Source organism: Neovison vison, chromosome 10, assembly GCF_020171115.1.
Source record: "Neovison vison isolate M4711 chromosome 10, ASM_NN_V1, whole genome shotgun sequence".
Lineage (NCBI taxonomy): Eukaryota > Metazoa > Chordata > Mammalia > Carnivora > Mustelidae > Neogale > Neogale vison.
Genome location: NC_058100.1, coordinates 69,155,980 through 69,444,337, shown reverse-complemented (window position 1 = coordinate 69,444,337; position 288,358 = coordinate 69,155,980). Strand labels below are relative to the sequence as shown.

Here is a 288,358-nt window from a genome sequence, read left to right as displayed (position 1 = left end):
GGGGCGACTAGAAAAATCAAACCAAGCTGGGAGATCTGCCTGCGAATGCTTGTGTCATACACCCACACACCTGCAAGAAGTAGTCTGCAAACTGAGCTCAGAGCTTCCTAGCGGTCTAAGAGAGAAAAGGGATCACTTCAAGGATTCATGGTGTGCATGAGATAAAAGCAAACTATTTCCTTAGAAGAAATACTTTACTCTGTCCTGGGAGTTGAGAAAAACATCATGGGGTCTGTGGTGGTTTTGTGCTGTATCATCTTGGCTAAGCTGGACCTTTGACTCCCAGCATCCCCTCCCCTAGATTCCCCAGCTTGGAACTGGCTGAAAGAAAGTGGGGCATGATTTACAAAGTAGAAATGAACCAACGGCTTTTACTCTCAATAGGTCAGCAGAGTCGGATGCAGTGAGGGAAAGATGGAGCTCATGCTTGTCCTCCTCCATTCCAAGCCTAGCTCCTGTGTCCTCCAGCCAGCTGTGAAGACAAGAGCAGGTCCAGGTCCACCACTGGGGCAGTGACAGTGGGCTTCTGGGATTCTCCACCGGCACCCCTTTACATCCGACTCTAGGAACTAGAGGTGTCTGGTTTTCTAGAGTGCCCTGTGAGCCCCGACTGCCCCCCTTCCGCCCCCGTCAGTGCCTCAGGAGGGCTGGTTAGTGAAATCTCCCTGGTCTTTCACTGCCCACCCCAGCGGCGTAATGTTTATGTCCTGTAATAAATCTCTCCCTCTATAACACTCACTGTGGTTCTGCTCCCTGATCAAACCCTGACCAAGAGAGTGTCTGCTGAGGAGACATTGTGTGGCTCTGTTGGAAGGGCATCCCCACAAATATCGCCCCCAGTGAACATGATCGCTGGGGATTTCTCTCACAGAGTAAAGGACATGAGCAACCCCGGGGGTGGCTGCCCCAGCCTTAAGGTGAAGGATAAGATTGATGTCGCCCACCGGCCTGCCCATCTATGATGGGTTCCTCTGGAACTGCTATGTTCAACGAGAACCTGCTAGTCACATGAGATCATGGGGCACTTGAAAAGTAGTTGTTGTGACTAGAAAATGGAATTTTAAGTTTTAATTAATGGATAAAGAAGATGTGATATATATACACACACAATGGAATATCACTCAACCATCAGAAAGGATGAAATCTTGCCATTTGCAGTGACATGGATGGAACTAGAGGGTATTATGCTAAACGAAATAAGTCAGTCAGAGAAAGACAAATATCATATGATTTCACGCATTTGTGGATTTTAAGAAACAAAACAGAGGAGCATAGGAAAAGAGAGGGAAAAATAAAACAAGATGAAATCAGAGAAGGAGACAAACCACAAGAGACTCAACTATAGGAAACAAACAGGGTTGCTGTGGGGGGGGTGGGGGGGAGGTGGGGGGGAGGAGGGGTAACTGGGTGATGGGCATTAAGGAGGCACGTGATGTAACCAGCGCTGGCTGTTACGCGCAACTGATGAGTCACTAATTTCTCTCCCTGAAACTAATAACACACTATATACTAATTAAATTGAATGTAAATAAAAGATTTTTAAAAGTTAATGTTAAAATTTACTTTCACGTATGGTTCAGAACAACTTGAGTATGTGAGTCTACATTTTCAACTTCAAGTTTTATGAAACCTAAATACATATTCATCATTTCTGATGAAAATTTATAGTTCAAATCAAGACAGGCTGTGAGTGTAAAACACACAACAGATTTTTAAGACTTAGGATAAAAAAACATAAAATATTTCATGAATAATTTTTAATATAAATCCCATGTTGAAATAATATTTTGGATCCAATAAAATACAGTGGTAAAATTTCATCTGTTTCTTTTGACTTTTTTTTTTAATGTGGCTATAAGAAAATTTAAAATTATGTACGTGGCTGGTATATTTCTGTTGGACAGTGTGACTCCAGAACTCAAGGCACCACCATGGATGAGATGACTTATCTGTTATTTGTACATCTGTCTGTTAGTGAGAAGGACTGAATTACTTATTGGAAATGTGGCTGGAATGTGTATGACATTTTGAGGAGGCCCGCTGATTCTGATTCTCCTGGGCCATCCAGTTTAAATCAGACATTGTCTTTAGGCTGTGAGGAATTTTTTAATCTATGACATGAATGAGAGACAAAAACCTAAGTTAAGAAATACATTTCACAGTGTAGGCAAAGATAGCTATCAGTTGATCTCACTGTTTTTTAGGAGACATTTTTGTTGGAGAATTTAGATCTCCATATTCATCGCTGTTTAGGACAGTTTGTATTTTGGGCAGTTTTTGTACTTGGGCCTGACTTTGATCAGAGCTCCAGGGAATCTCAAAGTTCTGGGTGTAAAAAGCCTTTCTTTGTTGAAAAGAAAAAGAGGCTCAGGACATTTTTATAAATGCTGACATTAAGTAAGCACAAATTATATGCAAGTAGAATTCCTCCGGGCATGTAATATTGACTAGAGTTAAAACAGCTTTGGTAATATCGCTACTTTAATTGGTACTTGCGAGGGTCAAACTGAGGTACTTATGAATAAGAACACAGCTGGTGTGAACTTCTAAAACTTTCTGCATTAATCCACAAAAATTCTTTCTTTGTCCCATCTGGCGCAGAGCCCTACATGGGGTGGAAACTGGAGGGGTGGGGGACGAGGGGTGAGGGGTGGAGGGTGGGTAGAGTCTGTTGTGTGCTTGGATTCTTAGTGTTGTCTCCGGGATGGCGATCATTGATGGGGAAAGCGCTGTCCTTAGGGTCCCAGTGGAAATGCGATAAGTATAAGCCAAAAGAAAAATTTAGAGAAAAGGAAATTATAACACTTAGGAGTTGGCTAGGTGTTCCCTGACATCACTAATCATTCATTTGGCCTCCTTATGGGTCTTCTCATTAAAAGAAACTGAGAAGAAGAGCGACCATCAGACTGAGGGCAGAACCATTTATGATGGATGGTAGCTCTTTGTGGAAAGTGCTTTATGTTACGATTTTAAACTTCCTTCACTGTGGATTTCAGGCACACAACACACATTCTTCCACGAGCTCCAGCCTTTTTTGCTCCTCAATTCACCTGGCCCCTTGGGGGTAACAGAGGTCACTCTGAGAAATAGATTATTGACTCGTACTAAAATATTGCTACCAAGAATGGTCAGACTGGGTCAGCTCCAGTGAAATAAGATTGGTGTGAATCCTAGTCCCTTGGAAGAGTTTTCACAAACACAAAATTTAAACAATGTTAATGCATTCCCTAATCACTAATAAGCAAATACCTTTGGCAAAGAAATGGTTTTCTTCCACTCACCGTGCTTCTGTGCACGTCGTGACCTCTTTTCTTTCTTCCTGAGAGTAAGTCAACCTACCTACAAAGACTCTGGTGTTCTTAAGGAGGCAGAGGACTGGAAGGGCTGGCTTGAGTGTTGGCTGGTAGCTGTAGACAATGCCATGTTTTGCATGTTCTACAGGCAGAGGAAGAACTATGCAACTCGTTCTGTAACCCAGTGTCCTGAAGCTAAGTCATTCTGCTTGGGTAGTTTTCAACTGTGCATGTAATTTGTAGCCTTACTCAACGACAGTGAGTCTGCTAGCATCTACTGGTCTCCAAAATGAACTGTGTGCAGCTGTGGGCCTACAAAAGACAACATGAGGTTCTTTTTCTATTTTTATCTCATCCTCCTTTTATCTATTTTTTTGGGCATATTTTATACTACGCCTAACATAGCATAGTATAAATACTATGTAGCAAAGTTTCACCATCCCTTCTCCACATCCCTGATGTCCAGAAGTTATTCTGTGATTAATTTGGTGACTCAGACTGAACTGAACCGAACTGAGATATGCTCTTTAGAGTTCTTATTTAGCACAATGAGCTCGAGTCATCAGAAAATCAGACATCTCTGCTGAAGTCTTGTGTTCCACCATTGGGGAGCTGCCCCAGACCCTCCACTGGGAATGTTGCACAATGTATGGTGTATGTACTTTATTACCTTGCCAAAATTAGAAAAATTCAGAAGCATATTTGGTTCTGAGAATTTTGGATGAGGACTTGGGACCTGCAGTTGTATATAATTTATAGATGAATAAATATACATAAGTTGAGGGCTTAGGTGCAAAAGTTTTTTCCTGACAAAAGCTTGTGAGCAGAGGACCTTGAAATCCCCCGCATCCGGCCATAGTGACTCTGACATTGGCCTTGTCAGGATACAGGCTTCCTAACTCATGAGGCAGGGCAGGGCCGGTTCCTCTTGGGGAGATTTTTACTGAGAAAACTTGATCACCACCTTAGGTTAAGGATAGGTCGGGGGAAGGACAAATGAGATGTACAAACCAAAGACAAAAAGAATAAAAGGTTCTGTATACCTTTGTAAGAAAAGTCTCTTGGCCTAGAGCTCAGTTAGGCATTTCTTAGGATGGGGAGCCCAAGGTGGAATTTTAGAAATTAATATTTGCTTTTTAGCCATGTAAAAAATATATTTTTAATAATTAAAATTTAAAAATCATGTTTTAGGGGTATCTGGCTGGCTCAGTCTGCAGAGTACGTGACTCTTGATCTTGGGGTCCTGAATTTGAGCCTAAACTGGGGGTATTTACTTTAAAAAAAGTTTTTTTTAATAAATAAAAATCACATTTTAAATAATATTGTTTGAAAATTAATGAAAGCAGTGAGTCATGTATTGAATACGAGAAAGAGGGAGACAGTGGGAGAGAAATGTAGGTCTGGAAACTACGGATTAAGTAAAGATTTCCAGTCTCTTAACAGACATGATGTAAAGATGAAATCACAACAAGAAGAATCCAGTGATTGAAGAAGAGCGTGAACACGTGGTACAGCATCCCCAAAACGTTTAAATGAGCTTCCCTCAGCTTTTTCATAAGTCATCACAGTATTTCATACTCAGCACCCTACGAAGTAAACTTGGTACCATTTTGAAGGATTTTGCCAGTCGACTTCTGCCTTTGCCATGATGCCCAAGGTGCAAGGGTACAGCATCCTTTCTGCTAAGAGTCTTGTACGTCTGTCTTGCTATTCATTCCACAGTAGCAGAATGGCCCGCACAGCGTTTCCCCCTGAGTTTTTCAGTCGACTCTGGGGACACGGAGTGTCACTCTGACTCCAGTAAGTAATGCCAGTGGCACAGGTAGATGGATCTGACAGGCCCCAGGACTAACAGCATCTCAGCCGCCTCTCTCCAATGAAGGCTATACATCAGCGCTCGGAATCTGCCGGAGCCGAAGAGGGTGACAAGGGAATAACATCCCTTTCTCTTCCATCGACAGGGGTAATAACTCCTCACTCCCTAGGGACAGATTGTAAAAGCCAATAGCCAGAAGCTGTGAAGCAGGGAGGGTAGAAGAATTGAAAATTAAAGAGGGAGTGGAAATTTTGTGTAAGGCTTTAGCAAGATGGAATAAAGCATCAGACGTCAGCCTTTTAATTGCCTCGTTGTTGACACGGGCGTTCGCAACTGTTTGTTTGAGGTGCTTAATTATTTGAAGGTGATTATTAAAATCATGTACATTACATACATGTGGGTTTATGCTTTATGTATATGTTTTACCAGCCAGGGCTCTAATAGGCTGATACTTAACATCGGGGGGTTTCGAAGTCATTGTTGAAAAGTCTATTGACGGCATCTGTTGAAAGCTCTATCGACGATATATTTTAAGATATTTCTGTGAAGAAGAACGCCTGGTGCATGAGGCTCAAAATGTTTAATCTGATGTCTTTATCTCCTCCCGCATACCTGTGCATTTACGAGTGGAACATGAGGATATTCAGTGGACGGGTATCACATACGCTATTTCTCAACGGTTGACAATTTCTGTTTTCCAGCAGCCTTGAAAATGACTCCCACGCCGCCTGGGCATGGCCCTCTAACGGCAGCCCACGGTCAACGGACCGTTCTTAAGGTCCGTAGCTTTAACGAGAGCTTTGCATTCACGGCCCCATACAAACAAATGAGTTCTGGGCACCCACATGTGGGGTTTGGATGAAATGTAGCACAAAGAAAGATTTAACTCCGTAGAAAATCATGCCCCTTGGAAACAGATGCCTTTGAATGCCTCCCGCTTTAGAGGAAACTCCCTTATTTAGTTTTTAAACTAGGACTGGTGTTTAGTTAAATCTCTTGCAGTCTCAGTTCACTGAAGGTGACAGAAGTACTCACTCGAGCTCAATGAGAACTAGAGGCGACAGTAAATTTTTCAGGCAGCGACAGGAGATCTTGTTATAGGAGTCAGAACGGGGGTCAGGGCAGAGCCTGTTGATGATTGAGGAAAAGAGAAGTAAATTCATTCTGCTTCAGGCACTTTGTCAAGTGCCAGTAGCTTCCCATTGAGAACTAGTCACCCGTTCTAGTCTTATGGCCCTAGAGGTCACTCATTTGATATAAATCATAGCACCACGTAGACGCAGCAACCTATTGCCACTTGGGATGAAATAAAAAAGAGGAATGCTGCTTTCGGAATGGAAATGACTGCGAATATCCCACCACATGTTGCTGTTTAATGCAATATGTGGTTAGATATTGATCCTCCGAATCAAGTCATTAAAATGTGCAGTTTTTGTTTATTGGAATGAAGCAATTAAATGGTTCAGTTATGCCAGACCTTACCTTTTCTGATGAAAACTATTGATTTCTTGCCACAGCTTTATAAGCGACAATGTTTTTGATTACTCTTGACAAACCTCCTTGGAGTGTTAATTAAAATTGTACCAGATGAGCAGGTGTGGGAGATCATTAGATCGCCCGGATCACACGTCTACACTTCATATTCTGCAGCCTTGCATAATGAATAGGGCACAAGAGGGGAAAAACAATATCTTCATCAGCAGAATTAGCATTTCACTTTTTAAAAAACTAGGTGACATTCCGTGTTACAGGACAGATGCTTTGGAATTACGGGCTCCCTCCTACCACTACATTTGATCAAAATTTGCTTCTTATGTTTTGCTTTGATTTTTTTTTTTTCAGTGTCTAATGAGTTGTTGTTTGTGTTTCCGAGGTAACAAATACTTAAACACATATTTACACGGGAAATTGAGGAATCAAATAAGGCTCTTCCAGTGCTTATGCAGATGAAGTCATGAATATTAATATGATTCCATTTAACACTTTAGAAATCCCCTTCAGTAAGATATCTTCAACAGGATTTTAAGAAATATTTTACTACTTGTTTTTGGGACCCCTATGAAATAAGGATATTTAGGGATGGGCTCTCTTGAAGACTACAGCCTGTTAATTTGTAATCGCTGTTATGGATTGTTATATTTTAAAAATTAAAAATACTCAATAATAATTTATAAAACTGAGGCAAATAATATTCATTTTTTTAGGAGCAATAATATTCATTTTTTTAGGAGCAGATGATCTCTGCATTACTGCTATTTGTTATAAAGTTTGATTTAATTATTATTATTTCATCAATACAAACATTGAGGTGGAGTTTGTTCATTTTTGTTGTAAGGCACAGAATTTAAGTCATTGAAATTAGATTCTAGATACTCTGTGATCTGGTGTCTATATATAGCACCGCAGCTTGTATTTCTCCGATTCATAGGCCCTGAAAAGAACTTTAAAAGGTCATCTAATCCAATCCCCTGCTGCCAAAGTAGCTGTTTAAAAATGCACTATTTTTCATTAGTCTGGAATTTTAAAAAGGATTAATGAATTTATAAATGTATTATTTAAAGTGTTCTGATCATGTATATCTAACTGGAGCTAACTGTTAGACTTTGAAATGATCTGGTTTTTTTTTCCCCCTTTTAAATCTCGACTGCTTGTTGTAGAATGTCTCAGGGTTTACAAAGTGCTTTTCTGTTTATATTTTCTCATTTGATCAACAACCAAGTTTTATATCTCAGGAAAATGTTTTATAATTTTTTTAATAAATCTTTGGCTCAGTTTACTCAACTGACTTAATAATATTTATATGCTCTAATTCTTTGAAGCTCTGTTGTTGTTTCATAGCCTCTGTTATGGATAGCTTCTGGAAAGCATAAATAAACCCTAAGCTATTCCTTGTATTTTGTAGGTGGAGGAAAGTCGAAGTTCATGTAAGAGCTTCAATATAGTTTGTTAGGACTAAAAAGAAACCCATTATTTCGATCAAGTCCTACAAATAGTAACTATATCCACCATTTCAGCAAAATATTACAAATAATAAACGTAGAATAGCTTCACAGGTCTTAGCATTCTAATGTTAGAAAATATATCTGTTTATTTCTGCATAATAAACCATCCCCAAACTCAGTGGTCTCAAACAAAGAAATTATTGATTTTGTTCATGAATCTTCAGTTTGGGAGGGGTGGGTTCATCTGCTGGGACAGCTGGCCTAGGAGCTAGAGGAACTGCTTTCAAAATGGCGGTTTGGGAGTTGGGACTAGCTGCCATCTAAGGAACTCAGCTGGGGCTGTGGGCCAAAGTTTTCTCCATGTGGGCCTTCCCATAGCCTACTGGGATTACCTTCCAGCAAGGTAGCTGGGTTCTAAAGGCAAATGTCCTGAGAGAATAAGGCAGACGTACACGGCATTTAAAGACTCTAGCCTTAGAAGTCATAAACCATGACTTACACTCTGCTCTTGGTTGAGGTGTCCTAAAGGTCTGCTTAAGTTCAAGGAGAGGTTTGCGTAGGTTCCCTTGAAAGGAAAAACACCAAGAGTGTCCAAAGAGCTTGTCGACTGAGAAATGTGGCCATCTTTGGGTGATACGGTTTGCCACAGAAACCACTTGTTCAGCCTCTTTTTATGACAGATATTATTTTGCATATGGTTTAATTTGAGAGACAAAAAGTGAATGGAAAATCCAATATGAGTCCAATAATTCATCTGCAGTTTCTCTTTAAACAATATGCTGTAAGTTGTGTTTTATTTCAGAGAAAAAGACATAAAGTAGGATAATTTTTTAGAAGATTTTACTTCTTTAATTATTTTAGAGAGAGAGAGAGTAAGGGGGAGGAGAGAGTGAGAGGGAGAGAGAGAAACTCAAGCAAACTCCACGCTGAGTGTGGAGTCCTACACGGGACTCAATGTCATGACCCCGAGATCATGACCTGAACGGAAATCCAGAGTCAGAAGCTCAACAGAAGAAGCCACCCAGGTATCTCAAGAAGGATGCTTTTTAATGAGATAATGAGTATGAAAGCACTTTGAAATCTACAGTCTACAAATCTACAATGTAAGACAATGAAAAATAGAAACCATGTATTAAAAAATAATAATAACAAATAATCACAATTGTTTAGTTAATATGTGCCTCACCATCCTTTGAGAATCAGCTAAGTTCTGATGAAAATGAGCCCCACTGTTTCAGAAAACTCTAGCTCTTTGGACAGTTCTCATTGTTGCTGTTGTATATTGTTTCCTTAGAAACTCATAGTGTCATTTGCTGTGGCAATCATATTTGATGTTTCTGAAAGTTGAGATTGCTGTATTGTAGAATGATGTATTTGGATCTTCAAGAGTTCTCTCCTTCATTCAGTGAGTACTTTCTGTGCTTTCATAATGTGCCAGGCACTTTTCTGGGCACTTTACATTTTTTTTTTTCCTCAGACTATTACTTGCGAAGTACACAATTATGTAAATTTTATTTTAATAAATTTTATTTTTAAATGTTAAATTTTATTTAACCGATGTAATACATTTCTCTGTGATTTTTTTCTTTTTCTTTTTTTTTTTTTTAAAGATTTTATTAATTTATTTGAGAGAGAGAGACAGTGAGAGAGAGCATGAGCGAGGAGAAGGTCAGAGAGCGAAGCAGACTCCCCATGGAGCTGGGAGCCTGATGCGGGACTCGATCCCAGGACTCCAGGATCACGCCCTGAGCCGAAGGCAGTCGTCCAACCGACTGAGCCACCCAGGCGTCCCTGTGATTTTTTTCTTTTGAACTATTGAAAAGGGTGCCTCTGTTTAATTTGTAATCATGAAAAGAATTAGGAGGTAAAGGCAATTTTTAGAAGCTATTGGAAGGTTTATCTTGCTCTTGGGTGCCTAATTAATCCATAAGTGGAACTTGGAATGCTTGGTATAGTTTGTTCAATGAAACACAGTGATATCTCTCCAAAAAAATAAAGTATTTAGCCATTTAATAATGCATTTTTAAAAACTCTGTTGTGGGTCCTTGTTAGCCAATATAACCACCTCATAGAATCAATTTTTTTTTTAATATTTTTATTTATATATTTGACAGAGAGAGATCACAAGTAGGCAGAGAGGCAGGCAGAGAGAGAGAGAGGGAAGCAGGCTCCCTGCTGAGCAAAGAGCCCGATGCGGGACTCGATCCCAGGACCCTGAGATCATGACCTGAGCCGAAGGCAGTGGCTTAACCACTGAGCCACCCAGGCACCCTAGAATCAATTTTTTAGATAGTAACCTTTTTAACTCATTTGAGAGAGAGAATGGGAGAGAGAGAGCATTGGGGTCGGGGGAGGGTCAGAGGGAGAAGCAGACTCTCCGCAAAGCAGGGAGCCCAATGCCAGACTCAATCCCAGGACTCCAGGATTATGACCTGAGCAGAAGGCAGTGGCTTAACCAACTGAACCACGCAGGCACGCCTTAATCAATTTTTAGAGTAGATTTTCAAATGATCATTTCCAACCACCATCTGTTGAAATACATTACCTGGTGGCAGGCATCTTTGTGTGCATCATGTTGATTAATCCTTAGATGAAACCTGTGCTGATCTGTCATCTCCCGATTTTAAAGGTCAGCCTATCTCTGCTCATCAGCTCTTCTTTTGCGGTAGGCTTTTTCCTACCTATGTTATCCCACCCCAGATAAGGAAGGAAAGTGCAACCTCTGTGAAACTGGCTAGAACCACAGGTTACCTAGATCATGTGTCCAGGATTCCATAAATCGTCAATATCACTTATGCATAAAATTTCTGCCCCTCGTTTTGACTGTTCATTGAGATCTGGCCGTACTCCGCACGAGAGAGGCCACGGTTACGTTTCTGACGCAAACATTAGGAGATGGAGTCATCACACCTACATTATCAAGTTTCTGTGTCATCGGCAGTGAAGTGAAAGTCCACTAATCAAACGGTTTTTAATCCACATAGTACAAATACCACCACCAGGGGTGAAGCAGAATCTTTATCTCTGGCCCTCCCGACTCCACTGGCCTGGCACCCTGCCCTTTCGCCCAGGCAGCAGTGACCGCCGTGCGTGCTGCGGGCCCCAGATGTGCAGATGTAGCATCTCCCAGATGTCCGGAGGCAGCCAGACCAGCTGGTAAGTGAGCCCTTTCATCGCCCGGCAGGGCACCAACTGCGCTGGCGTACATTTCATACAGAGTTGTGTTGACTCTCTTTCCAGGGTGGTCTCTCTCACTCGGGACTACCCGGGCTTCCCGCATCGTCAGGACGGCCGTGGGGAGGCCACGGTGCGCGAGAAGGTAGTCTGCGTGCGCACCTATGCGCTTGCCTGGCCGTCCGTGCAGGTGGAGAATAGCTTCTAAGGGAGTAATCTCTCCTTTTTCAGGACCCTGGCCGTCCTCTGTTTATCGGCCAGGTTTGCCTTGTTGGTGTTTTAATGGCTTGTTTGTCAGACATATTGCATATTAAACAAGCAAAGCCTGCCATCTCCTAGGAGCTGCGGTGTCCTTTATTCTCTCCTGCATGTTGAAATCATTGCTGTCAGCCCGTGGTCTCCAAGCTGCCCAGGAGAACTTTGGCATAGTTTCCCTAACCTTTCAAACAGTAAAAGCAAAACTCTCCTTTGATAAAAAAGCCGGAGGACTTTGGCACATAGCCATTAAGGATGCAGGCGACCCGGCTGCGATCTGACAGAATATTCCACAAAACACTCCAAAGTTCTCTCTAAGGTCCCCAGAGTGGGCCGAGGCACTCTGCTTGTACTTAACATATATCAACTGTCACCCGGCGGCAGTCAGTGTTGAACTGAACACAATGGAACATCCAGATGGCCTAAACAAAGCGAACAAATGTTCACTGCTATTAAAAGCTGTTTACATCAACTTCCAGGATTTCATGTAGTGAAGTTTATATCGTGTCACTGCGGCCGTGGCGGGGACCAGCCTTTTATAAACGCCTGTTGCTCGTGCTGTCCGCACCTAGTGGAAAGTGACGTTGGAGGGTGAGTTAGGAAATTGAACAATGTCAAGCGGTCATGCAATTTCAGACGTTTTCAGTGACTTGCCCCCTATTCTGTTTTATGGGTCGTCTGGTGCAGCCTCGGCCCCAGACCCAATAAACACGAAGCAGACCCTCTTCTCTGGCAGGAGTGTGTCATGGGTGGATGGATGGATGGGTGCCCGCTATCTGCCTCTGCAGACAGGGCCTCTGAACCTCGTTGGCTCCTCACTGGGGATGTTTACGCAGTCAATGGTTTTGTTTTCTTCCTCTGAGATGCTGTGATATCAGGTCCTGTCTTATTGGGGATTAATATACATGAGCGATAAACCTATGTTTTTCTGTCTTCTTCCTTTGACCTCTTCATGGCATCTCCTTCACAAATTCCAGACACACTGCCTGCATCCTTAAAAGATTTGTCGTGCTGCTATTAATAGTACTAATAAGAAGCATGTTCAGTTTATCTCTTGTTAAAGAAGAATCTAGAAAAACTGTCCCTGTATATTTAGGTTTGTTCATCACTACCAGTTTCTTCTGTCATGACATGCCTAAAAAATAAGTAAATACTAAAAACATACTGTTTATTAATTTGCCTTAAAATTCAAAGTGTAGAAAGAACAAAAAAAGACCTCATGTGTGCAAGTTCAACAATTAATTTTAGTGATCATTTTTATATAAGATTATTTTAGCATAATTTTATATCACATTTGGGTTCAATTTTATACATTTAAAAAGTAACTAAACATCATTTGTTGTATCATCTGTAAGGGTCCGTGCCTCAAATTTTCTGATGTATTTTTAAAGATGAGTGCGCTCATAAATGATTAAACTCAAGTGTTTAAGGAAATATGACTTGTTGGCCTATTTCCTTCAGAAATTAAGATCAAAATGAGTTTCAAATGATGTCATATGGCATGACACAGAACTGAATTTTACTGATGGCATGTAACATCCTCAAAGAAAGATTGATATGGGGCCATTATTACACAGCAAAGATGGGTTCACCTCTGCTGCTTGGAAACACTTTCTCTCCCTGATTGTCTTGGTAAATCAGATCATTTCAATCAATTTGATAAGTTTTGATCTCCTGCATTTTTATAGGGTTATAGACCTCCTTTGCACAATCACATGAAATTCAAAGTTTTTGCTCCCATGTCTAAGTGGAAAGGAGAATATATTGCCCGTAAAAAGTTAATGTGGAACAGTATATTTCGCGTACATGAGGACACAAGTACACAAGACACGTGAGGGCCCTCCCTTGCAACCTTTGAAGAGTTTGAAACTTTTCACCGACAATAGTTTTGCTAAAGGCTATGTCAAGAAGGCGGCATGAGAACAACAACAAAAAAATCATCTGTGCGTCTGTCATTTGGAGTTCGAAGATCATTTTATCCGTGTTGGCATGGATGGTGTTTTATGTGGCTGTCTGGGAGCAACTCAATAGGATTTTGAAAAACTATGGATCGTACAGACGTGAAAATAAAATGTAACCAAACCAGAGCTCAGCTTTGCCAAGGGTCAAGCTCGAGGCCCACTCTCAACCAGCCATTCCAGGCCTGCCTGTCGGTCCAGAGGCGAGCTGCTCCATTTCCTGTTTACGCCTGTGCCGAGTTCCACATCCGGAAGCTTGCCTCCAGCAGCAGGTTTTTCCGCACACCCCAGGAGATCTTTTCCTTAAAATGGCTCATTATTTATCATTTAAGTAAGCCATTGGAATTTCGTTAATTCCTGTTTTACTTAGCACATGCAAAATGCTATCATTATCCAAGAGAAGGTAATGTTAACTTATGACTGTTACCCAGGGTACTAATTAAGTGACCTCTGCAAAACAGAACTGGTCAGGGAGCCTATGAAATAGGAAAGATGGATGCCAAGTGGATTACCTTGCAGGCCTGAGGTTCACAACAATTAAAACCTGCCTAGTTATTTGAAGACATTCTGGCACTTCATCTTTACTAAACTGGTCAAAATTTAGAGATCTTGTTAGCTTCAGCCAAATACTGAAGAGGCTGAAGTCGAGCTCGCGTCCTCCTCATTGGTTTTGCTTCCTTCTACCTCCTCCTTGTCCAGAATCTTCACTATTTCTCCCCGTGCCTCATCAGCACTTCTAGTGTGACAGTAAGCTTGTTCACACTCCAGTATAAACGACCGTTTGCTTAATGGTCAGTCTTTCCTAGGGCTATTTGTACTTTAAAGTAAAATAAAACTCTAAGCTATGGAATTTTAGGCTTAAGGTAACTTGGTAGGAGAGATATTTCTGGGGCACCCAGAAACTTCCCAATGCCCCTGTAATCATGTCTACCGAAACATTGTTTCTCCACAGCCAGATCTAGACTGTATTTATTTATTTATTTATCAAATAGTGTGCTATACTTTTTTAAAAAATTCAACTTTAGATACAAAGTTTAGAGTTCTGTACGAAGAAGTCTATTTTTTCCTCTGTGAAGTCTATTTTTTCCTCTGTAAATCTGGAGACCTTATTTCTTAATTCTATTACGACAGAAAGGGCATCTTATTTTCATTTTCTTAATTTATTCCTCCTAAAACACACTATCATTTCCAACATTTTTTAATGTCACAATACCACTTTTATGAATTTATATTGTTCTAAATTTTATTGACTTTTGAAGAAGTCCCTGCTTTTAAGCAGAAAACTTAAATGCTCTCAAGTTTCCAAATTTCCTCCATTCATTTACACTTATCAGCAGTCCATGGGTGTCCTGGGCATCAAATGTCACCCAAGCATTTGGGGAATAAAAGTATAAAATGTGTAAAATAAATGGTGATAGCTTTTATTGAAAAGTTGATAAAAATGAACGTTCCGGCTGGAGGTTATTGTTTATGAAAACTTTTGAATTTATACCATTTGCAATTGTTATTTGTAGCTTCTGCCTTAATTATACACTAAGAGAAATAATTTTCTGTTATAGTAATTGATGGAGAAATCTTTCAGTACATTGCACTCTGATTTATAAAAGAGCACAAGATTAAAGTTGGGAAGATTGGATTAATCTGACACTAGGTTTCCCTATAACATACCTGATATATGGTGTGAGACCAGTAAACATGTAATAAAAAGTCAAGGGAGTATATCCCGGTGTAATTTAAAAAAAAAAAAAAACAAACCCAAGACTTCATGGTTTTGTAAAGAATTTAAAATACAGCACTTACTTATCTGATTAGGGCTGAAACACATCCAAATCTTAAATGTAAGATTTTATAGGATTGAAAAGCTTGTAGCTAGAATATTATTTCACGTAATTGTGGATTTTACTGGGCCCTGGGAACATAGCAATCAAAATCTTGAGATCTGTAAGGGGTCTTCTGGTTCTAGCATTGCACGGTTTAGTTACTTTCTCAAATTTCCTCTGCCTCATCTTTAGATATACAGTCTCATTCCACGTGTCCTTATTGGATGAAGTTTTTCCCATTAGCAACAGCTTGAAACTATTTATATTTACAGTACTGGACAATCCTGTCTACCCTATGCTGCCCCCCTTTTTTCTTAATGAAAATTTTCATGAATTGTTTCAGTTCCATGTTATATGGCTAATGGATGAAAAGGCAGTAACAATTCAGGATCCAAGCAAGTACCTCACAATCAGCTATATTTATAAACACAGCTTCATAAAAATACGGCATGATATTCCGTTGGCCATAGAATGACTAAACACTTAAATCCTTGGAGAATTGTGTTCGCATTGTGTGACGCATCAGCACACATGTTTTATCTATCACTGAAAGAACATCCCATTTAAGGCTTTTCCCCATGGTAATCAAGGTTGAAGTCAAAGAAAAATTATATTCCCTTCAGCGGGTACATCAAGATGAGCTGAATAGTTTTAGAAGAGTAAGTTACTGGATCAATTCCTTTCTATGATAATATCGCTTTAACTAAACTTGACTTCCCCGATTCACTGCCAAGATGTTTGTTGACTCTTGAGAAAATCTTGACTTCGGGTAACTTTTGCATGGAGGCAGGAGTTTACTACTGCTTTTGATATTATACTTCATCTTTTCTCACTTGCCTGTTTTAAAGACTGTTACAGGATTTAGTTGGTTCAGTCCTCACAGTTCCGACAGACTTCTGATAATTTACTGATGTGTTAGAAGCTATAAAGGGGTCAATTCTTAAGAATGGTCAGTTATCCTATTTTTTTTAAGATTTTATTTATTTATTTGACAGAGATCACAAGTAGGCAGAGAGAGAGAGTGGGGGAAGCAGACTCCCCACTGAGCAGAGAGCCTGATGCGGGGCTTGATCCCAGGAACCAGAGATCATGACCTGAGCCGAAGGCAGAGACTTAACCCACTAAGCCACCCAGGCACCTCAGTTCTCCATTTTTTTTTAAGATTTTATTTATTTATTTGACAGACAGAGATCACAAGTAGGCAGAGAGGCAGGCAGAGAGATAGAGGGGGAAGCAGGCTCCTTGCTGAGCAGAGACCCCAATGCAGGGCTTAATCCCAGGACGCCGGGATCATGACCTGAGCCGAAGGCAGAGGTTTTAACCCACTGAGCCACCCAGGCACCCCTAAGTTCTCCTATTCTTGGTGGTAACACTGGCACTCTTTGGCCTTTGGATAGCCACAAATATGACCAATTCATTCAGTCCTCAAGTGTTTATTTAGACCTACTCTGTGCCATTCACTAAGGATAGGTGGAGTAAGTCACAGTTTAGGGAGCCTAGTGTTTCATAAGGGAGGCAGCAAACATTCACATTATAGTGTGAAAAGCAAGATGATTTAGCAAGAAAGGGTGGCTTTTAATATCTGGAAAAGTCGGGGAGAAAGTGAAATTTGGCTGAGTGTTAGGGTGAATAGGAGTTGGTCATTTGGTTGTGCACAATATGGAACGAAATTTCCTGGTGGGGGGAACAGCCTATAAAATGTACGAAGGTAAGAGGGCAGTTTAAGGAACCAAGCACGGTGCATGGGGGAGAGGAGGAGAAAGGCGTCAACCAGCATGGCATGCCTTGGACAATGAAGACTAGTTAGGCAAAATGCATAGCTCCTATAGGGTTTTAGGTGATCACGTGACATGCTTAGAATGGTGTAGTTAAATAGTTAAGAACTAAATTCTGTGGATTTGAATTATTTCCTTGTCACCTTGAATGCCTCTGTTTTCCTGTCTGGGAATAACTGACTCAAAAGGTTGTCATAAGGATTAAAGGAGTTAATACATGTTAAGTGCTTTAATAGTTCCTTGCGCACGTGCTCAGTAAGGGCTCAGTAGTTGTCATTGTTAAAACTCTGGATTGGATGGTAACAGCCTGGGTCAGGGAAGCAAGCCTCTCGTTTATGTTAATCCAGGGGATAAATGATGGAAGTATGAATGGGGAAGGAAGAGGTTTCCGTTATGGGGATCTGGAAGGAACAAGCAACAGGATATTGTGACCCACTGGACAAGGTAGGAATAAGGCAAGGATCTCCTGGAAGAGAGGGAGGGGACAAGGATGGTCTCAGAGAGGGGGGGACAAGGATGGTCTCAGAATTCGGGCAAGTGTGTTTGGATTAATAGTGGTATTGAGCAACTTAAATCAACTGAGATAGAGAATATACAAGGGGAAACAGGTGTTTGAGGGAAGGCAGTGAGTTCGATTTACATTTGAAATGTTGGTGGTGTATCATTAAGTATCCAGACATATGGATCTAAGCTTAGGAAGAAGTTTCTTGCTAAAGATATCAATTTGAGAGGCACCTTGGCGGCTCAATCAGTTATGCGTCTACCTTCGGCTCAGGTCATGATCTCAGGGTCCTGGGATGGAGTCCTGGGTTGGGTTCCTTGCTCAGCAGGGAGTCTGCTTCTCTCTCTTCCTCTTCCTCTCCGCCTGGCTTGTGCTCTTCTCTATCTCTCAAAAAATAAATAAAATCTTAAAAAAAAGATATCAGTTTGAGCTCATCAGCTTATAGGTGGTAACTGAAGGCACACGGATAAATTCAAATACTTTGGGCTGCAAGTAACAGCAGAAATCCAACTCAAAATGACTCAGAAAATCAAAGGAGATTTATTAGCTGGGAGAAATAGAAAAGTCCAGAGGAAGGGTGTTGATGAGGTGTCACATGAGGCTCCGATCTAACTTCTCTGACATACTCTAGACTCTGCCTGTTTCCGCATAGTCTTCTCCCCCGGCTAATGGCCAATGGCTCCGTCAGCTCCAGGCCTCATTCATGGGCACATTCAACAATGTCGCTGAGCAGGGATCCCAACATGGGGCTCCATCCCAGAACCCTGGGACCATGATCCAAGCTGAAGGCAGTTGTTTACCTGACTGAGCCACCCAGGCATCCCAGACAAACCATTCTGAAGTGACTCTTTTAAAAGAAGAAGGCACAGAAGCCTTCCCCAGAACTCTGTAGTCCATTCACTTGAAGAGTTTGGGGCCATCTCTGGAGTTTGGTGTGGAGCCATTGTTCTAGAAGTATGTGAGGGAGAGATGGGTATTTGAACAAGAATCGGCATTCTGTTAGGAAAAGGATAAATTCTACACCCACCCCCCTCAAAAAAATTCTGACTACATGTTCTTCTCTAATAAAGTCCTTCTGGGACTCTATCAGTCACCTTCAGAATAAGGCCCAGTTACTCTACATGACAGAAGCTTAGCTTTCTCTTCAGTCACAGCTTTATTCAGCTGCCATTTTCTGAGCACTCTGTATGTGCAAAACCATGGGTTTTGTTTTTTTCCACATAAAGTGCCAGTCAAACATATGGATTCACAGACTTCTTACAAAAATATCTCCCTCAAAGAATTTGGTGTTTGGGACACCTGGGTGGCTCAGTTGGTTAAGCATCTGCCTTCTGCTCGGGTCATGGTCCCAGGGTCCTGAGATGGAGTCCCATCAGGCCCCCTACTCGGTAGGGTGTCTGCTTTCCCTCTCCTTCTGTTCCTCCCCCCAGCTTGTGCTCTCTCTCATACACTTTCATTCTCAAATAATTAAATAAAATCTTAAAAGCAAAAGGAAAAGAATTCTGGTATCAGGCAACTTGAGTTTGGTTTTTGTTATGATTGAAAATAACGTAGGGACGCCTGGGTGGCTCAGTTGGTTGGACGACTGCCTTCGGCTCAGAGCGTGATCCTGGAGTCCCGGGATCAAGTCCCACATCAGGCTCCCAGCTCCATGGGGAGTCTGCTTCGCTCTCTGACCTTCTCCTCGCTCATGCTCTCTCTCACTGTCTCTCTCTCTCAAATAAATAAATAAAATCTTAAAAAAAAAAAAAAAGAAAATAAGGTAACAAATGACAGACTCTGAAACCCACATGCCATCCTTCTTTTGGCAATGGTTTCTCTCTCCCCTTTGACTTTAAGGGCTGTCATCTGTCTGAGGAAGAAACAGTTGCACTGAAAAGAAAAATGCTTAACAAGCCCACCAACAGGTAATCATCACCCTAAGTAACCTCAAGTTGGCTGAAGGCAAAGTTTCTGAAGAAATCAGAGTCAATAAGATGCAAGAGATCCTAAGTAATGGGCCTCTTCCTACCTCAGGAGTGCTGAGGAGTAGTGTTTTGGAACAGGTCTTGGTGGCAGACATATTAGTGACAGACGGACAGGTTCAAGTCCTCCTGGGCCACTCGCTAAGTAAGCATGGAGGCTTGCTACATATTTAATCTCAGGGAGCCTTCGCCTCCTCACCTGTCCATGTGGTGCTCACCATCGCAGGGGTTACTGGGAAGTCTGCAGGAGAACCTGACACGGAACCCAGCACAGAGCAAAAGCTGAGCAAATGCTAATTATCATGAACATGCGACCTAACAAGACTTAGACAGCTGGCTAAGGTCGAGTTTGAACACACTGAGCTGGAAGAACCCACAGGGCAGCCAAGGGACAGTGTCTTGTAGGTGGCTGGATATACAGGTGCATAGGGCTTCCTAGACAGTGAATCAGAGTGGGATGAGGCGTTCTCTGACACTTGTTCCTGCTCAGTTCTCCAACTGGGCTTGAGGTTTTCATTCAAAAATTTCTGGAACCTTGGGGAGTAAGCAGAAGAAGAGAATGGATTGCGTTGTGGCTGGGCAACGTTGAGGAGAAACCATCTGGCATTTCTTTAAAAATGTGAATCGTGATGAAAGCCCTGCCTAGGAGGTGGTGGGTGAGGGGGTTAAGAACACGTGTGTCTGAACTCTAAGAGGGGGGCTTGTCACTCAGGCACCAGGACGGCACCTTCTCTTCCTGGCACAGCTGTGCGGCCCTGTCTCTTTCTCCGAGCTGCTTGGCGGCTTAGGCCGGTTGGTGTCCGGGGTTCTCTGGGGTCCAGAGATTGATGCCTCCTTCTAAGGCAAAGCCAATGAAAACAACAACAATAACAACAAGACAAATGATTAAAAACTCACCCTTTTTGGGTGTTCCTTCCAGGCTGCTTTTCAAAAGGTGGCAATTCTTGAAACGCCATATTTTAGAAAAATAGGAGAATTTCCTACTTATTGCACTTGGGCTTATAAAATGAGAACTTCTTGTGGTTCAAATCTCTCTCATCAGATTTGGGGATAAGCAGACTTCTCCACTCACCACTGACAACTGTGTGAGGAACGGCCCCATGATAGGATGAAACTCCATTGATTTTTCATAAAAGTTTAATAAGATGATACAGGTCAAAAGCTTTGCAAAGTTTGCTATAAATTTTAGTGAGGAACGGAGCAAGATGTAATTGGATAAGAAAATGGGAATGAAACTTGTATCGGGCAGCGGAGATAATGGGAGAATAATGAGAAGGAGTCCCCCCTTCACCATCGGGTGGCATTTTCCTAAATGGACAGCTGACCCTCTGGTCAACCCCTTATCCCTGAGGACTGAATATATTCTGTTAGCCATTAGTTATTTGAATGCCATTTAAGTTGATCAGATACATTTTAGGAAAGCAGATAAGATAGGACAATCAGGACACTTTGCCTCTGTCTCCCTTTCCAGGCTGTGTTTTGGATTATGTTTAATACCAAAATAAAGGATAGCGGAGATTATCTTTTTTTTGAAAATCAGCTGTTCAGTTTCCAGTAATTTATGTAATATTGATTTACTTTAAATTTTCTAAATGAATGCAAATTTATTTCATTTTTATGTGAGACGCTATCTCTGAAATGATGGCTCTGCCTTTTGACTTTCATAATATATCTTAATTTAGGATTTTCAGAGTCTATTTTCATACAGTAGCTTTGGAAATGATACCAACCCTAACATCATCACCATCATCATTATTATTAAAAAGCGATCATCTCTTTAAAGACCTTTGGATAGTATCTGCCATTGATTTAAATTTTCTTGTTCAACAGTGCACACTCCACTTCATCAATCTGTTTATAATCAATTGAACATCGCGGAATATCACGCACAAACTAATGATATTCCTCTCCACTATGTTTCTGAAGAGGTATGGAAAAGATAGATTTTAACATTAGAATTAATTCCAGGTGAGTTCATTTGCCTGATTATTTTCTCAATTGCCACATGAATTTTCTCTTTCCCTTGTTGATGAAATTTATAAAAGAATTAGATGGATGATGTTAGATTCTTTTCTCTGATATACACACAGCAGCTAGTTCCCATTCTGGTTTAAGATATCTGGACCTAAATGAGACCAAGAGGGAAAAATGATGGCAGGCAAAAACATTTTCAGAAAGCAGCCTTATAATTTAGGATACCAGTAAATTACTAGGAAGTTGTGCAACCACTATTTAATGGACATGAACTAATTATAGCCCAAGAGTGGTGAGTCTCATCCTGCGGATATACAATATAATTCCTTTTAGAGAAGCAATAACATGTTGTTAATACCATGCCATATTAGCTTATATACCTAAAATTTCAAAGAGATTTCTTAACAGGGGGCATGGCAAAGAACCAGCATGTAGCAATCTGAGCCTTGGACTTTGAACTATTCTTCGGTAACTCTTTTGTAAATGGATCCACATAACTAGAAATTCTGAGCCACGATTCTCTACTTGGTGACTTTTGTATCCTGTGACAACCACTTTTCTTATTAATGACAATGATAATGACAATAGCCTACAATTATCGAACCTCAGTGCTTTGTATGCCATAGCTCATTTAGCCCTGCCAATAATTCTGAGATGGTATTAGTTCATTATTTTATAACACACGGAAAAACGGTAGCTAACAGAGGTTAAAGAACTTGACCAAGGTCACACAATTAATAGTGGAGGAACCTGGATTCAAATCTGTGCAGTAGGTTGGCCTGTGCAGTATTCTCTTTCTTTGTCTGAGGTGGCTAATGTGCCGTTACTAGTCTGGGGCTCCGTGTGACTGTGATTTCCCCTGTACCTTGTAGCTCTCAGGGGTACTGCATGTTCCTGGAAGGATAAAGGCAGGATGCCTCCTAAGCTCTAAAAGGAGTGTGTTTTGTACCTTTGATCAAAGATTGTCCCGAAAGCGGGGGCTTTATACCAATGAGTCTGCTCAGGGCCTCTCCTGGGGCTTAGAACTCCCAGACAATCCTGGGGTTCCTCATGTCTCCCTAGTGGGAGGCATCTTTATGCAGGTTTCTGCCTCATTAGATCCAGGAAATGCCTAGGGCTGCCAATATCTGAACTTGCTTGTTAAAATTCAAGTCCCTTTGGGTCTTCTAAGAGCTCAGTTTTTGCCAAGAACTTCTTGCCTATTCTAGACACGGATCTTCTTTAGAAGTTGGAATTTCTTCATGCCAACTTGGACAGACTGTCAGGTCTTTATGGGTTCAGATACAAGATCCTCTCTCCGAGGAATGCTCCCCCCCCTCGTCAGGCCAGCTCCTGAACCATCACCTGTACACGTGCTGAGTATCACCTAGAATTTGTTTCTTCCTTTCAGAGCGTCATGCCCTGGTATATTTCAGGGTGACCCGGGGGTACAAAGAATACAGAGTGAATGATGTTAGTATCAATATTAGCATGTAAACCTAGTAGGTGGTTTTTTTTTTTTTAGTTCATTTTGAAGCATTTTCTGAATATTTTCATGATTTTTGACTTAGATCCAAGAACTTTTAGATCTTTTAAACATGTCTTCATTCACTAATTCATTCCTTCAGCATCTACTATGTGCCAGGGTGGTTTTAGGCTCTGAGGCTACAGCTGCAAATAAGACAGATAAGGTTTCCACTCTCACTAGGCTTACATTCTTTTTTTTTTTTTTTAATAATTTTTTAAATGTTATTTATTTATTTTTTGAAAGAGAGAGGAGGAGAGAGAACAAGCAGGGGTGGGAAGGTGGGGCCGAGGGAGAGGAGAGAGAGAGCCCAAAGCCGGCTGCACACTCAGCTCAGTGCAGAGCCTGGAGCCCAATGTGGGGCTCAATCTCATGACCCTGAAATCATGATCTGAGCTGAGGCTGACTGTCAGACACTTAAGTCACTGAGCCACTCGGGTGCCCCAATGGGCTTATGTTCTGATCGTGGGAAAGCAGTAAAATAAAAAATACAGCATTAAAATATCGGGTTAATGATATGAACTATGCAGACAAATGTAACAGGTAAGGTGATTCTAAGTGCTAGGGAATTCATTTAGCCTGAGTGGCTAGGTAGGCCACTCTGAAGAGATGACCTTTGGGCTGAGATATGAATGACAAGGAGCCTCTAACCACATGATCCGGAGGAGAGCGTTTTAGGCAGGAAAGAGCCAAGCCATGGGGAGAGGGCAGTGGACTGGAATGTAATGGACGAGAGGAAGCAAATTTTAATGAACATTCAGCTTTCTGTGTGGGAATATAGCCTCTTCCTTGTACATTCTAGAATCTGTAGACGTTTAGAGGTCCTATTCACCTACTCATTCCATAAACGCGTAGCGAGTACATCTACCGTGTGCCAAGCACTGTTGGGTGCTGGGTGTCTAGTGATGAAGAAGATGCAGTTCCTGTCTCGGTCTTGGGAAGGCGCTTGAGAGGAAAACAGACATTTACAATGCGGGGCAATACATGGTATGGTATGGGGAGGTGCAACAGGCTGCGGGAACACAGAGGAAACACATCTATGCTAATAAAGGGCAAGGCCACCAGAGGAGACTTCATGGATTCATGGAGCCTGATTTGAGATTCGAAGTACAAGTCGTCATTGGCCAGGCAAAGGATGGAAAGGGCGTCCTAGGTACAAGGATTCACGAAAGGGTCAGGAATCGCAGGAGAATGAGGCTTGTTTGGGAATTGCACATCACAGTCTGCCTAGAGCAAATATTGAGGAAGGGAGGGGTTTTGCAAGATGTGCCAAATGTACGTGATAAAGCAATGCATGAATATATATATATATATATATATATTTTTTTTTTTTTTAAGTGAGGGGGTGCCTGGGTGGCTCAGTCGGTTAAGCGTCTGCCTTCGGCTCAGGTCACAATCCTGGGGTGCTAGGATCAAGTCCTGCATCGGGCTCCTGGCTCAGCCTGCTTCTCCCTCTCCCTCTGCCCCTGCTCATATGCATTCTCTCTCTCTCCCACCCCTCTCTGTCAAATGAATAAATAAAATATTTTTTTAAAAAAGTGAGGTATTGGGGCGCTTGGGTGGCTCAGTGGGTTAAAGCCTCTGCCTTCGGCTCAGGTCATGATCCCAGGGTCCTGGGATCGAGCCCTGCATCAGGCTCTCTGCTCAGTAGGGAGCCTGCCTCCTCCTCTCTCTCTGCCTGCTTCTCTGTGATCTCCGTCTGTCAAATAAATAAATAAAATCTTAAGAAAAAAAAAAAAGTGAGGTATAACTGACATATAACATCAGCTTCAGGTATGCAACATAATGACTTGACATTTGTATGTATTGCAAAATGATCAATGTTCAAAGTCTTGTTACTACTCGTCACCATACTCGAATGCGGGAATACATTTTTAAATTTCAAGGAACAATGTAATGTTATGAAAGATTAAAGAATATATAATGGAAAGAAATTTAAAGTATCTGTAGTTTTAAGAGCAAAACTTTTATTCTGGGGGAATTCTTGTATCCAAATGACAATTTCATAAATTCGAATTCCCTTTATAGTGGAACTCAGAATTCAGAAAGGAGGGTCTGCTTTCGTTTCTTGCTCCGTCCTGGCATTTGCTTCTGCAGCACACCCCCAGGTAAAGTATGTTTCACTTGTTTTCAGTAACTGATAAAAGCTCTTTTATAAACAAGTTATCTTGGTAACAAAGGATATAACACCAGCAGGAAGGAAGGTCAAGAAGAGACTAGCATTACTGGGGGAAACGTATAACGCCTGACCACATTTTTTTTTTTCCTGGGGAGAAATGTTTTGCCTCAGAAAAGGGTCACGTGGCTATCACTTTGTTCCATTCAAGTTATGTGCCGAAGCTGGGATTTCGGAAGTACAGAGTTCTATTGTTTGTATCTGTTCAACACACGATCACTGGAAAGTGAGAAAGGAAGGGAATCTGTCCATTGTACGTGAAGCAAAAAGGCTACATCCTGACCCTGACGGGAAGCTTGTTGTTCTTGTTAAGCATTTGAGTGCATTTGGATACACCAAGGGAAGAAGGCACAAGTTCAGTGTGCTTGATGATGTTAGATTCAGGGAAAGCTCTTCGTGGTGAGGTCTTGCTAGACTGGTAAACCTGGGTGTTTAACCTCCTAGTAATGTGGGACATACTCTGGTTGAGTAGCTGGCACAATCTTTTCTGAGATGTCATCTCACAGGGACATGTTTCACACGTTTGAAAGATGAATGCTTTGCATCAAATGTGCCTTTTCTTGTATCATGAAAATTCAGTTGATTCTCAAGGGCTCTCTGGGTGGTTTGGGGAAAAGTTTGAAGAATTAATGAAGAGTCTTTTTTGAACGAGTGAGCAACTGTTGGTTACTTGAAGCAATTATTAGTTTGGGTATGTATACACAGGAGACTATATATTAATGTTTCTTAATACAAATTCTCATAGTCATTGATTTCTATAATTTTTTTTAAAAATTCAGAAAAAAAATATCAAGGATTTTGTAGTTGTTATTTGTGTGTGTTTCAACCTGTGTGTGATTTGGGGGTGCCTGGGTGGCTCAGTCAGTTAAGCGTCTGCCTTCAACTTGGGTCATGATCTCAGGGTCCTGGGATCAAGCCCTACGCCAGGCTCTGTGCTCAGTAGAGGAGTTCTGCCTCTCCCTCTCTCTCTGCCCCTCCTGCTGGTGCTCATCTCTCTCGAATAAATAAATAAAATCTTTAAAAAAATCAAATTGTATGCAGTTTCTCTTTATGGTAAGGAAATTACATATATCTTTCTACATGTAACTATAGCTTCATATATCTAACTATATAAAAAAAGAATACTGTTACGGTATCAATTCAGTTTAAAACTTTAGAAGAAATAATTATTGTATAATAGTGAAAAGAAAGGCACAGACGTTTTATTTTGTCCCCTGATTAAAGGACCTGCAGCAGAGCTCCCTTCCTCTCCGCAGATAACCAGTATAGGTTGTCTGTGAAGTTAACAAACAGGCAAACACCCAACATGGCATTGAGAATACTTCAATCTTTACAAAGGATTGAATAATATTTTATGTTCTCCACCCTTCTAGAACTCTGTATTAATCAGCTGCTTTGTGGAAATTTGTGCAAGAGAAGCCCCTAATAGCAGGTGGCAGGCCTGATCCTCTGACCCTAGAGCTCAGCTATTCCACTCTCCCCAACAGTCCCAACCCAGCCCAGACCAGAGTCAGATGGCCTCCAAGGGGGCTATTCCTGAAGTTCTGAAAGTTGAAGTTATTGGGCATCTCTTAGAAAGGGCGAGTGATAATACAAAGCAGCAAATGACAAAAGCGAATGGATAATCAGTTTCAGGGGAAAATCACAGCAGCTGCAGCTGCTGGAGGTCAGGAAGGCTTCCTGGAGGAGGTGGGACTTGGGCTTGGCTTTTAGAGGAGCAGAAGGACTTGGACCAACTGGACAAGATGAAGGGGTAGCCGTGGTGGGCAGCGGAGGACTTCCCGCTATCTGAGTGCCCCAGAATGTAATCACAAACCCCTCCCAGAGTGTTCTTGGAATTGCGGGCACTGCTGAGCCCCCCTTGTGTGCCTCATTTGCAAAAGCGAGGGCTCGGACTCTAACCTCTGAGGCTCCTGGAAGCTCTGTGGTTGATTGTGGCTTGTAAGCATCCAGGCTCCCTTTTTCTAGGGCAGACTACAACAACATTTGATCCAGTTTTTGTTCAGCATCATCTTATCACAAATCTCACATTTCTGAGTGGCGGATCTCTGTCATTCTTCTCTTTTCCGGTGTGAATCTTCTTGTCTCTTCTCCAGGCTTTTTCTTTCTCTATCTGCTGATTGAGACTAAACTGATCATTTAGCACATGGCAGGAAGCGGCGGCTGCTGAGTCATCGTTTCTGGCCTAATCTATTCTCACACAGCTGGCTCCCTCGCAGTCCTTCAACCTAGATGAAGAGAGAAAGAGGGAAAGAGCATTCAAACCCCAAGTCAGGCACTTGAAATGAGAGAATGCTTTCCTGTCCTGAGAGGTGTTCCGAGAGGTCTGACATGACAGATTTCAGCCCATGCTGGGTCAAGGACAAGAGCTCCCCTCTGCAGAAATCTTTGTGCTGCAGAGTCGGCGACTGGATGCTTCTAGATTTTACAGCACGCCAAACACTAAGGGTATAGAAGTGTATTTGAGAAATTTCAGAAACTTGTCCCCTGTCTGCCCAGAACTGTGTTACTCGTCTCTAAATGACATTGATTCTGGAATTTCTTTTTTTTTTTAAGAGTTTATTTATTTATTTGACAGACAGAGATCACAGGTAGGCAGAGAGGCAGGCAGAGAGAGAAACAGGAGGAAGCAGGCTCCCCGTGGAGCAGAGAGTCCGATATGGGGCTCGATCTCAGGACCCTGGGATCACGACCTGAGCCGAAGGCAGAGGCTTTAACCCACTGAGCCACCCAGGTGCCCCGATTCTGGAATTTCTTAAGAACTGAATTTTCAATGCTGAATTCAAGGGGCTGTGGTTATTAGAATATTAGGGTCTGCTTAAGAAGGTCTGCTTTGGGGTCCGCTCTTTGGCTCCAAGGTCTTATTCTCCCACGTTGAGTGTGTGTGTGTGTGTGTGTGTGTGTGTGAGTGTGTGTGTGTGTGTTCACATCCTAAGTGCACGTTTTCTCTTCAGAGTGAGTAGAACTCTTGTTAGATAGTTGAGATTTGCCCTGAGACCCTGGATTAAAGGATTTTTCTTGTTATTGATAGAGTGATTGTCACAACTGGCACACTTACGCTACTGTCACTTCTTTGCCAATCTCATTGTGCTAAAAATAGTGAAGACTGGTAAGGCTGCCAGGTGAGAGATTTGAGATTTGAATTTCAATCCCTCTGGTATGCTGGAACCCTCTCATGGAGAATCTACCGCTTATATACAACAACAATAATACACAAACAAACACACACGCACACACACACACAGGAGAAGGAGAAGGCAAAGATATAGGCCGTTCAGACATCATGTTCAATAAAGTGAACTTGACCATCAGTTTGCTGAAGGACAGCAGAGTACCAGGGCCAGTCTAGGATTCTTTGGAAAGTTGGATAGAAAATGCTTGAGTGACCATTAGGGGGGAAAAAAAAACCCCACTCTACAAGTGTGCATTGTAACATTAAACTGGAGATTCCTGGAAAACTTACAGAATTGTACATTCAGCAGTGACACTATTTTTTATGAGATTTGGATAAGACGTCTTAAAATTAACTTAGGAGCAGGGTATATAGTAAATAGTGGAAAAAGGACGACCAAGGAAACATCTTGAGGCTTATCAGAAGAACTTGCATCCTCCTATTTCCTCTAAACACATATTTTATTGTAGAAACTTAAAAAAAAACGTATTTACTGAGAATAAGTTAAAAAATACAAAACTTATCTTGATCTTTCTAGCTGTTGCTATGGTTTTGAGTCATACATCATTAAAGCCATGGCACTCCAATGATGTATTAAAGTAATATATCATAACAATGCCATGGCTTTGATGATATATTAATGTAATACATCGTTAAGGCGCCATTGGCCCCATGATGTATTACTCAAAACACTACCAATTGGTTAGATCAACACACAGGGACCTGTGTGTTAGGGACAGGAGAATGGCAAATGATTTTGGACCAAAACACAATTGAACTTCTCAGAGATGTCTCACCCACAAAAGCAGTTCTGTAAGATTGGATAGGCTTCAAAGGCTCACTCAAGAGTGGTGGGGTTGAAATGCAAGTGAAGGGCAACAAAGACATCTGCTCTGACTGCATTAGAAACCTGTGCCCGGGGCCAAGTTTTCACATGGGGAAAGAGGAACATGCCTATGTTTTGCCTAGCAACAAACCATGTGCTTTCGTAGCATAATCTCATTTAATCCCCACTGAAATGCTATAAGATATTATTAACTTGATTTTAGAGATCGGGAAACTGAGGTTAGAGAAGTAAACTGAGGTCACACAGGTAGAAGGTGGCTGAGCTGGGTGCCCTCAGTTTAGGAGATTTACTTTTTTCTGTATCTAAAGGAAAATTCGAGAATGAGCTCTCTTGCCATCTTCCCCTTTCATACTCTGTACCCTCCATCGCCCTGTCTATACAGTTTCGAGAGAAAGCATTTGGAAAGCAGATCTGGAAAGGCTTAGGTAAGGCTAGATATACATTCGGCAGCTGTCTTTTTTTCTCGGGGTCAAATGCCTGAGCCATGGTTGAGGGGAGAATGGCCCTAAAAGAGCGGCTCTGCTAGTGACCGAAAGCTTCGGTTCACCCCTTCATTCTACTCATCTGCCTCCTCCCCAGCTTCCATGCTTCCCCTCTTGCTCCCACTCCAAACCCACCCTTAACACAGCAGCCAGAATGATTATTGAAAAACGTAAAGACTATCGGGTCACCATTTTACTCAGTTCTCTTCAGAGGCTTCCCCCACTTTTAGAATAAAATCTGAACTCTTTGCCCTAGCCCCTGAAGCCCTGATTCTTGGGAGACTGCGCTGATCTTCTTTCTCTTCTTGGATGGGCTTGGTGTTGTCTTAGGGTTTTTATATGGATCAACGAGCTTAACCAGCTTGGAATGGCTGGTTCTTTCTTGTCACCTGCCACTTTTGATGCCACTTTCTCAGAGAAGCTGTCCCGGATCACTCTGTCACCCTTTACCACATTTCCCTACAGTTCATGTCGTATCACACCCCATTATTTGGGTGTTTACTTATCTGTTTATTGTCTCCCTCCTGGAGAAAGACTGGATCTTGTTTCTTGTGTTCTTGGCTATATCCCCAGAGCCTAGGGCAGAGCTTGGCATAGAAGAAGTGTTCATTAACAATGACTAGAGCCAAAGACTGTGTTATTGATGGATGGACCAACAGAGAAGTCAACTGTTGGGTGAGAGGGCTCAAAGATGAGGTGTTATGGAGCTAAAGGAAAAAGAAGTAGATCATAACAGTACATAAAGGGCCTGAGAAAGACCACTGAAACAGTCAAGGTAAACCAAGAAATGGGCCCATCAACAGGAGTTAGGAGAGCAAGAAGGATTAGTATTTGGTGAAGGCCAAGGCAGAGTTTCCACCAAAATGCAGTGCTTCTTCTGCATGACCTATCCCATACCTCTGGAGGGGTGAGTCACAGTGTCACATGGGATTACACCACATTGTGTGCAGAGGGTCATATATTTGTGCAGACTTTGGAAAAGTGAGAAATTTTAACTTCAAACACTCTCACACTTCTCACGTTGGGGGATGTTGGGGTAGCTGTAGATATTTCATATTCATAAGCACCACGGGGCATTTTGTATGTGTGTGTTTACATATTTCTTTTAAATAAGATCCCCTAAATTGTATTAGCTTCAGGCTCCTAAAACTAAGATCCACCTCTGGCTGAAAGTATGTGATTGAAAAGTTAGAATGGGGAAAAAGAGTATGGTTGGATCCTGGTATCTTGACAGTCCAGATGGTACAAGATGAATTAATGTCAAGTAATCCTTTCATTTTACAATGGAAAGGAATTGTTGCTTGTAATTTATTGTAACTATTTCTTGTTAGAGAAAGAGCTCAGAGCCTGTGAAAAAATGAGAAGTTTCTGGAACTTTCTTCCCCTTTACAAGTCCTCTGTTCCTTGTCCTGTTTTCTTGGGGCCTTGTAAAGCAACTGGCTTTTTAATCTCAGAAAAATTAATTCACACAAGTTGTTACTGATACAGTATATTCCCAAAGGTATTTGTGGTTCGAGCAATCCTCAAGGGATGACATATGAAGGGGAATGCAAAAAGCAGTCAGACAGTCCTCAAATTAAGGTAGGTCCTGACTGAACTGGCTCTTAATTAGTAAATTAAATAACTGAGCCAATATTTGTTGAGTGTCTTCCATGTGCTAACTGTTAGAGATTTAGTGGTGATCCACGTCTGAAGCCACATCTGTTCTCATGGAGCCTGTAGTGTAATTTACCACCCCCCTCTCTCCCACTGCAGATGAAGGACCAAAAGGTGCATAATGCAGACCTAGACACATCTTGGCAGGCAGAGCCCAGAGAAGATTTTATTTGCCAGGGGTCCTGGGGCATGTCCCTTTGTGCAGAACACAAACATGGTAGTGGTAGCTCTGTTCACAGCTACAAAAGACACATGAGTTAAACAACTATCTATGGAACCAAGGCTTAGAGGAAAAGGTAGAGGTTTCTACTAGCATATGGCTAAGAACCTTGCCTGGACCAGGGTGTCAGTAAGGGTTCCCTGAAGGGCTGACCCTGGCCCTGAGACTTGAAGGATGAGAAAGAGGGAGTCGAAGGGGAGAAGGGGACAGGTCCGGGGTAGCGTAGGACTTGAGAAGTATACAAGACAGAGGGAATAGAATGTGCCAAGACCCAGAGCTGGGAGCAGGCATGGCAAACTTGGAGACTTCAAGAGAGTCTGTGTAACTGGAAGACACGGAGAGCCTGGTGACTATTATGGATGGGGGTTGGAGGAGCAGACAGGGCCTGAGCGTTCTAGACTTGGGGATTCATCTTAGGAACAAAGGGATATTTTTGTGAAGAGTTTTAAAGCAATGATGATATAATGTGATTTGAATATTTAAAAGGTAGTTCCAGGTCCAGTCCAAACATACAGGGGGCAGAGATGTTATAGGGAGACTAGTTGGAAGCTCTTAGGTGAGAGACAACACTGGCTTGGAACAGAAAGGTGACACAGACAACCCCTTTCTCTTCCTTCTGTTACATGTCGCCATGTTGATATGCGTCTTTCCATAAATCTGAGAGTCATTAAGACCTAAAATAATGAGGACTTCAATACTGGTTAAGTTTTAAAGTGTTTCCTCCATATTTTGAAGTTTATTTATTTATCTCCCTAGAGGACACTTGGCTTTTCTCTACACAATACCCAGTCTTTTAATTTGTAATTAAAATAGCCTGGTTTGTCATAGAAACTCTCTTTCTATTGTTGATATGATGTAAAAATGTCCATGTTAAGATGTATTAGTTACACATGGTGACACATAACAAATCACCCCCAAACTTGGTTGTTTAAAATAATAGGGAACATTTGTTCCACAGTTTCTGTGGATCAGGAACATGGGAGACACTGAGGTCCTGGCTCAAATTCTCTCAAGGAATGAAAGTCAAGGTGTCAGTGGGGCTACAGTAGCTGAAGGCTTGACTGGGTCTGGAGAAGCGGCTCCCAAGGTGATGCATCCATTCAGTTGGCAAGTCAGTGCTGGTTGTTGTCAGGAGGATTCCATCCTTGGTTACACAGACCACTCTGAGGAGCAGCTGGAGTGTTTATACAAGATGGCGGCTGGCTTCCCCCAAAGTGAATGGCCCAAGAGAACAAGGGGTAGATGCAGTGTCTTTTATAATTTAGCCTTGGAAGCCACACATCTTCATTTCTACAATATATTCCTACAATAACCTACTGGTTGCACAGTCCACCCTGTCAGTGTGGGAGGAGACCAGAGTCTCTCTGGAGCTGGAAGGCCCAGGGGTAAGAATCACTGGGGGCCATCTTGGAAATTGGTAGCTCTGTGAGGTGAGAAACATAATGTAAACACACATACGCAGGCACGGAAAGTATGATTAGACAACTTACATGTTTTCCTTTTAAAAATTATGTTTTTAGAAGTCCCACTTCAATTTCCCAATGTAGTACTGGTCATGTTCAAATGGTCATGTTTTATGTGTCATTCACAATTGTTGCAAGATGTAGGGAAAGAGCTTGACTTCATTGTAAAATCAGGCAGGGTCGCAAAGCTCTAGTGTGCTCTGAAAAACCTAGCTGGCCTTAATTAACAAGAAATAGTGATTGTTTGTAACTAAACAATATTTACAAGTAGAATTCACTTTGGATAGTTATTTGTGCTTTTGGGGGGGACTATTTAGGAGCTCAGAGATTGTGGCAAGTAAGCACATTTCATGATTCCTGAAGAGGTAAAGTATAAACCCACAGAGAAAGAAGCAAGAGTATGAGAAAACTGGCAAAAAAAAAAAAAATATATTGTATCTCACGGCTGGTTGCTAAAAGAATTATGCAGATACTAGAGGCTAGAAGGGTTCATGGACGGAGAGGATTTCTGTAGGAGAGAAGGGAGACTACGGAAGTGACGAGTTTTGAGTCGTGTCTCACAGGACTGAAGAGGGGTAATCAATTCAAGGAGTTATTCACCACCTACTATTTTATACATTATATGTTTATATTTTATCTAGCATTGGGCAAGAATAATAGAAAATGTTTTCTGCCTTCAAGATGCTTTCAATCTAATAGTGATATAAATAGTAGAGGAAGCTTTCCAGAAAATGGAGTACTACAAACTACAGTACAAGGAAGGGGATGGCTAAGGGGTTTCTAGTCGTGTTTTGTGTTTTTTGTTTTTAATCCTGTAGACAATAAGGAATTATTAAAAAAATATGAATATATATGCTCTTTTTTGTGTTCTTGCACCTTTGCCCATCATGCTAAGCATGTATTTTATCTTTTGAGGAAAATTACATGATGGACTCCAGATCTGCCTGGTTCCAAATCCCATGGATTCAGGTGAGTGACTGTTCAGGAAGGAGGTGGTGCGGGTGGACTGAAAGAAGGACGAACCGGCCGCAGAGAGCGAGGGCAACCCCGCCAGTGAGGGGAGAGGGCAGTGGACTCGGAGCTGACGTGTAGAGAATCCAGGGAAACGGAACTTGGAACTCTGTGGCACTTTTCAGTAACCTGAACACAAGATCAAGACACAATTGCCAGCAGTTCCTCCTTGCAAACCACCCTTGATGGCAGTTCATCATTGCCCTGGGCTGCAAAGTTCTTCCAGTGATTTCTGGTCATAGACCACCAGAGCCCACTGGGCTGCCACCACGCCCAGCACTGGCCTTGCATAAACGTCATGGAGCAAGGCGAGCAGGAGTACAGTCAGCTAGTGGTATTTTTCTTTTGGGTTTTCCAGTTCCTTCATTTTGCACCTGCCTTTGAATTTATTCAGACCCAAAAGCCCAACTCTGAACCACAAAACCTGCAGCTTCTGCGGTCCCCAGGAGCCCTGCTCGTCTTGACAGTGAGACACGGTCGGGGCACTGCTAGAAGCCGTAACTGCTACGGGTCACAGCCAGCCTGTCACTGTGGGTGAAGGGACAGGGGGTGTGTTCAGAACTCACAGATGCTTCTTTGCCATTCTCTTTGATCTGTGCACACTGCCTGCAAGGTGTCTTGTTGTCACTGTCTCTTGCTGTGTCAGGTCTTGTTGATGGCTCCAAGTCTGTGGTAGGTGTGGCAAGGGAGACTGGTGTCTCCTCGGGGCGGGGGTGGGGGGGTGGTCCCAAGCAGAGCTTCCAAGTTTCCCAAGGTTGGTGAACGGTTGGGAGGAGGGGGCCAGCAGTGGAAGCATAGAGAGAGAGAGAGAGAGAGAGAGAGAAAGCGAAGATCTGGTTCGGGCCTGAGCCACGCTGGCCCTGGTGACTGAATGTGGTGGGCAGTGTGTCACTGAGCTGATCACTGAGCCTGTCACTGAGCAGCCAGTGTGTCATGAAGCTGGGCATGGGATCTGCCACCTGTAAGGAGACAAATGTGGCCATCATCCAATGATCTCTGACATTTCCTCCTCCAGACGCATTTCTGGGACAGCTGTGTTTGCAAATGGGTTAGAAATTCACATGGAAGGGGCTCCTGGGTGGCTCAGTGGGTTAAAGCCTCTGCCTTCGGCTTGGGTCGTGATCCCAGGGTCCTGGGATCCAGCCCCGCATCGGACTCTCTGCTCAGCAGGGAGCCTGCTTCCTCCCCTCTCTCTGCCTGCCTCTCTGCCTACTTGTGACCTCTGTCAAGTGAATAAATTAAATATTAAAAAAAAAAAAGGAAAGTAAAGAAATTCACAAGGAATGATGAGTAGTCCTAAATACGGTGTTTCAGGTGCAATGAGAGAGATGTGTGCCCAGTTACGGAATTTCCACATCCTGGATGGCAGACTCCTGTCTCATTAGACACTGGTTAGAGGGTGGTGACCACGAAATGGCATCTGGGTTTGTATACCTAGAAGCATATTTGCTTTGTGTCTGAGAGAAGATGTGGAGCAGCTCTTAGAACTAAGAACAGAAAAAGAAACCTTGAGAGGACAAGCCGTTTGCACTTGCTTAAATTTCTAAAACTCTTAAGCTGAAGTCATTCAAGAGTTTATTAACAAATTTTTTTAAAAAATGAAGAACAAGGGAAATAAAAGAAAAAAAATGGGGCTGATGACTTAGAAGATTTCTTTCATCCTTAGAATGCCTACCTTAGGGGTGCCTGGGTGGCTCAGATGGTTAAGCGTCTGCCTTCCGCTGGGGTCCTGATCTCCAGATTCTGGGATGGAGCCCATAGCAGGCTCCCAGCTCAGCAGGGAGTCTGCTTCTCCCGCTCCCTCTGCCTGTGGTCTCTCTGTCTCTCTCTCTCTCTAATGAATACATAAAATCTAAAAGAGGGGGAAAAAAAAAGAATGCCTGCCTTATTCTAGTAAATATTTAAAAAATCAAATGTTCGTTTTGATTTTTTTTTGGTATACATTTCTTTTTTTAAACATTTTACTTATTTATTTATTTGGAGGGGGTGGGAGGAGAACATGGGCAGGGGAAGGCTCAGAGGGAGAAGCAGACTCTCCGATGAGCCGGGAGCCCGACTCAGGGCTCCATCCCAGTTCCCCAGAATCATAACCAGGGAGGCAGATGCTCAACCAACTGAGACTCTCAGTAACCACAAAAAAACAAGTATTTGCATAACAGATTTTAGTAAGGGTCTATATGATTCCGAGGTAGAGTCTGACCTTGATCTTTTGTTTCTGGTTTTTTTTTTTTTTCAATTAAAAAAATTTTTTTTTAAAGATCTTTCCATTTATGAGAAAGAGAGAGAGCTGGAACACGTGGGAGCAGGGGCAGAGGGAGAGAGATAATCCTGAAGGAGACTCCACACTGAGCACTGAGAATGGGGCTCGATCCCGGGACCCTGAGATCATGACCTGAGCCAAAACCAAGAGTGGGCCACTTAGCCAATCATACACCCAGGCGCCCCAGTTTTCTGGGTTTTGCAACAGCTGCCATATCATGAAGAGTTGGGGCTAAGGAATCTGTGGTTTCAAGTCTTCCATCCCCAAGTCTTAACCATTGAAGAGACCCAAAATGCGAGAAAAAAATGGGCACAAAAATGTGCTTATGTTTTTCACAGAAGCACTCGAAATTAATTGAAAATTAGTGCAATTGCCTCATGCTGCAGAAACGTTACTGTACTTCTACTCCCTGCTCGGACAGAGGTCAGAGGATAAAGAAACCACAGGCAGGAGAATGGTAAAATATAGAAGTACTGCTCCTTGGACATCCTGCTGCTGGGCATAGGCTTGTGAAGTTGGTATGGGCATGGCCAGCTTGAAAGAGAGTCCCAAGGTGCTTCTAGCTGCCGGGACTTTGGGTGGAAACTGTTAGAAGCCCAACTCAAATTAGCACAAGGGGGAATGGAATGTATTAGCTCAATGGAAAGTGTAAGATATCAGAAATATATTAGAAAAGGCTTCTGCATGGCTGGTCCCGGTGCTCCCTGTCCATAGGAACTTGTCTCTCATCACATGAGTTCTGATTTCCACTGTTTTTGTTTCATTTTCAGGCAAATCTCTACCCAGGTGGTGACAGCAATGACCACAGCAGTTAGAGACATATATTCCAGCAGCTCTGCACGCGCTCATGGAAGGAGTCCCTCCCCAAGAATCCTAGCACAAGCTTGGGGGATGCTCTCATCGTGCATGCTTGGCCAGGGAAGCAATCATGACAGTTCTGTGTGCTTTGGCCAAGCCAAGGTCAGTGCCCACACTTGGAGGCGAAGGGCTGGTCCCCTTACCCCGAAGAATGAGTCCTGTAGCCAAAAGAAGGGGAAAGGGATACTGGGAAGGTGAAAATAACATTTGTGCCACAGAGTCCTCATGTCCACAAATCCTATCATCTCTACACCTACAGCCGAGGTATGGACTGGCCACGGGGCACCATCCCCCGGGCATCAGGCTACACACTTGTTCTGTGATGTTTCTTCGCTACGGTTTCTCAAGGCTGTTTCTTGCTTTAAGTAGGTTTTCTTTTTTTAAATTATAAATGTAAATGATCATGGTAAAAAAAAAATTATAAAATAGAAGAAAAGATCTCTCCTTCATCCCCTAACCACCAATCCCTTGTGCTTAAGATGACCCAAATTGTATGGCATCCTAGAAAATTTCTAAAAAATAAATAAACAAATATCCAATTTTTCTTTTCTTTATTTTTTTTAAAGATTTTATTTATTTATTTGACACAGAGAGAGAGAGAGAGAATGACAGCAAGAGAGGGAACACAAGCAGGGGAAGCGGGAGAGGAGGAAGCAGGCTACCAGAAGAGCAGGGAGCCTCAAGCAGGGCTGGATCCCAGGACCCTGGGATCATGACCTGAGCCAAAGGCAGAGGCTTAATGACTGAGCCACCCACCCAGGTGCCCCTATTTTCTTTATTTTTAAACAAGTTATATATTATGCATATTGCTCTCCAACTCGCTTTTTTTCACTTAATAATATTCTTAGCATCTTTCCATTACAGTACACAGATTTTTTTTTTTTTAGAGATGCATAGTATCCCATAACAGGCATGCATTGTGTATGATCTATTTAACCATTTTCCTGTTAATGGATATTTCTGTTAACATTCATGGTTGTATTTCAAACAGTTCTGTCATGAACATTCCTGTACACATAGTTGAGTGTGTACATATGTAAGCTACATCCTTAGAAGGGAAATTGTTTGCTCAATAAGTATATACACGTAACTTTGGACAGATATTAACAAAGTGACCTCTGAGAAGGCGTACCAGGGTTCATTCATACCAGCAGCATTAAGAGTGCCGTTTCCCTACACTTGGTCACACTGGGTATCAAAACATTTCATCTTTGCTAATCTGACTGGTGAAAACGGTATACTGTTTTTTTATTTGCATCTTAAAATTGGAAATGAAGTTGAGCATCTCTTAATCCGTTTAGCCACGTCTATTTAATTTCTGTGAACTTAAAATCTGTTCTTTCTACACACATGAAAATATTAGTGTTTAGATTACTTCTTAGTGTATTTTTCCCTTCATCGCTCACTTAATCCTGCTTCTGGAATACAATACTTGTAGATTCACTATTCATTGAATCCCAGAATGTCAGAGCTGGTGGGACTCCCGAGATCACTTCATGATACGGCCTCATTTCCAGATGAAGAAACTGAGGTCTACAGAAGCAAAATTCATTATCCAAGATTAGAGACCGGGTCAACACCAGAACACATTCTGTCTGAGGAATTGCTTGGGTTTTTATTCTGCTGCTGACAACATTGAGAGGTTGGTCGTAGAAATTTAAACCGCTCCTGGTAATCTATTAATGTCCTGAAGAGTTTCTTATGACTGTAACCACCAACCCAATGAGCCAGCGTCTCCATCCAATTTTTCACTTAATGGCGTATTTTGTCACCGTTCAGCAATCTGGAGACCGGTTGTTTGTGGAGTGCGCTAAACCTTTGTTGAAGCACGGCAGCGAACTTGCTACGTGTCGGTGACTGGCTCAGAGAAGGGGAGCTCCTGTCATTCAGTTGACACAAACTCAAGACACGTCAAGTGGGAAAAATCAATAGTCTTCCTCCTGCCTTCTCTTACAGTTTTCATGAATTGTTCAATACAGTGAAATCATCACAGGAACAGAACGTCCTAAAACACCATAATGTGTTCTTCTCTTCGTAGAGCTGTCCCAAATTCCTCATGACATTGTACCCACTTAATTCCCAGCGTAAATTCAGAAATTTATCTTTTTTTTATATTCCTTCTTAAGACTTTTAAATAATTACTAAAATCTGAGTTTATCATTAGGAGAATTTAAAGATGAGGATTGGTCTGGCATAGGCTTTAACCTAAAGAACCCTAAGTACATGGGTCTCAGCCTCCACTGGTCCCACTATATAGCCATGGGTTTTTACCCTGTACTGAAGAAATAAAACTTTCCGGTAGCCTTGTAGTTTAGATGCTTCTTGGTCTTCTCTACTTAATCTAACATTTTTAAATATAAAGGACTTATAATCTATCAACTGCAAAGCTATTGATATAATTTTCCAGTGGATGGAAAGGACCTAATTTTGAAGAAAAGAATGGGATAAGACAAAAACGACTGACAATTCGATACTTCAGCTACCCATAACCCAGTCGTCCATAGTAGGAAAGAAAAAAAAAAGTGAAATTCAAATATAAGAATAAGAAATAAAAAATAAGATATGTGTGTATTTTAAATATGTAATTAATAGAAAGTGCTTCGGTATGTAATTTATTTTTTTTCAGCCAAAATTGCAGCTCAACTGTGGTTCAGCTGGAAATGTGTACTGAGGGAACTAAGTGCACTATTTCTGTTTTTTGAAAGAGTAGGGTTTTTCTTTTCCTTTTTTTAATTTCCAGGTTATGTTCAGCTAATTATTGAAATGCTGAACATTCTGTCCTAATACTTGAAATTTCTTGACTTCTGTGTCGGCAAACTGGAGCATAATGGATACAAGGGAAGTTCTCCCCACGCTCCTTTATTGACCTCTCCAAGCACATTCATAAGAAATTGCATTTAAATAAATTGAATTGTACCTTTGGCTTCAGCTAAATGCAATTTGGAACTAGCTTTTTAAAATACTAATAAAAATGTTTTTGCTTTCAGAAGTTAACTTCCTATGAAAATGGTGGCAAATAGGGGATATTTTTAATACAGTATTCAGGAAAGCTGATTTCAAATGAAAAAGCTTAGGCTGAGGCTGTGTCTGAGCCTACTACCTTACGGATAGAGCAACAAAGACTAAGTTGCTGACCTGGGAATTGTGGTAAGGAAGAATGTTTCCACCTACCAAATTTAAGAAAAAGTTGTAGAAATATTTCTTTCAGTTACTCTCCCCCTCCAAAAATTCCCAATGGCCAGATTTATGAGGATCCTAACAATGGAGACCTATCACTGACTGAAGACAATGGGGAGACCCCAAATACTGATAGCTTTGAATACCAAACAATGAATAGGGGTAAAGCCAGAAGGGAATTATGTACTGTCAAGTGAGTCATGGCAAACAAGATGATAGGTAGGATTTCCAGGGGACCCTTACCAAGGGAAATGTATGCTCTTCTCTCTTTTGCAAGCTTTCTTTTCTTTCTTAAAGACTGGGGTACAGTGGCAGGGTACTAGAATTTAACTGGAAGTGTATACAGAAGTTTGTTCTTAAATGATTTTTTTGATCAATAACCATTCATTTAAAAAGAATACCATTGTAAAACTGAAAACCAGTGTGTCATGAGTGTTGCATATGGTGATGATGAGATCAATCAGGCTGAGAATGACCATTGGTGGTGTTGCAGTGTGGAATGGTGGAGTCAGGTATGGAGCACAATTGACAGTCAAAGGTGATTTGGGGGCACCTGCGTGCCTCAGTTGGTTAAGCATCTGCCCCTTGATCTCAGCTCAGGTATTGATCTCGGGGTTGTGAGTTCAGGCCCTGCCTTGGGTTCCATGCTGGGCATGGAACTTTCTTAACCTCCCCCCACACCAGAAAAAAGTGATTTTGCATTTTTTTTTCTGATATCAAAGCTTATGCTCTTTCTTAACCATAACTCTGTGTGTGTGCACAAAGCTACTTAGGAAGTTGAACCAAGAGGTTTTTATCTCTTTAATCATGGAGGAAAGTTTAGAAAAGAGGTTTGATGTGAGTAGAGCCTTGAAATATGGACAGGCCTTTTTTTTTTTTTTCAATTTAAATTGTAATTATTGTTTTAAAACTTAATAGTTTTTCTCATAAAAATAATACATGTCCTCTGCAGAAAAATGAAGAATTAAGAAAAAAAAAAAAAAACCACACCTAGAATTGTGGGACAGCCAAGAGAAATCTTTTAACAACAACTTGATGTATATCTTTTAAAACCTAATTTCCTGGAGCGCTGGGTGGTTCAGTCAGTTAAGTGTCTGCCTTTGGCCCAGATCATGATCCCAGGGTCCTGGGATTAAGCCCTACAATGGGCTCCCTGCTCAGCAGGGAAATTTTCTACAACTTTCCCCCTCTCCCTCTGCCTATTTGTGCACTCGCTCGCTCTCTCTCTCACTTTCTCTGTCAAATAAATAAATAAATAAATAAATAAATAGAACCTAACTTCCTTTTTCTAGATAAACTGATGGGTAGAGAAATGGAGAGAGAAAGAAGAATGAGCATGACTATATCAGCGTACCAGGGTATTGTTTTTGTTTGTTCACTTAACATGACATTACGGAGGGAGTTCACAGATTTTGGTGGGTGGGGAGGGCAGAGATGTTTTCAGCAGAGTCAAGGTTTAACAGGATCATGGATCCAGAAAGGATTGTAAGATCTGACTCATAAGTAGTTGTACACTTTGGGTTCACATTTAGGATGAGGACAGTGTTGGAGCCAGATCTGCAGAGCCTGAAAGTATCAGACTAAAGAGTATGAAATTTATTTGATAGAAAAGGTAAAACCATTAAACCTTTTTTTTTTTAAGATTTTATTTGTTTATTTGACAGAGAGAGAGGTCACAAGTAGGCAGAGAGGCAGGCAGAGAGAGAGGGGGAAGCAGGCTCCCTGCTGAGCAGAGAGCCCAATACGGGCCTCGATCCCAGGACCCTGAGATCATGATCTGAGCTGAAGGCAGAGGCTTAACCCACTGAGCCATCCAGGCGCCCCATTAAACCATTTTGAACATTCTAAAGCTCTGCTTTAGAAAGGTTAGTGTGGGGCTCATGTACAGAACTGACAGGAATATGAAGAGATTTGAAGGTTAAATCTTGTTAGAAGGCTCTACTCCAGGGGAGAGGAACTGGAAACAACAACCTCATGGTGACAGTAGGAAGACAAAAGAAGAGCCACGGAAGAGGAAGAATTAATGGGGTAGCAGGGCAACTGACTCATGCGTATGGTAAGGAAGGAAAAAAAGTCACAGATGGATGAGGGCTGCCAGTGGTGGGCTGTCCGTAGTCACGGAGACATGACAGGAAGAGTTGACCTTAGGAGCAAGATGATTACATGTCAACTTTGGGAGGTCAGTGGGACATCCAAGGTAGAGGTGTCTGTCAGACAATCACTTGCGTGAATGTGTGGTAAAATGGAACGTGTTTCTCAGCCATAAAAAGCTCCTCAAAGCCAAGGGTGGGTTTAAAACCATTAGTGGTATTCAAACCATTAGTTTGAGTCTCCCATTTTTGTGGAGCTTCCTAAAAAGCCATCTCTTGACAAGAGTCACTGCCAACCATACAATCCATTTAATGCTAGTGACCGTACAATATATTTAACTGGGCTCCGCAGGCGCACATGGTTTTGGACCACAACTGCTAGATCATAATTTCATTCTGAGATTCCTTTCTTGGAGTAAGTTGATTAATTTTGTTCTTTTGAAGATAGCAGAGTGGTTGAATCTCAATTGTATGACTAAATGAGAAGGAAATGACATCTTTTGAACAAAAAAGGGAGGATAAAGAATAACTTTGGTTTGAGAGCCAGATGGTCCACATTTGGGAATGATCATGTCCACTTCTCACTCTTCCTATTACAACACCCCTCAGCTGACTGTTTATGAAAATGACAAGAATCTTATTCCAAGTCATTAAAAAGATTTCATGCTATGAACCCAGTGTTCAATGAATCATTGTAAGAGTTGAGAATGTATTTGTGTCAACCGGGAAGATTACAGTAACAACTCTTTTAAGGCCTTCATATTTGAATTAGCTGATGACAAGCCATAAAATGCCTTCATGGTAACTTGGAAAGATGATTCTTCTTAAGGTTTTGTTTCTAGGGACATTGGCTATGTGTACTCCACTTAAAGACTGAACCACTGAATCTTGAGACCAGACTTAGACCTTCTGATGATTCTTCTTCCTTTTTTTTTTTTTTAAAGATTTTATTTATTTATTTGAAAGAGAGAGATCACAAGTAGATGCAGAGGTAGGCAGAGAGGGAGGGGGGAGCAGGCTCCCTGCTGAGCAGAGAGCCCATGTGGGACTCGATCTCAGGACCCTGAGATCATGACCTGAGCTGAAGGCAGTGACTTAACCCACTGAGCCACCCAGGTGTCCCCCTTCTGATGATTCTTAAGACCTAACCTTATATCCCAAAAGTTTCTTGATTCTGTCCATCTTCATATTTTCCAATTGCTATTAGTCTCTGGTTTAATTCAATCTCCTTGACGCATCTTGACCTAGACGATTCACTGGCTTCTCTGTCTCTAGTCTAATCTCCAATCCCTCCTCCTTGCTGGCATCATGATCTTTCTAAAATACAGCTCTGACACTTTCCTACTCAAAAACCTTTCAACATTATTTTTAATAGATAAAATAGGGAAACAACCTAAGTGTCCATTGATACATGAATGGATAAAAAAGATGTAATGTATATACACAATGGAATATTACTCGGCCATAAAAATGAATGAAATTTTGCCACTCATGACAACATGGATGAACATAGAGGGCATTATGATAAGTGAAAAAAGCCATACAGAGAAAGACAAGTACCATTACTTTATTTATATGTGGAATCTATGAGCAACTGGGTGGCTTAGTTGGTTAAATGTTTGACTCTTGATCTCAGCTCAAGTTTTGATCTCAGTGTCATGAGTTCAGGCCCTGAGTCAGTTTCCATGTAAACATAAATGAATGAATGAATGAATGACAAAACAAACAAACAAACAAACAAACAACAACAACAAATCAGACTTATAAGTACAGAGAGCAAACTGGTGGGTGCCGAAAGGAAGAAGGTGAATGATGGGTAAAAGACGCGAAGGGGATTCAGAGGTACAAACTTCTGCTTATGAAATAAGTGTGGTACAGACAGGAATGAAAAAGTACAGCACAGGAAATACAGTCAAAAGTATTGTAATAATTTTATATGGTCACGGATGGTAACTACACTTACTGTGATGGGCATGTTGTAAAGTATGTAATTGTTGAATCCCTGTTATAGATCTGAAATGAATGTAACTTTATTTCAACTAAAAAAAAAAAAAAAGCACCTCAAAAACCTTTTCAACATTTGCATTGTTTACAGAGGAGAATGCAAACACCTTAGCATACCAGAACAAAACCTGATACACCCTGTCTTTAATACCTCATTTGCAGTCATGCCCTCTAACATTGTCCACTTGTCTTATCTCCATGCCTTTGCATGCACAAATTCTGTATTGGTTAATATCTTCTGCTTGGAAAACTCCTATTCATCCCTCAAAGTCCAATTTGTATGCCAGTTCCTTGAATCTCTCTGTTTCTTCTTTCTCTCTTTATCTCTCCATGTTGGCTGAATATATCCCTCTCTCAACTCCAGTCACTTTATTATTATGCTTATTTTGTTGCAGTATATGGTTAGTTATTACATGTCTTTTTTCTCTGGTTAGGATGTGAACTTCCCAGGAGTAGGAACTATATTATACTTATCTCCTCACCTTTGCAGGGAACATAAAATAAGGCTTTTTTTTTTTTTAAACTATTCTGAGTCAATTTCAATCTCTAGTTTGGAGCTTGTTTTTTATAAGGAAAATTGAATAGAAAAAAGAGGAATTCTGTTTAACACTGAGCACACATATTTATAGCTCTTTTCCTTCTGTCATAAAAGTGATATTTTATAGAATTTTTAGAAAATGGAATGTAACAAAATTTTCTTTTTCTCAATTTACTGTTACCTCCAAAGCCTCCCCTCACCCAACATCCCTTTTAATTTTATTCTTCAAAATGTTATAAAATAGGGGCACCTGGTTGACTCAGTGGGTTAAGCCTCTGCCTTCAGCTCAGGTCATGATCTCAGGGTCCTGAAATTGAGCCCCAAGTCAGGCTCTCTGCTCAATGGGGAACTTGCTTCCCCCTCTCTCTGATTGCCTCTCTGCCTACTTCTGATCTCTCTCTCTCTGTCAAATAAGTAAATAAAATCTTTTTAAAAAGTGTTATAAAATATGTTGGTACAATTTCATATCTTATTAAACATAGCATAGTGAAAGTAATTTAGTCTTTTTGCAGTGACTGGGAATTGTGATGAGTCAAGAATCTTTAAAATGTTGATATATCCTGCTCTAATAATCTCTAGTAATCTAAGGAATCAACGTTAAGTACAGGAAAATATTTTTGCTGAAAAATGAGCAGAGTTTGCCCTGAGATCTGTGGTTGTCTTGGAGGCATGTTACGGAGCTCTCCCTTCAAGAGAGAGCTTGTTGTAAGAATTCTGAGCAGTTGGCTGATATCCTCTAGCGGCTGCGCCTTTGGGATCCAACATAATACTCGTGCCTAGGCCACGTTCTCCCCAGACTACTTATCCTCATGACTTTGGGATGGCTGAGACTTTCTCTACAAACAGAACTTTCCCTGGTAAATCTCCTCACTTCTGAATCCATCTGGGAACCTGCCTTCCCCAGGGTCTAAAGCGGCAGAACTATAGGACAGGAATAGGGGTTTCCGAACCCAAGCAGGAAGACAGAGGCGTTCAGGTAGAGTGGATAGCATGGCAAGTTCAAGGCGCTGGGAGATGCCAGTGTGTCTGGGGCAGAATGGAGGGGAATCATGGTGTGTGGGGTGACCCAGAAGAGGAGATAGGGCCTTTCCCTTTCAATAAAACCCACTAAAGGCTTTTAATCGGAGAGGATGATCAGATTTGCATTTTAAATATTATTCTGGCATCTTTGTAGCAAAGGACACAGTTTGGAATTGTCTACATGAGAGTTAATGGTAGTCCACATTGGGCTCAGGGTTGGGGGAGATGAAGATGTATGGGCATATTGGAGAACGATTTATGAAAATCTTGGTAATGAGGCAGAAATAAAGGAGATGAGAGGGAGGGGGTAGAAAGGTTTTTTTGTTTGTTTGTTTTTAAGTTTTGGTTGGCATGACTCGATGGAGGGATGTGCCATACTTGGTACTTGGGGACTCTTGATGAGAACTGAGCGTAGAGGGAGGGCTGTGTCCATTGGATTTGTACACACGAGTGTGAGACCCTCTAGAGCTAACCTCAGGAAGGGAGGAATACGTTGGCATGGCAGTGGCATAAGGCCCTATGCTGGGCTGCCCTTATCTCCCAATGTTCTAGTCATTTCCACTGGTCTATTCTCTTTATATTTCTGGATACTTATTTCCTAGCACAGACGGCTGTGTTTTTACAGAGACTCTCTAAATTGTTTGTTAACTGTTGCCAACTATGCTATGATTCAGAAAGGAAATGGCTTTCAGGAGTGTGGAAGCCAATAGGTCTAAGCAGGAACTGCCACCTGTGGGAAAACATAAGTAAAAATTGCCAGTATTCTTGGTGCTATGAATATGTTTATACTTTGAAAGCACAGATGTGTTTAGGAGTGGATGTTTGCCCTAAGACATGTCTAGAACTGCCAGACCCAGGAATAGGGAGTAAGAAAGTCCTAGCTTTGTGTGGTTTGGTACATGTGTCTTGCCTTTTGGACTTCAGTTTTCTTCTCTATAAACGGGATGGAAGATTACTGCTTCCTGAGTCATTCCAGATTATTCTGAGAAGCAGGTCAAATGAACAATAATCTGAATTTATTAGGAGAGGTGAGGATACCTGGCTAATGTAGACTGTTCTTATAACCTTGAGATTTTTTTATTATCATTCTCCTTATTTGCAGAGACTCTAACTGCAACTTGGAATTTTAATGTGGCCTCAACACAAGGGAAAACAGTACGCCAGGTGGGGGGTGGGCAGCGCTTGGGTCTTTCCATATTACATTTAATATTCAATATTTAATTAAATATTAAAAATAGCTTATCATCGACTTGCCTCTATCTGATTTCTTCATGAGTGCAATGTTTATTTAGACTTTCTTTCCACAGTCTCCACATCCCCTGTTGGATGAAAGCCCAGGGTGGCCAGGCTTCTTGATACAGGGGCCGCACAGTGGTTTCTGATGGAGCCTCTGGGCCTCCGCCTCCCACGGCTGCTCCTGTCCTGTAGCAGACAAATTACACGGCCTCAGGATATTGACCGCTCGCCTGCCGGTTCATTTTATTCTCTCCTCTGTGCACAAAGGCCGAATCTGTCTCTCTCTCTCACTTCTAATTTGGGAGGCAGATTTCAGTCTTGGAAATCGGAATTCTTTGCCCTCCTACACATGCATCGCACGGAAAATTCACAGGAATTCATATGGCGACTCAAGTGCGAATGGGGTTTCACCCAGGCCGGGTTTGCTGAATTGCGGGCCATTTTTAGAGGATGTGGCTGGTGCTCGCACAACCACAGGCTCCAAGGGGCCCCGCCCGCTGGAACCCCATCACCCACAGGGCCACTCCTGGCTACCCGGCGTTATGAAGAAGGCAGGCAGAAAGATACTGTTTTACACCAACTTGAATTTTTTTAAAGATTTTATTTATTTATAAATAAAGAGACAGAGGCAGTGAGAGGGAGAAGCAGACTCCCCGCTGAGCAGGGAGCCCGATGATGATGACGATGATGATGATGATGATGATGATGATGCGGGGCTCGATCCCAGGACCTTGGGATCATGACCTGAGCCCAAGGCAGACACTTAACAACTGAGCCACCCAGGCGCCCCCTCACCTTGAATTTTATTCATCCATTTGGAAGTTGTGATTTCTGAGGGCAGAGATGATTTTGAAATTTACCCTCAGTTTTACAGGGCAAATTACTTGTGTTCGCTTGAAAATATTGTCTTTGGAGATTAGACTTCTTTCAAGCACTAGGTAGATGACGATTTGCAGATCCCTGATATGCTAATTATATTCCAGAGCCTTCACTGTGTGAACTGTTCAGGCTATCAAGTTCACAGAAAGGGACTGTTTGCTTGGAAATGTGTACATTTTAAGTCCCAAGTTAGAAAGAACCTGTCTGGGCTTCAGTGGTCCTTAGAGCACCTGTGCCTGCTTCTTGTCCCCCCACTCCCCTCCCTGCCCCTCTTCCCTACCCTCCCAACAGCACTCCCCCCCCCCCCCCCCGCCCAATCCCAAGGCTTGAGGCTGGAACGGTCTCTTCAATAGGCAAACCTGATCCTCTTTGAATACCCTTCAACACCTTCAGGCTCCCCCAGCCTTCCGGTCCTCCTTGCTGCCCACCCTCTGCCTCATTTTCCACCCTCCCCCCACACGCACTTGAGTTCCAGTCACACCGAAGAATTTGCAATTACAGAGAGATTTATGAGCCATCAGGGCCATGTCTGTGCCCCTGCACTTTTTCCATCAGGGATGTCTTTCCCTTCTGTGTCCTATTCCTTCTGTGTATTTCAAGACGAAACTCACAAGTCTCCTCACCCCACCCCCTCGTGCCCCACCCTTCCTCTGGGTCCCCGAAGAGCCGATCTGTCACTGCACCCAGGCCTGCTGTAATTGTTTATTTATCTAGTTTCTCCTTATCAAACCAGAAGATTCCTTACCAGTAAGACTGGCTTCCATCTCTGAACCCCAGCACCTAATACACAGTGAGATCCTTTACAAGCACTCAATAAGTATTTCTTGAATAAATCATTCCTATTTCTACACTTGTTCTAAAGAGGACATCTTCTAGTTAATTTACTCTTAGCCTCGTTTCTTAGTTTATAGGTCTCCACTCCCTGAAGTGTGATCCCAGGACAGTAACATCTACAGCAGCTGGCAGCTTGCTGGAAATGCAGAGTGTCAGCCCCATCCCAGACCTGAGAATCGGAATCTGCATTTTATGAAGATCTCCAGGTGACTGTTTGCACCTTGAGGTTTGAAAAGCACTGCCAGAGACAACTGAAAACAATGGGGATTTTGTTTCTTTTAAAATACTCCTGGAATTTAGATTTTTAACCCTTTATCTGAAACAAGAGTATACTATTCTAAGCTATTTTGAAAAAAAATGTTTTTACTAAAACTGTCATATATTAAATGTAGGAGTAATTTTTAATGAAAAATATAAATTATCATTGACATTTGATACTATTGGAGATACAAGAAATTTCTCTCTGTAAAGAGGACATGAGACTACACGGATGAATGAAGTATGACTAATAAACTAAGTTTCCTCCTAGGAGGGGCATAAGGAAGACCACTGCTTGGAAAGGGAGGATAGGCAATTTGTCTTGAAATTTTATCTGCATGACAACACATTCTTTTGCGTAGATTATGTTACCAAGTTAACATGTAATATTTCTAAAGATACATTTATCCACATTTTATAAAGGATTGAGGAAATGCCATTTGTTCATAAGGAGGAGTGAGTTAACTTCCTTGCTGCTGCTTTTTTTTTTTTAAACTTCACATCCAGTCCCCCAGTAAATCCTCTAGATGTTACCTTTGGAAGGTATCCAGGCCCTGACCGCATCTCACCACTTTTCCCAATACTGCTCTTTTTTTTTTTTTTTCCTAAAGTAATGTGGGGCTTGAACTCATGACCCCTGAGATCAAGAGCCACATGTTTTACCGGCTGAACCAGCCAGGTCCCCCTTCCAGTAGTGTTCTAATCCAAGCCACCTTCAACTCTTGCCTGAATTATTACAAGAGCCTCCTAACATCTTAACTACCTCCACTCTACTCCCCAACAGTCTGCTCTCTACACCATTGTCAGATCATGCCATCCTCCTCCAATGGCTTCTAATCTCACTAGGAAGGACACTGACGTCTTCCTCAGGGCCTGAAAGACCCCTCTCCTCCCCCATCCTCTCCAACTTCATCCTTCTGGCATACTTGTCCCAGATCACTGCTGTGTTCCTGCATAGAGGCCTGGGCGGTTTCTCCAGCCCAGCCAGTGATGCTTCTGCCTCAGGGCCTTTGCCCCTATCATTCCCATTGTGGGCAGACTTCCCGGATGGCTTGATCCTGCTTTCTTTGGGTTTCTCGCCCATGGCAGAGTCCTTCCCTGACCACATACCTCCCACCTTTCCCACTGACTATCGTTTTCTATTGCCCCATTCTGCTTAGTTTTATCTTGGTCCTTTTCACCCCTCCTTGACGTAGAACATATTTATCATTTTTACCTATTTTTGTCTCTTCCCACTCAAATTCAAACTCCATGAAAGTAAAGGATTTGTTTTGTTCACTGCTATATTCCCGAGTCACCAGCACAGGTTAGCATATAGTAACTGCATAGTAAATCTTGGCTGAGTGTAGGAATGAATGACAGTACGAACAGGGGTATCAGTGATGAAGATTATTGGGGAACGGCTCAAGTCCATTGTCATTAAATCTGATGGTACCTGCACATGCTCAACTCGTTCTTTGTAAAACTGAATGCCAGAGTTGCTAATAAACTGCAACATTACATTACATTATATGTTAATTTAAAAAAATAAATAATAAAAATAAAATAAAAACAAAAACAAAAACAAAGGAAACCTGCAACGTTGTCAGCTTCATAGAGCGTTCCTTCCTTACCAATATTCATATAATACTCAGAATACACATGATAAAAGCATGAAGAAGAGAGAACAGAAAGTTCTTAATTAATCACTCCTGTTTGTTCTCTACTATGATTCTATCCTGTGTTTTTTTGCTTTGTCTCCCATTTTCTTTCTTTTTTAAAATATTTTATTTATTATTTTTTTAAAAGATTTTATTTATTTATTTGACAGATCACAAGTAGGCCAAGAGGCAGGCGGAGATCACAATTAGGCAGAGCAGCAGGCAGAGAGAGAGAGGGGGGAAGCAGGCTCCCCACTGAGCAAAAGCCCGATGTGTGGGGCTCCATCCCAGGACCCTGAGACCATGATCTGAGCCGAAGGCAGAGGCCCAACCCACTGAGCCACCCAGGCGCCCCTCCCATTTTCTTTCTTAGACTTGGAAGTCTGTGCCACTCTGAACTGATTGGATATTTGTTTCAAATGTGAAGACTTTTTTTAAAATGACAGAGGTATGGTACCAAACCATGAGCCTAAACCAGGGATCAGCAAACGCTTTCTAAAAGACAAGATGGTGGGGTGCCTGGGTGGCTCAGTGGGTTAAAGCCTCTGCCTTTTGCTCAGGTCATGGTCTCAGGGTCCTGGGATCGAGTCCCGCATCGGGCTCTCTGCTCAGCAGGGAGCCTGCTTCCCCTCACCCTCTCTGCCTACGTCTCTGCCTACTTGTGATCTCTGTCTGTCAAATAAATAAATAAAATCTTTAAAAGAAAAAGACAAGATGGCAAATATTTCAGGCCTTGCGTGCTTTGTTGCAAGTACCCAGCCATGACAGTGTGAGAGTGAGTGATACCTAAATTTGCGCGCTTGTGTTGCAGCAGAAGTTTACAAAAGCAGGTCTTGCTGTATTTGGCTCATAGTGAGCTGACCCCTGGCTTCACCTAAAGTCATAGATTTCTAGACTCTAAGTCCTTGAGGGCAGGAATGGTGTCTAACACATATATCAGGTACAAAGAAATGTCTGTTAAATAAATAAATAAGAAAATATATTAATAATCAATAATAAGAAATATGATAGTATATTAATATTATAAATATATAATTATGTATAAGAAATATATTATACATGATATATAATATGCATTTACATATAATATATAAAATATATTTATATATAGTAAGTATATATATATTTATATATAGTAAGAAATATATTATTATAAGAAATAAGTATAGAGGCCCTCAGACAAATCCATCGGTAATTTTATATTGAATGCAGCTAGTCACAGGTGGAGTGCTCAGTGCTGACTCTTTCATGGTCCAAGGATTTGGGCTTCTGGCACTTGAATGACAAACCTATAGCCAGGCTAGTGACTTCTAAGATATACCTCTTCACAACTGAACTTCTTTTGAGTCAGGATCTGTCTTTCAATGATATCAGAAGCATGTTTCCTTTTTAACGGAACATATAATAATGGCATGTCTCACAATTTATGTGTGATGAAGTGATACTAAATTTGAAAAAAATCACTTGGACCTCCAGGTCAAAGAGTGACCAAAGAACATACTCACTTACATAAGAACTATGTTGTTTACAAAGCTAATAGCATTTGTATCTTAAGTGCAAGGTTGTTGCTTGCTTTAATTTTCAAACAGTGTGAACATTCATGGTGAATTAATAGACAAGACAGAATCAAGTAGGTTTTCATCTTTGGGGAGGTAATGGCTTTCAGAATTGTTTTCGTTCTCTCTCTTTTTGTAAACATTTTATTTATTTATGTATTTATTTATTTATCAGAGAGAGACTGAGAGAGAGAGAGAAACCACAAGCAGAGGAAGCAGCAGACAGAGGGAGAAGCAGGCTCCCCACTGAGCAAGGAGACTGATGCAGGACTCGATCTCAGGACCCTGGGATCATGACCTGAGCTTAATGCAGATGCTTAAAAGACTGAGCCACCCAGGCATTCCCAGAATCATTTTCTAAGTCATAGTTTCTTTATCTTGGATAAGCAAGAATCTGTTGACACTGAAATTATCAGTGAAAGGACAATTTTTGACTGTTGGATTCTCTTTGAAAGCAGTTATAAGAGAAATGAAGAGATAGATTTTCATACAAATCAGGACGTGTATTCTTTTCTCAAGGGGAAAGATAGATCATTCATACTGCTTTTCAAGTTGTTTATGTTTTCAAAGATATGTTAAACCTAAGAAAAGCAATTAAATAGTTGACTCAGTCCAAGAAATGTTTACTGAGCACCTACTGCGAGTAGGTATTGAGTTGAAAGAAGCTAAAGGTGTGAGCAGGCTTGGGTCCCTGGTGGAGAGCTTGGCCACCCAAAACTCCATGTGGAAGAAACATGGGGCGTTCAGGAGATTTCTCATTCTTTTTCATGTGATTAGAGCATGTGATGGCACATTACACTCTGGGGACTGGATGTGTGTTTTGTTTATCCTGTGAGATTTGTGACTGATCTTTTGCAAGCTTTGTTTTCTCTCTGAGAGCACAGCCATTCACTAGGAAGGAAGGAAGGAGGGAGAAAGGAAAGATCTCTGCCTTTGGGCATCTGGGCGGGACCTGGATCTCTGCTCCCTTAAGCTCCTGACGAGGGTAGATAAATAGTTTACGTATTTATTCTCCTCTGCTCAAGAAAATACATGTCTGAAATCGTCCAAGCAAAAGATGGAGAGCAAGATTCACCAGCCTGGGGACAAAATCCTAGCTGGTTTGGAGAGCGTGGTAACTGGATTTAAGCGTAGTGGGCAATGGTGGGAAGTGAGGACGGGTCGTGGGGAGAAATGAGAGCCTTCCTTGCTGCCCTCTCCCTCCCATCACCCTCCGTATCTGGGAGCCTGAGGGTTTCTCTGGGATGTCCCCAGAAATACAAATGTGAGATGGGCTCCTCACCCCATATTTGCAAAGCCACTGCCGTTCCCTTCCCCCACATCCACACTCCCAATGGGGGGTGCTAAAGGAAGCCTGAAAACCCGTGCCCCTGAAGTCATAGACGCCCATGTTGGCACTGATGGGATGACAGGAGCTGGTGTCTGTCCCCAACCCCTTGAGAAGTCCCCGACGGAGAGACAGAAGGGAGACAATGCGCTGTTATTGGGCTGCGAGAGCTCAGAAGCAAACATACAGAATTAATAACCAGTATTTCATGAACCGATTACAAGACAAGCAGGCTTTGAGTTTCCCTATTCCCCTGTAATTATAATGAAGTGTGTTCAAACATAAAACTACGTGCAATCCCAATTTTTGCCGAAGTCCCTTCCTTAAGATTAAAACAGTGCTTACCCACCGTCTGCTTTGGAGCCTTCCCCGTATCTTCACATCTGTTAGGAGGCTTTGTTGCATATCAGATTATATTTGGGAAAGTTTTCCGCAGTGCTGCAAAAACAGGAAATTGGCATCTTTGTGGACCATAAATCAAAGTTGGATGGAAACCCCCTTCTTTTGACTCGCAGGGTGCCAGCTAAGCTCTTGCTGCTTCTCGTGAAAATAAACGCAGGAAGTTCTGAGGATGCTTCTGCAGAGCTAAAAAAAATCACATAGATATAAAATCACTCAGTATCAACTCCCAGCACACTGATACCTTATTTGGCCATGAGTTTTCCACAGAATGAGGTAATACAATAGCAGCTTTAATATTAGGAAAAAGAAGGACACTTCTTATTGTTACCTGGTTGATCTTGGAGAACATGTTTTTTCTTTCTTCAGTGTGATGGCCTCATCTCACCTCCTTTTTTTTTTCCCCCCACCACTTTTTTTCCCAAATTCCTCCATGTCTTGACCTCATACTTTTTTGTCCCTTCCAGGCCCTCATCTTCTGGTCTCTGATCTGCCCTGTGAATTGCCTTTGGCTCACGAATTCCCGCTTCTCAGGTGTCTGTGGTCCTCTATGGTTCAGCCTCTTACACCTTTATAAGGGGCATCCACATTTCAGTGTCACCCCGCCCATGAAATTCTCCTCCACTCGTAACATTTCAGGCAGCAATATGGCTGGACAAGGTGTCTGCATTGTATTCTTGAAAATAAACCAGATCCTCCTCTGACTTCCCTTTAAGTTAGAATGAGATGAAGTAAAAGTAAACGAAGAGAAAACAGGATGAGAAGCAGAAACCACTGAGCTACTTTCATTTGTCTGCTTTGTTATACCAAAGTGATTTATTTTATTTTATTTTATTTTATTTTAAAGTAGGTTCCACACCCAGTGCAGAGCCCAGCTGGGGCTTGAACTCACAACTGAGACATTGAGACTTGAGCTAAGATCAAGACTTGAGCCACCCAGGCGCCTCCCCAAAGTTATTATTTTTTATTTTTTATTTTTTAAAGATTTTATTTATTTATTTGACAGACAGAGATCTCAAGTAGGCAGAGAGGCAGAGAGAGAGAGGAAGCAGGCTCCCTGCTGAGCAGAGAGCCTGATGCAGGGCTTGATCCCAGGACCCTGGGATCATGACCCGAGCTGAAGGCAGAGGCTTTAACCCACTGAGCCACCCAGGCGCCCCAGGTGATTATTTTTAAAGATGTGAAATAATCACGTGGTCATGGTGTGTTACCTTGCTTTTTCTTTAGGTATCTATTTCATCTGAAGTTGAGAAAAAGGAGATTTTTTCCCAAAGACTCAAGCAGGCTGGTGATGAAATGAAGAAGTAGACACAAAGTTTGACGGTCCTTCTCTTCCATGTTTTGTTTCGTAGATTGTGTGTGAATCCAAAAGGAAATACACAGCCTGTGGTGAAATGCCTGGGCTTTGCGTTCAAGTGCAACTGGGTTGGCCTCCTGGCCCGGCCACTACGGGCTGTGTGACCTTGGGAAATGCACAGTATTTGTCCTACAATAGCCCTCCCATGCCCACGTTGTAGGGTTGTGGTGTGAATAAAACGGGACAATTTAACGAATAAGGGCTCAGCACTTGGAAGGGTGCCATCTCTGTTCATCATCCTTGTCCCTACTTTCATAACTGACACTGGGTGTTGGGTGGGTGGAAGAGTCCCCCATGTTCTGTGTGTCCGGCTGCCCACCTGTGTCAAGAGACGCGAGGACTCCTCTTCCTCCTGCAGCGGTCACAGCCCTTTCAGGCTCCTTTAAGGGAGCTCGGAGGATGAGCGAGCCCTGGCGGGCATTGCCCAGGGAGCTGGGCTTGAATCCAGGCCACACAATGGTCATAGGAACATTTGACACTCAGATAATACAAGGCCACAAGGCAAGAGCAGAGAGGGAATAAAGCCTATTAGAGCAACACTCAGGGGCTGCGGGACATGTGTTTCCACATTTATTTATAGCAGCTCAGTCCACCTCTGTGCAGAGAGCTTGGGCTAGTCCTAATTTGTTTCTGGGGAAAGTCCTTAGGACAAGATTTTTGTTGTTTTTGGTGGGGGGGGACAGGGAAGGGCAGACAGAGAGGGAGAGAGAGAACCTTAAGAAGGGTCCATGCATCGAACTAGAAAGTATTATGCTGAGGGAAATAAGTTAGCCAGAGAAAAACAATTATGGTATGATCTCACTCATGTGTGGAATTGAAGAAACAAAACAGGAGTACAGGGGAAGGGAGGGACAAATAAAACAAGACGAAATCAGAGAGGGAGACAAACCATAAGAGACTCTTTAAAAAAAAAAAAGATTTTATTTATTTATTTGACAGAGATAGAGAGGGATCACAAGGAGGCGAGAGGCAGGCAGAGAGAGAGGGGGAAGCAGGCTCCCCGCTGGGCAGAGAGCCTGATGCGGGGCTCGATCCCAGGACCTGAAACCATGACCTGAGCCAAAGGCAGAGGCTTAACCCACTGAGCCACCCAGGTGCCCCCGTAAGAGTCTCTCGATCATGGGAAACAAATGGAAGGTTGCCGGAGGGGAAGGGGGTGGGGGGATGGGTAACTGGGTGACAGGTATTAGGGAGGGCCCGTGATGTGATGAGCACTGGGTGTTCTGATGAAACTGATGAATCATTGAACTCTAACTCTGAAACTAATAATACATGGTATGTTAATTAATTGAAGTTAATTAAAAAATAATAATAATTTTTAAAAAATAATAAGTCTCCATGCTCAGCACGGAGCCTGTCACAGGACTCAGTCTCACGACCCTAAGATCATGAGCAGAACTGAAACCAAGAGTCAGACACTTAACTGACTGGGCTACCCAGGCACCCCAAGATATTTTTTCTTTGCAGTTTTTTTTTTTTTTTTTAAGATTTTGTTTATTTGTTTGACAGACAAAGATCACAAGCAGGCAGAGAGGCAGGCAGAGAGAGAGGAGAAAGCAGGTTCCCCTGGGAGGTCATGATCCCAGAGTCCTGGGATCAAGTCCCGCATGAGGCTCTCTGCTCGTCGGGGAACCTGCTTCCTTCCTCTCTCTCTGCCTGCCTCTCTGCCTACTTGTAATCTCTCTGTCAAATAAATAAATAAAATCTTTTAAAAAAAGGTTTGGACACTTAATTGAGTGAGACAACTAGGCGCCCCTAGTCTGTGTTCTTTAAATTCATTTCCTTAACTAGATCATTGCCTAGCACATAGTAGAGGCTCAACTAATATTTTTCAGGTGAGAAATACTGGATTAATAAACAAATTGTTGGGAGGAGGTGGGGAGATGGGGTAACTGGGTGATGGACATTAAGGAGGGCTTGTGATGTAATGAGCCCTGGTGTTATAGAAGACTGATGAATCACTGACTTCTACTTCTGAAACTAATAATACATTCTATGTTAAGTAATTGAATTTAAATAAAAAAATAATCAAACTTTTTTCCTTCAGTTAAGATATTTTTATGGATGTCCTGGTTTTTTCTGGTGTAACCTCTTTAATTGCTCTCTTTTGTCGGGTGGCAGGGAAAGCTGTAGGGATGGGAGGGGAAGCCAAGTACAGCAACTGCATGGGGATTACCTCACTGAGCCAAGGGGCATCTTGCCCCTCACAGCGGAGGGCTATCCGGGGGGCACCCAGGACATCCGCCACCTCGAGCTCCCCCGCCCCTGCAACACAGCAGATGGTGAAGGAGCAGTTCTGGATGCATGGCTAGAATTTTTCAGAAAGCAGACACTTTCTTTTTTGGAGCATTAACTACTGCCTGATGTAAAGATGAGCCGGTCTAACGTGTCTGGCGGGCTGTGACTTCTCTCTCGCCTCATGCATAAACACCGAAACGAGCTTTGTAAATTCATCTCTTTGACTCTGAGGTCTCTGGAGTTGGCTGGATCTTGGCTGTCAGTATCTCATGATGCCAGCAGACTTCAAAGACACAGCACATTTTATTCCGGGAGGGAAGAAGTGAGGAAAAAGATCTTTCTGGAAGGTTTGGACCCATCTGCTTGCATGGCCATGCTGGAATCTTAGACTGTCCGTTCTAGAGGGCCATTAACAGCCACCTGCTGGAGGAATCAGATCCCCAACACTAAGGTCAACCCCAGCTTCAGGTGGAACAGTTTCTGCGAAATCACCAGCCGCTAAGAAGTTGGTTTCATTTTTGGAAAGCTTTGACTGTAGACATTTCTTTCCTTCACAGTGTGCTGAGCTCTTTCTCTCTGTGACACCCACCTCTTTTACTACTCCCAGTTTTTGTTCCTGGTGCCGCAAAGCACCTTTCCTCTCCCTTCTGTAGCTCTTTCTTCGGATGGTGTGCAGAGATGCTGAGCACCTTGTACCAATAAAGTAACGCCATTGTCACTGTCTCGTTCTTTGGCTTAATCCCAGGCTCAGGATGGGCATCAGGATGTCATCACACATGTGAGCTGTCCCTGAAGGAAACAGGAAATTCATTTGGGATACTGAGTTTGGAGTGGATGAGCCTGCTGGTTGAGCACTAGATGATCTCAGCTTTGGCCCCACGAAAACATCCAAAGTCAAGGAGACTGGGGAAGCTCTGCCCTTATGCTTCCGTGCTGCACCTGTTCAGTTCACCAGCGCTGGGCCAGTGGCTGTTCCAGGCTCTGCCCTGTGCTCAGAGGGGCAACCCTGAGAGAAACACAATGAGACCAGAGTATCATTCACATCAGAGGCCGACGGTCTAGAAAATGGGATCGGTAGACTTTGGCGGGGGGACTTGTATGGGATGGGGGTAGCTAGGAAGATTTCTCCAAGTCTAGTCTCAGGTTGCCAAGCCACTGGGGAACATGCCTAGAAGCTCAGAGGCAGGAAAGAACGGGTTATGTTCCGGGTGGCAAGTAGCTCAGTGTGGTGGGTATGTTTTGAGGAGTAGAGTCTGGGAAGGCAGGCAGATGCTGTGTCCTGAAAGGTCGGAGGTGTGAGGTCTAGGAGGGCAGGTTGGAACTTTTTCCTACAGCTATTAAGCATCATAGGACTGGAATCGAAGGAGTGAGATGGTCAGCTCTGGGGTAGGAAGACACTGACCGCTCCAGGGAGAGAGGCTCGGAGTGGTCCGAGGCTGATGGCAGGAGACAGCCCAGAGGCTGTTGAATAGTTTTAGCTGAGAAATGCTAAGGGCCTGATCTGAAGCTGCAGAGGGAGGACTGCTTTTAGAAAGATACAGAAAGTAGGGAGTAGGACTTGGATACCAAGGTAATGTGGGGGTGGGAGGGTTGCGGGTACATGAAGAAAAGCAGGGGTGGCCCACGGTTGTGGGAAATCTGGAGGGGCTTTACTTCTTGTTGCGAAATTTCTGGAAGCTCTGGCACAATCAGAGCTCACTGGGATGGGCTTTTTCCTGAGAGTGGGGGCTGACAGAGCTGGTGGATCAGGTGAGACAGGAGCGTTGTGGTCTGCGGTCCATAAAGGTCAAGAGTTAGATGCAAATCAGGTATCAATGCACTGTCTCCTTTTGGTCCGTTCTGACGGACATGGTCTTGAGCACAGTCTCAGATCCAGTGTCCCAGGGAATCTGGCCCAGCATCTGTGATACGTCCTGGGCAGCCTGGGGTCTGATGGATGCTGGTCTCAGTGCAGGAATGGAGGGTGGAGGGTTCAGCATGCTTGAGTCTAGTGGGTTCTTGGTTATTTAGTGTCAGACTCATACTGGGGGGACGCCTGGGTGGCTCAGCCAGTTTAGTGGCTGCCTTCAGCTTGGGTCATGATCTTAGGGTCCTGGGATTGAGTCCCGCATTGAGCCTGCTTCTCCCTCTGCCTCTGCCTGCCACTCTGCATGCTTGTGCTCTCTGACAAATAAACAAACAAACGAAATCTTTAAAAAATAAAAAAACCCTCATACTGGGGACACTCAGTGATTAGTCTAATTGCACTTCTTTTTGCCTCTTTTTCTCTTTTCTAGCAACAATTACACATGCAATGTTTCAGAGATGGGTTCTCAAAGTTTTTCTGCAAACCAGCCAGTAACTGCCTGCTATCAGTCACCAAATTATTAATTCCTACCCTAACATAAAACAAATACCTCTGTGAAGCAGTTAAAGTATTCCAAGAATATTTATTTTGAGTGACTAAACTATACACTTCCTGTTCAGTGTTAAGGAAAATTGGTCTTTATTATTCCAGGGAAATGTCAAGATCACTAAGTATCGTAGCATTTTGACCTGTGTTATGTTGAGCAAATTCTCCACATGTTTCTCATAAAAATGTACATCAGAGATGGTTTCAAACTGAATGTCAAACTTCGTTAAAGGTACAGACCTCTTCAAAGTTACTGTGAATATCAAATGTAAGAATCAAACACACATCAGCGTGAGCCATTTTTTTTCTTAGAGGCTCTATCATGCTGACACATTTAGCAACTTTGTGTCATTCTAGGTGATGGGAGTGAAGCCTCTGGTCTCATCAGAATGACCTCTGCAGGTTGCTGGCTTGGGCTTTGGAGAAACTCCGTCTCCACCAAATATTTTAAAAAGTGTGTATAACCACTTAAAACATTTTACAAACTGGTGTTCTGGACGCTGCTGGACCTATGTGGTATTTACCTGGGTTATACATACATACGAACGTTATCTAGCTGCATACTTTTCTGTATGTAAGTTACAGTTCAATCAAATATGAATACATATTTCCATATTCCATGGAATGTCAAGGAATTTTTTGTCTTAGATTAATTTCTTCCTGGTAAGAGGTTGATGAGGGAGACGTCTTTTGTAGGCCACTCTTCAGTTGCTTAAAAATCTTAGTTTCGTGATCTACTAGAACCTAAATGAAGCATTTTGAATCTGATTCCTTGGTGTCTTTTTGAAGGATCCAAAGAAAAATCAGTGCCTTTTTGGCAAAGAGATTATGACTCCTGCTTATCCTGGGAAGGCAGAGGCAGGGCGAAAGGAGATGGCTTTCACCAGACCACAATGTTTCATAAGCATATTGTGTTATTTTGAAATAGAGGTCATTATTAATTTCCAAAATGATTTTGTACATATTTCCTTGCTTTAAACATCTCCAAAGTCTCAGTGGTACTGAAAAAGGTTAACTTCTAGGACATATACATTATTGTTTAGGGTTAAACTCCAGAAAACATAAAAAGGCTTTTATTTAGGGTTTTACATCATTGACATTTGTATACGTAGTAGTGATTTGATGTCTGATTTTATCTACTTTTTTTTTTTGAAGGTTTTTTATTTGAGAGAATCAGAGAGGGAGAGAGCACAAGCAGGCAGAACAGCAGGCAGAGTGAGCAGTAGCCGCCCCCCCCCCCAGCAGGGAGCCTGATGCAGGATTCCAGGATCATGACCTGAGCTGAAGGCAGTCGCCTGACCAATGGAGCCACCTAATATCTTCTCCTTTTCAAGCAAATCCTTAGTGTCAACCTGGTTTAGAGAGTGCAGAGCCAAACTGCCTGGGTTCAAATCCCTGCTCCTTCACTCACTGGTTTCTCACTCTAAGCAAGAAACTTTAAGAGGATCATAGTAATAGCAAATGGAGCTGTTCTGAGGATCACGTGAATCCACAAAGTACTTGGTAAGCGTATTAGGGGACAGGGTAGACAAAAGGTTAAGACACTTTTAAGATATTTCTGCTAATCTGTTATAACAGTAATATAAAATGCTTTTTTCATGTGGAGAGAGGACGCACAGATCGCTTAACGCTTCAGCTACCCAACCTTGGACAAGACTATTCTAGATAACATCTGGAGAGGGGAAAGTTATCTACTCGGGGTGGACTCCACTCCCAGTCAAGGATCTCAATTACTCAGAAGCTTCAGTATCTAATAGAATGAGGACAGCATAAAAACTTTTAAAAATTATCAGGCTGGGCATATCAATATTTATTGAAATACTGAAAAAAAAATCCATTTTGTCGAGAAATTCCTGGCAAGAACTGACATGACAATATGTTATTTCACTGATACAGTAAGAAAACGCCAACAAGTAACCGACTTCACACTTGAAACATTGCATGGATTCAGGTCCAAGGTAGCGGATCTGCAGTACAAATGTTCAGACATTACAGATTGTCTGTTTACAAACAGAGACCAACTCTAATAAACCACACTAAGCCAAAAAAACGTTTATATCTGAGTCTGCTTTTACTAATGAATCCTGTAACTGGTAAGGCAGTTGCTAAGGAAATGTCTCGCGGCAGACGGGTTAACAACGAGCACTAGAGAAATATCCCTGGCCAACTGTGGATGGACCACAGTGGTCTGGGGTACATTCTTGTTTATCAATTTCTGGTGTTTTGTTTTTTGTTTTTTGTTTTCAATTTCTATTCTTGATGTCACCAGGAATGTGGACCTAACTCTCCGTGTTGCCCGTCTTTCTTTCTAACTGCACTTAGGATGGAATTTGCCAGTTTAACAACTTACCAGTAATTGACATTTCCTAGGTTTTATTTTCAGCAGAGAGTACTACTGTGTTATTTAAAATAAGAGAACATGGACTTTCAGAATCAATGTACTTAGGTTTTTTTTTTTTTTAATTATTTTTTTGCAACGTTAAAGACCCTCCAAATAACTATCCCACCAATCTTGTAATTGCCGCCACCATGTTCCACACACAGGACACAACCATTTCAGTGTTGACAACACCCGTTCCTCTCCACAGGTCTTCTAGACAAGTTGTTTTTTAACGGGGGAGAGTAAGGATACTGCCAGTCCACTTAAAGCTTTGGACGTGGGACTCTGATCAGCTCTTTTTCCTTGTCCTTTGAGCTGCGATTACAGGTGACTGAGACTTTGCACTGAGGAGCTGTGAACACTCCGCTTAGCGAACGTGTACCCTTCATGTGGATGAATATTAGAGGCGATTAAAAAAATAATAAAATAATCCTTTTGTACACACAGAAGTAGTAACTCATATCTTTGGTATACAACTTACAATGCTTGTAGAGGAAACCAGGGAAGACTCCACCCTTGTTAAATTTACTTGAAAACAGAGGAAACTACAAGTCACATAATTTACAATAGATATTAAATAAACTACAGTGGTAATTATGTAGATTTACAGACATTGAATCAAGAGGATGATTTTAATTCATTAAGACCCTTCTCTGTCCCTGAACTATGTTCTGCTAACTTGAAGACATGCTACAGTAAACACATATATTTGGTTTCTTCAGTCTTGGCTATATCTTATACAAAGGTGAAACCAAGGAACAATAAATTAGCATCATCATTGTCTACAGTTGAAACTATGATATACAATATAAATAAACTATTCAAAAGCCTGAAACATTTATGAAAAAAATTAAGGGACTAGGAGATACTTTTCAGTTTTTACAGTTTTTACAAGTGATTGTGCCGCTGATAATCTCGAAAAAAAAAAAAAACCCAAAAACAAAAAAAAAAACAAAGTCTAAATGAGATTTCCGTTGTTGATTTTAGTGTCTCACGACATACAATAATTAAGTACTGTTAAAAATAATTACCAATCAGAAAAATAACATTAAGGAAATTACTGCTTTAGCTATTTTGTAATATCAGTTTTCCCTCCCTTCCCCCACAGGACCTAAAAGAATGTAAACACTATCTTTGACTTGAGAGTATTAATACTTTATTTTAAACAAATGTTGATCCACATCTGCACAGCTACCTCTCAGAATTGTGAAATAAGGCAAGACTTCCATACCTGTGGCATTACATGTCAATAATACTGCTGTCGTTGTTGGTAGAGTTTGTTTTGCAAGTCTTTGTCCTTCAATATTTGTTCTAGAGCAGACTTTGGTCTATGACTCAGAAAGGTCAGTATCATTCTCTTCCTTCACCTTTTGGGGAAGATTGGGATTGCTTTAGTATCTTTCCAGTCCATCTGTAGGCATCACTGTTGCCATTCTATGTTAAGGGGGTGTTCAACTGCAACAAGCAGGAGACTTGAGACAATTGATAAGCTCACCTTTTCCTTTCTTTTTGCATAGCTTAACATGCTTCGGTTTTATTTTAAACTACTTAGCACTGTGACTATTTGACATCCCAGATTAAAATATGTTTCAGGTTTTATTTTCAAACAAACTACAAACTTTGATGGTTCAAAAGATGGATGTACCCTAACAAGCCTTTTGGCAAGAAATTTTCATGAAATCTGACAACGCCAAAGCCACATTTCAGTAACAGAAGCAGAAATAAGGTCTAGCTTGCTGTAGCTATGGAGCATTTAAGTTTGTAGTCCTTTCCCTTAATATTAATTAATGCTTATATAAGGTCAGAAGAGGGATACTGCCCTTTTTTTTTTTAACATGAACACATGACAGAACCCAGAACATATTTAAAATGGCAAGCTAACATATTACAGACTGTTCTTATCAACTGTTTGCAGGTCTAAGACACAGACATTCAAAATTAGGCTTTTCATGATTTGGTGGAGCTACTAGTGGGTGTGGCTGAGCACAAGTCCATAAGGACAGATTCCGTGATCACAGGACAGAAGGTGCTGGGTCCTTGAAAGGAAGAGGGAAGGGCTATTACAGGCGCAGCCGATGGATTTTTTTTTTTTTTTTTTTTTTTGAGTCGTTTTAGTTCAGCTTTACCGTGGAGGCATTCCATAAGCTCAAATCCCCTGCTGTAGAAGTCTAATTAATAACACAGATCAGTTTCTAAATTTCTTCACAGCAGAGATCAGTTTAACTACACAAGAATTGTTCCGTCCGTTTTTATTCCAATATGGTGTTGGTATCCATCCAGGAGTTCAATCCACTCCGTTACCATGTCTTTTATATGGAATCCTTTGGGGATGTGAAGCCTTTGATTCACAGTTTGCAATACAAATACCCTGATACATCATTTATTTGCTAGTAAGTATTTGATTATTATGCCTTTTTAAACTCAATATCTTTAAACCAAGTTTTTAATTAGTGTTGCTTGGAGCAGTTCAGAGTATTTTTTTTTTCTTTCTTCCTGTCTTTCCCCCCACACCAATCTCTTTTTGTTTTGAAAGCAGGGGCTGGAACCTAAGCTCTTTTCGCATGCAACATTTCAATAAGGAGGTTATTGTAGGGCACATCCCCGTTCAGGTGCTTGTAGTAGAGATATTCCTCAGCCTGCATGCTGATGGCCCGGATTTCGGGTAGTCGAAGAAGTAGCTGCCCGAATTTCTCTGTTTGCTGTGGGTAGTTGCACATCGTATAGTCCAGCAGGGCGGCATTTACTTGTTCCTGGACACCTTCTACCAGCTGGAAGTTCTCAAGGTTTTTGACATCTGGATTTAAAAAAGAAAAAAAAAAGGCACGCTATTTTAATGGCATTTTAATTCCTGTTTACTATAGCCGTGTGTTCAATTAATGGATGTATTTTCCTCCTGACATAAAGCATACTTTATAAGCTGCTGAATATTCAGTGAGCTCCACTCGCCAAGCTTCCCAGGAAAAGGCTCACAAAAGAGCTTTAGAAGAATGTCTTGTTGAAATTCTGCATATACCTCAAATCAATTAGACACCAATGGATTTTGAGCAAGGTCAACTCTTTTCATATCTTACAAAAGGAAAGGTTTGAGGATTCCTAAAGTAGAGGGATCATAATATATTGCCGGCAAATGAGTCCCTAGAGAAAGACCTATCTTAACCCAGTATATTACACAATTCATATAATTCTGTATTAATTTTTCTGACCCAAGGTGAAATCTGTGTCCAGGGTATGATGTAGTTAATTCTAATAAAAAGTGACAGGGTTCTTGTTTCTGTTTGACATTTTCTAAATGATTCTGAAAGCCTTTGACTTGTCTAGCCTATGCTAATGAACCATCTGGTACACTCCAGTGACTGCCAACAGAACTATTCGCTACTTGGAGCTCTCTAAAATATATATCTCAGTGACTAATGATCTTTATCAAATGAAAGCCCTGTCCTTTAGGCAGAATACGCGCCGGGATGGCCGGTGCCCTTTAACCTGAATGTGGTTTGAAAGTCTGATACTTTCCTTTTCTTTCCCCCTGATCCTCGGTCACTCATACAGAGAAGATGGACACAGGCATTTCACGCAGCCTAACTCCTGATGATCATCCAGTTGTTTTAAGGCATCTGCCCTAGCGGTCTTTATAAATACTGAATAAGGGAGAAACACAGAATCAAAAAAAGACAGCATGACATACAGATGCATACATGCACAGACAGGGAACAAGGGAAAACGGTTTTGTTGGAATCCCTCTTCTGGAGTTTATTTACGTTAACTCCAACTTTAATATAATGTGTATATAGAAGTCTCTCGAAAAAAATATATAGATATGTGTATTTACATACATCCATGCTAAGAAAGTAAACAGATGCAGCACCCCTCCAGCCCTGTTTTATTTTCTAATTGGATAAAAATAAATAAGAATGATTCTGAAGAAAACCACAGAATCCTATGATTAAAAGGTTAAATGTACTAAACTCAGTTACTAGTTACCATAGTAACTCATACCCAATACTTCTGGCACTGAACTTGGCTGTCAAACTTAGCCTGTACTTATGTGCACGTCCATTCTGGTATCTCTAAATCCTCTTAAAATAAAATTACTCACTTGCCTCGGGGGGGGGTGGGAGATGGGCAGAATGGGGGAAGGGGTGTGGGAGATTCAGGCTGCCCCTTATGGCATGACTGAGTCAAGGAAATAAAGGGCACAATGTAGGAAATGTGGTCAGTGACCCTGTACTAGCGTTACGTGGTGAACAGATGACAGCTGCACGTGGGGTGGGCACAGCACAGCACACAGAGAAGCTGAATCACAATATTGCATCTCTGAGACCAATGAAACACTGTGTGTCAATTCTACTCAAATAAAAAAAGTAAGAACAAGCGAAAACAACACAAAACAAACCAAACAACAAAAAAAGGTTACCTTACATCTGCTGTTTAAATGTGTCTGGGATGATTTTCGTGTTTATATTTTGAGCCATAACTTTGCATTCAACATGCTTCCCCCTCCTCATCCCCCAAGTCTGTGCCCCAAATTAGAAACAGTGAGGAATTAGTACTGAAACAGGTACGCAGGGCGAGCACTGGATACCACCATCTATTTCAAAGTGAAATGGGAGAATAAAAAAATCTGATTATTAGTGAGATGTGCCAACAGACAAATGCTAACACTATCAGGATCCGTGTCTTCTAGTGATATTGAAACTGGCAGGCAAGTTGTTGCTCACTTGAAATACAGTTAATAAAGCATTTTCCATCTGATCTAAAATATTTTATTTTAAATATTATTATTTATTTATCTGAGAGAGAGAGAGAGTGAGCGAGAGAACAGCAGCATGGGGGGAGGGAGAGAGAGAGGGAGGGAGCAGACTCCCTGCTGAGAAGGGAACCAGATGTGGGGCGCAAACCCAGCACCCTGGGGTGACCTGAGCCAAAGGCAGATGCTTAAACGACTGAGCCGCCCAGGCGCTAATCTAAAATATTTAAAAACTATCTTAAGTCATTTGAAAATACCAATACATTGAGTTACATTTGGTTCAAAATTACAAAATGTCAACAAATGGAAATGCCATTGATACCCTCCAGCCCGTTATGGGACAGAAGGATTTCCATTCGTGTCCGTCTTGACCCTGTGGTGCACATTCTCCTTTCAAGGGCTCGCACTCTGGGATGTGTATGGGTCCTTCATAAAGGATCACTGCAAAGAGCTGACATCATTTCAAAACAGTTCCTCTGAATACTGGCAAATTTCTCGGTGTTTTTTCTTTCTACCCTTCATCCAACCTAAAGAAGACAGAATTCACCTTTCTCTTTTACATACGAGGAGGAAGTTGAAAAAGAAAACAAGCCACTTTAGGTGTTACAGTGAGCTAAACACAATTACAGCAAAACAACTGAAATGGTGCATTATTTTATGCTACAATGAAAGATATTCTCACAAGCAGGGAAAGGTAACAAGAGTCACAGAGATTAATAGGGAGGATGGAGGAATTTGCACAGTTTAAAAATGTAAGATAAATGAACAATAGTTTTTAGAAAAGTTGTTGAAACTTTTTTTGATAAATGTATTTTTTGGGACCTAGGTTCTACCTTCTGTGATAAATTATGCCACTCTGGTAAGAAAAAAAAATCTATTAAAAAACATAAAATGAAGGAGCATTAGTTCTGGTTTATGTGTTTACTAATATCACAGAATGATCATTTAAAGTCTCCTGATTAGCATGTGCTGGATAATTTCTATAAAAACTGACCCAAACTGGTACCTTTCTTCTGAAAGTTTAAAAATATATGCCATTTTTCTTCTGAAGGAAAAAAACACAGCTTTCCTGTACTTTGGCCTTATCTATAATTTTTCTCTGAAGTCCATCAGAGTTGGGATGCCTGGGTGGCTCAATAGCTTAAGCCTCTGCCTTCAGCTCAGGTCATGATCTTGGGGTCCTGGGATCAAGCCCCGCATCTGGCTCTCTGCTCAGCGGGGAGCCTGCTCCCCCCCCCCAACTTTCTCTGCCTGCCTCTCTGCTTGCTTGTGATCTCTGTGTTAAATAAATAAAATCCTAAATTGGAAAAAAAAATAAAATCCTAAAAATAAATAAGTATATATATAAAATCTATCACAGTTGAATTCACGTGACTAGATTTTCCCATTAAGCCAATTCTAAGAATTTCTCACAAAATCTAACAAAACTTACGCTGCTAATGACCCCAAAGGTACTTACTGATTGTATGTTTTGTTTGTGTCTACAGAGACAATCTGTAATTTGATGTCAATGATCCTGATATTTGAGCTATATAAAGTGGAAAAAAGAAAGAACAAGATTTTTATGGGATTACTATCATTTATTGACCACGTAGTTCCTGGATCACTGCTCTGTGGGTTGACTCTACTTTGGGCTATCAATTCCTCTAGCGGCATTTGCACTGCTTTAGTAACCGTCTGTTTCCCTAGTAGACTGTAAGCATCTTGGTGTGAGGACTCAGTATTAGTCAAAGCATCCCCAGACAATTCTCCAATTCATGTTTGCTTTATGTTACTGATGTATTTGTCCAAGACTGATACCACTGTGACATTACCTATTACACTCAACTGTTAACTCTTTTTTTTTTTTAAGGTTTTATTTACTTATTTGATAGAGATCACAAATAGTCAGGCAGAGAGAGAGGAGGAAAGCAGGCTCCCCGCTGAACAGAGAGCCCGATGTGGGGCTCGATCCCAGGACTCTGAGACCATAACCTGAGCTGAAGGCAGAGGCTTAACCCACTGAGCCACCCAGGCGCCCCCAACTGTTAACTATCTTATAAGCCAACTTCTTTTCTTTTTCTAATTTGAAACTGGCTTTCAAAAATTGATTGATACAACAGATTTCTTCCTGAAATTAAGTATTTAAAATGTGACAATACTTTCTGGCTCAAGAATCATGTGTGAATCCTGTGGTCTGAATAATCAAGTCTTAATTTACATGTTTTGCCAACGAGGATTTCCCTTGGACAGTTTTACGTTAAGGGAAATGCACCCACATCCTCATTTGGATTTGGAGTTAAGATCCCTGAGCGCCTACATTTCTTGCATGTCTAGCCTGAGAGGCAGACCACAGTTTCTCTGCTATGGTCGAGATGGTTCACAAAGACCTAAAAGCAACAGGGAAGATTAAGTACCAAAATACTCATAACACCACCTCTTGGAAGACTCCTATTTTTCTCTTTTATGTAGTTCATTGGTACTTACCTCTTAGGAAGAGTCCAGAAACTTAAGTGTGCTCTCACAATACTCACGGAATTTTTTTTTTTTTTTGGAAGATTTTATTATTTATTTATTGAGAGAGAGAGTTGGGGGAGACGCAGAAGAAGAGGGAGGGAGAGAATCCCGTACAGATTCTGATCTGAGCACGGATCCCAACGCGGGGCGTGATCTCACAACCCTAACATCATGACCTGAACAAAAATCAACTGCTGGATGCTTAACCGACTGAGTCACCCAGGCGTCCCCACGGAATTCATGACCTTTTGTGAAAATTCACACACGAAATGCAGATGAAATGTATTCCATATTAAGTAATGAACAGGAGCTGGCATACATGGTAGTCTCAATTAAGTAACAGGGCCCTGTAACACCAAAACCTCTGAATGAACTGATATTAAATTACATGAGAAAACAAAATCTGGAAAAATTATTACCTATTCTGGAGTCCTCAGAAATCTCATGTTTTCGAGATGTGTTCAGTTCCCATCTAAACACCACAGTATCGTATTCCGATTCTAGAAAAACCCTCAGCTGGAAGAGGAGGGACTGACAGGAGACCAGAATTCCCACCAGTTCTTCTGTGGTGTCTCACGCTGGATCTCAAAGTCTCTTGCATTTGGCCCTCCATGTTCCCCTTGGAAATTTATATAAGCTTCATTTTAATACAGTTTAAAAATACAAGTTAATGAACTCTAGCACTGCAAATTCGGAGTTGGAAATTGCATGTAAACAGACAGAGGCATCCCCTACCCTTTCTCTATAGCCTTTAAATTTTGATGACTGGCAAAAGCATTTTGTGCTTCTCCTCTAAGTATCAATCTCTTATCATCTATTCTACTTTATTCACTCAGGGACTAATTACCAACTTTTTATATGAAGCAGTATTACGATAAGCTCACAGTGGCATGCTCAGATTTTTTTCCATCCTTATTGGAAAGTAAACCCTTAGGTCTTCTTGAATATATTACAGCACTGGCTTCTCAGCCATACACAACACTCAGACTCTCTCTGAAGATACTGATTTCTGCCTCTCTGGTACCTGCCACATGGCACAGTCTGTAAATCTTCCTGTTCAGCACTTTTTTTCAGTGATGGGTCCTTGGCTGAGCAAGGGGGCTAGGAGCTGGGGGGCTAGGGGCTCCAATGGAGTGTGCTGTCTTTTGCTAAGAAGATAATTACCTTTGTTAATTTTCCGCATGTGGGAAAACGATTGCATCTTGCCCTTTGAAGGAGATAAAAGTGGGAAAAAGAGGTACTATTTCGCACCTAGAGAACACTTTCTTTTCCTTGTGGCTTTTGGAAGGCTGGCGATCTGTAAATAGGTACACAATCTGTCCTGTGCTTTAATATGCCAGAAAAGGAGAAAGGGAAGAATTTTCTGTAAGGAATTAATTAAAAAAAATTTTTTTAAGGGTTATAGTTAAATAATTTATATACATAATTTTGTAAGAACTTTGAGAGCGACTTGCTACTTCTTTTCATATGAAAAAAGTTCACTTACTCCCTCGGCTGTTTAGAGGTTGGACAAGGAGGACAAGATATTTTGGTGATGTTGAAGATTAAATTCTATCCTGTTTTCAGCAAAACTTCAAACTCAAGATTTTACATTCATCGCTGTTAAGTCCCCTACAAAAATGTGTTTGTGTGTATATATGCTTATTAACCCACGAGCTATTTTTAGCAACTAGAATACATAATTCGGTGTCTTCATATGCAAATTACTAACAAGAAAATGAAACTCTTTGGCAGGAGCTGTATGTAAAAACATGGACAAACAGCATATGCATTATTTATGTACATAGAAATAACAAGCCTTTACAACTACTGGCGGCTTTGTAACTTACCAGGCATTATAATATGCATTATTTATTATTTACACCTTTATGTATATGTGTATATGAACTCATCCATCCATCCATCCATCCATCTATCCACTCATTCATTCAGTCTGATAGCCCTGTGCCAGGTATTAAAGATACAGGAATAAAACACACAGTCTCTGTGTGAAGTAGTTTATTTAATGTTATTGAGATAAGCAGGGATGTCTTGGGCACACGCAGGATCAGCAGCTTCACTTTCACGCAGAAGGAGGGCAGAGGGCAAGAGGAGGATGGGCCATCGAGTTGAAGAGGGAAGGACACCACCGGTCAGATAGAGTCTGGATTTCAGTCTGAAAGCAATACAGGTGCACTGAGAGGTTTTAAGAAGGAAATAGTCAGCTCTCTAAGTTAGAAAGAGCACCAGAAGGGGAGCTCCAGAAGGGGAGCTCCAGTACCAGAAGTGAGGAGAAGGGACTGGTATTTGAAGGAGGGGAAGAAGGGAGCAGTCTCATGCGAGGACAGTCAGGAGGCTGTCGCAGGAACAGAGATGAGAAGTTCCGTGGACAGAGATGAGAAGTTCCGTGGACCACGGGGCTGAGATGAACTTGAAAGGCATCAAGATCGTTGGCTCAACAGGGCTTCTTGGCTCTGTGCTCGAAAGCAGGAGAGAGTGAAGATCCTGGATGACTTCAGGGTGTCTGTCAAGGGAGGAAGGTGGTGACTATCCTTTCAGCAAGAGGCGGAAGAGGATATTTGTGAGAGGGCAGGAGTTAGTAAGTCTAGCTATAGCCATGTTGAATTTAAAGAGCTTGTGGAACACTCAGTAGATATAGAGGAAATGGCAGGAAATGAAGGCCCAGACCTCAGCAGAGAGGCATGGATGGTGGTCAGAATTGGGATTCACCAATGGACTGTTGTTGGATGAAACCCCCAGGCTCAGTGAGAATGTTTAGACAGAAACGGGGCCTAGTGGTGGGATTCTGGAAAAGGCTAGCTTTTAAGGGATGCTTTCTTGAGAAGGTATTATAGGTATTTTGAAATTCAGACTCAGATTAAATAGCTTTTCTAAAATCTCAAAGTAAGCCAGACTGAGGGAGGGAGAAGCTAACATTTCCAAGCACTAGTCAATGTGCAAAGGATTTTTTTTTACACGTTTTCACATTTAATACTGTTAAGAATCTTATTGGGATTCTTACTGGGATAGAATAATATCTATATATAATATAATATCTTATTGGGATATTATCTTCATTCTCCAGATAAAGAAACAGATTTCCAGGGATCATGTAACTCTACCTCCTCAGCTACTAAGGCACGGACCCTGGATTTTAACAGGCTCTCCCAACTCTGGAGTTCTTGAATAATGCCTCCAAGACATCCTCGAGCTGAGCTGGGGACTGGACCTTGAAGGGCTCCTGACTTTTCAGGTCCTGGCGCTTGTTTCCCCTAGTGCCACAGCCTGCAAGTTTCTGCCACCTGCTGGGGTTGGAGAATGGGGTGTCCTCCTTAAAACAGTTCCTTTTCTAAGGGGTCTCAAAATACAGGAGTTTTCAGAGCATTTGAATGAAATAGTATACTACTGATATTTATACTGGTATGTCGCATACTTTTAATTCATCGTTGATGATTCTGAAGAACTTGAACATTTTAAATGCCACAGATCCTTATTATAAACAGCAGTCACAACTGAGACTGAGTACAAGTTAGTGTCATAAAGTCTTTTCTGAGCAATCCCCAACTATCCCTTTCCACTGGGACTATAAGGTGGCAGAACTAAGGAAAAAACAGTTTCTCTCTGCTTCATATTTGGACTTTAGGAAAAAGGGTTCCACTGACTTAAGAAGTTTGAAAAGCACTTGACTTTGTGGTTCTAATAATATCATTCAAAGGGAATTTGGTCTGATTTAATTTCATTGACCAGTCCCGTCAAGCAGATCTTTCCTTCCCTCTGTGCCTGTGGTTCTATCTGTAAAATATGGGAACTCACTCTCTTAGTCTTTTAGGGTCATGGAAAAGTAAAATATGGATTAAATATGAATAAACTTTTAAAAAGATGTCGCAGTTTTCCCAAATTAAAGCGCAGTGAATACTTGAAAGTTTATCCCATCCATGATCGCAAAGAATATTCCAGAAAATGGGACCAATTCTGAAGTTTCAGTCGAAGACTTTTCATGCTATTGTGTTAATTTCGAAGCCCAGTTCCCCCAACTACACGCAGCAGTCTGCAAAAACACTACCTCGAAGCCAGTGGCTAGCACAGTCTCCAGAGATGTGCAGCTCAGAAATATCATCTCATCAAGAATGTCACCTAGAGCAGTGCCTGCCCTTTTGTCAATTTCTGGTTCATAATGTCATCGCCAAGAGGCAATGGACATTTAATTCCTCACTAATTAAATATCTTTATTTTCAGTCTCAATTCTAACTTTGAGATCATGAGCACCTCACTATTTGGGGCCTCAAGTTTTCCTCACCTGGGAACTTCAAGGTTGGACTTGGTCTCTATCATCACCCACAGCCCTAATGGTCCATGACTGGATGCTTGTGAACTGAAGTATGGAAAGGAAGATACTAGGTTGTCAGTTGTTAAGCTTCTGCCTTCGACTGGGGTCATGATCCCAGGGTCCTGGGATCAAGCCCTGTGTCAGGCTCTCTGCTCAGAAGGAAGCTTGCTTCTCCCTCACCCACTCCCCCTGCTTGTGTTCCCTCTCTCGCTGACCAATACATAAACAAAATCTTAAAAACAAACCAAAAAAAGGGGGGTGGGGGAAGATCCTGGGTTGTCAACATACAGGTACAAGCAAAATTCTGCAATCATTCCATTGGACTATCACTGGCTTTTTTTGCTTAACTGTCTGGAAAGTGCTTCAATTCTCTAAGATGGCTTTTGGCCTGAATTACAAATCATTTCCAACTTTGTTTAGTACACAGCTATGATCTGACACACTGTGCCCCAGGAAAAGTGGCACTGAATTCATTTACGTTGAAGTAGCTCCCTCCTTGACAAGGAAAAACGGAGCCCTGGCGTGCACACACACAGGTTGCAGAAGTTTCAAAGCTCCTGTGTGGCCGAGGATGGGCAACTTCTCTGTTGAGTACACAAAATACAGAATTGAATACAAATGGTATCGCTTAAATACTTCCAATGAAACAGTATTCCAGGAGTTCACATACAGTGTCTTTTCGGAAGAAAATGGAAATCCTTTATCGTAGTCTACCTTCCCACTCCTCTCCAGACACACTGGTCTCCTTGCTATTCTTCAACATGGAAACTTCCTTCTGCCTTTGGACCTTTGCACTTGCTGCCCTCATTCAGCATGGTTCTTCCCCTTTTGTACAGATTCACTCCCTCACGTCACTTCAGCCTTAGCTCAAGTAACATCTACTCAAAGAAGCCTTTGCTGACTACTCTTTCTACAGGCTCGGCCTTGTTATCAAATCACTTTCTGTGCCCTCAGTCCGCCTTATTTTTCTTTAAAATACATGTCATGTATCACAGAGATATCTGTATGCCCGTATCTGTTCCTAGCAGCACTGCTCACAATAAGCCAAAAGGTAGAAGCAACCTAAAGTGCCGCTGATCACTGAACAGATAAACGAAATGTGGTCTATACATCCAATGGATTTTTTTTTGGGTAAAATTTATATTTATTTATTTGACAGAAAGACAGTGAGAGATCACAAGTAGGCAGAGGCAGACAGAGAGAGAGGGGGAAGCAGGATTCCCCACTGAGCAGAGAGCCTGATGCGGGGCTCGATCCAGGACCCTGAGATCATGACCTCAGCAGAAAGCAGAGGCTTAACCCACTGAGCCACCCAGGCGGCCCTATCCACTGGGATATTAAACAGCCTTAAAAAGGAGGGAAATCCTGACATAGGCTACAAGGACACTGTGCTAAATGCAATAAACCAGTCATCGAAAAAAAATCACTGTTATGAGGCACCCAGAGTAGGATATTCATGGACGAAAGTAGGATGGTGATTACCTGGGCCTGAAAGAAATGGGGGCTTATGTTGAGTAAGTATAGAGTCTGAGTTTTGCAAGATGCAACGAGTTCTGGAGATTGGCTGGACAAGAAGGTAAATGCATTCAATGTTCCTGAACTGAACACTTACAAGGAACATCAAACGGAACAACATCCCTTCAGGCTGCTTCCGTGGTCCTTCCATGAACGAACGCCTGATGCCTCAGAGTGACCACTGCCCCATTTGGTGTTCCTACATCCCTCAACTACACATTCTTACTGTTGCTTGTTGGACTGAGTGTACATTATATGTGTATTTGTCTAATTTTTGAAACTGCCTGCTACCCTCATCAGAGTGAAAGCTGTGAAGGAAGACTTGGTCTAATCTGCAGCTGTATCTTAGCATCTAGGAGGGCAGTCCTCGGCCTAGAGAAGATCCTCACTACACCTGACCCCCTTATTATCCACGGCGTGGCCTTCCATGGTTTCAGCCACAGGCAGTCAACGGTGGTCTGGAAGCCGATGACCTTCCCCCTGAAGTGTCATCAGAACGTCAGCAGAGCCTCACGCTACACCACAGCGTCCACACCATTCCCCTCTCTTCACCTCATCCTGTAGGCATTTTATCTCCTCACGTCATCACGAGAAGGGTAAGGTGTTTTGAGAGAGAGGAAAACCACATTCATGTAACTTTTATGAAAGTACATTGCTAGAATTGCTCCATTTTACTATTAGTTATTGTTGATTATCTCTTACTGTGCCTAATTTAGAAATGAAACATTATCACGGGTATGCATTTATAGAAAAAATGTAATATATATATAATATATAAAGATATATAAATTATAATATATGTATACAAATACATATATGTGGGTTCAGTATGATTCACAGTTTTAAGCATCCATGACTAGGGGTCTTGGAACATTTCCCCCATAGATCGGGGTGTTGGGACCACTATAACTATGTGAAGAAAGAACAAATAAATTTCTTGATTAAACACTGCTTTGCCCCAAAACAAAACCTTTTCTTTTTTTTTTTTTTTGGCCTCTGACATACTATTCTTCCGTATCAAATTCAGGGCAGACTTTATTTTTGTTTCATGCAGAATTATTTCATAACAGTAAGCAAGAAGCACGAAGTCCATTATGTATTGCATTTTCTTGGGGAAGATTCAAAAGGGAATTTTGGCTGGGTGCTCTGAATGTAGTGCCAAGCCTGCCAGTTTTTCTTGAATCATGTGGACTTTTTTATGTGTAGAACATTTTACTTGGCCACGTTTTACACATTTACCAGCTCACTCATTGACCCATATTGAAGGCTTGAGGTTCTGTAGCTACGGCTGCTTAATGGACAACTCTTTCCCAATGGCCTGCGGATATCTCAAACTCACATTAAAACTGAGATCACTCTGTTTTGTTTTGTTTTTCCTGAGTCTATTCCTTCTCTTGTTTTCCCTAGACCAGTTATTGGATTGGTATCTCTTAATACGTATAAACGTCACTGCCACCCGGGAGCCTCCCCGAGCCATCTCTATAGATCCTCTAGCACGTTCCATTTGCCCATCACATAGATGATTGGGTACTACGTGGTTATCTGACTGTCAACTGAGAACAGGGATAGACCTACCTTGATAATGGTTACCCTTCCCTCCCCAGGCTAGCGCAGTGCCTGGACAAAGCAGGAAACTATGTCATACTGGTCGAGTCAAAGAATGTACTTTCATAAGAATTCATACATCAATCTTCCCCTTGCTTGTGCCTGAAAGATCTTCCAAATTATTTCCAGTCCTATCTTCCCTGTCAAGTTTTCTTTCTTTCTTTCTTTCTTTTTAAAAAGATTTTATTTATTTATTTGACAGAGAAAGAGAGCACAAGTAGGCAGAGAGGCAGGCAGAGAGAGAAGGGGAAGCAGGCTCCCTGCTGAGCAGAGCCCGATGCGGGTCTTGACCAAGACCCCGAGATCATGCCCCGAGCTGAAAGCAGTGACTTAAAACCCACTGACCCACCCAGGTGCAGCCACACCACGCCCCTCTCCGCCTGCCCCCGCCCCCAAACTTTTCTTGATCTTCCAGTCATTGGTCTGTATCCTGCCTCCCCTACTAGACTGTGTTCTCTCAAAAGGCAGTGATCCTGTTTTAACTTCCACAAAGCCCAAACACAGCACCACACACACAAAAGACACCCAATACACATACTATCAAACTTGCTAATTTGAATTAAACTCCCATAAAGCATATGCAAATCAACTCCCTAAGAATATACTGAGCACCTTTTATATGCCAATAGTCCCAGTTTATTTTAAAATCCAAGTTTTAAACTCTTAAGCAGTTTTAAAGTTCACCTTGTTCAATTCATAACCAATTTCAAACATCACAGCAGAACATATTTCCCATAATTTATCTCTAAAAAAAGTATAATTGGATTCAAATCAGATTTAAAATGGAAGAAACCGAGTTCAGTGAATTAGGAGAAGGGAAAACATTGGGTTTCTCTGATGTTATGAACTGGTAATCTGTGTACAACGAGGAAACATCTATTTTGAAGCTGTACCGTGCGCTAAGGGACCACATCAATGGACACAGAACACTCACATTTTCCTTCTACGTGTAAATTTGCAGTTTGTTTTCCCAAAGTGTTGGGGGTAGAAATGAGGAAGGAAGGTTCTCCTAAAGAATTATTTTAAAAACAGGAATTAAAATAAATCCTGTTTCATCAACCTCTCCCATACCAGATGATAGCAAAAAACCACATTAAAATGCTTGGAGAATGAAAGGCAAAAATGAGGTCTCTGGCTGGGAACTGACAGACTATTTTGAGGCAGGGAAAGAAAATTTAAAGGGGCCCGGGATGAGGCCATTTTCTGGTTTTCCCCCTCAATTTCAAATAAAGCTGTGCGTCAGAACAGACCTAATAACTAAGGGCAAATACATACGATGCCTGATGACAGGTAACTTTTCACGTGTACATGACACTCCAAACTGCAGCTGCCCCGGCCGGCCAGCCTTGGAAGTCCGAGTCCTTGTCTTCTTTAAGACCATCTGTCCCCCTCAGAATACGAACTGTCCACATTCAGAAACAGCAGCCATTCCTGAGAGAAAAGCTCTTCACTCCATTCTTGTAGTCACGTCCCAAAACAGTTTTTGATTCATAACTTTGCATTTGATTTCCATTCAGGAACTTTTGTGGGTTTTGCAAAGTTTTCTTCTTCTTTTAGAATAAGATATGAGGTTTGGTTTGTTCAGGTGTAAGTCAAGACTATGAATAAACCAACGTTATCATATGAAAGAGAATTAAACAGGCAGATCCAAGTGGGGATATATTAAGCCAAATTTAAGCTCGAGTTGTTGAATTTAGCCTGTACTAGATGTCTGGTTTGCCTCGGGATAAATTCAGCTTTCCAGCTAATCGAAGGAGGAAAACTGCCTCAGGTATGATAAAATTTACAAGAGAACGCTGTCGAACACTTCTTGTTAAAAATATTAGCTTAAAGGCATTCTTATCGTCTTTGGGATGAAGACTGTATTTGCATTTAATTATCTGATTTCAAACTTTTATGAACTTGGATCAAATATTAGCTTAGCCAATTAAAATATTATTTTGTGTGAGTGTGTCTAAGAGCCCAGTTCAGTTCGACTTCCATAGCTTCGGTGGTGATCTACAACTTTCTCATTGACTTCGAGAGAGATGACTTCTAAGAGGTAAAAGGTTAACATTTAAGAATTTACATGCACATTTACTAACCAAGGTACTGTATTCAATGTAAGTAGTTGGAGCCTTTCTCCGCATTACAGCATTAGTCCAGAAGAAAAAAGATATAATCGTCCAGATATTTCCACTCATACAATCAATACTCCTTCATAATTCAGCATCTGAAATAAATCCTTTTCTTTAAAACTACTTCTGTTAGTCCACAGCCCACAGTGCGACTGCATTGCCAAGAGCAGCTTTCTGCTGGGCTTTGCTCCCCACAGAAGGCTGGGCAGAACCTGTTGTTCTATCCTCCAGGTCTCCGAGGGTCAGCAAGGGATACTGCTCAGGCAGAAAAGGAGCACGAATAAGAAGGGAAAGAGAGCGCCAGGGGGAAAAGGTTTGTGTGAAACAGAGGAACACTCTTTAACAAAATGCAATTGTTGGGAAAAGGCATTCCACAGTCTCTATACCAAGCCATCAGTTTGTTTTGATTAGCTCATATATTCCTCTTACCTTAATGCCTATTGTGGACTGGGCAGGGAAGGTCAGTACTATCTTTTGGTGAACTTAGTCTTTCTAGCTTCAAGGCTAGGGCATGGTAGGTCTCTCTGTGTCTGACACAGATGTGGTCATCACTGCCTTGCTGTGCTCCTTATCCCAAATCCCCTGGGTAATGTGGCCTTTTGCGGAGGTGCAGGTGGGGAGGGTGGTCAGGGTGGGGGTGGGGGGGTGCATCTTTGCAATGAGTTGCCTGCAATGCCTCCTATGGACCTGCATCAGGTATGATTAGATACGAATTAAGTCAAATGTCCAGAGAACCACTGCCTCCCTGGGTCTAATCCCACTCATTTCAACAGAACATTGAAACCAAGATGTGAATAGAATAAATATATATTATGTGAATATAACAGAAGAGAAGGAATATACTTGTCATTTTAAAGAGCAAGTATTGGGGGCGCCTGGGTGGCTCAGTGGGTTAAAGCCTCTGCCTCTGGCTCAGATCATGATCCCAGGGTCCTGGGATCGAGTCCTGCATCGGGCTCTCTGCTTGGTGGGGAGCCTGCTTCCCTCTCTCTCTGCCTGCCTCTCTGCCTACTTGTGATCTATTTCTGTCAAATAAACAAACAAAATCTTTAAAAAGAAATAAAGAGTAAGTATTGATTGTTTTAAAAGAATGAAACATGGTATAGTCAAGTCAATACAAGGACAGGGTATGAAGCTCTGCCTCCCACGCACAAGAAATACAGAATCTAGAAAACATGACCACACTGTTCTGTGGGGTTTATTGTTGGTTCACTAATTCGGACTCAGCAACTCAAACTCTGGTGCAAATTCAGACACTGTATTTAGGTGTTGTTTTTTGACAGGAAGTTTACAGATGTCTTTCTATTTCATACTCTGAGTATCTAACTCATGAGAAGATCTGTCTAAAACCAGCAGCAGAAGCAGAAATTCAGGAAATTGAGCGTATTATTGAAGTGTCGTTTATTTTAAAATCCAAGTTTTAAACGCTTTAAGACCTTTTATAAGGTCTATATAAATGGAGGCTTCTTGTATATTATAATTTCTGAGAATAAACTATTTGCTTGGTTCCTTCAACTTTTATCAAAACCCTGTCATCTATTTTATGTAATTTCTCCCAACACTCTGGCAGGTCTGGCATTAGCCTCCCTGTGAGAGACATACAATCAATTAGCGATAAAATTCGGAGCAAGATTAGTATTTTAAATGTTCCTCCTGATGTTCCCAACCTCCTTTTAGTTGCACCACACTGCATCAACTGCATTATTTTACAGAAACCATTGGTCATTAAAATTGCTTTTTTTAAAGATTTTATTTATTTATTTGACAGAGAGAAATCACAAGTAGATGGAGAGGCAGGCAGAGAGAGAGAGAGGGAAGCAGGCTCCCTGCCGAGCAGAGAGCCCGATGCGGGACTCGATCCCAGGACCCTGAGATCATGACCTGAGCTGAAGGCAGCGGCTTAACCCACTGAGCCACCCAGGCGCCCCAAAATTGCTTTTTTTAAAGTACAAGTTAAATTCAGCTTTTTGTCACCAAGGTGGATAGTTCCGAATTAGTGAGGTTTATTGTGTTCGGTTTCTACCTGCACTAAAAAAAGCAGAATCACAAGCACTAAAATTCTTGCAGCTTTCTGCCCATACGAGAACCGCTGTTTATATATACACCTCTTCTAAATATCCAAGACTACTCTTCAAGACCTGGATATACTTCTTACTTATTAATACATCATTTCCCTTGGCTTACCAACATCCTGCTGCTCAGTAACATCAGAAGTTGAAATGAAGGTAGGAAAAATCATTCAGATGACCAATACTTATTCTGTATTACTGGGACTATAAAAGGAAAGAGAGCTCTCTGGGGTGAAGAACTAGTAGACTTAAGGGAAACCGACGACCTAACAAAAATCATTAAAACCAAATACCAATTTGGGGAACATGAATTAGTAATTCATCCAATTGCTCAGGGATATATATTTGTATGTGAAAGACAGAAAATCCATATTACCAATTTGTTTTGTATTTGTTTGACCATGTGGCAGAGAAATAACAGGATAAAGATTAGTCTAAGAACTTTCAAGAGCTTCCAACATTTTGCAAAGGAAGCAATCATTATTTTTTGAAGTGCTAAAACAGATAGTAATGATACTAAAATATCTCACATCTGATCGTACTTGCTTTACCTTATTTTTTTAAGAGTTTATTTATTTATTTGTCAGAGGCAGAGAGAGAGGAAACACAAGTAAGGGGAGCAGAAGGCAGAGAAAGAACTAGGGCCCCGCAGAGCAAAGAGCCCGATTCGGGGCTCGATCCCAGGACCCTCTGGTCATGACCTAAGCTGAAGGCAGATGCTTAACCGACTGAACCACCCAAGGGTCCTTGATCATATTTGTTTTAGAAAATTCTATGCTCAAATTCTAAGCCCTATATAGGGAAGGAACTATGAATGTGAGCTCACCATGCCTTTTCACACCCAGATATCATTAATTTAGTAGTCAGAAAATGCTTATCCTCTGGCAGTTGCATTACAGTCAACTCTTGATCATTTAGGGAATTATTGATCCCTGCATTTCCACAGCTGGGAAAAATGAAATGAGGTGATTTTAGATCTGTGAATACTGTACTAGCCAACTGGCCTTGGAAAGAGGAAACTGCTGTTAAGTCTCAGTTTCCTCATCTTTTAAAATGTATTGAGGGAGGCAGGATCACGGTTATGTCTCCAAAGGCAAGGGAAGCAAGGGCAAAATGAACTACTGGGACTTCATTAGGATGAAAAGCTGCTGCACGGCAAAGGAAACAGTCAACATGATGAAAAGACAGCCTACAGAAGGGGAGAAGATACCTGCAAATGACTTATCTGATCAAGGGTTGGTATCCAAAATCTATAAAGAATTTATCAAATTCAACACTCAAAAAAACAAAAAAATCCAGGCAAGAATTGGGTAGAAGACATGAACAGACTTTTCTACAAACAAGACATACAAATGGCCAACAAACAAATGAAAAAATTGTCAACATCACTCGGCACCAGGGAAATACAAATCAAACCCATAATGAGATACCACCTCGCACTGGTCGGAATGGCTAAAACAGGTCAGGAAAGCAACAGATGATGACCAAGGATGCAGAGAAAGGGGAACCCTCCTACACTGTTGGTGGGAATGCAAACTGGAACAGCCACTCTGGAAAACACTACGAACTTCCTCAAAAAGTTAAAAACAAAACTATACTATGACCCAATAATTATACTACTAGGTATTTATCCAAGGATATAAACATCATCATTCAAAGGAACACATGCGCCCCAATGTTTCTAGTAGCAATGTCCATAATAGCTAAAATATGGAAAGAGCCCAGAAGTTCATCAACAGATGAATGGATAAAGATACAGTGTGTACGTACACACACACACACACACACACACACACAGTATGGAATATTATTCAGCCATCAAAAAGAACGAATCTTGCCCTTTGCAAAAACGTGGATGGAACTAGAGGGTATTATGCTAAGAGAAAATAAGTCAGTCAGAGAAAGACAAATACCAAATGATTTCACTTATCTGTGGAATTTAAGAAACAGAACTGATGGTCATAGAGGAAGGAAAAATAAGATGAAAACAGGAAGGCAAACCAATTAAGAGACTCTTAACTCTAGGAAACACACTGGGGGCTGCTGGGCAGGAGGGAAGTGGGGCAGATGGGGTAATTGGGTGATGGACATTAAGGAGGGCCTTTGATGTAGGGAGCACTGGGTGTTATATGCCACTGATGAATCACTAAATCCTATCCCTAAAATTATTAACACACTATATATTAATTAAATTGAATTTTAAAAATTTTTAATGGGGTTTTAAGCTTAAAAAAAAAAAAGGTATTTTAACAGTAATTGCCATGAAGCAGGCCAGTGTGCCTAGTTCACAGAGCAGCATTAGTCATTTCATCTTCCTACAGTGGTGAGTTTGCCGAACATGAAGTACTTCCACCCACTTAGTGCTGCTCTAAAGGAAAGCTCAGATATGGGTCCTTCCCGAGCCCAAGGCCTGTCTGTCAGCCTCTCCAGACAGCTGCTCTGGTCTATGACATCAGAAATAGTGTTAACACTCTAAGCTGCTCTGAGCAATTCACTGTGCCTTTCCTGAGAGGGCACTCAGGTCCACTGACATTCCCCTACCTCAGGGTGCCACTCCCATGCCTCCTAAGACGCCCCTCTCTGGAATGTGCCCTGGAGAACTGTTACTGCCTACTCTTCACCTGAGCCTCATGGTGGCTTAGTGAGTAGATCCACATCAGGCTCAAGAACAGTCCTGAACCTCTTACAACTTCTCCAAACTACAGCTGGTGTTTAATTAAACATCTGTCATCTTGTGAAGTAGAGCATTTAAAAAAAAAAATGTTGAAAACTTGATTTTTGTCTTACCTGTGGATTCAGTGATGTCCTTAAGCCTCCATTAACAGAGAAAACCAGGGATAATGGTTTAAGTCCCAATACAGGGAAATTAGCAAACTGGCAGTGATGACTTTAGAACCACCCATTTCTATGGGAGTTCTTCCTTGAGCAGACCATGGTGTAATTCCTTTTTAGTTGTAAAGAAACAAAGGGGCTTCCATTTCCCAAATTTAAAAATAAATATTTCTTCAAAGCATTAAATCTTTAAAAAAATGATCCCTGACATGCTTGGCTTTCTCCCAGTCTATTGCATAATTAATAATAAGTGAAAATAGTATCTTTTGAGGTTCATTTTAAAACTCTAAGAATATCTGGATAGAGAACTATTTCTTTTAAAGATGCATAAATATCAGATTGCATTAGGTGAACAGAGGAACTATTTATCTTTTCTAACACTATTTCAAAGCAAACAAATCCCTCATCATCCAACAGATATGTAATCAAGAACAGTTCTTACTTTTCTGATTAAATCAAAAGTCATGGTGGAAAGCAAGTCAGTTCGATGTGCAAAACTATGTATTATTTTTCAACTGCTTCTAAGCATTTTAAGTTTGTGAATTACGAGCCTTTTATATTTATTACTGATGGCCTACTAACTAGTAAGAATATCCCAGCAATGAACTTTGTTTTTAAGATAAACTATGCTGCCTGTGGGGCTTGAACTCATGACCTAGAGATCAGGAGTTGCAGGTCTACGGGCTCAGCCAGCCAGGTGCCCCAGCAATGAACATTTTTTAAGCATCTGCGTTAGTGCCACCTCATTCAATACATTAGACAACCCAGTGGGGGTGACACAATATTATTTTCAGTTCCGTGCCGGTTGGCGGCAGAACTGGAGACTGGATTAGAATCCAGGTCGACTGCATTCTGAAGTTGTGCCCTCCATGCCTTTATTACAACCTGCTTTTTGTTTTCTGGAGATTAGACTTCCGGTGGGAGTGGAGGTGAGGAAGAAAGCTCACGGGATACATCTCCTTCCACCCTCCCCAGCCTCTGCTGAGCCTTGGTTCCGGAGCTGTGAAGACACCTATTTCTCTCTAAAGCCCTGTCTACAAAGGATGCACAGAAGCATGGATGAGTCAGTAAAGTGAAGCATCTTTTTGAGCTTCTGAAAAAGCTTCCAACCTCTCAGGCAGATGCCTACCAAGTGAGAGTGTGAGTAAGATCAGAGACAACCCAAACTGGGCATCGGTGTATGAACAAGGCAACTTTCCCACAACATGTCCACGACTATTTCTAAGACCCTTCCTAAATGTTTTGATGGAATTCCTACAATGTCTTTAATGATCTACTTATCTGTTTCCAAGTGGTGGGGGTCCCTCTGGCTCTCGAGTGCCTCCCACTGTTCTGTGGAGACACGAGGGCCAATGTTTATTACCACTGTTGAAGCAATGCAAGGCCAGCAGGTTCCTTCTGGCCTGCAAAGCTTCACTTGTTGGGGACAAGAAGCAGTTAAGAGAGGGCCCATGGCCTCTGTCTGAGTCTAGACCTGTCCCTTTCCTGAGTATGTCAAGTGAGCCTACCAGCCACAAGTGAGTGGGAAGTCTGCACAGGAAATACCACCACCTGTGGGGCCGGTCACTGAACACTCCCACACTGATAAGGACTCTTAATCATGCTTCCACACGTAAAGCTTCAGGACTGCAGAGACCAATTTGAAGAGAACATCCACTGGGAAGCCGAAGGAGGCAAGAGCTGACAGGGAACCCCTGTGGATGCAAAGACATTTCTGGAATAATGCAGTGGAAGTTGTAATTATACTTGTGAAACATGCCAAAGTATCCACAATTATTTTTTCTTTAATAATTTGCATAAATAGGGCGCCTGGGCGGCTCAGTGGGTTAAGCCGCTGCCTTCGGCTCGGGTCGTGATCTCAGGGTCATGGGATCGAGTCCCGCATCGGGCTCTCTGCTCGGCAGGGAGCCTGCTTCCTCCTCTCTCTCTCTGCCTGCCTCTCTGCCTACTTGTAATCTCTCTCTGTCAAATAAATAAATAAAATCTTTAAAAAAAATAAATAATTTGCATAAATAACATACGCATTTAAAAATTCAAATGGATCACAGAATTCAACATGATCATATTTGTGCCAGTGCAATTCTAGAATAGTTCCTTTGACTCATGAACTACTTTTATTTTTTAATTAGGAAGAAAATTCAAATCTTATTATGAATATGATTACAGAATGAAATAACTATAATCACAATTGCTTTGCTTAGTGTGTGTAATTTTCTACTACTCTTTTTTTTCTTTCTTCCTCCCTCTCTCCCTTCATTTTTCTTTTCTTCTATTCTCTTTCTTTAATTTCCTCCTCCATCACTACCTCATTCTAAACTACATTCTCAACTCTTGATTAAAATGTATTCATTTGGACGCCTAGGTGGCTCAGTGGGTTAAAGCCTCTGCCTTTGGCTCAGGTCATGATCTCAGGGTCCTGGGATCGAGCCCCACATAGTGCTCTCTGCTCTGCAGGGAGCCTGCTTCCCGCTCCCTCTCTGCCTACCTGTGATCTCTCTCTGTGAAATAAAATAAAATCTTTTGAAAAAAATGTATTCATTTGCCACACATATTTAAAGAGCATATTAAATACCCAGGACATGTGTAGATAGATCTGAGTTGCGACCTCTTTGGTAGGGAGCCCTATGAGTTGATGGCAAATTTGCTGTCCTTCTGGATTTCCCCCATTAATTTGACCCTAGAGGGCTTAGGATCGCTGGGCTGGAAAGCCCCCTACTGTGCGTAATATCCTGCCCCAGGTTTTCCTGCTGGAGTTCCTACTCTCAGTCTGTGAAGCATCAAGGCAGTTCCGGGCCACAGCAATATTCAGAGCAAACGTTCTCCACGGCAGCTCAGGAAAAGCACCCGGGTTGTTTGGTATTAAGGTTCAGTGTGTCACGGAAGGATTTCTTTTTAACTATGCAAAACAAAGTATGTGGAAAGAATGCACTTTTGCGGCCAGATGACACAATTATTAAAGAGAACATGACTGAGACGCACAGGGAAGTGTTTGCTTAGTTCACAGAGATTCTGTAATCATGCCTGGCTGAAAACCGTTCAAATGATACTCCATTACTCTTAGACCTCCAATTCTAGTTAAGACAACCACATCCAAAGCAGGTGAAACAAAGAGAAGAGACACTGCACGTAAATAATACGCAACACAGCAACCAGGAAAGTGGAAAAGAATGAGAGCAAGAATGTAATTCGAGATTGGCATGATGGGAATTATCTTTACAGCTTTAATTATTGGGGATACTGGCAAATAAAAAAGGCTAACTCGTGGTTCTAACAGCTCACTGATTGGCCGGGGAAAGGGGAATCTTTCTGGGAGGGAGTGATACAGAAGGAGAGAGCGAGCCTGTTGCTAGTTTCTCAGGGTCCTCTGGCTATCTAATCTTTTCACAATCCTACAGGGCAAACCTTTCTGAACATTAAACTCTGAAGGGAGTGCCCTCTTGTCAGAATGGCAAGGGGAAATTAAAAATCCTTACATCATTTCTGGTTGTATGAAAACATGGAAGGAAAAACTTTTTTTTTTTTTAAATTGGGGAAAATAAATGGAGTATTTGAGAAGTTCATCATTAAAATATTCCTTTCTTTCCCCCCAAAAACAAATACACCCAAAGAAATCCAACTTGCTCAGATTTGTCAGTATTTTTAACTGGTTTGGGGAGGTGTGTCTGCTGTTCAAGGTTTGTTTCTTTGTTTAACACTGCTATGATATTTCCAAAATTTCTATAGTTTGTTAAGATTCTCCTATGACTGCAAAAATTATCAAGGCCCAAGTTTTCCACCTTCTTGCTAAATTTTTATAACTGGGGCTTGGAATTGGATTTTAAGAGCAAAATATGAAAAGCCTCTATGTAGATCATTACTATCAGTAAGTACATTACCTGTGTACCTGGATATGTTTCTCCATACATGTTATTTTGAGACGGGAGATTCAGCAGGATTTCTGATCTCACACGGTTCAGATTCAGACTTGTTAGGATCTGTGTTGGCAATCTCCGCTTGGTGTCACCCAAATTGATGCTGAAACGCTAGACAAGTCCCAAGGCCTTGACAGCCCCCAGACTATCCACTCAAAGTTTTATTTTTCAGCAGTCTTGATTTACATGCACTAATTGGGAGCTAATGTGCTCCCAAAGGCAGATAAACGTATTTGTTGCTTTAAAACCCTGGGTTTTTTTTTTTTCTTCCAACATGTGCTCTGAAAGAGAATTAAACTTTGTACATCTGTGTGTCTAGGACTCCTGAGTCTGATTAAGGCCTTGGCAAATTACTGTCCCATCACGTGGTTCTGAGTATCCTTGCTGCCTGGCCAGGTAGGGAGGGCCCGATGACAGTGTCATTCCCTTCTACCATGGTGACTCTCTGCGTACAGTTGATCTAGTAAATATTAAGCCGGAACTTACTCCCACTTCCCAATGACCCTAAGAAGGCCACAGCAAGACAGAACACATGGAACACATCTATAGATGCTCAGTGAGCTATGCTGCTTTCGTTCTGAAACATGACTGTGTCTCTTGTCCGTGCTCTGTGATGGCTGCCCTAGGCTCTGTGCTCTTCTGTTCCGCATGTAGTCATATTTTTTGAATTCCCTCCAGTTGATCTGTCGATTTCCACCATTTTTCATTTAGTCTGGAAAGAGCCAGTCACGTGTGTGCACCTTCCCTGCCGAGCATCTAACAAGGTGTGCTCCTGCAGCCTGGGCTCTTTACTTGATGTACACAGTAATGAAAGCTTGCTATTGATTTTTCTGTAGCTGCTTGTAACTATTATAGTTGATACATCAATAGAAAAGGAAAGCACAATGTTTCATGGGAGGCAGAAAATCAGAGAATACATGATGCTCTGACAGTAAATCATGGCATAATCTTAGGAGTTGATAGATGGTTACTGCTAACTTGAAACCCATGGCTTTCCTTAAAAAGACTGTCCTATAATCGCCCGATATGTCCTAACAGACTGACTGCTCAAAATAGTGCTAAAGGACACAAGACAATGTTTCATGTTCTAAAGAAGGCTCTTTTTTTTTTTTTAAACCGGGGCGGGGGGGGGCAGTGTGGGGGACATTTCAGCTAGATGGTTTGCAGTCAGGAAGACCATTTCCCCCTTTTCCTCCTCTTTCCACAGCTGAAATGTCATAGACTCTAAGAAAGCTCAGAGCATAGGTCATTTCTGAGAAGAGCAAACAAGATGGGGGGAAAATGAGCTACCATTAATACTTAACTCCCAAGGGCCTGGAATGAAACAGAGAACTGCAATAGAACGAGGGCATTGGTTGTAAGAGTATTTTAGTTATGGGGTCAGATGGGGGCTAGGAGGACTTGCATCTCAGCAGTTTCTGCCTCCTACAAAGTTAACAGAGTCTAGGACTCTAGGACTCTAGGGTGATGCTCTTATGTGATAAAGGTATGCTTGAAAAATGGGGTGTCAGGAATGCTTGCATTCTGCCTTTACAAAGCCTTTAAAAATATCTTAAATCAATAACTAAAATTGGGGGCGCCTGGGTGGCTCAGTGGGTTGGGCCGCTGCCTTCGGCTCGGGTCATGGTCTCGGGGTCCTGGGATCGAGTCTCACATTGGGCTCTCTGCTCAGCGGGTAGGCTGCTTCCTCCTCTCTCTCTCTCTGCTTGCCTCTCTGCCTACTTGTGATCTCTGTCAAATAAATAAAATCTTTAAAAAAAAAAATAACTAAAACTGGTATGATACCCTGTGGTCTCGCTCTCTCTTCTCCCACCCTCCGCCATCTTTACCAAGCATTTCCCCACATTTATATACACAGGGTTAACCCTGAAACCATTACACCTATGCCATACTTTTAGTGTTTAAGCCATTTTACAAGCATCTTATAATCCGTCCATTAATTACTGGAGCTTTCAGCACTGCTTGAAGCTTACCCCCATCAAATGTATTAATTATTTAACAAGGAGCCATATTTTTAAGTGGTGCTGATAATCATTTAGAGTTTCACTGCTATAAACATAGAGGCATTAAATATAAATGATACTTACTAGTGTCCAGGATTGTTTTTGTCTTTACACAAGACTGATGCTATAAAACAAGCTAGCAATGGATAAATTGTTTATCTATTAACTCTCTGTATAAACAGCACAACTTCTTGTATTTTCTCCACTAAGTATCTACCAAGCATGACAAAATATGGGCTGGTTCTTAGTTTTCCTCTTGATTCTGGCTCCCTTTTAGGTATCATTCTGGGAACTGAATGAATTGTAACAAAAAAGTGCGTGAGAGATTCCGTCTTCAAACTGCTTAACATCACTTCTAATCGATGACTATTCCTTCCATCCATCCATCCGACCATCCCGTGTTGCCTGATTCCTACTGTGAGCCACGTTTTGGGGTTATGGATTTTAAACCAATGGTGCAAACCCTAGGACAGATAATCACAACATGGCAATTACTGCATGGAGGTAAGCATGAACATGGCATAGGGAAGTCAAGCAGGCATCTTCAAAGAGGCAACATTTAGACAGGCCCTAAGTGATCAAGTGCGGTCCACAGATAGAAACAGGTTAAGTTACACAGGCAGGGGTAACTATCGCATGGTTAGTATTACGCTAAGTATAAGTGGGATGTAAAGTGACACGGAATGGACTTCCCACAAGTGAGAGGCTCACGGTAGGGCCACACACACTGCCAGCCCATGTGATTTTCTCAATCTACACCACTACCTTGCAGTGAATGGCCTCGGGGGAAGAGTCCCCTGAGCATGGGCCTCTCCCTAGCAGAAAGGTCCTTCCTCTGTAACCTCATACCCTCTATGGCTCTTGCCGGTGTGCTGAGGGAGGGGAGAGGCCTGGATGTGAACACACACAGTGACTGAGTGGCTGACAGACTGACTTAATGGGTCGTAATGAGAAATGAGGAGGCCCTTAGCTTTGGTACTGGTCACGTCATTCCAAGAGCCTGGAAGGTGAACCTAGACACACCGGCACCGGTGCTGAAGACACACAGTTAAGTCCGAGTCCTCACGGCCAACTAGAGTGAGAATTACCCTTGGTGACCTACTACTTACTGCAACCCACTCTCATTCCCACCACGGCTGCTTTTTTGCATATGAGGGTGCAAATGTTCACCACCTAGAAGGGCCAAGTAGACTCTATCAGCATGCGGTATACCAAGATCTGCGCCAGAAGCTACAGACAGAAAGATGAGGAAGAACCATCTCCATCTTTTTGAGTACAAAAGATGCAGAAAGGATCCCTTTCACTTTTTCTTATACCTGAAGATCAATTTTTATTTCATTTTTGCAGATTATTTATAGAGGTAATAAAATGTGTAAAAAAGGGGGAAATTGCTCATACAGAACAGGGATTTTATTTAAGTATTTTTTAAAGATTTCATTTTTTAGGGGCGCCTGGGTGCCCCTGGTTAAAGCCTCTGCCTTCGGCTCAGGTCATGATCTCAGGGTCCTGGGATCGAGTCCCACATCAGGCTCTCTGCTTGGCAGAGAGCCTGTTTCCTCCTCTCTCTCTCTCTCTCTGCCTGCCTCTCTGCCTACTTGTGATCTCTGTCAAATAAATAAATGAAATCTTTAAAGAAAAAAAGATTTCATTTTTTAGACAGAGAGAGAGAGAAGCAGACTCCCCACTGAGCAGGGAGCCTGATTCAAGGCTTGATCCCAGGACCCCAGGATCATGACCTGAGCCAAAGGCAGATGCCTGACAGACTGAGCCACCCAAGTGCCCCAGAAACTGTGATTTTCATAAACTTTATCAGGTTTTTATTTTTAAAAACTGTAGGGTTTCTTTTGCTCAACTTTACAGCTCGTGTATTTCCCCCCACCCACTCTTTTTTTTAAGATTCTATTTATTTATTTGACAGACAGAGATCACAGTAGGCAGAGAGGCAGACAGAGAGAAAGGAGGAAGCAGGCTCCCTGCTGAGCAGAGAGCACAGACTTGGGGCTCGATCCAGGACCCTGGGATCATGACCTGAGCCTAAGGCAGAGGCTTTAACCCACTGAGCCACCCAGGCGCCCCTATTTTCTCCATTTATGATTCAGACCTTTCCCCTTACAGATCAGATCCCAATGTTTTTTCAACTACATAGTACTGTTTTCTCTCCCTATTTTTGAAAGTTATTTTTAAACTAATGTGATTAATAACTAGTAATTAACCAACTTTCCACTTTTTCATATCCAATTAAAACATACATAACTGCCAATCAGACACTGATTCAGCATGAGAAAACTACTGGGAGGTGTACTGACATGTTAACAGTGAAGTAAAAACAAATTTTGTGTTACTTAGCATTTACCACCTTATTGTAGACACATGTGCAATTTTAAATGATTTTTTCAAAGTATTAATAATCCTTTGAGTAGTTTGTTCATTAATTTTAAGTTAAAAAAATGTTTTTGAGTTCCAGTCCCAATTTGGGAACCATGATTCTCAGAGATCTACTAGTGATTTGCATCTGGCAATCATTTAATAAATATTCCCAATTTGATTTTATTTGATACCTAAAAGCTATGAAGATCTTTTTTAATGATTAAAAAATTACATCTTAAATATACCATAAATTGCCTTAGAAAAGCTCTCAGACTCACCAGGATAGAGATAACGAATAGCAGGTGGTTTCAAATGATACCTACTGATCGCTATTTATACAGACTATTAAAATCACAGCTGTATCATGTTAAAGCAAAGAAACACACAAAATGGTCTTGTGCTTTTCCCCACAGAAATATTTCCTAAAGCAGTTTCAACTAAGCAATCCAGAGCAACAGTATGCACTACGGAGGGATTTCAGAAACCCAAACTATTCTTTTTCCTTATTTATATCTGTAGTACTGCAGATACCTCATATTGACTTTGAAGAATTCTCTGTATACCAGAGCAAACCTCACAGATGATTTCTGTAAGTAAATTAAGAACGCAAGAAATTTATTGTTAATATTCATCAACCCTCTCTGCTGAGCAGAGAGCCTGATATAGGGCTCGATCCCAGGACCCTGAGATCATGACCTGAGCCGAAGGCAGAGGCTTAAACCCACTGAGCCACCCAGGCGCCCCAGGAATACAACTCTTGATTTCAACTCTTGGATGTCAACTCAGGTCATGATCTCAGGGTTGTGAGATCGAGCCCCGAGTTAGACTCTATGCTAGGTGTGGAGCCTGCTTAAGATTCTCTCTCTGCCCCTGCACACCTCTTAAAAAAAAAAAAAATCAGAAACCTTATTAATATTTAGTAATCTAATATCTGAAATGGAGTGAATTTGTAATTTTATCTCATTCATATTTTTACTGCACTGTTTATTAAAGTGAGAGGTGATGTATGTGTGGTTACATTTCATATATTCGATGAATTACTAAAGAATAAAATTATATTTGATCATCGTCTTTATTCAAGTTTATAATCATTTATGCAGTATACGTATCCCATAAACTTATGTGTTTTGAAAGTTCAAACTTCTGAATGTAGGGTAGACATCCATATATGTACGGTAAACTATGTTCTTCTAGTACATAAATTCTTTTATGCTCAGGCCCTTCTTGAAGTCATTTCAATTACTTGGGGGCATCAAGTCACCCAGAAACCTGTAATGGGAAAACCTAGTGTGATAAGCCCTAAGTTCGCAGAGGGAACTGAAATTTGTATTTTATACTGCTTCTTATAATTTTAAAAGTTAGATCTTCTTAAAAAAAAAAAAAAAAGTCCAACATTTAGGAGCTACCATTTTAAGACATTTATCTAGGTTAGTATTTTTCAGACCAAGACTGGTGGAATACCTATTTTGGACTCACCTGAGAAGTTATTAAAATAGTGACACTACTCAGGAAATTCTGTGCATTACCTGCTCCCCCACCCCTAACCCAGACGATTTTAATGAGCAACCTAAGTTTAGGAATTACTTTTAAAAACGTGACAAGCTTGAGAATCACGTGAAGAGATGGTTAAAATGCAGATTCTTGGGTCCCTGGAATCTGCTTTTGCATAAGGACCCAGGTGATGCCATTGCACGTGGTCCGTGAACAGTGGCCAAAAGGGCTCTCATTATAGTAACAGAAACAGCATTTACATAAGTCCTAGCAATGGGAAATGTGTTTCGCAAAGTGGGATAATGGCTAGAGCCTGGACTATGGAGTGAGCCAGCCTGGACATACCATACACTAGCTGGTCCTAAGGAACCTACTCAAGTTCAATTTCCTCAGCTGTAAAATGGGCTGACTGTACCTCCTTTCATAATCACTGAAGGAATCACAAGTGATAGCAGTGTAACTCAAGTGTACATCCGGCAGCCTCTGGCACAGAGTAGTTTAAGAAAAATTACTTTAACGCTACTTTAAGTCTGGGTAAGATGTTTTATAATGATATTTTAGACTATGGCAAATGCTTAGTAGAGTTTGAAAAACGCCAAGGAGAGAAAAATATTTCCCAAACAGGGGGTTGGGAAAGTCTCCAAGCAAGAAAAGAAAGGGTTTCTCAGAGCTTGAAAGATTGGGAAAAGCTCTGAATAACATTTCTAGAAAATGGGAAGTGTAAGCTAGTAAGGAGCTACACAGGTTCTAGGAACATCAAAGTGTCCATTTTGCTGGGAAAAAACAGCATGCTGGGGAGGGAATCGAAGACAGTGGGACATGAGCTGGAAAGGCAGTCCAGGGTCTCACTGTATAGGGCTTCAATATGAGACCCTGGCTGATATGTCCTTCTTTATATATGTGTGCACGTGTGTGTGCTTGTGATTTCAATGGGGGTTGTAGTAGAAGACTGAGGGCTTGCCAGGATTTTTGGAAAGAAAGGAGATCTGCAGGACTTTAGTCAAGCTGTCTCAGTGAGTTCACATTCTGGCATATCCTTTCTGCTTTAAACATTTATCAATGACAGAAAAATAAGAGAAGAGAGAAAATGATGTAAGTGAGGCCCCCAAACAGTTTCAACATCTGGGTCAGAAACAAAAGAGAAATGCAGAGCAGTGGCCAGGGCTGAAATGGTGATCAGGAGCAGGAGTCCAGCTTCTGGAGGATGATGGGAAATAAAAGGTTATGCACCAGGCAACCAGAAGTAGGACTGGCATGAAGTCAGGGCACAGAACAGGGCCACTGCAGGAATTATATTCTTCTGCTCCTTTTGTAAAAGAAGGCTACAAAAGAACGGTGGGGGGAAAGCCAACAGAACAATTGAAACATCAAATTACACCAAAAGAAATTGTTTCAATAGAAGATTCAGATGCAAACTTCAAAATCAGTCTGCGCAAATTGTTTAAGAGATAAATAGGGGCACCTGGGTAGCTCAGTGAGCAGTGCATGTGACTGTGTATCTCCGGGTTTTAAGTTCAAGCCCCATGTTGGGTGTAGAGATTACTTAAAAATAAAATCTTAAGGGGAGCCTGGGAGGCTCAGTGGGTTAAAGCCTCTGCCTTTGGCTCAGGTCATGATCCCAGGATTCTGGGATCTAGCCCTGCATCAGGCTCTCTGCTCAGTGGGGAGCCTGCTTCCTTCTCTCTCTCTCTCTCTCTCTGTGTCTGCCTCTCTGCCTACCTTTGATCTCTGTCAAATAAATAAATAAAGTCTTTAAAAAAATAAAATAAAATCTTAAAAAAAATGTCCAAAGCATAAATAAAAGGACACTATTCATTAAAAAAGAAAAATAAATTATGTGCCAACACAGGCAAAAATTAAACACTAATAGGTACATATGGAAAATAACCAATGAGAAATCTTCAAAACAATAGTTATTCATATAAAAATGTTAACTGATGAGATATATACTAAGCTAGATGTCGCTAAAGAGTAAACTAGAAGTGTTTTTTTGTTTTTGTTTTTTTAAAGTAGGCTCCACACCCAGTGCGGGGTTTGAACTCACAACTCTGAGATCAAGAGTCACATGTAAGCTATACCAACTGAGTCAGCAAAGTGGCTCTAGAGATGGTATTAACATAAAGAAGAGCACAATAAGAGGAGGGTGTTAGGGTGGGAGGCATTTTTTTAAAAAGGCACCAAAAATTGAGGCTTCAGCAGGTCTAACAGGAGTTAGTTGAGCAATTTACACAGAATATATGAAAGGAGAATAACTGAGAATTTTCCAGTATCTTCCAATAAGATGTGTACTTCTGAAATAAATCTGTATTTACACAGCTTGTAGTGAAATTATAAGATACCAGCAATAAAGAGAAATCCTCAAAGTCATGGGAAGAATGGCAATAGACATCCAACAGATCTCAAGTGTTCAGAGAAGATACTGTCAACCTGAAGTTTTATATCCAACTAAACTATCATTCAAGATAAGGCGAATTGTAATCATTCTCATAAAAGTAAAGAATGGCTTAGCAGTAAACAGATCAACTCACCTCTTAAAAAAGGATTTATTTACATGCACTTGTCAAACAGCTAAATACAGACATTCTTGGGTACTGACCCCAAGAGAAATGAAAACTTACATTCATACAAAAACCTGTACATGATCTTCATAGAACCTTTATTCGTGACAGCCCCAAACTAGAAAAAAACCCACACAGTCTTCAATAGATGAAGATCTACCATGGAATACAAACAGCCATAAAAAGTAGCACACTACTTATATACTCATGGATGGATTTCAAGGGAATATGGCTGAGTGAAAAAAGTCAGTTCCAGAAGATTACAAGCTTCATAATCATAATCGTATCATGTTCTCAAAATATCAAAATTCCAGAGATGGAGGACAGATTTGTGAATGCCAGGGGTTAAGTTAGGACAAAAAACTGGTGTGGCTTAAAGATACCAAGAAGTCTTGTGAAAGAAAAACTCTGTATGCCAATTGTGTTGGTTAGCTATACAAATCGTAAAACCCAAAGAACCACACACAAACATGAACACACAAATGAGTGCACGTAAAACTGTGATACAAGCAAACTGAATAATGTGTAAGCTCTATGGACTATACCAATGTCATTTTCCTGGTTTCCATATTAACTATAGTTATCTAAGACATTACAACTGGGGAAACTGGATGAAAAGAATGTGTAACCTCCTTGTACAACTTTTCTTTTTTTGCCACTTGCTTTAAGTCTGTAATGATGTCAAAATTAGAAGTTAAAAAGAAATTATAGACTGGATTTAAAAAAAAAAAACCCATACAAAGCCTAGTCATATGCTGCTTATAAGAAACCCAAGAACCCAAGAAACTCTACTGGACCAAGTGAATACCTGAAAATAAAGAGATCAGGGGAAAAAATGCCAATATGCATTATAAAATTCTGTTAAAACTCTCAATTTCAGACAAAGCAGATTTTAAGATCAGAAAATTTTAAAAAAAAAAGGAAACATAAATTTAAGAAGAAGAAACATAATTTAAGAAATAATCCACCAAGAAGATAGTATATTATCAAGAATAATGTAAGTAAATAAAACTTGGCACCTAACAGAAATTCTATTTAGTACATACACCACATTTATAAAAATTAAATAAAGATAACATCACAAAGGAAGCTCTAACATGATTATTTCAAACAATCAATAATGTGCACAGCCTTAAAATGCTATTAACGTAGAACCCAAAAATGAAGACAGTCTAATTGCCCATTTGTTTAGAAATTTTAAAAACCTACTACTAAATGAGTCCTGGGTTAAAAAAACAGATCACAATAGAGATCACAGAATATTTAGAACTGAATATAGGCTCACGAGATAGCGATGTTCAGGTTGTGAACCACACACGTCTAGGGGATAACTGACCAGAGACTATGATGTTCATGATGTCCCCTAGAGTTTTGTAGAGTGATTTGCACAATGTTGCAGCAGCACTGCCATGTCACAGAAAGTTTCCCGCATCAAAACTTCTGCAGACAGAACTATGGCTGTGCCATGTGGCAACAGTCTAACACTAAATGTTTTCATGAAAAATAACTGAAATGTGTGACTGAAAATAGACTAACAGAATTTAACGCAAGAAGCTAGAATGAGAACAGCCAAGTAATAAAGAGCAGCATTTACTGACATCAAAGGCAAAGAAAAAATAAAGGATTCCCAAGGTTAATACCTTTTTATTTAAAAAGCTACCTAATAAAATAAACAAAATATTTCAGAGTAAATTTTGAGTATTTAGAAGAATTCCCATTAAAGATTGGAGTACGGCAAGAGTGCTTGTTATCATGGCTTCAAGTCAATATTGTCTAGTTAATAAAATAAAACAGGGAAAGGAAATTAGAAATAAAGACAAAAAGACTATGACTGTCTGGGTAACCTAGTTTAAATGAGAGAATTCAGCAAGTTTGTTAAAAAGAAATTCAACGGGGCGCCTGGGTGGCTCAGTGGGTTAAGCCGCTGCCTTCGGCTCAGGTCATGATCTCGGGGTCCTGGGATCGAGTCCCGCATCGGGCTCTCTGCTCGGCAGGGAGCCTGCTTCCCTCTCTCTCTCTCTCTGCCTGCCTCTCCATCTACTTGTGATTTCTCTCTGTCAGATAAATAAATAAAATCTTTAAAAAAAAAAAAAAGAAAAGAAAAGAAATTCAACGTATGTATTTAGGAACTCCCCAGGAGGGTCAGTCAGTTACACACCTGCCATTCGCTCGGGTCATGACCCCAGGATTGTGGGATCTAGTCCTGTATCTGGCTCCCTGCTCAGTGGGGAACCTGCTTCTCCCTCTCCCTGTTTGCCTCTCCCCACTGCTTGTAGTTTCTTCCTCATGCTCCCTCTCCAAAATAAATAAAATATTTAAAATATCTATGTATATATATATTAAAATGTATATATTAAAAATCAGTTCTATGTTTATTAACCAATCAGGGAATGTAATAGAAAAAGTTTACACTCACAATAACCAATTCTATAACCAGAATAAATCAGTAGCAAATGGTATCTCTGGGAGAAAATGACAAGACATTACTGAAGGAAATACACCAAAGTACACGACTGAAGGAAAGACAAACTATGTTCATGGACGGGAAGAACTCTATCAAGATAATCATGTTCTCCAAACTAATCTCAGTACAATGCAATTCTATTCAAATTTCATTTAGGGTCTTTCTAGAATTACAGCAAGCCAATCCTATGCTTCATATGGAAAAGCAAAACCACAAAAATATTTTAGACTTATTTTGAAGTACCAGGTGGAGCAAACTGCTCAACGAGATACCAAGATTTATTATAAGAATACTTAAAACAAGTGTAACTAGCACAGTGATAATCAAATAGCAAAATGGAACAAAACAGAGTGCAAGAAGAGACCCACACATAGAGATCTTGAGTATACAAGAAACATGGCATTAAAAACAGTGGGAAAGACAAGCTGTTTAGAGACGACTGACTACATACAAGGAAAAAAATGACAAGTTTAAGGACAACTGACTACCTATGAGGAAAATAAAATAAAAACCAGATCTCTTATACACAAAAATAAATTCTGGGCACGGTAAAGAGCTAAATTGGAAAAGGAAGGTTATAATATATTTGAAAAAATTCTACAGGAGGACCTATTTTATGATCTCGAAGATGAAGATTCCTTAAAGAAATAAGTCCTGGAGATACAATACGCAGCGTAACTACAGTTAATAATGCTGTACTGTATATTTGAAAACTGCTGAGAGCAGAACTTAAAAATAAGCTCTTTTTAAAGACCTTATTTTTAAAGACCTTATTTTAAAAATAAGGTTACTTTTTTTGTGAGGAAAAAAATGGTAACTATGTACGGTGATGGATGTTAACTGGACTTAACTGTGATCATTCTGCAATATATAACATATATCAAATCATTACGTTGTGCATCTGAAACTAATACAATTATCTCTGTTTTTAGAAAGGCTACAAAAAGCAACAAATAGGAAAATATTGATAGATGTAGCTATTTCTGTGATAGAAAAGATATATAAATAAAATGTTAAGTGTCTGCATATAGCATATATGCATATAGCATATAATCCTAGGGTCCTAGACTCAAGCTCCACATTCAGCAGGGAGTCTGCTTCGCCCTCCGTCCCTCCCCCGCCACCTTGTGCACACACATGTACACACGTTCTCTCTCTCCCTCTCAAATAAATAAATAAAAACTTTTAAACACATTGAAAAAAAAGAAGAAATGAAAAGCCAGTTATCTTTTCTTTTTATCTAACTCCCTCCCTCCCTCTCTACTGAAAAGTTCCCATCAAATCAATAAGGAAAGACATATGTATCTCAATGGGCGACAGACATGAATAGATACTTCAGAGAAACAAACGAAAAAACCTTAATTTCACTGGTAATCAGAATGCAAATTAAGACAGAATAATGACAAATTCAATTATAGTTTTGATGATGATATTGGGAACCCTTAGTTACCATGGACAGGAATGTGTAATTTGGTACAGCCCCTTTGAAAACAATCTGCCTATTTCTAGAATTGAAAAGGGATTGGCCAGAAATGTTTGTACAGGAAGACATGTAGAAAAATGTTCCCTTGGCGTTGTTTATAATAAATATCCATCAACTCAAGAATGAATCAATAAATTGTAGTGTTCATCATATAATGAAATACTCTAGATTTCTTAAGGATTTCAGAGCTACATGAATCAAAATAGAAATCTGGAAAACATAACATGGAGCAAAAAAGGTAAATTAAGATGTCTTTCAATCCTAAAAAGCCTTATTCTTATGTAAGATAAGTTTCTGCAGCTACCTCTTTGAAAGAGGAAGTTCCTTGAAGTTATAATTAGAAGTGATACTGTTACAGTATTCATGGACCCCGATCCCTTTTGGTACGGGTCATCCTGGAGAAATGCCAGCACATGTGGTTATCCAATTTGTCCTACAATTTCTTGTGGCAAGGACTAATAATAACTTGTTAAGTAATTTTCAAAGAAACGGCTAATCCTAAAACTCTACTCTGACCACTGAGTTTCCATGTTGTACTAAAGAGGACATGCTGAAGCTTTTATTTTGGTATTCTTAGAATACTTAAAAACATGCACCGATTCATTTTTCAATCTGTTCTGTTTCCTGTTCTTTCACTACTCTAAGCCTAGTCCTTTGAATTTAAAGCTAGAAGTATTATAAAATAGAGAATCTGTTAATAATCCAGGCTAAGAATCTCTGATGAATTATCAGATTCTGTTCACAATAAAGATTTGCAAGAAGATGGGGAATTTGGACACCAGATGCTTCTTCACATTAAAAGGAAAATCTGAACAGAGTCAGCATGAAAACTAAATACCCTATAATTTCAACAGTTCTTCTGAATTCAGTGATAAACCTTGCAATCCCATTCTTAAAACTGGCAAAGAGAAAGGGGCCCTGGATAAAACCACACTTGGCGGTCTTGAGTGGGATGTTGTGAGGGGGCACTGTGAACCATTAAGAGACTTTCAAGATCTAGAAGGATCAGATTTCCTCTAGATTCCTAACAGGTCTACTTAAATGAGTTGTCTTCATCATAAATGCCAAGCATTTGTACAGTGCTTTATGGTGTACAGACTTCTATTTCATCAAAAAAGCAGCAGTGATTCCTGGAGAATATCTAGAATTCAGAGGCTGAAGTGTGTAAGTCTCTGTTCTACTCCTTTCTAGCTGGGGGATTTAGTGTAGGTGTTTGACTTCTCTGTTCTCAGCAAAAGGGAGTAAAATAGGAATGGCTAACTGCTTATCCAAGGTTGGCGCTGTGAGGATGAGAAACAACCCGTATTAGGTGCTCTGTTCCTAGAAGACAGTAAGAGGTGGCTATTAAAATGGAACACACAATGGGCACCTGGGTGGCTCAGTGGGTTAAAGCCTCTAAAGTGCAGGGAGCCTGCTTCCCCCTTTCTCTCTGCATACTTCTCTGATTACTTGTGCTCTCTGTCAAATAAATAAATAAAATCTTAAAAAAAAAAAAAAAGGCACACTGGGACGCCTTGGTGGCTCAGTTGGTTAAGCATCTGCCTTTGGCTTAGGTTATAATCCTTGGGTCTTGGGATCAAGTCCTGCATCAGGCTCCTTGGTCAGCGGGGAGTCTGCTTCTCCCTCTGCCTCCCCTGCTCCAACCCCAACCCCGGCAAATAAATAAATAAATGAATAAATAAAATCTAGGAATACAGAATGAAAACAGACCAGGCATTCTGGCTGTGGGACATACAAAACAATTACAAAAAAAAACGTTAAGTGGAGATCTGTATTAAGAAGCAACAGGAATTCAGAGAAAGAAGTGTGAGTCTGTCTCTGAAGACTTCTCAGAGAAGACGGTTTTGAACTAAGACATGAAGGACACACCTCACAGAACAGCCTGCAAGACAGATTTTCCAGCCAGGGCAGCTGGAGCTCGTGGTACACTTGCATGTTGTTATGATCTAGGGAGGCTGCTGTCATCGGTCAAGCCCTCCCCATGAGTCTTATTCTGTTTCTAGGTGGCAGAGCCCAGAACCCTGGATGTCCAAGTTCCACATTTTTTTTTAAGATTTTATTTGTTTATTTGACAGAGATCAAAAGTAGGCAGAGAAGCAGGCAGAGAGAGAGGAGGAAGCAGGCTCCCTGCTGAGCAGAGAGCCCGATGCGAGGCTTGATCCCAGAACCCTGGGATCATGACCTGAGCTGGAAGCAGAGGCTTTAACCCAATGAGCCACCCAGGCACCCCAAGTTCCACATCTTTGAACTGTGAAAATGTTTTACACCACGCACAAGTTCACATTTCAGTCTTTACTTCCTCTCCCACCTCCCAAGTCCCTTGAGTTTCAAGACAGTAATAGGAAGGAGGGGGAGAATATTATTATTATATAATAATAATAAATATATAAAATCTATAATATAATTATTATTACTACACAATAACAATTACTAGTCATTAATAAGGCATCTGTTATTTTGCTAAAAGTGTGTTAAATGAAGTATAAAGTTAATTTCTCTAAAAGTTTTCAGTTCTCAAATTACAACAATTTCCTTAGAAAGATCAAGTTACCCAGGATGTTAGTTCCAAAAGAAATAGTCGGCTCCTCTAAGTGAAATCTTCTGTTTTGTATGTTTGAATCTATTTAGCCATTAGATTTATAGCCTACGTATTAGTCTGAAATAAAAATTTCAACTTTTTTAGGTCAAGTTAACTACAGAACATTTACGATTCCAGAGAATTAGAGGGGGAAAGTTGAGGCATTTCCTGGCGTAAGCATTCTCCACCTGGTCACTCCCCTTTGCCAGATCATCCCTATCTAGGGCCTCCCCAGGCCAGAAAGAAGACTAATTACTTACTAATTATTTGACTCTGGTTTGATCTTGGTTGAGATTTGCGATAGAGGAAACAAAGGAAGTGGCTTGAGTTTACTTCCTCTGACATATTTCAAGGTAGCAAAGGTAATAATGGCTCCTTTGGATAGTAGATCAAAGATTTTAAACAATGGCTTGGTACTGAACGAATCTAGCAGTTACTGCTGACATGAGGAAGACCTTTCTTCATTCTGTACATGGAAGATTGTAACTGAGAAAAGGCATTTTCCAATATGGAACCCTCACTTATAGGACATCAGCTGACATAAATAGAGATGCTCTGAATGATAATAATTTACTGATACCATGTCTCTGGTGTGGTGCTAAGTTCTTCACAGTAATTACTGCATTTAACCTCTCCCAACAATCTTTAAGTAAACCATTATTTCAATGCTACCTATGGGAAAACTAAGGTGATCTAAGTTGCCCAAGAGTGCAAACAAACAAACAAACAAAAAACCTAAGTTCAAGCCTATAGTCTGTATCACTAAGCCATACCACCTCAGTAGGAAACTAGTTCTGAATGCCTCCCCTTCCTCTCTTGCTACTTTATGTATTACTCTTCCAGACACAAATCCTAAGGCCGTCTTTCCTGTGTGGTACAGATTGACAAGTCTGGAACCAGAAAACCTGACTTGGAGCATGGGCTCTGACTCCTACCCATGCCTTGGGCGCCACAGCCAAATTCTGAATCTGGTCACTGAGTTCCACAAAATTACTGTAACGTTTAATATTATATTAATACTACTATTATATGTAAAAAGTGCTTTCTTTTTTTTTTTTTTAAAGATTTTATTTATTTATTTGTCAGAGAGAGATTACAAGTAGGCAGAGAGGCAGGTAGAGAGAAGAGGAGGAGGAAGCAGGCTCCCTGCCGAGGAGAGAGCCCGATGCGGGACTCGATCCCAGGACCCCGAGATCATGACCTGAGCCGAAGGCAGCGGCTTAACCCACTGAGCCACCCAGGCGCCCTAAAAAGTGTTTTCTAAATAAACTTTGGCTCATAAATCAGGGACTGGCAGTTGTGGGGGCAGGGATGGAGAGTCCTTGTTTAATGGATGCCATTTCAATGCTGAAGACGAGAGAAATGCTGGGGATGGAGGACTGCAAAACAATGTGAATGTACTTAATGCCACTGAAGTGTACACTTAAAAATGGTTAAAATGGTAAATTTTGTGTTATATATATTCTACTACAATTTTAAAAATTAATGAAAAAAATCTGCACCTTAGAAAAGAAGTCCAACAGGGGCGCCTGGGTAGCTCAGTGGGTTAAAGCCTCTGCCTTCAGCTCAGGTCATGATCCCAGACTCCTGGGATCGAGCCCCCGCATCGGGCTCTCTGCTCAGCGGGGAGTCGGCTTCCTCCTCTCTCTGCCTGCCTCTCTGCCTACTTGTGATCTCTGTCTGTCAAATAAATAAATGAAATATTAAAAAAAAAAAAAAGAAAAGAAGTCCAACACAGATCGTGATACTGGTAAAATAATCATTTTTTTCTCTTAGGACAAACGGTAGAAAGAAATGATTATTTCAGGGTTGCTACCAATTCTTATTTTTTATTCTTATTTATTCCAAGGCAGGAATACACAACCAGAATGTGGCCACACCCCACAGGGATCAGGCGGAACTGTCCAGGTTGGGGACAGCATGGTCATCCAGGTCACTCCGACCTTTGTGAATGGCACAGAGCTCCACGTTCCCCCAACAAAGCTGGGAGAATCAGAGAGTGAGCAACTGTGGGCCAGACGTCTTCCTCCAAAGTTCAAAGCTCCCTGACACGGCACGCGCAACAGCTCTGATGTGGTAAAATGTATCGCACATGCCTTGCTCTTCTGGGAAATTATTTTTATGCATCACAATGGTAACATGTTTAAGATGCCATTAAAAAGGACGCCCCCTCCCGCAACTCTATCTAATTTTGAAAATAATGCACAAGTGGGATTTCAGTAATTACCGAGCTCCATCCATGCCTGTGCTCTTTTCCTGGGCATCGAGTCTAAAACCTTCAGCACAACCTGACTCTCTAGGATTGTGCACGACTCACACTGTCTGTTAGTCTCAATCTCCTTATTCAGAAGGTACAGTTCTAGGATTTTTTTCTTTGCTATGGTACAGTTCTAGGATTTGGGGTCTGTTCAGGGCTGACGCCAAACCTTCTCTCAAAAACCTGGGCAGCCCAGAGTGTGGGGTTTAGGAATGGTATCCCCTACTGAGGCTCCAGGTGACCCCATGTACAGAGCCCCAACTCTTTTCATGCCCCTGATCACTGTCAGATTCGTGTAACATGAGAACCAAGAAGGGAATTTTGTGTTTCTTTGTTTTTTTTTCCCCCCTGGGGGTTTTCTTTACATGTAAGTAATCTCTACACCCAACGATGGACTCGACTTACATCCCAGAGATCATGAGTCCCATGCTCTACTGACTGAGCAAGCCAGGTGCCTTAAGAAAAGCTTTCCCACTGACAACATGGGACGGGTGAGACTAATGTGTGTGGGGGGCATGTGCTGGTACACTGGAAAGGAGAGCGAACAGAAAGGAAACAAAGAGAAGTCACGTAGTGTTGCAACTGTGTGTTGTGTTTTAGACTCTCCACCTAAGGCCTTACACCTTTCTCACAAGTGTCCCCGGGGTCCGAAGTGTGGCTTTGCACCACACTGAGGAGTTCCCCTCCCTTTGTAAAGACTGTATGTTGCCCTTTCATACAATGATCAGTACAATGGCTTTGCCCCTAGTAGACACTTGATATATTTTGTGGAGTTCACTATTACAAACCGATGAAAGGTCTCTCTAAACTTCCAATTTATTCTTGGTTCCTGTCCTGAATCATTCGACTTGGAATCTAAACTTTTTTTTTTAAGGTTTTATTCATTTATTTGACAGAGCGAGAGATCATAAGTAGGCAGAGAGGCAGGCAGAGAAAGGAAGAAGCAGGCTCCCTGATGAGCACAAAGCCCGATGCAGGGCTCGATCCTAGGACCCTGGGATCAACACCTGAGCTAAAGGCAGAGGCTTAACCCACTGAGCCACCCAGCGCCCAGAATCTAAACTTTTTTTTTAATATTTTATTTTTTTATTTGACAGAGAGCTAGAGAGAGAGCACAAGTAAGCAGAGAGGCAGGGAGAGGGGGAGAGAGAGAAGCAGGCTCTCTGCTGAGCAGGGAGCCCGATGCGGGGCTTGGTCCCAGGACCCTGGAATCATGACCGGAGCCAAAGGCAGCCGCTTAACCAACTGAGCCACCCGGGTGCCCCCCGGAATCTAAACTTCTTAACCAAACACGGCCAGAGCTCAAGACTGGACTGACTGGACTAAAGCAGTAAGGGATTCCATTCCAGAAAAATACCCCAAGGGCCTACGGTATCCAGTGCACTGGTGTGTAGACTGCGTGGACCATGTCAGCCCACGAGCCTCTTCGGAGTGTGGCCTGGTACAGCCACTTCGTTCTGCCACTGCAACAGGGCAGCTGGCACTGCCCAAGCAGGGAGAGGCGCCCACCCGAGCAGTCAAGCGTTTGTGTCGCTTTCCTTATTGGCTAGTCCCAGTTCGCCGGGCCAGTACATCTCTGAAAAATCATCTCACTAAAGAGCAGTAGTTAGCAAAACGACAGTATTAGCATTAACAACAAAAAAATAATAAATGTTTTTAAGCATAAGCTATTCAGAAATATGCCTAAATAAATGCTATTTGGGCAATTATATCCTTGTGCCAGCAGATAACAAATGATAATCACTTCTTCCACGGCCGTAAATACGTATTGATTAAGTTCAAACTTAGAACTCCAAAATGAATTATATCTGGTCATGGCTAAACTGCTTTGCTCACTGAAAGAAAAAAAAAAAATCCACACAACACCTATTATACTGCATTTAATTAAGACAAGCATCAACTTTATGTGCCATTATTTGCTTCTGCCAAATCTCTATGGTGTAAATATTGAACGGTGGCATCCCTTGAATGCTAATCAATCTTTTCTGAATTTCAAATGATTACATAAATTTTAGGACACGCTTATTTGCCGGCATCACCATCAGCTGCGTCCGTATCAGCGAGGCATTAGTATGAAGATATGCATAGTTATCTGGCAAGTGTCTAGTGAGTGTTTTTCTAAATTAGAATATCATATATGAAAAGGTAAAAGCTGAATGCTAATTTTCAGAACAACCCTGGGATACCTCTTTTGCTTATCTGACTTCATGAAGAACAATTTAACCAATGCACTTGGGTGAAGATGTGAGAGGAATGCACTGCACCACTAGGCAGGCCAGTTGGCGTGTGCGTGTGCGTCTGCGCGCGCGCAAAAGCACACGTGTAGGAAAAGGAGCGTCTGCAGTATGTGATGTGGGTGTTTGATCGTATTTAAAGATTTTATTTATTTATTTGACAGAGAGAGACCACAAGCAGACAGAGAGGCAGGCAGAGAGAGAGAGGGAAGCAGGCTCCCCGCTGAGCAAAGAGCCCGACGCGGAACTCGATCCCAGGACCCCGAGACCATGACCCGAGCCGAACGCAGCGGCTTAACCCACTGAGCCACCCAGGCGCCCCGGTGTTTGATCGTATTTAGAGGGAGGCTGTCATAAAACAAATCCTGGGACCAACCTCAGCAAAGACGATGACCCCGTAACAGGAAGACTGGTTTTTGCTGGTTGAAGACCATCTGTTATGCAGATACCAGGTAAAGAGAATCCCGGGATATGCAGACTACTGAGCTTTTTTCACAACAGAATTAATATCCAGACACACATTGTGATTGCACACAAATAGAAACTTGTGTGGGTTTTCCGTCCTCTGGAAGTTTTGCTGATGCTTATGGAGGGAGGCAGTCAACTAAGGGATGGGAGCAGGTGCTCCTGTTTCCCTCTCCTAGGTTAGCCGTAGGTTTGCTTTATAGCAAACCATACCTGTGCCCTCATTCTCTTGATTTATAGGAGGACTAGTCCATTTTGCTTTAGGCACTGCAAACAGAGTTTAATCAACGTGGTGAGATTTCTCTGCTGGATTTGGAAACCTTTTTCATTAACTAGATTTAATGTGGCAAAAAAGCAAAAGGCAAATTCCTATTTCTCTTTGCTCCTGTTGCTTTGCTTAGAGCGGGGCTTTCTTCTGCCACCCTCACCCCTAACACAAACAGGGACACAGTCTGAGAGTAAAAAACAAACAAACCAAAAACCCTCAGACCCAACACGTTGCTGGGTCTCTGGAGAACTGGGCAAAAAAAATGTACCCTCTTTCTTTTTGTGACACCTTACATTCCCTTCTCCTGCAGTGTGTTGTAGAACATCTCCAGGCTACTCTGGAAGCACTGAGCAGAGGAAGCACCTGGACACCCACCGTGCCCCCTCCATCCATGCACACTCCCGCTAGGGGTCTGCAGCTCAGGTAGGGTGGGTGCAGGAGTCCAGAGCACAGATGACTTTTCTTTCTCAGGATCACCTCCTAACCGGTAAATTTATCAGGTGTTTCTGCACAGGAGCTGGGATTTTGAGAAACATGGTTGTAATTTACATCACAAAGCCATGCTCATGGTCAGGACCTGGGTCAGGACCTGGGTTCGAGGGTGGAACTGTACTTTATGCAACCAGTTGTGGTCCTTCTCTGCATGACTTCGATATCCTTCCCAGGGGCAGCTAACAACCACGCAGATGGGATGAGGAGGGTATGCACAGGTGGGATTTGCTCAGCACAGGACAGGACACACCAGCCCTGGTGGCAGCTTCATTATGGTCTTTCTCACGGAGCAAAATAGCAGAGTCTTCCCTCCAGGGCTCCAGACTGAACTGCCGGGCTTTCTGGGTGGTGCTAACACAGAAACTTCTAAATGCCACCCTTCCTGACTGCAGTGGAATGTTCCTGCAGGTCCCAGTTGGCTCTTATTAAGTGAGATGTAAGATCAGTAGCCACTCTACAATGCTTTGCCCATGTATAAAGCCTTCATTTTCCAAACGAAGTGTCTATGTGTGCCAGTGCTCCCAGAGATGAGAGTTCCCACATGGGATTGTTTGTGATCAACTATTAAGCTCTCACAGAGGTGCTGACTTGGGCTTGGGTCACAGGAAGCCCATTTCCCTGTTAGCATTTTGCCTAACCAACTGCTCTGCAGGGGAGCTTGAAGAATTTATTTTTCTATTTGAAAGCGGGAGTGGAGGACTAAGAGAGCGGGGGACAGAGAGTGTCTTAAGCAGACCTCACGATGAACACAAAACCCAACACTGGCTCGACCTCGAGACACCAAGATCGTGACTTGGCCAGGTTGACAGTGGAAGCCAGGAGAAGAAATTATATGCTTAGGAAAGGGGATAGATCTTTATTTAAACAGCAAAGCAGAATTACAGTAAAAGTTAAAAAAAGAAAAGAATACCTATTATATCGAAAACTAAGCCTACAGGGCACCTGGGTGACTCAGTGGGTTAAGCCTTTGCCTTGGGCTCAGGTCATGATCTCAGGATCCTGGGATCGAGGCACACATTGGCCTCCCTGCTCAGCGGGGAGACTGCTTCCCCCCTTTCTCTCTGCTTGCTGCTCTGCCTATTTGTGATCGGTCTCTCGGTGTCCAGTAGATAAATAAATAAATAAATCTTAAAAAAAAACAAAAAACAAAAAAACAAAAAACCAGCCTACTGGAAAGCCAACCGCTGAGAATAAATTTCCTCACCTAGAGACTAAACTCATCCACATTTTCCAGCTAGTAAACATGGTGCAAATTTTATTTACTACTAACAATGTCAATACCATTATGCATGAGCCGAGTGAAGGCGGAGCCCTTCCGCAGGGTGGAAAATTCTACCTAAAGGCAGAATTTCCCAATTCTCCCCACCAAGAAGCTTATCTCCTAAACCCTCCCAAATGATGATTTCAAAGGTCTTTTAAAGGCCTGAAAATGTTACTCATCCAGTTTTTTTAAAAGATTTTATTTATTTATTTGACAGAGATCACAAATAGGCAGAGAGGCAGGCAGAGAGAGAGGAGGAAGCAGGCTCCCCGCTGAGCAGAGAGCCCGATGGGGGACTCGATCCCAGGACCCTGAGATCATGACCTGAGCCAAAGGCAGCAGCTTACCCCACTGAGACACCCAGGCGCCCCTTCCTCATCCATTTTTGAAAGATCTTCCATTCTGTGGGTCAAGTCACAGAGACACTGGTTCTTCCTGGGACATTTCACCCATTGTTTAGATGGTAATCTGCATTAGAGGTCACAGTTGTAAAACTCTCTTAAAATTAAGGTCTGACACTAAAGGATGCCTAAACCGAACCTGGAGATGAATCAAACAGCTCTGCAGCCAGCTTTGCTCTTGACCTGTGCCCACTGCACCCTTAGTGCTTTCCTACCGAGAAGGCTCAGGTGGCAGCCTGGGTGACGGCACCTGAAGGGTCCCCAAGGCAACCACAACTCGTGTTCCCTGGGTCTGCCGCCATGAGGACGAATCTCGTGTGGGATGTGTGATGGTACAGTCAATGTCTCATTCCAAATTTGGAAATCTGGTGTGACACAAAGAGCTACCACAATGAGCAAAGGTATGACTTTGTTCAGCCAAGTTAGCGTAGACAGGCTCCCATCAGTATCAAGAAGGAGCTGTACGACATTCCTCAACTACTGTTACTTACCATGGGCTGACAGCCTACAATCCTGCATTTGCTTGGAAGAGACATGCCTTTATCACCTAGTTCTAGCCATGAATATTCTTTCTCGTCTTTCTGCAAGTTGTCCTTCCCCAGGAGCTAATAAATAAATATCTCCCCTTATACACTGGGAGAATGCAAACTGTTATTGAAATAATTTAACTCTGAGGAGGTACAGTAGAGTTCTCTGGAAAAACTATACTCAGAAAACTATCCTGCCCTTGAGACATGACAACCTCCTATGACATGTCACCAAACCCTCTGGTGGTTTTGCTTTGATTTGATTTAAAATTAAATCAATCCATGTATGGACCTTTTTCATCAGTAGTATTATGGTAAGCCTCTACCATGTACCAGGAAATGTGCCAGACACCTGGAATACAGAGAAAAGTGAAGGACAATTTCTAACCCCAACTGAGCCTCAGTCTAGATAGAGCACGGTCTGCACAGAAGCAGCGCAGAATCATTCACCCTTCCAGTGCACACAGACAGCCTATACCAGGGGCAATCTTAGCTGCTTTGGGGGCTGGGAAAATCCGCTCAAAGAGAAAAACAATCTCTTTAACACAGCTGAATATAAAACAGTGCCTTGAGAAACACCGCCTGGGCAAAGAAGAGAATAATTTACAACAAATCAAGGGCCTTCATTAGGGGAAATAATATGCAGTATGCCTCTAGTACTTTCTCTTGCCACCCAGGATATAACAAGAGTCCAGCAGCATCCAGCCATTAAGTCTTGAGGCTAAGAAAATCCAAAGGCTAGAGTAACATCTCAGTTGGCACATTCTGATTACCCGGTCGCTTTGAGCACTGAAGCCAGATACTCCTGATGGACTTGACCATGTAAGGACACTATTCAGGATATGCTGAAATCAGGTGACTGTTTCCCAGTTCTGCATTTGTCTTCACATGCCTGTGGGAATTCTACTCATCTCTGGAACCCATGCAATAACGACATTATCTGAGGGTCGTGATTCCACATACTACTTCTACGAGTTTTGTTTCTGCACTGTTGGTGACAGACAGCAAATTTCATCAGTCATATGGGTTCCTTTTTAGAAGGCGGAAGTACACACCAACAGATCAAAATCAAAAATTTTATTTTATCTTCTCTTGGATCATCAGTTTTAAATACCCCATGTAGAGTATCTCCTCTTTTGCCAAATTATCAACGGGCTCAAGTTATGCTATCTCAGTGTTAAGGAAACTTTTTAAAAAATCATATATATATATATATATATATATATATATATATATATATATATAAATTTAACGGGATTTTAAGAAAACATTACTAGCAGACTGGGCCCCCAGAGCCTACATTATATACAGAAATACTCTGAGAGAGGGGACATTTTTTACTTTAACTTCTTTTTTCAACAGCTTAACTAACTGATGTCTGTTCCTAGAATGATACAACTTGCACAAGAAAAAAAAAAATCAGGCAGTGGAATGGAAAATCTCTAGTTAACGATACATTTACGTTAGTCATGTCATTAGGTTTTCATGGAATCAGGGCTCCGCTTTAGTGAAGAATGACATTCAGGAGGAGGACGGTTTCTACCAGAGTTTGATTTGACTCCACTAATAGGCTACTGCTCCTCTAGAGTCTTCTATTCTGGTTCAAGCACCCAGAAACCTAAGACTCATGTGGCCCTTCTTCCTCCTAACTGTGTCACACGATTTGCATCCTGTTATCTTGTTCACGTAAGCACATTCCTATCCCCACGGAGTGTGTTAAAACCACCTCTGAACAGAGTTTCCAGCCTTGTTCATCTCTAGACCACATTCCACATCACTACCAGCAACACAAATCACCTTACATTACCCACACCTCAGCCCCTTTTTAAGAATCTAGTCGTACTTCCTAACTGCCTACAGGATGAAGATCATGGTACCTACTTTGGTTTGCCACCATATCCCGGCGCCCAGCTCATCACCTGACAGACACAGAGAAGTGCTCAGTAAACACTTGTTGAATGCCTTAAGGTCCTCCATGACCAGGCTCTCGCCCACCCCTCTATCCATAACTGAGGCTTCCCTCAAGCCATACTGATCTCCTACTGGCTCCCAAACTCATCTTGCTCTCCCTTGCCTCCATGCTTTAGCACCAGCCAATCTGACTTCGATTGTTATACCTGTTAGGGCTCACATCCTACTTTCGCTCACTAGCTCCATCTGGTAAACATGGTTTCATCATCCACCAAGAGAATACTGCTACAGTCCAATCTCAACACAGCCCCGAACCTATGATCAGTTCACACAGTCCTCACTTTGACTTTGAGTTCACTTTGAGCCTCACAGAGAGGCTCAAGGCTGGCCTGGGATCAGAACGCATGGGTTTTCAGACTTGGACGGAAAGGGGTACGCAAGGTTCATGAGGGTTTGACACAGCAGGTACCGATTCTGCACTTGGACTCAGCTTTCAAGGGGGGCTCTGCTAGGATTTCATTCCCATTACCGGTGAAACAGGTGTTCCAGGACTGGCCTGGGTACCTAAAAGTTGATTATCCACATACCACAATAAAGCTGCACAAAAAAGATAATTTATTGTTTCTCCAGGGGGAAATACTTTCCATCTGCAAATTGGAAACTACCAGAATGTTACTGCCAGTTACCATCTTCTTGCTTCTTTAAAAATAAACCCTTGAAAAATAAATAAATAAATGAACTTGATCAAAACTCGTATTTACCTCTGATATGAAAGCTAAGCTTTCTTTTTTCCCTTAAACAACAAACAAGGCAGTTTAAGGGACAGTGAGTTAGACATTCAGTGGTCCCCAAATTCCAGACACAATCAACACACTCAAATAGGAGTGTGTGTGGCTGAGGTTCTGGGACATAGATGGCCCAATAGTTCAGGAGGATAATTTGTCAGGTTCAAGGACTGAAAGCACTTCAGAACCACCACCCCCAGCCCCTACTTCCTTAGTGTTGGCAGAAAACACAGTAATTTTGAAAAAAGATGACGGTAAGATAAAAGTGAGGAAAACAAAACATGGCCCATCGTTAATGTCTACATCTTCCAATGAAATGCAGTTATTCAACTAATTTAAAATACCACCGAAGTGGGGCACCTGGGTGGCTCAATGGGTTAAGCGACTGCCTTCGGCTCAGGTCATGATCCTGGAGTCCTGGGATCGAGTCGCCCCGATCAGGCTCTCTGCGTGGCAGGGAGTCTGCTTCTCCCTCTGACACTCCCCCTTCTCATGCGTGCCCTCTCTCTCAAATAAACTTAAAAAAATCTTTAAATAAATAAAAATACTACTGAAGTGAGATGACTCTCTTTAAATATTTTATCACTAAGATGCTCTAAGATTCCTTACACAAATATTGCCACTTTTTCCATTTAATTACTAATCAAATGTTGCCAGCTGAAAAGACAAAGATCTTGCCATACACCAGAACGGCCTGTGAGATTAGAGCAAGCACGCCTATGCTATCTTTATCTTCCTCTTGATTTTCTAAAAACTGTTCATGGGTAAAAGATGTCGACTTACTTGAATGGAACTTTCCTACTTAGAACGGTTAATGCAGAAACCACACGCATCCAGTCCTGGCATTGTAAACCTTTGAACACTACATCTATGAAATTCTGTTGTCTTTTTAAATTTTCAGTAACATTTCTTTTTGCTATATTTATCACATTTTCCAAAATATGAAAACGTTCTTTTTATTTTAAATGTTGACTACATGTGAAAAATTAACTCTGGTTCTATTACTTCAAACTATCCCTTTATTAGCAACAGTTGTGCAGTGCTGTCAAGAGGAATTTTAAAGAGAAAGTACCAAATTTGGAGAGTAGACACATCTGTTTTACTTTGCAGTTTGTTTTATTGTTTTATTTCTTAGGCTATGAATTCACAACTATCTTATAACCGAAGACTAAAGAAAAAACACATGTTGGTAAATCTGATTTCTGCATTTTTTTCATTCAGGGGAAGTTGCCTCCCTCAGCTGTCTGCCAATAAGTAATAAATGGACTTGGCAAAACGTTTATTTAAGTTGGCTTTATTAAGCCAACAAAATACAGAAATCAAGTATGGGACAGGCAGAAAAATCTGTTCCTTTGAAGTCAATAAAAATCCATCTCCTTAATCCTTTTTTTATTCCAAGCAGTGGTGATTTTTCTCAACTGACTCACTGAGAACCTTGATTTAGCCAATCTGTCTTGCTTAGTTATCTTTCTTCCCCAAAGCTTTCCTAAAGAAGCATCCTTTCCCCTTGACAACCATCATCTTTTATACTTGCATAGTGATGCATCTAGTTATAAACCTTCTCTGGTTAATCCTGATCGAGATTTAAGAAAGAGGTTTTTAATTACGACCCATATTTTACAATAAAAATAGTAGTCCGCAAGCTCTAACGAAAGGCACATAGAAACGATCAACAGAAGGTGCCTACACTTTGATCCCATACGTCTTTCCTAAGCCATCTCCATTCAGCCTTCTGACACAGCCTTCTACGGCTGCTGCCTACTCGTTATGTCCGCTTTGGGAGAAACTTCAGGATTCCAGCCTAAGAACGCCTTTCCCATGCCCCAACCCATCTACTCACAGGCGATGAGTCATGCAGAGACATACACGTAATATACTCACATTTGACAATTCCATCATTTAAAAAGGAGGGCAGTATCTTGGTAGAAAAAAGCATGTACTGACTTCAACACACGCAGAGTCTGGCACCATCGAATCACATCTGGTTGTACAGAGTATGAGAAAAGGATGCCTTACCTAAACTAAAGAGCACCAAGAATTTCAGACACACAAACTCTCGTTGATCAAACTGCAGAGAGCGTAGCTTTGCCACCAAGTCCTGTGCGTGACTCATGAGATTGTTGAGGGTGGCCCCGGCCTGGGATGCGATTATGGAATAGTCCACCTGTAACGCAGAACTGTGTGTCAGAATCAGAAACACAAGAACAAACAAAAATCGAGACAAATATTTTACTGAAACTTTTAGGAATCGTGGGTAAAATCAGATGGCATTACAGATTTATAACAGCGGGGACATTCCCCCAAAAAACAGTTTGACACATACTAGGACTCTGAGATGGATCCTAATTATTCTGATATATCTAATCATTTTGATAAACTTTGTAGGGAACAGATCTTGGCTACCTAAAATGTCTACCTTCATCTTTTTTCTATTGTGAAATTACATTTTCATGTAAGGTTAACATTTTTAACTGGGTCTCAAGTAAGTTTAAGAGAAACTATACTACCCCTAAAAAGTGAACCCAGAATAGCTTTCTAAGAGCACAAGATGAATTCACCGGTGCATGAGAAAGTGAAGGCACAAAGAGGTAGGTTTCCATTTTTATTTTATTAAAAGACTATGTTTGGAAGCAGTCGTTATCCAAGAATGCAGGCTTGGGAAGGAGGAAAGAATCACATTCAGGCTTCAGGTTGCTTCCTAAAAAGCAAGAACCACTATTTTCATTCATATGATTATTAATATATTTCTCTCTAAAGACAGCAATCATCTTAAGAGGAATTATTTCTGGATATGGAAAACATAAAAAAAAAGCTTATTTTCTTCTCCATTAAAAAATTTAAAAAGGTGCTGCAATGCACCAATCTTAGATTATTCATGGGGACATAAAAAGTTCAGCTTATAATAATAAGTTAAGATGTTGGGATGGCTGTCAATGAGGGTACTGGCTTTGCGGCTGCAATTACAGCATAATGGGAAAACCCAGTTGGTATCTGATGCTCCCATCCTTTTTGTACTGGAGAGCTCTCAGGCAACCAGATACTCTTTTAGGTGCATTTAATATTTGCAGCAGCAGCAAATTTGTCTGGGAGGCAAGTCCTCATCTGCCACTCACCCGGAGCAGACTGTATTAAATTTTTATATTTATTGACATTTCATTACCATAATTGACTGCACTTGCTTCTCTACGAGAAGACACAGGGCTGCCTCCTAAGCAGGAGAACTAGTCCCCGGAGTAGAATTTGCAATTAAAAACAAGGCAGAATGGATTTTTTTTTTATTGTGTAAATATGATGAGTTGAATTTTCAGCTTTAACTAGAGAATACTGGGTGTACAGAAACCTTTTTTTAAGAGTGAGAAAAATTAAGAGCCAGTGGAAAGACGACCCCCAAAGGTGTCAATCAGTTTATATAAAGTCAACTATGCATGAAAAAGGCGCAGTTAATGTGTGTTCTAGGTCTGTTGTATCAAGCACAGCACTGTCCTTCCTGCTTTTTGTCCATGTGCTGGCATCTGTCCACTAAATTTAAACATCAAGTGTTTCTAAGAACTCCTTTGGTTTCCGTTTCAGAGTATGTGAAAGGGTCAGGACCCAGGCAGCCCGAAACCTGAGCCAGACGCAGAGAGGACAAGCAGCTGGGACATTGGAATACGTGATGACGGTCAGTGTGGCCCCCAAAGGGATGTCTGAACTACCATTCTGCCAGTTCTGTGACATCTTTCTGGTCCGGGAAATTCTTCTTTTTTCAGATTTTTTTAAAGATTTTATTTATTTATTTGACAGAGATCACAAGCAGGCAGAGAGGGAGGAGGAAGGAGGCTCCCTGCCGAGCAGAGAGCCTGACGCGGGGCTCGATCCCAGAACCCTGGGATCATGACCTGAGCCCAAGGCAGCGGCTTAACCCACTGAGCCACCCGGCGCCCCCCCTCCCCGGGAAATTCTTCTTCAAGTGGTGCCTGAGCTCTCAATTCTTTAGCAACTATCCATGCTCTCCCTATCCCCCAGGTCGTGAAAGAAATCCTACCGAGACAAATAGGATCAGTGCGTGAATGACAGCAGGAAGGCCCTGTGGGGTCACAGAGTGGAAGAAAACGGACAGGACAGGAGACCTGGGTCAACACGACCACTTACAGCTGAAGCATCTTGGACAAGTCCTAAGGAGTCCCCATCCCTTGGTGCCCTCATCTTTACATAAAGCAGTTAAGCTAGAGGACAGTAAAGGTGCCTCCCATTTCTGTGATTATCAGGAAATGAGCATACTTGGAATAATACTACCAATTTAAGCCGAGAGTCGGTGGTTGAATGCACTGCAGCTGCAGCATAGAATGTACATAGCACATTTGGTCAAGATCTCGAGTGAAGCCTTCAACCAGGAAAATGCACGAAAATAAACTGCAAATATGCTGGTATTAATATTCTGTAGCATGAAGTTAATGGAGTTTTTTAAGTGCATAGTTCTAACAAGTCTGCAAGAAGTTCAAATGCTAGAAACATCACGCTTGAAAATGTAGTACATTATTCACCAGAACCTCGTTTTTGAAAAAAGACTGGTTCAGTAAAATTTGGTATGTGTGCAGTTCTAACAGGTGTGTAATACTAAGTTCAAGTCCCAGAACTTTATACTTGAAAATACAGTGCACTATACCGGAAATGAACTGCAATTGTTTCATAAGATTCTATTCAGCTAGAGACCTTTAGTGAGATGAACTTCGGGAAATCAATTGGCATTCCAACAACTTTATAGCTATACATTTATTTACATGCTAATTTGAAAGCTCAAACATGCTTATTAAATGGGAGCTCCAATAACATTTCCTTCAAGGATAATTTATCAAATTGCAGGGCTCCGAAGGAGGATGGGTGATTTATTCCTGAAACAGCACACCGATCTGCAACTTCCTTACATTTTATTACAAACGTAATTATATTTTCCTTGTTGAATGCAGAGTTTGTGCTCATTTCAGGAGCAGCTGGCCTTGTCTTTTATGTACTTAGTAAAATTAATTTATTGCTCTCTTACATGTAATCTTTGTGCCATTAAATTCAAGGCAGATATTAAATACTATAAGCTGCTGTCCCCTTTGGATAAGTTTCACTCATCATGAAGGAAGAAACCATTTTAGCTAAATTGCTTTTAGTTCTAATAACTGAAATTTTTGATGACTTGTACATTGTAAGATGCCTGTCATTTTAATATGATACACAATAATAGAAGATAATGAATAAGTTGCCAGTAGACCTTTCCCTTAGGATGATGTTACAGTGGCTGTTAATTAGCTACAATATGCAAATACTAAAAGCAATCCCACTTCAAAGTACTCCATTGTTATTTTATATGTGTATGTAAGTATATATATACAGATAGGTTTTATGTGAGGCGAACGTGATAACCACTACACTACGGAAACTGGATAGGTTTTATGTACATGTATTTTTAAAATACTGGATAGAAACAAATTCTTCTCTTAATTCTAAGATGTTAACGATATAGAATTCATTTTATAATCCAGATGTTATGATAATATTAACACTAATTATTAATGTAAGTTACTAAAATTATTAATAATATTACCAATAATTATTACTCCCTTTTTGCTTAACAAGATTTAACATATGCTTATATAGATGATTATATATCTATGATATACAGATTAAAAAAACATAATGATTTAAAAAACATAATGAATGCATGATAGCTGACCTCAGGTTTAAGTAAGAAATTTGGTGTGAATCACCAAATCCTCATTTCAACACTAGGTTGTGGTGCCCTGGGCTGTTCTTTGCAGTGGGATTCTTTATTATTATTATTATTATTACTATTATTGTTTTAAAGATTTTATTTATTCATTTGAGAAACCTATAGAGACAGAGACGGAGGAAGACAGAGACAGAGAGAGCACAAGCAGGGAGTGGTAGACGGAGAGGGGAAAGCAGCAGAGGGAGACGGAGAAGCAGCCTCCCCACTGAGCAGGGAACTGGACACGGGGCTTGATCCCAGGACCCCAGGATCATGACCTGAGCTGAAGGCAGACACTGAACCTTCACGAAGTGCCCTGCAGTCGAATTCTTTCAATTGCTCTAATTCTCGGTGAACTACAAAGGCACTCAATTCTGCAGACATTTATTTAGTGAACATAATGTGCTAGGTAACTTGTTAGCCATGGGACTTTTGAAAAAGTTGTGCTATTTTATCCAACTTTTTCCTTTCCCTCTTCAAGCTCAAAGCACCGGTTCCCTGGAGATCTCCTTCATTTAAAACCAGTCTAGTCTTTTTCTTCCTTCTCTACTGTTACAAATGTATTTACCGTGAGCTGCGTTCAGGAGGAAAATGCCAGAATATTAGAACAAGGAGCAGGTGGGGCCTTGCATTCTTTAGCCTGTCTAGCAGAGATGCTATAAAGCACTGTGTAGACGCCATATGCATGCTCAGGCTGACACAGAATTGCTACCTGGGTCGCTTGTGTGTGAGGACTACAATCCTGGTGGTACAGATTGAAGCGTATTGAGTATTACTATTTATTAGTCTTAAAATACTCATCATAAACATTTTCATTTGTTCTAGAAGAACTCATCATGGAGCAGCTGAGAAAATTCTGTAAGCAAAGCAGGAAATTTTTTTTTGAATTTTACTTATCTGAGAGAGAGAGAGAGAGAGACCATGCACAAGCAGGGGAGCAGCAGGCAGAGGCAGGGGGAGAAGCAGGCTCCCCAGCGAGGAGCCCCATGCTGTGGGGCTCGATCCCAGGGCCCCTGGATCATGACGTGAACTGAAGGCAGGCACCAAACTGACTGAGCCACCAAGGCGCTCCAAACCTGGAACTTTCTACCGAGTAATTTGGGAGTACCGTATTTCTTCTAGTTGAGGCTGAAAAAGGTGATGGATTTTAGCTAGTTAAAGTTTAGTTAGTTTAGTTCAAGTTTTATCCAGAAATTCCTTGTCACTGCTCCTCTAACCCTGGGAGGATTTGCAGGTGTCTGTCTCAACCTGTGAAGGAGTTTGGTCAAATACAGTCACTTGAAAAATAAGGCACTTCCTTCTAGAAGTGGAATCTGGACAGCTTCACATGCCCATCTGACTCCCTTTGCACTTCCTCCTCTGAACCTTCCTCCCATCTTATCTGAACCCATGTCACACGGCTTACCTGTGAAAGTGCACAGTGCAAAGCCCTCTGCGAAGCTTAGTCATCAGTGTCATTAGACGATAAATTACACCTCTTATCACCAGCGAGGGCTGGACGTTGTCTAATTCCACCCCCCCATTTTTGATTTTCCTTCAATTATCAGGTCTTCGTGAATATTTTTAAATTAAGTGAATCAAGCTGTTTTTCTCCTGTAGGTGAGTGTTAAGCTGCCCATAGGGTTATTTTACACACTTCCTCGGAAGAATGCGGTTTATTTTTTTTTGACCATGATATCAACATCATGACTTGAGGCATCTATCGCTGTTTCAAAGTTCACATTTCTGCACAAATCTGTGGTAGTAGGTCAATGTGTTTTGGTGGCAGAGGAACTCTTTCCTTTAGAAAATTAAGAAAACGCCACATTTAGGAAGAAGTGGGTTAAGCCGCTGCCTTCGGCTCAGGTCATGATCTCAGGGTCCTGGGATCGAGTCCCACATCGGGCTTTCTGCTCAGCAGGGAGCCTGCTTCCCTCTCTCTCTCTCTGCCTGCCTCTCTGTCTACTTGTAATCTCTGTCAAATAAACAAATAAAATCTTTAAAAAAAAAAAAAAAGAAAATTCAATAAAAGCAGTTGATTTAGGGTGGTAACATTATGAGTGATCCCTTTTCTTCTTTCTAGCATTTTCTTAATGCTGAAATAATTTTATATGGTAAATAATAATCACATTAAAATGCTTCTGATGACCTAAATTTATTTTTACAATGTGATAATGCCACACCAAGAAATTTGTAAGTAAAACAAAGACATTTATATATTTAGGCTCCTAAAGAAGGAATGAGTGTCTTGCTTGGAAGTTTCACAGAAGCTGTCATGCACAGAAATTATACACGAAGACTTTGTAGCATCTGTGAGATATACAGAAAAGCAGTATGGTATGTTGGTTAAGAACACAAACTCTTGGGGCGTGGGGGGTTGGGTGAGGCTGGGGGTGGGTATTATGAGGGCACGTATTGCGTGGAGCACTGGTATGGGTGTGGTTTATAAACAATTAATTCTGGAATTCTGGAACACAGAAAAGGGGAAAAAAAAAAAGGAGCACACTCTGGGGCGCCTGGGTGGCTCAGCTGACTGATCATCAACTTCTGATTTCTGCTCAGATCATAATCTCAGGGTCGTGAGATGGAGCCCTGTGTCAGGCTCTGTGCTCAGCAGGGAGTCTGCTGGTCCCTCTCCCTCTGCTCTCCCCTCACTCTTTCTCTGTCTCCTAAATACATAAATAAAATCTTAAAAGAAAAAAAGAAGGGGAAAAAAAAAAAAAAGAACACGAACTTTGGCACCAGACTGCCTAGATCAGAACATTCTACTGCTTTTATTAGTTGTATTTTGACTTTGCATCAACTACTTTACCTCTCTCTGTCTCAGTTACTCATCTGTAAAATGGGGATGCTCTTAATAATGAGGAGTACTTTCTTCACAGGGCTGTTGACCCCCTATCAGCCTCCCGTTCACAGTTTTGATACCCTGAAATTTTCATGTTTGTACTTTACAGAACTATTTCTTGTAATTCCTACTGCAATTTTCTGACACAGATTCCCCTACAATCCCCCCCTGGATAAGTGAAGAAACTGAAACCTGAATGGTAAGGGGAGTTCCCCAAGATGGTATAGCTAGTAAATTTTGGAACAGGAACTCAAACACCAGTCAGTTCAATTCTCAACTAGACTAATGTTTGTTAACACACACACACACACACACACACACACTCAACATTTTCATACCAGACAGCAAACAGCCATGTACTAGTAATAAAAATATACTCTGCCAGGAGCTTGACTGTTATTAGATCATATACTAAAAAAGGGTTAAGTTCCTCTTTTTGCTTTCAACTACCTCCATACATTTTCCTTTTAAAATCATGCTATTAAAAAAAAAAAAAGTGTTCACCCTGGGGGTGCCTGGGTGGCTCAGTCTGTTGGGCGTCCGACTCCTGGTTTCAGCTCAGGTCATGATCTTGGGGTCCTGAGATCAAGTCTCATGCTGGGCTCCACACTCAGCGTGGTCTGCTTGTCCCTCTCCCTCTGCTCCTCTTCCTGCTCTTTTGCTCTTTTATTTATTCAAATAAATAAAATCTTAAAAGAAAAATCAGAATATTGCTCTACTCTTATGCTTCCTATAGTCCTTCCTTTCATCATTATTGTAACAATCGTCCTAAAATTAGCGTACACCAAATAATCTATTATTGTTTTAACAAAAACGTCTAGGTTTTCCCACACTTGCCGTCAGGGAGGTATTTACTGTTCTAAGGAAATTATACACCACATTTTCACCCATCTCTCTGCATCTCAGGGTGGGAAGCAGTACATGCCCACTGCCGTAGAAAGCAACTTCTTAATGCCAGACCAGTACTGGGGTCTCAGCCCCACGACCGGAAATGGGAAGGTGTTAAGAAGACAGAGATGAGATGGTGGGGAAGCGTACTCTGGGTGTTGAGTCCAAGTTAACTTGTTTTAATTCAGCTTGTAGGTCACAATAGGGCAATTCTACTCTGGACCATCAGCTGATACTTTTCAGGCACCTAACATCTTCAGCACTAAATAGGCGCTATATAGATGTAAAAATCTGTCTATGACTCCACGTTAAAATATCTTCCTCATTCTGTTGCAAAGGTCACACGCTTTCCAAGGGTCTTCCTTCATAGCACTTCTTTTGCTTTAAGAAATTGCAGGCTGGGGCACCTGGGTGACTATCGGGGTCGGGGGAGGTTAAGCTTTCCAACTGTTGACAGAGGCTCAGGTCTTGATCTCAGGGTCAGAAGACCTAGCCTGCTTACCATTCCCTCCCTCCCACCCCTCCCCCCCAAGAAAGAACGAAAGAAACTGCCAGAGCATCTCTCTACTTCCTAACTGAATGCTACCCAATTCATGAACCACTTAATAAAGCCAATAAAATCTTTAAGAAAAATATATAAGAAATTGCAGGAAGCCCAGAGATAGATTCAAAATGTTTAGCCTATTCCACAATAGAAAATACAAGCTTTGTTCCATAATTTTCACAAATTAAGAGCATTTGGTTATAATGAATCATTACAAAGGTCTGCATTGATTGGATGCAAAGGGGTAGGGGAGGTCTTTGACAGAAAGGGGACTCACTTCAGGAGGGCAGAGGAGGGAGCTAGAAGACTCTGGGGGGCAGGAAAGGTGAGAGGGGAAGAACTAGCTCTTCGCCAGGGAGTTCTGTATTCTGTTTTGAGGGCAAAACATGAAGCAGCAGTAATTGATCCTTAAGATGATAAATACCATCTATTTCTGACTGTTCTTGGTTTTGAAAATCAGAGACAAGAAATGCACTTTCTCTACTTTTTAAATGGTAATTACCTTTACCCAGGGGCAGCACTTAAGGCAAAATGAAATGTGAAATAAGGAGTATTTCTAAAGAGCAAGAATGGCAATGCTTTGAGAAAGAACAGTACAAACCCATTTGATTTCTGAAACTCAGAAGGAAATGAAATCAAATTAATTTGTGGGCTGAGGTTCCTTCTAATGCAGTTCCTCGTTGGGTAGGGATGGGAGGGGGAAACGGGGAAGGGGGTGGAGAGAGGGCTGGAGGCCTACCCAGTGATTAAACTCTAGAAATGGGTACATTTCCTCCAAAACCTTGGGTCCCCGGACAAAAATGTTAAACACAAATTTAAAAGTCCAGAAAGTCAAGCCCATGAGACTTTATCTGCTCGCCTAGAAGGCTTTTCTCACGAGATGTACAGAAAGCAAGGACCAGATAGTGATGGAGATGGTTGAATTGATCCAATTTGCAAAAACTCTGAAATAGTGCTTGCCTTTAATTTGATTGGGAAAAGGTGATTTATTAATAATACAGCAAATGGCGTGGAGACAGCCTTTCATTTTCAAATATGCACTGCTGTGGTTTCACAGCACATAAACATTTATGGCTGCATGTAAAAGATCACGGGGCCTGGGCAACGAAGTCCGGAAGCACTGCGGAACGCTGCAGCGAGGCCTGAATAGGAATGACCCAATGGACTTAGGGAATCACTGTGTTCCATGCATTTATTTTAATAACACATCAGTTACTGAAGGAAGGCTAAGCAGACTGGGAGGGACATGCCAAAATCCTATAAAGTTGGACTTAGTCCATTAAGTACTTTCTGTTCCCCAGATATCGGTGAAGCCAACAATCTCGCCTCCTTTGAGTCTTTGCTGAACATCACCTTCTCATTAAAGACCAAACCCAACCACTCGTACTGAACACAGCAATCCTTGGGTCGGGATGCCACGTACCCCCTGGATACGTGTGCATTCCCCTTTGCGTAGCACGTCCTCTTCTCTCCTTTCTTCTTTTATTCAAACAGCACGTTGACCTCTAATACATCATACGTTTCTTCTCATATACATAAATGTTACATGAAGATTCATTATGGTCAGCTTCTCCCTGCTACAATGTCAAGCGTCATGAGGACAGGGTCTCTAATGCATGCCACTGTCCTCCACTAGTGGCTGGGACGCTGTCGGATGTCCAATAAATATCTGTTGACCCACCGAGTATCTATTCAGAAAGGAGTAGGGACGAACAGTAATTTTTTCCATCTTCCTTTGGAATGACGGTAGCTCCTAAAAACTGAACTCCTGTCCCTTTTCCCTTGCATGCCTTTATGCCAATATTTATGTATGATGTCTGAATCAGTCTCTTCCACCACTATGATGCCAAAACAGTAAGGATTCTGCAAGGTATAAGCTTTTTTTTAATAACTGACAAAACAAGTGTGTAGATGAATGCAGAAATCCGAGGAAAGATGGCTGGGTACTCATCATTAATTCTGATTTAGCAGTTGTTTTGAGCCTTCAAAGCACAACTTCCAATCCCAGCAGAGTGAAAGCAGCAGAATGTCTGTGATTATGTTTGCTTTTACAAGTTTAACCGTAATCATCAGTGTAGGGACAGAGTGCACCAAGTCAGCTTTTCTAAATTATTTGCAGCCAATCTTTTCCTTTCAAAGCACCAGAGTGCTTCTGACCTAGTTAAATTCCTGCCATTCTGAACATGCTTAATAAAAAGACATTTTTGGGGGGGTGGGGGGTCTCTATACTCACTTGTTGCCCAGTAACCAGGAAGATGGATCCTTCCTTTCCGTGTACCACTTGTCGGTAAATGTGGTCGAGAATTAAGAGCTCACTCCAGCAATTCTGAAGCAGCTTCATTTGGTCATCAACCTGTAAAATAGAAAAAAAAAATTGACACTGTTAGTCTCTACATTTTTTATTTTCATTTAATTTTCTACATAAGAGAACTCACTATAAGCTAGAGGTCTCCCTCCACCAATGGCCGCCATGGTGCAAATGCTCAGAACTTACATCGCTGCTCCTAAAAATCATTATTTTCATCTGGACAAATACTTTTTATGGCCACATATGAATACTTAAGAGTAGTATTTATAATCAATGAGCTGCTAGGAAAAGGCCCTCCATTAGATCGTTCTGTCTAATGCTCACAGAGCTATTAGAGTTTGCTCGTGGGAGGTCCAGGTGCCTCACACTGCCCTCAGCAGACCCCATTAGAATGACCCCAAATAGCCTGTGTTTATGTATCTAGAGTTTACTACATTGACACAAAGCTAAAATAGTACACTGATAGTAGCAAGCTGCCAAACTGAGAAGATTTCTTTAAAAGATAATTAGCATGGGGAAACTGGGTGGCTCACTGGGTTGAACCTCTGCCTTCAGCTCAGGTCATGATCTCAGGGTCCTGGGATCGAGCCCCGCATCGGGCTCTCTGCTCAGCGGGGAGACTGCTTCCCCCCACCCCCGCCTGCCTCTCTGCCTACTTGTGATCTCTCTGTCAAACAAATTTAAAAAAAAAAAAAAAAAAAGACAATTAGCATGCCAGCACAAAGGACTTTGGAAGAGAGAGAGACACTGCCATTATCTGGGATCCGGATTAACTGGAAGTCCAAACTGTGCCCGAGTTTGAACAGAACAATGACCAATCATGGTCTTGAGACTCATTTACATTTGCTTTATGATCTGGACAATTTTCCTAGAAACTCTCTGAACTTCGGCTTCTGTAATTGGAAAATGAACCAAGAACATTGCCTCCCTCATAGGACTGCCACGTGGATTAAAATGAAAGATGCTGAATCCCAGTGGGCATTTTATTCTTCTTTCATCTTGTCCTCCAGGAGACAGCATTCTTCAGTGACAAAACCATCCTTATTTCACGTACAGTTCACAAACCCACCTACGGTCTGCAGTCAAATGCTCTACCACTGAGCTATATCCCCTCTCCCACCTACGGTCTGAATGCGAAGACCATACTGATCCACTGCAATGGCTACCTGTAACAGCAGGATCTTCCTTTTGTAATATCTACCAGCCAAAGATCCAATTTTTCCGAATGTGGTGGCCATATTTAGACTATACACTATGTATTTATAAAAGTAACACCTGACATTGATATGTTCCGTAGTAGTTTTGCAGAGTTTTTGTGTATTGCTTTGGATTTAGTTGATAGAATATGCCTTTGAAGCTACCCAAACTGGTATCATTATATTCAATTTAGAAATGAGATAATAGGGCTCAGAGAGGTTAAATGATATTCCTGAACAATTTTCTCTCTGTCAAGCTCTAGGCTGTCTCCAAATTACATCAAGAGGTGCTAGAATCTTCTAACTGAAGATAATTTGACTTACTTTTAACAAAGTCATTTTTAAGTAGCCATTCAAAGGAACTGCAGATAGCTGGCTGATTCTTAGGAAGTGTCCACTCACACATTCATTAGTACTGATGTGAGCTTGTGCTGAACTTTATTTGCATGAGTCTAGGATACAGTGAACACAGTCAAGGGCACACTGAACCCAAGGTACAGAGTCGGACTGAAGACTCAGTTCTATACTTTCCAGCGTTGAAAGCTTAGTCAAACTACTTTATTCTCTAAGACTTACTTTCTCACCTAAAAATATAGGAGATTCTTTTTGTGAGGATGAAACATGACACAAATGAAGAAATGACAGACAGAGAGCTCACACCTGATGGACCTCATGATTCTGTGGAGGAGAAAAGTTACAGTGTGTAGCACTGTAACTACACAAAACTATAACCAGGCTCTGGTCAGGGAAACCTATCCCCAAGCATCTCCACCACAAGTATGTGGAACCACTTAGTCTGTTCTGACCAAGAATTTCATTCCTGGGTGCCTGGGTGGCTCAGCTGGGTCAGGGGCCGACTCTTGGTTTTTGCTCAGTTCGTCATCTCATGCGTTGTGGGATCAATCCCTGAGTCAGGCTCTGCGCTCGGTGCAAGTCTGCTTGAAGATTCTCTCCCTCTTCTCCCTCACCCCCGCTCCTACTCTCTGTCTCTGTAAAATAAATGAAGGGCCCCTGGGCGGCTCTGATGAAGTCTCTGCCTTCGGCTCAAGTCATGATCCCAGGGTCCTGGGGCTGAGGCCAGTGTTGGGCTCCCTGCTCAGCAGGGAGTCTGCTTCTCCTCCTCCCTCTGCTTCTCCCCCATGCTCCTGCTCTCTATTTCTCTCAAGTAAGTAAATAAATAAAATCTTCCTTTAAAATAAGAAAATAAATGAATAAGTCTTAAAAAAAAAAGAAAGAACTTCCTTCATCCTAGTGAATAGGTATTATTAAGAGCTGATTATTTGGCAGGTTATGAGTACCAGACCTGGGATATAATGGTGAGTAGGACAAACGCAGTGCCTACCTTGTGAAAATGAGTCTCAGGGTGGACAATATCCACCCAAACATGACGTCATGGTTTAGTGACAGGAGGAGGTCACATTCTTCTCTACCTGAGCATCTCCAGTGTTGTGTGCTATGGCAAGTCAGCTTCTGGGCGGCGGCTGATGCAGACCCCTCCCTAACTGTTCTTCACAAACTATTGTCACAAGGATCTGTGGCCAAATGTCCCAGAACTATACATGTTGTAGCATCCAGGGGACATTCCAGGAACTGTCTCTCCAGATGCTTCTGGAGATTTCAAAATAAGGTGTACTATGCTCTCCTGGGTTTTGTTATACTCTCATTTCCACAAAATCATGCTCAGCATCTTATTTCAAATTTATCAGTCTGTGATGACAATTTGGTTCCATCCACGGCATGTTTTATGGTTTTGGGGGCTGTGTGTGTATGTGAGAGACAGCGAGCGAGCTATGAAGCTTTAGTTATTTATCACTCTTTTCAGGGGAACCTAAAATACTCCCCCCTGAGATTGTCTCCCCAGAACAACTGTTACACATGCTAATGTTGCACATTAATTTCAAAATGGGTGGGGGAACAGAGATCCCTCAAAGTGCATATATTGCTCCCATTTTTGGAAAGATGAAAAGAGCCAAGGGGTTATCTGCTGGCCACACAGAAAGAGAGAAAAGGGAGTGAAGATGAAAAGAAGCAGAAGTTTGGGAACTTTCTCTTCAAGGGCTTTTTCCTCTTCATCTGCAGATGATGGTCCCTTACTTTCATACGTAACAGGACCGAAATACTATAGTCAACAGTTCTCTAGCATCAAACCGTGTTCCAGTTGTAAGACAATCTGACTTCTCCAGGCCTTCTTTTCTTTGGGGATATTGAAGACACACTTCCAGGTGTCTCATGTTCAGAAAAAGAATGAGGTATATCGTTTTCAGATCTTATGCCTAACTCTGTGTGTGTGTGTAGATGTGTGTGTGTGTGTGTGTGTGTGTGTGAGAGAGAGAGAGAGAGAGAGAGAGAGAAAGAGAGCGCATGCCAGCCAATGGCCAAGGAAGAAATGAAAGTTTTGCTCTGATGCATCCTCTGTAAGTTTCTTACTAAGGGGCTGGATATTTTTTCATCCCCACTTCCGACCACTGCTGCCTACGTCCAGAGGCAGTAAGAAATCAGGTTTTTAAAACCTGCGATTTCCTGAACTCTGCTGTTTCAGAAATTACAAGAACAGGTGAACATGTCTATTTCCCATAATGAGCACTTCACTTTTGCTTTTCTTTTTTGTACTGTTCAAGTCATCATGTCTTCCTTTGTGTCTAACATAGGATCTTTGCTCTGCCTGTTTTCCCCAAGTACCATAACTGCTTGTTCATCTGTCCGCCCTCCTTGAGGATAGGGGCGAAACCTGCGGCTGGAGCTCCCACGGTGCCGCCCAGAGCACCCAGCCAAAAAAAAAAAAAAAAGATGCATTTTATAAATGCTTGTTCAGAGAAAAAACAAATGACTGAATTAGCTTCTGCAAGGTTTCTGCTTGGCACCTACATATCTTTGGTACCTAGCCCACAAGATAAGCTTGCTTGCTTGTCCTTCCATGTTTGTGGAATTAAACAACCAACTTTACCCCACAATAAACACCCCGAGAATCTGCCTCGGACCCTTCCTACGTGCGCTGGCAGGTCCGGACCCAAGGCTGCCCCTTCGTAAGGACTTCTTGACTGATTGTAATTTTAACACTCCTCCTGAGCCATTGATTTCCTTGTTTTAACACTCTCTGAGGGGGCTTCCCATACCAACATTCCATTTCATTATTTTCCATAATTGATTATGTAGTATTTCATGTTATCTGGAAATTGGTGAGTATGCAGCTTCACGATGCTTCGGGTGACAGAGTTTTTATGCAGCTCTGTGAATAAAAGCACGGGGTAAATTTGATGACCAACATGATCCTTATCTCTAGATAAGAAAACCTGCCAGTTTGAAGGTATTTTTCCTTTGGAAAACAGTTATAGGTGAATTGGGGGGTGGAGAAGAGGGGAAAAATAATCCACTGCTTCTGAGTAAATTCTCCAGGCACCAATATTTCAATAAACAACTTAGGGTGGCATCTGGGGAGCCCAAAAGGGGGACTGAATGAGTGTAATAACTCCCATTATATATCAAAACCTCTGGCTAGTTAGCCTACCACCTCATATAATCCTGTTATCAGCTGCAATAAAAGGAAGGACTTATCTCAGAAACCGAGTTACTCATCACAGAAACTATTTACACGGACTTACCGAGGAGTGTGTAAAGGAGTACAGGACACACATTGTTAATGAACCACACTTCCCACAACCCAGAACGTTAATCATTAGAGACACATGCTTTCTCATAAAAACAGTGAATTCGGGCACATGATGAGAGAAAGAAAAATGGGTAGAACCTCCTCGAGCCGGTCCTTAACTTTTCGGAGCCGTTTTGGTGTCCCCTCCCCTTGACCTTTTAAGAGTCTGGCAACCACGCCGTGATTCCACTTTCCCTCTGGCAGGCGGATGTGATAGCTGACATCACGGATCATTGTGGTTACACTTTAAGAAAGATATTTTAAGGAACACATTCTGCTGACACGGACTGGCAACTTAGAAGTGGACAGGAGCCCATTTCTTACTTCTGATCATTCAATCTGGGTGTTCTAGGCCTCCTTAGAAACTGGGTGGAGGGAGAACGGAAGTGACTAGGACACAGTCCCTCCCTTGGAGGAACTCACAGTCCGCGGAGGAGACAGAAGTCTGCTGTTGTAATTCCCCGCGCAGCAGAGGCTGGAGACCACTCTACCCGGCTTCACCTCCCGGGGGGGTCATAGAAACTTCTGAGAAGACGGTACTTAAATGCAGAACTCAACCTTGTAGGATCACTCACGGAACTCAGTAGCATCTATGAGAACTCTTGGAACCAAGTATTTAAAAATGATGTGAGGATTCTTCACAATCATGACAAATAAAATCCACCTTTTCTCCCCCCCCACCACTTTCTAGCAAAAAGAAAAAAAAAAAAAAACAACCCATGAAATGGACGTCCATTTTTTTGAGGCTTCCTTTTGGGACCAAGGTGGCATTTATAAAGAGGTCTTCGGAAGCAGGGAGAGAAAAATCAAAATCAAGACAAATCTAAGTCAACTTTACACATCTGAGTGAGAACCTGCTCTGGGCAAGGCAGACACACGATGACTCGCATCCTGCACTGTTTTTGTCAAGAACGCTGCAGATACCTGCGGCCGCTGTCATAAAGTGCTACAAAGTCCAAGAAAAAAAATGATTTCACATTAACAACGATTAAACAAGCACGAAAAACAATACTGTACAAGAGAAATAACAGCCAGTAAAACTCCCCTGTCAATTGTGGCAATGGCCCAGAGATTTATGACCAGGGGTTCTTCCCTGGTCGGAGGTACTGAAGGCCAGGGAACTGAACTCGTCTGGCCCTGCTCTATGTTTCTCCAGACGGGCAACAAAGAATTGTTTCCCCCCGCCTGCAACCTAACTCCTCAGGTGACGGACGCTGGAGGCAGAGGGCATTCACTGTAGGCTATCTGCCCCTTGTTTCCAAATGTGTATGTATGTATGACTGTGTATATGGTGTCTGCTGATCCTTCAGCCTGGGGAGGCCTGGGGTGGCCACAGAAAGAGGAATTAAATTGAGGTCAATCAACGGCTGCCATACAGCTGATACCCTTAATCTCCAGGAACCGGGGTCACCTCCGTCCTGCCCCAAACTTCCACATCACTGCTGGTGAGCGAAAGAGTGGATTGTGGTTGTGAATTGAGTAAGATCGCTGTCAGCACAGGGAGAGGACAGAGAATACAGAAAATACAGAAAATTCAACACTGAATCCAGAGTCACTCAGCAGGGCAGCCAGACGCCCCAAACCAAGGAACCTCAAAGGCAACCTGTCTGTAACCCAGGATCCAGCACCAGCCACTCACAGCCATGATGAGTCGCCAGGAACAGGCTCAACAAATCTGCTAGTTAAGAAGTCGGAGAACGGTGTGGTTTGGATCAGCGGTCTTCTACCAAAAATGTTTTAATTTCTTGGGACACCTGGGTGGCTCCGTTGGTTAAGCATCTGCATTTGCCTCAGGTCATGATCCCACATCCTGGGATCGAGACCCATGCTGGGCTCCCTGCTCAGCAAGGAGTCTGCTTCTTCCTTTCACTCATTCCCCCACACTCTCTTGGTCTCAAATAAATAAAATCTTTAAAAAGGCGGGGGTGGGGGGGAAGGAAGGGATAGACTGAAAGAGAGCAGGAGACACAGGAAGGCGGAAGAGGAGGGCCCAGCAGACTCCCTACTGAGCAGGGAGAAATCTGGATGCAGGGCTCCATCCCAGGACTCTGGGATCATGACCTGAGCTGAAGGCAGATACTTTACTGACTGAGCCACCCTTGGAGCCCACATGTAGTAATATTTTATACAAAGGTGTGCTAGTATCAATGTGAGTTTTTTCATTTATATAAATGTGAGGTGATTACATATGTGGGAGACCTCATTGAGGTTTGGAGGGAACACTGCACACTGTAGGTACATGTTACATGTCACTTGGATTATATTATCAAAGACAACACAATGGAATTTGGCCCATTTCTTCTGCATGAAACAGTAGCTACAGTCTCAGAATTTGTCAAACCAAAGGACAAAGTTTCCCAGCTTTTATCTCTCCTGCTTTTTAAATTTTATTTATTTCTTTGAGAGTCAGCGAGAGAGAGAGCATGAGCAGGGGAAAGGGCAAAGGGGGAGGGAGAGGGAGGGAATTCCAAGCAGACTCCCCAATGACCATGGAACCCACTTGGGACTCAATTCCATGACCCAAAGATCAGGACCTGAGCTGAAAACAAGAGTCGGAGGTTCAACCAACTGAGCCACCCAGGGGCCCCTTTCACCCCTCTTATCCACACTTCAAAAAGCTTCTTGTTGAAATATCAATCCCTTCTAAGCTAGTAAGTTCATCATACTGGGGGGTTGAACAGGAATGTGTACACAGCAATGTGAGTAGCCTTCCGTGTTTAAGTTTTCATATGCATCGGGGGCACCTGGGTGGCTCAGTGGTTAAGCCGCTGCCTTCGGCTCAGGTCATGATCTCAGGGTCCTGGGATCGAGTCCCGCATCGGGCTCTCTGCTCAGCAGGGAGCCTGCTTCCCTCTCTCTCTCTGCCTGCCTCTCTGCCTGCTTGTGATCTCTCTCTGTCAAATAAATAAATAAAATCTTTGTCATTTTTAATGGTCTCTTTTCAAAGGTCTTTCACATATATTAAGAAATAAAATTTGTTTTTTTTTTAAAAGTTAAGTAAATAAATAAATAAATAAAATCTTTAAAAAAAAAAAAGTTTTCATATGCGTCCACATAGAATTGATGTGGTCTGATGAAGGTGGACACAAAATGGTAATGACTATTTTCCCTTTTGCTTTACAGAATATAATCACACTCCGTTGCTTTGAAGTCAAAGCATGTACATATCTAAAGAGAGATGGGGGAAAGGGAGTTTCCGTCAGTCACAGAAACGGTGCCTCTGTCGATACTTCCCCTAAGAGTTGCTTGGACATGACAAGTCAGCATGACGGGCTGATGATGCTTCCACGCGGCCGTTGCCCTTTCTAGTCCCCCTTTGCCCTTTCTAGTTCTGTCTCCTTCACTTTTGCGAAGTGAAGGAGACAGAACTAGAATAGCTATGAACGTCATGGCCAACCCAGCCCCAGGTTGTGTGTGACCAGTATTACAAAGGATGGTCTGGATGAGGGCAGGGTTAAGAGAGGAGTCACTTTTCTTGTCGGATTATGGACCTGTCCCCCTCAACAATAAATTAAACAACATATGGTCGGGTGTTACTGAGACCTGACTGAACATAAGCCCTTATCCTCAAGAAACTTACAGATGAACTGAGCAAATAAGATGTATCCATGCCAAGTACTGAGTGTATAAGGTAGCATATAAAGTGTTCAACTCGGTGGAACCAGTAAGTTGAAAATGAGTATCTATATATAGAAATACTTATCTAGGGGCACCTGGGTGGCTCAGTGAGTTAAAGCCTCTGCCTTCAGCTCAGGTCATGATCCCAGGGTCCTGGGATGGAGCCCCACATCCGGCTCTCTGCTCAGCAGGGAGCCTGCTTCCGCCTCTCTCTCTGCCTGTCTCTCTGCCTACTTGAGATCTCTGTCAAATAAATAAATAAAATCATAAGGAAAAAAGAAAGAAAGACTTTTCTCTCTATATATTTATATATATAAATACTGTGTGTATATCTTAGATATAGAGCTAAGTTATACATTATATTTAATAAATATATTTATAATTCATTATAAATATAGTAACTCATAATATATTTAATAAACATGATATATTTATTTATTATAACTGAGTTATTTTATAGGCATAAGTCTAAAATGCCATATCCTTAAAATATTTGAAGCAGTTTATATGTACACATATTCATGCGTACATATGAGATACAAGGGAAAAAAAGGTAGAATAACAAGCTGAAGCCAAGACTAGGCTCAGTCCCTAAAATCAGTTGCATAAGGATTGGTTTAGTTACCGGAAATGGACCACAGTCTGGTTCCTTGAGGCAGAGCACCATTATTAACACGACTGCTAGTATGCATGCGATAAAATCAGTTACTCGCAAAATACCCTATCTTTGTACTGGACTCCTGAGAGAAATTTCTCTGTGAGTTTTCCAAGGAGAATTCTAGAAGATGCAGTAAGTGAGGCTCCGGCCATATCCTCCAGTACACAGAGTATTTACCTCCACAGAGGGTGTTCCTTTTAAAGCTCCATTTGAAGTTCCTTTTTTTTTTAAAGATTTTATTTATTTATTTGACAGAGAAATCACAAGTAGATGGAGAGGCAGGCAGAGAGAGAGAGGGAAGCAGGCTCCCTGCTGAGCAGAGAGCCCGATGCGGGCCTTGATCCCAGGACCCTGAGATCATGACCTGAGCTGAAGGCAGCGGCTTAACCCACTGAGCCACCCAGGCACCCCTGAAGTTCCTTTTAAATGGCAATGTTAGGAGGCCACAAGATAATGTGGTCCTGGAGCTCAAATTTCTGATGGTCTGTTTTCCAAATATAAACTGCAATAATACAGAAAGGGAGAAAATGTACATATTTTAGGTCCTTTCATTAACAGCAGAGTTCAGGACCATCAGACACTGTAACGGAAATGTATGGGGCTGTGCAGCTCAGAAACGTGGGTTCCTATCTTGGCGCTCCAGCCATGTAACTTTGGGCAAAGAATTCAAACTCCTTAAACCTCAGCTGCTGTCACAGCTGTTCTTCTTGTTAAATGATACAAATGTAAGTGTGCCCACCTCAGGGGTACCAAGATGGTTCAGTGGGTTGAGCCTCCGCCTTTAGTTCAGGTCCTGATCTCAGGGTCCTGGGATTGAGCCCCATATGGGGCTCTCTGCGCAGCAGGGAGCCTGCTTCCCCCTCTCTGCCTACTTGTGACCTCTCCTTCTGTCAAATAAATAAATAAAATATTTTTTAAAAAAAAAGGTGTGCCCAGCTCAGTGACTGGCACATGGCAGACATCCAGATAAGGGTAGTTAAACCTGATTCTTTCTTTTTTTTTTTTTTAAAGATTTTATTTATTTATTTGACAGAGAGAGATCACAAGTAGGCAGAGAGGCAGGCAGAGAGAGAGAGAGATGAGGAAGCAGGCTCCCTGCTGAGCAGAGAGCCCGATGCGGGACTCGATCCCAGGACTCTGAGATCATGACCTGAGCTGAAGGCAGCGGCTTAACCCACTGAGCCACCCAGGCGCCCTAAACCTGTTTCTTAATACAAAAAAGTTGGAGGCTTGGGTGGCTAAGTTGGTTGGGCAACTTCCTTTGGCTCAGGTCCTAATCCTGGAGTCCCACAGGCTCCCTGCTCAGCAAGGGATCTGCTTCTCCCTCTGACCACCCTGCTCATGCTCGCATTCTCTCTTTCTCTCTCTCTCTCTCAAATAAATAAATAAATAAAATCTTTAAGAAAACACAAAAAAGGCAAAATAAAGGAGATGCAAACTGAAGTACAAAGAACAAATTTCAGGTGATGGAAAAGGCTGATGAAGGAGCAAAGAAAAAGATTTTAAGGCAGATTAATGTGAAATGTTTTCCAGTGCTTTCTCTTGCTGGGTCTTGTTTCATTTATGACCATTACCTGTTTCCTGTTCTCTAGCTTAGAAATCTCCTCTGTATAATTAAGGCAATGTTCCTCCCATGTCCGACCCGGCAGATGTATTTCAAGCAATGAAGACAAAACCCTTGAAGGATGAATATATTTTCTGTTAGTTTGGCTGGAATGTCCAGAAAGCACTTGTGAATATGATTATCATTTTCAGAATATTCGCGTTCTTCATTTTCCAGACATTGCCTTAAAGGCAACAATACCAGCAGCCACAGGACTCCAGGTGGGCAGTGGGCCCGTTACCTGGACATCAGTGACTAAAACATAAATTAAGGATCGTTTTGGTTGCCTTGCAACTTGGGAACTGGGCACAGAGTGGAAGTCCTTGGAATACCAGTGTGGAGAAGAAAGGGAGATGAGGATATTCTAATGAACATGCTCCATGACCCTTAAGGTCTTAATGTGACTTCTTCTGTTTGTAGACTGCATTTCGAAGCCAGAAAAGGAGTTGTCAGAGGCTAAAATGTCCTTGGGTCCTTTTTGGCTGGCTGTTTCAATCAGGCAGTTGGCCAAAGAAAGGAGGAAAGAACCCAAGTGGCCTAAACCTCACTCACCAAAAATACAACTGAAATTAGGGCAGAGGCCAAGGAGAGGTCCCTAAGGTCCATCCAGTGATGGGAATTCACTGGGCACAAAGGCTCCTGGGAGAATTCCTCTGCCCAGCTCCCCAGAGACATATGGACAAGGTACTCTGTGCATGCAATTTACATTCTCCCTTCAGGTCACAGAGCTAAGTGTGAGGGCAATCCACGCCTTCAGAGATACCCAGAAATGGATTCACAGGAAATGGTAACAATTGAGGAAAGAACTCCCAGAGTCAAAGGGTCAGTCCCAAGGGTGGGATGGTTATTTCTAGGTAGCCCAAATAATTTCTGATTTGTGAAAAATCCCTCAATAGGGTATACTGGGAAATATTCATTCCAGTGCTCATAATTCTTATCTAATTTCCTGTCTGGGGCACTGTGAACGGCATCCGCTTGCACTGTCCGAATTGAGGGTACCCCCATACTGGTACTTCCTGCATCACACCCTGGTCCTGGGAGGACAGTAGGTGTTTAGTTAATAGTTGCTTGATCAGGGATGAAAGGACCTAGCAACCACTTGTAGTTCAACTACCTTGTTTTATAGAAGAGAAAACCCAGGCTGGGAGTGGGGGGGCTGTGATTTATATAAGGGTTACTTGGGTGCCAGAAATAGAGTGGGAACCCAGGTATCCTGAATCCTAGCCCAGTGCACTACGACTATGCCTTCTTCTATGGGAATAAAAAACCTTATTTTTTTCCTCTGGATTCTTTTTTTTTTAAATATAACCCTGTCTCAGTTTCTTTCTTGCAAGGAGAGAAATTAATGGTGATTTAGTTCCTTTATTTCAAAGGTAAAGAAGTTTGTGATTTGAAAAATAAAGGCTTCCAAAAACACAAAAGACACAGATAACAAATGACAGAACCTTGGAATTATTTCAGACATAAAATCTAGACAGATTTGGGGGCAAGACTATGAAGGTGACTTGGATGGGAGATGAACTAAGACCGGGCATTTACTTAATTCCAAAGAGGTCTGTTTTCTGCCCCAACTTAAAGAAGAACGAGGTTGGGCGCCTGGGTGGCTCAGTGGTTAAGCCCCTGCCTTCGGCTCAGGTCATGATCTCAGGGTCCTGGGATCGAGTCCCGCATCGGGCTCTCTGCTCAGCAGGGAGCCTGCTTCCCTCTCTCTCTCTGCCTGCCTCTCCATCTACTTGTGATTTCTGTCAAATAAATAAATAAAATCTTTAAAAAAAAAAAATAAATAAAAAAAATAAAAAAAATAAAGAAGAACGAGGTTCCTCTGGGTAAACTAGAATCAAGATGGAGAAGGAACCGAGAGAAACAAGATTACATGCTCTTCATTATTTTTGAAACTCCACAAAGTATTTTACGATATGATAGATTAGATTTTTCTCTCAAAGTATTTAGGCAAATATTAACTTAATTTGATCCTGAGGCCTTTTCCTAGTGGCCCACAAATAACTTTATCAGGATGTGTCCATTTGGTCACAATAGAATGAGTGGCGATCTGCCAGCCATTTGTGGAAACTACCTTCCCCCAGCTGTGCCTGCTGGAGCCACATTTGGGACCACCTCTCCTCAAAAACCTTTGGCCCTATACCTCTGCACAGTGGTACACCTGGCTTCTCAGTGTCGGTGTGCGTCAGTGAAAAGGCTGGGTGGCCCTTTTTGGCCTAGCTCCAGTCCCAGGAGACCCAAAGGTCATCACGTAGCTCCTGGTTGCCTGTGCCCTTTTCTACAACTGCCTGAAGCTTGGCAGCGTGCAGTACAGGACTTCTGAGTCTCCCTGAAGAGCACATACCTAAAAACAAGGAACATTACTATCATAGAAACACTACTCGCCAATACTGTACAGCACAAATTTTGACCAATTTTTTGGTTCTCCAGATCAGGCCATGTAAAACGGGTAAACATCTGGGGCACCTGGATGTGGCTCATTTGGTTGAGTACCTGACTCTTGGTTTTAACTCAGGTCATGGTCTCATGGATCGCGGGATCAATCCTCACATGGGATTCAGGACACTCAATGGGCAGTCTGCTTGGGGAGTCTCTCTCTCTCTGCCCCTCCCCAAACTATCTCACACCTGTGTGGGTCCCCTCTCTCTCTCAAATAAATGGATAAATCTTCAAAAAATAAACAAAAGGGGTAAATATCCTACACAAGCTGCCAAGGAAATTATTCTGGAATCAAAATCATGTAACCTAGATTTTTAGCAGTAACATATCTAGCTCTATTGCATTGGTGTATGAAGTGGGTGTACCTTTTACTGCTACTTTCATATTCTTTCTATTCCAGGTTCACAGAGAAAAACAGGTGGGCTATGATGCTGCACTGCCCTCTTCCCACCCACCCAACAGACACCCCCCCACCAAACATCCCTAAGACAGATGGACTGCGCTTTTACATCTGTCCTCACGAGGCCAGGACTCTCTAGATCAGTCCCAAGCCAATCCTTTATGTCTTCAATATTTCTAGGTAGTGTTTCCTTAATTCACTCTTAGTAAACTCTGTAATTCTGGGATTTTTATCTGAATATAATGATGAAAGTTAGCAAATTGAGATCTGAGAGAAATTTATACCTAGCACAGCTATCCTGACCAATGGATTGGGAAGTTCCTGCCAAGATGACTGAGCTGTGAAATCAAGGGACCAAATTCCATGGTGCTCATTATTCTCATTGTAAAATGGGAGGAAAACCTTTTGGACTAAAGAACTGCTTCTCTAATGGAGGTTCCAAAGTGAGGATGGAGATGCATGCACCCTCAAAAGAGAGAGAATGAGAGAACCCTATTCATCTCCATTGTCTCTGGGATTCACACAGTAGAAGTTAAACTGCAACGCAAGCAAAATTAATTTACTAAATTGAGTACCAAGTACGGATCACACAGCAAGGGGACATCATTATTTATTGATATCTATAGCAAGAAATGATTTACATTTTCCGCATACAACACTGTTCTCTGAGAGAGTATTCTTTGGAGAAAGAAGAACTGTTATCTGCTCGTACAGAGCATTCTTGCCCAGTCAAGGACATGCTGTGTCTATGGAGTGAGCCTGTTGACTATTCTGTTGTAGGAAGCTGGTTGATTCGTATCAAACAAGTATCTCAGCAACTCATGAAGTCAATTTTTTAACTGAACAGGGCAACAGTTTCCAGATTGTATGGACAGACAAAGGCCTAGACATGGGTTATTACAAGACATCAATCACACAACAGTTCTATCCTCACATAGCTGATCATACAGTTAGTGCTGTATCACATTTAGTATTAAGACAGCCGTATTATGGTGTGGGTAGAGCCCTGATAATGGGAATAATAAAAATGTAGCAAGAGGAGCGTAAGTTTTCTCAATTAGTTCATCACGTGTCCTTCTCTTAATGATGTTGGCCATTACACACAAGTGAGAAAGCAAAGGGTTTCCAGGTCCAACGTGCACTGTTTTCCTATAATTTCTTTATGACCAATTAGGACCTTTCCCTAACCAAAAAATATTTTAAAAATCTTTCTTGACTATAATTCAGAACCTAGGGGCACCTGGGTGGCTCAGTCATTAAGCATCTGCCTTCAGCTCAGGTCATGATTCCAGGGTCCTGGGATCGAGTCCCTCATTTGGCTCCGTGCTCAGCAGGGAGTCTGCTTCTCACCCCCCCCCCCGCTTGTGTTCCCTCTTTCACTGTGTCTCTGTCAAATAAATAAATAAAATCTTAAAATAAATAAGCCTTTAAATAAATAAATAAGTAAAAGAACTTGGAAGATACGAAATAATCAACGTAACTCCTTCATAGGATATTCCTAAACTATCCCACCCATGGGGATCTAGCCAGGTGCTCAAGGTTAGCTGAATATTTGCAGTACTAAGTTCTCTAAGGCCCCATTCACCTTTGTCTATACGGCCTGCTCATTTCTCACTCGCAGCCTGAACATGGCATGTCCAGAGGCCCATCGATGTCCCATTGCTATTTCACTGCTCAAAAGGGGGGTAAAACTGCAGCCTCTCCCTTACTGGGACCACCTGTCTTCAGAAAGGTGGGGGGACACAGAGGTAGAGCCTGAGATGGGTCATCTTATCAAGATCTAAAGAGGTTATTTTTCATGTGAAAATGGTTGTATTTTCACATTCAAAGTGGTACTTCATTGGTATAAATTTTGGAGATACCCATCCAAAGAAGGCAATCTAATTCCATTTCGCAAAAGTCTGGCCTAAATGTTCTTGCCTCAGACTCAAGCTTCACTCTTTCAAGGCAAAAACATGGTTTGAAAATAAGGAAAATAGGGGTGCCCGGATGGCTCAGTGGGTTGGGGCCTCTGCCTTCGGCTCAGGTCATGATCCCAGGGTCCTAGGATCGAGCCCTGCATCAGGCTCTCTGCTCAACAGGGAGCCTGCTTCCTCCTCCTCTCTCTCTCTGCCTGCCTCTCTGCCTACGTATGTGATCTCTGTCTCTGTCAAATAAATAAAATCTTTAAAAAAAGGAAGAAGAAGAAGAAAAATGAAGTCTAGTGGAAGTCCACAGAGTGCAAAGCCAACTCTCATTGCTGCACAGGAGCCCTGTGCTGGGGGCTGGAAGGGATTCAAGGATGAAAGGGAAAACACTTCTCAAGGAGCTTATAAACAAGTGTAATGAATACCATGAGGCCGGGAGCCACGGAGGCCGTGGTTTTCCCCATGCCCACCCCCATGGTTTCTCTTGGAAACCATGGCTAGGCACTGGAGGACTCTGAGCGTGCCTCTGTCCAGTCTCGATCTGGAATCTGTAGATTTTTTTTTTTAATCTACACATTTAAAAAAATTCTTAAAAATGCGAATGTTGCCTGTTGGCCTACTTGTACCTCACTTCTAGAATTCACATGGCCCATTACATGAAGGAGGAAGCATGCCAAGGTCACATAAACGTTTGACGAGCTGGATTCACCGAATCACTACTTTCTCGGGGTTTCTGCAATGAAGGAATCCCATATATAAAGCAATGGAAGAGAGTCTGACAAGAAGGGACACAGGGTGATTTCCAGATTCCAGATCCTAAGACCACACTGAGTAGGTGCCTTTTTTTTTTTTTTTTTTTGAAGATTTTATTTATTTAATGGACAGAGAGGGAAGCAGGCTCCCTGCTGAGTAGAAAGCCTGATTCGGGGCTTAATCCTAGGACCCTGAGACCATGACCTGAGCCGAAGGCAGAGGCTTAACCCGCTGAGCCACCCAAGTACCCCGAGTAGGTGCCTTTTAATTCAGTAATAAACTTGGTAACATCACTGTTACACGTTAAAGCAAGCCATCTGCCTACATTCACAAACACTGAATTCCTACACCAATCACACATGATTTATAAAAAGTACGGAAGGAAAACACCACTTCTCATAGCAGAAAAGCAATCCGTTTCTTTTAAACCCTTTGCTCAGAGTAACGACACACGCGTAGAAGATCCTAGCACGAGAAACCAACAGGACTGCCTAAATGAGGGTGTTCGAGCCTCCACCTTGTGCCCTCCCTGCTAGAAACCTCCAGCTCAGAAAGCTATCCATCTCCATCCACACATGAGCTAATCAGTTCAAGGAGGAAGCGCCAATGAGCTCTCAGATCAATATGGTGAAGTATGGAGATTGATCTCCTCCCAGAGTGAGTGCATTAACGAGCTCCTCTGTGTGACCTTTGCCCAGTGGTACAAATTAGACTCCACCACAAACCACATTCTTGAATGGGGCCCTTCAGTCTTGGCTTGCTTTTAATAAAGCACACTGCAGGCAGACCTCAAAGAACACTATCGAAAATTACAGTGCATTTGTCTATGGAGGAGGAGGTCTTGCAGAATTAGTGTATTATATTCGAAATTATGGAGTGAGACAGCATAAATGCATGCTTTTAAAAACAAAGTGTATACTTTTAAAAAGCATGTTCTCTCCCTCTTTTTTTTTTTTTTTTTTTTTTTTTTAAAAACGAACAGCACTGGTTATCTTTCCAAGCAGGACTCCTGCTAATGTAACGGCTTCACTTCATCCTCTCTTAAGAATTTAGGGAGATACAACTGTACTCAAGATCTATGCTTCTCGAACTTGAAGACACCTCCAGTTCACCTGGGAACCTTGTTAAAATGAAGGTTCTGATTCAGCAGGTCTGGGACTGAGATACTACTTGTCTAACAAGCTGAACAGTGAGGCTCATGGAATATACACCCTCTGAATAAAAAGCTTGAGAAAATTCCAGTAAATTGAGATCTCACCCCCTTCCCTGCTACATGTGTATGTGTGCACACATATTATCTCACTCACGCACCAATGTTTTTAGGCATAGGAGTTGGTATGAAAATAATCACTCTAAAGGCAAAGAGTAAGAGCTTTGGAATCAGATTTGAGGCAAACCCAGGCCCCATCTGTGGCCAATAGACAGAATGTAACTTTGAGCCAATGACTTAAATGCTTGAGCCTTACTTTATTCCAGCTTCAATCAAATTCTAATTAATACTAGGGCCCCTGGGTGACTCAAGTCCATTAAGCATCCGACTCTTGATTTTAGCTCAGGTCTTGATCTCTGGGTCATGGGATGGAGCCCCATGGCGGGCTCTGTGCTGGGCTCTGCTCTCAGCGGGGAGTCTGCTTGAGATTCTCTCTCTTGCCCACTCCCCACCCCCATCCCTACCTGTCTCTCTCTAAAATAAATAAATCTTTCTTTTTTTTAATTTTAATTACCACTGACACCTCCTCTTCTCACACCTTGTTGTAAGGGTTAATTGAGCTAAGGCACACAAAGAACTTAAAACAAGACTTGAGTTTAGTAAGTAATAGCTGTTATTAGAGTACACCACTGTTCTTCGATAAAAAGTCAGATTAAGTGTTATGAAACAAAGAACAGTTCAACAACAAGGGGTGCCTGGGTGGCTTAATCTGTTAAGCATCTGCCTTTGGCTCAGGTCATGGGTTGGAGCCCTACATCAGGCTCTCTGCTCAGCGGGGAGTCTGTTTAATCCCTCTCCCTCTGTCCCTCTTCCCCTGCCCCACCCCCAGCTCACACGTGTGCGCACTCTTTCTCTCTCAGATGAATAGAAATCTTGGGGTGGGGGGGTGGGTTGGGTAGAGTTCAATCCCAAATGATAATCAGAGCAACAGCTCTAAGCTTTTGTTTGGACATGGCCTCCCTGCCCATTGTCTTACCTGTCCTGGGGACTGACCAGACTGAAACTAGCTGCTGGAGGCCCAGAGAACTTGACCTCTGAAAGATGAGCGCAATGATCCAGCTGCCCTTTCATGGCTTTCATGGTCAAGGTCCAGTATGGCATCAGTATGAGTGTGAATGTATGTCGGTGAAGGGGGTAATTGTCACACATGGGGAAATGTGTGCTTGTTTGTCAGTGACCTATGTACACACCCATCTGTGCTACCCCCAGCGCCGCGGACTCCTCAGCCCTGCCCGGGGAAGTGACTTCACAAACACTGGTAGTCAGAGAAGGGTTTCTGTCCCGCGCATCTGTCTCAACACTCCATTACTTGCTGACTTGAAAATTCCACTTTGGGAACCGCATTTGGGTGGCATCCAAGCTTTAATCCCTATGAAAGACTAAATACCCATGAAGGTATCAATTTTTAAATCAGTCGTTTTACAAGTGTGGCCAGAGGCTCCAAGAGGCTAAAAATATCATCCCAATTATACTAAGCTGCAATTTGCCCTTTTGACCCTCTTCCTCTCAAAACCATACAGAAACTACAGGATGTAATGACATCATCCCTGTGGCATTAAATGAACCGCGTGTTTGTGAACTCTTGTGTTCTACCCATTTCTCCTTTTTAACTCCTATTACATTACGCTGCACATAAACCAAAGGTCTTCAGAATCCTCAATCATTTTCAAGTGGGCAAAGAGTCCTGAGATCAAAGTTTGAGAACCACTGCTTTAAAATCAATTATCAATTATTTCATATTGACATAAATGAATTTCTTACAAGTTAACAATTTTATGGAGTGACTACTGAGTTCAAGACTCTGTGCTAGGGTTTACGGAAGAACATAGTGCTAAGTAAGGGCGGGGGATGAATTGGGGAACAGGCATATAAACAAGCAACATGGGGGAAATGGGGTAAAAACATCAGTGTATGTCCCAGATTTTTTTGGACACTCCTAATTTCAAGACTACTTTTAGACTTCCAAATCAATAGACTTTTTGAGTTTGGTGGTGGACTGGATCTCTCATGAAAAATATACACACACATATATATATGTTAAAATGGAATAATGAAGAAAATACTATAGTAATATAGGAAAGAGAGTGATTAATTCCTGCTCAAGCAACGAGGAAGGTTCTTGGAATTGGTATTTGAGCTCAGCCATGTATGATAAATGTTGGGAGGGGTATCTAAGCAAAGATAACAAGGTGAGCCAAAGTGCAGAGGTATAAAGACCGAAGAAGTAAGGGCAAAGAAGAGTAGTTTGCTGTCAAGGAGCAGGAGATGAAAAGGTAATGGTGATGGGGTTACCGTCTGAAGGGTTTTAACTTCTTCTGCAGATGCAGTGAAAAGCTGAGTGCCTCGATCAAACCAGAAAGCCTAGGATAACAACAGGAAGGAGTGTGTTCTAGGAGGATACAGGAAAGGAAAGGAGGCCTCTTGGAGGTACTGTTGGTAATGCTTGTGATGAACATTCATGTGTTCAGCAAGCCATTTAGAATGCTACTGTGGAGTCTAGAGAAGGCAGGGCATTAACAGTGTATGTGGATGAAATCACAAAGAAGAATGGGTAGCCTGAGAAGAGAAGGAAACCAACAGCTCCTGAACTAGACACAAGCACCACTTAAAAGTTGGGTAGAGGGTGCCTAAATGGCTCAGTCGGTTGAGCGTCCTACTCTTGATTTTGGCTCAGGCAATGATCTCAGCGTGGAGAGATTGAGCCCCACATCAGGCTCCTTGCTGGGCACGGAGCCTGCTTAGGATTCTCCCACTCTCTCTCTCTAAAGAAAAAATTAAAAAATGGAAGTTGGGCAGAGGGAGAGGGGTCAATGAGGGAGCCTTGCATAGAATAATCAGAAACACAGTAGTGACCAAAATTCTGTTTCAGAAGGAATGTCAGGGATGCTGAATGGAGAGAGAAGGTATGGATGAGGTCATTGGTAAGGTCTGAGAATTGAGAGAGCCGTTTCCCATGGAAAGTGGGAGTGAGGGTTTCCTGCTGGTCCAGCTCGAGAGCCCCCCCCCCACTCCCCACACCCCCTCCCACACACAAGGTTGGCTGCAGAGACACCAAGAGGAGGAGGCAGAACAGAAGGCATGGGCACCATGTTGGAAACAGCAGTATGGTGAAGACGGGGAGACCCAGTTACAGAGGTGGTTTGTTCTGAACCTTTTATGAGGGGAGACTTTCACATTTCTGTGACTGATGGCCCCCACTGGCAAGGGAAGATTAAAATGCTAGCGTGGCATGGAAACACTGGTAGAATTGAGAGAAAGTGAGAGAAATAGTTCAGGTGGGAAAGTCAGAAGAGAAGGAAACCCTCAGGCTCCTAAAAGGAAGGGGCATTCTTTCTTTCTTTCTTTCTTTTTTTTTTTAAAGATTTTATTTATTTATTTGTCAGAGAGAGAGGGAGAGAGAGTGAGCACAGGCAGGCAGAGAGGCAGGCAGAGAGAGAAGCAGGCTCCCTGCCGAGCAAGGAGCCCAATGTGGGACTCGATCCCAGGACGCTGGGATCATGACCTGAGCCGAAGGCAGCTGCTTAACCAACTGAGCCACCCAGGCGTCCCGAAGGGGCATTCTTTCTTAAAAGTAGGTTCTACACCCAACGTGGGGCTTGAACTCAATGACCCAGAGATCAAAGGTTATCGGCCCTTGCGAAGGAGCCAAGCAGGCCCCTCCAAAGAGGCAGTGAACTCAGCACAAATCTGAAACTTTCTTGCAAATAGGTCTTGAGAGGGGTGTGTGCCTGCATGTTGCTACAGGAGGGAGTGTGTGCTCCTGGAGGGTGTGTGTGTGTGTGTGCACGTGTGTATGTGCGTGCACATATATGATGGTGCAAGAGGGAGTGCGTGTTGATGGAGGGGAGGTGTGTGTGTGTGTGTGTTGCTGCAGGAGGGAGTGTGTTGATGGAGGAGTGATGCGTGTGTTATGTCTTGGTGCAAGACGGAATGTGTGTTGAGATGGGTGTGTATGGGTGTGCGTGTTGGTAGACAAAGGGTATGCATGTGGCAAAAACAGGGCAAACAGAGTCAGAGCTCAAAGGAAGAAATCACCTGACTAACCCTTCAGCTCTTTCAGAAACTCAACAAGTAAAATTGTTGAGTAAAATCTCAGCAGTGGGAGTCCCCTTTTCTCTCTCTAACTCTGACCTGGGCTAAAATTTGCCTACAATTTGTCTCTTTGTCCCGAATTTCAGCCCAGGTCAAAGTTACAGAGAGAGAAGGGGACTCACACTGTGGAGATTTTACTCTCCTTTTGGGACTTCTATTATTGCAGTCCTCATACTGTAATGTAATTATCTGAGGGTTTTTTGGTTTTTTTTTCCTCCCTAAAGAAGTTTCTGGAAGTCATTCTCTCTCCATCCTCATACCTTCCCATTAATAAAAGATATTATTATTTGGTGTAAATAATCCTTGGTCGACAAACTAGTAGAAGGAAGACAAAGTCACTGAACAACAGTGAAGAATCATACTGGACTCCTAGTTCTTTCCTCTCCACCCTGACTCCAACCAGCATGTCAGGACCCTTACTGCTGAGCAGACAGGCTGATCATCTCACAGACTAATCTCTTCCCTCCATCTTTCCGCGGTGATGAGGGACAAAGCAGGCCTTACATCAGACCCAAGAGAAATGGTAGCGTTATAAAGACTTAGGAAAACTGTCTCCTAGGGGCGCCTGGCTGACTCAGTTGATGGAGCACAGGATTCTAGATCTGAGTTGTCAGTTCGAGCCCCATGTTGGGTGTGGAGATACTTAAAAATAAAATCTTTAAAAAGAAAAAAGGGGGAAGAAGAAAACTCTCATAAAATCCTATTTAACTATAAAGCTAATATCAAATGCACATGAATAAACCTATTTGTTAAACAATAAATCCTGTTGGTCTTTAGCAGGTGTTTCTTTCAAGTAGAAATTCCAAAATATAATTCTTGCTTTGGTCATGTTGAAATCCAAGTTCAGGAACAGCATTGTAGCTCTTCCCCCAAACAGCATATTCACACACATCTTCCAAACACACGTATCCTCCTCTTTGAGGGTAGTGATCGTTACCTTCTTCTTATTTTTTACTTGAGAGACAGAGACAGAAAGAGTGAGCACATGTGAGACATCAGGATGAGAAGGGGGCCGGAGGCAGAGGGAAAGAATCCCGAGCAGGTTCCATGCCCAGTGCGAAGCCCTACGTGGGACTCCATCTCACAACCCCAAAAGATCATGATCTGTGCCGAAATCAAGAGTCAGACACTCAAGTGACTGAACTACCTGATGCCCCAGGTAGAAACCACTTCTAATTCATCTCTGACTACATCCTAAGACCATGCACTCTGCAACTATTACTTAATTTTAAAAATATCATATACGCTGCACATTATCCCTATTTTACAGATGAGGACACTAGAGTTAAGGCACTTTCCTGAGTGCACCTGGCCAGCAAGTGGCAAAGCTAGGATTTGAGGCCAAGTTTGCTTGACTTCAAATCCCATCTAATGTATCAGAAGGCTTCTGTTTTGTTTTGTTTTAAAGACTTATTTGAGAGACAGACAGAGAGCATTGAGTGGGAGAGGCAGAGGGCAAGGGAATCGACCTCAAGCAGACTCCACGCTGAGGGCAGAGCCTGACACGGGGCTCGACTTCATGAGACCCTGAGATCAGGACCTGAGCGGAAACCCAAGAGCCAGCCGCTTCGCAGACCTGCGCCACCCAGGCACCCAGGAGTCCGTTTTGGAAGAGGGAGGAACTACCCTTGCACCATGCCGGAAGTTATTTGCCAAATGAATCTAATTTAGCATTGGAAAATTTCAAACTCCAATTAAGAAAAAAGGAAACTGGTATTTACTGAACATACACTCCCAGAAACTTGATTTGTGTTCAATCTTATGATCTCCCATAAAACCTCCGAAAGAAGTAACATTATGTTTTACAGATGAGGAGACTGAGGCTTCCCGAAGCAAAGTAAATAACCTGCAGCTGGGAGGGATGGATGAGGGACCTGCTGGCCCTGGCCCTCCTTCCCCCAACCCCAGAAGGCAGGACTGTTCCTCCCAGATCAGCAGTAACTCAAAAGAGGCAGGAGCATGGGATGCCTCGGTGGCTCAGTCAGTTAAGTATCTGCCTTCGGCTCAGGTCATGATCTCGGGGTCCTGCCATCAAACCCCACACCAGGATCCTTGTTCAGCAGGGAGCCAGCTTCTCCCTCCGCCTCGGCTGTTCCCCCTGCTTGTACTCTCCCTCTCTCTCATAATAAATAAAAATCATTTTTAGAAGACGCAGGGGGCATCTGGGTGGCTCCGTGGCTTAAGCCCCTGCCTTCGGCTCTGGTCATGATCCCAGGGTCCTGGGATCGAGCCCCACATCAGGCTCTCTAGTCAACAGGGTGCCTGCTTCTTCCTCTCTCTCTCTCTCTCTCTCTCTCCCTCCCTCTCTCTCTCTCTCTCTCTGTGTGTCTGTTGCTCTGCCTACTTGTGGTCTCTGTCAAATGAATAAATAAAATATTAAAAAAAAAAAAAGAGGCAGGAGCAGTAACTCACACTAGAGCCTCCTCTGGGGCAGAACCTGGATACCTCTGTCTGCTCATCATCCTCAAGTGATCCGACCTGGTGTAAAACCACTCAACTACATGGCCCTGTGACAGAATTCTTAACACACCAGATTTTAGCCATGTTAAACCACAGCATTATTTTGTGGGTAGAAAACTGGATCCCCTTTTGGTTAAGTTGCTTTCCTGTTACATTTTGTACTTAGGGGTATAGGACACTATGATACTTGATTGTGTTATGCCATATATGTTTGTTATTACTATTGCAGAATCGATCAATGAATGAGAAGTTACCAGAAGAGGATTCATGCATTTTTTTCTAATGAAACTGCACAATATAACTCATGATTCTCTAAGATTAATGGCAGATCTATGAAATCTACACAAATAAGAGCTTTGAGTAAATATTCCTAGAGATTCTATCGAGGTTTTTTTTTTCCCTCGGAGTGAGAGAGAGAGACAGAGCACAAGCAGAAGAAGCAGACGTCCCCTCCCCACCCCCGCTGAGCAAGGAGCCTGATGCGGGACTGGGTCCTAGGACTCCAGGACCATGACCTGACTTGAAGGCAAGAAGCCTGATGGACTGAGGCACCCAGGAGTCCCATCTACTGAGCTTTAAAAATCACTCTTTATCCCTATGATTCCCACCTCTTCTCCATGATTAATTTACCTAAAGTCACTAACTGCAAGTTTATGAAAAAATTATTATTCTCCTTAATCACTTCGGTTTTTTTTTCTTTGACTCGGAGCTTCAGAAAGGAACACTAACTATTAAAGTAATAACCCTTGACTATATCCAGGGGCTGTCCTTGAACTCATGACAGACACAGGGTCGGAGAACTGGTGACATTTCCTGGAGGCTCCAACACAGGACGGACAGAAACATTCCATTCCCTGCACGTTTCATTCTTGATGAGGCTAGTTTGCTAAATTACAGACGCTTTGTGTATGTTAGTGTGATTATTCTAAAAACATTGAAATCACTAAAATATATCTAACAAAGAACACTCCTTGAGAGAAGGGATTTTGTCTAGCCTCTTTGTGTGCAATCTCCAAGTCTTAAAATGTTAACTGGTCCATAACTACCACTTGATAAATTTTATTGGACGATGAAGTCACCTTAAAATTACCTGACCAGGGGCATCTGGGTGGCTCAGTCTGTTAAGCTTCCTACTGTTGATTTTGGCTCACGTCATGATCTGAGGGTTGTGAGATCAAGGCCCCTATTGGGCTCTTTGATGGGCAAGGCGTTTGCTTGAGATTCTCTCTCTGCCTCTCCTCATGCTCTCTCTATCTCAGAGAAAGAAATACATCTTAAAAAAAAAATAAATAAAAATACCTGACCAAGCCTATGGTCATTAAATTGTACATTTATCACTTCAATTCTATAAATATAAGGAAATCTAGAGGTCATGCTGCTTCCATGGATATTTGTCTCATTATCCAGGGAAAATCAGACTGTATGGGAAGCCCCAGAATACATAAAAATCCTTATCATCTCATCATCTGAATCCATTTAAAAACCAAGTATGCTCACCTATTTAAAAATTACGTACAAGTGACAAGAAAACCTAAAAGAAATGTCATAGGAGAATCACACCGAGACTTACCAGGCTAACAAATGAGAACATTCGTTACTTAAGAAGAGACGGCTGGTGGGATGTCTGGGTGGCTCAGTCAGTTAATAGTCCAACTCTTGATTCTGGCTCAGGTCATGATCTCAGGGTTCTGAGATCAAGCCCTTCTTGGGCTCTGTGCTGGGCATGGAGCCTGCTTGGGATTCTCTCTCTCCCTCTCTCCTCTCCCTTTCTTAAGGGGTGGGGACGGGGGAGGAAGAGAGCTGGAATGAATGCTTTAGGATGAACTGAATTGATTTGAATTTCAGAAATATAGTAAGTTGAACTATTATATACATTTCTCTTAAAATTCCTCTGACTCAGTGCACCTGGGTGGCTCAGTGGGTTAACCCTTTGCCTCCAACTCAGGTCATGATCTCAGGGTTCTGGAATCAAGTCCCATTTGGAGTCTGCTTCCCCCTCTCTCTGCCTGCCTGTCTGCCTACTTGTGATCTCTCTCTCTCTCTGCCAAATAAGTAAATAAAATCTTTACCAAAAAATAAATAAATGAAACTTCTCTGACACTGGCCTACCGTATTTGTAGGTAAACCAGTAAAAATTAAATTGTTCATGTAATGACAGAATAAAATAAGGTCACAACACATGATATTCTGATATCTGTAACTTACTGTGTCATTTAAAGTTACCATTAGAAATCTGGGTTCTGAAAAACATCTTAACTGATAGAAAAACTGTGACTTTTCACCTTTAAATGAAAATAAGTTATTATTTTTAAAATGAGGATTTCAGAGTCCAAAACTTTCTAGACTGAAAAACTCAGAGACGTAAAGTCTGAGTTGAGTTTCTTAGGGCTCAAGAAAAAAAAATGCTTTTCAGGTAGCTTGAATATATTTTTAAATTAAAAACTGATTAATAAATGTGAGAGTTTTGGATTCACCGCAGGTGTTTTGAGAGCTTATGTTGAAAAGCTGACAACTAATTATAAAAGCCTTACTGGACTAATCAATTACTCAGATCAACATTAGGTACCTATTATGTACATAAACATGGGAATTATACCTCCCTTAAGTAAATGCTAAAATCATGAGTCTAAAACATTCTAATATGAAATGTGAATGTATAGCAGTCTTAATATATTGTTAAAACTCCTTCGAAATAATGAACTGACTTTTCTGTGTACATTAGACACATAAAAGACAGCCTGATTTCCTAATTTTGTAATTTGTTTTCTATTTTTACAGTGACAAATGTGAGCCAAATCATTAACTAATACAAGGTACCCTGGTACCTAGAAAACATCTTATGTTATATTCTCATAACAAAACCACCATTTGTTGGTCCTTAAGAAACTTTCAGAATTATATACACTCGTATCATAATTTCTAGAAGTGTAAACATGCTCATTTTTTAAAAAGTGCATCTGTTGTACCCAAATCTGTTTCTGACATCTTTCCCCTAATCAGGAGATTTTCCTGAACTAATAACGAACATGTCCTCTTACAAACAAGCTTTGGAGAACAGTTGCCCGTCATGTATCTGGTATTCCTTCCCTCCAATGAGAATGCTCCTTCTCGGGCATTTAGGAGAAAATCGAGCTCTTAAATAGATTGAAACCATAGGAAAACCAGAAATAGATGCAACCAGACACCTGCTGACGAACAGTGACAAATCCCACTGACACTGCAGTGACCCCCAGTTAGTCAAGATTTAATTAAGGGCATAATTAAGTCAGTGGAACAGAACACTAATGAGTGTTTTTTTTTAATACGGGTAATTACACGTAAAAATACAAAGTGTGATGGAGACCTAAATATATCATTAACACGAACAGTATAGAATAGCAAACAGAAGTACGCCTTTTTCTATTGCCCTTTAAAAAAGGGAAAAGTTGAATAAGTCTCAGGTTGAATAATACTCAGGCAAGTTTATGTTGGCTTCATGCTGGGAACATTTGTTATTCTAATTTTGCAACAATAAGCGACTATGTGTATTGAGATCCTGTTTCCAATGCAGATTCCATTGGCTTTGAAGTCTTTCTGCGTTTAGCATTTTGTCCAACTGCAAATGAGCAATTAAGAGACTGTTTGCAAGTATTTGGCTTCCTATGGATCAGCTTATGGAGGTGTCCATCTGAGCTGGGGGCCTCTGACAGATGCAGAAGACCGCCCGTTATTTACTAATTCAGAATGAGCTGCCATGATGTCAGATCCTTTGATCTGATCTTTGCTTGAGGCACTGACATAACCCACAGGATTGTGGTCTACAGACTGGGAAATACCACAGAAGAAGGGTAAGTAGGACTGAAATGAAGTTGGTAACTTTTCAAACATGAAAAACAGGGTGTTTAGGTCACAGGCAAAAAGGACTAAAACAACCCCATTACGTTCTGTGATGGAAAAGCATGCCTGTGTGATTTGGGACCTGCCCTTCTGCCAGGATTATGTTATCTATGGTACCCCCAACCAGGGAGCCTGAGGTTCTTGGCTGCCTTTTATCCATTTACCCAAGCAACAAGTGGAAAAGCAGATTCTCTTGACTGCTAACACTCATCATTCAACGCTCTGTAGAATTAGTGATTCTGAAGCCTTCCTTTAAAAAAAAAAAAAAAAAAAAGGCTTTTCTGTTTCTTTCCTGCAGGTACTAATAAATGCCTCTCTCTCCAGTCTCCCCACTCCTGGTCTAAGTCATGCTTTAGACTATTCCAGAGAAAAAGAAGAACAGAACATCTTTAAAGGCCCACTTTAACAGAGCCAATAGCCCACCTTTCTATACCTTTCTACTAAGGGCTAGGCTTTTGTCTGAAAAGAACTGTGGTAAAGGTACCTTGTAAAATATAGATGAATGTATCTATAATCGGTTGCCATCAGTATCCCACATTCAAAAATCAAATTCCTACTGGTATTCATATATTATCAGACTGGTTGCCTAGTATTAACTTATTATAAAAACCAACGCATCTATAATGATAATGGAAAAGTTTCTCCAAGGGGAGAATTTGCTTTTGACAAAGCTATTCAGGATAAAAATGTCCATAAATAGAATTTTGACACTTTAATTCAGTGGTGTGGGTATTCACCAAATATAAAGGCAGTGGAACACGAAAGAACTGGAAAGAAAACTCACCTTTTGTTTACCAGAAATTATAAAGCCAAGTACTTCACAAAAACATACCCAAAACCATAGTTAATAATTGATTTTAGAATACTTATAAATTAAGGCATTTTAGAATTCCTAGTATTTTAAGGACTATTAAATCTATGGATATTTGGAGGCAGGGGCTAAGTGACTTTTGCAGTCTTAGACTCCGTAGGACAACTTTTTAAAAAGGCCACACAAGGTTTATTCAAGAGACTGGTTCCATTCATCAGGTGATCAATTCAATGCATTTGTAGCATCTGAGCCATTAGACAGATTTTTGGTCGTGTTGCCTACCGGTTCTTGTAGGGCCAATCAAACATCAGTCTCTATGAAGCATCTTTTTTCCAGCGCTTGGCTCACCCCCTTACCCCAGATCACTTCAAACTTTCTGAACACAGTCGTAAAACAGAGTAACCCATTTATTAAAAGCTTAAGGAAGGAGAGGGCAAAAAAAGAGTTACAAACTCAAGAGCTGTTCGGTGGTTTCTATCTTTTATGGAAGCCACTTCTGAAACCCAAATGACTGACTATTGTACTGAGTTTATCTTAGCAAACTGACACACGTCTGATTCCCAAGATCCCTTTCACGCCCCCCCCCCTCTTTTGGGGCAAGGCCACTCTTATCAAGTTATGTATGAATGAACAGAAGTGTCTTTCATCCCGCACTTGCCTCATGGTTCAAAAGGAACTACTAAAATAGCAGCAACAAAAATCCAACAGCCTGCCAACGGGCTTGCACACGTCCCATTCTTAAAGGCATGTGAAAGGTTGGAGAGCTCAGCAAAATTTTTATGTACGGGAGCAGGCCCAAGGAAAACTCACACGCCATAACCAATTGTGGACAGAGGATCATCTATCAGCAGACAAATGCGGGAACTCCAGAATGTCTCTCCTCAAATGAAATAATATATCTTTGAAAGCCAATGCCCGTTTTAGGCCCGAGGCCCATATATCAAGCCTGAGAGGCTTGTGGAATCGCTCCAGGGCCATTAACCTTCCACCTGTTTCCCCCTGTCCTTCAGGATGAGCCCCTGCCCTTGATTTTACTCCCTTCCCCTGTTCATCTTCCGACAGAGTGTAAATGTAAAGCAGCGGGCCTGTGAAATAATTCAAAGGCAATGGACCAGGGGCATGGTTACAAATCTCTGCCACTGGCACAGTGACTTATGCAAGCAGTTTGTCACACATGAGCCAGGTGACCTCTGTGACATAACAGAGAAAAATATCGCCAGAGATCAAAGATGGGATTCAGAGCGCTCTAAGTAACTCTGCTCCACGGCGTGAGTGGGTTATCTGGTATCCAAGGATTTCCCCTTATACCAATAACATTTGTTCTCGTGCAACAGAAAAAGTAGGCCAGGGACTCCCTAATTGAAATCATTTCTGTCAAGTAGAATTGGGGGCCTTCCTAACATCGGGATAAGAATTTCTGTTTTCTGGCTCATGCCTGATAGGTGCTGTGAGTACCAGAGACAGGTGACATAAATCTATCGAATTTGACCTTAACCTAGAGAAATTAATAAATTCGAACAATGTAAAAGAGAGCCCACGAAGAAGTTTCCGTTTGAGAGTTTAAAAGCTCTAGTTATGAAGGCAGAAAGAAATTTTATTTAAGCATCCGCATTTTTCTAGGTGAAATGAGTGGTTTAGTAAATTTTTGAGGCAACACGAGTTATTAAAAGGATTCACACATGTTTAGTTATGTACTAAGCATTAAAAAAAAAAAGATAGTAACTAAAGGATCAAATGAGATCCTATGTATGAAAGTACTTTTAAAAGTCCAAAGCTTTCTTCGAATGATAACTTAGGGAAAGGGTAGAACTGCCCATGAATGGTTTAAAAAGAGAGAGAGGTATACTGGAAGGAATTTAGCAGTTTACATATTCCTAAATCTGAATTAGAACTAATTTCTGGTTTCTATTTATTTACTTAAATGATGACTTTCTCCAGTCACTTTGAGTATTCCAGTATTCCCTAAGGCCATCATCTCTTTGCTAGGAGTACTTAATTTTGCATTTTTCACCAATTAAAAACAACAACAATCACAACAATAACCAGTCTGGGTTTGCTGATGGGGAGATGTAACCATACCTCGCTCGGTTCGTTCACTTCCTGTTCTAAAGCAAAGACTCTAGCCAGGGTTTAGGGTCATCCTTTGTAACCCTCTACTTAAGTGGTGCACACATAGTATTTCTTTCAAGTACTATACAGCTCTTTAGTTGGCCAACTAACGTGTGTTTTCGTTCTTCAAGCATGCTGATACCAACATTAAATTTCTAACTTAGAAATGTTAGAAGGGAAAAACCATCAACCTTAAAAAACAACTGAAGTCCAGATGCTGAAGTCTGGAACAATTTTAAAATGCCTCTTAAGTCTTCACAGAAACACAAGGACACCAACCCTCCTTTAGGGAGCCACAGGGTTCTAAACCTGGGACCACCCCTAGCCTCTGAGGGGTTCTATGAAGTCCTAGGCCTGCATGCAAAATTTTGCTTATGCATTTTTCAGGAGAGACTAATAATAGCTTTCATCAGATACTCGTAGGTGTTTGTAGTCTAAAGAAATCCCTAACAGTGACTGCTAAAAAGTAAAATTTGAGGTCTCAAAAGGTTTTACTACCAACTAGACTCAAAAACCGTTGAGAGCCTGAAAAAATCCTAGAGGTCATCAGCCTGATCCACCGTCTTGCAGGTGAGACAAAGAAGGGCCAGCAAGAGAGGGGCACACAGCCACAACTTATTAAAGTGATGGTTAGAGAACTAGAACTCCAGACTCTTGCTTCCTAGTCTAGGACCCTTCCAGGACATGTGATGCCAATCTTTCCTTTGGCTGTTGTTTAAAAGTCAGATTTTGTTTCATGTCTCTTAAAATAATTTTTCTGTGATGTAGAAACCTAATTATAAGAGATACCTATTATTTAAAGGAACATAAAACATTTTATAATTATGGCCTTAGGCATCTGTTGTTATGAATAAACATGAAAAGACTTTCATTTGTGGATTAGAATTTGTTTTTATAAAAACGGCACCAGAATGATAGATATTATGCTTTGAATTCTTGTTAGGTTTTTTTTTTCCAAGAAGATGGCTTATGTGTGTGTCGTATGACATGGTGGGCCTCATTTTTAAGTAGCTTTGTTGTGCCTATTTCATTGTGAGCACCTTTTAAGTCTCTCTATAAATTAATATTTAATTGGCACACATAAATCCATTGCCTCTTATTGTAACTACAAGTTAGTGGATACGCCTTTGTAATATTCATGAAAATTTCAAACCAATACAATGCCAACTGTCAACAATAAATTTTTTTTTAACCAATAAATGTTTCTACTTAATGTTTGATTATTTTGAATTCTCTATGCTTCCAAATCATGAATAAAAATACTAATCAAGGCATGTCATTCATTTATCTTGAATTCTCTGACAAAAGTAAGGCATTTAGTATTTTCAATAAACCACCTAAATTACTGACTCCTTTTAAAAGGAAATGCTGGACCAAAAAATGGAAAAGATAGTCTAATAGTAAGTTATCCTAAAACTTTTAATCCACTAATGTTCTATGATTTAAAGCAAATAAAATATGGTTAGCCTGCAGCCCAAAAAAAAAAAAAAAAAAAAAAAAAAAAATTCCTGGGCATGAATCACTGCTTACATTCTTTTCCATCCACAAACAATTTCGTTTGGGAAAGTTGCCACATAGTATCGACAGTGACAACAAATGGCATTGTCCCGTGAACATCTGTTTCCGACTCCCACACTGATACTGCAGGCTGAGTACTTAAGAGCTAGTTGGTCTTCACAAGTTGCTGAGCCACAAAGGAACTGGAAATCACTGGTACGTTGAGGTTTTATTATTGGAACACAGGAAAACTTTATCATCATGCTGGGAAGTTCTGTATCTTTTGAAATATTGGAACCGGGGTTATGTTAGCACATTAAACCATGCGGAAGACTACTTCTGAAGAAAAGGGAGGGAAAAAAATTGTTTCTTGTCTATTATGTCCTTGGGTTGAGGTTCCCACTCAATCTTCATATAACTTCCTCACCCACCCTTCACGGCAAACTACTTTGTTTCTTAAAGATGTTATTGAGTTTGGTTTCTTTTTAAAATTAAAAGAATGGAATACCAACGAAATTCTAAGCCAAACATGATAAATAAACACTATTGTTTCTTAACCAAAAAAAAAAAGGAAAGAAAATCCAATGAAACCAGAGGAGCTTTTATATACACTTGTACTTGTTCTAAATTTGAACTACGATGCTTATGTTTTCTGAACACCTGCCTAGAGGACTCAGAAAGACTCCTGACTAGTATATCCTCTCCCTGGTCCAAAATGATAAAAGGAGGAAAGCAAAGAGTATCCAGAGAGAAGCTAGTATGAATGGGATAAATGAAGAGGTGGACACCGGACACAGACATGGGACTTTTGCCTTTGCAGTTCAATGTATAAGGGTAATGGTTTATGATAGCCCATCAATAACATTCAAGTGCACTGGACAGATTGCTCTTATTTTACACTTTATCTCTGATTGACATTTAGTTTTAACAAAAGCAATCATCAAAGTGGAAATTATTCACAACAGTAAATTCTAAATCAATGCCTGCTCAAATTATTTGCATACTCAAAATTAATTTGCATATTGCTGAAGCAAAGAGGCTTCCCTCTATTTCCTGGTTAAAAATGGGGTCACATATCTTTTTTTTTTTTTTTGAAGATTTTATTTATTTATTTGATAGACAGAGATCACAAGTAGTCAGAGAGGCAGGCAGAGGATGGGGGTGGGGGAAGCGGGGTCCCTACTGAGCCGAGAGCCTGATGCGGAACTCGATCCCAGGACCCCAAGATCATGACCTGAGCCAAAGGCAGAGGCTTTAACCCACTAAGCTACCCAGGGGGCCCTCACGTATCTTTTTAAATGTTTCATTCTAAAAAGACATTGGAACATATAATTCTATAAGATATTATTTATCTTGTTTGACACTGCACATAGCAGGCCCACAAAAATATCCATTGGAAAAAATGCTAAATAAAATAATCACAGAGCTGTCTTGCTGATCATAGGAAAATAAAAAGTTTCTACCGGATAGATGCAATTCTAATACTTATTTTGCTTAGAAGATGATCACTTTCATCAAAATATACCTATTGTTTGTCTTTAAGTAACTGATTTTTTTTTAAAAAATCCTAAATTACTAAATACCACTTCTTTGTAATTATATATCCTACAAACCACCAAAAACAGGACTATTTAAAAAACAGTATCATTACTACTTATGGGAAAATATATTCAAATTTGAAAAAATAAATCTTCATTTAATTCTGGTCTATACCGATTAAAAACAAGACAAAAAGTACTTGAAATTTTCAGAGTTTCTCTCACTCTGAACTAGTTTTCTAATTGGCTCTCAAATAATTTTACTCATAATTTAATAGTCAAAAAGAAACAAATTAATAACCAGACCATCAGAAATTACATCTGTCCTATTCATGCATGTGAGTTCCTCTGTTATATAAAGTAAAATAAAATAGAAATGTTTCCCCAGTGCCCCTTTCATAGATAGAGGTCCTCTGCCCTGTGTTCTCACACCTATCAACTCTATGATACATTCTTTGTAAATTCTGATTATGTGTTCACAAGTCCGTCCCTTCAGCCACGGGTGGCTTGTGAGCAGGGACAAGATATTTTTATTTACCTTGTAACCCTACTGCTTAGCACGATGCCTGGATTATTGGAGATCAATATGTTTGCCACATTAGTCAATCAGGAAACTGTGGTTCAAAGTTATATATAAATGCTTTGACCAAAGCCACAGAGCTCACTGGTGGCCCTGATGAAACTGAGACCTGGCTTCTTTCCAGGGCTGCCCACTAGGTACTCCCCCTGCCCGCCTTCCAACGTCAGCTGCACTGACTGATCGTTCATAGAGGTAATCTGATAATAACCAAATAAGTTCACAAAAAAGCGAGCAATCAGTGCTGATTTTAGTAAGGAAGTAAAGATAAAATTCTTCATCACACCTTGTGTCACCCAGAGGAAACATCAGCCTGCCAATTTTACAAACATGCCAGTTAAAGAATTTCCTTGGCAGAGAGACAGCATGGAAATGTCCTTTTTAAAAATCAATTAACCCCCTAAATTCATGAGCTTGCTAGAAACATTTCCTACCCTGTGGAATACAAGGCTCACCGAGATGCTCTTCCCCTTTCTATTTCGGGCATCTTCTTTTGTTCATACGTGCTAATAATAGTGGCAGAGTTGGGGGGTTATTTATAGCCCAGAAAGCAGCATGACTCTGTGAACACTTTATTCATTTATATTTCCTGTGTTTATTGTTACCTTACCTTTTTGGTAATTTAAAGTGTTCCTCCAAGATTTTATTTAGTAACAAATTACCTGTAAATAGCTTTTCTTTTAATATATTTTCTTTTAATATAATAAAGCCTATATTTAGACTCAATAAAATATTTTACTCCCATTTCCGGATTAACTAAAAACAGATTTCGGGGGGGGAGGGGGGGATAAAACATTTTTTCCCCAAGATTTTATATGAAAACTTTGAAAACTTATTCTTTGACCTTTCAGTGTTTTGATGAGAAGATTTTCCCATGTGTCCTAGATCACACATTCTTAAATCACTCCAATTTTGTCCTGCTATTAAGCAAAATTGCTAGTATAGGTAACCCACCACTGACTTATTAATCAACAGACTATAATTTTCAAAGGTATCTGATTACGACATAATGTGGTTAGAAAATATAATACTGAAAAAATGCATCCTTCCATTCCCCTTATCCCCAAATTGCTTTCTGGAATACAGGGTCTCTAGAAGTGGTCCCACCTAGGAATCTGCTTTGAAGCCGATGGGTTTTCTGGTATAAGAAGTATCCGAAAGTGGACGGATTAATTTTGCCAGATTTACTTCTGCTACTCCTGCTCCTTGATTTTTGATTAGTGAGTGACAGCCTATCCCTCTCTAAGTACTTCCTTATCAAGACAGTTCTAGGGGCGCCTGGGTGGCTCAGATGTGGAGTGTCTGCCTTCGGCTCAGGTCATGATCTTGGGGTCCTGGGATCCAGGCCCACATCGGGCTCCCTGCTCAGAGGGAAGCCTGTCTCTCCCTCTGCCCCTCCCCCTGCTTGTGTTCCCTCTTTCATTGTCTGTCAAATAAATAAATAAAATCGTAAAAAAAAAAAAAAAAAGACAGTTCTAAGAGACACGGATCAAATCTCTCCCCCATCTAGGATGAAAAAAACAATATCGTCACCCTCAACCAGCATCTTCTATCCACAGACTCTTTTATTACACAGCACAGACTGTTTTAATCACAAATTCAAACTGAAGAGGATTTGTGTACCTCTATTTCTAAACTGATCAACTTTTAAGATCCTCAGAAATGAAAAATCTGCTGAACATTGTAATTGGCTCTCCCTCAGCACAGTGAGATGCTGAGGAACACAGGTGGTACAGGCTCTTGTGGTCTCACTGAATATCATCTCCGCTTTTCATCACAACCTTAAAAACCTCCTAGAATGGAGATAATTAGGGTTTTTTTAAACTGAAATAGTCTATTTAGAAAAACAATCAGCATTTAATTATAGCATTCAATCTCAAAAGCTCTCACTGAATAAAAATATTTTTTTACTCTTCTGCTATAAAACTGATTGAACTAAGAGGGTCAGGTAAAGTGGGGGCAATTATGTAGATGTTTACTCACCAACTGTCAATATGGGATAATTTAACAAGTGGATGTGCCCTACCCTTAAATGTAATAGAACAATAGAGTTTGGGCACCATTGTTGGTTTAAGTGCCCTTTCACTGTGTTTTTACCTAATGTTTTGTTTTGGTAAAGTTAAAGCTAAATGAATACTCCTTCCTTCAGAAACCCTTGTAAAATATTACATCTGTGCAGCAAAGTGCTTTCAGGTCTAAGGTAATTATTGGTACGTTAAGGTTTTTTTCTCCCTCATCAAGTGAAGAGGGATAGGGCTCAAAGCTGTAGAAACACCAAAACTTCAAAAGCAGTTGAAATAGTATTTTGTGGATATGAGTTCCTCTCTCTGAGAGTGATCTGTATGGTATATTTAATTTAGAAATCAAAGAACCTTAATCAAACTGTTCTACCTATGAGGTGACTGATCTCTATAAATTCTCACCAGTTAGCCATCTGGGTAATTCCTCACCAAAGAAAAAAACTCAAAAAGTCCACTGCATAAAAGGGTATCTATCTAGGAAAGATAGGGTATCTATCTAAGAAAAGTTGGGAGTTTTGATCTTATCTCAAAAGGTAAGTTTATTTTCACTCTCTTACAAAGTACACCAACATCTTTCGATTATTCCCTACAAATTCTTCGGGAATTCTCCCACTTGCTTGCTGGCCGACACACGAAGACGGACACCCCGCTAACGCCGTTTCTGCTCATGTTCATACAGGTGTGGTGCAGTGTCAGAGCCAAAGCCAGACACGTAAATCAGCTCTAATTCAGACTGCTTTAGACATCTGAGTTTTAGAACAGACTTTCTATTAAATGTTATTATGCAGAACCGTCTATGAAATCTCCCGACTAATCACTTTATTGAAAGGATATTCTTGATTCGTGGACTATTTAGAAATAAAAACCATAAGACGCTCCAAGATCTGTCTTGGCACATAGAAGTCACCAGACTGCCTTCTTGCTCTCATTGCTTTTCAAACCGGAAGTCCACAAAGGGACCCTGCTGTCCACTCATTTAATTAACATATATTCCTTTGGTTCCAGCTACCACTTATTTATTGCTTTATTGAGGTGTAACTGACACTGAATTATAAAATACTTAAAGCATATATTGTGGTGAGTTCACATACACATACGGTGCAGAAGTACATGTATATGTGGGCAAATCAGAAGTCTTTTACCTGCAACTGAAGAACTTAAGCTTCCGAAACCTTCCCAAGTACCAGCACTTTCTAGGCTCTCTATGGATCCAAGCAACTGTACACACAAGGTCTGTTTTATCAATATGTGCAAAGGATATTTATACCTTCGCTTTCATCAAGACCTTCCTAAACTGTCAGCTCCAGGATCCACAAAGCTGGGACCTATCTTTGCTCCAAGTGACCACTGACTCAGGTTGGTAAGTGACCTGGTAGGAAGTTTTTGCAACTGCAAAGATATCGACAAAATAATAGCCACTTTTTTCAATGCCTAGACGTAAAGTAAGTAAGGTAGGCGCTATGTATTGGGAAACAAAGACCTTTAGGAATATCAGGAAATGGAAGAATTCTAATAGATGAAACACTCACTACTACAAACAGGGTTACTAATTCTGGTATGACATACCCATGCTCATCTATAATTTAAGATGAGTCCCTGGATTTGTTTTAGAATCCAACACCGCCCACTGCTCTGCGCAATGAGAAGCCCTGGAAAGACTAGAGCTTGGACACTTTGCATTACTATAGAAAGAAAGTGAAAAAACTTAAAAGAAAAACAATGATAACTAAAGGATTTGAGCTAATGCTTAGAAAGAGTTTTATCCTCATTAAAAAGGAGTATGGAAGAAAACGAACTGAGCCTTCTGTCCAGACACTGTCTCAACCTCTGGGTCAAATTCTTCTACAGAATCCATACTGAAGTATGAAAAATACTTTTAAAGGAAGCATTCTATAACTTTTAAAACAAGTGGTCCAAAGTTCCCCTCTTGCTTCAAGTCAGAGCCCATCTTAGAACAAAAAAGTCATGTGGGGCTAACACTAAATGGTCTCATCCCTTAATTTCCCTGCATGCCATTCAGACTGAATTTGCAAATTTGAATTTCGAAAGCACAGGAATCCTTTTTTTTTTTTTTTACGGTTTTATTTATTTGAGAGACAGCAAGAGAGTGAGCCAGCAAGAGCGAGAGCAGGAGGAGGGGCAGAAGGAGGGAGGAGCAGACTCTTCGAGGAGCAGGGAGCCCAATGTGGGGCTGGATCCCAGGACCCTGGGACCATGACCTGAGTAGAAGGCAGACGTTTAACTGATGGAGCCACCCAGGTGACCCTACGTTTAACAAGACTCTTCTACCCCTGGGTGGCTCAGTCGGTTAGGTGTCCGACTCTTGGTTTTGGCTCAGGTCATGATCTTAGGCTTGTTGAGACCGAGCCCTCCATCGGGCTCTGCACTAAGCATGGAGCCTGCATAAGATTCTCTCTCCCTCTGCCCTCCCCACCCCGCCCCCAACACCTTGGCCACCACTCCCACCACGAGCTCACTCACTCACTCTAAAACAAAACAAAACAAACAGAACAAGACTCGTCTGTCTGAATTACTGGAACAAGTTTGGATCTCTTAATGATAGAATATTTTTAGGTTTTCATGAGCCAGCTACTCAACAAGTAATTAAGTAAAAAGTTAAGACGTTAAGATCAAGTGAAGAGTGACCTCCTGCTTCAGCTGTATTGACAGACCCAGAGGGAGTAACATATACCCCAGAAGAAAGGGTTTAAGTTGCATACAAAACAATGTCTTGACTTCTGTTAAACTCTGAAATGGACTGCTGGGGATGGCAGAAAATCCCTCCCTTTCAGAAGCGCTTGAATTCTGATATGCATAGGTTAGTTTAGCGGTGTTTTCTGGAATAAGAAGAGGGATCACAATAAACCAGTCATTCCCAAAGAGGACATCCAAGGACCAACTCTGGCACCTGAAGCTATGTATTCAGGGAGCTTTCTGGAAAATCTGCAGTCCTTGCTACTAGAGATTCTGGTCCCCCTTATCAATAAATGGCTCTCAATGGCTTAAGCTAAAAACCTATGTCTTCTTGTCTCACCCTTTTCTCTCAAAGCCCTTTCTGGCACATTCTGTCAGCTTTAGTTCAACATGTATCCTGAATCTATCCGCCTCTCCCTATCTCCACTGTCATGCCCTCATCTAAGCCACCATGGTATCTCTCCTAGCTGGCTGGATCTCCTACTTTCTTTCAACCTGTTTCCTCCCTGTAGCCTGAGCAACACTTTTATAATGAGGATTGATGGAGTCACTCCATTGTTTAAGATCCTCCTCTAATTTCCTGCTCCAAACAGAATAAAACCTAAGCCCTACATAAGCTGGACCATGTGAAATTTTTCTACTCATCAAGACCCACTTTCCTCCCTCAATCACGAATCTCTATGCTCACTGGCTTTCCTCATTGTTTCCTGAAAACGTCAAGCTAATTTCTACCTCAGGGCTGTTGCACTTGCTCTTCCTGTATCTGCAGATTTAGTGAGCCTACTTCTATACTGATATCGAGATTTTACCTTGAGTATCAGCTCTTCATATCACTTCTCTGATTAAGAGCTCCCTCCCTCCCCATATCCTACTTATTCTTTTATGCTATCAGTTCTCATTATTTTTATTGGCTTGTTTATCATCTGCTTCCATGAGAGTGTGAACACTAATAAAAAAGCAGTGCCCTTGTTGATCTGGCTCACTATAGTATCCCCTGGTCTAGAATAGGACTGGGCACATACTGGGCATTTAATGAACATATGCTTAATGAAGGAAGGAATAATTCATCAGGTTGGAGCTAGGGCCTAGAACAAGTAATTTTAAAAGCTCATGTGTGATCACTTTAGGTACATTGGGCTAGACATAGACAGCTCCCCTTCAATACAGATATAAATTAGAAGGCTGACTTGATGCCATTAAATCAATGAATACGACATGAACAGCAATAGATCAGTCTGAGGTTAAACTGTCATTTAAAAAACATCATTAAAAAAAAGTATGTTACACTGCAGAAATATTAAAATATCATGATTATTTAAACTAAATACTAAACAAGGACCAAGACCTCAAATACATACATGTCACCAGTAACTGAAATTTACCTAGAGGCAAAAGGAGGGCCCTACTTGAAAGACAAACGAAGGTAAGTATGTGAAAGATACCAACCATACGCCTTCTTTGCAACAACAGTGACAAAATTTAAGCACCTAAAGAGACAATACTGGAATGCACTACCGGCTAAATGCTGGGAAACAATGGAACTTCTATACCAAAACCGAAATCATGAAATAATACAGTATACATAGGTCCATCAGTCACTACGGTCTACACTGGGTTTAAGTCCTCCAAAGAGCTTGCACTACGTTCTGGGCAAAGCTCTCGCCATGTGTCATTACTGGACTAAGGCCATGTTTCTCAAGGGTCCTGTCGTCTGTGAGCATTAACTTGTACTTTTCAGTTCAGAAAGAATCTTAAATATCAGTGTGAGCACAGTCAGGATCCTTTGCATGCCCATCTCAAGTACTTGCACAAGATTCCCAGGGTAGGGTTTGCCCCTGTATTTTAGTGCTGCATTAATGCCAGTGAGTTCTACTTTAACTGAGAAAAGTGCCCTGGAGGGCTTGATGTGTAAACACGTGAGGACTGCTTTCATTCTTATCTCTAGCAATTCAGCACTGAGATGGACACACAGGTGAGGCTCACTGAACGACGAATGAATGAGCCAGCGAACCAGTGAATGAACAAATGTATAAAAACCGAATCTGACCTAATCCTAAATCACGACAAATTATTCATGCCAGAAGTGTTTGAGGGGCAGCCCCAGCGTGTGATTCAACCATAAAGAGAAATGCTACATCCTGGTGGAAATGCATAGTGTGTTTTGGTGCTTTTCAACAAGCCACCACCTCACTTGCACCCATCCAAATAGACGACTGCACTGAAGTTATGTTTCCAAGATTCCAACATTTCATTGACAAAACCATTGTAGTCCTCAATGCTCCAATAAGACGCCTTCAAAAACACTCATCACCATGAATCCCGAGGCATGAGTGCAAAATATGAATGCTTTTAAAGCAAGTTATTCCCCAGGAAAGTGAACCAGAGCTATTGTTTTCACTGTAAATATGACAAGATTTGAACCCCATGTAAACAACATTATTGTGCCCAAGCACACCCCCACCCCAGCCTTGCACTTTAATTTACTTACCAAACAAATCTAGAATTTTTCCTCCAAAGCTGGAGCAAGAATCAATTAAAATATATAATAACGTGTTAACTAGCTAATACAGCAGTTAGCATTAAGGGGCATTTCAGGCTTCTGAGTTTTTAGCAGCAGACCTGTTCTTTCATTCACTCTCTAAGATCTATAATTGAAAGAATACCATGAGAGACGCCTTTCATCAGCTCCCTGAGTTACATTTCCCACTTTGATAACTGTACAAGGAAAAGCTAAGGCACTTCAAGCTACCCAATTACATTTGATTAGCTGGTGAAAATAATCTAACAGCTTTTCATCACCCAAAGGAAAACTTTTGAAGAATTCTATTGCCAACACTTCTGCACAAACACTAAGTCTATATCATTATTTTACAAGGGGAAATGTAGTATTTAGTGTGTGGTTTTTTTTAATTAGCCAACAAGCAAAGCCTCTTATTCATCGTAACTTTACATCAAAATAGCACAACTGCCATGATCAGATGTATTGCGGTAAAGCAGCATTTATAGTGATTTCAGAGTAGGTAGGATACAGCAGTCCAAGTAAAACGGGCCTTTGAATGAGCCAACATTTCAGAGAACATGTCTAAAGACAGGATATGCCCTCAAAACTCTGGGATACATACACACAAGATCTGCTAAGGAGAATCACTTGGGTACATATTATTTTCTAACAAATGAATGTGGATATGCCTGTATAAAATCAGTAACGCGAATTAAAAATCATTTAAATCACTACAAGGACTGTCATCTTACCAAAAATATATTATTTAATGTTGCTTCACAGACAAGATGTATGTGTGTTGCCTTTCCGACTGAAGAGTCTGTCTCCCTCTCAGTCTTGCGTGCATTAATCCGGCACGTATCCTGTGTTGTTACTGCATCTCCCTCCCATAAAAATATGTTTTTAATTTAAATGAAATAATTATACTGCTCTATCAAGTAAAATATTCTGTAAACAGGGTTATTTAGAAATGTGATAGTCAATTCACAGGAGGTGGTCTTGCTGTAGACTTTAAAAACCAACACTATGAACCACTGATGAAAGGCCAGTTACATCCACGCTCCCAAAATGAAAGACAGAGGCCAGTGCCATTACAGGCACCGGTGTGAGGTTACATTCTGCCTTGCAATGCCCTTATTGCACAATGAAGGACAGACTTTGGACCTATTGGCCAACTCTTCTGTCATGTAAAGAAAAAGCATTCTTACAGAATTAGAAGCTGGATCAAGTCCGGTTGTAAAGTTAATCCTGAAGGTTGTGTAAGCCTAGTGACATTTCTAAAAATTCAAGATCGTGTGGTTTTTCTTTAGTCTTCGGAGAGACACCAACAGCAGCAGGACCCCATCATCCCGCAGACTTCAGATCCCACAGTCTCTGGCTATTCCTTCGGAGCACACCACATACGAAAAATTCTCAGGCTTGCGGTCATGCCAGGTCAAGAGCATATGACATTTGAAGCTCATTTCCAAGGAGGAAGTTAAAAGTGAGGGAAAACACTGGGAACCACCTGTGGGACCGGGTGGAGATTTGGCTAACTAAAACAACCTTGCCAGGCACAGAAACCCTCACTACTACTTGACAACACGTAGTATTTTCTAGGTGTCTCTGTAGGAGAATTACAGGGGATTCATGCACAGTTCCTCTGCTGAGCCTGCAGCCACAGTATTCTCTTCCGATCGAGAAGGCCGACCTGCTACTCCTAGCAGAAGACGCTACTGTATGGCAGTCACCTTGCACCGTGGAAGGACCGGACAGAAGTTCCACCCCCCTATCCCTGATTACACCGCATTCCTAGAACCCATCTATCCAACCACTTCTCTTGCTTTCTCTATCCATCCTTGGAGAGTTCAGACTGTCCCCCTTGCTCCACATTTCACTTGAAGGGAAAAAAGAGATACAACCCAGGACAGGGGGTTAGTAACCATGCGGTCTCTGAGCCACAATGCTGTACCACATACAGTAGTTCCCTCCCAACCACGGTTTCGCCCTCCCCAGTGTCGACCACGTCACGATGCCTACGCCATTCCCCTCACTACATCTCATCACCTAGGCCTCTTTTATCCTCTCCATCACAGTAAGAATGGTGGGTACAATACAGTAAGAGATCACAATCAGAGACCACAGTCACAAAACTTATGACAGTATCTTGATAGCATTGTTCTTTTACTATTAGCTGTTGTCAATCTCTTACTGTGCCTAATTTACAAATTATCTTTTATCATAGGTATGTGTATGTTGGAAAAAATAGTAATGCTTAGGGTTCAGTCCTATCTGGAGTTATAGGCACCCACTGGGTGTCTTGAAACGAATCCCCTGCAGATAAGGGGTGGGGGGCATTACTGTGATGCCTACAGGCACATTTGAGCAGCCAGAGGCATGAGAAGAGAAGGAAGAAAAGTTAAGTTGAGTAAGAGAGAGGTCACCCCATCATGATCCTGAATTCCTGGGATCAAGTCCCGACTGAAGCTCCCAGCTCACTGGAGCGCCTGCTTCTTTGTCCCTCTCCCTCTGACCCTCCCCATTTTGCGCTCTCTCTCTTGTTCTCTCTCTCTCAAATAAATGAATAAAATCTTTAAAAAGGAAAAGAGGAAGGGAGTCTGGACAGAAAGAAAAAGGAGGTGGAAGTGGAGGGGAATGGAGAACAAAGACATGGACACAGAAGGTCAGGGAGTCTGCAGAGAGGCCGGCCAGGACCCCCCACGCCACCGGCAGCCTGAGCTCAGCCTGGTGCCTGGATGACACAGAAATGCAGACGGAATTTGGGTTTTGGTGCCAGTCATTCAGGAAAGACCCAACGGCTGGATTAGCTGAGGCATTGCACGTTGTCGTTCCTGAGCGTGGGTGGTGTTCTTGGGTTAGAGATTAATGTCTTTAAAGTGAAGAATAGCTTAAATGCCCCATTTCTATGCAGCCATTCTGCAAATGGATGTTGAGCCCTCCAAGATTTGTATGATCTAATTCCACGCCGTAGAAGAATAAGTCAGAGCGAAGTCATTCTTCACTTACCTTGGAAAATAAAAAGACCTATTTTACCTCCTAGGTTCAGAGGGCAAAGTCCTTCAAAAGTGTGTTAAGGGGCGTCACACATGAGTCATGTTTTCAGAGGTTTTTTTTACCCATTACCTGACTTTGCCTGGCAGTGGATGCCACATGAGAGAGGGACCCAGCAGGCTCAGGGGCTGGGGGAGCTCCAGCTCCCCAACAATGAGGAACACTAGCAGACTTACCATAAGACCCCTGAGCGATCTGTGCACCCCGCTGGGTGAGTGCAGGTGATGCAGTGAGCAGGGACCCTCGGGACCCCCTGAGAGCAGGCACGCAGCTGCTTCTGAGCAGGCAGACGAATGAACGGGCTTCTAGCAAGTATGCAGTCAGAGTTCCTGCTGGACACGGGAGGGGCGGGAGCGCGGTGGAGAAGGCCTACCCAGGTATTCCCCCATTGGGAGCACCACACTGCTACCCACCTGGACACATCATTCTACACACCCTCCAGTTACAGTCAGGGGTCACAAATGAAGACTCAGGGGAAGGCCTCTGAAGCCAGTGGCACCCCTGACCCCCTTCTGATACTATGGTACCAAAGTGTTCAGTACTTTCATTCCTACGACGTCCTCCTCTTTAAGAAAAAAAAAAAAAAAGGTGGGGGGTAGGGAAGGGGGAGGGGAGGGGAAGAAAGAAGGGAAGAGAGGGGAAGGCCTGGGTGGCCTCCTTGGAGCATGAGACTTGATCTTGGGGTTTTGAGTTCAAGCCCCTTGCCGGAGAAGGGATTATACATATCCTTGGGCCAATTTAAGGTAAACTGCTCCATGTGGCTTAAGGGTAACAGAGGTCCTTTAAGCCTGTTGTAAAGTAGTATTCAGATATGGGCACAGTGAAAATGGCAACAATCAAATACCCTACAGTTTACCAAAGACTTCCATAAACTTTTTTTTTTGAGAAAGAAAGAGCATGCAAGTGGGGGGCAGAGGGAGAGACAATCCCAAGCAGACTCAGTGCTGAGCATTAAGCCCAACGGGGGGCTCAATTCCGCAACCCTGACATCATCACCTGAGCAGAAATCAAAAGTCAGACATTTAACTGACTGAGCCACCCCTACGTTTTCTGTTTCAATGATAGCATTACTATCATGAGCTATGCGGCCTGGGGCAGGTCTCTAGGTCTTGGTATCCTCATCTGCATACACAGAATAATCATGTCTACCTCACAGGGAGGGGATCAGGTGAGTGTTAAGTAAGAGAACACAACTGTCTGACTCACAGTAAAGCTCAATAAATGGCAACTATTATTATCCTCCATTGTCCACACTCTGTAGACAAGGAAAATGGAAGTGCTTTCTGTGACCTTGAGTCTTCCTTAAACTCTCACCCGTTAATGTTACCCCAAGCTTTGGATGTAAATTACCTCCCCCAGGTTTTTCCCATATCTTTGCCCTCCACCTTTTATCCCTTCTTCTTGGAAACCAAACTGATTCAAGTACCCTCATGAATTTTGCTGGTAATAGCAGATTAACTGACTGAAGGGACTGTTTGATTAAAAAAGGAGGTGGCGGGGTGTCTGGTAGGGGGGCACGCTCCGCTGGTTAAGCATCTGACTCTTGATTTAGGCTTAGGTCATGATCTCTGGGTTGTAAGATCAGCCCCATACTGGGCTCCAGAATGGGCATGGAACCTTCTTAAGATTCTCTTTCTCCCTCTCCCCCATCTCCCCACCCCCAAAATAAAGGAAAATAAAATGGCGGCAAACTTTTACTAATCAAGTAACTCTGTGTTTCTGTGGGCCACTGCGCCCCCAAGCATGACGAAGATCGGACGGACATACCCTCCGTAAAAAACATACTCTGTGACAGCAATAGTCCAAGCCTTTACTCAAGCTCTTGCACCTAAGGGAGACCTTTATACTACACTCACTCCACAGGGCTGTCCTGATCAAACCAGAAAATGGCCTGAAAGCCCTCAGTACTACAGCACGCAAATAGGGAGCACCCAAGGGACTTCTCCCTTCACCATCTGACCTTGAGCACAGCAGGGAAAGTGTCGATTTTCTTCCTATTCTCATTGCTCACAAACACCTGATGATGGCCAAGCCAATTAAACATGGATTTCGTGGGTGTGGTTGGCTATTCTCATGCTCTCCCCGTGATTCTAGGAGATAACGAACAGATGAATAGGAACAGGAAGCTTATCGGTGTATGAACAAGCAAAGCCAGTATGAAGCTATAATCGTGGCTACTAACACTCCGACCAGATATCCCGGCTTCCCATGGAGGCTGTGTTTGCGTGGAAGCGACCGGTACCCCACCACACTGAAACCAGGCTTCAGGAAGTCAGAGTCTAAACTGAGTCTGCGGCTTATATAGATGTATACTCACAGAATAAAGAGAAGTTAATCTTTTAAAAAGTAACTACATACTGGGGCACCTGGCTGGTTCAGTCAATAGAGAATGTGACTCTTGATCTCAGGGTCGTAAGTTCGAGCCCCATGTTGAGTGTAGAGCTGACTTGAAAAAAAAAAGGAACCACAATCTACAAGGACAAAAACAAAGATTGACAGAAGCTAAGCAGGGAGAGGCTTGGACCATCCAGGAGCACAGGAGAATTTGAGGAAGCGATAGATTGTTCTATATTCGACAGTACACTACAGAGTGAGTTTAGATAGAAATTATACCTTAATAAAAAGAAGTAGCCCAGAGCAGTTTTAAGGTGCCTGGTGTACTTTCATGACATCCCTGTAAAAAATAGGGAAGGTAGGGGCACCTGGGTGGCTCAGTGGTTTAAGCCTCTGCCTTCGGCTCCGGTCATGATCCCAGGGTCCTGGGATGGAGCCCCACATCGGCTCTCTGCTCAGCGGGGAGCCTGCTTCCCCCTCTCCCTGCTCCCCTGTTCCCCGCCCCCCCCACCCGCTGCTCTGCTTACTTGTGATCTCGGTCAAATAAATAAATAAAATCTTTAAAAAAAAAAAAAAAAACAGGGACGGTAAAGAACGCATGTTTCTGCAGTGAGATGGACACTGTCAGCGACAGAGCCAGCCACAGCAGTCAGGGCACTGACTGAGAAGAGTGGATTCATCCACTGGAGCGTGAAACAAGAAGGTGAAGATAATGGGTTCCTTCACTGGTAACAGGCACACACGCAGCCTACACGCTGCACACGTATAAACAAGGAAAGCTGGAATAACAGAAATCTCAACACCATCAACACCATCAACCAGACCAGGTCTGCCTGAAGAATCTCGGAAGCAGATGCCTGACACCTGAGGAGACCTGAGAGCCCATCACGTCAAACTTGCCAATTCTCTCCCAGTTCCTAAGATCAGAAGAAAAGTTCTCTGCCCACCTCCGGTGGAAGAAAGAAAGGCTGAATTTCTCATTTCCTTGCAAACCTGTGTAGGGCCGATTTACTTTATTCTGATACCTTGTGAAGTAACTGAATTGGTAATAAATGTTTTGATTCACCCTCAGAAAAAAACTCTCTCTTCTGGAATGGAAATCACGCTGAAGTTTGTGTCCTGCATACAGTCTCCTTTCAGAGGGACCACTCTGCATCCAGGGTACATGACACGGCTGGCTGTAACTCTGGGAAGCCACGGGAGCATGTGGAGGGGATGCTGGGGCTGGACAGCAGCGGAATGTGGGGAAGACACTGCTTTCTCTACCGCCCCCCTCACTCCCCGCCAACACACACACACGCACGCGCGCGCACACACACACACACACAGAGAAAAGGACTAAGTAAGCTTCCTGAAGACTATAGCTTGAAAATGGGGCAGATCCAGCTTAATCTCAGACTAGAAACCTGTATTGGTTAGGAGAGGTGAACAAAGGCTTGGGGAAAAGGATCTAGAATGTTCAAAACAAATAAATAAAACTCTGCTCAGAAAGCTTCTATGAGGGCGCCTGGGTGGCTCAGTGGGTTAAGGCCTCTGCCTTTGGCTCAGGTCATGATCTGGACTGAGCCCCGCATTGGGCTCTCTGCTCAGCAGGGAGCCTGCTTCCCACCGGCTCTGCCTACTATGATCTCTGTCAAATAAATAAATACAACCTTTAAAAAAAAAAAAGACAGAAAGAAAGAAAGAAAGAAAAGAAAGCTTCTATGATGGAGAAGGAAGAGAAAAAGGAATCCTACCCCAGCCTCCACGCTTTAGTCGAAACCATGCTTAGAAACTAGCTTCGGCATGGCTGAATTCCTTTGGCACAAACTCCCTGAGTCTCTGAGACCTATTTTCCACAGAAATGCTAGTTATGTGTTTCAGTCAGGATTAATTTAGATTTTTTTTTTATTCCTACATGTATCAGAATCATTCATCGAGGGCGAGTTCTTATATATCCATTCCCAGAATCCTCTTAAGACATCTGGTCTCATTAGAAGATCAAATAGATCCTCCAGATTCATTAGTCGTTCAACAAAGTGGGAATTAGTTTCTTACTGCTCTTGTGTTTGTGAGATATTTAAGACCCAGATGAGAGAAAAATAACAAAGAAAACATACAATCTTCTTGACTCACAAAGACAGGTCTTTCAGCAGCGAGAGGAGGTCTTGAATTTGCTCTTAGCTTCAAAAAAACAAGAGGAAAAAAGTCAGAGTATTGGCCGTCATACGACAGATTGGGTTTGAAGATTAGAAGGTGTGTTGGATTTAGGACATTACCTCAGAAAACACTTCTAATCCTTTTATAATTAGTGGCTCATCTATCACCTGACTGCAATCTTGTATTCTCTGTCTTTTCACAAATGTACATAAAACGGAACCCAGGCTCAACATGCCGGGCATCAAGTAGAACCCAGGATGTAACTGTATTTAGCCATTTTAACTGCTGAGCACAGCCCATGTGTTGTTGCTGAACCAGATTCTCCCAGCAGAGTCCACTCTCTGTGAAGGGTAAGTATGAACGAAGGTTCTGGACATGCTTTCATGGCTCAGAAGTGCTAGCTGGTAGATCCACTCTACTGAATGAGATCCCAGAGGCCTGGAAGAATTACTGTAGCTTTCTAACGTGACTCATTCACTCCCCAGGGGTCTTCTGGGCTCAGAGAAAATCTGTCTCACTGATTATTAGTGATTTGGTAATTGGATGGTAGTGATGGACTTCTGATAACCTAGAGATTTGCTTTAGCTTCACTGGCAAAGACCTGTGTTTTCAGAGTCAAAGGTTACACTGCCTATTTGTGTGTGTGTCTTGGGGGTGGGGAGGGGTCTGTACAAAGTACTGCTTTTCTGAACCTGAGTCTGCCAGTCCCAATTCTGACATCTGCTAGCTCTATCATCCCTAGCAAGTCTCAAGTCCACTCCTGCCTCCGTCTCTTCTTCTGCCAAAGTGAGAGGTGGGTCAAATGATCTCCACCATGTCTTCAAACTCTGGAAAATCTGGTTTCTAGGCCTGGAATATCTTTTGATGCACCTGTGCGGTTTTGAAAGGTACTGGTTTCACAGTATTAATTTCATCGTTCTCATGCCAGTATTGTGGATTGGAATTAGAACTGTCCCTTACAGGTGTATAGAAAAACCAACCAGCTCATTTAGGAGTCCCACATCCCTTCTTCCCCAATCCTCTTCCAACTCTGAAACTGCACAGTTTCTATAAGTATATGGTCTTTTTTTTTTTTTTTAAAGATTTTATTTATTTGACATAGAGAAATCACAAGTAGGCATAGAGGCAGGCAGAGAGAGAGAGGAGAAAGCAGGTTCCCTGCGGAGCAGAGAGCCCGACGCGGGGCTCGATCCCAGAACCCTAGGATCATGACCTGAGCCGAAGGCAGAGGCTTTAATCCACTGAGCCACCCAGGCGCCCCAAGTATATGGTTTTTTTTCTTCTTTTGCCATTTATGAGATATTACATGAACTGTGAGGTTGGGAGTTGTTAATTTCCCCTTCCTCATTATAGTATTTTGAACAGGAACAAGAATATCTTTTTTGCATCTTGTGGCCCTGTAGAAAAACAAAACAACCCACCGAATTCCCTCTGGCTCTTCTGTTCCCTTTAACAGTAAACAAATGAAATCTGTATTCTCTCCTTTTATACATGGTAGAGGATGTAACTTGTCCTGGGATTGTGAGCAAGGGGTCATTTGCAAAACTGCCTTATTATCCTATTACTCTCCAGGAACAAACATGTGAGTTTTCATCTTGGGGTCACAGAGATATAAGCAATCTGCCCCACTTGATGGGTAATTTGTTGTGAACTTAACAAGAAAAAGACAAAGGTTTAAGGGGGGGATTGGGGGCTCCTGGGTGGCTCAGTGGGTTAAGCCTCTGCCTTTGGCTCGGGTCGTGATCCCAGGTTCCTGGGATCGAGCCCCGCATCAGGCTCTCTGCTCAGCAGGGAGCCTGCTTCCTCCTCTCTCTCTCTGCCTGCCTCTCTGCCTACTTGTGATCTCTGTCAAATAAATAAGTAAGATCTTTTAAAAAAATTATATATAAATATATAAAGGGGGGGATTGATCTTCCCAAAGGACTATTTAAAAATTACAACTTTTGCAGGAAGATAGGGTGAGGACTGGGCTGTTGGCTTTGGGGATGTGTTGGAGGCCATGCCAGAGGCAAGAGGACTTTTCAGGACTTGCACTTAACAATGCCAGGTAGGCAAGACCCAATGGATGGCTTACAGAACCTTCCCCTGAGCGACATTTCTTGAACTGCAGGTTACGCCTCATCAGTGGGTCATGTAATCAATTCAGTGGGTGATGACCAGAAATTTTTAAAAACATGAAGTAAATCAGATTAAAGCAAAACAGAGTAGAAAATATCAGAGTGCACAGCATGGAGAAGGTCATGTAATGTCCAGTCAAACTCTGGTTTGTTTCGTGTGTGTGAGAGAGAGCGAGCTTTGGTACACCAAGTTCCAATGTAAAATAAAATTTTTCTGCAGGTCATAGTTTAAAAACTTGAAAGCCACTGTCCTGGAGAAATAACATGGTGATGCCCATGTTTCAATGTTGGCTTCCAACATCCTGCTCTATTTTGTGACAAATTTATAAACAAAAGGAAAAGGAATTCTTCCAAGTGTGACTAGTCCCCTTCTAGCTCTGTATTTAAACTGCCCAAGTTATTCTAAATTCCACTTTTTCTTCTCTGAAAAATGCTTACATTGAATTACTCTTTTCAATGCAAGCCCACACCCCCAATGTTTGTACTTTCTTTCCTTTTCCTTTTTTCAAATCATCTTCTTATGAAAGACTGATAAATACATTAAACAACAGTATAGATGACTGATAATGCTTTAATATGCCCCATGCCCAAAGGATTTGTATTTCAGGCAAATATGAAACCACACACCCTATAAAAGAATCTTGTAGAATTTAGTGGCAGGGGTAGGAAAAGAGAAATCTGGAGAGGAAGAGTGCTTTCTCAGCACTCTTAAAATCCTACCTGTGGCTGTCTATATTCCCTTCATAATGTTTCCTTTTTTGACAAGTAAATGATATACATGATTTCTTCCCCTGTGGATTTGTGAAATGCAACTTCAGCTGTCTTTTTTAAATAGGTATTTATGAAACTGTCTTCTTTTTTTTTTTTTTTTGAAGATTTTATTTATTCATTTGACAGAGAGAGATCACAAGTAGGCAGAGAGAGAGGGAAGCAGGCTCCCTCCCAAGCAGAGAGCCTGATGCGGGGCTCCAGCTCAGGACCCTGACATCATAACCTGAGCCAAAGGCAGAGGCTTAACCCACTGAGCCACCCAGGTGCCCCTGTGAAACTGTCTTATAAAATCTTTGAGAGGAAGTATTTTTCGTCTTACTCAACTTCGTATTCATCGTACACCCAACTTACTGTCTGGCAAATTTTATGTCCTCAATTAGTCATAGTTAGGACTGTTTATTATAGAATTGTACTACTGTCTACTCTGTAACATACATGGTAATATTGTTTCCCAACGTCAAACTAGGAAGCAGAACTTCTTGCTTTTATGCTGAGTATCAGATAGTATTATGCAATGCCTCCATACGCTTGTCATAAAACCACAGTAATCGTAATTTTAAAAGAACACTAATTTACTGAGTATAAAATATATGTCAGACTCCCTGTCCTAGATATATATTCCCCACGTAGTCTCATTTCCTCCTTGCAAAACCTCTTCAGTGAAAGTACTATTATGCCCTCCATACTACCCCTGCACATAAACACCACAGGGACAATTTAACAAATGGGGAAACTAAGCCTAGAGATTAATATCTTGCCTACGAAGACAGTTACTAAGTCATAGCAAACAAAGCTCTAACTCCAAGAAAGTCCATCTGCCTGCAAAGGTCGGTCGTGCTTTCCTCATTGTTACATTTCTTAATGTTGTATCTAAAATTATCATTTTGGGGGTGCCCGGGTGGCTCAGTGGGTTGAACCTCTGCCTCTGGCTCAGGTCATGATCTCAGGGTCCTGGGATCAAGCCCCGCAGGGCTCTCTGCTCGGCAGGGAGCCTGCTTCCCCCCACCCCCCACCTCTGCCTGCCTCTGCCTACTTGTGATCTCTGTGTCGAATAAATAAATAAAGTCTTTAAAAAAATAATCATTTTCATTTTCATTTCAGATACCTTACCAGACATCTGAAGAACAAAGCTGTGACTTTAAGAACACCAGGAAGTTTCCTTTGTTTTTGTTTTTCATGAAAAACACTTTGATTATCACAGAGTGGTTGTTACATACCCAGAAAATACCTGGCCAGACTGTGCTAACTCAATGCATTCTGCTTGTCCTCTGCACTTAGGATCTATCTCCACTTTCTGGCCTCTTTAAATGGAGAGATAAAGGACAAGAGAGTCAGAGAGTTGGATACATCAACAGTGCTTACAGCCTGGTGGTGGTGTTCTGTCAACTTCTTCGGATCTGCTCAGGTCATTTTTTTATTTCCCTGTAGAAATCCCAGTGCTTAGTAAAGACTGCTATGAAGAGCACTATTTCCCATTCGCACACAGCTTTCATATTCCCTGCTCCATCTAAAAAGACAGTTTTTAACAGCCACCCTTTACACTAAAAGTCTGCTTGGTACTGTCCTTCTCTCAAAGAGTTTTCAATCTCCTCCTAAAGTCCTAGGTGTTCAGAAACCACAGTCCTTCAGCAGCCATGTCTACCCCCATGACAGTAAAAGGAAGAAACTGATTTTGCAGCAGACAGACTGGGAAGTCAAATTCCAGGATTCACCTTTGCTCTTAAAACAGAGAATGAAACCAATGACTCCCAAAAGTGCTTTGGTAGCTACTTTTGGATTCCGAACTTCGGTATCACTCTCCCATATTAATTCAGTCTTAAGTCTCAGGAAATAAAATAATTATGTAGTTAAACAGAGATCCTTACACAAACAAGTACTGTGTTTACAATGTACCAATCCATTAAAATCAACGACAGACACTGATTATGAGAACTAAACCCGAGCCAAGTGGACTAGCACTCACCATTTGCCCAATCCCCATCCGATGACAGTAAACATCCTATTGGAATCTGCTCCGAAAACAAAGGCTTTACCAACCTAATGTCAAGGTAAACAGGTAGTAAATACCTATTTGACACTAGTAGCCAGTGGTATCATTTCAAATATAAGATAAAAGCCTTATATTTGGTATTTTTAAGAAGTTCACAAGATGCCAGTTCACACTGACTTAAGTTTTCTAGCCATAAACCAACTGAGTTAAAGGAAGTAAGTAAAGACCTTCTGTTATTCAGAAAAACAAAAACAAAAACAAATGTCCTACCCTTTCCATGAAATGCCAACCCCCCCCCCCAAAATTAAGAGCTACACAGAATAAAGGCCCATCACATTAAGCGGCGAAAGTCCTGAAGTCAAGGTCGTAAGATTCTTCTACTCTGTAAACCATACGAAGAAGGAAGGAAAACCTATTTTCAACACCAAGAATATATAGTCATCAGGAACAGAGTGAGGTCTCTCTCAAAAGGAGGATTTTAAGTTGTAATAGCTCTGACATACCTTAAGTTCTCTGAAGAAGATACTACTCCTGGCCCACTCAACGATGGAGAAAAGGGTCTGATCAGCCATTTTGCACATAAGCCCAAACGTGCTCAGCTTTTCATGTTTGCTTCGGTTAGCTTGTTCTTGCTGCAAATAGGCCATGATTTTGGCCTGGACTTGAGGCTCATCTGGCTCGCACTTCAGAAGTTCCACTATCAGATGTGGGATGCTTGCCGGGGAGCTGGTCTGGTAACTATCCATGTAGGAATAGCCCAAGATCGACTCTGGTGAGCTGGTGTAGGGGTCTGGGTACTCGGACTTGATGGCCCGGCTGGGAAAGTGACCATAGGTTTGGTAACCTTGCAGGCTGCCGTGAGGGGGCATTGTCATGCTGATGGGGGATGTTACGAAGGGACTTCGGTCATAGTCGGTAGGAGGCAAGGCAGCGTGGTTCAGAGGTAGGCCTTTAGAGGCAGAATGCATGTTCTGAATTGCAGAAGAGATGGTGAGCTCAGAGGGCATTCCTTGGATCACCTGAGACATGGCTTCTAGCTTAAGTCCATTGGCTCGGATGAGGGCTTTCTTCTGTTGCTTTAGGGCCCTGTCTCTCTTGTACATTGGCCCAAATTTATTCCTTCCTCCGCGCATTCGGTCAGCCCTTACCGCTGTGGGGAAATTAAAAGAAATAAATAAAAATGGAGTAAGGGTATAAATAAGATGCAAATTATTAGCATTCTCTGTATCTCCAGTTATCCAGTGTTTAGGTGGGTGGCTCCCGCCCCCTCCACCACCAAAAAAAGCCATTTTTAAAATTCTTTCCTCCTTAAGTGTTTGTCATCAAAAAAATATTTTGGATGCATAGGGACACAGTAATCCTTTGATAGACGGTGAGGGTTTTGTCATTTTTGCTACCTACAGGGCATACTACAGATTGCTAAGAAAGAGTATCAGTTTCTATTACACCAGTTATGTCGGAATTCTCTTTGCAGAAACCCAAACTGCTAAGAGGAAAAAATAAAAAAATCAACCCTTTTCTCGATTAAATTGTTGTATCTTCCCCTACAGTGTCTTCCTCCCTCCAAGTCCTTTTGACTAATTTGCTGCAAAGGACAGGGTACACACTCGTCCTGAAAATTATTTTCACCTGGACTTGATGAACACACATCAGATAACCACTCATTATTGTTTTTAATTTAAGCAGAACTGGACATAATTAAGCAAATTCATTTCAGAAGCTGTCAAGACAGTCTACCATCACAGTGCTGGGTGGAATCTGGGACCACGTGGAATAAGTGAGTTACAAGTTGTCTCCAAGCCCACAGTGGCCAATGGCCATTAGACAGAAACCAGCGACCCCTGATAGCTTCTGACATGTTGAAATTGCTGGAGGTTAAGTTTTTGAACTTTTTATCTTAGGATTAGTATAGCATTAAACATTCATTGTGAATGCTAGGTTATCTAGAATATTGCACAAATTTTCCATCTGGATGATAATTTATTGAATATTCCACTCTCTCATATCACTGCTAAATAAGTATGGTTACGCCCCACCAGTGACTTACAGTTAGTAATATTTTTTGAGGTAAAGAAATGCAACCTTCTCCTTTCATTAAAAAAAAAAAAAGAAATAAAATGACATCATATGAAACCACAACATTTACTTGTGTGTGTTATGTTTGTTTTTTTTTTTAAGCAGGCTCCATGACCAACCTGAGGCTTGAACTCCCGACCCCCAACATCAAGACTCGTGTGTTCTACCAACTGAGCCAGCCGAGCATCCCACAACGTTTACTTACTGACATTTTATCTTTCGAGTCTCATACTACAGTATGCATCTCCCACAATATTTTGCTGTTTGAAAAATAATAAAGTGATTGATAATAAAGAAATCAGTGAGCATTTCTTTCTTCATCTCTTAATCTCTTCTTAACAGCAATACAGAGGGGTGCTTGGGTGGCTCAGTCAATTAAGCATCTGCCTTTACCTACGTCATAACCCATGGTCCTGAGATTGAGCTCCAGGGTGGGCTTTCTGCTCAGCAAGGAAATCTGCTTCTCCCACCCCCGGCCCATGCTTGCTCTCTCTCTCTCTTTGTAATAAATAAAATCTTAAAAAATAAGTAAAATAAAAGCAATACAGAGTTAAACAGTTCTAATGATAACCAAAGTGGCTACTTCTATTGGAAAAGAATCTATTAGCAACTCAGCAGGTTTATTTGAAATCTTTGGAGCATTTTTATCAAGTATGAGGGCCCCATCACAAGGAAGCTTCACACATAACTAGCCTGTGCCTCGTTGATCATTAAAATGCACTCCTGTATCTGGCATGTTAACAGTGACACATAACCTTTATTATTACTTTATTTTCACCAGCGTTAATCTGTGGGGCTAAGAAACAGAAACCCCATGAACTACACACTATCTCCAGCGGCTACATATTAACTTTCTTCCCTGCCAATCTGGACATTGTGTTAAGTAGCAGCTCTCCTCTCACAACATAAACTCTAACCTGGTTTCTGGGGAGGCACGATCTTACTCCTGTCAAACCAATGCTACTGATTGAACAGTTCATTATTTTTCACATTTCCTACTTTTCAACTTCATTTCATAGCCTTCGTCATTATCTTAAAAAAAAAAAAAGAAAAGAAAGAAATGTGCTTTCCCACACTATCAAAATGATACTCTCTACATGAGTAACCCCATTGCACAATTAAAACTTTAACTCTTGCTCAGGAGTCACAAAACTAATCGTAACAATTGTGACAAGTCAATAATTTAAAAGATTAAAATCAGACGTTTACTAGAGCATTCTGATTTGAAAACGTAAAGAGTATTTTTTTTTAATTGTTACAAATTTTTAAACCTTGCTCTCAGTTGAATCACTGTAGTCTTGTGTTCATATAACCTGGCCTGTTCAGCATCATATCCATCTGCTCCCCAAACTTAAAAAAAAAGTAGGAGGAGGGAAACTCTGATTATTTAAATTTTTTTCCTCGTAGATTTCACCAGTGTTTAAATGACACTCAGGCTTCTCTGCTGACAAAACATAAAGAAGATCTTACATTACTGTCCACGGTGTTACGTCTAGGAAAATAATGTTACCATATTTTAAGTACAGTGTTATTTTAAACCCTATGTCCTTGGAGAGTTTTAACAGGCAGTAGTCTTTAGAAGAAACTTACCTTCTAGCTTCATTCCAACACTTAGACATTTTTGAAATCGACAGTAAGGACAACGCTTTCTTTGTGTTTTATCAATTTGGCAGTTCTGGTTTTCTATGCATGTGTACCTTTTATTATTTTGGACTGTTCGCTTAAAAAATCCCTACAAGACAGAGAAAATAGTGAGGCATATTAAAAAATCTAACACCCGTCTCTTCCATTGTTTCATTTTAAGGAAATCACCAATAAATCTTTTTGTTGAACCAATGAGCCCTTCCGTGGTTCTGTGGTTTGTTTCACATTTTAACAAGATCAACCCTCCAAAACAGCACCCGGCCAAAGTGGAGATTTTTCTAGCAAATCTCTCAGGGAGATTTGGATACACATCATTTCATCTCAACAGTTAGAGAAAAACACGTTCTATATGGACCAGTATTTAAAAATAATAATAATAAAATAAAGAAAGAAAGAAAAAGCAGATCTGTTTTCTTATTAACCCCGTATTCCAGATAAGGTACTCATGGAGATCTGCATTGTTTGTAAGCAGTCTGATAAAATTTTAGTGGCAAACTATGGTAAAGTAACAGTGGAAAAACAGAATAGCAAAACACCCCACATTTTCTACAAACGTCAGCACTAGATAGTTAAGAGCAAAAGGATTTAAAGAGTAAAATGGGGAAGTGTTCATAATTCCACTGGAATACATTCAAGTTGGGGAACTCTGTTTAAAAAAAGGTGAAACTAATGGAAAAGAAAAGCATGTGTAATAGAGAGCTGAACTTCAGCACAGTGTGTTTTTCTTATACCGCACCCAAAAGAATTCATCAAAAACAAATTTTGTAGCTTCATAGTACAGTACCAGCTTTACCAAGATGGTACATACTTTATGTTTATTCTACTAGCCATAAAGTGAAACAATCTTACTTTGTTATAGAGAATGAAAGGGCTTTCCTGGCAGTGGTTTAAGTATTTGCAACTGAGCTTTCTACTCTAAAAAATATTGAAAAATAGCAAGTATCAAGTTGACGGGGAATATATTAAAAAAGTCTGAGATAAATTCTTGATGTATGGTTGAGATTATTAGGAACAATAGAGTACATTTTATGTATTAAAATTTCTTGCATTTAAATAGGTCATATAATTTATTTACAAAAGCCACACTTACTATAAACTGAGATGTGGTTTCTGATTCTTTATGATATAAATTTCAAAAAATCTTAAAAATTGTTTTTGGAATAAATCAGGGTTAAATCACGCAGTTGAGAATTTAGACTTTTATCTGTGGATAAAAAATGCTTAGACTCGCAGCACAGAATACTCTGAAGTTAAAATATATTTGGGAAATACTTTGTCATGTTCTCTCTCAAGAACAACGATGCTTTAAATATATATAAGTCAAGCAAAATCAATATTTAGGACTGTTAGAAATAGAAGTCTTTCTACAGATACATCACTTTACTACAATAAAATATTTTAAAGCCATGAGACTGGCAAAGTTTTCTAAACAGCATAAATTTTTTTGCCTTTGGAATTAAATCAAACACATATTTCAAAGAATCATCTCCCTAAGACTAACTCTCTCATTTTTAATTGAGTCCAAAAAAGACAGCCTTAATTTAGCTTTAAAAAGGATTCCAATGGTTTATTTTGGTTCTGAACCTTATATTTGTCAGGTAGCAATGCGTAAGCAAACCTTGCAGCTTTCACAGGTGAGGAGCCCGTAATGGTATCCAGACACTTTATCCCCACACACTGGACAGAGTTCTTCAAGATCTTCATCATAGGAGTAATTCACCATTTTAAACTGAGACACTGAAACAAAAGAAATGTATATACATAACTAATTAATTCACTCGGTAGGTTTTTAATCCTGCAGTGAAAAGCATTTTGGTAACTGGTGGGCAAATATCGCAGGTAAAATATAAAATAAAAGTATTTTTTCTTCCAGATGTACTGAAAAACTATTTTTAAACAATGAAAGTAAAAGATCTTCTGGATTCCACAAACGTGCACTTCCTATTTTTTAACTTAAAAAGAGTTAAGCTTAAAAAGAATTCCAACTTCTTTTGTTAAGAATTTTAAACAGACCACTGCTGAACACAGCTCATAACTGCAAAGCAGCCCGTCAGAACAGAAACACGAACTGCAGAAAGTAACAATTTAGAACTTTTTAAAGTTCCTGAAGTTAAGATCCAAAAATGTCACCTTTGCCCAGGAGAGAGGAACACGTACACATTCTCCCACCCCTGAACTAAGTTTGCTGTAAGGACACGTCGCTCAGCAGGAGAGCAACAGCGATTTGCAAACACTTGACGGAGAACGTGAAGCCCCAGAAACCTGCTTTCCAGAAGCAGCCCCACTTGAACCACAGCCTGCTGCTCCCTACGTGCAAATCTGTTAGATTAATAGAAACATTCAGCTCGGTATTAACAGGGCTCCTGCTCTGGATACTTTCATCTCTTCGCACTCGGAAATCTCCTGTAAAAAAAGAGAAGCAAAAGAGGGAGGACGCCGGGCAGAGAGAGAAAAAGGAAAAGATACCCACGAGGGTTTGGTTTCGTCGCAAAGTATTAAAGTCCTGTGATAAACTTCACATGTTTTCGATAATCAGTGCAAAATACAAACACCTCGGGGTCGCCCTGTTAAAGTTAAACAGAAATCAGGCCGTGGGTCCGCGCGGCTCACTGCGGGGATCGAGTAACCGCCTTCCGCCGGACGCAGCCCAGCGAAAGCGCCTTTGCAGCCAAAAGATGGATAAACCATGCACAGGAAGGACAGCGGCCAGGAGACCCCAGATAATACCTGATCATCTGGTCCCTTCCTGATACTCACGTGGGGCCAGGTCTCGGAGGGCGGACGCAGCGGGTACCTGCGATAAGGGTCAGGTCCGCGCAGCCAGGCACCCTAACCCTCCCGGGGCACCTTCCCGTGAAACCCCGGGGTGCACTCGCCTCTCGCCCCTTGCTCGGCTACACACAGGCGCACTAAAGCAGAGTCGAAGTTAATCAGTGGCATTTGCAGGGGGCGGGGCGGGGGGGGATGGGGGAACCGACGGCCGGACAGAAGTTTCCTCTGATTTGTTTACCAAAAAGGAAAGAGAGAAAAGAGCCCCCACCGCATCCCCAAAGTTCCCGGCCACTCCATCACCATACTGTGGCCTCTTCGACAATGACTCGTTCTTTTTCTTTATTCTTTTTAAAAATAATGTTCTTTTTCTCTTTATGGATTCTGCAGGCCCCCGGAAAGGGCCGTGGGGAGGTGAGGTCACTTGCACCACTTGGAGGCTGAGGGCCGAGCACCGACCGGCTGAGTTTGAGACCTCTTCTCCCGAACCACAGAGCCGAGGTCTGGGGCTTAAACCCGAGTGAGTTAGCCAGAGTTTGGGGATGGGGGTGGGGTCCCGGTAAATGATGTTCCCGTAGAGGCTACTGTCTGGGCTCGGTAAAATAGAAGTAAAGAGATGCTGAGCGCAGTCCTCCCAGCGGTGCCAGCCGCCCTCGGGTTTTGGGAAGCTGAGGTTGTGGGGGAACTGAAGGTTCGAGAAGTTCGTTTATAGCCCATCTCTCCCCCAAACCTGTAACTATTGCTCTGTGGCGTGTTTTGGGGAAAACTGTACTTGACTGTTTTTACTCTCCCAACAAAGTCAAGTCTAAACTTCGCACCCAAGAGGCACTGCGAGGCAAACGTCTGCAGGAGGATTCGGTGCCCACCTCGGGATTCCAACCACTAAAAGACCGGGGCTGGGCGTGGAGACCCTCTTGGACAAAGACAGGGTCCGTGTGGGGAAACAGTCGCCGCTGTGCAAGACAGGGCACGTTTCAGAGTTTCCCAGGTGCTGTACTCAAGTAGGCGTTTGAAGAACGGAATCCGTTAGGGCAGAAAAGCCCCAGTCTTAAGAAAGTGAAGAGGACGGCGGGGCCTTGTAAAGCTAGGGTCGCAGAGGCACGCGGAAAAAGTCCCCCTAAGTTGCAAGCGCTATGCTGTCCCGAAACCCAGTGGCGGGTCCTCTTTCTGATCAGACTAGGGCGACTAGGGCGCGTCCACCGCTGAGACCAGAGCAAGCGTGGTAATGGGGTCCAATCCCCAAGGGCTCCCCTCGGGGTGTAGACCGCATGGCCTAAGAGGAAGTAGTGCCCTGGCCCTTCCCACGCTGTCTTCGAACCCGGAGCTGATCGAGGAGCCGGCGGCTTGTCCTGAGCCCTGGCCACAACGGAAAGCTAACTTTCTGCTTTGGGGCAGCAGATCGTGTCAAAAACGCCCCCCCCCCCGAACTTTACAGGGAAAATATTACAGTGGCATTTCCTTCCCATGTCCCCCGCCCCCTGAACCCTTATTCTTGCCTCCCCTACTTCTTGATCCAGCGTTTCTCTGAGTGTCTTTTCCCGAGTCTCAGAAACGCGCGCGCCGGAACGAGCAGCAGAAACTTTCCTTTTGCACCCAAGATCGCGCTGGCCTCACGGGCGCCCAAAGTGTAGACCCCCTCGGCAGCTGGAGGCGGAGGGTTCCGAGATCCGGCTCCCGGCGCGGGTGTCCCCCACGTCCTGCCTTCACGGGAATCCCAGGCGCCGGCGAGAATGCCTCTTTGGGCCAACCGGGTTCCTCCAGCAGCCAACCCTCAAGTTAGTCTCAGGGGCCACAGCCCCCAGGGTACTTCCACAGCCCTTCCTGGAGGCTTGGAGGGACCCCAGGATCATGGAGGGTAAGCGACCCCACAGGTACAACGCACGTTTTGCCGCCACCCCCTTTCCCCCAGCCCAGCCGGGCGACGTCAGGGCCCCCGGGGCCGAGTGCTGCAGGCGCGCCGCCTGTCCCGCACCGCGGCGTGCACCAACCCCAAACTCTGCTCGTACTCTGCTCTCAACACCTCCCCGGCCCTTTCAAGTTCGCTCAAGGGGATGGCAGGAAGCGTCCCGGGATCACAGGCCCGCCTGCCCGCACATCCTGCGCGCTGGAAGGGGCGAGGATGGAAGAGCACCGGTGACTTTTCCTAGCATTGTTCCCTCCCCGGCCCAGAGCAACTGCGATAAACTTCTGAAGGGCTCATAGAGCCAAATGTAGAGTCGAAGTTTTGGAACGCGGCAAAAAAAAAAAAAAAAAAAAAAAAGCCAGCAGGGGTTTTTTTTGGGGTGTTTTGTTGTTGTTGTTGTTGTTGTTGTCAGCAATCAAGAGCTGGGAAAACAAACAGGACTCCCATACTCCCAGCTCCCGGACTGAAGCGGAGTCATTAAGCTACACCGCTGCCCCTTCCCTCAACTAACTCTGCAATATCCGCGCGGAAGATGGGATTGGGCTAACTTTGGATGTCTTCAGTTCTGCCTGCAGTTCTGAAGCTGTCCCAACTACAGCCGGCTCCAAGGGTCCGCATGGGCTTTTCTGGGGGTGCCCACATGCATTCTAACGGCGCTAAGACGAGCTTTTCCGGGGTCATCTTCTCTTTCTGTAGTTGGCTTTGCTAGGCAGGGTGTTTTTCCTCCACACAAGAGCACTGATTAAAGTTCCCACCGATTCAATGACCGAGAACCTGCTCCCGTTTCCAGTGAGGCATTCCATATCTGAGAATGATCATACTATTCTTAAGTATCTTTAGCCTGAAGCTGTGCCCCCTCCTCGGGTTGCCATAGAGCTCGAAGCCTCTCTTTTCTTAATTAGAAGCGGCCAATTAGGCATCGCTTGGAAAACCTCCGCCCCGCATTGTTCAAGAACCATAAACTTTTATGCCCGTCCCTGGGGTGGGGGCCTGTCGCCCGCGCGCTGCCCCATAGCCCAGCGGCCGCGAGGGGGTGGACAGCTGAAGCCCGCAGGGCGAGCCCGGGGGTGGCGTGGCCGCGGGAGCCGGAGCGCCGCGCAGCGCCTCCTTACCTTGCATGTTTTCCGGCATCTGCCCCTGTTCCCCATGCGATCGAGCCAGTCCCAGGGCTTCGGTCTCCACTTTGGGCAGCATGACAGGGCGGCCGCGGACGGGGATAGGGGGTCCGTGTCCGTCTGGAAGCCCAGCACCTGGACACGGGCAGCACAGATTCAACTCCGGCGGCAAAAAGGGAGGGGCGACTGGGGTGCTTCTCACCCACGCGCTCGCAGGAGCGCGCCTCCTCCTCCTCCTCCCGGGGCCGCCGGTAAGGACCCCTGAGCCCCGTCCAGTCTCGCAACTCCGGAGCCGCCCCCAAGCCGCTGGGAGGAGATGGCGGGCTAGAGATGCGGTGAAGAGTGCGCCCCGGCGCCTTGGTTCGGCTCGGCGAGGGCGGAGGCGGCGGCGGTGGCGAGGGCGCAGCTGCCCGGGGCGCGGATCCGTGTGCGGCCGAGCTCCGGGAGGGCAGCGGAGGCGGCCGCGGAGCTGCTGCTGCTGCCGCCGCGGCGGTGCCGCTGCAGCCGCTGCTCCCGGACGGCTCGGGAGACTTCTACCCCTCCCTCCACCCGCCCTCTGGCTCAGAATCGCCAGGGGTCGGTCTCTCTCTCTCTCTCGCCTCACTTCTCCTCTCCGCCCCTTCCCCAGTCTCTGCTTCCCTCGCGCTCACTATCAGAAGTGCGGAGTTGTGAAGTTCCAACCTCCCTCTCCTGCCTCGTTTACTCCTCCCGTGTGTCCGAGAGCGGCCCTTCCAGCCCCGAGGGTGACTGTACTGGCACGGAAAGGGGGAACACGGGGAGGAAAGGGGAGGTAAGTACGACGGGGGTAAGGGGGAGGCTGGGATGAGAGGTGATGACAGTGAATGGGAACGCGGGTTCCGGAATCTGTCGGACACCAACCGCCAGCCAATGAGGATGAGGCGCATGCTCCAGTCCCCAGGCCTGCCCCAACCTCCCCACCCCGCCTTAACCCCCTCCCACCCCACCCTGACCTGGGGCGGGGGATGTGAATGCTGCCGGGTCCTCCAGCTAGTGAGAGGCGACCTCTGTCTGAGCGCGGCGGCGGCGGCGGACGCGAGGCTAGGGCGGCGATTTATTTCTGCGAGCTGGGAGGAAGCCAGAAGGGACGCGGGAGTGTGTGGGTGTGCGTGGGTGTGCATGGGTGTGCATGCGTGTCTCCGCGAGGGTGTCGGGTCAGGGGCTGGATGGGGGGGGGGTGCTGTTAAACAACCACTTAAACAATCCGAAGGAGAAAAGAGATGTTGAATTCAGTTGACCGCTCTTCTCCAAAGAGCTGGCCTGCTCTCAAGGGGCTCCCGGCTTCCTTTACTCCCTCGGCATTCAGCCCGAAAAGGTCCCATGATGGGCCCGGGGAGTGCGGGACTGGCCGAGCGTCCCAACCCACCCAAGGGACAGCCATAACGCCGCAAGTGCACTCACTTGGGGGAAATCTGAGAAACAGCGATCACCGTTTCCCCTCTCTACCAGTTCTTTCACTCGGTTATAAACACCCCACCCCCTCCAACCCAAGATTATATTGGTGGCAGGCTTCCTAAATTTTAGTGAACTGCGTCTGCAAGTAGAATGCAAAGAGGGTACTAGGCTTTCCTCTTTCATTCTGGTGTCTCTGGTGGGACAATCCGCATGAGGCCCGGAGGCCCAGCACTTCAGTGTAAAGTTTTAAAGAACCATCTGTTATGTAAGCTCTTCGGCCACCAGCCCAGCCACATCTTCAAAGTTTTCAGATCTCATCCCAACAAGATGAAAAACATTTTTTCCAGCCTCATGACTGCATATGAAATGCCTCATATTCAGTGTCTGCTGTGAGACTGGGTAATTATCAGAGTCCCCCCACAAGGGGGTGAATTTGAATCTCAAAAGATCTGAATTTATTCTATTTGAATGGCATGGAGATCACACACTTAAACCACCCAGTCCAGTATCTGATGAATTGAAAAACACTCCAATCATCGCCATGATTAATCTATACTTTTACAGGGTTGTTCATCGCCTACCCATGTCTGGCAATTCAGAGGCTGCTGGCTCTCTAAACTGTTCTTTTTTGTCATTTTGCTCTTCAATATATATTCAGAATCTAAGTTATTTAAATCTCAGTTTTGTAGCATCATCAGATTTCATAGAAATGTTTAAACTTGAGGGGAGAGGGACTGTCCATTAGTTTGGAAAGTGCAGGAGGCTGTGGTTACCCAAATTAGTGACTCTAAAGATGCTCAGATTTCGGTACACCTTGGTGGCTCAGATGGTTAAGTTAATCGGTTAATCATATCCCTTCAGCTCAAGATCATGATCCCAGCATCCTGGGATTGAGCCCCATATTGGGCACCTTGCTTGGGCTGGTGCAGGGAGCCTGCTTCTCCCTCTGTGCATGCTCTGTCTCTCTCTCTCTCTCTGACAAATAAATAAATAAAACCTTTAAAAAAAAAAGATGCTCAGATTTCTGATAGTATCATGCAACACTGTCAATCCATTTTCAATACTACTAGTTGTTTTAAATACCATCGTGAATAAGTGCATGCATATATATTGCATATATATATACACATATATATATTTACATAGTTCAGAAAATGAAAGGAATTAAATCTCAAATCAGTCTTGCAGTGCTCTGTGGATTCAGATGAACTTTGAAAATCAGTTTATTACAAAGTGTTAATTTAGAAGTGTCCTTCCACTACAATCAAAGGGCTCGTGGGGGCAATTCTGTGGCACCTTTACAAACACCAGGCTGGCTGCTATGGAGAATTCCAGACTCTTGGACCTCAGAGGGAGCTTCCAGCTCTCAGATCCAGAGGGAAGGTCCTCTGGTTGGTAGAGCTTTAGGAAGAGGTTAGGAGAATTGAAAGAAGTAGAGAGAGGGTCTGACAGATCATATACTTCGTAGCACAGAGAAATCCTTGCTCCTTGCCTGGACCTGAGGCGAGCCTAACATGGCCAAGGCAAACTTTGTGATCACATTCATAACCCAGCTTCAACCCCAAAAGGGCTTGTTTCCACCACACTAGCATCTTTTCATTCCAAGCTAGTCTGCCTTCACCTCACACAACCTAAACCAGTAGTGATGGTGACAGAGGGCCAGCTGACATTCATTTATCTCCTCCCCAAACCAGAGGAGATGGTGAGGGGAAAACAGGAGCTGGAGACAAGGTTTCAAAAAAAAAAAAACAAAAACAAAAACAAAAACAAAAAAACACCCTTTAAAAAAAAAGAGAGAGAGAGAGAAGAAAAGAATGAACCACGGATGTATCACAGAAAGGCCGCAGGCGTTTTGCCCTTTCAGGCTCTAGTCCAGGCTGGCCGCAGGGAATGGAAGGGTCACTGCAAACACAGGCGGTCTCAAGCAGAGAGAAAACTGGTGCTCCAGGGAGAGACGAGTGCCCCAGGGTCAACCCTACCCCAGATCCCCTCCGGGACTCCCGAGACCCCTACTAGTCATGGACAAGGTGGGAAATCTTCCACTGGAATTGGTTCTATTCAGAGACCGGATGACAGACTCACCTTTCCCCCTTTTTCTCCTCAAGGAGTTTAGGGGGAGCAGCAGGGGTTCCCAACCCTGGGGCAGTCGCAGAGGGAGGGGCGGCGGCACCAAGGCTTTCTATGCGCTACACTCATTTGCACCCCGTAAGTGCATCCATTCCCCACCCTATGTGTTCCCTCCTTCGGAATGTTCTGGTGCCTTGATCCTTCAATTCTGCTGGGCCAGGGCCCTCCTTGAATCCACCAACCCGCTTGCAGCGTGACCTGGGATCGGCCTGGGCGTCTCCCAGAACACCGGATCGGAAAGAGAGCTGCGGGAGGAGGAGCCTGTGCCACCCACGGTGACTCGGGGCGGTTACCTGAGGGTGGTCGCAGGTTACAGAGGCAGCAGTGAGGAAGGAAAGACAAGTGGACGCGGGAAGGGGGAGGCAACTGAGATGGGAGTAGGGAAACTGGACCTGTGTGGTCTAAACGTTGATGCCCGTGGTCGTCTGACAGATACACGGATTGTCGTGGAACGACAAAGCCCCCGCAGGCGGGCAGACGCATCCCATCCTCCGCCAGGGACATCTTAACCTATTGCCACTCCGCCTCTTAGGGGATGCACACTTAGGAATCCACCCCGTCTGCGGAAAACTTAACTAGCGGCAAAGACCACAGACCACAAGTCGGGAGGCAGAGGGAGGCTGTTCAGGCATTAGCTACCGTGCTCATTCTCAATTTCTTCCCTGCATTCCTCCGCCAACTTCTGGCAAACTTCTCTCCCCTTTCCCCTCACTTCCCCCACGCCTCCACCTTCTTTCCGAAGAGACTGGTCTCCAGGGCTCGTCCTTCCCGGTTCTGACTTTGTCTTAAAGCATTGATTGACGGTTGCAATTATAAAGGATGATGGCTCGGGGAGGCTCCCGCAGCCTTGATGAGCCCGAGGAGCGCAGTCCTGGCATATTTTATCCAGGCTCAGCGTTACGGGGCCGTGCGCCCCACTCACCCGGCGGGCTGCAGCTGAGGAGGTCTCGCACTCCCCACCCGCGAGGACGTAACTGCCTCCCTCTCCTCCCCCGCCTCCACTTCTCCGCTGCTCCGCGCCGCATTTCAGAGCGCGCGCCGGGAACAGCCTGCCCTTGACCTGACCTGAGAATTGTTGGCCAGCCCCGCGCGCTTAACGCGTGCAGGCTGCAAAGGGAGTGAAAATGTCAAGATTTTTAGAACTGGATCAAGTTTCCTGGGCTCGGAAACCCAGGTACTGGTGGGTAGAAGTGGTAGAAGAAGTGGTAGAAGACCCACCACTCCCGCGCGCCTGGGTGGGAGAAGCCTTACACGACCCACCCAACCTCTCAAGAAACTTGCAAATCTACATTCTTGGAAACAATTCCTAACGCCTCCTCTATTTCTACTCTTTGGTGTTTTTTTTTTTAAAGATTTTATTTATTTATTTGACAGAGAGAAATCACAAGTAGATGGAGAGGCAGGCAGAGAGAGAGAGGGAAGCAGGCTCCCTGCTGAGCAGAGAGCCCGATGCGGGACTCGATCCCAGGACCCTGAGATCATGACCTGAGCCGAAGGCAGCGGCTTAACCACTGAGCCACCCAGGCGCCCTACTCTTTGGTGTTTTTTAAGAAAACAGAATCTTTACTTTTCTCGTAGCACGTGTCTAGTTCCCAGCCTCAGAAGAAATCTAGATTTTTTTTTTTTTCCCGGCAAGTCACCACCAAGTGGCCGCGATAGCCCGAGGGGAGAGGGAAGCAAGTTTATCAGCCTAGGCTCTGCCTAACTTTTCAGCCCCTCCCACTCAAAAAGCCCATCAGAAGCCCCGTTTGCCTTTCTCTGAAAATTAAGTTTAGCAAGAATTCCAGAGTTCCCGCTCCGGAGCTCGAAGGGCTGAGCCTATATGCCCCACCTCCAGGCTCCCCCAGCCGGCTTCCAGACCACTTTGTTTTAAGATGAGAAGGGTTAAATTTTAGTACAGACATACGAACTACCAAGGAGCACCGTATTGGCCGAAGCTTTGAAAGAATAAACTTGAAAAGGTGAGAAGGCGTGCCTCGTTTAAAAAAAAAAAAAAAATCCCCGTTACTTGTGTAAATAACTACTCAAGACATCATCGGCCACAGCCTGTAGAGCAGGAGGGAAAACTGCTATCAATTTAGACAGTCTACCCCGAAAGTCTTGTGTGTCGGGGTGGCCACAAGTCGGGGTTGATTCACAATCACTACAAGAAGATCTTCAGAGATCACGGCCCCGTCTATACTAAAGGAGAAAAATACAGGATGAAGTAATTATCCAGGTAATCCAGGCTCCTCCAGCCCCTCCCCCAACCACCTCCCACCCTTGCCCTAAGGAAAGGTGAGGTTTTCCGAGAGTTTGGCCTGGATTATCGGAATCTGCATCTCTGTAAAAAGGCTCCTCAGTAGAACTTTCTGGATTCATTTTCTTTGGAGACTGCTGCCCCAACCCAGGGGTCCAGGCGCGTCCGGCCTCGGTAGAGCCGGTGCCCTCCTCGAAGTGGGCGGAGAGATCCGGTCTGGAGAAAGGAGCGGGCTGGGGAAATAATCTTGGGTGGGTGGTCCAATCTAATCTATCTCTTCCTCTGTAATTGAAATGGAGATGTGAGTCAGCTCCAACTCCAAACAGGGAGACCGAGACTCCATTCTCGGAACCACCCCTGCCCATCCTCGGGACAGACCAGAGCAGCGAGTGACGTTCTCGAGGACGATCGTGGCGCCAGCAGGCCACCAAGAGCTTAGTGGAACCAGCTGAGCGCTTGAGTTGCAATTCCACTCCCCGTATCCCCTCCCCCCTCCTCAACCCAGACTCGAGCTAAATCCTCAGCACTAGATGACTCTGGGCCGCCTTTCACGAGAATCCGGCCAGACTGGAAGTGTCCTGAGGGAAGAAGGGGTTCCGCGCCGCCTCTCTTCGAATCCCTCTGTTCTTGGAGCGCGGGGGTGGGTGGTCGGGAGGCTCTTGTTTTAGGAAAGCCCCCGCACTAGAGGTTTCTGTTCTTAAGATCAAGAGTGCCGGGCCGCGCAGAGCTGTGTTTGTCAGCCGATTTGGGCCCCTTTGGGACAGAAAAGAAAGTGGGGGCGCCAGCGGGCCTTGGCAATAATACCGTCACCTTCCGGCTTGCGGTGCAAAAAGTATGGAAAGTGTTAGGGTCTGGGAGGTTACGCGGTTCGCTAGTTTGGCAGGGTGTCGGCTCCTCCTCCCACCTAAAGGCAACTTTTACGATTAAGAGGTGGTGGCCAGCCAGCGCAACGGACGTGGAGCAAATTCTTTGCTTTTCCCCCAAGGTTTCCTTTCTGGAAACTGGGGAGATGCTTCGGGGACCTGGTGGAGGGTCCCGACCGATTTTCTTTTCAATCCAATATATAGACCGTTGGTGGAAGAGGTGGAGCTTGATGGGGCTGAGGCTGGGGACGTCCAGATCACAGGGAAGAAATCCGCATTTACTGTCAAAAATGTCAGCGCTGGGCGTGGGACCAGCATCTCACTAGAAACACACCAGGGTTTGTCAACAGGACTTGTTAAAAAAGAGTGCTTGCGCTAAAACTATCTCGTTCTCTGTCTCTTCCCTTTATAAGACAACAAATGTTTGTTCCTCAAGGTAAAAAGGGCCCTTTTCTCTCTAAACTCCATCACTCAGGGGCTCTTGGGTGGCTCAGTCGGTTAAGCCTCTGCTTTGGCTGGGATCAAGCCCCATGTGAGGCTCCCTGCTCAGTGGGGAGCCTGCTTCTCCCTCTCCTCTGCCAGCTGCTCCCCTTGCTTGTGCTCTCTCTCTCTTTCTGTCAAACAAATAAAATCTTTTAAAAAAATAAATTCAGCTACTCAATTTGGGTGATTTCTCTACCCTCCTCATACTCACCAACCCCACATAACAAACACATGCTCTGAATTTTCTCTCAATTCTTGTCAGTAGTCCTGCCAGTTGCAGCATACACCCCATAACTGCAATCGAAAACCCTCCAAACTCCAGAGATCCTTTCAAGGAAACCAGGGCAGAAGACCCAAAGTGCTTTCCTACCTGCTTTGCTCTGCCTCCAAGGCTCCTGGGTGCTGTCCCCACCTGGCCCCTACACCTCTCCCCATCCCACCCTCCTGAATTCTACTGGGATCTAAATCTGATTCCACTGTGGAATGAAAAGAAAGATAAAGAGCCATTTACAAATGTCTTCTTAATCCCAAAATGCCTTTCGGAAGAATGTCAGTAAATCAACACTGTTTTTAATCATAGTTCCTTTATATCAACAAAGGCAAATAATCGCTACTTTAAGGAAAGATCACGGATTTCAGAATCACAGAACAGGGGTTCTGTTTACAGTTCACTCTCTTGACAAGGGGAGTGATCTTGGGATAATCACTTGACCTTTCTGATTCAATTTTGTCATCAGTAAAATATGGTGAACAAAGTCAACTTTATAGTTGCATGAGATAGTACTAGTAAGGCAATACATCACATTGTTAATATCAGTTCTTCTTTGTATCTCTTTTCCCATAACTTCACCCACACGCATTCTGTAAAGAAAACAACTAGGAAGGGAATCACTAACCATTCTAGAACCACTAAAAATAAGATCCTTCCAGTGGGAGGGACTTGCTAACTTGACTATCTCACAGTGCTTGACATAGTCCTCAGGGAGTTAATTATACCCCCAGGTAAAAACTGCTCACCAAAATGCTTATGTTCATCTGTACTCAGATTATTTGGAGTTTAAAAGTTAAGTGTGTCTTTTGTTACTTATTACACAAAAACACCTATCAGAGCTTCCCAAAAAACTAAAAAGAGGGAGCCTTTATTAATTTGTCTGGTCAAGTTCAGTCCACATGGTTCTTCCAGGCTTAAACTCTAAAGTTCACACTGGTCATATTTCAAGTCTTCCCTGGGGTTTCCCCTGACCAAGGCCCCCATATTCCTAAATTTCCTTGAGGCCAACAGTATTTCTCAGGGAAATTTTTGTTCCAATAAGGTGAAGAGTGAAGAAGTGCAACTCCAAAAAATAGCTTTATCCTGAGGTAGGTTCTAGTCTTGGGGAACAAGATGTCTGACTCCCACCTTTCATAAAATATCTCTAGTTGTGCTTGGGAAAAGCTGGGCCTCCAGGTGGGAGTCTGTCCCAGAGCCCTTCTCTAGCTCATCCCAAGTTCAAGGCTGAATCTAAGATAACTCTACACATTGTGTCTGGGTGGAGGCCTTAAGGGGAAAAACAAAACAACAACAACAACAAAACCACCACTACGAAGCCTCTGTTCTCCCTTCCTCCATAAATATCTCCTGGCTTATTAAAAGAGGCATTAAAGAATTCCTCTAGCTCCAGTCAGAACTTGAAGATCAAGACCAGTAAAGAAAGTCTGAGAAGCACTCTTTCGGAGTTGGGCTGAGGCAGGGAAGAAGAAGAGGCATCAGAGCTTAGCTTCCTGGAGGGATCTGGCTGCCTAAGCCCAGCAGCCAAGAATCAGAATATGGATTTGGGTGACTGGCATTCGAAACTGCACTGCCAATAAAGCTGGCCAGAGTTTAGGGGGACATAAGGGGCTATCTCATTTTCCACGGCATTATGTCTACTTTCGGAGATCCTTATGGGCACAGAGCTTACTGGAGGTTATTGCTGGAATAAAATCAGACTCCAAGAGTGCTAAGGAGACTAGATAACAAACTATATATAGTGTCTCAAGAATGTTTGCATTGTATATTATGCACCCTAACTATGCAGACATAACTTCCTGTGGGTAACAGACAAAACTTCCTATGGGTAATAGACAATAATATATCGAATGTGTATAATGTGTATAATGTATTCCATAAATGCACTTAATTTAAGGAATTCCATAAATTTCATAGTAATCAAAGCAGTGATGTCGGGCACATTGCAGAAGAGTTAATGAATACTTGTTATAGGACATACTTCCCAGCATACAGATTTGGCTATTTTGTAGATACAGACATAATAATTCCTTCTTTTTCTATTTTCTCTTTCTCTCTTACTTACTACTGTGTATCATCAGTAGAATTGCCTCATTTGGGAGAAAGAAAACAAAACAAAACAAAAACCTAAGCCAGAAACCAAGAATTAGGACAGCGTCCCAGAACTAGTTAACTTGAAGGGAGCAATCTGGTTTTAACCCCAAGTCTCCCGCTCTTACACCACAGTGTGATTATCTTGTAGGTAGGCAGAAGGAACAATGTCATCTTATTTCCACTTTTCTATGTGAGTACAGACACTTCTACACAATTTTCATGTAACTCCCATTGTGCACAGAAGAAAAATGTCATGCCCACCTAGGACCCATAGGAACAAGTTTCGAAATAAATAGAGGCACATTTCTTAGTACAAGACAATTGAATTAATGTGAAGTTGGAAACTCTGACCCATCTCTACATGTCTTGGCCTCAGTTTTGTGAACCACTCCCCATTCCTATCCTAACTTGCAATTTGCTCCCTCAAAGCCACACCAGGACCTAACACTCTCCACTCCACCTGTGGGTTCTCTCGGTGGGCGTGCCCTGGGCAGTCAGAAGCCAATCCAAGAGGAAACTCACCTTCAGGGTTAGGGTCAGCCCTAACTGTTCAGACTGAAGGCTCACAATGTCCCCTTTTCCTCTGTCAGCCCTTTGGGTGACTTGTCTAGCCAAGAACCCCCCAGGAATGGCTCTCCAGGCTTCTTGGAGGCTACCCCATGAACAGATGGAACTCTCAGCGCCAGTAGTGGCCTCTGGGTGCCTAAGATGTTGCAAACACGGACATCTCCCAGCCACCTGGCAGTATCAGGAAATGGAATTAGGAGAGTGCAAGGGCTAGGAAAGGGCGGGAGGCCTCGAACGAGATCCGGAAAGGTTTCTTTTGCCGGAAAATTGACTGGAATTTTGTCATCCCGGAATCTGACGCCCGGAAGTGCCTGGAGAGGTTTAGGGTGTTGGGGTAGACTCGCTGAGCGCCTCCTTCCGTACCTTTTTTTTTTTTTTTTTTTTTGAGGCTCAGTCTTCAACAGTCCTTCCCAGGCTAGACAGACGTTCCGCAGGTTCAGGCTCTCTGGAACCTGACTGATCCCAGACCTGAGGGTGTCAGATCTCCATTTATGCTCAGGGTGGAACCAACCCCCCTCGCCCCACCATGGGTAAAACGTAGCAGAGAGAAATGCAAAAGTGTCTCCTTCTACCACCTTACCCTCTTTAATTCACTCCCAAGGGTCTCAGGGACGCCGTGGAGGCGGTGGGGGGTGGAGGCGGCGTGTGCGCTCTTGGGACCCCACGCCCTCTTAATTCGCAGCCTCCCAGTCCCCGCTGCGCGCGACGCGAGGTGAGGCGGGAGCGCGGGCTTATGCCGCGCGCGCGCGCGCCGCCCCTGTCCCCGGCTGAGCGCGCTCTCGCCGGGAGCCCAGGGGATGCCCAGCAGGTCGCTGCCTGGAAGGACTCCCGAGCGCGCCGCTGCGGTTTTGCCAGGCGAAAAAGATTAGAAATCGTTTGTGCTTCTCTTTCACCTTCTTTCCTGTGCTCATATTTTTATCTGCAGAGCAACTGATTCTCTGTTGCACTCTGATTGCCTTCCTCATGTTTTCTTTTCCTAAGTCCAGATTTTGGGGGTGGGGGGGTGAGGTCATCATTTCCTCAATTGATATACCAGAGGGTGTAGTTGGCCCAATAAAACAGCAATCACTGCCCTCAGTGGAGTCAGCTGGTTATCTAGGGAGAAAGAGGAAAAGCCCAAGCCTTGATTTTCCTTCTTGCTCCAGCGAAGCTAGAACTCAGAGCTCATGACACGCCTCTGCGAATTCTCAAGGAAATTCCAGTTCGAAAGCCTAAGAAAGTGCTTACAAGGAAAGGCACAGGTCCTTCAAGTACTACGGGAACGGAAAAAAATGACTGCCAACAGACTAATGATTACAGACCACTGGAAATCACTTCCCTTTAGTCCTTTACTTTTAGGAATAACTGCATGTATTCTTGCTGTAACGCTAACATTTTTTTGTTGTTGTTCTTTTTAGAAGTGAAAATTAGCTTTATTTACTTCTGTTTATAAAAATAAGCCATGCTCAGTATTTTGGAAAACAGACAGTAACCCTTAAATTGTAATCCTTAACCATCGATGGTGTGTGTGTGTGTGTGTGTGTGTATACATACATACAAATATTTATTAAATATATTAGTATATATTATTATATATGTAATATATATATTAAACCCAAAATATATGGTTTTTTTGCATGGCTTTTATTCATCAGAGAAACAAAAGAGACTCTACAGTATCTGCAATGAATGAGAGACACCATCCTGTGGTGTGGCTTACAAATATTTGAAGCTATTTGTTCAAGTTTGATCAATGATGACTCCATATGGTTAACTTGTTTCAAGCTGGTCAAACGTTAGCTTATTATATCTGATTAGAAATTATCAGAAAATATTAGTGATGAAATATATACATTATACATTTTTTATTCTATTTTAGACTAAGGCATGGGCATCCAAAAACAGTGGATAACTGAATAATACTGAAATATCCATTTGCTTTTTGTTAACTTCAAGAAAGATAAATGTGTGATTCATACATGGGCTTCTGTACTTTTAATAGGCAATAGGAGAAGCAATGACTTACAATTCAAAAGACATCAATGAGATTAAATTATACGACTTAATCTACTATCAGAATAATAAATGGATGATAAATAGAGCAACTCCTACTTACCAATAGGCGTAAGTCCGTGCTTTAGAGAATCTTGTAAATTTCCAGTATCCGAATTAGAAAACATTCTTAGTAAAACTGTAGGTGGTCCTTTGGTTTAAAGCAGAAATCATTGAGCACAAGAAAAAGTACAGCTTGTCAAATTTTGTGGCCCTTGGGAGGACACATGAGACTACAGTAATCCTCAGTGAAAGTTAAAAAAATAGCAAAAAAAAAAAAAATCCAAGAATGCAGAAAGTTACAAGTTAAGTCTTTCCCTGAACTCTGTACTTTTTCCAGCATTAGTGCCTGCTGTAAACCATGTATCCAGTTACATGATGGTTTCTAATCAGAAGAATGGAAACTTTTGATAGGTTTAGACAGATCACATGACTCTATGCAAGTTGATAAGAGGACCCTGTTATAAAGTGACAGCAAAAGAGATAAGAACTCCTGGCAGATAATGGCAAAGAAATGATTAACTTAGAAGTGGAGAGGTGCTATGCAGCCAAGAGAGTGGAAAGTTGTAAAACTGAGGGGTCAGAAGATCATACTTAGTGGATAAAACTCCAAACCAACTTAAATCTACTAACTAAACTTAGGCTTGTGACATACCCCCTTGATGTCATCACCTCTTTGCATAGAGGAGAACAGACGTAGCTCTTCTGACCTCTGTAAACATATTTTAGATGATAACATTAGCACACATTAATTCTTTAAATTATGATGGGAGATTTGATTGACACTTTAAAATACTATGGTAGCATTTCCAACCTTATGGTCATTTATTTATTCATGTGTTGTCAACCAATTTTTTAATCATGCCTATTCATTAGTTGCAAAGTTAATCTTAACTTGTTCATTCATTAGTTGGTTAAAAGGGCACCGTATCTCTTTACCCCCAATAAAGTAAAACTTATGCTTTGAGGTCAGTACTGGTAAAATGATGAATGTATAATACATTTTCCATAATTTTAAGTTATTATTTCTCGCTTGAATCCGTGGGAAAAATCTGGATCACTCTTCACCATGAAAGAACCATTACTAAAATGACCCAACAGTAGTTTTAGGTTCTTTTTAAGTATCTCTGTTGTTCTTTAAAGTAATAAACTATGGATTCTTACAATAATGTATATCTTTTCCCATCTTGTGAGTTAGTTGTTTTTTTGATTTCTGTAATGGAGCAAACTTTCCCCCCCGAGATTCTATTTAGAAAACTCGAAATGTTTAATATATAGCATTTACCCATCAAAATTATATTTTCTTGGATTAGATTTCACTATATAATAGAAAAGTCAAAATAACAGTGGTTTAAATAAAACCTTTATTTTTCTCTTAGAAGTTCAGATGTAGACAATCCAGGGATGGTACAATAGGTCTACAAAGTTAAGCAGAAGCTGGTTGCTTCCATTTTCCTATCCTTTATCTCTTGCCTGCGTATTTCAGAACGGCCGCTAGAATTCCAGCCATCCTTCGATACCAGGAAGCAGTATGGAAGAAGGGCAGAGAACACATATTTCTTTTTAAGGATATTTCCTGAAAGTACCACCTAAACATGTTGCTTATATCTCACTATGCAGAAATTAGATACATACTTACCCAGCTGCAGGGGAGGCTGGGAAGTGAAGTACTTTAGATGGGCAAGTATTCAAACTAAAAAGAATTTGGTGATTATAATCATCCATGACAGTTCTTTGCTGTTATTTCTTTTTATTTTTTTTAAAGGTTTTATTCATTATTTTAGAGAGACATATTTAGAGAGACAGAGACAGAGTGAGCAGGGGGAAGGGCAGAAGGAGAGGGAGAGAATCTCAAGCAGACCCCACTCTAGGCACAGACCCCAGCTTCGACTCGACTCGACTCAACTCAAGGGCTCAACCACAGGACCCTGAGATCCTGACCTGAGCAGAAACCAAGAGTTTGCCACTTAATGGATTGAACAACCCCTGGCACCCCTGCTGTTATTTTTTTAAATAATCAGAAACTAAGGCACCTGGATGGCTTAATCAGTAGAGCATGTGACTCTTGATATTGTTGGAGGTAGTGCTTACTTTAAAAAAAAAATAGTAAAATAAAATAAAAAAATATTTTATAAAAAAAATGAATAATCAAACAATAATATGCCAGAATACTAGAAATATACCAAATATAGGTGTTAAAGGACATGACTCTGCAAATCAGCTGTTCTCTTAAAAAGCATGAAGACCCCAAAATATATTTGCTTCTGTGATTTTTCAAAAAAGATTTTAATTATTTATTTGACAGAGAGATACAGCAAGAGAGGGAACAGAAGCAAGGGGAGTGGGAGAGAGAGAATAGGCTTCCTGAGGAGCAGGGAGCCCAATGCAGGGCTTGATCCCAGGACCGCAGGATCGTGACCAGAGCCTAAGGCGGACGCTTAACCACTGAGCCACCCAGGCATCCCTCTTCTGTGAATTATATCCATGAGTATTTATTGTATTCAAAATTAAAATCGAGAAAGTAAAAATTATTATTTATTTATAAATATACCTAATTATTTTTATTAAAATAAGTTAATATACATAATGCACTTTAAATTAAAATAACTATTTTCCAAAACAAAATAATTCATAAAAAGTAGCATTTTCAGTAGTCTTTTTACTGCCTAACTTTTTTTTCCCCCAAGATTTTATTTATTTATTTGACACAGAGAGAGAGAGTGCACATGTAGTGGGATGCAGCAGAGGGAGAGGGAGAAGCCAACTCCCTGCTGAGCAGGGAGCCTGATATAAGGCTCGCTATGAAGACCCTGGGGTCATAACCTGAGCCAAATGCAGATGCTTAACCAACTGAGCCATGAAGGCGCCCCCAGTGTCTGCCTTTGTAGAAAGCTAGAGTCTCATATCTGCTTCCGCATTCACTCTGTAGCAATATATTGTTTCAGTTGAAGTCTATATAAGAAAATATGGTTTTCAAGATATGAAGGTAGAAAAAGGATGAATATCTTAATAAATTTTCAAATAATTATGGATTTTTTTTTCTTTGATGCTACACCAAAACTCCACAAGTACTATCTTCTTCAAGATGAATTGAGGGGCACCTGGGTGTCTCAGTCAGTTAACCATTGACCTTTGGCTGTGTCTTCCTGGGATCTAGTCCCACACTGGGCTGTGTGCTCAGCCAGGGGTGCGCTTCTCCCTCTACCTGCTGCTCCTCTGCTTCTGGGTGTGCGCGCTCTCTCTCTCTGGCAAATAAATACATACAATCTTAAAAAAAAAAAAAAAAGATTAGTTGAAATGTGGAAACTGAAACCATATCTGTGAACTTTTTGTACCCTATTGCACAAAAATTCATTGGCTTATTTTATAATTAAAATATATCTTTTGCCTATGAATGATTTTGTTGCATCTCACATTGGTAATTTGAAAAATGTAGGTTCATCAAATCTGGCAAATATGCCAAATGTTGACACATTTCATTATATAGTATCAAAAATTCTATTTATGCATATTATTACTTATCTCACCCGAAGTCTTTAAATACTGGGAAGCTGTCAAACTCACAGTAGAATATACAAATTTTCTTAAATCCAAATTTTCACTTGTAAGCCTGATTTTATCAATGGAAAAAAGTACCACCAGTTTTTTTCCATGAAGTAACAGGTTCACTTCATATTTGAGAATTTTCCCCAAGATACCCATGTCTAAATAAACGTAGTGTGTCTTCTGTCATTCCTAAAATGTAAAAATAACATTTCATTAAAGAAAAGCGGCTATTTAATCCTATCAGTGCTTTTCCTGGAATCAGCTGTCATATTTTGACTTAGGCCTTTAAAGACACTTGAAGAACTTAAAGAACTATGGGTAGTACATTAAGAGGGAAATTTAAGTCATATGGCTCAGCTTGATTAGAGATATGTTTTGCTTTATGAAGTAGCTGTGTTTTTTTCTTTTTAAGATTTTATTTATTTATTTGATAGAGAGAGAGATCACAGGTGAGGGGAAGCAGGCTCCTTGCTGAGCAGAGAGCCCAGTGTGGGGCTCGATCCCAGACTCTGAGATCATGACCTGAGCCAAAGACAGTCTTAACCCACTGAGGCACCCAGGCGCCCCAGTAGCTGTGTTCTTGAAGAGTAACATGTTAATTACTTTTTACAATGCACTTCCTATGTTCAACACAGTACTTGTTCTAGGGTCAGAATACAACATTAAGAGTTTTTTATAAAACAGGGGCGCCTGGGTGGCTCAGTGGGTTAAGCCGCTGCCTTCAGCTCAGGTCATGATCTCAGGATCCTGGGATCGAGTCCCGCATCGGGCTCTCTGCTCAGCAGGGAGCCTGCTTCCTCCTCTCTCTCTCTGCCTGCCTCTCTGCCTACTTGTAATCTCTCTCTGTCAAATAAATAAATAAAATCTTTAAAAAAAAAAAAAGAGTTTTTTATAAAACAAAAGTTCTGTTAATTTCATCTGTTTTAAAAATATGCTTTCAGGGATTTCAGGGTCCTGGGATCGAGCCCCGCATTGGGCTCTCTGCTCAGTGGGGACCCGGTTTCCCCCTCTCTCTCTGCCTGCCCTTCTGCCTACTTGTGATCTCTGTCTGTCAAATAAATAAATAAAATCTTAAAAAAAAAAAAGAAAAGACGGGTTTCTGGATAAACAGTTTTATTCATTGTCTTTATGGCCATAAAGTTAGGAAGCTCAAGGATGTCTCCCCGAGACTTTGAAACTCTTTAGATAGAAAGACTTGGTGTTTGTGGAGGGGCAGTACCCAAATAATTGTACCTCTGGCCCAGGACTTAAGAAGAAAAGATGAGTGAATAGAAAGGTGCCCACATATATATAAAGGGACTACATATGTTCCCTTAATGATCACATTATAATCTAATTAGATCAGTTATTTAAATCAGAGTGTTAATGAGGCTAAAGTCCAGATTTTGCCTCTTATGGAAGAAGTTTTATAAAGGGAAAAGCTATTTGCAAACTCATTCGGACACGTATTATCTCCAGCTAACACTGAGAGAGGAGTGCCTTGATTAGGAAGGGATCGGCATGATAGGCTCATTGTGCTGTTAGTAAAGAGGTAAGGGATCTTTTCTGAACTTTCAATTAGATAAGGATACTGGGTCAATTAGAATATAAGTTTATGCCTCTAGCTAGTTCCACTGTTAAGTTTTAAATTTCATTTTATTCTTTTAAGTTTCTGGTAGAGAATCTGCCACTATCAGTGGTCAAAGCCCATGTATACATACTTTCAAGACTTCATGTGGTTTTAAACAATATTAACACTGACACTTCCTTTCAACTAAGTAAATGGAGTGTATATGTATTCAGCAGGTAATTTATAACTTCATATACGGACATTCGTTGTAACATAATTTCACACATCATGGAATAGATTCAGCAGTCATTTTCTGAAGGTTCACATTACAGAATTTATGATCCTTTTTTTTCCTTTGTTGTTTATTCTGATTACTGTTATGTTTTCACTTCTCCCTCTTGCCTTACTTTATTTCAGTTGAAATGTTGGAATATAGCCTCAGAACGATAAACATGCTTCATGGAGAGAGACCGGGTAGAAGGGAATAAGAATAAAGAAAGGCTTTATCCCCGCTGCCTTCGGCTCAGGTCATGATCTCAGGGTCCTGGGATCGAGTCCCGCATCGGGCTCTCTGCTCTGCAGGGAGCCTGCTTCCTCCTCTCTCTCTCTCTGCCTGCCTCTCTGCCTACTTGTAATCTCTCTGTCAAATAAATAAATAAAATCTTTAAAAAAAAAAAAAAAAAAAAAAAAGAAAGGCTTTATCCTCTCTGCCTGTTCCCCTGCCTTTTAGTTGTGCTGTTGGCTCTGAACCCTGCAGACTCACCTCTGTCTGGGACGGGGTGACTTGAGGTCTGGGCGACTCCTGGAAGTGAAGGTGAGAGGAAGCCAAGGCCATGACTGTGGTCCTCATGGGTGCTGGAAATGTCCCCAGTTAAATATTCACATAGCCTCATCAAGGTGAGATTTTCTGGAGGAGACCTGCTCAGGGAATGTAGGTAGTTTAAAGCTGGTACTGGTTCACATGAAGTGAGGAAGCGGGTCATTCTGGCCGCCAGTGGGGAGGGCGTTGGATAAACACGCTGTTTTTCCTCTGAGCTTTAAGCTCTTGTGTACACATAACCAATCCAGTCTGCTTTGCATTAACACTGTGGTAGGTATTATTTAATTTTTTCCTTTAAATATATGGTAGATTGCAAAATATGATTTTTATTGAAACCAATGACTATTAATTTTATTTAGGATATATATATATATATATATATTTTTTTTTTTAAAGTAATTTCTACACCCAACGTAGGGCTCAAACTCCTAAGCCTGAGATGAAGAATCACATGCTATACCAACTGACTCAGCCAGGCGCCCCAACCAATGACTACTAATTTTAGATGAAAATTCAGAAAGAGCATATGTTTTTATAGGTGTATTTCATACCTGTAACTACTTTGAAATATATGGGTCTTCTTTTATACATGCACAAATGTGGGATACACATTTGTTAAGGTTTTGCATATTATTCAATCCATAAAATAGCATTTCCCATCAGCTCCTCACTCTCTGGCTCTAGATTTCATTGATTACCTGAGAAACCGTGCAGTTGTGTTCGGTGATGCAACCACTTGAGCATGAGAACACATTAGGAGAACATAGTATGGATGAAGGTAGTAGTTAAGAGACTGAGATTTGGGATGAGAAAGTTCACAACTCCTGTCCCTGCTTTGTCCTTTACTCAGAGGCAAAGTAATGCTTGACTTCCTTAAGCCTTATGGATTCTTCAGAAGTAAAAATGATAATGGCATCCAATAGTGTTGTTGTGAGAAAATGAGATAATAGAGAAATGCTCAGTATCAGGATGCCTGGGGGGCTCAGTCAGCCTTTGGCTTAGGTCATGATCCCAGGGTCCTGGGATCCAATACCGCACTGGGCTCTGCTCAGTGGGGAGCCTGCTTCTCCCTCTCCCACTGCCCCTCCCCCTGCTCATGCACGCGCTCTCTCTCAAATAAGTAAATGAAATCTTAAATAAATAAATAAATAAATAATGTACCCCCAAAGTTGAAGAGGAATAGCATTACTAGGTTCCTAATAACTCCTAAAAAAACCTTCCAGAAAAAAAAAAAATACTATTTACTATTTGTCATTCTCTTTTCTGTAGAACTTACTGGCATGCAGAGGAAACATTACATTAATGAGTTACTTTAGCCTTTTGAAGCTTATCTATCTGGTTAATTTAATAGAAATAAATACTCAGGACTTTGTGAGAAATGAACATATTTTTGTGAAAGAGGGAGTGGAGTAACGTTCACATGTGACCCAAGTAACAGGTGCTCGAAACTCAGCCCTAGTGACAGTTAGTACGCAATTTAGATTCCAGCTAGGCTGGGGAAGAACACAAAACAAACAAAAACCTCAGTTTTGGGTCATTATTTTTCTCAGTCAAGTCCCAGTCTAACCATTTCCTTTTGGCAAATGTGGGCATTTTCCCTTATGGCATTCTGTTTTAGACTCACTATCCCACTGAACTCAGCAGATACTACCCCACATGGCATATTTATAATGACTCACATTTACAAAGATACATGTTTATAATGATAAAACATTATTTGCTAACTGATTTCAGAAAGGATTTGTAAATGATTGACAGATAACTAATGACTCCCAAGGCATCTTTGCCAAAATCCAAAAGGCATTCAACAATGTCATCTGAACCCATATTGCATGATGATGTTAAAGTTCAGTTAATGAGTTACAGTCTCTGTAAACTTCCTGAATATACTCTACCAAGACATTATGACATGTCTGTTAGGAACTGGGATTCTTGTAAAATGGGGTTTCTGGGGAGCCCTGTACAGGATCATATACCAGAAAAGCCCTTTAAGTTTGTTTATATTTTGGGTTTAATAAGAACCAGCAACCTAAATTACTCATCATTGAAACTGATTGAGGCACTGGGTGTTGGGGAGTTACAGAAGACAGAAATCCCGAACGGGGGGTAGTTCCTGTGAAAGGATAGCTTACTGGAACATCGTTGCTTCAACTCTTTGCTAACAAAGTCATTTGTCACTGATTTAGGACCTGGGCTTGGGTGGGCACTTTTTTTTTTTTTTTTTTAAATCAGCTTCCTTAACAACCCTCTAACCCCCAAACTACATAAGATGGTGAGATGTCAGATTTTGAAAAGAAGTGACTAAAGATTTCTTCTCATTATTTTTAATAACTGTGAGAAATGTGGCACCTGGCAGGAAAGATAAGTGGTCTTTTTGCCACACTATTATGGCCAGGTAAATATTACTCACTTTTTATAGCACTAATAATTAAACAGAGACTCAGTCAATCTTTTGGCAATTGAAATGTTTAAGACTTTACTCTTCTGTAGGCTTATGTTGAGTTCCCCACGTTTATCACAATCTGCAATCTATGTCTGATGACTTATTGTTCATATCTTTATTTAAAGAAATATACTCAGTACCATTTTATTTCCACTTAAAACCTTTTAAAACTTTTAAGCAAATAACTCATTTATCTAAACTATTTTTAAAAGAGGGACCTGTAGAGCATTCGAAGTGATTTCCCTAGGAATCACATAATAACTATTTTTAAAATATGGAGCCACAAAATAGATTTGAATTCATGAAACCGAATGTTTTTTTTTTTTTTTTAAGATTTTATTTATTTATTTGACAGAAAGAGAGAGATCACAAGTAGGCAGAGCAGCAGGCAGTGGGGGTGGGGGTGGGGAAGCAGGCTCCCTGCTGAGCAGAGAGCCCGATGCGGGGCTCGATCCCAGGACCCTGAGATCATGACCTGAGCCGAAGGCAGAGGCTTTAACCCACTGAGCCACCCAGGCGCCCCCATGAAACCGAATGTTATCTGTCACCTCACATTGTCTAGTAGATCATGTGAATAAAATGGTTTTTTCAAACATTAACTGTTCTTCTGGAATGGAAATTTAAAAAAATATATATATATGTATATTTTTAAGTAATCTCTACAACCACCATGGGGCTCAAACTCACAACTTTGAGAGCAAGAGTTGTACTCCACCGACTGAACCAGCCAGGTGCCCCTAACGTGAAATATTTTATATGGCTGAATCTTTTATGTGGCTGTATAAACCTAGCTTGATTGTGTTACAGTTACTTTCATAGACACTGTTCTTTGCCCTCTCAATCCTTTTGTGGGAAAAGAAAATTTTTTAATCAAAAATAATAAAGTAGGGGTACCTGTATGGCTTAGTCAGTAGAGCACATGACTCTTGATCTTAGGATTGTGAGTTCAAGCCCCATTATAGGGCATGGAGATTACCTTTAAATTCTTTTTTAAAAAGATAATAAAGTGGAAAGAGTGCATAAATCCAAATATGTTATATTTTTCATTATGTTTTGAGAAAGGATAAAACCTAAAAAAGAAAGGATTACTCAAAAAAAGCTAAAGCCTCTTAGAAGGGTCATTTAATACTCTTTGAAACTGAAGATCAAAAATGAGTTTCAAAGGTAAGCTCACTTTCTACCTGCTTTATTCATTACCATGAGTCTAACAGGTTATTCCCTCAAGCATTATTTTTTACATACTAATACATTTTTTAGATTTGTTGAGTTCCTTTCAATTCCATCATGTCCCAAATGGAACTTTTTATCTGCCTTTTCAAATGCCCCCCTTTTTAAAAATTTTGTTGAATGATACTACTAAATTAGGAATATGGATATCATTCTAAAATCTCCATCTGATTTACTTGCTGTGTCTATCCTGTCAACAAACTTAGTCCATTCTGTTTCCTTAACATCTTTCTTTCTTTTTTTTTTTTTCAAGATTTTTATTTATTTATTTGAGAGAGAGTAAGAGAAGCATGAGTGGGGGGAAGGGACAGAAGGAGAGGGAGTGGCTGAGGGAGAGGGAGAAGTAGACTCCCTGATAAGCAGGGAGCCTGATACAGGGCTTGATCCCAGGACCCCAGGATCGTGACCTGAGCCAAGGGCAGACACTTAATCCACTGAGCCACCCAGCACCCCATCCTTAACATCTTAATTGGCCTCCCCTCCTCTGTAGTAGTGCCAGTGCCTTTGCTTTGCAATGTCCACATGGAGAGCTTACTGGCTTTGAGTCAGTAACTTGAGGAACTTGAGGTCCAGTCAGGGCACATCACTGATTAACAGTGTGACCCTTGGTGAGCTCTTTCCTTTAACATTGTTTCCTTAGCATGGGACTTGCATGAACCATGACCCTTAGGATGATGGGAAAATTAAATGAAAACACCTGCGACATGTCTAGGGCAACAGCCGACACACGGCCTTCATCGTTTCTCACTTTGTTGCCTTCTAATGGTTCCTGGTCTTTCTTCTGGCTTAATCTAGGCCATCTTCCACACTCAACCCAAAGACTTTCTTAAAAATTCATGATATTTGCTGCTTAAAATTCTTCAGTAGCTTGTTATGCTCTTTAGGATAAAACTCATACTCTTTAAATTTGGTACACAAAACACATTACAGTCTGACCTTTCAAAAAAGAAAAAAGCATTATCTTCCATATTCATTCTATGCTCTAGCTACAAAAAACTATTTGTAGCTCCTCAAAACATCATAACATGTCATGTCTCTGTTTATTCATTTATCTCTTTATTTACTCATTAATCCAACCATCCCATTTGTTCCAGCAACTAAAATATGCTGGAGTCTATGGTTGGTCCTGGGGATGTAGAGTCAATATCATGACATTCAATTTGATAAAAGAGACAATTGACTGACAGTTGTTTATCAGAGCCAACCTTGGGAGGCTGGGGAGCCCCCGGGGGTCACTAATCCATTTTGTGAATGGTAAGAGGAAACACCTCAGAGGAGATGGTACTTCAGCATCCCTGAAGGCAAATTAGAGTTTGACAAAAATCAAGGGCATTCCTGAGAGGAAGCCACACTTACAAAGCTATGAAAGCTCAAGGGGCCAAGGCATGTGCAGTGACCTAAACACATTTATTCCACTGGAGCTGAGCCAGGACTGTATTTTATTTATTTATTTATTTATTTATTTATTTATTTATTTGACTGAGAGATCACCAGTAGGCAGAGAGGTAGGCAGAGAGAGAGAGAGAGAGAGAGAGAGAGAGGGGAAAGCAGGTTCCCTGCTGAGCAGAGATGCGGGGCTCGGTCCCAGGACCCTGAGATCATGACCTGAGCCGAAGGCAGAGGCTTAACCCAATGAGCCACCCAGGTGCCCCCAGGACTGTGTTTAAAAATATACCCTGAGGGGCACCTGAGTAGTCCAGTTGGTTAAGTATCTGCCTTGTGCTTAGGTCATGATCCAGGAGTTCCGGAATCAAGCCCCACGTCGGGCTCCCTGCTTAGCAGGAAGTCTGCTTCTCCCTCTCATTCTACTCTTCCCCTGCTCATGCTCTCTCTCTCTCAAATAAATAAATAAAATCTTAAAAAATGTATATATGCCCTTGAAGCATTTCTTCAATAGTGGCAAATGAATGGGAAGAAATAAAAATATAGGGATTGGCCAACGACTGGGTAATGGTAACGACTGGGGAATGATTAAATTATAGTTATCTCCACTTCGTAGGGTATAATGCAGCCATTAAAACTGGCTAAGGAGACCCTTACTGGATGGCTTGGAGGGATTCGTATGAAGTGTTTACTGTTGCACAAGCAAAGCAAGGTACTTATGTGAGTGGGAGAACCAAGCAAAAAAGAAGAAAACAAGTATGGGAATATAATCATATTATGCATTTATGTAAAAATCTGTATACAGGAGAATATGTATATAAATAAAATAAAGAGATTAAAACAACTTAAAAATGCAAATATAAACTGGCTTTATTAATTTTCTGTTTCTCAGTAAAATGGACTCGTATTAGTAGAGGATAATTCTGATGAGTAAAATGACTAAGGCATGTTTGCTTATAACTAAGCTTGGCGCGTACTAAGTACTCCGTAAATGACTGGCTAATTGCCCCAGAATGACCAATGACTACACATTCCTGTGTTCTTACTGGCCCTGATACTGCCTTTCTTAGTTCTGAATTCTGAGTTGAACATGTAATTGTTAAGGATTTATCATAGCTTTGGAGCCTCCCATTTCTGATACGACGGGACTTAAGATCCTTCCCAAAAGCCCACCCAGCTAGGAAAAGTTTTGAGGTATGTTTTCTCCTTCATTCATCAGAAGCAAAAAGTACATTTACATTCTCTCCCAAATTCAGCCTCCTAGGGAGTTACCACAGCTGCTTCAGGTGGTTTGCAGCTAATCATTGTGTCAGAGATTTGGAATGTCAGTTAATGGGAACTAATGGTTTAAACAATGAGCATTGATTTTTCTTTTCATGATAATGCCTAAGGTAAGCGTCATACTTTGTAGTGTGGGATAGATGCCCACTTTGACTTCCAGTTTGACTCTCCAATAAATTTAAGGCATTTGACAAAAAAAAAAGAAGTGATTTTGGTCTTCACCGCAGATAAAGGCCACAGTCCTGTAGTCTGTACAGCACTAAGTGTTTTTTCATTCAAAGTTGATCAGCTTTTATGCAAGTAAAAGAATAGGCTATTCTTACAATTGGAAAATAGATGAAAGTATATCCTGAATTCTTCATTAAGTAACTCATGGTCTCCCCTCCCTCTCCCGCCTTCCTCTACCCCCTTTTCTCCAGGCAACTCTTTAGGTTATTTTCCTTTTGACAACATTGATTTCCCCTCGTTTTAGTTAAACTGCAAACAATAGAAAGCCAGACCGAACCGGCTCCAATGATGAGGAAATATATAATCTCTCTGATGTCATAAGAGAGTCAAGATGGAGCCTCTCTGGGGCTGGTTAACTCGTGGTTTGATGACATCATCAGGACCCTAGTTTTTCTGTCCCCATCATTGCCGATATGTTGACTTGTCTCTGGTAGCTTTCTTTTTTGTCAGGTGGCTGCAGAAATTCTAGGTATCACATCAGACAACAAAATAACGTCCAGTGTAAGAAATGAGGGTGTCCCGTTTTCTATCCTTTTATCAGAAAAGAAATCATCCCAGTAACACTCTGGCAGAATTCTCTTTATATCATTGATGAGATCCTAGCCACATGCCTGTCCCTAAACCAGTCTGGGAAGGAAAATGGAATAACCGTAATTAGTTAGAATATTCAGGATTTAGGCTCAAGGTCAGCTCACAATAAGATCATCTGTTCCATGGGGAAAAAGTAGGGTTCTGTTGGTAGGAAGAAACAAAGAATGGTTTGGGATAAGCAATCAGGAATGTCTGTTGGGCGCCTGGGTGGCTCAGTGGGTTGGGCCTCTGCCTTTGGCTCAGGGTTGTGATCTCAGGGTCCTGGGATCAAGGCCCTCATTGGGCTCTCTGCTCAGTGGGGAGCCTGCTTCCTCCTCTTCCTCTGCCTGTCTTTCTGCCTACTTGTGATCTCTTTCTGTCAAATAAATAAATAAAATCTTAAAAAAAAAATGTCTGTCATGTTCCTTAAATTTTGTTCTCTTCTGCCCCCTCATATCATTTTAAAGGTTTATTTATTTATTTTGGGGGAGGGAGCATAAATAAGCGTGGTGGGGAGGGCCAAAAGGAGAGAGAATCAAGCAAATTCCCCACCGAGCGTGGACCCTGAGATCATGACCTGGGCAGAAATCAAGAGTTGGACGCTTCACTGACTGTGTCTCCCAGGTGCCCCAATACCTATGTCATTTTAGCAATCATTAATTTCACATACAGAGACAAGACAAAGTTTGCAAAGTTAGAATGGTGGGGAGGGGGTTGGGGGGAATTTAACAGCCTGAGGCAGAAAGGAAACTCACAGGCAGGGAGGTGAAAGGAGTGTGCACAGTCAGAGAGAGTTAGCTGTGGATCCCTTCGGTCCATCAGCCCCTATTTCCTACCCAACTGTATTAAAATAAGCTGTACAGGAGGTAAAAATCCTGCGAACCAAAGACAAGTCTGAAGAGATACAGAAGTTTAGAAACTTCCTATTCCCTTAGAGATTGTATGTTAGCAACTGCTGCCAACCCATTGATCTGGGCAGTCATCATTGTGATGTGCAGACAAAATTGGCCTCATCAGAATATCCATGAGGAAACCGCAGAGAGTAGAATCAAAACAACTGTACGAATAGTAGCAAACATTTAAATACAAATTGCTATGTCCAGACACTGTGCCATGAACTTAATGAGTTCACTCATTTGTTCAACAATCCTGCGAGGTGTGATTATCCCATTTTAAAGATCAAGAACTGACACGCAGTGCGGCTGCGTAACTTGCACAAGGTTGAAGACATTGCAAATGGAAGAGACGGTGATTTCATGGTGTTTGTGGCCACTCCACCCTCCTGCTGCTCTCAGGAGGCTTGAACCTGCCACAGATGCCACTTTGATACATTTTTGCCTTATTGAGTGGTTTCACTTAACCTTCGTACAGGGGAACGTTAAAAAATTTTTGGACCATTGGTTTTCTCACTAGTAGTTTTCAGTTTTGTTTTGTTTTGACAGTTGTTTTGCATCTCACAACATCCCCTAAGTCTAAATTGGAAATCCAAGAAAGACTTTGGTTAGCACCTCAAATATAGAGCTAGAAATCATATATTGCACATTGTGTGTGTGTGTGTGTGTGTGTGTGTGTGTATGTGTGTGTGTGTCTACTCTCTGATAATGAATAACAGAGGCAAGGATGATTATATTTGAGTACTTAAGTCACTGTTTTCCTAGAATACCCTTAAACACACAAGAAATTCTTTATTCTTGTATCCTAAAGATGTTTAATTAGAAAAGGTCAATCTTAACATCTAAATGACCCACCAATAAAACTGAACTAGAGCATGGAACTTGGGGTGTGTATTCCAAAAACTTTGGAAATGATGCAGATCAAAACTTGCAAGTATAATTAAGTATCCGCATACCTTGCTTTATTTGATAAATTTGTTTAAAAAGTTTAGGGGCACCTGGGTGCCTCAGCCATTTGAGTGTTCAAATCTTGATTTTGGCCCAGGTCATAATCCCATGGGTCTTGAGAAGGAACCCTGTGTCGGGCTCCACGTTCAGAGGGGAGTCTGCTTGAAGATTTCCTACCTCTGTTCCTTTCTGGGTGTGCACCTGCAGACTCACTTGGGGTCTCTCAAATACATACATAAATCTTAAAAAAAAAAAAAATTAGATGTAGGGGCGCCTGGGTGGCTCAGTGGGTTAAAGCCCTTCGGCTCAGGTCATGATCTCAGGGTCCTAGGATCAAGCCCCGCATCCGGCTTTCTGCTCTGTGGGGAGCCTGCTTCCTCCCTTCTCTCTATGCCTACTTGTGATCTGTCAAATAAATAAAATCTTTTTAAAAAATTAGACACAAACCAAATTTAGCAAAACAAAAATGCTATACTTGCTGTTCAGTGCAAACCTGCATTCCTTTTGTGAAATGGTAAGTCTTCTTGCAGTGTTGATAGCCATTCTCCAGTTGATCCATTTTGAAGTTTGCCATTTTGGATGTCAAGGCTGTGGTGTAGACCCTTTCTCCTCTGTCTCTTCTCCCATTTGCCATCTCTTTCTGACTTATTTCTTCCATGCTCAGTCACACACGTATTCACACAAAGTACGTATCTGAATAACTCCCATAAGACCGATAGCCATAAATCTGACCACTGGGCAATATTCTAACATTTTTTCACCTCAGCGGGATGTCTGGCTGGCTCACTTGGAAGAGCATGAGACTCTTGATCCTGGGGCCATGAGTTCGAGCCCCACATTGGGTACAGAGATTACTAACATGAATAAATAATAAGAAAAAAATTTTTTAAGTCTTAAGAAATAAGTGGTGCCTGGGTGGTTCCGTCATTAAGTGTCTGCCTTTGGCTCAGGGCAGACCCTGATCCCAGGGTTCTGGTATCAAACCCCAAATCAGGCTCCCTGCTCAGTGGGAAGCCTGTATCTCTCTCTACCATTCCCCTGCTTCTGTTCCCTCTCTTGCTCTCTCTGTCAAATAAACAAATAAAATTGTTTTTAAAAAAGTCTTAAGAAATAAAAATTAAAAAATTTTAACGAAATAAAATTTCAATAAAAATAAAATTTTAATAAAAAATAAAAATTTTTTTAACTCCAACAAAAGCAATCCTGCAATCACATCCTACTTCCTTGCTCCCAGGTTATCCTTTCCACCCTGTGACTATTATCTGGACCATCTGGCTGGACTCCTAGCAGCCACAAAATTTCAGCAGTTGGGCTTTTTTTTAAAAAGGTCCATCATCCGGGTACCTGGGTGGTTCAGTGGGTCAAAGCCTCTGCCTTCAGCTCGGGTCATGATCTCAGGCTCCTGGTATCGAGCCCCGCATTGGGCTCTCCGCTCGGCAGGGAGCCTGCTTCCCCCTCTCTCTCTGTCTGCCTCTCTGCCTACTTGTGATCTCTCTCTCTGTCAAAAAAAAAAAAAAAAAAAAAAAAAAAAGTCCATCATCCATTCCTCAGTATTGTTAAAATCAAAGTAATAATCAGTACTGAGGTGATGTCCTCCCATAATTGTCCTGGGCTTTGTGGGAAAAACAGAGAATCAGAAGAGTAAAGCAGTGGACTTTGGACCTGAAGGGTCATCACAGTTTTAGTTCCTTACTTGTGTTCGGTGTGTTATTAGATCACATTGTTCCTTGCACATCCACTCAGAAGCCACATTCCTAGTACCAAATGGGAGAGAAGATGCAGATTTGGAGTTAAAGAAATATTTGTATGTATGTGAGTGTGTGTGTATATGTATGTGTGTGTGTGTGTGTGTAAGCAGTAGAGTCCTGGGGTTCAGGGTGCAGGTCCCAAAGGCCAACTACACTGATTTAAGCTCAACTGACTTTGGGCAAGTCACTTAACCACCCTGTGCCTCAATTTCTTCATCTATGAAATAAAGATACTAGTCATACTTATGTCCTAGGGTTATTGTGAGGATTAAATAAATTAATTACACTGAAAGCCTGGTACATAGTAATAATGTATATATTTTTAAAGCATTTATTTATTTATTTGACAGAGAGAGAGATCACAAGTAGGCAGAGAGAGACAGAGAGGAGGAGGCAGGCTTCCCGCTGAGCAGAGAGCCCAATGCGGGGCTTGATCCCAGGACTCTGGGATCATGACCTGAGCTGAAGGCAGAGGCTTTAACCCACTGAGCCACCCAGGCTCCCCAGTAACAATGTATCTTAGTTATTACTCTCTTCCTATTGTTTCCTCAGCACTCAAGTCTCCCAAGGTGAAAGTTTTTGATTGGAGCTAGATAATGATCAAATATTGATTGGAATTCATTCTAAAAATCATTTATTCTTCTTAAACCTACATATTTATTGGGGTGGCTCAAGCTGTTGGGCTTCTGACCCTCGATTTCAGCTCAGGTTATGATCTCAGGGTCGTGTGATTGAGCCCCACGTTAGGCTCCGTGCTAAGCAGGCAGTCTGCTTGGGGTTCTCGGTCTCCTTTTCCCTCTGCTCCTCTCCCCTCTTGCTTCTGCACTCTCTCTCTCTATCTCAAATAAACAAATCTTAAAAAAAAAAAAAAAAAAAAGAACTTTACATCTGTATTAATAGAAAAAACAACCCTACTGTTCCCTTGGGAAGAATGCTTGCTGGGCATTTCCAGTTTGGTAAAAGCTGCTTTGTGGTCCTTTTGACATCAGAGTTGCTGTGGCATACTACAAAGTATGGAAAGTGGTCTGGTGAAGGGGGGCAATGTATGCTAGAAATTTCTTTCTTTCTTTTCTTTTTTTTTTTTTTTCTTTTGGTGGGAAGGTAGGGTCGTTGATTTTGCTGACTGGCTTCAGTTTGAGAGAACTGAGTGAGATTGCCAAAGCCTAGAAGACCTCCTCAGGTGCTATGGGCTATACATCTATTTCATATCTATAAATACTGATGGTATATTTTCTCAAGAAAGTACCCATCCTTAATTATTTGATCAATAAAGGCAAGTGAGATTTATGTGTTTAAAAGTGGAAGAAGGCAGGGGTGCCTGAGTGGCCCAGTCATTAGGAGACTGCCTTTGACTCAGGTCATGATCCCAGGGTCCTGGAATCAAGCCCCGCATCAGGCTCCTTGCTCGTGGGGAACCTGCTTCTTTCTCTCCTCTGTCTGGTGCTCCCCCTGCTTGTGCTTGCTCTCTATCTCTGTCAAATAACTAAATAAACATTCTTGTTTTTATCTTTTTTGATATGAGTAAAAGCATCATCAAAAGATGCCCTCCCCCCAAAAACATCAGCCCAATTTAGGGATTCACAACACTTTTACCTCATCTTAAGCCTGAGCTGAACAACTCATTGTTCAAGAAGGTGATTGGACAATTTTGAATTACTAGAAGGATCTGCCTTAGTCCTAAAGTCACTAAGAAGTACAAAAGACCTATTGTGTTGACAACTTTTGAAGTTTTATGGGAATTGCTATTATGTTGACACTTTCTAAATGTTTTATTAGATAATTTGAAATGTACTTTTCACATGCAGCTTCTTAAAGAAATATAGTTTTCTAAAACCTTTCTGAACTCTGATCTAAACATCTAAAGACCTTTAATTGAGTTTGCAATAAACCTGTCAATTTGAAAACAAATTCTTTTGTTATACCCAAATACTGAGGAATAGAATTTTAAGAGCTTACATCTGAACTTTTTTGTGTGTTTTTTTTTCTTTTATTCAACTTCAGTTCCCTCATCTATAAAAACTGGTTGCAATTATAAACCTGCCTTATCAGATCGCTGGAAGAAATGAGAGAGAAAAATTATTCCAGAGCCCTCTGGGGACTATTTCATTACCTTTCTGCATTCAACATAAAAGTTACACTTCATAACTTTAGGGAATTTTTCTTTATAGCTCCTGTAATCTACATTAAATATTTTACTCTTTTTGATTTCGCTTAAAATATAATTTGATAGCTACAGACTCACTCACACACACACACGTGTGTGTGTGTGTGTGTATTGAAAACAACTTTTTAGAATTTTACATCTTTATCACTTTGAAAACTAGCTTGTGTTGATTTTTTATCATTGCTCTTTCTTCTATTTTTTAAAAAATATTTTATTTATTTGTTTGACAGACAGAGATCACAAGTAGTTAGAGAGGCAGGCAGAGAGAGAGGAGGAAGCATGCTCCCTGCTGAGCAGAGAGCCTGATGCGGGGCTCGATCCCAGGACCCTGGGATCATGACCTGAGCCAAGGCAGAGGCTTTAACCCACTGAGCCACCCAGGCGCCCTTTTTACCCCCATTTTTAATTTTGGAATAAAAACCTCACCTATTGTTACTCAGGATGACTTGTTGATTTGGTTTCTATATATTGTATGTCCTTTCTTCTGAGATGTGTTCTAAGGAACTTGAAGAATATCTTTGCTCAGATGGTGAAGATTTCAACACTTCCTTTCCATTCACTTACACTGCCAATATTAGTACTATTATTACTTAATGAGGTGGAAAAACTCAGGCATGAGTGGTTGTGTTGTGAAAGTCAGAGTAACAAATTAATAGCAGGTCTGAGATTGCATAAGTGATGACCCCAAAGGGGAATGGGCACATTCAGCTGCCTCTGTGATCCGGGGCAGCCTATCCATAGGTTGACGGCTTTTCAGAGAAGCCTGCCTTGCCTCTTGGAAAGTCCATAGCCTGAAATCGATATGCTCCATGTTCTCACTGGCTTAATGTTAAGAATCTGGTTATTCTCTTTCCTCGTTTCGCATCTGAAAACCAGTGAATCCTGGGGGGAGGGGGGTTGGGAGAAGGGGGGTAGGGTTATGGACATTGGGGAGGGTATGTGCTTTTGGGTAAATTGGAAGGGGACGTGAACCATGAGAGACTATGGACTCTGAAAAACAATCTGAGGGGTTTGAAGTGGCGGGGGGGTGGGAGGTTGGGGTACCAGGTGGTGGGTATTATAGAGGGCACGGCTTGCATGGAGCACTGGGTGTGGTGAAAAAATAATGAATACTGTTTTTCTGAAAATAAATAAATTGGGGGAAAAAAAAAACCCACCAGTGAATCCTGGTCCTCTCCTAACATCTTTCTAAAAGCAAACAATGCCATCAAATCTCCTGTTCCAGAACCACCCCCTAAAAACAAAATTCCTCTGCACCACTAATACATTTAAGCAATTCAACTTCTCTCAGTAAAAACATCACTTTTGTGCCTGTGATTTGAATCTTTGTTCGAGATATCAAGTGTTAGGCTTTTGAGAAAGACTCCTCTGACTTGTTAAAGGCATCTCCATAGTCCCAAAGTCCTCCAATCATTTTAGCAAGAGATTAGCTGGTGTCCCATTTGGTTTAAGATTTCTCCCTTTCCTTTTTCTATTAGGAAAAGAAACCAAAACAAGAGGAGACCATTGTGCCTGCCTTTGTTCTTAGGATCCAAGTGAGTCTTTTGGCACCTGAGAGACTGGCTAACAGCAGGGTCCATTTTCTCTCTGAGGAAAGGACAAACTGGAGGGAGGTGGCCAGTGCCCATGTTTGTTGCCTGTTCAGAAGAGAAAACTGAGCACAGTAGCATATCCAGAACCTTGTGTCTCAATCTCCTCCTTTTTTTTCTTTTTAAATATTTTGTTTATTTATTTGAGAGAGAGACAGCGAGAGAGAGCATGAGAGGGAAGAAGGTCAGAGGGAGACGCAGATTCCCCGCAGAGCCGGGAGCCCCATGCGGGACTCGATCCTGGGACCTGAGCCAAAGGCAGTTGCATAACCAACTGAGCCACCCAGGTACCCCCTCTTTTTAAAAAAGATTTATTTATTCATTTTAGGGATGCCTGGTTGGCTCAGTTGGTTAAGTGTCTGCCTTGGGCTCAGGTCCATGATTCCTAAATTCTGGAATCCAGTCCCTCATCAGGCTCCTTGCTCAGCAGGGAGTCTGCTTCTCCATCTGCTGCCACTCTCCTGCTTGTGCTCTCTCTCTCTCTGACAAATAAATAAAATCATAAAAAAAAATTATTTAGGGGCCCCTGGGTGACTCAGTGTGTTGAGCCTCTACCTTCGGCTCAGGTCATGGTCTCAGGGTCCTGGGATCAAGCCCCACATCAGGCTCTCTGCTCAGACGGGGATCCTGCTTCCTCCTCTCACTCTGCCTGCCTCTCTGCCTACTTGTGATCTCTCTCTGTGTCAAATGAATAAATAAAATCTTTTTAAAAATTATTTACTCATTTGAGAGAGAGAGAGAGAGAGAGCGAGCAGGGGATGGGGCAGAGGGAGAGGGAAAGAGAATTTCTTTCAGACTCCCCACTGAGAGTGAAGCCCTATGTGGAGCTCCATCTCATGTCCCTGAGATCATGACTTGAGCCAAAATCAAGTACAGGATGCTTAACTGACTGAGCCACCCAGGCACCCCCCATGCCCCCAACCCCTGCTGCCCTGGTCTCATTCTTTACAATATCTTGATTTTGACCTCATAAGTCAAAAGGTAGGCATAGATAAAATACCCAGAATTTTTAAGGTATTGAGGAATAATCTATTTGGGGATGTTGACAGAAAAAAGCCTAGTGCTGCAGATAAATGAGCACAGTTATAACTAAATTTAGAATATTTTAAGATCAAAGCCTTCTTGCTACTTTAGAAACAGACAAATGTATTTGGCATAATTAAATTTACTCATAAAACAATTATTTCCAGGGCGCCTGGGTGGCTCAGTGGGTTAAGCCGCTGCCTTCGGCTCAGGTCATGATCTCAGAGTCCTGGGATCGAGTCCCGCATCGGGCTCTCTGCTCAGCAGGGAGCCTGCTTCCCTCTCTCTCTCTCTCTGCCTGCCTCTCCGCCTACTTGTGATTTCTCTCTGTCAAATAAATAAATAAAATCTTTAAAAAAAAAAAACAACAATTATTTCCAATGCTAAGTGAAATAAGTCAGATTAAGAAAAATGCTATATGATTTTGGGGCACCTGGGTGGCTCAGGGGGTTAAGCCTCTGCCTTCGGCTCAGGTCATGATCTCAGGGTCCTGGGATCAAGCTCCGCCTCAGGTTCTCTGCTCAGCTGGGAGCCTGCTTCCCCAATTCTCTCTCTGCCTGCCTCTCTGCCTACTTGTGGTCTCTCTCTGTCAAATAAATAAATGAAATACTTAAAAAAAAAGAAAAATACTATATGATTTTACTTATATGTAGAATCTAAAAAAAAACACAAAAAATGAATAAAGAAACAAATAAAAAGCAGAATCAGAACTATAAATACAAAGAACAAACTAATGGTTGCCAGAGGGAAGGAGGGATGGGCAAAACAGGTGAAGATGAGTGGGAAGTACAGGCTTCCAGTTACAGACTAAAAATGCCATACAGTTAAAAGGTACGGCATAGGGAATATAGTCAATGATATTGTAATAGTGCTGTTTGGTGACAGATGATATCGACACTCCAGGGGAGCATAGCACAATGTATAAACTTGTTGAATCACTATATTGTACTCCTGAAACTAATGTATAACATCGTGTTAACTATACTCAAAAAAAAAAAAAAAGAATGTGGAAATCATATATATTTTATAAGTATATTTTATAAATATACCACATATGTCTATATGGTATAAGAAAGGTCTGTATTCGTGCTTATTTATATGAAGAACTATCTTATTATACTTTCAGAGCCAAAAGATTATAAACCAGAGATACAAGAATAGGTAAATGGTATATTCGAGTGTACTTAAATTTTATTTTTCACACTGAGTCCGGACCGAATGCAAAAGGAATTAATGAGTTTACCTAAATACCAAATGAACTCCCCCCCTTCAAAACACACACACTTAGCATAATACCCTTTAGGTCCTTGCGCATTCTCACAAGTGGCAATATTTCACTCTTTTTTATGGCTGAGTAATATTCTGTTTTACACACACACACACATACCCCACATCTTTATCCATTCGTCTATGGATAGACTCCTCTTGGGTTACTTCCATACCTTGATTATTATAAATAATGCTGCATTAGACATAGAGGTGCATATATCTTTTCAACTCAATGTTTTCATTTTCTTTGGATATTTATCCAAAGTATCCCAGTAGTGGAAGCGCTGGATCCTGTGGTACTTCTATTTTTTAATTTTTTGAGGATCCTCCATGCTGTTTTCTACAGTGACTTCACCAATGTACGTTCCTACCAACATCTGTTATTTTGGATTCTAGCCATTCTGATGATATAAGGTGATATCGCATTGTGGTTTTGATTTGCATTTCCAGGATTCCACACCCAATTCTTGTGGTTCAGTTGTATGGGCTTTATAAATCTTAAATGTGATTGCTAGGATTGTCCTATATAGTCTTTTAATTATGCTCTCACAGTTTCCAATTGTATTCCCTTCATTTTTTTTTTTCTGAATCTAAAATCTTCTGTTACAATCTGCTACATGCTTTGTATCTTCGATCTGAAAACTTGACTAGCTGTGTTGAAACCAGCGTAGCCCACAGAGCTTTCCCAGAGCACATCTTGAGTAACACACACTGGATAAGCAGTGGTAATGACAAGAGCAAAGAGACACCTCATGGTCATGTGAGGGACAATAATGTCGTGTGCTGAGAGCCACCATCATATTAACTATGGGCTTCAGAGAGCCCCAATAACGGGTAATGAGAGACTGTAGATGTGATACTTGTTTAAGAAATAAAAATGGCCATTCAGACATTATATTCCTATCCCTGAACTATTCTCAAAATGCCATTCCTATTGTTCATTTGCAGCGTTAGTATTTGTCCTTTTGCACAATGAGACAGGAGATGAACTGGAACAGAAGTGTGAAAAGTGAAAGGCAGCTTTTTTGTGGTGTGTCGTTGGGGAGCAGGGTGGGAGGGTCTCGTTGTTCTCCATAGATCTTTCCATCTTTGGGACCATTGTTTACATATGGACACTTCTGGGTCACCAGCAGCTGAACCTGTGAAGGGAAAGATGAGAATCTTGAATGTAACTGAAAGGTTTTTCTTAAAGGGAGCTGGTCCTGGGGAGTGGAGTCAGGAAAGCTTTGACCTCAACTTCCAGCTTTAATTTGAGGCAAGGTTTGGGGCTAATGGCACAATGAGTGAGGTCTGCCAGACTTTTTTTTTTTTTTTTTTAATCAATCAGACACATTGTTTGTTCCTCTGGGTTTGACAGACATGTTGTAATAAGGTCCTGAACTGCTCACTGCCTCTTTATGTACCTTCTGTCTAAAGGCTTGTTACTATTGTGACCTATATTCATGGAACCACAAACAATGGGTTTAACCATTAACTTTCAAACCACCTTTAAATGAATTCTTTTATAAGATGACAATTATATAGGCTCCCAATGGTTGCTTAGAGTGTCAAAGAAAAGGATTCAGGTTGAACTAGGTTATTAAGGAATGGGGACTTGATGGTCAGGATGTCCCTAGACAGAGCAGATAATTTGCCTTGACCTGACCGTGTCAGATAACACTGTTTAGCTGACATTCCAGTGTCCCTGAAAAACATAAGGCTTTTTAAAGTTGGTTTGGTTGAGCATAAAGTTAAATTGTGGCAATGCCTTATATTCATTGAGGAAAAACCCCTAATCTATGCCAATAGTTAGTGTCCAGCAAGGCATGATTTGATGTTAAGTATCTCTTTTCTGGGCCTTTCATTGTGGGTCTTGGGAAGTTCTAAACTACAAAGGATACATTGTTTTCTCATGTGATCTAAAAGGCTGAAGATGTTCACCAAAGTCTTGCGCCCTCAGGTTCATAATATCTTTATGAATTTTTTTCTTCTATTTTCAGTTGAGCAATAATCCAAAAATATGGGTAGCTTTCCAGAAAACTATACAATCTGGCAATGTTGGAATATTGAATTAATTTTAATAATATTTCATGCAAAATAGAGGGATTGTCTCATTGGAGTTGTGAAATGGACCTTATTGGGATTGCACCTACACTGTTAGTAACCTAAGACTTCATTTAGGGTTTTCCATAGTTTCTACTTTTTGCTTTTTTATTGAGGTTTAAATTCCACATGCTGTTTTGAATCACTTCAAATCATTCTATAGGGTAAAATTTTTTTTATAACATTAGAAAAGCCTTTTCCTACCCTTCTGGTAGATTAATTATTTTTCAGAATCTATCTATAGGCTGGTTCAACCTACTGGCCTCAATTTTCAGATCAAGAAATAGAAACACAGTTAGACTAAGTGATAGTTTCAACATGATCCAGGAGTCAGCAAAACAGTCTCTTGGTTCCAATCCTGACTTCACTTGCTGAGCCATTCGGCAGTTCCTGAGTAATTACTTTTAAAGTGAATTCTCTAATTCACAAATAAACGTGCTGGTTTTGATTACATTATTTAATCGGCTTCATCAATCAGTGCTTTTAAAAATTTATTGTATATGTGCCTTTCCTCTAACAATTAATTATATAATGTACCAAGGTTTTGTTTTTCCCCCAGCATCCTGTTTTGTTATTTATTATTTTCTTCATTCACGTTTGCGTTGTTATTTATTATTATATATTTAAAATTGCATTTATGTATGTATGAATATATATTCATACATTCAAGATTACTTGAATATGTATATTCATACATATTCAAATAATCTCTACACCTAACATGGGGCTTAACTGACTGAGCCACCCAAGTACCCACTATTACCATTACTGTTATTGATAATTATGAGAATAAACATTTCTCAATCATTACTATGTGCCACACATTGTTCACAACTGTTAACTCCATCTTTGTATCACAATATCCCTATGAGGTATGTACAAGTTATTACTCTGTTTTACACGAGGGGGAACAAAAGCAACTTACCTAAGGTCACATAGCTAGTAAATGACAAAACTAGTAATCAGATGGCTTGGTTCCAGGACCTGAGCTTTACTTGCTGGGAAGAAAGCTCCTTGGGAGAAAATAGGGAATGGGGATGCTGACAATGGAGATAAGACATGTCCTACTCTCAATGTCCTTAAAATTTTGTTGAGGGAAAGACCTTTATCTATGATATATTCCTTCAGTGTAAGCATTAAGATACATGAAGCCACGTGGTAAAAAGAAATCAGGTTTTTCCAGAATATATTTTTTATTAGCAATAAAATTCCTGCTGCTTAGAAGTAGCAGTAAATGACCCAAGGAGGAGATTCTGGTTCCACTTCTGGTCCTATGCCCAGCAGAGACGGCAAGGAAGACAAAAAGAGCTAAATGATTAAGTAGCAAGACCATTTCAGCTGGGCATGAAAGTTCCAGATATGGGAATCCAGTACATGGCAGAGTGGAAGGAATCTCAGAGAATATAAGTGAATTCCTAAGTTCACTCAATTAGTGAAAGCCAGAGTCACTCCCAAACATGTGTAGCTCTAAAGTTTCTGTATGTTTGTTGGTTTGTTTTCCCATTACACAGCACTGCCTGACTTGAAGCAGTGGGACTCACAGTGTGCTTAAAAGTAGTAATCGAGGGGTGCCTGGTTGGCTCAGTTGGCAAAGCATGCAACTCTTGATCTTCGGGTTCTGAGTTCGAGCCCCATATTGGTTGTAGAGCCTACTTTAAAAAAATAGTTCATTAGGGACGCCTGGGTGGCGCAGTTGGTTGGACGACTGCCTTCGGCTCAGGGCGTGATCCTGGAGTCCCAGGATCGAGTCCCACATCAGGCTCCCAGCTCCATGTGGAGTCTGCTTCGCTCTCTGACCTTCTCCTCGCTCGTGCTCTCTCTCACTGTCTCTCTCTCTCAAATAAATAAATAAAATCTTTAAAAAAAAAAAAGTTCATTAAAAAAAATAGAAATAGCCATTGATCTCATTCTGTGGAGTGCCTACGTGTGTTTATCACCGCACCAAGTGTACTGGGTGAGACATGCACCCTGTCTTGAAGGAATTCAGAGTCTACTTGAGGGGAGTTAAGCACATCAAACAATAATGAACATTATGAGATGTGAGTCTGGTGTTAACAGCCTCTAAGCCTTGAATTGGGACTTGAAGTTTAGTTAGGATGTAGACGGATGAGAAACGTTGGGGAGACGTGTCCACACTGTCCACACTGCCCACCATTGTGGGGAAGAATATGGACTTAAATGGCAGCCTTACCATTTAGGTTTCTCTCAGTCCCAGTTCCTTCATGAAATGGGTCAGTGACAGAACTCCCATTATGGGATTGCAGTGAGAAATTCATCAGACAATGAGTATTACTTAGCAAAGTGATGGCCACACAGTGGGTGTCAGTAATGTTAGCCCTTCTTGGGGCGCCTGGCTGACTCAGTCATTGGATCATCTGACTCTTCATCTCAGGGTTGTGAATTTGAGCCCCACGTTGGGTGAAGAGATTACTTTAAAATATATATATATATATATATATGAGCTGTTTTCCAATGCCTGGAACCAATACGCATTGGTATAAAAACCAGCATGGGAAGTAAATGACATCTGTGGTGATATCCATGGGCTTAGAGGGTTCCATTTATGTTTGGTTCTTTCTTTGAGATACTTACAAGATAAACAGCCCCTAATGAATGAGTTTATCTCTACACTAAGTGCTATGGAAGTACAAAGATAACTAGACATGACTTCTGTTGATTTGAAGAGCTCATTGAATGTATTGTGGGAGAAGGGCTCAAGGGAATCACCTCATGAATGACAAGAGAGAGGAGGGGTAAAAGTGCAGAGGAGGGGATGATGATGGTACCCCCAGACCCAGTGTGATGAAACACGGGTAACAGAGGCATCGCTACTGACATTATTCTTACGTGGATGCTAGCTGCTGGTCATGCATATGAAACCTTTCCTTTATACAGTAAAGTTGAGCAGAGAGCATGGGTTTTTGAGTCGTACTGATGTGGGTTCAAATCCTAATCAGGCATTTCCTTGTCTCATCTGGGGAAAATTTCTTGCCCCAATTGAACTTCAGTTTCCTCATCTGTAAAGTGGGGATAATAATACCCGCCTTGCGGGATTTCAAATGGATTAGGAAGAATATATTTAAAGCACCCAGCACAGTGGTTCTTTCCAGAACTGTTGCTGTTCTTAACTGTGGGCCTTCACGATCCTGGCAAGCAGTTTTTGCTAAGACTGTGATTTGTGAATTTTTACATTTGCAGAGAGCTATTTGGAAGGATCAAGAATATACATGGAGGGGTGCCTGGGTGGCTCAGTCGGTTAAGCGTCTGCCTTGTGCTCAGGTCCTGATCCCGGAGTCCCGCATCAAGCTCCCTGCTCAGCAGGAAGCCTGCTTCTCCCTCTCCCACTGCCCCTGCTTGTGTTCTCTCTCTCACTGTCTCTCTCTGTCAAGTAAATCAAGTCTTTAAAAAAAAAAAAAAAAGAGTATTACATGGAAATCCTCTTCTACTAACTCCTTCACAAATGATTCCGTTTTTCTTTGTCTTTTGATTTCTGAGAAAAAGAATATAACTAGAAGTTTGTAATAAGTACAGAGTACCAAACCCATGTAGATAATGAGTATTGTAACTTTATTCATATTAATTTTAATGAGTAAAAGATTATACACAATCAGTTCCTTAAAGTGGAAATTTTCCAGAAGCTCATATTCTCCTTTGGTGTACATAAAAATGAACCAGTGTAGTCACTATTTTCACCTCTCTCTGCCTGTTTTAGTCTAAACATACCACCCTGAATGCGTCCCATCTTGCCTGATCTCGGAAGCTAAGCAGGGTCAGGCCTGGTTAGAACTTGGATGGGAGTTTACTGAACAATTAAATATATGTCAAGTGCAAATCAAGTGATTAAAATCTCACTCTTTATTCTGAAGGCTGGATTGGTATCTGCGGGGGGAAGACTGACTCCTCTACTATCTTGAACATATTTACATTTTGGCTGTAAAGCTTGGGAACATTTACACCTCCAGGCCAGAGCAAGCCTGCTTTAAGTTGAATTTTTGGCTTAGTTGCTTATCACAGGGGGACACTCACTCAGAGATGTATTTTCTTGCCATTCAGTTCTTTCTAAAATTTTTTATTCATAAACATTTTGCTTTGTTCTTGTTAAACTGGAGTTTGTGATCATTATGTAATTTTCTTTTCTTTTTTTTTTTTCTTTTAAAAATTTTGTTTTATTTATTTGACAGAGAGACAGATAGCAAGAGAGAGACAGAGAAAGAGCACAAGCAGCAGCAGGCTCCCTACTGAGCAGGGAGCCAATGTGGGGTTGGATCCCAGGATTCTGGGATCATGACCTGAGCCGAAGGCAGACGCTTAACTGACTGAGCCATCCAGGTGCCCCTCATTATGGAATTTTCTAACTTAAACTGGCTTTAATGATCATATTTGGTCATCCTTATGGGGAGTAACTACGACTATTCATGAAAAAGAGAGGGGCAGAGCTCATGGGTGGCTCAATGTGTTAAAGCCGCTGCCTTCGGCTCAAGTCATGATCTCAGGGTCCTGGGATTGAGCCCCACAATGGGCTCTCTGCTCAGCAGAGAAGCCTGCTTCCTCTTCTCTCTCTGCTTGCCTCTCTGCCTACTTGTGATCTGTCAAATAAATAAATAAATAAAATCTTAAAATTAAAAAAAAAAGAGGGGCAAAGACTGAAGATATAAAGTAAAAACTTTACTTTGTTGCCTTTCAGTTCATTCATTTATTTATTTAACAAATATTTATCGAGTGCTTCTTCTAAATCAGTATGCTGGTTTTGGAGATACTATGGGGAGATAAGGCACAAACCCTGATTTTCCAGGTATTTTTCTAGTTCAGTGTAAGATTCAAGCAAGTTAACAGGCAGTTAATCAGAAACGAGAGGTCACTGGAAATGGAATGCCGTAGAAGACATGCAGCAACCCTTGAGGGAAGTAAATCCTCTGTCCTCTTTCACAGAACTTGTCAGCGGCTGCCCTGTAGAGGTTCTGCGTGTACCTGTCTACGCACCCCCCACCCCTGCCCTTACTCCAACACTGGCTCTTGGAGGGCAAGGACTTTTTTGTCTTATTTATCCCTGTGTCCTCCATTACTGAATTCAGTTCCTAGTAAGTGACAGCCACTCAATAAATGCTTCTAGGATAAAAATGTGATCTCTTTCTCATAGTATTTGCTTTATCCAGAAAAATATTACCCAAGTGAATTCCAGCTTCCAATCTTAACACTGTAAGAAAAATAGTATAATTTCATAAAAGAAGAAATGTAATAACACACATAATCTCCTCACCATACGTCGTTCGTTAATGAGTTAAAATTCAGGAGTAAATGAGCGAAATTCCCAAAAACTGTTTATAAGCAGACACAGTTTCAACATGGGAATGCTTCAGTGAAGAACCCACCTGTAGTCCCTTATGCAATGGAGTTTAGAGCCCAGGGGCGGGCCAGGAAAGAAACACAGATTCAAATTACAGTTGTGCTCAGGATCCCTTTTCTCCCACTGGCTGTAGTAGCCTCAAGCTCCAGGGGCCTTCTGTTCCTCTGATGGGGAGGGAGGGGCAGACGGAGGCAGGAGGGAAATTCAGTGGCGTGGATGGGGGAAGCACCAAGCTGAGCGCTGGGCCACAGGTTTCCCCTTCCATGGGATTTGCCTGGATTGTCCATAGCACTTTAAGAATATTTACAAATCAAAGGCTGCTCCCAGAGCAAAGTCCCAATATTGCATTCAACGGGATTTGGAATTTCTAGAGAATTGCCGTCCCATAAACCAGAAAACAGCTTTGCTTTGCATTCCGTCTTTTAGATTCCCATTTTATTGACTTGCAGAGAAACTTTAGAAAGTCAGAAGCAGTTTTCCCAATTTTATTAATTTTGGTTTTATTAGCTTTCTCTGGGGAACTTTCAAGTCTATGCCAATCTTATGCAAACCCACTGTCTTAATTTAAGTGTGGTATGTGGCCAGAAGTGAAGTACAGATGGGGCCTTCTGACGGTGATGTAGAGACGGGAACGTTGGTAGTACTAATTTAACACTGAAGTTAGTTCTCTGTGTATTCCAGTGATCATGCTAAGGCTTTCTAAGCTTTAAATTTGATGCTACCCTCGAAATTAATGTGCTTCCAGCAGACCGAACAAGTCAGCAGAATTCGGAGGAAACTGAAGTCAATATAATATCATTAACTTAATCTGAGAACCTTGGATCAAGCAGTTGCTGCTGTGTCTTTGAAATGGGAACTGAGGCTGTTCTAACATGAGTTTGTTTGATATTGAAGATGACTTTTCTGATTCCAGAGATAAGCGCAAGTATGAAAAGATAACAAATAACCAATCTAACAAAGGAGAAGGATTCTTTAAAATTGTACTGTCCAATACGGTAAGCACTAGCTAATTCAATTTAAATTATTTAAAACTAGATTTATTTCCTGAGTTGCACTAGCCACATTTCAAGGACTTAATATCCCATGATGGCTAGTGGCTACAGTAATGGACAATGCAGGTGTGGAATGTTTCTGTGATTGCAAAAAGTCCAATTTGAGTGAGAACCAAGCTGAAATAGTCAGAGAATGTATGCATCTGCTTCCTATCATTGCCAAAATAGTATATTAAAGGATTAGATAAATTCTGTTGATGAAGATGAATCATGAGATCAGAATAAGAGATTCTGAGGTCAAGGTGCTATACTAGAATGTGAGCAAGAGAGCTTATTATGAAACAATACATTGGATAGACATATATATATACTCTGCTCAAGTAATATATCTAAAACCTGAATCAAATCTGATGAGAATTGTTCCTCCAGTATAAGAAGATCTAACATATGATGGCTTTGATTGGATTGTTGAATGCTGTTGGTCTTGAAATTCTTGGAGTAATTTTGGAGGCTATTTGAATATATTGTACAAAAAATAAAGGAAAAAAAGAAAATATTGTGTTTATACTGTTGCTGACATTTTTCCTTTCCTGAATTCTAGGGGTAAATTATCTATCAAGTGATTTAAAAAAAATGATCTATCAAGTGAAGTTAGATACTGTATGTCATCTCTTATGGCAAATTCAAAGCCAAGATTTTCCTATAAAGGGCAGTAGGAGAATAATATGTTGAATCTTTGCAGATAATCTTATGCTTGGCAGAGTGGACTAGAATGTCCTCTGCAATTTGTACTTCAAACTAGCATTGCTTTGGCTGTTAGTAGAGGTTTTGCTTAAATTTAAGGCATTTATGGGACCTTCAAACTCTATTCCAGCTAGTTCTTAAATGCACTGGCTCAAATGGAACAGGGATGATTAGGATTTAACATCATACATATTTGTGTTTCTATGCAAACTTTCAAAATACTTTTTAATGTAGATTTTTTTCTTTTACTTTGCAAAATTTGGATAAAGATTATAAATTCAACTTGGACACATTTGCTTTCAGATTATTGTGAAACACCCAAATCTAGATGTTTTTATTTTTTTCCGTATTCCCTTTCAATCTTTATTTGAATTTTAAGTCATTATACTCGTTAAAGATTAAAGATAAACAAAATTAATACTTATTTAGCTTTAAGTGTTATAACTTTTTTCTGTCTTGTTCTATGATATTATTTCGTATTTATAAAGATATTTTAGGGTGCCTGGGTGGCTCAGTGGGTTAAGCCGCTGCCTTCGGCTCGGGTCATGATCTCAGGGTCCTGGGATCGAATCCCGCATCGGGCTCTCTGCTCAGCAGGGAGCCTGCTTCCTCCTCTCTCTCTCTCTGCCTGCCTCTCCATCTACTTGTGATTTCTCTCTGTCAAATAAATAAATAAAATCTTTAAAAAAAAAGATATTTTAATATTTGCTTAATAGTCCACTATGTTTTTATGCCAGTATTTATTTGATTATTTTTATCTTTCTGGGTATCTTAGTTTTCAATTATTTGCTATTTTGAATTAATATGCATAGACATTCTTATGACATCTTTTTTTCTTAAGATGTATTCATTTACTTGGAGGGGAGGAGCAGAGGAAGAAGGTGAGAGAGAATCTCAAGTAGACTCCCCAATGACCATAGAGCCCCACACAGGGCTCAATCTCACAACCCTAAGATTGTGACCTGAGCCAAAATCAAGGGTCAGCCACTCAACCGACAGACCCACCCAGGTGACCCTCTACTTTTAGTCTTTTGAGTTGTTTTCTTAGGATGAATTCCCAAGAAATGAAATTATCAGTACAAATAGTGTGAACATCATTATGGCTCAATACATGTTGCCATTTCTTTCATAAGAGTTGTATCAGTTTGTACCCATCAGCATATAAGCCATCCATCCATCCGTATTACAAATAATTGGTTGTACATAGTTATCCTGAATATATGGAGATCCAACATCCTCAGATTCACATTTCCATATAACCAAATACTAGTTATGTCACCTTGAAAAGGTTGCTAATATCTCTAAACCTCAGTTTCATTATGTATAAAATGGAAAGAGAATGTTGACTCCTGTGTTTATTGTTAAGATTAAATAAGATAACATCTACCGTTTAGTCCAGTGCCTACTACATAATAAATGCTCATTATTGTTACTGTTGTTATTAATATTTATTTTAAATTCCTTAACTGCTAACAAGTTGAATCTTTTTTCATGTGCTATTTTATAATTTTCATTTTCTTTTGTGTGACGAGAGGTGTTTGTCTTTTTGTTTTTTAGGGTCTTGTTATTCTTAAACATTAAGATGAGATATTTATAACACAAATTTTTTTATATTTGTATTTATTTTCCTTTCTAATCTTTTTATTGTATAGAAATTTAAATATTTTGGGACACCTGCATGGCTCAGTCGTTAAGCGTCTGCCTTGGGCTCAAGTCATGATCCCTGGGGACTGGGACAGAGCCCCACCTAGGACGCCTTGCTGGACAAGAAGCCTGCCTCTCCCTCTCCCACTTACCCTCCTTGTGTTCCTATTCTTGCTCACTCTATTGAATAAATAAATAAAATCTTAAAAAAATTTAAATATATTATTTATGTCATCTTGTTATCTCTTTGTTTATATTTCTTCTGCTATGTCAAATCTTAGGAAAATATTATTGTCACTTTTCCAAAGACCTATTTGCTAATTTTGAGTGATCTGAAAACTATTTACTGTACTCTATTTTAGTGTTTGATTTCATGCATTAATATAAATCACTGTCTGGCCTCCTTTTTCCTGCCTGTAGAGTTATCTAGTTATCCTAATACTACATAAAAATTATCTTCTTTTTTCCATTGTCTTATGCTAACTTATTTTCCACACAGTACCTTCTATTATGTGTCCTAATTAGTTGTGAGCTCTGATTTGACCATTTCTTTGAGGTTAGTGGGGCAAGTGGTCTCCAGGAATTTTCACTGTCCTGGGAGAGTCCAACATTTACAAAGAAACTCGTCACCATATTCTGTGTCACAAGCTAATTGTGGGTAGCGCACAAGAGTTTAGTCTTACTTGAAAGCTATAAATCTTATCTTAGTAAATAAAATAAAACTGGCTAATGATCACCAACCATATTTCTTCTCTCCTAAGGGATGGGCTTGAAAAAGAAAAGGGTGTGTTGGGGGATTCTTACAACAGCACTAAAACAGCTTTTAAGCAGAAAATAACCTTATGTCAACCAAGACAGGTTATTCTCATTATACACACACACCTTTCTCAATTTAGTCCTTTTGTGTTACAATTGTTTCCACATCTATAGAACTCCAGGAGAAATTATGCTAAAAATATATATTTGTTTGTACAAAAATATTTTAAATTACTTTATTTTCCAGAAGCACCAGGAGCTGAATTTCATTAAGGTACATCAGGGCAGGTTGGTTTCAGAGGAAATATACACTAGTGCTAATAATTTGTCACACAAATTCCACTTATCTGTGAAAAAACATGGTGAACCATTTGGGTGTGGAGTGTGGGGGAAGGCTAGCCTGGTTAGCTATAAATCATTTAATCATTTAGTGAACATGGAATCAGTCTACTTGTTTCTTGATTGGAAAGCTTTGCTTGGAGATAAATCTAGATGAAGCATGGTGAATTGAACTGAACCAGGCTTATGGTTTTGTTCTAGTTCAATTGAAATATGAAGAGCTGGCTTTAGGCTCTTCTGATCATACCTATTTTTCTTATGATGGAAACACCATGGGTTTGGTTTAATGCCATTTAGTTAAAAATCAAAGAGTTAAGGTGCCTGGGTGGCTCAGTCGGTTGAGCGACTGCCTTCGGCTCAGGTCGTGATCCTGGAGTCCTGGGATCGAGTCCCACATCCGGCTCCCTGCTTGGCAGGGAGTCTGCTTCTCTCTCATGCTCTCTCTCTCTCAAATAAATAAATAAAATATTTTTTAAAAATCAAAGAGTTAAATGAACTGCATCTCTATTCATGAAACTTTGCTTTTTTTTTTTTTAAAGATTTTATTTATTTATTTGTCAGAGACAGAGGGAGAGAAAGCGAGCGAGCACAGGCAGACAAAGAGGCAGGCAGAGGCAGAGGGAGAAGCAGGCTCCCCGGCGAGCAAGGAGCCCGATGTGGGACTCGATCCCAGGACCCTGGGTTCATGACCTGAGCTGAAGGCAGCTGCTTAACCAACTGAGCCACCCAGGCAGGGGAAAACAGAGCTCTTCGGTTTTAGCTGTTTACAATTCAGTTTTGGAGACAGGACCTACACATACAAAAACTTAAAACAGCAGGAAAAAACAGTTTTTACTAGAAAAAGAGTCCAGTAATGGAAAAGTGACTGAGTGAGCATTCAGAAGGAGAAAATCATTGCTGGTAAGAGCAATCGGTAGCAGTTTCCTAGGCAAGGTAGGACACAATGGGTCCTGAAGGGATGGATGGATGATGACTGAAAAATGGAGAGCATTCAGGTGAGGGCTGCCCAAAGAAATGCATAGGATTTAAATGGACAAAATGTGCTGAGGAAGCAGTGACTGAACAAGACAGGCTGGTACAGAAGAAATTCGAGGGAAAAACTTTGAGTCTGATTATGAACAGCCTTGAATGCCAAACTAATAACGAAAAGAAAAGTAAGTTTATTCACTTATCAGTTGATATTCAAGAGCTCTAAATCTGAATGCCGGATATCATTGTAGAAAAATTTGGAATTTTGGAATATTTTTTGGTGCTAGAGTAACAGCAAAGGGTTCATTTAGATTTTGAAGAACATGAGAGAGTTAAAAAAAGGGGGGGTGTGCCTGGGTGGCTCAGTGAGTTAACCTCTGCCTTCAACTTGTGTCATGGTCTCAGGGTCCTGGGATGGAACCCCTCATCCGGCACTCTGCTCAGCGGGGAGCCTGCTTCCCTCCCATCCCCCACTCTCTGCCTGCCTCTCTGCCTACTTGTGATCTCTGTCTGTCAAATAAATAAATAAAATCTTAAAAAAAAAAAGAGCAGAAGAGAGGCAATACACAGAAGATTTAGGTGGCAATGAAACTATTCTGTATGCTGCTATCATGTGGGTACAAGTGGATATTTGGATATATTTGCCCAAACCCATAGAATGTACAACACCAAGAGTGAACTCTAATGTAAACCACTAATGATGTATCAGTGAAGGTTTATCAGTTGTAACAAATACCACTCTGGTGGGGAATGTTGATAGGAGGGGAAGCTAGCGTGTGTGAGGGTAGGAAGTGTATGGGGAATCTCTGTACCTTTCACTCGGTTTAGCTGTGAGCCTAAAACTGCTTTTAAAAAAAAGTCTATTTGAAAAAAAGAATTAAAAAAAAAAAGAATGCAAGTGAGTAATATACCTACATAGGCGTCTTTCTTCTAAAAGTCTAAATCAAGGGGCACCTGGGTGGCTCAGTGGGTTAAGCCTTTGCCTTTGGCTCAAGTCATGATCTCAGGGTCCTGGGATCGAGCCCCACCCACATCGGGCTCTCTGCACAGTGGGGTGCCTGCTTCCCCGCCTCCCTCTGCCTCCCTTTCTGCCTACTTGTGATCTCTGTCTGCCAAATAAATAAATAAAATATTTTAAAAATAAAATAAAATCTCCCTTCTTCTCCCCTTCCCCCCTGCTTCCTTAATGCTACACTCTCAGAAATAATTTGACTAGTTGTATCCTAAAAACTACATTCCCATTATTCGTCAACTGGGTGGTTACCCTTCAAATGTGTTTTAAAATATAGCCCCTCAGTCTCCAAGTCCTATTTGTCAAGCAGTCATGCATGTTTATATCGCTGGATGCTGCAAAGCAGGGTACCGGCTGTAGCTCCTGCTAGCTGGGCATTTATAACACTCCCCTTGGCAAATGGTGCAGAAGGAAGCACCCGGGCACCCACGAGTGGGATGTGCAGGACCAGAAGAAGGGAGAAGTAGGTCTTACATCATTCAGGACAAGATTTCCTTACGTTCTTTTTTTTTTTTTTTTTTTTTTTTTAAGATTTTATTTATTTATTTATTCCACAGAGAAAGAGAGAGATCACAAGTAGGCAGAGAGGCAAGCTGAGAGAGGGCAGGGTTGGGGGGGAGGGAGCAGGCTCCCCGCCCAGCAGAGAGCCTGATGTAAGGCTCTATTTCACCTCATGACCCTGAGATCATGACCTGATCGGAAGGCAGAGGCTTAACCTACTGAGCCACCCAGGCTCCCCCTTTACATTCTTTGTGAATGCTTTTGGATAGACCTCAACTCTCCTGCTGGTCGAAGACATTCGGGCACACAGCTGAGGCAGTTAAAAGATCTGTAATGAGAACCAAGAGGTGGCAAAGGACTAAATTCGTTTATTTTGTCTACCTGTTCTGTATCACAAAATTCTCTCATCTTGTATTTCTCATAAACATTTTGACATCCTGTTGAATTTTCTCAAATTTCTTCCATCTGGAGAAGCACAGTATTTATCAGGCAACTGCAAACATCTTGTCGATCTTCAAACGAAACCTTCAGTCGCTGACCATGGAAAAATAGTGTAACATACACTTGTTGAGTTGGGTCATGCAGATTTTCCATCTTGAAAGAACGTTAAAAAAGAGAGAGACAGAGAGAAGGAGAGAGAAAGTGAAAATTGATACTAATGAACTACAAGGAGGAATGACTATTTCTATCATCAGCTGTCAAAATTATTTTTGTAGTTTAGAAAGCCCAGGTCCTCCAGAGAACGTTCTATAATCTTGCAATGTGTTCAGTGGAAAAGCCAGCTGGGCTCACACGTGTGCTGGTCAGTGTCTCCGTGGGCCTCAGATCTGGGGAGGCTGCTCAGGCGAGATTACATCACTTGTGGCTCAACTTGACTCCCTTCTCCTGTCGGGCTTGACACATTGTTTTCAGATGATAGCCCCTAAGGCCTTTGAGTTCAGTGTCTGAAATGTTTTTGTTTTCTCAAATGCCAGGACTTCTGAAATGCTAGAATTTGATAAAGGGAAGAGTCCTTTCCAAATCTGTGGGCTCTAAGTGATTTCTCTCATGATGTGATCATGTTTAGGGTACATATTTCTATAAGATAGTAGCCTTTGAAGGGAAACTCAACTAAATGGATTCAAATAGAATTACTTGTTTCATTTGTAATTCTCCATCTCTCTTGCTCTTTTTTTTCTATCTTCAATGTTTGGATTCTATTTTGTCTTCCTTGTAATAGTACTGTATGAATACTACTAAAAAATATAGAAAATGTTCTTTAAAGTGTAAAATTTTTTAAAAATTATAATCCCACCATCAAAGGAAATGTGTGTATAACTTGAAAATGTTTTTCTTTCAGCTTTGTCGGGGACATAAATACATTTTTGAAAAACAAAATATTTTGTTTTCTGTTTGTTTTTACTTGATATTTTACCAGGAATATCTTCCCGTATCATGGAACATTCTTTGTACATACGGTTTTTTGAAAGTCACTTAATATTCCATCTTAGCAATTTGGTTCTACTATTTTAAAAACACATTTCTGTTGCTAGAAATGTGTTTTTGGTGTTTTTTGGTTTTGTTTTGTTTTGTTTTGTTTTTTTGCTATTATAAATAAGACTAAGATGAGTAATCCTGTACAAAAGCTTTTTGATTTGTTGCATTACAAGTATTAAATGTTTTTTTAAAGAAAGTATCACATGTTTTTAAATTAAAATCTTTCTCTTGAAAATATTTCTATATGAAGCAATTCAAACACAGAAATTGAGCCCAATACAATGAACCATTTTCATTTTCAATTTTAAGTAGAAGAATCCACATATCAAAACATTTGTTAACTTCCTTTTTTTTTTTTTTTTTTTTTAAGACTTGCATTATCTTTCTCCATTTAGGATTTTGAAAAATCCTGTGCTCAGAGGTGGTACAACGGGATGATATAGTAGGTGAGATCTGGAGCCATGCATACGGTTCAAATCTTCACGTGGCATTTCTAAGCTGTGTGACTGGAAGCAAGATCATGAACCACTTTGTGTCTCAGTTTCTTCATCTGTACAATGATTGTATTATTACTTACTTTATGAAACTGATGTAGGGATTCAGATCCTTTGGAATACATGGTACATGCTATGCAAATAAATATGAGCTGCTGTTATCGTATATTTAATTCTTTAATCCAGTCGAAGCATTTTGGTTTGTAATAATTACAACATCCTCTCAGTTAAAGTCATTGCTTACACAAATCTTCAATACTTTGTGGTGAAGAAAATTCAACAGATGAGTAAATGTACTTAATAAATGATTTTAAAAGAACTGTTTTCCCCCCGCTCCGCATAAGATAGAATCTTTCCCATAAATCATTTTAGCATTATAGAAAAATATGTAATTTTTAGAATTTAAAAAAAAAGATTATTTATGTACTTATTTGACAGACAGCAATCACAAGTAGGCAGAGAGGCAGGCAGAGAGAGAGGAGGAAGCAGGCTTTCCGCTAAGCAGAGAGCCTGATGCAGGGCTCCATCCCAGGACCCGGGGATCATGACCTGAGCAGAAGGCAGAGGATTTAACCCACTGAGCCACTCAGGCACCCCTAGAATTTTTAGAATTTAGAATACATATTAAAGCTTGTCAAATTCAAAACGTTGGAAACGGAGGTGCAGAGAAGTCAGGATGTCACAACAGAGAATCAGCTGAATCGAGTCTAGAACCAAGGCTTCTGTGGTCTGATTCTTTTTTTTTAAGAGCCAAGAACAAAAACAAAACCTAAAACCGTCTGCACCCAAATCCATAATTCATTACAGCTTCACTAATTGGAAACTTTTGAGTTGCTGAGGAAAGAGAAAAGCCTGTTTATAGCCTGATTTACACATACAAAGTCAAGTGGAGAACTGAAGGAACTGGGAAGATTCACTTTCTCTTGAAATGGATATTTAAGGTCAAAGTGGGTTTTTGCACCTGAATTCTCTGGATATTTGCCACAATTCTTACTTTTGACTTGCTTATGAGGGATTTAACCCATGGAAATGGAGCAACTGAAAAATGATCTTCAGGCTTCAGGCACTGTAGACCTCCACCCAGATAATCCGGGTCAAACATCTGCTCACTGGATAAGAAATATTTCTTGGGCAGTGTTCTGGGCCCCAGCCCTGTGTGGAAAGTCAGGCTGACTGGCATTTTTGCCCTCATGGAGCCTGTATTCAAGTGAGGCTGAAAGAAAATGAATCATCAAGATCATTTCAGAGTGACAAGTGCAGTTATATCAGAAGTGCGGCTCTGTCACTGTGCACCGTTGGGAGGCTGCGTGTCAGATCCTTGCTTTAGAAGATATGATCAGGGAAGGTCTTTCTTTTCTTTTTTTCTTCTGTTTTTCCTTTTAAAGATTTTATTTGTCAGAGAGAGAGAGAGAGTGCGCACGCGTGCGGGAACACGCGCATAGCGCGGGGAGGGTCCGAGGGAGAAGCAGAGGCCCTGCTGCCTGGAGAGCCTGATGCCGGGACTTGATCCCAGGGACCTGAGCTAAAGGCAGACGCTGAACAGACTGAGCCACCCACGCCATCTTGGGGAAGGGCCTTCTGAGGTGAAGAGCTTCTGGAGCTTTGGGGAGAAGCAGCCAGCTAAGTAAATATCTAAGGGAATGGGGAATCAGGTGGAGGGAACACCAAGTACTTAGGACCTGAGATCCGGAAAGGTTGTCTGTGTCATCTACTGGGTTTCCTCTCATTACTCAACCTTCTATTTGTTAATCCAGGCAGACATGATATACAATTATCTGGGGAGCTTGTTCTACAGACTTGTTTTAGCCATAGTCCCTGCAGATGCAAAAGGGAGTTGCCTCCTCTCCATTACCCAGCAAATACGTCAATCTCATCTAAGAGGTGGTGGGAGGGGGGAGGCTTTTAAGAGGGCCTGACCACCGTAAACAGCACATTTTGATTTTCCTTGAGTGTGCTAATGTTAGCACAAATACTGACTGTGCTGCCAGGAGATTTCCACACATGTGGCCACAGGGATGATAAAGATAGAGGTAGCCCTGTATTGATTTGAGTGTTTGCAACATTTTTTCCCTTTTAACTAGAAAACTCACGTTCTGGCAATTTCTTCCAGGGGGCTCCCCAGAAAAGACAGTTTGGTGACAATTTTATTCCATCTTGATTTCTCCCCTGTTGATGCTCTAGCAAGCAGGAATACTGATTACCCGGTTCACATGCTCCATGGGATGGTTAACAAACAGGATACCGGAAAAACCAATGTAACAGCTCACTGATGAATTTTATTCCAGGACTAACCCTTAGGAAGGCTCAGATTTTTAGCTCTCCCTTTGAACGGGTCATTCTGCAGAATCATGGAGTCGGAGAAGATGAGACATGTCTGGTCCTTAAGGGCAGAGTTTTGTTTTGTTTTCTTCTTTGCATTTGTATCAGAACCTTCAGGACTGCCTGACACGTACAAGGCCCTCAATAAAATAAATACCAGCTGAGTAGAGGATCTAAAAGACATCTTTTTTCCAAGTCCTCCATATGATTTTTTCCCTTCAGAGAAGACAGTCCTGAGAGAGTTCAGATTTACTCATTTAGAGGAGGGCCAAAATGCCTATATTCCAAAATGTCGACTCAGCCTCTCTTCTTAAAAGTACAACTTAGTGTATCCAAAACTGAATTCTGGATGTTCCTTATATCCCCAGTTCTGCCCACTCACAGCCTCCATAACAACCTCAGCCTTTCAGTTGCTCAGATCAAAGGCTTTTTTTTTTTTTTTTTAAAGATTTTATGAGAGAGAGAGAAAGAGTACTAGCAGTGGGAGTGGCAGGTAGAGGGAGAAGCAGGCTCCCCGATGAGTAAGGAGCCTGATGTGGGACTCGATCCTCGGACTCTGGGATCGTGACCTGAGACAAAGGCGGATGCTGCACTATCTGAGCCATCTGGGTGCCCAGACCAGATTGATTTTTTTTTTTATATTTTTTTTATTTGACAGAGAGAGACCCAGACAGAGAGGAAACACAGCAGAGGGAGTGGGAGAGGGAGAAGCAGGCTCCCCGTGGAGCAGGGACCCCGATGAGGGGCTCAATCCCAGGACCCTAGGATCAGGACCTGAGCCCAAGGCAGATGATTTTTTTTTTTTAAATATACTTTATTTATTTATTAGAGAGAGAGAGAGAGAGAGATCACAAGTAGGCAGAGAGGCAGGCAGAGAGAGAGTGCGGGGAAGCAGGCTCCCTGCTGAGCAGAGATTCCCGATGTGGGGCCCGATCCCAGGACCCTGAGATCATGACCTGAGCCGAAGGCAGAGGCTTTAACCCACTGAGCCAACCAGGCGCCCCCCCAAGGCAGATGATTAATGATTGAGCCACCCAGGCACCCCCCAGGTTGATTCGTAAAGCTATATCGACACCAGTGTCTGTCTAACAGATCATATTCTGTTCAACACTGGCTCCCATCTCATTCAGTGAAAGCCCAATTTCTCACAGTGGTCTATGGAGTCCATATGATCTGTGCCTCCTCCCGTCCTGCCATTAACTCTCTGAGCTCATCTGCTATGCTTCTCCCCCTTACTCACTTTGCTCCAATCCCACCAGTCCCTTTGCTGTTCCTTGGCCAGGCAAGTTCCTGCCACAGGTCCTTTGCATGGTGTGTGCTCTACCTTGATAATTGAGTGACTTATTTTTTCAACTCCTTTAACTCTTTTCTCAAATGGTCACTTTTCAAGGGGGATTACCCTAACTACCCTGTATAAACATACAGCCCATTTCTCTGCACTCTCAATCTCCCTTCTGTTCTATTTTGTCCTCTAGGCCTTGCTACCTTTACACATAGTATAGCATTTCTACACATGTTTTTGGTATGTCTTTCTTCCATTATATTACATTACATTATATTATATTATATTATATTTCTTCCATTATATTACAAGCTTCGAAGAACAGGGATTCTTTTTAATGTTCTATTGATTGCTCGTATCGGCACCGCCTGACACATAGTAGGCACTCAAATTTTAGTTGAATGAATTAAAGAATTCAACCGTGTTCTGTGTTCTACTAATGGGACCAAAATGAACTAATTTGTTTTATTGAGCACCAGTGGGTATCAGGCACAAGGAATGAACTGGCTAGCAAAGGGGAAATGACTCCTGCCCTAGAAATATGTAACATTTATCAAGCATTTCTATGTGGCAGGTACTATACTAGGGGTTTTAGGGACCCTATTTTGTTTAATATTCACAACAGCCCGTACAAGATAGGTATTTTTCAGATAATGAAACTCAGGTGCAGAGAGGTTGAGTAATTGGTCCAAGGTCACACAGCAAGTAAGAGGCACAGCAAGGATTTGAACCCCAGTAGTGTGACTTCACAGTCCTCTATATTAGCCAAAATATTACATTGTCTCAAGGAAGTTATAGTGTAATGCAGGGCCAGACTTCAAATAGATAATCATACGAGCACATATTTAATTGCAGATGGGATTTGTGCTCTAGAGGAAAAGATGAACTCCTTGAGAGTTTTATGATTTTCTTTTTTCCTTTGGAAGCCTGACCTTTAGGAGTCTCTCCGTAAGTGCTGACTGCGTGACTACTTCTCTCTTGATACACACGGTTCTGGAGGACGTTGACCGTTATGTGGAGAACCATTTGAAGTGTGTAAACCTAGAGGTTAGGGATCTGAAAGAGGTGACGGGACTCCTGATGCAGTATACTTCTACAGGTGTGAACATTCCAGGGAGTCTGACATGGTAATCATGGACTGATAGCAACATAGCGATCATTTTTTGATGAAGAGGATGACCATGATAAGATCCATTTTTCAACCACAACTTCAAAAGGCAATTTTATAGCCTTTGTGTTTCAAGGCCGGTACAACACTGTGTCTACAGATAAAAACATTACTTGCACCCATAAAAATCTGTGAACAGGGAGGATCTCATGGGAAGTGTTCTTACCACATGCATACACAAAGTAAACCTATTTTCTTAGAATCTCCTCTTCTTCTTTTTTTAATATATTTTTTTATTTGTTTATTTGACAGAGAGCTAGAGAGAGAGCACAAGTAAGCAGAGCGGCAGGGAGAGTGGGAGAGAGAGAAGCAGAGTCTCTGCTGAGCAGGGAGCCATATGCGGGGCTCGATCCCAGGACGTTGGAATCATGACCCGAGTCGAAGGCAGCTGCTTAACCAACTGAGCCACCCGGGTACCCCTCCTCTTCTTATTTCTCATAGGTCATGCTCACACCACATTCATTCTTCACGGTGGGGCTTCTCCCTCAGTCAAGTTTCCATATGTCCTTTTCTTCTTCACTAAAATGCAAACTATCAGAGGCAAGAGTCTAGTCTGTACATCCCGATATCTCAAACACCTTGCACAGAGTTCTGTATGCAGTCATTGTTCAGTGTGTGCCTGCAGGATTGAATCAATTTGGCCACACCCCTCACCAATAATTTTTTTCTCATCAATAATTTTTGTCTCCCAAATATTATTGGTAACCCACCGAACTCTTCCCTTGTGAGGGAGGATATGGACTTTGTTCTTTTAGAAGCAAAGTTTGAGTATGAGTATGGAATATAGAAAAGTCAAGAATTTAAAATTTCAAAAAAATGAATACGTTATAAAGACCATCTAGGAAGGGGAGCACAAAACATTTTTTTTTTAAAGATTTTATTTATTTATTTGACAGAGAGAGATCACAAGCAGGCAGAGAGTCAGGCAGAGAGAGAGGAGGAAGCAGGCTCCCTGCTGAGCAGAGAGCCCGATGCGGGCCTCGATCCTAGGACCCTGAGATCATGACCTGAGCTGAAGGCAGTGGCTTAACCCACTGAGCCACCCAGGCGCCCGAGCACAAAACAATTAATATGGGAAAAAAGTTCTGGGGATAGTTGAACTATTTGGCTCCATAAATTAAGAAGTCTACTGAAGGGGCGCCTGGGTGGCTCAGAGGGTTAAAAGCCTCTGCCTTTGGCTCAGGTCATGATCCCAGGGTTCTGGGATCAAGCCCCACATTGGGCTCTCTGCTCCACGGGGAGCCTGCTTCCTCCTCTCTCTCTGTCTGCCTCTCTGCCTACTACTTGTGATCTGATGATCTTTGTCTGTCAAATAAATAAATAAAATCTTAAAAAAAAAAAGTCTACTGAAATTGCATGTGTACGCTCACAGTGTCTCTGCATAAGATATTTAACATGGAATTTTCTAATCTAGGCTTCATGAAACAACTTGCCTCACATAGACTATTTTCCTGAACATTTGTGCTTGTTTCTACTACTCTGGTTTCTGAAAATTTGGCAAAACTTGTTTTTAGAGTCTGTCAAATCTCATTTTAAAATATATAGTTAGCAAGTTGAATATACCATGAAATGCTAAAAGTAAAAATTCAAGCATTTTCTTCGCATTTTATCTAGTGGAATTTGTTCATTTTACTGAGTTTATCAAAAAGTGCCATGAAGTGATCGACATTTTGCAGAGTCTGGATTGCACGAGTTCAAATAAGATTATATTAGCGTATTAGGACAATGACTTACGTTTTACTATTCCTGTACAAGGAATATTGGGTTAGGAACAGCTCATTTAGAAATTCTAAAAATTTATGTTAATAAAATGAAAAAAGAAATCAATATCCTGTATATGTAGGAGTAATGGTTCCAAAGTCATATGATTAAATTTTTGAAAACCAAACAGGCCAGAACTGATGTATTCAAAGAACGAATACCCTTTCCTCAAAAAAGAATTACTTTGGGAGATATATCCTTATACATGACTTTATTGATAAATACTGGTAACATATATTGATGATCGTTTGTTAATATGTATTGTCTTAATATATACTGTCATTGATGTTATTCAATCTTAAACTATTTTTAGGACCCATTTAAAAATTTTTTTGTTTACTTATTTGAGAGAAAGAGAGAGAGTGGGAGAGAGCAAGAGAGAGCGTGAGCTAGGGGACGGGCAGGGGAGAGGGAGAGGCAGACTCCCTGCTGAGCAGAAAGCCCCATGTGTGGCTTAACCAGAGCTGAAGGCAGATGCTTAACCGACTGAGCCACCCAGGTATCCCTAGAACCTATTTTTTTGACACTGTTTTCAAAGCCAAGGAACAAGCTTTTGAATCCCTTCATTGGTATGATAGCTGGGGAGATGTGCTGCTCAGATACCCCTTCAAAAAAGGACTTGTTGGTCACCTGCCTGCCAGGGGTTTGCTGCCCTGATAACCCCACTTGTTGGCTTGTTCAGAGTTGGCTTCAGCTTTCAAGCTGAGGTCATACTCTTCTTGGAGGGGTCTCCACCAATGTCTAAGCAAGGCATATGTGGTCCAGCTTTTTTGTCCAATGTGGGAAATCTTTCCTCTTTATTCCCTGCTGAGCTGGCAGAGACATTGTCAGCTTCTAAATATTAGAGATGCACTAAAGAGCAAGACGTGGTCCCTACCTCAAACGGCTTGTAGTCTGATGTAGACACAAGTAGATGTGCATTGATAACAGAACATACTGAACAGTTTCATGGGATAAGGACATGATGGGACTAGTGAAGGTTTTGACAGGTCAGGGAAGACTTCTTAAAGACATGATTTCTAAAGTGATATCAAAGGAAGCCTATGGGGAGGACATAATCTTCCAGGAAAATGAAACTGCCTGCCTAAAGGCTTGGTGGTGGATAGGAGTGCACGTTAGGTGAATAAAAACAAGTTCTGAAAGGCTGGGGCAGGGAATAAGGAGAAAATTTTTGAATAATTTAGAAGAAGTCCCAAGAGGGAGATTCTGGATTTTCTTCTATTCTGTGTTGAGCATCAGGTAGAGAGAGGAGCAAGAGATGAAATCAGAGAGATACATACGGTCTAGATTAGGAATGCCATTTGTAAACTATGTTAAGGAATTTGATCTTTATCCTGAGGATAACAGGGAATTAGGAAGGCAATTATTTAATTAAAAAATTTTTTTTAAATTAACATATAATGTATTATTAGCCCCAGGCATGCAGGTCTGTGAATCGCCAGGTTTACACACTTCACAGCACTCACCATAGCACATACCCTTCCCCAATGTCCATAACCCAACCAACCTCTCCCTAGCCCCCTCCCCTCGGCAACCCTCAGTTTATTTTGTGAGATTAAGAGTCTCTTCTGCTTTGTTTCCCTCCTGATCCCATCTTTTTTCATTCATTCCTTTTCTACCCCCATTTCCCCTGCCCTGCCTCTCAAATTCCTCATATCAGGAGATCATATGATAATTTCTCTGATTGACTTATTTCGCTCAGCATAATACCCTTTAGTTCCATCCACGTGGTCACAAATGGCAAGATTTCATTTCTTTTGATGGCTGCATAGTATTCCATTGTGTATATGTGTGTGTATGTGTGTGTATACATATATATATATGTATATATATACCATGTCTTCTTTATCCATTCATCTGTTGATGGACATCTAGGTTCTTTCCATAGTTCGGCTATTGTGGACATTGCTGCTATAAACATTTGGGTGCAGGTACCCCTTTGGATCCCTACATTTGTATCTTTAAGGTAAACACCTACTAGTGTGATTGCTAGGTCATAGGGTAGCTCTGTTTTCACCTTTTGAGGAACCTCCATGCTGTTTTCCAGAGTGGTTGCACCAGCTTGCATTCCCACCAGCAGTGTAGGAAGTTCCCCTTTCTCTGCATCCTCGCCAGCACCTGTCATTTCCTGACTTGTTAATTTTAGCCATTCTGACTGGTGAGTTGTTATCTCATTGTGGTTTTGTTTTGTATTTAGGAAGGCAATTAAAATAAATCATACCAGGTCCAAGATTTAGAAAAACCATTCCAGATGCAGTGAGGAGCCTCCATTACAGGAGGGTGGAACAGCAAGGAGGATCGTGAAGGAACTTTGCAAAATATCAGGTGGCAGATGATGGCAGCTTGGACTAGAATAGGGACCGCTGGGAGGAGGCTAATTGGATAAATCTGATACACATTATGGAGATAGAATTGAAAGTTAGGAAAGATCGCCAAATTTTTGGCATAGGCAAGCTGTGGTTGATTGCCACTTACCAATCACAGGAAACCTGAGGATTTTTTGCACTCTTGTTGGCTTGACAAAGGAGAGGGCTACATCACAAGGCATGCGTGCAACCCCTAGCAGCCAAGACTGGCTGACAGCCAGCGAGGACATGGGGTCCTCAGTCCCACTATTGCAAGGCATTGAATTCTCCCAACAAAAAGGATGAGCCTAGAGGTGGGGGTGCGGTGGGGGAGCATTGGAGGTGAAAAATTGATAACAAGACGAGAAACCATTAGTTCCAAAGAGTAGACAGGTAAGTGGAGCTACTTGAGAGCCAACTTAACACAATTGCCAAGCAAAAATACTTTGGTTTTGGGATATAGGAATAAAGGAAACTTGTGAAATAAATGAGTGTGTCCGTGTGTGTGTGTGTGTGTGTGTGTGTGTGTGTTAGTGGGCTTAGGGGATGGAGAGAGAAAGTGGGTCGCAGGACCTTTGAGTTTCTCGGTCTGAGTTTCCCGGAAGTGATCAATCAGGACTAAACAAGGGAAGGAGGGGTAGAAAGATCCCATATCAGTAGTTGGAAAGAGTTCTGATCTTTGGAAGGAAAAACAAGACAGTGATTTTGGTCCATGAAGGTGAATTATAGAACCGATCTTACTACAGTGCAGTTGAGCTGGCGGGAGCCTGGGGTGAACTGGGTGTGAGACCCGTGGAACTGAGAGCTGAGAGCTGGGGAGGTAGACAAGACATCAGAGTGGCCCTTCCTGCTCTGGAGTGGGCATCTCCCTGACGGCTCCCCCCTCCCCACATTCACCCTGCATCGTCCACTGGAATTCCGGAGTAATTCAGGAGAAGTCCCGAGAGAGAGATTCTGGAGTTTCTTCTGGAATGTAGATTAGAACCAGAGTAATATTTTATCTAGAGCTATTCATTATAATTTGTGCTTAAGAAGCAAAAGCAAAAGAAGACCAGTTGCGTTCAGACTAGTGCTACTCCAGCAAAAAAAGCCTGTAAGATACCTTTGCTTACTCCGTGGATTGCCCAAACCCCAGGCCGAAACCCCTTGAGAATAATGTGTTTCTCTGATCCTCTTGTCATCCTGAAGTTAAATCCCCTGATTTAGGTCAGACTTCAGACTGTGTCATAATTGCCAATGTGGAATGCTCATTTATTTATTATTTTTGGTAGGGAGGACCCACCCAAGGTGGACCTTTCTTATTATCTAAAGCTGGAAAAAACATCCTGAAACAAGGCGGTTTTTATTCTCGTTACATGCCTGATAGATGTATCACTCTTCTGAAAGTAGCAATTGTTGTTGGGGCACCCGGGTGGCTCAGTGGGTTAAGCCTCTCCCTTCAGCTCAGGTCATGGTCTCAGGGTCCTGGGATGGAGCCTCGCATAAGGCTCTCTGCTCAGCGGGGAGCCTGCCTCTCTGCCTACTTGTGATCTCTGTCTGTCAAATAAATAATAAAATCTTAAAAAAAGAGAAAGTAGCAATTGTATATCATAATAGTAAATACCATTTATTTAGGCATTCGGCAAATAAATGCTGAGGGCTTACTGTCCATTCATCCAGTGCTAGGCACTGTTCTAGATGTTACACATACCGCAGTGAATCAAATAGACAAAACTCTGCTTTCACAGAGGGACAGAAGGAGTTAAGTAATAAAATATATTTTATGTTAGATGACGATAAGTACTACAGGAGAAAATAAAGTCGGGGTGAAGATAGAGCCTCTGGGGTATGTTTCTGGGTAGGGGGGCTGCGGAGGGCCCCACCTGGAAAAGCAAGCTGAGAATAAATGGGAAGGACTGGCTGTCTTGCAGTAGGCATCTTGATCTGGTACCCTATCGACACATTTTACTGTTAAGTATTTGAATGCCTCCATAATACAATAGCAGGATTTTTCCTAAGATTTTATTTATTTATTTATTTGACAGAGAGAGAGAGAGAGACAGAAAGTATAAGCAGGGGGAGGGACAGAGGGAGAAGGAGAAGCAGGCTCCCCACTGGATCCCAGACCCACCCAGGCACCCCCAGTTATACAGATTTCTTAAAATCCTTCTTTCTTTCTTTTTTTTTTTTTTTAAGATTTTATTTATTTATTTGACAGAGATCACAGTAGGCAGGGGGGTGGGGTGGTGGTGGTGGGGAAGCAGGCTCCCTGCTGAGCAGAGAGCCCCACCCCAGGCTCGATCCCAGGATCCTGAGACCATGACCTGAGCTGAAGGCAGAGGCTTTAACCCACTGAGCCACCCAGGCGCCCCTTAAAATTCTTTTTCAATCCTTAAAAAAATCCTGCTCTTGGGGCGCCTGGGTGGCTCAGTCAGCTAAGCATCTACCTTCCGCTCAAATCATGATCCTGGGGTCCTGGGATCAAGCTGTACATCTCTTCGGAGCAGAGGGTCTGTGTGCTTGCTCTCTCTCTGTGTCACATGAATAAATAAATTCTTTTTTTTTTTTTAAAGATTTTATTTATTTATTTGACAGAGAGAGATCACAAGTAGGTAGAGAGGCAGGCAGAGAGAGAGGAGGAAGCAGGCTCCCTGCTGAACAGAGAGCCCGATGCGGGACTCGATCCCAGGACCCTGAGATCATGACCTGAACCGAAGGCAGTGGCTTAACCCACTGAGCCACCCAGGCGCCCCAATAAATTCATTTTTTTTAAAGAAATCTCTATGCCAAATGTGGGGCTTGAACCTACAACCCCGAGATCAAGAGTTGCATGCTTTACTGAGCCAGCCACACACCCCCATAGAGGATTGGCCAAAAAACCTTTAAATGTAACTTTCAGAGTTTTTATGCTTTTGACTTAAGTTTGTTATGGAGGGGGTCAGTTTGCTCCTGTCAGATTGAGAGGTGGTGCCTGCTTTATCTTAGTTCACAGAGAGACCCTCTATTATCTTTAACAACAATTTTGACCTGAAATCTAACTTCTGCCACTTTTAAGAATTCCTTCCTTTGTATATAGGGAAACTAACTTGATGGCTAGTGTGGGAAAACCTGCTTGCCTAGAATGGGGAGCAATCAAATCAGAAAATATTAAAACTATGGGGAATCTCAGAGAACAGTCAGTTTACTCCCCACCCTTTTACAGCAGAAGAAATTGAAAGATTGACTTAGGTGAGGACTGATGATAAATCAATGGCAGATTAGATAGATCTCCATCTTTCTGCTTGAAGTTCACCGGATCTCCCGTTAGACTCCTTGGTCTCCTGAAGTGATGACGAGGAAAGAATATTTTCATTACAGAGCTCTCAGTGCCCACCATTAAGGCCCAGCCGTGTCTCCCCCCCCCCCCCGGGTCCATCACGCACAGAAGAGGGGGAGTTGGGAATGGAGTTAGAGGGAATTATGACACATGGCTTGTGAATTTACTCCCCATCCTCTGAAGTTTCTTGCCCTTGATCGGCTTCTTCAAGCAAGCCAAGGAGTAGCAAAATCCATTCCAATTAGCTCCCTGTGCATGATATTTTCTGAGTTATCTCATTGGTAGCTTCTGATGGCCACAAAGAGAAAACAAACACAGTGACTGGCAGAAGAAAAGGAATTCTGTTATTCAGATTATGACTGTGTACAGAGTGGTTTGGTTGGGACCTTAGAAAATTCTGCTGACTTCTGTGGAAGTATTTATTTTTTTGACAGCATATCATTACAGATCATCTTACAAAATGTAAATTGAAAAAATACCAGTAGGTGGAAGTCATGGGTGTCATTAAGTGCCCGAGTTATTTCCCCCAAATGGCTTGTGTGTTCCTAACTACTGCTGAATACAATCCCATATTTTTTGCTATCTCTATTTTTTATGACATAGTTTAAGTAATATAATGACATACCTTTAAATCTCCATGCATTTCCTTATCTAGGATGATACTCTGAAAAGCTTCAAGAGATAATGGACATGATCTGTTGGGTCCTAACAGCTCTTTCCAGGGGGTGTGGGACAGGCTGAGTTTAGAATATTCCATGACCACAAACCAATTCATGAGCAGCTGATACCACCAACAAGCAGAATTCAAACACAATGTCAGAGTCGAAAGGAGCATAACCACAGGGCGATAAAGATTAGGACACCTGTGTGGGGTGGGGATGGAGTTGTGGGCAGTGTTTTGCTTCAGGGGAGCCTCTGCTTAATGCCTGTGGGACAGCCCCTGTGGTCTGTGTGCAGAGGGCAGGAGGGCTTTCTGGGTTTTCAAGCCATAATGTGCTAATATCTGCACATGAAACCTTTCCAGATTCCTTTAGAGATAGGCTCACTCCTGTCTTTGAGCTACCAAAGGAATTGTGTTTTTTTCTATAATACCTAATCACATATAATCACTTGTGTTGCAATCTTTATAGACTCCCAAATGCCTAGGACAGTGCTTTGCACATATCAAGTACTCAAGAAGCATTTATTGACTTGAATAGATAAGCCCTAATTCAGATAGAGCTTCGTGGAAGGCCTCATTTACTATTTACTATTTAATAAGACACTCATTTACTATGGATTATTATTTGTTATTATTATTATGAATATTTACTGAATTAAAACAATAAATGAGAATTTAAATACTTGTTCTGCCAACTGGTCTTTTGACTTGTAACAGTCTAAGAATTAAGAATAAATTTTGATGATTAAAATGAAAGATACATATTTTTTAACCAACTGAGCCATTCAGGTGCCCCCAAAGATATATTTATTTATTTAAGAGGGAGAGAGCATGAGAATGGGAAGGGAGATGGAGAGGGACAAGCAGACTCCATACTGAGTGCAGAGCCTGACGGGGGGGCTGGATCTTACGACCTCAAGATCATGACCTGAGCTGAAATCAAGAGTTGGACACTTGATTGACTGAGCCACCCAGGTGCCCCTAAAGTATAATATTTTTAATATCCAGAGAAAACTGTGTTTTAAAATATTTCTTGTTTCCTGATGACTGATAGTGAGCTAAGGACCGAAGTTGGATTGATTTGAAACAAATGCCTTAGACTTTAAATATTTTGAGTACACAAAGGCCATATTTGGATCGCAAAATGATTAGAATAAAAATAATTAAAACCAACTTGCATTTATCACTTGAGACTTATGTAGAAAGATCCTTAAAAAACTCAAGAATATTTACAGAAATGATAATAAGATTTTTTTAAAGGCTAAGTGCTGCCCAATATGCATGATATGTTTGAAACCATACATAACTGGCACATGGTGAGAATAAGAGAAAGAGAACAGGGAATTATTGCAGCCTGAACATCCTCTTAAGCACTGAGCCTATGACAATATTCCTATCCATGGACTAATTCCAATAACAAAACCCTGTTCTTTCATGGTTTGTAAACTGTGACTTTTCAAGGATTCCCATCAACAAGGGAGAAAATGAGTTTTCACCATTTTGTTATCTTTGTTGGTGTGACTTATGAAATGAGTTTTCCAAGTATAGGAATGAATTATAGTGATATATACAGTGGTGTGTACTACCTGAAATTTATATTTACCTTATAATTAAATAATTTTTTTTTTACTTTTTTAAAAAAGATTTACTTATTTATTTAATGGGGGTGAGCAGGGGGAGGAGCAGAGGGAGAGGGAGGGGAGAGAATCTTAGATAGACTCTCGGATGAGCAGGGAGACAAGCAGGACCATGAGATCATGACCTGAGCCAAAATCAGGAGCCCCACCTGCCTAACCAACTGAGCCACCCAGTCATCCCTTAAATATTTTTTAATATGTTTACTCTTTCATCATAGCTAGATGTTAAACCTGATAAAAGCAGAAATTGTGCTTATTATTTTCTGTACCCCTGAGTATGTTATTATTGATGATTATCAATTATAAGTTTACTTTTTTTTTTTTTAAAGATTTATTTATTTGAGAGAGAGAGAGAGAGGCAGAGGGAGACAGAGAATCTCAAGCAGACTCTCTGGTGAGTGGGGTCCCAGGCAGAGCTCATCTCACCATGGTGAAATCATGACCTAAGCAGAAATCAAGAATGGGGGCCTGGGTAGCTCAGTGGGTTAAAGCCTCTGCCTTTGGCTCAGGTCATGATCCCAGCATCCTGAGATCGAGCCCCACATCGGGCTCTCTGCTCAGCGGAGAGCCTGCTTCCGCCTCTCTCTCTGACTGCCTCTCTGCTTACATGTGATCTCTGTCTGTCTAATGAATAAATTTAAAAAAAAGAAAAAAGAAAAAAAAAGAAATCAAGAATGGAAGCTTAATGGACGCTTAACTGACTGAGCCACTCAGGTGCCCCTGTAAGTTTACTTTGATTTAAGAATTTGATGTAACATCTAGGCCAGTCTGACTTAGCAAAAAGCAAGGGAAGGATTTGGCAATTGTCTTATGAAGGTGTGCTGTCAGTCTGTTTGGAATGCTTACTCCAATTATTAAGGCATTGACTTTCAGGTATTTGGGGGATCTATTTTGAAAATTCTTGTCTTCCTGAGATTAAAATCTATACTATACATATAATAAAGAGAGTGAACACCCCACCTAGAAGCAGCTTCTTGGCTCCTTCACCAATCTCTGCTTCAGCCTACTTGCCTCCACACCAGCCTCCAACCAAATCCATCAGGGTGGCCCAAAAGTCCTAGAGCACGGCCACCTCTAGCCCTTGGGCCTTCAGCAGCATCTTGTGCCTGAGCACACCCTTCTCCCAGGGTGGACAGCCTCAACAGCTTCCCCAGCGGCCTGGCCACTGTGAATGTGGTCGGGAGCTGAGCGGGGTTAGGGGGTATAGAGGGCATGGCAGCCGTCTCAGTGAACCAGAACCTGCTGAGCCCCCATAAGCTGGAGGTGGACTCCAACATCCAGGCTGTGCCCAGCCAGGAGAAGGGGCAGTTCAAGGCCCTCAACAGCAAGTTTGCGTCCTTTATACCCAAGGTACAGACCCTGGAGCAGCAGAACGAGATTCTGGAGACTAAATGGAGCCTCCTGCAGTAGCAGAAACAGCTCGCAGTAACGTGGGCATGTTCAGGAGTACAGCAAAAACTTTGGGTGGCAGACGATCGCACTGGCCCAGGAGACACTGAAGCCGGAGGTGGAGCCTGTCCAGAGGCAGAGGCTGTGCAGGACTTCAAGAAAAAGTAGGTGGAGGAGATCAGAGAGCGTGCCGCGCTGGAGAATGCATCTGTCCTCGTCAAGAAGGCTGTGCGTGAGGCTTACATCAATGAGGCGGAGCTGGAGTCGGCCTGCAAGGACTGGGTGGTGAGAGGGGCTTCCTCCGGCCGCCCCGGGGGGAAGGGGAGCCGGGAACTGCAGTCGCAGATCTAGGGCCTCCATGCTCCCCTCCGTAGACAGCAGCTGCCCCCCCGGGGCCAGATGGCATCACCGCGGAGGTCAAGGCCCAGCACAAAGACATCACTAACCGCAGCCAGGCCGTGGCTGAGACCATGGACCAGATCAGTCATGAGAGCTGCTGACACTGGCTGGGGAGCATGAGAATGACTTCCAGCGCAGAAGACGAAGACCTGTAAGATGAACCGGAACACGGGCCGACTCCAGGCTGAGCTCGATGGCCTCAATGGCCAGGGGACTTCCCTGGAGGCTGCCCTCGCTGGTACTGGGCAGCTTAGGCAGCTGGCCACTAAGGATGCTGACGCCAAGCTGACCGGGCTGGAGGTGCGCTGCGTGGAGCCGAGTGGGGCTTGGCGCGACAGTGGTCTCAGGAGTTGATGAGCATGACGCTGGCTCTGGACATGGAAGATGTTCCCTACTGGACACTGCTGGAGGGAGGGGAGAGCCGGCTGGAGTCCGGGACCCAAACCTGAGTCTCCATACCAGGACTGCCCGTGGCTACTCAGGTGGGCCAAGCTCCGCCCACTGGGGGGTGTGGTTCAGGAGCCCTGGCCTCAACTAGCCTGAGCTCTTCCAGTCCAGCCTCGGGTGACGGGCCATCAGTTCCTTTAGCTAAGTCAGCTCCTCCAAGGCTGTGGTTGTGAAGAAGACAAGAGACCCGCGATGGGAAGCTGGTGTTGGAGTCCCAGCCTCCCCACTCCTGTGGCTGCCATAGAGCCTTTGGGGGAAGGAGCTGTGCAGGGCAGCGTCAGAAACAGGAGACTCACCTGAGGCTCAGCTTCATTCCTCAGTCCACCCTTGGTGGGGAGCCTACAGCCCTGGGTACCTGCTGCTCTTGTCCCCAACTAAAAGCCAATTCAAGTGTCTGTTCCCCAATAAAGCCTCAGCTGGCTCTGCCAATCCCTCCCCCACCACCATGAAAAGAATAGCCATATTTGCAACACATACAAATAGCACATGTTTAGCCCAGAATATATAGAGAATTTCAACAAATGAAAATAGAAAGATTAACAACCAGAGTAGAAAAATGGCAAAAGATGTGAGCAGTCATCTTGGGGAATGAAAACCGCAAGGAAGATACCGCTTTATTTTCACCAGACTAAATTTATAAAAATTTTCTAATCCTTGCATTGGAAGGCCTTGTTTTACATGCTTTATAAGCAGTAGCTTATTTCTCTCAACAGTCCTATAAAATATGTTTTATAATTATTTCTATTTAATAGATGAGGAAATGGAGGCGCAGAGTGGTTAAGTAATATTTGTAAGGTCACACAGCATTTAGAAGCATACAGTGTGGGAGCGGGGCCTGATGCAGGGTTAGAGATTTGCAGCATATCCGGATGGCAGGTTGGGGAAGGAAGCATTGAGGACTGAGTGTGGGGTTTTTTATGAAAAGTCCTGGCAGTGCTGTTCATCACTTTAGCCTGTTCCAAAGTGAGAGGTCTGCGACATGACCTTACCTAACATCACAGCTTTATTGTCATGTTTTAGGGAAATTTTATGGGGGACTTGGGCTTTTATGATAGCTGAAGGAAATGTGCCATCAGTGAAAAGGCTTGCTTTGGAGGTCAGAAGTAGCTGTTTGCTCTGCTTTTTTGTGCTTCCTCAAAAGAAATGCTCCCCCAAGACTATGCCAACAAGTACTTGCTCATCAGTTGTTTAAACTTGGCAGCTTGGCTTAAATCTAACCACAGTCTCCAGCCCAGATTTGGAGAAATGGGGACATGTTCTCTCTCTCTCTCTCTCTTTTTCTACCATATTCAAACAGGAATATAAATGCTGGGTCTTATTCCCATTGGGAAATACCAAAGTTATTTTGACAGTACTGTATTTTGAGCAACGTTGGCTATTTGTTTTTTGGAACACAGAGCAAGCAATAAATCTGTCACCCTGAAAAATCAGGTTGTGACCTAGAGGAAAGAGCAAATTGTGACTTTAGGTAAAAAAGAGTGACCTACCAGGGAGGATAATTTATCATGATAACAAAATTGCTGGTGCTCTCCTGACCGACCAGGAAGAAGGGCTGCGGTAAGCAAATTCAGGAGATGCAAGCGTCCGAATATTTTGAACTGATCAATATTTCCAGAGTTCACAAGCAGCCAAAAAACTGTCATTGGTCAGAGTAAGTACATTGCTCACCTGATTTGTAAAAGGAAAAACTGAGAGATTTAATTACTCTCTTTAAAAACAGTCACCACTCAACAACTGGCATTCTTTGTAAAATGAAAATAAATATTCTCCTGGGGATTAAGGTGAGAATTCTTGATTTTTGTGGGGAGGCAGGAGATAATGTTACCTGGACATGCTTAAGGAAATTGACTCCTGGGGATTAATGTCCTTCGCCTACTCTTATGTTAGACCTGTTCATGCTGGAGAGGAAAGCAAGCAAATAATATCATCGAGGGAATTATCAGTAAAGACTTAGGCAAAACTAGAAGTTACTTGAGACAATAATGCTGTCTTTCCACTGATGTTGGGTGTCTTCCATTTGCCCCTTTAGATTACTCTACCTGCTACTACCCTGCCCTGGGTCCTAGAGATAGTTTCACACTTGATCTTAGCCAAAAGGGTTCTCTTTGAAGAAACCTGGTTGTGGGTTGGGTTCAGTCAATGAGCGGCACCTGCTGGAGAGTACGGGAAGAGGACGCTGGGGTATTTTTCCTCCATTCCCCCCCACCCCCCCACCCCCGCAGGATGCCTTCCGGCAGGCTGTGTCCCTCTTCCGAAAGTCAGAGTTGCTGTAAGGTGATATTTTCTGCACAGCCTTTTCTGTCTCTAGATTCCAGTAACACTTGACGCTTCTGTTCCAGGGTTCATAAGTGCACCCCACCAATACTACCTTGGGGTATGCGCTGCACCATCTTTGTGGGTTCCGTGGGCCTTGGTCGCACCTTCCTATAGTAAGCTTTACTAAATAAGAGTGGGCTGTCTCCTGCTGGGTCTTTGTCTGATTGACCACCTGAGTAGCCCTTCCCATAGACCTCAACATCATCATGGCTTTCCAGGAGCTCTGGATGACTAAGGCGCTTTCACAGGCCACAGGGATGGCAAATGATATCAGTCATTGGATGAAGAATGTTAAGTTTACATTATGTGGCTCAATACTGTTAGCAACGTGATATGCTCAAGCTTTGCATGCTATAAAACTGTGATTTTTTCCCTCTAGATTTTGCTGACAAGTACAGATGTGATAAATCCAGCTTCATGTCATCATTCCTCCTCAGTGAAATTGAAGGCTAGACAAAGCATTCAGTTCCTGAGCATGAACGCCCATTATCTTCAGCGCCTTTTGCCACATGGCACAACTTCTTTTCACTTCACCAGCTTACAAATTCAGCTGTCCTCCCAACAAACTTGGCAGGCTCATCCCATTCCTCAGAAGAGATTTAATAGCAGTGAGTTCATGTACTACAAAGACTTCATTACTTTTATTAGCTTCCCATGCTCCCTGCTTACTGGTGCACTGAGAGGTATTACTGAATAATCCATAGTTGTCAGAAATATAAATGTGCCCTAGAGTAGTGAAGCTTCAATTCTACTTATTTTATTTTCTTATTTAGGACGTTTTGGAAGAGATTAGACGGAGTTCCTTCTGCAGGCGAACTTGCGGCAGACTGGTGTTGGTTTAGGTCCAATGTATGAGTAGAGCGGGAATATCCAATTTTTATGGGCCTGTGGTACATGATAAAAGGCATCCAGAGGGCCAACCGCTGATTCCTGGTGCTTTTCAGGCTCAGGCGAATTTTTTGGTAGAAAAGAATTTATTCACTACTCCATGTAATCAAATATTCTTGATCTTAAACAAGTTAAATAAGTGTGTGTATCCCTCTTTAATTATAACACGTATATACTCACAAATTGTATCCTAAATATCTATTTTTTTCAAGTTCTATTTTTTTAAAAAGATTTTATTTATTTATTTATTTTAGAGAGAGGAACCTTGCATATGCATATGTGTCGGGGAGACTCAGAGCGGAAGAAGACAGACAAGCGGACTCCATGCTAAGCTCAAGCCCACCTTGGGGCTTGATCTCACAATCTCGAGATCATGATCTGCACCAAAACCAAGGGTCGGACACTCAAAACGAGGGAGCCACACTGGGACCCTTATATATCTTTTTATAAAAACACCACTACTACAACTATTGGAGAGTACTTTGCAAAATATTTGGTTGCTTATTAAATCTATTTTAATTTAATCATAATTAGTTACAGTACAAGCACATACCTACTAACAGAATAAGAAAAGGGAAAAGTAAGTAGAATTTGTCCAATGAAAATTAATATTGATAAAGCAGAATATCCAACATCAATGGCACAAAATCTTCCAATTGTCTTAGATTTTAGTATTATTCATATAAAAGAAAACGGGGGGCGCCTGGGTGGCTCAGTTGATTAAGTGGTTGAGTCTTGATTCTGTCTCAAGTCATGATCTCAGGGTCATTAAATTGAGCCCCACACTGGCCTACATGCGGGGCATGGAGCTTGCTTAAGATTCTCTCTCTCTGGGGGCACCTGGGTGGCTCAGTGGGTTAAAGCCTCTGCCTTCAGCTCAGGTTATGTTCCCAGGGTCCTAGGATCGAGCCCTGCATTGCATGGGGCTCTCTTCTCAGCGGGGAGCCTGCTTCCTCCTCTCTCTCTGCCTGCTTCTCTGCCTACTTGTGATTTCTCTCTCTGTGTCAAATAAATAAAATCTTTAAAAAAAAAAAAGAATGACGACTTTGTAATGCATTTTAATATATGGTTGCATTAGTTATCTGTTGTTACAATTAGGGTATCCGACGACCACCCAAAATGCAATGGCTTGAAACATCCCTTCTTAGTAGGACTCCAGAAGATAGTTAAGCCTTAATGCCCTAAGGCATTTATTAACAAATTAACTACATACCATTTGGGAGAATTGAGAAAATAGTCAAATATTTTTTCTATAGGGCTTAATTTTCTTATGGAAACCCCATCTAGAAAATACAGCTTAAAAACAATAAATGTTGGGGGCGCCTGGGTGGCTCAGTGGGTTAAGCCGCTGCCTTCGGCTCAGGTCATGATCTCAGGGTCCTGGGATCGAGTCCCACATCGGGCTCTCTGCTCAGCAGGGAGCCTGCTTCCTCCTCTCTCTCTGCCTGCCTCTCTGCCTACTTGTGATCTCTGTCTGTCAAATAAATAAATAAAATCTTAAAAAAAAAAAACAATAAATGTTTATTTAGCTCATGCATCTGCAGCTTGTAATTTACAGTGGGCTAAGCTGGGCAGTTTTTCTGGCTTTCGTTGGGCTCATTCTTAAGTCTGGTGGCCTGTTGGCTGTGGACTAAGGAGATGCATGCAATTGGTCCACATACCTTTTGACCACCAGAGGCTAGCCCAGACATGCTCCATGGTGAAGTGCAGAGGGCAGACAAGAAACAAATGCAAAAGCACTATTTCAAATCTCTGCTTGAGGCAAGTTTGCTAACATGTCATTGGCTAAAACAAGTCACACAAATGACCTCACACCTGAGGGGCAGGGAAAAACACTCCACTTTTCCTAGAAGGAACTGCAGAGTCACACTGCAAACAAGATCACTCAGAAGATAGAGAAATGGAATCCATTAATGTAGTTCACGTACCACCATGATAGTTTTCCATTATTCTTTTTTAGTACCTCTGACTGGCTCTTCCTGCAGACTTGTGGTATTTTAGAACCATTTTGTCAAGATGAAAAATATTCTTTGGGATACACATGGAGAGAAGGCATAAGTTGGAAACTGAGGTAGATATATATATTTTTTCAATTTATTTATTTTCAGAAAAACATTATTCATTATTTTTTCACCACACCCAGTGCTCCATGCAAGCTGTGACCTCTATAATACCCACCACCTGGTACCCCAACCTCCCACCCCCCCACCACTTCAAACCCCTCAGATTGTTTTTCAGAGTCCATAGTCTCTCATGGTTCACCTCCCCTTCCAATTTACCCAAATTCCCTACTCCTTTCTAACGCCCTTGTCCTCCATGCTATTTGTTATGCTCCACAAATAAGTGAAACCATATGATAATTGACTCTCTCTGCTTGACTTATTTCACTCAGCATAATCTCTTCCAGTCCCATTCATGTTGCTACAAAAGTTGGGTATTCATCCTTTCTGATGGAGGCATAATACTCCATAGTGTATATGGACCACATCTTCCTTATCCATTCATCCGTTGAAGGGCATCTTGGTTCTTGCCATAGTTTGGCGACTGTGGCCATTGCTGCTATAAACGTTGGGGTACAGATGGCCCTTCTTTTCACGACATCTGTATCTTTGGGGTAAATACCCAGTAGTGCAATTGCAGGGTCATAGGGAAGCTCTATTTTTAATTTCTTGAGGAATCTCCACACTGTTCTCCAAAGAGGCTGCACCAACTTGCATTCCCACCAACCCAAAAGACTCCACCCCCAAACTACTAGAACTTATACAGCAATTCAGCAACATGGCAGGATACAAAGTCAATGTGCAGAAATCAGTGGCTTTCTTATACACTAACAATGAAAATACAGAAAGGGAAATTAGAGAATCGATTCCATTTACTATAGCACCAAGAACCGTAAGATACCTGGGCATAAACCTAACCAAAGAGGTAAAGGATCTGTACTTGAGGAACTACAGAATACTCATGAAAGAAATTGAAGAAGACACAAATAGATGGAAGACCATTCCATGCTCTTGGATCGGAAGAATAAACATTGTTAAAATGTCTATACTGCCTAGAGCAATCTATACTTTTAATGCCATTCTGATCAAAATTCCACCGGCATTCTTCAAAGAGCTGGAGCAAATAATCCGAAAATTTGTATGGAATCAGAAGAGACCCCAAATCGCTAAGGAAATGTTGAAAAACAAAAATAAAGCTGGCGGCATCACCTTACCTGATTTCAAGCTTTATTACAAAGCTGTGATCACCAAGGCAGCATGGTACTGGCATAAAAACAGACACATAGACCAGTGGAACAGAGTAGAGAGCCCAGATATGGACCCTCAACTCTATGGTCAATTAATCTTCGACAAAACAGGAAAAAATATACAGTGGAAAAAAGACAGTCTCTTCAATAAATGGTGCTGGGAAAACTGGACAGCTATATGTAGAAGAATGAAACTCGACCATTCTCTTACACCGTACACAAAGATAAAATGGATAAAAGACCTCAACGTGAGACAGGAATCCATCAGAATCCTAGAGGAGAACATAGGCAGTAATCTCTTTGATATCAGCCACAGCAACTTCTTTCAAGATACGTCTCCAAAGGCAAAGGAAACAAAAGCGAAAATAAACTTCTGGGACTTCATCAAAATCAAAAGCTTCTGCACAGCAAAGGAAACAGTCAAAAAAACAAAGAGGCAACCCACGGAATGGGAGAAGATATTTGCAAATGACAGTACAGACAAAAGGTTGATATCCAGGATCTATAATGAACTCCTCAAACTCAACACACATCAGGCAAACACATCAAAAAATGGGCAGAAGATATGAACAGACACTTCTCCAATCAAGACATACAAATGGCTATCAGACACATGAGGTAGATATTTTTATGTGTTCATGTCATTTAATCTTTTCAGCAGATGAAAGTAGCTATCTTCAGGCATATTTTGCAGGTAATGACACTGAGGTTCAGATAGCTTCAATAACTATCAGACAGCTAGTTAGGTCAAGAACCTGGACTCAGACTGCCTTGAGAAGAGGATGCATCTACTGATGCATGGCTGCTTCCTTCGGTAATTTCTGTGAGGGACACGCCTGAAAATGTCCATGAATGGATTTGGAAAACTGTAAAGTGAGCTAAGACCCAATGATTCTGACTCTGAAGTTCCCCAAATACCTGTATTTCTGTAAATGAAACTCTTCAAGTTCTTAATTTGTAGAAGAATCTCTTGTATCTTCTTCCTGTGTCGTCTGTTAGTTTAGGTAACATCATTTACATGATTGACTGAAGCAGATGAAATAATCATAAGTGTAACTGCCATTTATTAAGGAGACTCTAACTTTTTAGCTCAATTGTGATATGATCCATTCAATTTTCTGGCAATTTAGAAAAATAACTATTTTCTTTTTAAGTATTTATTTATTTATTTATTTTACTTACATAATCACTCAATATGGGGCTCAAAATCATGACCCTGAGATTAGGAGTCCCATACTCTTCTCACTGAGCCAACCAGGCACGCCCTGAAAAAAACTAATTTCAAGGGGATTAGCTATGTCTTCCAAAATCTTCTCTTGGGAGGCTTTGACTGGGGTTCAGAAATGATGGACAGCAGCTGAGGGTCAGTGGTACAAACCGGTGGCAGTGTTGCCAGAGATGCTGTCAGATGTTATCTTATTTCATTTTATCCAAAACTGTTCTCAACAGGTAAATTCTCTATAGGATGCCAAATAGTCGATTCAAAAGTGGAACATTTATGTGGATTTTGATTAAAGTCAAAATGTTTGTTGCTAGAAATCTTGGAAATAAGCAGCGGTAGAAACATCAGCAAAAGATTTCTTGGAGTTAAACTCGTTTTGTCGTGGATATTTTTAATAAAAGCCAAACCATTTTGTGTATGAGAACCTAATCATGTAGCCAAGTGTCTTAATGCTCTGGGTGGGCCCATCAATCTAAGTCATATGTTGGTCCAACATGAAAATGGCTGGAGGTGGTAAGAAGAGGTTGAAATCCAGGAGCTCTGGTCCTGGAAATGCCCAGTGATCAAGCACCATGAGTTTATGTTGGGTAATTTAAAACTTGCATGTGAAAAATGAAGATATTAATTTCCTAAGAGTTTTTTAATCTCCCTGATCATTATGGGCTTTGACAGCCACAACCCTGAGAAGAGGATAGTGTATACTTTAAAGTTTCTAGGAAACATCCCTGAGAACCTGCTGTTGATGAAAAATGCCATTCAACCAATTTATCTTCTTTGTTCAAGATGGCAGGACTTTCTGAAGCACCCCACAGAAACCTAATAATGTCCATCAAAAGCATGTGAAAAGATAAACTGTATGAGAAGGGTGCAGAACATCTAGAGAGAAGGGATCGTAGAAAGATTGTTTACTCACAGCATGAATGTAAGAGTAGTTTCAAGGATTAGAGGGAAGGTGCGTTAAAGGGGTCCACAGCAGGCACTTTACACATTAGCATGATTATTACAACTGAGGAGTTGTCTGCTGTTACATTATTCTAAATGGAAGAAGGGGGATGGACTAGATCTGTGGTGTCCAAAGCTGACTGATCATCAGAATTTTCTGAGGGGCTTCCTAAGATCTGAGATTTCCAGTTACCAGCACTAGAAATTTTTATTCAATAGATCTTTCCTGTAAAGCTCTGCCACTGATTCTGATGGCCGGCTAAATTTAGGGACCACTAGATTAGGAGATTTCTAAATTCCCTCTCTGCTGCACATTCCAGAATTTACATTTGGAATATTGAGAAGGTTCTGGTTTTGATACTTATTGCTCAAGTTCATGCAAATTTGCACTAACCAAGGTCATTGATGTTATCAAGTTGCCTGTCATATTGCTAGAGCTGGTTATTCTCAGTGCAGATTGATTTTAATGGGCCTCACTTATTCTCTCAAAGCCATTCCAAATGCTCCAGGGAATCCAGGACCTGTGACACCTGTGGATATATCTCAACCCTTAGCCCATTGTCCAAATTTTCATGTCTTCATTACCAAGTCTATCTTATGGTGTGAACAGAAATAAGGGAATGACTAAAGTACCTGCTGTCACATTTTTCTGCTGCGACATACAATTTATGCCCAAATGTGAAGACATTCCCAGATGTGTACCCCCTGTAGCCCCATGCCTTTTTATCCTAGACAAGAAAGCACATCAGAATGCATGTGACTGAGAATAATTCATTAATGCATACATATATACATACAATCATTATATATGTGAATGCACATGTCTGCATATTAATATCTCTATTTGAAAAAAATTAAACAATTATTTATAAATGAAGACTCGACACGTCTTCTAACTGAAAGAGCTACACTTTTATGCCCACATATCATGTCGAGAGTTGCCAGCATAAAGGTTTCTAATAGCCAAGAAAGGCACTCATTTTTGTTCAGTTACCATCCTAAGTAGCATCGTAGGGATCCTCTCTGTTCTCAGACGAAGTGTTGCCTGCCTTCTGCTCTACTTTGGGTTGGTTTTGCTAGGACATTTGCTATCTTACCAGAGAGTAAGAGAGTTTGTGGTTTGTGGGGGGACTTGTGGTTTTTGAGGAAGTTGGCATATTTAGCACATGGTAACTCAGGAATCATACCGTTTTCTGAGTATACATTTGCCAGGAACTTGAACTGAATTGAACCAGGAACCCAAACCTGGGGCTGGCTAACCAACTTCAGTTTCTGAAGCAATAAATTAATCGGTTAACCACAAACCAATGGAGAAATGTTTTAGTTTTAACCTAGTCAACCTATTCAAACCAGAACCGGCCATGAGTATTTTTTCTAAAACCACAGAACCATAACACTAGAATGTTTTCAAATCAAACTTAAATTAAATTTGGTTCGAGCTCCTGACTTTGACGTTTATAGCTGTAATGCTTTCTGTAACATTCTACATGCTTAGCAGTGATGGTAATTTGATACATGATGGTATCTTGTATTTGAAGATCGTAGAAATGTTGCCAGTTTAGAAATGTCACTTTAAATATGTTATCATTATAGTATAAGATGGAAAATCCTGTCATAGACTACATTCACTGAGGGTCTGGAAGGTGAAGTGATGAGTCAGAGGAAGAGGTGGACAGTGCCTAGGGAACCTACTTAGATGTTTGTTGCATTGGTTATTGAACAAGTTGCCAACATCTAAAGTTTCTTCTGTAGTATCCATTAAAGAAGGAAATAATAGATCCAACTTCTTCATATACCACTTGCTATCTTGTACTACTGAGGAGTAAGTGTTAAGATAATTTAAATTTATAATGGTGAATACCATTTTTTGGAGCTTAGTTAAAAGCTTCATTATTTTCTTACAGGAAGGAAACTTAAGGCTCTGAGAGGCTATAAAAGGAAGAGCTAAGTTTTTGTTTTTTATAAGATTTTATTTGTTTAATAAATAAAGAGATCACAAGTAGGCAGAGAGGCAGGGAGAGAGAGAGGGGGAAGCAGGCTCCCCGCTGAGCAGAGAGCCCAATGCAGGGCTCGATCCCAGGACCCTGAGACCATGACCCAAGCTGAAGGCAGAGGCTTAACCCACTGAGCCACCCAGGTGCCCCAGAAGTGCTAAGTTTTAAGCCCAGCTCCCTTTGATTCCAAAGTACTAGCTGCCAAGCTGTATGACCTCTTTCTTGAGACTTTGTCCAGTTGTTTTCCTGTTTATTCCAGTTCCTTCCATTTTGATGGAATTAGCAGAAGACCAAGCTGATTGCTTTTATGCTTTGGCAGTACCATACTGAGTTAAGTTTCCACTTGCTCTTCAGGGAGCAAGAGCTTTTTGTTTAGCACTGAGAGAGAGAGAGAGAACCAGGGAATGGCCTGGTCCATGCCTTCCTACTCAGGGCGCTCGAAGGGAGATTGAGCATCACAAAGCCCCGCACAGCTTCATGCTCTGAGCACGGTCTCAGGCGCCTCTTCCAAACTCAAGCAAGACAGATGCAGCAGAAAGCCACTAGTGAACAAAAACTCCCAAACTGACACAGCTCCATTTTGACATCTGCTCTGAAACGAATCTCTCAAGTCCCTTATTCTTATTAAGAGATTGTTTTAAAACATATTCCCAAGGAGATGAATTTGATCCTTTATTTCTTCAGGTTTCTTTGGCCTTCGGTTACTTTAACTGCAGCCTTATATTTTGTGAAGTGTGTCTGTAGTGAAGCCAGGCAGAGCCCATTAGCAGACCTAGCATGCCACGGCTAAGTAACCCAGTCAAAGTCTTCTTGTTGTGCAGTGCGTGCGTTCATAGGACCATTTTAGTTATTGCTATAATTAGTTCTGATTCAAGTATTCCACAGAGAATGAGGTTTCTAGATTGAAAGTGGTCAGATGCAGGTTAGCGGTGGGGAAGTAGGATGCAGATGGCAGACAGAGCCTGAAGGAGAGATGAAAAATGTTTCTATATGCCTCCATTTGTAGCATTTCTGATTTTTATATGGACATTAAACTTGGTCAAGCTGAAGTGCCATTTGCTTTAAGAGAGGATAATGTACACATATCCCTGTGAATTCTAAAAAAATAGACTGAAGCTGGAAGTGGCAGCCTCTAGGACAGCTTACAGTGACATGTACGTTACAAAATGCCTATAATATAAGGCTTACAAATAGAAGGAGAATAAGCATATATTGCCTGTATAGTTTAGGCAAAATTACTTTCACCCTTGACAGATGATAGGAGATCATAGATCTTACATCTGGAAAAGACCCAAGAGATCAGGTAGTCTCTCCTAATTGCAAGTATGACAATTTTTATTGATGAGTCAGCAGAATATTTCCTATGGGCCAGGGACTGCTAGGAATTAGGAGTGGTAACATAAATAATACACAGGGCCCCCTTCCCTCAAGTAACTGATGGTCTAGTGGAGGAGACAGAAGTCTAAATCGTTTTTCAAAACAATGTGCTAAGTAGCATTTGACATCTCGTGCCCTGGGAGCTTGGAGGGGTACTCGTGATGGCTGGGGCAGGGTTCTGAAAGCTTAGGGAAGGTGTCACAGAGAACTTGCTTCTTGAACTGACATGGACAACAAAGATGCCAGGAAAATTCCTAGGCCCAGGCAGCTTGATCCTTATGTGCAAAGTTTTGGTAGTGTCAAAGAGCCCATTGCATTTGGGGAAGTAAAGCATATAATAAGGCTAGAACTTTTGAGGGTGCTAACAGGTGTTGACACTGGAAGAAATAACAAGCTAGGTCATGAGAGGATGTAACATTAAATTAGGGAGTATGGGCTTCCCTATATATGCAGTGGGAGAATGGTTTTGGAGTTTATTTTGTTTATTTATTTTTTTGTTTGCTCAGTTTTGGATTTTATTTTATTTAATTAATTAATTTATTTATTTTTAGTTCTGGATTTTATTCATTTATTTATTTATTTTTGTATACTTTTTTTTTTCCAGCATAACAGTATTCATTGCTTTTGCACCACACCCAGTGCTCCATTCAGTCCGTGCCCTCTCTAATACCCACCACCTGGTTCCCCCAAACTCCCACCCCCCCCCACTTCAAACCCCTCAGATTGTTTTTATCATGTCAAAAAATGGGCAGAAGATATGAACAGATACTTCTCCAATGAAGACATACAAATGGCTATCAGACACATGAAAAAATGTTCATCATCACTAGCCATCAGGGAGACTCAAATTAAAACCACATTGTGGGGCGCCTGGGTGGCTCAGTGGGTTAAGCCGCTGCCTTCGGCTCAGGTCATGATCCCAGGGTCCTGGGATCGAGCCCCGCATCGGGCTCTCTGCTCACCCGGGAGCCTGCTTCCTTCTCTCTCTCTCTCTCTGCCTGCTTGTGATCTCTCTCTGTCAAATAAATTAAAAAAAAAAATCTAAAACCACATTGAGATATCACCTTACACCAGTTAGAATAGCCAAAATTAGCAAGACAGGAAACAACATGTGTTGGAGAGGATGTGGAGAAAGGGGAACCCTCTTCCACTGTTGGTGGGAATGCAAGTTGGTGCAGCCTCTTCGGAGAACAGTTTGGAGATTCCTCAAGAAATTAAAAATAGAGCTTCCCTATGACCCTGCAATTGCACTACTGGGTATTTACCCCAAAGATACAGATGTAGTGAAAAGAAGGGCCATCTGTACCCCAATGTTTATAGCAGCAATGGCCATGGTCGCCAAACTGTGGAAAGAACCAAGATGCCCTTCAACGGACAAATGGATAAGGAAGATGTGGTCCAAATACCCTATGGAGTATTATGCCTCCATCAGAAAGGATGAATACCCAACTTTTGTAGCAAGATGGACGGGAATGGAAGAGATTATGCTGAGTGAAATAAGTCAAGCAGAGAGAGTCAATTATCATATGGTTTCACTTATTTGTGGAGCATAACAAATAGCATGGAGGACAAGGGGAGTTAGAGAGAAGGGAGTTGGGGAAAATTGGAAGGGGAGGTGAACCATGAGAGACTATTTATTTATTTTTAAAATATTTTATTTATTTATTTGACAGACAGAGATCACAAGTAGGCAGAGAGGCAGGTGGTGGGGGGGAGAAGGCTCTGCACTGAGCAGAGAGCCTGATGTGGGGCTCGATCCCAGGACTCTGGGATCATGGCCTGAGCTGAAGGTAGAGGCTTAACCCACTGAGCCACTCAGGTGCCCCTAGTTTTGGATTTTAAAGAGAAGAGTGACATTTGGGTTTGTCATTTTCTGGTATAAGTGCAAAAGATGGATGATTAACTGTAGAGGATAGTTTTGGGGAGACTAAAAAGAGAGGTATGAATGAAGGCATTGAGAACAGAGAGGAGGGAATTTGTCTGGGGGACATTAAGGAATCGAATTGTAGTACTGACAGGAAATAAGGGAGCGGAAAAATGTCAGATGTATGGTAGGGAAAACTGATGGGATGGTGATGCCATTAGTTGGGGGGAAGATACAGTTTTGAGGGAGTTGAAATATGAACATATTATAGAGTTCAATATTTTTATGGGATATTCACATGGGAATATCTACTTGTGAATTAGAAGTATATTTCTGGAATTGACACGACATGTCCATGCTAGAGGTATGGATTTGGAAGGTAATCAGCCTAGAAATAACAGTTGAAGCCATGGGAACACATGCTACTACTCACTGACTTCTATTTTTTTATTTTTTAATAAAAAATAAAGAGACAGAGACAGACACAGTGAGAGAAAGAATACAAGCAGGGGGAATGGAAAGGGGAGAAGCAGGCTTCTTGCCAAGCAGGGAGCCCAATGAAGGGCTGGATCCCAGGACCCTAGGATTATGACCTGAGTCAAAGGCAGACTCTTAATGACTGAACCACCCAGGTGCCCCTTACTGACCTTTGTAGAATAAGAGAAAAGGAGGGCACCTCTTGTTCTGAAAATAAAACAGACCAGAAAAGTTGAGGATCTACCCTTTGCAAACACATACAAATTTAAGATACAAAGTAGCAACTCTTAATGCTCAGAAAGTAATAGGTACTTTCAGGGGTCAGAAATGAAGAAGGAGCAGAAACCTTCCTTCACTTCCTCTAAATTATGACTCTCTCAGAATTATCATAATGGTTAATGAATAAGCTGAGATGGGGTCTGCCTGCTTGAATAAAGTGGAGATGTTGTTACTTTCAATAGCCTAGAAGGTTGGGTTGTAACACACATGTGGTCAAGAGATGAAGCTTTTGTCCCCAGGGAGGTAGAGCACTAAAATTCAAATCCATTTGGGATCCCTGAATGGATATATGCAGTTCAAATGGGGGCTAGAGAACAAAATGCCCACTGACACAGAAAGAAAACAAGTAAACTCTTCCACTCTGGCTTTGAGATTTTTTTAAAAAGGTCCCATGTGGGAATTTTTAAATAAAAATTTGTATCATTGTGGTTTGGGGTTCAAAAAAATTTCAATCACATGGAGTTATAATTCACTGACTGGAAATTTCAGTCTTTTAAAGTGAAAAGTTTGATGAGTTCTGACAAATGTATGTAATTATATACTTGCCAAAATAATCAAGATATAGAACATTTAATGCACCTCAAAACTTCAAAGGAATTCCAAAAAAAGAACCATCAAAAGGAAAAGTCCTTGGACACAAAAAACTCAGGATTATACTCCACAGAACTTTGAATAAAGAAATAATCTGATAGAAACCATAAATAAGAATTTTTGGAAAGACTAAATTCATAAAATCAATTATTGAAAATGTAAAGGAGGATAAGACACTCTAAGAAAAGACCAGACAGATTGAAAAAGAAAAAAGTAATTTCTAGGAATAAAAGATATAGTCAATGGAATAGAAAACTCAGTAGATGGGTTAAATAACAGATTAGCTACAGCTGAAGAGAAAATTAGTGTAGTGGAAGATACTTTTTGAGAAAATAACTCAGAAAACAGTTTAGAGAAATTATATACATTATATATGTAATGTATATATAATAATTAAAATACATGTATGTATAAAATAAATAATAGAATATAATTATATAATATAAATATATAATTATAAAAATATAATGTATACTTATTATAGATATGATTTCCCTAACTAGAGAAATTATATATAATTTATGTATGTATATGTATATATGTATATATATGTATGTATGTATATGTATATATGTATATGTATATATACACATGCAACTATGACTGATAATAGAAAACATAAAAATAAGTTAATACTAAAATTCAGAATAAACACAGTTGCTACAATAGGAAGAATATTAAAGTGTTTTTAGGTTCTTCTGTTGTTCAGAAGGAGAACAGAATGGTTGATTAAGTTTATATTGTGTTAAGCCAAATATGAATATTAAATAATATCAAGAATATTAAAGAGTAAATTTAGCCTAATTTTTACTTGTGGTAATGATAGCATTCTTTTTTTTTTTTAATTTAAATTTTATTTTTTATTTTTTATTTTTTTATAAACATATAATGTATTTTTATCCCCAGGGGTACAGGTCTGTGAATCGCTACGTTTACGCACTTCACAGCACTCACCATAGCACATACCCTCCCCAATGTCCATAACCCCACTCCCCTCTCCCGATCCCCCTCCCCAGCCCCAGCAACCCTCAGTTTGTTTTATGAGACTAAGAGTCACTTATGGTTTGTCTCCCTCTCGATCTCATCTTGTTTCATTTATTCTTTTCCTACCCCCCAAACTCCCCATGTTGCATCTCCACTTCCTCATAATGATAGGCATTCTTGTAGAAAAAAATCTACTGCAGCGTTCACTAGAAAAACCTGACTAAATATTTAAAGAGCCATTTGAAGGCCTTTGAGATCTATCAAGACAGCAAGGAAATATATATATCTATTACACATACACATATATAAACAACCTCCTTGAAAATCATACCCACCAGTTAGGCAAAAATATGCTGTGAGTATATTGGGTATTCTTATACCAAATACAATCGCAATTTGGCAATGTTACGTTAATGCTGACATGTTATATATACCTAAGAGCAGTGGCTCTCAAAATGTGATCTGGGACCCCTGGTGGCCCCTGAAACACTTTGGGATTTTGGAAGGTCAAAATGTCTTATCATAATGCTATGAAATTATTCGATTTTTCCTCTTATGTCCTCAAGTATGGTGGCGTTTCCTAGAGACTACAGTATGCATGATAACATCAGTTGATGCGATGGCTAATGTGTTGTGTGCTTGTGAAGTCTCGTGTTGTTAATATTTCAGTGTGAAATTCCAATATGACAAATAGTGATAGAAATAGGCCACAGAAACAAAAGTTCCTTGGGTCCTCAGTGATTCTTAGGAGTGTCAAAGTGTTGGGCGCCTGGGTGGCTCAGTGGGTTGAGCCTCTGCCTTCGGCTCAAGTCATGATCCCAGGATCCTGGGATCGAGCCCCACATTGGAATCTGCTCAGTGGGGAGCCTGCTTCCTCCCCTCTCTCTGCCTGCTGCTCTGCCTACTTGTGATCTCTCTCTCTGTCAAATAAATAAATAAATTAATTAAAAAACAAAAAAAAAAAGGTGTCGAAGTGTCCTGATTATAAACACTTTGAAAATCTTAGGGGAGTTCTCATGTGCACCACGAAAACGGAATCCTTACTACAGTATTATTTGTAGTTGTAAAAAGTGGGGAACAGCTTAAGTGTCCACTAGTAGGAGAAAAGAGGAATTGTTTTAGATCTCTAAAAATAATGTTGAAAATTTGAATGAAAAGAACAAATTTTAGAAAGATAAAATTAGAGAAAGATGTACGTACAGCTTATACCATAAAGCTTATTTTAGACTTTAATACCTGTTGTCCCCACACATATACAGTTTCCCCACCTTATTGACATTCCTCACAGAATGGTACATTTGTTACAACTGAACTTCTATGGATACATCATAAACACTCAAAGTCCATTGTTGACATTAGGGCTCACCCTTGGTGTTGTATATTTTACGGATTTGGACAAATGTATAATGACATGTATCCACCATTATAGTATTGTATGGAATATTTTTATTGTCCTAAAAATCCTCTGTGCTCCACCTTTCCTCTCTCTCCACCCCCAACCCTGATAACCTCTAATATTTTTACTGTCTCCACAGTTTTACCTTCCCAGAATGTCATATAGTTAGAATCAAACAGTATGTAGTCTTTTCAGATTGGTTTCTTTTACTTAGTAATATTTATTTAAAGTTCTTCCATGTCTTTTCAGGACTTTTTTGCTCATATTTTTTTTTTTTTAGCACCAATACCATAAAATTTTGTAAACTGCAAAATTATTATATATGTATATAAATAACTAAAAATTGGCATATATTAAAGAAATAAGCATGAGTATGATGAATACCCAAATCAGGATGATGTTTACCTCTAGAAGTGAGGTGTGAGAATGGGATTCTGTTGTATTTGTAATTTCTTTCTTTAAAAAAAAATCTGATAAAACTTTTTTTATTGTTTGTCATATTACACTTTATACTTTTCTGTGCTCTTAAAATATGTTAATAAAAGTTATTTAAAATTATAAAGTTATTGGGGCGCCCGCATGGCTCAGTGGGTTAAAGCCTCTGCTTTCGGCTCGGGTCATGATCCCAGGGTCCTGCAATCGAGCCCCGCATCGGGCTCTCTGCTCAGCGGGGAGCCTGCTTCTTCCTCTCTCTCTGCCTGCCTCTCTGCCTACTTGTGATCTCTGTCAAATAAATAAATAAAATCTTTTAAAAAAAATAAAAAAATAAAATTATAAAGTTATAAAAGAGCCATTGAGAAAACCCTTGGAAATCAACATCAAAAGGTTGAGCAGAAAAGTCAATAGAGATTCTTAGAAACAGGTCAGGAAGTAGAGAAACCAGGAAATCCCAACCCCAAGCACTATAAGGTGAGGAGTCAACATCCCAGTTCAGTGCTGCTGAATGTCTAAGTAATGCGAGGGCTAGATACAGGACAGGAAAGGCATGTGATTAAAGTGGATCATGATGAGAAATTTGGGGACCAGGAAGGCTGGCGAGCAGGGAGTTAGCTTGTTGGAAGTGTAGGTTAAATGTTTATTAATGGTCTAGAAGGTTAATAACAGTCTAGAAAGCGTGAGTAAGGAAGATTACTAGGGGGCAAATAGGAGGACTGAAATCTCCACGAGGTAGAGGAACATTTGGGAGAAGAGTAAGCAGTCAGGGGTAAAGGGAGATGTAATGCAATTTGGAAGATTTCATATGGGAGCAGTTTCCAGTGTCCACAACTCCTGGTTTGGCACTGAGGTTTGTGGTTATGAAGGGAGAAGCCATCATATTTGGGAAATCAAGGAACTGCGGTTTTCCCATTCATCTAGGGACAGTCGAGGCTAGTGGTTTAAAGTGCAGCTCAGGGGTCAGACTGCCTGAGTTTTTGTCTCAACTCTGCTACTTACTACCTGTGTGATCTTGGCCAAGAGTCAGTAAGCGTGTCTAAGCTTCCCTTTTCTCATCTATAAAACTTTGGACTTAATGGTAGCACATGCCTCATGGGATCAGTGGGAGGATTAAACAAGGTAATTCTCGAAAGCACTTACAGTGTGCTTAGCACGTAGAAGGTGCTTAAAAATATAGGTAGTATTTTTACTGTTTTAAAACAGTTCCACGTAATTGCTGAAGTTGCCTATAATAATGTAAGACATGAAAGGAAACATGTGAATTGGGTGCCAGAGTCATCAATGGCTTTTAGGTAATGGTCTTGAAACAGGTGATTGAAATGGACAAGGAGATGGAGAAGCTCTTAGTAAATAAGGTAGCGTGAACTTCCAGGGAAGAGAGTTTTGCAAGTAGAAGTACTAGAAGAACAGTCTGAAAATAGCAAAAAGCACCTGAGAGACTACACATTTCTCATTGTCTCCTACTGCAGAGATAAAAATTCTGATAAGAGAGAAAAAGGGAGTGAGAGAGTGGGGTGAGAGGGAGAGATATTGGGACATGCGTGCAAATATGAGAGAACCAGTAAATGCAGGATTGTTTGAGGAGGAGTCCGAGACAGGATGGGTGAGTGCAAGGGCTTGCATTTGGAGTGTTGTCTGCAGAGAACACGTCTGCAGAGAACAACCTGGATGGTGTTAAGGAACTGCTTGAGATGTTGTTATAGTTATTTTATTTTTTTAAATTTATTTTTTCCAAAGATTTAATTTATTTATTTGAGAGAGAGAGAGAGAGCACAAGCAGGTGGAGGGACAGGGAGAGGGAGAGGGAGAAACCGGCTCCTCACTGAGCAGGGAGCCCGACGTGGGACTTGCATCCCAGGCCCCTGGGATCTTGATCTGAGCCAAAGGCAGACCCTTAGCCGACTGAGCCACCCAGGCGCCCCTCGTTGCTGTTATTTTAGTGCCTACCAATATTCTAGTGACTTTTGAAATCAAATGATTACAGTTTTAGGAACGGTGCTCAGTGCTAGGGATACAATAAGGTCTAGAGACAGAGACAGGTAGGTGTATAACTATATAATGGCATGTGAGGAGGTGGAGGGATTAATTTATTAACTGTAGTTTGGGAGGGCTTCACTGAGGAGGTGGCATTTTAAACCAGATTTTGACAGATGATGAGAAGATATGCACAAGAAATTACATCATGAATGAGAAGGGAGACTAAAGAATCTGAATGAGAGGATAATAAAGGTCAGAACATATAAACATAGCACATAATCATTGACACATTTTTTTTTAAAGATTTTATTTATTTATTTGTCAGAGAGAAATCACAAGTAGATGGAGAGGCAGACAGAGAGAGAGAGAGGGAAGCAGGCTCCCTGCTGAGCAGAGAGCCCGATGTGGGACTTGATCCCAGGACCCTGAGATCATGACCTGAGCCGAAGGCAGCGGCTTAACCCACTGAGCCACCCAGGCGCCCTCATTGACACATTTTTTAAAACTAGGGATAAAATGATTGCGTTGATAAAAATGGGTATACAGCAAGACAAATATGAGCTTGGAATTCTCAGTAGATCCTTTTTGGCCTTTACTGAATGCCAGTTTAACAAAGCTGCCTTTAAAATTGTACACCAGGAACTTGCTTCTCAGGACTCATATGCAGGCATCTTGCCCATCTTCCATGTTATTCTGGCTACTTCAATTCTACTACTTAACAATGACTTTTATTCCAGATTGTGAAGATGTTTAAGATGAGTAATTAAAAATTCTAGACCACTAATGCATTGGCTTTGAAAAAAAATTTTTCCTCTATTTTTAGGACCAAACCTGCTTTCCGTGTACAATCTGGATTGGCACTTAGATGAGTTTGGGATAAGCAGATAATCAATCACAGCCAGATAATAGACATCAGTGATATTGCTTTGCAAGGTATATGCTCTGATTTATGTTAGTGGATTGTTGTTTATGATACCTTTAAAATATTTGTGATGGAATAAGGCTTTTATAACCAAGCAGCAAAGACAAAGCCATTATTTTATTTATTTATTTATTTAAACAATCCATTTATCCATATACTGATTAAATTTGAATGTTTGGTGTGGTCATCAGTAACTGTAGTTTGCATAATTTATATAAATGAGTGGGTCTCACGATGAGCATATTAACCAATTAGCAGTACAGATTTCAGTTGTTGGTTTCAAAACTCATTTTTAGTTTGACATTTAAAACTTGCATTTATCTAGTCTAAAGCTGGAGGGTTAAGAGCATTATTTTACTTGTAATTCCCTTAACCTATTTTCAAGAGTGAGAGAGACATTTTTAAGTATCTGCAGATCTATTTCTTCCATTTAGCGGCTTTCATGGGTGTGCCAAGTGAATGTGCAAGTAAATACTTGTATTTAAAAAATTAACCTATAGTCGTACTTGCTGCACCTTATTCCTGTCCTTCAACTTTGTTCCCCCTTTTATCTGTTGTCCACCTTGGTCCCTGGCTTCACATCACGCGTGTGCCTCTTACTATAGACAGCAAATATCCATTGTCTGAGAAGGCCCTCTTTTCTTGATACCAAAAGAGTTGTTGAGGGTTTCTTCCTCTGTACCACATTGTTATCCCCATCCTATGCCAGGGCTTGCCAGTCTGCACTCTGGAGCACATCACATCACCTCCTACCTTCCAGGCAATTCACCTGTTTATTATTTCCTTCTTTCTTTTTTTTTTTTTTAAGATTTTATTTATGTATTTGACAGAGAGAGAGATCACAAGTAGGCAGAGAGGCAGACAGAGAGAGAGGAGGAAGCAGGTTCCCTGCCGAGCAGAGAGCCCAATGCGGAGTTCGATTCCAGGACCCTGAGATCATGACCCTAGCCGAAGGCAGTGGCTTAACCCACTGAGGCATCCAGGCACCCTTGTTTATTATTTCTATTCTCTTTTAATTTATGTACTTATTTTTACACCAAAGAGTCAATTAAAATGAAATAAAGCACCACTATGTACTTATTTTTAAAGTGTTCTGCTGTTTGATTTCATTGATTGGATCTGAGAAAATTTGAGAACCTACTAGATCGTCAGTGATACTTCTGCAATTTACAGTGGATCACATATAGGATCTAAAGTATTATTTATTTTTTCTCAAGCATCTTCACCCTTCTATCAGACTCTTCCCATCAATTTTTAATCATGCTTAAGTACACCCAATTAAAAACAAACAAACCCTCTCCTGATCCCTCATTTCCCTCTGTGTCCTTATCAGTCATCTTTCTTTTACAGCCAAATTCCCTGAAAGACTTGAAAAGATGGACTTTTCTGGCAGTCTCAATTTCCTCACCTTCTTCTTGCCAGCCCACTCCAACTTTTTGCCATCTTTTCTTTGCCTCCCTTATGGGTTTTCCTCTCCCATGCAATTATTAAATACCGGGATATACTGAGGCTCCGTTCTAGACCTCTTTTCTTCCTACACTGCACTGCCTTTAACCCTACTGGAACCACAACAGACTGTTTTCTAGAGGGAAAAAAAAAAAAAACTCAGTACTGTTGCCAGAATAAGCAGATCTTGGGTGAACAAAAACTAAACAACAAAAAAATCCAAAAAACCAGACTAGAAGTCTATCACAATGGACGCTCTGTTGTTCATAATCTATACTCATACTTATTGTTACTATTCTTTCTGAGCCATTCTATCCCCAACCATTTTGTGACCCTGTCCTACCATGTATTACTTCTGTGCTTTTGGACTGATGCACATTTGGAACTTTAATTTTCCCCCCAAACCTGCTAAATAAAATCCTACTAACTACTAAGACTCAGAAGCTATCTTTCTGGAAACCCTAAATTAAACTTTTCCTTTTGTATGTTCTCATACCTATTTACTTCTCTCCATGGGCACTTATCACATTCTAATTTGTAGTATAGTTATTTCTGTTTTGTAGTCCAGTTCTCTGCTAGAGTGTAAGGGTAAACGCTGCCTGGACAAGGATTATATTTTGTTTATCTTTTTATACCTCATAGGATCTAATTTGTTGCCAAGTTCATGGTAAGATGGTCATTGCCTTTCCTAGAGAGTCATAAGCAGGCATATTGGAACTTTGAAGAATTAAAAAGAGACAGTTAAAGAAAAAAAAAGGAAGTTTTATTTTTTACACTCAGTTATTTAAATAACTAAGTCAATCAGAAAGAGCCACAGATTTTAGATTCCCTAGAACTACTATGTTATAACAAGAGTGCCTTCTGTTTCATATTGTTACATAGAGAAGATATCCTATATTAAATATTGTGAGTTTTTCCCCTCGTCTGGTTTTATCTCTAATAAATGACCTGCCCTTTGGTTGTTTGTGTTGGTCAGACATGATCCCCCTGTTCTAAACAGATGCAAACAATTTTGGAATAGCCTCTTTAAACAGCCAAGTTCTAGGAAAACAGAGTGGCTGCTGTGATAATTTGGAAAGAATACTGATGACCTTCAGCTTCAAAACAATGCAGTTGCAGCATCTTTCATGTATTATTTACGAGAACACTCATTCTATAAGTCACATGGGGAGGGGAATGGCCCATGTTTATACACCAGAGGCTGTTGCACTTTCCCAAGGATGGGTTGGGAGAGCATCATGGCTCATATCTTTTTCCAAACATTGTGTAGGTCTGAGGTGAATGTGACCTCAGTTTTTCCTTCTCAAGACAGTTCTGCTTATAGGATTCTAGAATAATAATTTCAGCAGAAGAAACTTTTAATCTGAATATAAGACCCTGACAAATCCTAGTGCTTCAACGTGGGCTTACTCAGCATTACATCACCCAGAAAACTGTTTCTCTAACAATAGCAATGGGGAAGGAATTGATAGAGATAGACGTCAGGGATACTTTGGAGGGTAAACAAAATGGTCTCTGTTAGTGGTCCCTCAGCTCTGTGCATGGAGTGTTTCCATTTCCACACAGCTCCAGATTTCTTCTTAAAACCAATCCTGTCTAGGTCATCTTCCCAGAAATACAGCATTGTCACTTCTGAATCACCTAGCTCCCACAATCTTTAAGCATATTTCCTATAAACATTATGCCTTCTGCCAAGAACAGAGTAAGACCTTAGTATATCATATTTAAGAAACGGAATACCACGGAGTCGATTATATTCTGGTTGGTTAAAATGATGTCTGGGAAAGGCAGTTTTTTTTTTTTTTTTAAAGAATTTATTTATTTATTTGACAGATAGAGATCACAAGTAGGCAGAGAGGCAGGTAGAGAGAGAGAGAGGGAAGCAGGCTCCCCGCTGAGCAGAGAGCCCGATGTGGGACTCGATCCCAGGACCCTGAGATCATGACCTGAGCCGAAGGCAGCGGCTTAATCCACTGAGCCACCCAGGCGCCCCTGGGAAAGGCAGTTTTTCATCTTCATTTGTTTTAATGTCTTTTGTCTTTGGGATAACTGACATTCATCATTTTCTTTGCTGCCTAGGTCTTTTTTTTTTTTTTTTTTTAATATCAACATGTGTTTCTGTGTTGTTTGAGCCAGAAACAGACTTAAATGGGACTGATTCTTCCTATTTTAAAATTATACTTTTAAAGGTATAGAGAGGAGGGGTGCTTTTTTCCTAGTAATAGGAAAACTAGACTTGGATCAAGGTGCCCTAGACGCATGTGTTTTGGTAAAGCCTCAAATCGGTTGAGATCTAATCATGATTAAATGGTATTTCACCCAAATAAATGTTGTCAGTGTTTGGCAACATGTATGTAGATTAACATACTCTGGCATGGGACGTTTTCTGAGAGGTATGAAAAAAAGACCTGGGTAGCTTGTCTACCATTAGGAATTTGCCCCGAGTTATAAACCATTCCCCAACTTTTCTAACAGACTTTAGGACTTGTGAAATCCCTGTGCACAGGGGGAGACAGTCTTCCCCCAACCCCTCAGGTCATCAGCTTATAGCCTGAGGCATAGGTTTCATTAGAGCACATCATTACCATAGCTTGCATAGCAACGGATGCAAATGACGGTAATTAATCCAATCCTATTTTCAAAGAAATGGTTTAGGAGGAGCCTTCAGCCTTTCACGGAGGCTCAGGACGGAGTGACCACCTTGCTATTACGACCTCTGACAGCCTTATTCGAGGCCTTGTTCACGTGCACGGTGGAAACAGACGAAGCACACGGCTAATGAATTTAACAGCCTCATTAGGTAACTCTGCCCACCCTTAATAGTTCACAGAAATGCTCTCGGCAGTTTAAAATAGGCATTAGCGGGGAAAGCTTTGGGGATTTCAGGCAACCGCCTCCCCGCATTTGCCTCTCTCTTTCCCAGATGCCTTCCTACTAACAGCGGAACTCTTGGGCCGCCTGGAAACTGTCTGCTTGTCAGGTCCTATCTGTGTTTGGGTCGCGCTACAGGACTGCTGAAGGGGGCAATCATTTTAAATGGCTCCAAACGAAGTCAGTTATTGCCTATTATTTATTTACTTGATCTTGGAGTCACAAGAAATTATATAAGCCGAGATCTGACGCTTCCCTCTTTGCTTTGGCCTGAGCTTTCATTCTCGGAGTTTAGGTGGAGATGTTTCTCTTGCCGTGTGAACTGCAGCTCTCTGTAGGTCTGTGTATTCTGGGGGCCACGTTGCCCCATCCTTTGTGCAGAGCTGCTTCCAATACAGTCCGACCTCTTTCGGTGGAACACTCTTCCATTTTGGACCGCTCGGAATCCCCCTCTGGGATATCTGAAAGCTTGGGATTGGTACAATGTATATGGGTCTGCAATGCAGTTTCTCCCTCATTCTTCCTGGGATACATATTAGATACTGTGTATTAGATAAGCAGATGCTATAGTAATTTAGGCAATACCTAAAAGACCAGAAAGAACTAGAGAAGAATGCATTGTTTAGGAATTAGAAGAAGGAAGAATTCATTCCATAAATTCAGGACTCCCCCTTTCATTTCCAAATAGCTTAGAGAGACAGGTGTGTCTCTCTCTGGAATGTTCTGATGAAGACATTCATATTCTATCATATTCTATCAAACGTGCCTTGTGTATTTTCTGCTGAGCTTATATTCAGTTAGTATCAGTGCACGTCAGTACCTCCCAACAGTACCTTTTTCACTGAAGTGGCACCCACAGAGAAAATGATACTCCTGTTGCACACTGGAATCAATGGAAGGGAATTTGAGATGCCTATATGAAGCCTGGGGGGGAAATTCATTATTGTTTTTATTTAATGATTATAAGAAGAGAAGAACGTACCAAGTATTAGGGGAGGTATCAAAGATTAAAAAAAAACAAACAAACACCCAAAACAATAAATAAAATCTTTAAAAAAAAATTTTTTTTGAAAAGATTTTATTATTTATTTGACAGACAGAGATCACAAGTAGGCAGAGAGGCAGGCAGAGAGAGAGGGAGGAAGCAGGCTACCTGCCGAGCAGAGAGCCCGATGCGTAGCTTGATCCCAGGACCCTGAGACCATGACCTGAGCCAAAGGCAGAGGCTTTAACCCACTGAGCCACCCAGGTGCCCCAATATTTTCAAAAATTTTTATGATAACTTTAAACTAGCTTTCATGTGCATAAAATTTTAACATCAGGTGTTAAGAGTTGAAATGCAATTTCTGATTAAGACTTTTAAATAATAGTCTATTCAGTATATTTATGGTCAAGTTTGCTAATAGACTCTTTCTCTATGATAAAAATTTTAAACTATTAAAAAATGTAGGGGCTCCTGAGTGGAGTTTGTTAAGCCTCTGCCTTCAGTTCAGGTCACGATCTCAGGGCCCTGGCATCGAGCCCCACATTGGACTGTCTGCTCAGCAGGGAGCCTGCTTCCCCCCCTCTCTCTCTGCCTGCCTCTCTGCCTACTTGTGATCTCTCTCTCTGTGTCAAATAAATAAATAAAATCTTTAAAAAAATGTATAACACTTGGGGTGCCTGGGTGGCTCAGGGGTTAAAGTCTCTGCCTTTGGCTCAGGTCATGATCCCAGGGTCCTGGGATCTAGCCCCTCCGTGGGCTCTCTGCTCAGCAGGGAGCCTGCTTCCTGCCCCCCCCCACCCCGCACCATTCTGCCTACTTGTGATCTTTGTCTGTCAAATACATAAATAAATATTTTTTTAAAAAATGTATAACACTTGAATTATATCGGAAGTAACAGTTTTTCCTTCTACTTACAAATGTAATTAATGTTGATTTCTTAGAATAATATGATTTCTGTAAAACTTTTTCCTAACAGATTTTTATAACATAACACTAAAGTTACATGTTGAAGAATGCACTTGCTTTGTTAGAGCAGTCAGTAGCAAATGGGCAGAGAGGTATGTGACATCAATAATGACAAAGATTTAAGCTGGTAAACCCAGTGCCTGCCCGGAGCTCTCATTCAACCTCCTGAAACCAGGGACTCAGGGAGCTACTGAAGGAGTTTGTGTAGAAGGTTCCTATGGTGCATTCCTGCCCACAGTATTAGGGTAGAAAGTGGTGCCGAGGCCGACAGGGCTTTCAGCAGGCACTGGGAAGGAGCCAGTTTGAGTTTTCATCACAAGGTACATTGGACACATCTGTCCATCGGTACTGATGCGTTCTAAGTGACCACGCTAAAAAGTCAAACATACTGCAAAATAGCTTTACTATTATTTTGGAATAATCTAGAGTGCTGGCTTCTAAAAATTAGTATCCAGGCTGGAGAACACCCTTTTGGCCCCGCTTAGTGAGTGGTAGAGCAGCAAATGCTGGAGAGCAGTCATTTTGCTTGTCCCCGGCAGACACTTCTGAGATGTGTCAGACTCTCCTCACACCCCTTCAAGCCTCTGAGGATCCTTGCTAATCCCTGATTAGTGTGTGAGTAATGTTTTAAAGTGTGAGTAATGTTTTGAAAGGACATCTCCGTGTCCCATTCCATATGCCACGTGTATGCCTGATTAAAATGGTCTGAAACCTGGTTGAGCCTAACTATGACCCTGAAATTCTGTACTTAGAGCAAATTTCTGAGGGAGAGATCTTCCCCAGCTGCCTCCCACAAAACCATACATGGTCATTCATGGCTGGACTATACCCAGTATGGTACTCAACCTTGACGAGCTGACTCGTGAAAAAATGGCATTTCTCCAGGCAGGCAGACTTTTTTAAGGTGTATCAGCCCAAAGATGCTGCTCATGTTGGTGGAAGGAGAAGGCAGAGATGAAAGACTCTGCTTTGAGAACTCAGGCATACACTTGCTTACACTCGAGGTACAGAGTCACCTGTGGTGAAATTGATCCTCTCGTCCTTCTTGCTCAGAAGCTGGAACGTGTCTGTGCTCGCTTCGGCAGCTCATATACTAAAAAAAGAAGTTGAGACATTTCTTTTCTTTCCTTTTTTTTTTTTTTAAGATTTTATTTATTTATTTGACAGAGAGAGAGAAAGAGACAGAGAGAGCACAAGCAGGCAGAGCAGTAGGCAGAGGGAGAAGCAGGCTCCTTGCTGATCTGGGAGCCTGATGCGGGACTGGATCCCTGGACTCTGGGATCGTGACCTGAGCCAAAGGCAGACGCTTAACCATCTGAACCACCCAGGCGCCCCTAAAAGTTGAAATATTTCTTCTCTCATTCAGGGGCAAACTTCCCATCTATGCTTTTTACCCCTTTCCTTTTAACTTCTTCTAGGACCTCATTTATCTCTTTTCCATACTATGTTTTGAGCAGTTCCTCCTCTAATTTCTTCTTCTCAACCTATCAGTGTTTTGTTTTGTTTTTTATTTTGTTTTTCCTTCCTAAAACAACACTCCTGTCCTTCCTCTGGCTGAAATTCTATTTTCCCATTCTCTTTTATGCCTCTGAAGTATAATAAATTTCAATTCATTTCTCAAACACTTGAATTTGTCTTCTGCTTTAACTGCTGCATTGAGCTGATCTCATTATGGTTCCCGTTGACCTTCATATTATTAAACGCAATATAATTTTCCAGCTCTCAGTGATCTTTTTGCTCACACGCTACTGTTAATCATTCCTTCTTTGAGAGATTAAAGAGGTTCAAGAATTCTTTGACACTCCTTCCATCAAGAGGTGTTTAATTGCCGTTAAAACTCGTGGTACTTATTAACTGTGGACCACAACACAGACCAAGTAGATGACAGTTTGTTTATTCCCTACAGATCAAGTAGATGACAGTTTGTTTATTCCCTACAGCTGTAACTGCTCATTTCTAACTCGGAGAAAAATAATAGGTGATTCCTGGAAATAATAATGATAATGTATTGATAGGGGAATACTGAATCTATAGTAATTTTATATCTAAAATATTATTCACAAATATTAGTAGTTCATTATTTGTAAGAAGTTATTGGCAGTCCACCTCTCAGGTGGTTCCAGTGCCTGCAGTCATGGCACTGTGGTTGAGAACAGTTGCTCTAAGTTAACATTGTAATGAACACTATAACCTGTAGAGCCACTGTGAAGAGATTTTAGCCTCTGACAGTGAAGTCAATGAGTATAGACCTTGAAATAATACTTGAATGTCCAATACATTTTGCTGCCTAGTTTCCAATATAAATCACTTTTGTTTCTCTTAGGAATCCTCTGGCTGAGGTTCAAGGCCTTTTCCCAATGCCAAAATCTAAAATCTTCATTTCATCAGCTTTGAATGTATTTTTAAAATGTCAGAATGCATTATGACAAGTTTATTATGGGATAAAGCCAGAAATATTTTTCTATTGTCTTCAAATACTCAGAAGACATAACATGGACAAGAATATCAGAGATGCTTCTCTGGAAACCTTAGTGTTATGCTTGTAGCTGCCGAAAATTTGCACTATAATCTTATAGTCTAGATGGGTAGGAGGGGTTATGAATAGGTGATAATATAATGCAAAAACTCTTATACTTGAAGCAGTATGTAATAGGTTACCGACTCCATTTGAAGAAGTCTTCCCAGTGCGCCTGGGTGGCTCAGTGGTTTAGCCTCTGCCTTTGGCTCAGGTCATGATCGAAGCATCCTGGGGTCAAGCCCCACATTGGACTCTCTGCTCAGCAGGGAACATGCTTCCTCCTCTCTCTGCCTGCCTCTCTGCCTACTTGTGATCTCTATCTGTCAAATAAATAAATAAAATCTTAAAAAAATATATGCATTGAAGATATCTTCCCAGAAAGGAGAACCTTTGAGATGGGCCTTGAAGAACGAGCTGGAGTTGGCAAAGGGAAGAAGCCCAAGGGTCTTTCAGTCACAGGCAACAACATATGAAAGAGCTTTTGGAAGTAAGAGGTTTGGGAGAAATGTGAATTATTCCATACAGTTAAGTTAAAAGGAGTATGTGACTTTTGGCTGGAGTCCCACTTGCATTGTATTTCTGAGGATACACTGGGGTATCTCCTATCTACTACTTTCTTAAGGGTTAAATAGTGATCCAAGACAGGCTCTGCACTGCGTAGCTTCCCATACTATTACACAGTGGGTTAAGAAGAATCTTTAGGATATTTATAGATGATACCTTTAAAGCACTCACAGTATATTGACTAAGACAAACTAGAAGCATTGTATATCTGTTTACTTGTGGTGGGACTAGGGAGGGAGCTAAAGCTTAGAGAGCAAAGAGAGATGTGTTCAGGAGGGTTTAGATTATATCTCAGGACCCCCGATTTCCAGGCAAGGGATGGCTTCATACTCACACACCACCTAAGATCTCCAGACATCGTTTTCCATAGTATTGTTAGGGTCCGTGATCAAAGGAGCGAGACTGATACAAAACAAAAGTCAAGCAAAGATTTATTTCGCACCAGTACGAATCAAACAGACTGGTCGGGTCTGTCCCTTATGGAGAGAACGACCCTTCCCAGCCTCACAGACTAACTTTTACAGAGCAAAGGCCATGTGGTTGAGCCTGGCCACACACAGGTGGCCAATGAGATTGCAACACACAGAGAAAGTTGCATAGTCATGCTAGGTCACACACAGGTGGCCAATTGAATTACAATTCACCCTGTAATAGCTATTCAAACTAGCCTATCACCTTCGTCAGAATTGGCGCCCAAAAGGCACCCAAAAGGCGGGGCCCACATTCTTTGGTATTAGGGAGATAGTATGTGCGCTTTACTGATTGGATGTCTCCACCTGGCCTGACTCGTCCTTGCATTCTGGGCTCTGTTATCGCTACCTGACCTGATCCATCCTTGTATTTGGGCTCTGTTGTCAGGGACTGGTCGACCAT

At 41.8% G+C, this 288,358-nt stretch overlaps 1 protein-coding gene across 1 annotated transcript; it reads right to left on the bottom strand.

The window, feature by feature from the left end:
• Nucleotides 1-63,528: 63,528 nt before the first annotated feature.
• NR5A2 (nuclear receptor subfamily 5 group A member 2) lies at nt 63,529-201,727 on the bottom strand. The gene is made up of 8 exons (XM_044267552.1): nt 201,552-201,727; nt 189,400-189,537; nt 185,234-185,352; nt 183,562-183,703; nt 180,399-181,045; nt 125,814-125,933; nt 115,604-115,751; nt 63,529-65,241 (listed from the first exon to the last, which is right to left on the bottom strand). Exons 1-8 carry the CDS (start codon nt 201,613-201,615, stop codon nt 64,994-64,996), a joined length of 1,626 nt encoding a protein of 541 aa, XP_044123487.1. The 5' UTR covers nt 201,616-201,727; the 3' UTR covers nt 63,529-64,993.
• Between the last annotated feature and the right edge of the window lie 86,631 nt (nt 201,728-288,358).

What these genes read in the sequence shown, in the direction of transcription:
- NR5A2 (XM_044267552.1), bottom strand. Translation starts at nt 201,615, where the DNA reads ATGTTTTCTAATTCGGATACTGGAAATTTACAAGATTCTCTAAAGCAC. An exon ending in GATGCCGGAAAACATGCAAG is followed by an intron (nt 185,353 to 189,399) that starts GTAAGGAGGCGC and finishes CTTTTGTTTCAG; the next exon opens with TGTCTCAGTTTAAAATGGTG. An exon ending in TCCTGGTTACTGGGCAACAA is followed by an intron (nt 115,752 to 125,813) that starts GTGAGTATAGAG and finishes TCTGCGTTACAG; the next exon opens with GTGGACTATTCCATAATCGC.